We start from the raw sequence: 283,649 nt of genomic DNA on the forward strand, positions 1-283,649 counted from the left end.
TAACATGAACATGAACACTGGTTTTGAGGACATTAAGTCATTTTGTGATACTAAATATTGTACAGCCACTATTTTAAAACCTGTGTACATACCGAAGGTGTTTTTTTTTTATACTTTTTGCACTTTTGAGAAATAAATTTTGTCAAATACATCTCTTGTATTTTTCTTTCACTCTGAAAATTCCTCTCTATATGCAGGAACATAAGTCAACACGACGGAATCCCTCTTCTTTATTCTGTCACATTTTCCACATGGCACAAGATGATCGTTCCTTTGGTGTTGCCTCTGTATTACGTGCCTCTGTCTGTGTTTGTTTTCTCGACTTCCACATGGAGCTGAATGGGCTCCCTACGGCACCAGTTGCTCACCTGGAAGCAGGGCAGCAGAGGGCTGTGACCCAGCTTCCTGGCCTGGACAGCGTGGAGGCAAACTCAGTGTCTGCCTTACACACGGCGCCTTGTTTGCGCAGCATGGGAGCACAGTTAATGGTCCGGACATCCCGTCTGTAAAACAGTTAGTGTCTTCTGATTAATAGTAGGGCCCATTAAAAATTCACAATGGTTACTACAACACTATACATTTGTGTATTTTCACAGGTAAACATGGAGTTCATGGTGATGGCACAAAGTCTTCTTACTGTGGGTGTCCTCACAGGCCATGACATCTTCATCCACCAATACTCCGACATGAATCAAACTTATCATTTAAAAATCTTTAGGAGACCAAACCGTGATGATACTTCGGTGTATTTATAGCTGAAAAGGAGTTGCATTTTATAAACAGGGGTTTTCCTTATTTTAAAAGGAAGAGGTTCCTCTCTGAGGGGTCAATCACCCTGACCCCACCGTCCATTTTTAGTGCTTCAGAGGAAACATGTTTCAGAGGTGTATATTTTGATGCGCTTTGTTCATGCTGGATGTTATGAAATGTTCTCTTATGTAGCAGAAGTAGAGGTTGGACTTGGAGGTTGGTAAATATAAACGTGGTTCTTCCCACGGTTGAAATAATGACATCAGCTCTCAGTGGTTAAAAATAATTATTACACTATCATATCTATGTCAAAATCTCCATGTTCTACTGTAAGCACGTATGTTCAAAATGTGGAGTTATGTCTTTTAACTTTTCTCTCGGCCACACAGACTCATTTGCCTTCAGGCTACAGGAGAATCTACTTTAATTGGTGTGAATGTGTTTAAGGTCAGTCCACAGTCGTTTGGCAGGTTTATCCTCCCTGTTGTTGGAGCTAAGAGGTGCACAACAACAGGCTCAGGCCATGATCCCTGAGGCATCAGTAGACTGGGTGGAGGTCACCTGTGCAGACTTAAGGACAGGCAGACCCCCCATGTCAGCCATGGTATTATCTCCACACCCTGAGTGAGCTGGGTTAATTGATGAGGAAGCACTCAGTCAGTTTTAAAGTTTATCTCAGAGGTGCAGGACAGAGTTAGGCTGGGAATTAATCATAGTTGGGATTTGTGTTTTGCTGGTAAATATGATCTTTTACAGATGCACTTGCAGTGTCAAGCAGTCAGAGTTTTTTTTGTCGCATACAAAATGAAATGCAGTGCTGATACTTTTAAGACTTGTGCGAAATATATTAATAAAAATATATTTTGTGTATGTATATTTTTATTGTCAATTTATTGCAAAAAATACAATTGCATTTGTATATTAGAAATAGGAATATCAGGGTGCAAGTATGTAAATGATCTAAGCAGCATTAATAGTCTTTACAAAAGTTATTGATAATATAAAAATATAAAAATAACTGATTTGTTATAAATTAAAGAGATTGTATATGCAGTATTGCAGCAAGTATATACTGAATAAATTGTTGCAGTTTTATTAAAGGTTAAAAGTTGATAGCTTTAGTTTATAAAAGTATTTATACCCTTTTCTGTGGAAATCTAACATGCTCCCTTGAGATGTGTCTACAACTTGACTGGTCTGACTTTCCTATGCATTAACAATAATTAATAATTAATAAATTGTTGAGAACCCTACACCAACACTAGGTGAAGGTTTCTTGGAGCACAGTTACCTCAGTAAGTATGAAATTCTCATCCACCAGGAGTGGGGCCACACTGAGCAACCGGACAAGAAGGACCTTGGTCAGGGAGGAGACCAGGAACCCAACCCTCACTCTGACAGAACTTTCCAAGGTCTCTGCAAACATGGGAGAACATGGTGGAAAGACAAGCATCTTTGGAGCATCCTGAGCACTGGTGAACAAAGTTCTGTCTAAAATTCTTCAAAGATCTAGTACCACCTGACTAAGGAAGAGGGAAAATTTGTATCACACAAAGCAGAGCAGGTCACCTGCTAATACCATCCCTGCTGACATACAGCACATTTTCAGCAATATAATTCACAGGCTGTTGATAATTTATAGTAACTCAAATGAAAAAATAAACTTAAAATTCTTAAACTTATTTATCACATATTTTCAGTCAAGTAGCAGCACTAAGATGTTTCTAGTGAGCACAATATTCACAGCTCAAAGCTCAGGAAATCAGGGCTTTTGAGTGTGTGTGTGTGTGTGTGTTTGTGTGTGTGTGTATATCTCGGGGCCTTGCTGCTGGGAGTCTGCAGAGAGCCACTCAGAGATTACAGCAGGATGGTCGGCTACATTAACACAGCACTTAATCATGGCGCTGCCCTAATCTCATCTCAGGTAGCGGCCTTTCACAAACACACAAACACAGCTTCATTTAGCCTCTAAGTCACCTGCAATTTGTGTCGTTTAGCTTCCAATAAACCCCACACACATCATGATTAAACCCTGAAAGTGCAGAAAATATATTATCCATAATTGATTTTGATTTCTCCCAACTTTCAAAGCATTCGGGAACAAAGTGGAAAATAATCGAGCAGAGTTTATAAAAAGCAGTAGAGACAAAACAAGCAAAATGAAAATGCCATGCCATTGCTTGCATCAATGTAAAGGAGATTACAGGCCAACAATGTGGGCCTCGTCTCAAGTTACTGTAACAATAAAACTCACATGCACATAAAGGAGCTCTGACATCAAGTCACCAGCACGTGTCTGTGCTTGAAATGTGTTTGCTTTCATCATAAATGCCACCCAGTAATGCACACACACACACAGAGTGTATGTGTAAACACTTTCTGTCAAGGTGAAGATTCCCTTGTGCAGAAAGACAAAGAGGCTGCGAGGGCCTGAACTGATTAAGTCATTGATAGTAGATTGCAAACAGTGCATATGAGACAGCTGCAGGGGAGGGTGTGTCCTTTGTCTAAAGCAGGGCTGGTTGCTCATAATCCCAGGCATATGCTGTCCCTCTCTGGCCTGATCGCTTTTATGGTCTCTGCCTGACACACCACCGTCCAGTTGTGTTCCCACTATATATAGAGTCACAGATCCAGTCAATCTCCACTCAATGCTGTGACTCAATTGTTTATTTTTCTTCTGATTCCAGAGCTGTCACACGTATTAGTTATAAATAGTTGTCTCGTGAGTTGTCAGATCTAACAGGTACCCCTGCTTTTCTGTGCCAGGATGTCAACTGCTGTGTCAAAATTCGCAGGGATTATTCACAAATGTTTCGTTTCTTGTTTTATTTTTAAATTGCACCTCGGAGATGCACTGTTATCAATAAGGTGTAAGACAAATTTACAGCTTTTAATCGTTCCAGCACTTTGATTTCTGCTGAAAACTTTTGAACTGTTCACACCCATTAGATGAGGCATTGGTGGCTTTATGAATTTTGTGCAGGGACATATTCAAGTTTTATTTCATCTGTTTCATTTACTGTGTCATGTGTATGGAAGTGGCCAGTCTTTATGGAAACAAAAGCAATACATAGCAAACAAAGACCTTTACTATAATGATGGTGGTGATGATGAGAATACTTGAATATATGAGAATAATTATCCACCATTATCATGGTTAGAGCTAATGTTATTATAAGATTTACCTTTCCTTATTGTCAAATCTTTAATTTATATTTACTGCAAACTGAAATAAATGTTTATTTCAAATAAACTGTAACACAAAAAAAGGTTTTACAACCATCTACCAACAACTAAACATTGTGGTTTTTAATGAAGCAGTATGTATGTATTTTGGGTTTATGCCAACCAATAGTATAGTTGGTATAACTTTGTATTATAAAAAGGTGTTTATAGTTTTACATTACCCCCTAAGATCTTTCAGTTTCTTTTAATACTGGAACTATGTGTCAGTTTAAGCATTGCAATGGCAGTGTAACTGTCTGTAATATAGCTCCAAGGAGATGCAGTAAAAGTTTTTTTTCTTTTAACGTTGAAGCTGTTTAAGGGGAAATGTAAGAGTTATAAATGGGAATGTAGCACTTGACAAGACTTGACAGTGTAAATAAGCATGTGAGATTATTGTGGTAGCACAAACGGGTACCCTGCAGAAAACAGTAGCTGCTAGTGCTGGTCATAAAATGGTGATTTGGTGCCAGAGAACATTTTTTCAAGCTGGGTGGCACATTTGTTCCACAGTCAGGAATTGACTCAGGGAGCTGAATCAACTCCACGCCTCTCCTGATCAGCTCAGCTCTCCTCATTATGCGGGACAATTTTTAGCTCGTGTCCAGGCGGGTAGTGAGTATAAGATGACTGTATCAGCAGTCAGTTTCCTCTTCACTGTGTTTTTCTTTGGAAGGCTTAAAGCACTGGCAGGTTTGGCTACAGCCACATGTTGCTCTCTATAGGTTTTATGCCGTTTTGTTATCCCCCAGACTCTGGACCTTCCTGCTTCAAAGGAAAATGAGCAATGCTGTTTATTAGCAGAGAACAACATGTACTGTGACTAACTAAACATCATAAATGACTGTGACTACCTAAGCATCATAAACGTACACACTATTAGAAACCCTGACATGAGATGTGACTATTAGTAACAAAATATATTAGGCAGCAAGTGAACAATTGATTCTTGACGTTGAAGAGTCAGACGCAAGAAAAATGGGAAGCGTAAGGACCTGAGGGACTTTGACATGGACCAGATTGTGGCTAGATGACGATGTCAGAGCAGCTTCAAAACAGGAGGTCTTGTTCCCGTAGGCAGTGGTCAGTACCTACCAAAGACCACTAGTGGTCCAGTGACAGGATGACGGCTAACCAGGGCCCACGAGGAATAAAGGACTGATTGTTTAGTCCAATCCCACAGAAGACCTAGTACAGTACAGTCAATACCACCAGGTGTCAGACACTTTTTGTATCACACCTTAATACATGATAGGTCATGCGGATTCCTGGCCAATGTCAAAAGTCAGGGGTGAGGCCAGAGGGTTTCTCTGGAGTGGCACTGGCCACCTCAAAAATCTGATTGGCCACCCCAAGACCCCCTGCCAGAGTGTCAAGTTGGTAAGTAAATGAGGTAAAAGCTGAAAGAAGTCAGTATCATTAAAAATAAATATTTAGTTTTTTTTTCTGTGCATTTAAAGTGGTTTTAAATATTCAGTCCCTTTAGAAGTTTGTGGCAGTTGCAACTGGGCAGATTATCCCCACAAGGGATGAAGCTTTATCTACATTTATTACTAATTTGTTTATAACTATTTGGAGTTAAGAATAGTGGACAAGTTATGTATTTCACATTTCTGACACTCCACAAACAATTAAAGAAACTATTAATCTGCATTTTATTATTTCCAAAAGGTTTTTAAATTTGAGTTTAAAATCATTTTAAACTTTCCAAATGTGTCCCCCAGTCTGGGCACTTAAATAAGAAAATTAGATCCTCCCCTGCCAAAAGTATTTATAATGGACACGTTAGTGTCAGGATTGGACAATGGAAGCAAAGGAAGAGAGTTGCCCGGTCTGATTAATCATAGTAGACACATGCAAGTGCAATAAAATGGCATTTCATTCTTTTCACCATTTTATCAAATAGAAAAATATGAAATGGATAAAAGTCACAGTTAAATGTCACAATACTTTGGTAACATACTGTATATAAATAGCACAATGGACTAAAATTCAGTTGGAGACTTAACTAGAAGGTTGATAAATGTATTAGATAATTAATGGATGGTGAATGATGTACTATGTGCATTTAGTCGAAAGAGCTCAAATAAATTGAGAAAGCAGTGGTTAAACTGCAGTGAACGGTGGCGTGAAGATAGGATGGCACCACTGGAAACACTGATTTACCTGCATCACTTTAACAAAATCTTCTATAATTCTGCTGGTGTGCAGCTCACAGGATAAATATGGACCATTATCTGTCGGTGCTTTTTTTTCTTTCTGTGAATCTCTGCATCTCCCAGAGAGCACCTGTCCCCACTTCCTTGTTCTGCTGACTCCTGTTTGCTCCGTCCATGAAAGATTGGCTGGGAACATCCTCTATCCGACAGGAAACCATGCTCTGTGAAATTCACACCACTGGCCCCATTTTGGGAATCACCGGTAGGACTTCCTAAAAAATAAAAATACATAAAAATATGTTCTAAATAAAGAGGGGAGAGAGCAGAGTGTCATGACCCAGGTCAACTGCCTTTGTTGTCTCATTGTATTTGTGAGATTGTGAATCTGTGCGCATCTGTTTGCGATTGAGCAACTGACATATTTATATCTTATGAACACGCATAAAAACACTTGCTGTTTTTGTGTTTATTGAATTACAAACCTTTGTGTAAACGTGAGTTTTCAGTGGCTATCAGTGACCCCCGTGTTATGTAATACACAATCAGGCACAATGTCTACTACAATTTAGAGAAAATACATTTTGATCTGTAACAGAATAAATCAGTTTGTTGGCTTTTCTATAAATTTGCATACAAAATAGCCAAAGTTTACGGTCTTTGTTTGTAAGTTCTGGGCAGGAATCTAAAATCTGGTCCAAGCTGTTGTCTGACATTTTTAGATACATTTTGAAATTGAGCAAAACAGCCAGAACAATGTTTAGACAATGTTTGGTATTTTCCTTTTTCTGCAATACAATCAGTCTGAAAGCTGTCTCTTATACAGGAAGAGTATTTATGTTCATGTTATTGGATTATGAACTTCAAACAAATATCAAACACGTTCCCACTGAGACAACAAACAATCGACTTCCAGTTCCCCAAAAGCAGTGGCGTGTTCCTCCCTGCAAAGGTCCAGTCTGCTCTTCTGTGTCTGTCCTGTCAGTTTGTGGCATTCACATCACACAACATTTTCTTGCTCTAACAATCTAAAAGGTGAAGTGTGAATTAATGTTTTCCTCATTTGAAAGTTGCTGGAGGGGTTGAGCGAGCTGTGCTGTTGGTTGTTGCCACCAGGGGTCAGCTGTGCACAGGACTACATGAAGCACAGGGGTTTGTGCATATGTAAAATGTAACAATGCATTAATTGACTTGTAGACTGAAGATATCAACTGAAATGTTTTGTTAATTAGGCTTTTATTCTGTATGCTTATATGTACACAAAAACAACCTGAAATAAAGAAAATAATCTAATTTAAAGATGTGACTCTTGTGACACTAAATGATTTTAAGACTAAAAGGTGAAAAGCTGCTTTTAACAAACATACTTGCACAGGGAGATCAAACCAAGCGAAGGGAGGTGAGCGCACGTGGGCCTGCTGGAGGCCCATATGGATCCAGGTAAGGTGACGTGGCCCAGTAATCCCTGACAGAAGTCCTGCTTTGGTCACGCACAGCTGAAGAATTCAAGATCCAACCCTGCTTTTTTAATATCAGCCTTATACTAATTGGACCTATAATGTAATTATGTATAATGTAACTGTAGCCTCACCTTAAATAACATTATTATTATTATTTCTCTATTTAAAAGTGTCTTGTGATACCATTTTGTTCCGGGAAATATTGTGTTGTAAACATGGTTTTGAAATTTAAAAGTTCATCTTGTAGGACTTTTAAGTCACAAACTTTTACATAACATCATATATTTTTAAGGACTCATAGTGTTAAAGCTCTTGTGAAGCTCGTATGATAGCATACTACTTAATTTTTATTTATTTTTTTACATTTTTAGAACTTGATAGATCAGAAGTGACAGATTTATTCCTGCAGTTCCTTACTTCTCATGCTTAAATAAGCATTATTGCAACATCAAATGTTGTGTGGCCATAAAATATTATGGAGAAACACAGACTGTTGAACAATGTTTTGTTACTTTCTTTCCCACATTTTGCTGTTGCAGCTTATTTGTTTTCAGAACATTTGTGTTGCTCTCTCAGACCCATTCGGAAAAATTTATTCAGGATGAGTTTTTGCTGGTATTTGCTTTGCTGCTGCCTTATAAATGCTGCCCACACAGATTTAATAATTTTTGTTATGTACCTGCAAGTTTTATTAAACTAGATGCAAGTTTCCTCATTTCCTTACTACTTTCAAAGTACACCAGCAACATCTCAAACATTATTCAATGCATAATCAAGACGAGCAGGAAACCTAATCGGCATTTGTAGGTCAAGCTGTATTTTATTTCAATAAAACATTAGGCAAGTAAAAAACTAATTAGACAATCCCAGATGATTATTGTGAAGAAGCCAGTGTTATTAAAAAAGAGGAAGACAGTTAAAAGGAGGCAAACTACAGACAACAGCACAAGAAAGGAGAGTGTATGTAAATAAATGCATTCATTTTAACAAATCAAATATGGGTTGTAAAATCAGAGTTTTAAATTTGGAACGTTTTATAGGACTGCAACGATTATATAATCAGAAATGTGATATGCATGGAAGCTAGAATGGAAAGAGAAATCTTTTAGAATGTGTATTTAATTATTTAATACATTTTTATATTTAAGAATCCCTCAAATATAGGCCAAATTTATTTTCCCAAGAAACCAAACTTCTTAAGAATAGAAAGTAACTTGGGTACTTTCCACCCGTGCCGATTGACTTTACTGCATATTGTACAAGACTCATTACCACTGTTAAAATTGATGGAGGCGGCGACCTGCATGTGAACCCTTGACATCAGGAACACTGAGCTTTAACTGCCCACAGAGAGAGACGAGTCAAACAGTGAGCGATTCAGATTCACCACATCCTTTTGTTTTTGGGTTGACAGAAAGTCAAGGCCAACTCAATAATTCTTTATCTTGGCTCTGGTGTGTGTGTTTAAGTGTGTGTAAGCAAAATCAGCCAGTGTGTATGAATAAAATGGATAAGGCAGAAATATGTGTGCATTCTTAAATGTGTGCCTGAGCGTGTGTGTGTGTTTACTGCAGGGACACAGTGGAGTCCATGTGCTGCTCGCTGCGTCTGCAGAGTCCATTTGTGTGGCGGTCAGGATGCCAGTGAATCACAAAGGGAGGCCGCCTGTCTCGCCCTCTCCACTCCACTCCGCTCTGTCGCTCAGTGACTGACCCTTAATCAGAGGAAGGTTGTCTGATGCGAGCACAGACGGATAAATCACTCCTCACCCAGTGCTGCTATCTGGGTCGTAAGTAGCCAGGTTGTCCCGTCAGCGGACTGGCCCTCTGCCCGGGCCCTCCAAAGCTAACAGCCATGTGGTATTCAGCCCTTCGGTGAGTAGGACCCGGCCTGCCACTGCTCTCTGGGGAATAATAGTCCACATTCTGGGCATATCAGTATTTATACTGCTGCAGGCTTGGTTGTCCTCACAGTCTGCAGACATTCAACAATCTGCAATTGTATTTCATCCTTCTTTCCTTCACGTTATTATTTTTGTCAACCCACATTGTTTCAATCCTGCAGACCTGATAACCTTTATAGAATACTGAGTGTGTGTTTTTTGTCTTTCAACTGTGTTGCCATCATTGTCAGAACTCCCAAAATAGTTTACCTGAACTCATGAGACTATTCTGGTAAAATAAGGAGCAAAAGACAAGAAAGTGTCAAGAAAGAACAGTGATGAGTGGAAACTGGAGCACTTCTACTATGTTGTCTATTTGTTGGCATATGTACATTGTGTGTAAGGATGTTGGATGTTGTTTTTCTGTATGTGTCATACAGAAAACAGACATAAACATAAACATACAACAGACATAAACTTTGATGTTTAGGCCTCCAATATAAAATGTGACATTGTGTCTTTGCAGCAACAGAGAGTTAAATATGCACCAGGACCAAAAAGAGCTGAATAAAAATCAGCACCGAGGGACCTTCACTGCTTGATCTTGATCATGAAGACCAATGAATTCACCTCGGCCTGATGTTCATCCTCAGTGTGAAGTATCTTTCTAAACCTTTAGACTCATGAAACTGAAAACACTGAAGCAAAAACTAATCAACATTACTTTCGCCTGGTTTGAATAAGGAAGCAGCTGGTTTTACTGTGTACTACAGTGTATGTGAGGTGTAGTGTGGAGTTCAATGACAATTAAAAGTAAACTCTACATATTCTAAAATTCTAGTGTTTTGGAAATTAGGATTGCATTTCTGATGTCTCAGAAATTTTGTGTGCAGTGTTTACATATTTAACTTTTAACATTTATATGTCCTCTGCTATATTAGCAATTTATTATTTATTATTTATTGTTTTTGGTTATTAAACATAAATCACTAATTGTTTACATTATATGTGTGTTTATATTATATTTTCTCTCTTGAAATTTAAATGTGTTTATACACAAAACAGACTTTGCTTTTTCATGTTGACTCAACTTAATTTTACAGTTACAGTTGATATTTATTATTGGTTTTAGACTTAAAAAAATAAATTAATCATTATTATTAATTAATTTTAATGTACAAAAGCCTGAAATTGTTTACTCAGTTTTTTGAGTTATCTAAGAAATACTCTTTACAGTGTAAATTACAGAATAAATGAGCTACATTATACAGTAACTGTACACTACTTTGAATTTGTATATGTTTGTCATTGAACAATTAAAGCAGACTGTGTTAAGAGAAGGAAGAGATTAAAAAAATTTAAATAAAAAAAAAAAAAATACCCAGCCTCTGATTGTAATTACCAAGAATTGTGGTGAGTCCGAGTCCAGTCTAATTGAATAATGGTCATATCAGTGAATGAGTGGGAGTGCAGAGTGATTTACCACATAGAGGAGCGTGCTTATCTCTCTCTCTGTCCCATGCAGGAAACACTGGGATGTCACCAGCCAGATTAAAAGCTTGGCACAGCTGATACAGAGTGCTCAAAATGGATGGGGTGGGGACCTCTGACTGCTGTGTGAGGGGTTTTAGAAGGGAGGGGAAGGGTTGTGATGTGACCTTGCGAGTCCTGTTTGGCATAGATTCATTCAAAACCTGGGAATTCCACTGGAAGTTACTGTATGAAGGGAAAAAAGATGTAACATCGTGTAACATGAATGGAATTTTGAATGGTCGGGCCACATTTTTTTAAGGTCAAGCTGAAACTGCTCCCAGTAGAAAGATAAATTTATCAGCATTATTGTGCATAAAGAAAAAAAAATCTTGAAAGCAAAGAATGGCTTTGGGTGCAAGAAACGTTTAAAGACGATGATGCTTGCAGCAGGATTTGCTTTGTTCTTAATTATTTGCTGATGCTCACACCGCAGCTGCACCACCTATTATTGAATTCCTGACAGCTGCAACGTGAGGAATTTTAACCAGTCCTTTCACAGGCTACAAAACGAGCAGGGTATTTCGAGTTTGAATGACACTACACGGGCTAAACACAGCTCGGCATCAGAGCAAACTGATACCGTTTTGTAGGTGGCCACCGATGTGCAGTATTTCTGTGCTTTTAAGCGGGAACTGACTGGAGACTCTTTGCCTCTTGAATTGAGGGAATCTATGCAGACTGAAGAGAGGTGTTTGATGAGAACACAGGCAGACAGATCTGGAGGAGCAGCTGCATGGAGGACGCTGGGACAAATATAGAAAGGGGACAAGGGCCAAAACATATCACACATTTTTTCCCATTAACAGCATAGGTTTGAATCTAACTCGGCGCCAATTAGTTGCAGTATAGGCGCGAGCGTTTAAAAATAGAGAGTGGCAGGGGTGGCAGTGCACTCGGAACGCAGAGACAGATATTTCTGTCATGGCGGCGTGTGATTTCACATGTAATCATGTGAAGGAAAAATAACAGTATTCATATCACCAGCTGGTTCGCTTTAACTCAGTGACATGGAAGGTTATGTGACAAATGGAGCTTCAGACATTTGTTGTTATTACCTGTCATGCAGCTGTGAGTGCAGAGTTTCAGCTCAGGCCTATTTTCAGTCTGATTCAGGCATGTTTGGCAGGATCTGTGCCGCTCTATCAGCGCAACCAGCCGCTTTCACCCGCTCGCTTTCAACGTTTGTCTCTTATCTCTCCAGTGGAGGGCTGGAATGAGGGGCATGCAGGCTTCAGGCCTACCTGTTTACTCTGAGGGCTTCTTCCATTGTCACGTCCCCCCCCACCCCCTACACACACACACACACACACACAAAACACACACCAGCTTCCTTTAAAGGATTTTTCACATTTTTGTGCTCGTTGTTGTTTTGGGAACAGGTCATGGGAGCCCTCCTGCAGCATTCCTGAATCTGTGTCTGGTTGAGCTCAGCAAGAATTCTTTCCTACAGCCTCAAGTCTTTCATACACACCTGAGATATTTTTAAGCAATGAACCAAACAGTGTCACGCCATGTCATCACTTTATCCTGTTATACAGAGCAGAAACCTGATAACTTCTTTATATTCCTTTGATTCCTTCACTTCAGCTCCAGGTTTACTGTGGAATGAAGTCATCCCTTGTCGACTAATCCATTTCACTACAGAAATAGACTCACTTCAGTTTGGTAACTGTTATGCAACTCGTAACAGTTCATGGTTAAAGATATACATTACTGGCTAATACCACCAGTAATACGGTTTAACTTAGCTGGACACTGGACTCCATTACCATGAAAAAACATCACTGTATTTCTAGAACTACCTTTTATTACAACTGTATATTTTATGGGTTGTTTAAGTCCGATGTGTTAACTATTAAAACAAACAGTAATTTTACATTTCTTACCATGATGTATAGTACACATTTAGTTCTAAGAGACAAAGCTCCTCCAAAACTGTATATAACATATTCAAATTCACATATGATAAGGAAATATCACTGAAAATCTGTGCTTTTTTCTTACAATCCAGTGAATGACAACCCTCTTAATCCTTATTATCTAAAGAAGTACTTAGCAGGATTAGAACCCAACACGAATCTTACAACCGAACACTAAATTACCATCTGCTGCCACTGGTGGGAAAAACCCAGCTCTCATTTTACTTTGTATAACCTGCTGCAGGTGCACGTAAATTAAGAGCAAAATCAGAATAAAAAAGTGGGGGCATAGAGACAAAATTCAATTCTAACATTTGAGGACACTGACAAAATATTTTCTAAAAGAGAAAAGCAGATAAGAGTGTTTTGGCTGATTTTACTTCTATTACGCATCAGGTTAATTTCTTCAGCGTGCTGTGATAGCTCTACATGCATCTGTGTGGCACACCTTTCTTTCCGAAGAGGATTTCCAAGCACTGCACTAGCAGTGGAGATTAACTCTGAGCAAAGATTAGGCAAATTAACCACGATGGTGTCTACTGAAATAAACTGTTGCCGTGCAGTCGGTTCAACAGCAGTCATGATGTAGGGCACGGAATAATATTTGCTGGATCATTTCAAAACTGTTGGGAATTTCATGATGCTGACGTAGGTGAGTTTATTCTGAAATCATTCCGTTAAATCTGAATTTTTGTGTATTTATTTATTTGCTCAGTCTTTTTAATTTATTTACTGCCTTCAGACAAAGTGGATAGTGTTTACAACATATGGAGCACTATGAATACCATCCTGACATCAAATCATCCAGATCATTTTGAATGTTTTGTTACATTCAGTTACCACAAATAGTGTACTTCTATGAAAAATAATTTCACAAATATTGCTGCTACTACTACTGATGGTAAATTGGAAAATTATCAACATTTAAAATTAAATGTCGCCATTTTAAAATTACATTTAGCAAAACATTGGAAAAGGAAGTTTTGTGATGAACAATATGGGTCCTGTTGTTGACACACATTTCTGCTCAATTGGACTTTTAATATAAAAAACATAATGTTAAGATGTGATACACAACTAGTTCCATATGCTGGCAATTATGCTAAAACACACAATATATGCTGGTTAAGGAGAGAATTATCTGCCACACATCTCTGTATTACCAAAGTGCTCTGCTGTGTTGTTAAAAGCCAGGTAATTAAATAATTAATTAAATAATTAAATACCTGGACCATTCACGTGGCAGCTCTCCCAGACATCAGGTCATGTTGCCTGATGTTGCCACAGTCGAACAAAGTAAACAACATATGTTAACAAGATGTTGTCTACGCTTCATAAATTCTTTAAGGTTTGTTGAACATGGTGTTAATGCTGTTTGTGTGTTGACTGAATTGCCAGAGTCCTAAAATGCAGGTGTCTCTTCAAAACCTGTCAAACTCACTTTGATTCTTCTCCTTATTGTTACAGAACAAATGCATAATACTGTTTTAATAACTGATTTTAGTTAGATTTTCAAAACCTTCTGATTGTGTGGAGGAAGCTTTTTGAAAAAAAGAAACTATTTTTCTATTTTGTTGTTGTTCTTTCGGCTCATCCCGTGAGTTATGCTGGATGCTCTTCCTGACGCAACCCTCCCCAATTTCAACCGAGCTTGGACCGGCACTGCACAGCTGGGGATGGGAAGGGGCTGTTAAGGGTTCAGTGTCTTGCCCAGACACTTTGACATAGAGCTGGGTCAGGTTGAACCACTGACCCTGTGGTCCGTTGACGCCTGCCAACAGAGCTACAGAAAATCATAAACATGTTTAATTTATTCTTATTGTGCTGTGTTCAAACTTTAATGTTTCTACCACTCTACTTTTCATTTGTGCAGCCCATCAGCGATGAATGACACTGGGCTCTGGAGGGTCCTCCCTGACCAGTCATCAGGGAGTGGGCACACCTTTGGCAGCCCACGTCACCCAAGTATCACTGACCCGATCTTATCAAAGCGGGTGTGCTTCTACAAAAGTGGCGATCCTCAGTTTAACGGTCTGCGTTTGGTCATCAACAGCCGCACCTTTAAAACATTCGACGCACTCCTGGACAATCTCTCTAAAAAGGTTCCCCTGCCATTTGGGGTCAGGAACATTACCACCCCTCGGGGGGTTCATGCAATCTATACTCTGGATGAACTGGAGGATGGGAAATCCTACATTTGTTCTGACAGCCGTAAGGTCAAACCTATCAACTTGGCACTGGCCAGAAAGAAGTTGCGGCCCTGGTACCACGCTCGGCCTGTTAGTTCCCGACGTCGGACCATACAGCAGACCAGGCTGTTCCCTGGCTGGAGCATCCACAAACAGGAGCCAGTGGCCGTGCGTACACCCAAGAGGCTACTGGTTTTTCGCAATGGAGACCCCACTATAAAACACACCGTGGTGCTTCACAAGAGGATTACGCCCACTTTTAAGTCTGTCCTGGAATATATCTCAGAGGTGATCCAGTTCCATGTGGTGAAACTACACACACTTGATGGGAGACGTGTGAGTGTGTCCTTCTCTGTCAGTATAACATAAGATCTAACAAGCACTAGCCTGACAGCTTTGTAAAAGGCAAAAGAATTTAGTGTCCATCATGTCACTGCTGGTACAACCAAGAAATCAAAGAAAAATGAAAGGCTCATTTTTTTAAAACTATACTTCTACAGACAAATAGTTAGAAGATTACATGTGTTTTTTCAACAAAGATGTAGTTGTAAGTTTTGGCAGAATTATTTTTGAATCTGAAAGAATATATCTGGTGGTCAGCCAAAAAAGTCTAGATGCTTCTCATGGCAATGTGTTGCAGTTAAAGAAATGGAGTAAAAAATAATAAAGATGTAATTTATCTTAACAACCAATGCTTGGACAGAAAAGGGAAACGTGAAGACTAAATAAAGACTTATGGTTAAGAGCCCAAACCATATGACTCAACAATAGAAGAACTTAAGATACAATAAACACCTCAGAAAACATGCTACTCACTGTTTGAGAGAATAGCAAACGGAAAAACGATTCTTTAGATTAACTATATTAACTCACCAGGATTGATGATAACATTGCTCATTACCAACTGCCACCTGGTATTAAATCTGTCTGACACTAGTATTTAGTTTACCTTAAGAAATATCAGAGAAATAACTAAGTACATGTACATTTAATGTCATCTGAAAAATTTTAGCACCATTTTTGACCCATAAAAGATTGTCTGAAAGATGGCCTGTAAATGACCATCACACAAGTCGAGAAAGCGTTAAGCTCCTTTGGCAACCTAATACTCGGGGCACTCAGGGACACTGCACTGTAAGGCTTTAGGTCAAGTATGTATTGTAAAGCCAGATAGTGTCACAAGGAGACATTTTAACAGACAACGTAATTCGTCACACATGCAAGCAGGTAATCTGAGACAAGATTTAGAATATTTTTCTTAAAACATTCATTGTTGTCTTACATAAGAACAATTCCCTTTATGTTGGATGCAGATTGATGGTCTTCCAGGCTTGATACTGTGCTCTGGGACAGTGGTGGCTGCAGGGAGGGAGCCATTCCGACCTGCAAACTACAACGCACAGAAACTGTCAGCTCCAACTCGAACAGGTCTCAGAAGGCTAAAGGCTTTAAACGGTAAGTTCATATAATAATCAGGTTTCTGTGATCCTTTTCTTTTATTTAACACGTGAAGGCATTTTACAAATTAATTTTAAAGAGTGAGTCAGAGTGTGATATTCATTTGTATGACACATACAGTGCGCCTTCCCTGTAATCTACCTGCGCTCATGGGCTGAAGATTGAGAAAGTGCTGAGGCAATGATATTACACATAATACTGCAGATGACCTATATACACTGTCTGCATGGCTGATAGCTGCTGTTCTTCATGAGCTGTGAATACTCGTATTACATTCCTAACTCTTTTCTTTTTTCTCCCTTTGTGCATTTTATCTTCCTTCAACCTGCATGTGATCCCTTTTCAATCGTTGCCTGAAATCCTTGGATATTTCTACTAAACCTTCAACTCTTCTCTTCCGACCGACTGAAAAGGTAAAAAGATGTACCCGTCATATGCCTCGAAGGCAAGGAATTTCTCCCCATCGTCGGAAAGGTACATCGTGAACCGGATCCATAACTCTGTTGCAGAAAGTTTCTACAACCCACCTAGTAACACCACAAACTCTGTTGAACTGGAGTCTGCTCATTTACTGGAGCCAGTCGCAGGCACGGAGGGGGACACCCCCCTTGGTGATGGAGCCGAAGGGCGGGACTGCTTGCTCCCAACTGAGGATGACATTGAGAAGTCCTTTCGGGTGAACCAGGATGGCAGCATGACTGTGGAGATGAGGGTGCGGTTGACAATTAAGGAAGAGGAAACCATCCACTGGACAACCACTGTGACACGCTCTGGTGTGGCCAATCAGCTTAATGAGACCTGTTTACCAGAGTCTGAGGCAGAGCAGGAGACCTGCTCACCTCAATCCAACTTACTGGATTTAGAAAGCTCTGCTGCCTGCATCGACACCATCAACAAGGATAAAAGTAAAGACAACAATGACGAGGATCCACCATCCCCGAACAATGGAGTTTTCAATGAGAGTAGCAATGAAGAGGATAATGTCAAAGAACAGATGGAAGCTGTGTCTCCTAGAAGAGCCCCTACTCCGGGACACAAGCATGTTAGAAAAAAGCAAGCGTGGGGAGGAGAGGGGATTCAGGGAGGTATGGTTGGCTCTTACTCCTACAGAGAACAGGTAGAAAGTGGAGCGATGACAGAGCAATACTGTATGGTCAAACAGAGTATCACCAGACCAGTACCCAAACCCAGAAGACTTGGCTCTCTGGATGCCAACACTACAACCAGCAGAAATGCATCCATATTCAAATCAGCTGAGATGACTGAAACACTACAGGTTGAATCCAGTGGGGAGGAGGTCACTGAAACTGTTTTACACATATATGAACAGCAGTCCTGTCAGGACAATTACCTAGCAAACATATGCACACAGGGCATATCTACTTCTGGGATTCCCACTGATAGGCCAGATACATCCAAAAGGAGACATCTTTCCTTCATGAATGAGTTTGAATCTGAACCCTGCAGACCCTTCACGGCATCTGAATCCACTAGTAACTGGAGGGCTGATAGCAGTTCAGTAATATCTGAATTTACTTTGCAGTCACTAAAAACTGGTGCAATTAATACAACGAATAGGCAGCAACAATTGTCAGAGCCCACTACAAGCACAGACAAGCCCAAACAAAGAGAGGACAATAAAGATAAGAGGATATCCACAAACCCCAAAGTGGTCAGTAAACGTGTTTGGCAACTGATGTCTCCAGGAAAAAGGCCAAAAGAGAAACGTAAAAAAGTGAAAACTTTCTCCAGTGCTGGGTTCATTAAAAGAATTTATGGGAATAAATCCAAATCAACAAAAAACACCAAGAAGCTAAAAAAGAGACCAACACATAATGGGGACAAGGTTCTTACGTCGAAGAGCTTACAATCAATAGATGATAAAGTAAATTGTGTTGTCAAAGAGCCAAACTTACCATCTCAACTGAAAGAAAATGCAGGTAAAACAGTTTCTTTAGAAAAAAGCAATGTGTTTAGCCAACCAAAGGGAATACTGATGCGGCAGACATCAATGCAGAAAGATAATGATAATGAGCCCTATGATATCAGCAAAAGCATGTCATTGTCTGGTGTTAACTCATCCACCTTTGTTACTAATGACTATGTAGAGAAATGGCTGGAGGATGCCCATCATAACCCCACTGCCTACCCAGATGGGGAAAGTAAAAAATTAAATAAAAAAGAAAACAGCATCTTGGAAGATTCAGGAAATAATAGTGGGTTGATCACTGTTGTGGAAGAGGGGATGTGCTCAGAAGAGAAATCTGAAAAACAAAATTGTCAGACCCTTAAATCTGACCCAGTGCTGGGAACGTCTGTTAAACTGAGGATACAGTCTTTTGAAAACACTTCATCAATTCCACTTGTGGAGAAAACTACAGCGACTCAGCCAGTTGGCCATGGTCACGCCGACACTACAAAAAAAGAAAACAGCCTCAGCGTAGCTCAGCACAACACAGAAGAAATAAAACCCATCTCGAATGGTATTTGTTCCGAAATGAATCCATTAACTAACAGGTTGCAAAGAGAAATGTCATCTGGTAGTGAAACAAGACTAGTTGAAACCTCATGGCAAGAAGCAGCACACAGTATGCCACTACCACCACCACCTGCTGACATTACAGAGCTGTCAAACAGTGAATATTACATGATGGATGTATCTCCAGTGCTCAGCAGCACATCATACAAGCTCTCATCAGTGAGCAGTATAACGTCCAATAATCATCCATTATCTATCAGTCCTGCCTCTGACAAGGCCGCATCACCTACTGACAACACAATGAAAACCACAGTATCAGTTCAGACTAACATTCCTTCCACACTGAGGGAAGCCCCCTTACCAAGAACTCAATCTACTAAAAGGGCCCCTTTGGTCAGTAATCTATCTCTTGAAAGGAAAATGTCTCTCAGAAAGGCTTGTCTGGATAAATATACTTTATGTAGTGATGCCACTTCAGAGACATCATCTACTCCCATCAACACACCTAATGACATCTGTTCAAAAGACACACCGCAACCAAGCAAAACACTACCAGAAGACACAGCACAAAAATCCATCTTGGATCTAATGAGCAATCCATCATGTTGTACTTCTGCTTCTCCTTCTAGTTTAACATCTGATGACAGATTGTCATCAGCCAGTATTTCATCAAGTGAGGCTCCAACACTAACTAACCTACAATTTAAAGAGACAAAAATGCCCCTGTCCACGCAAAAAGAGGTACCATCACCTAAAGCCTTAGTTAAAAAAGTACAGATCATGAGCAGCCCATCTCCAGAGAGGAAACCACAAAGTAAGAAATTACCATCTTATTTTCCTAATGGCTCTCCAAAAGTATCATCATTACATAACCGCCCTTCTCATAACACAGTGTCACACAATACCGAAATACAAAAACATGCAACACCCAATGCTAGCCCTGCTACAGAGAAGAAGCTGCTACTTCATAAACCTAAACTGCAAAAAAGCCCATCTCCATATTCTCAGTCTCTGGACATGGCATCACCACCTGTCAGACAAAAGTTGGTTAGAAAGACGCTCTCCAGAAATCTGTCCTCAGACAACGGATCAGAGCCTGCAAATAAGACACAAAGAAAAACATCATTCCAAAGAAAAGGCCACGAAACAACACAGTTAATCAAATCAAAGGCTAAACTGGACAAATCATTAACCTGTGAGACGGCCATGCTGGAAGCTAGCCAAATTGATACGTCAAAAGTGTCAGATGATTTTACAGGCAGAGATCAAGAGGGATCCATGACAGGTACACAAAGAATGCCACAGCCATTAAATATTGCAAACCAGCCAAACATTAAACCTGTGCTTGACAAAGTTTGCTTTTCAATAAAGTCAATTAGACAAATCACACACAACAAACGCCCCTCCTGCTTAGAAAAGTCCAACAGCCTGCCCGACTTCTCCTCTCATGTAGCCTCTATGTTTGGCTCTTCATCCAAAGTCCTCCTCGCTTTTTTGTCTGTCATGACCCTAAAAGAATGCATAACTAACTTCAACGTTGACGAGCTGAATGCAAACAATGTGAGCTGTGCCGAAACTTTAAAAATGATCGATTCTCTCAGAGAAATCGCCAGCATTGAGGATTCCCAGAGGCTTAAATGTAGTTTGTCAGATTTACAACAATCTGCTTCAAAACAGCTCCTGCAAAGTTGGAGGGGCTTTCAGGAATTAAGTGACAAATGCAGGAGTCACAGCTCAACGTCAAACAACTCAGAGCACGGACTCATAACCGAAGGCAGTCTAGAAAAACATTGTGGCATTGAAGAAAGTGTTATCACTGAGATAATGGATAATCTTGACATTCCTGAGAAGCTTAAGAAGGAATTGGCTTTCCTTTCGGTGGGGGTCAAAAGTGAGAGTGATGATGAAGAAAATGTCTCCACAAAGATTATCAAAAAACTGTCTCTAAAAGAAAACTGTGATTTGAATCTATCACAATCATCCACAGAAGATACTGTAAGGGATGTTACTCAAGATGAGATGGTTAACATTGATGTAAAATCCATTATTAAAAATTTTGTAGACACTAACCAGCCAAAACGGCCAAACATGGACAACGTTCCTGTAGTAACAAATCGGGGGGAAGATGGTCAAAATGTTACAGCCAAATGTCCCCAAGCTGAGACTGAAGACAACCAGCTACCTGAGGAGAGACATGTTAACAATGAACAGAATTGGGAAGCCATGAAATCATGTAGGGCTGTAGTGAATGAAGAAAATAAGCATCAAGGCTACACTGACGACAAATCAAATCAAGGAATGGCAAACAGGGCCAAGAAACATCTTGAACAACAGAGCTGTAGTTATGAGAGAGAGAAGCAAGACATGGAGTGTAGGCAGCTGCACACATTTTGTGATGAATCAGGTTCAGATAAAGAAGGGCAGGAGATGTCAAGTGCCGACGATGTAGAGGAAAAGGAGAGGTGTAAGGAAAGTATATCTATCTCAGACATGGGTGAGCAGCATAGTTCAGAAGAGGATCAACCTGAAGTCCACTGTGAGGAGATAAATCAGGAAAGTAGTGAATGTGACCTCTCCACTTGCGAAGGTCACTTTGAGGAGGAGGACTACAATCAAACAAGCCCCAACTACTATGTAGAACTGAATTTCACCAGGAAAGAAAGCATCACCAGCCCAGATAATAATGCTTTGTCCAACCCTGCAAGTCCAGCCACCCCACAGAAGGAAGAGGGGATTCAAAAATCATGTATGGGTCTAAATGACAATAGCACAAATGACTCGGACGTGGATGAAAGTCCTTCTTCAGAGGAAGAGCAGCGAGAGGTTGAATGTCAAGAGTTAGAAGTTAGAACTGTAGAAAATTTGGAGGAAGAGCAGGGGAGCATAGAGGAGGAGAAAGAGATGAAAACAAGTAAAAAGCTACAGATTTTGATAGAAGAAACAGAGGAGGACATAGTCAGAGGACAAAGTCAGAATGCTGTAGGTGGAGAGCAAAGCATTTTGATAGAAAATCAGAATTTATATACCAAAAACAACAACAGCAGCTTGACAAAGTCTGACAGTTTATCAAAGCACTACAGGTTTAATACAGATGAAGACAGTGGGAATGAGCACAGCAGCTATGAAAAGCAGGTAGAAGTGGAGAAGCCAAAGATCAAAGATGAACAAATCAGCTGCTCAACTGAAGAAAAATTAAGTTACTATGAAAAAGAGTCCAGATTAGAGAAGGAACACGCCAATATGGACAGACACGTAGAAGTTCAACCAATGGCAACTGAGACTGAAGATACAAAGTGCGAAAAGGCTGTGGTCAAACAACGGTCCAAAGACGCCATGTCCCGATCTGTTGCAGAAAGAGTAAGTCTACTAGAAAAGCAAGTTGCTGATGCCCAGAAGACAAAAGATGTTACAGAAAGTTCTGCCATGAGGCATTTTTCTCAAAAAAATCTTGAGTCAGATGTGGAAGGGTCACCATCTGAGTCACCTACGTCTCAGTCGGCCCTCTGCACCCGATCAGCTCCTCAGTCGTCACTATCCTTCAGCTACGATTCCAGTGGCGTTATAACCACAGAGCCTGAAGGCAGCAGGGTCAGGTCCATCAGGGAAATGTTCCTGGCAAAGAGTGGAGCAGACAATCAGCATGGGAACCGATGTTTCGCGAGCCCGAATGCATCAGAGCTGTCCCAGTTAAGGGGACAGACATCAGTTAATGGTGGCTATCAATCTCAGAATTCAGGTGAAATGTCCAGTGGTGAAGATGATTCTGCACACAAATCTATCAGTAAAGGCTTTGTGAGGAGAACAATTGAAAGGCTTTATGGCAAAAAAGATACTAATCCTGATGGGGAAGCATCTGAAAGACCCCCATCTGTGCCAAAGCAGAAAAAGAAAGAACATTCAAGCATTTTCTCTCCTTTCCATGCAGTCCGATCCAAAGCAATGTCTGAGATGTCCTACTTCAATTCCACTACTGGCCTCGACACCTGGAGCGAAGCAACAAGATGCATTGCTTTTAATGCACAAGTTGGACCAGGAGACATCGTTCCACTTGATGACGGGGAATGGCTTCTTAAAGAGAATACGCTGATGAGAAAATCTGTTTCGGACCCAGTAGGAATAAACAAAACCTTTACAAGCTCGTCTCAAGGTGAAGGGATGTGCGAGGATACAGAAGAGAGCAGCCCATATTCACTCTTCAGCACAAAATCTGAGCAGGAAGAGAAGAAAACATTCTCAAGGAAGTGCACGTACTTTTCTTTGCCTCATGCCAGTGACTCCGACGTATGTCAGGACGATCAGAGCACTGTGAACAAGAGCAGTGTGAATGGTGACAGCATCGCAGACACAAAAGACAAGCCTGAGGACTCCAACACGTGGGCCGAGAGGAACGCCACACTGCCCGCTGGTGGTGTCACTGATTTTAAGATGATGGATAACAAAGTTCACCCACTGATAGAGGATCCATCAGACAGTGAGCCCATAGTGGTGCAACCTGGAAAGGGTCAGGGTGCTATGAATACAAGGCTTCAGGAGCCTGACATGTTGGACTTCCTGTACAATTTCTGTGGCCAGCACTGTCCCATCCTGTAAGGATATTTTCTAGCATTTTACCAAAAAGTTCTAAATCACCAAAACAAGGACTAAGAATGTTTTTGTCTAAATTAAATGTACATTGATTCAGTATATAATCTCCTCTTCTGTGCCTATGTTTTGATGTTGCCATAGCTTTGGCACAATACACTAAGTTATGCACTCAGTTGAGCTAACTGCCAAACGTATCTCAGATGCGCAAGCCAGATTATTAAACTATATTTAATCTTCATATTTTAACATCCAAACGCTTGTGATACAGTTTGCCAGTTTTTGCTCTGTACTCGATGTTCACCTTGACTGTGTATTTGCCACGCACACTCCAGGGCAGCTCTCTCCTTCTTACAGGTTGCCTGTCAACAGAACAAGAACCTAGAGCATTACTGTAATCTTGTTTTATAACTCTTAAAACAGATCAAGCCCCTGCAGATGTCAGGCAACAAGGCCAATCCCCTGCTGAGTGAACGGGTCAGTGTGGCTGTGGCGTTGTTCAAGTCAAAACGGCACCGTTTTGACTCTCACATTCAAAAAAAGCAACTGAATATGAAACTGGTCTTGAGCAGATTGTGGCAAATGTCAGTAAGAACTAATATTGTCTTGTATTTTGGTTGTTTAAAGTGTAAATGTATTGATTTTCACCAAGAACTAATAGCTTCAAATGTTCATAATTAGGATACACGATAATGGTTTACAATGTGGCAGCTGTGACAACTTTGAAATGTTTAATAATAAATGTATTGACAACTGTTGGGTTTTGTTTTCTTAATTACTTGTTTCTAGACTTAATTCACAACCTCTCCATGGGTTACACATTAAACACTTGGTCTCACAGGGAAAATTAGATGACAAAGATGATCCTGACGTTAGTACGAGTTGAAATGCCAGGGTGAATGTTGCGATAAAGATACCTCAGGAAGCTCAGTTGTTTTCTCCTGCTGTAGAGGAACGGAGACCTCTGTTTTCTCACTCTCTGCCTGAGGAAGTATCCATGTTGTTGCAAGGTTGTTTTCTTTCTCAGAAATTGCCACCGAGCTGGTAATTGTTGTGACAGGAGCAGCGAGGAATGCTCCAAGAGCAGAGTGTTTACATCTGCGCCGGCCTAGAGACAACATAACAGGTAGATGATTCTCACAAGTAGCAATTTCCTATTCATATGTCAGTATTAATACAATGATCAATTCTGCGAAAGTAACATTTCAAAACACACTCTTGAATGACTTTTAAAAATCACCTACACACTGCAGCAACAACCACTAGATGGCATCAGGGCAACAATCAACATAAGAATTAACATAATCACACACTCACCCAGTGTCAGCATCATTTAAGCAGAAAACTGAGGAAGCCACATGTTTTAAATGGTTTATTATTTAAATAAATATTTACATAACCACTTTGTATAAATCAAATGTATTTTTCTTTCATTTGTCTAAAAGCAACTGTTTTAACGACAAGGAAGAAGAAAAAGAAAAGGTGGTGGATAACAATGATACTGTAAATCTGTGTGGAGAGGCAGAGGTCCATTTCAACCCCTCATGCTGATCACCGAGCAAATATTCCTGTTTGCAATCATCAAGGCTGAACCTGGTTGACATTTACCAACACTGAAATACCATTTATCACCTGAGCCAAAAGACCATGCTCATGTTTCATTGTAAATTGAGTTATAGTATGCATACATCTACATGATTTTGATATACATTTAAATTTGTTGTTACTAAGGAATAGGAGGATGATACTCTACAGTAACTCAATAGAATGCCAATTGCTGCCCATAAGAACACATGGCTTAAAACAAATCAACATAGTAATTCACATTATTCATTCAGGCAAAGACAAAGCAATTAAAGACATCACTCATACAGTATGGGCTACAATGCCCTGCTAAATGGTGTACAGTATAATGCTCAGCCGGGAAAACTGAACAGCGCAAGTGAGGTGAGCTAAGGAAATTAGAGCACACAATTAATGCCCAAGTCACATCTCTTCAACGAAATTGTTGACACAAGTCCCTCCAATAAAAAAAACAAAAAAAGGTTCGTTGATTAGTTTCAAATTTTACAGTAAAGCATGACAGTAATCAGAAAAGTCAAATTAATCTCACAGTGTTGTTGTGATTTCTAAGCCATAAATCCATGTCGCTTGAACACAACCCGATGACAGAATCATTAACTGTGAAGACATGAGCATAAAAAAAAAAAACCTTTGATGTACTCTACACGGCATAGGTGTTAAAAGGCTAAAGCAGAAACAAGAGACAATCTCTAAAACAACTGTTTATATGATACAATTGATCGATCTTGCACTTGTCTGGGATTAAAAAACAATGAAATGCTGTTTTCTATTGCTGTCAGGTCATGCATGTAAACTCTATACTTCTAATAAAACCAACTGTTTACTTAAAAATGTATAAAGAAAATACTCTTTTTTTTTTCAAAATACTATGCAGGGAGGGATTAAAGGGTGAATTAATAACATTTTTGAACAACACCTTGTTGTTTTCATCCTGAGATTAAAATAAATGTGTATCCTTTCCAGGAAGTAATTTACAGTTTTTTTCTTCTTCAATTGTTACGTATATAAAGACTCAGACACTATTTGGTGAGTGTGGGTCCAGGGAACTTCTTGGTTAAATCCATGGCTACCTTTCCTGAAGACTGTCATACTGCATCAGTTTTGGGCTGGGACGAGCGTGTTCCACTCACAAAGTTATAAACTAAAAACTGAGACGTGCCAAAATAATGTGTGGCGAAGAGTTTCCCATCAGGAGTGGGGTCAGAGAATGCAATCTCATCTTTGCTCAGGTAAGAACCATAAATGAAGTTGTTCCTGTTCGAAAAAAAAAAGAAGGACAGCATTAATTATCTATAAATTGTTTTAGGTGAAGCATCAGCAGCAGTTTGTAGACATGCTGACCTGAGGCACTCTATCAGGCGCGTGGCGATGCCCTGGCGTCTCATCATGTTCACAACCCAGATGCGGCTTATGCCACAGATGGCTGGTTCTGGTGTGGTGGAGCAGCACCAAGCTCTCTGACGCTCAAACATCACCTTCTCACCCTCTGAACCCTCGGGTACAGGCTCCTCAATCACCCTGTAGCCCTGTGAGCAATTGTAACAGACAAGGTTCAGTGACTAACTACTGCAGTTATCATTTTTACTGACATCATATTAATCTAACACACATGATACTAGTTGACCATATCTCACCTCTTGTATGTGCTCTGCTATGAGACATCCAGCCACTTTCTTGTCACTAGTGATGAAGAGAAAGGTTTTGGTCTGAGAGGGAAACTTGGTCTCCACCTGCTGGAAGCCGAGGTCATTGTCCACCATTTCTCTTATCTCCTCCACCTGAGAAAAAAGCAACTTGCTGATTAATGAAGAAATGTAATAAATCTGTTGGTGATGGCTGAATAAGACACGCATTATAATTCAGGAGGGTTTTGTAGTTCGTTTGGTCATTTGTGGCTGTTTTTTATAAATCCATTACTGCATGAACAAAGCATATTTCTTTACTGACACTTTTGCCATTGCCCAGTCTTCTCCAGTATATCTGTTAGTAACTTGATGTTAGTGGTTCTTACCTCTGGACAGAAACTACTGGGCCTAATCCATAACATACAGTAGATGTGGCTACATTTGGTTCAGGATAAAACTGTATTTTAACCTGGATTTAGCCAAGTCTGCGTATTCAGCATTTAAGACAGACTATATGCACAAATACCATGTTACAGTACTTCTCCTTTGTTAGGCTTCATAATACTACAATACATTTTTTAAAATTTAAATACATGTAGGAATGCAACTGCCCAAACAGCCGGTTCTCTCTAAACATACCTTCTTAAGAGCATATTTTGGATCATCGGGCAGGACAAGAATTATCTTGCCATCAAGATATTCTGCTAGGATCCTCTCTTTCTTCCAACCCTGGGAAAACAAAAAACAAAAAACCAGATAACTGAATCTGCCAAACGATATTGCCAGGCTCTGCTAAGGTATTGATGTCCCTCATTCACTACATATGGTCACAATACAATGTGTGAGGGTTTAACATGTGATCAGTTTTACAACATACAAAACTGAATAAGGTGCTGTAAAAGCATTTCTCATATATCGCTTTCTTTGATCCGGTAATTGGGCAACTAAGCTTCTGTAAGTTGCTTGATAGCCTTCTCATTTATATTTATTTGGTAATCTAAAATGTTTTCATCCCAATTGTCTAATATAAACAAAAAATATCTACTATATTTATCTATATATATATATAGTTTTCATTTATCTGATTTAAGTGTCAGATGTAAAGCTCCTTTAGGGAAACCTATTTGCGACATTGGACTACATAAAAAATAATGTTTTAATTTCAACATTAACATTTTTCATTAACAGTTTTTTATAATTTCTAATAAATATTATGATGCTTGGGGGTAAACTTAATCAACCTGTAGGAAAACATTTTAATCCTTGCTATACTGTATCTAACACGCTGGGTTATTTCCTATAATTGACTCAAATTACTTTCTCACTCTTCTCAATTACTGCTTGTTTCACTGCTAATTTGTGTTTCTGAATGGATTAAACCTAACAGTGAAAAACAGTAAAATTCAAATAAACTACACATGATGTGAATGTTACATGCAAATGCAGTGCATAAATACACTGGTATTTTGCCTCAATAAGTCAATACTGTGAGACAGAGACAATGGAGCAGTAATTTAAGGAAACTCACCACATATTTCACAGCACTGATGAACTGATTGTGGAAAAGCAAATGCTGAGATTCATCCTCAGGATTGGCAGCAGAATAGAGCATCCCACACACGCTGCAAGCCACAGCCCCAAAATGTTTTTGTCCTGCATCCTGGGAGACAAAGGAAACAACATCACTCCATCCAAATATCTTCTTTTCCTTTCGGCTTTTCCCTTTCAGGGGTCACCACAGCGAATCATGTGCCTCCATCTAACCCTGTGCTCTGCATCCTCTTCTCTCACACCAACTAACTTCATGTCCTCTCTCACTACATCCATAAATCTCCTCTTTGGTCTTCCTCTAGACCTTCTGCCTGGCACCTCCAACCTCAGCATCCTTCTACCAATATATTCAGTCTCTTCTCTGAACATGTCCAAACCACCTCAATCTGGCCTCTCTGACTTTATCTCTGAAACATCTAACATGAGCTGTCCCTCTGATGTACTCATTCCTGATCCTGTCCATCCTCGTCACTCCCAAAGACAACCGTAACATCTTAAAATCTGCTACCTCCAGCTCTGCCTCCTGTCTTTTCTTCAGTGCCACTGTCTCTAAGCCAAACAACATCACTGGTCTGGCCGCTGTCTTAAAGTTTTTTATTCTCGCTGATACTCTTATCACACAACACACCTGACCCCCGTTCCAACCTGCTTCCACTCGCCTGTCCATCACCAGAGCAAACAAGAAGGGGCTCAGAGCATATCCTTTATGCAGACCCACCTCCACCTTAAACTCCTCTGTCACATCTACAGCACACCTCACCACTGTCTTACAGCTCTCATACATGTCCTGCACCACTCTAACATACTTCTCTGCCACTCCAGACATCGTCATACAACACCACAGCTCCTCTCTCTGCACCCTGTCATAAGATTTCTCTAAATCAATGAAGACACAATGCAACTCCCTCTGACCTTCTCTGTACTTCTCCATCAGCATCCTCCAAGCAAATACTGCATGTGCTGGACTCTTTCTAGCCATGAAACCATATTAGTGCTCACAAATGTTCACCATGTCCTTAGTCGAGCTTCCACTACTCTTTCCCAAAACTTCATTGTTTGGCTCATCAACTTTATTCCTCTGTAGTTGCCACAGCTCTGCACATCTCCCTTGTTCTTAAAAATGGGCACCAGTACACTTCTCCTCCAGTCCTCGGGCATCTTCTCACTCTCCAAGATCTTGTTAAACAAACTAGTCAGAAACTCTACTGCCTTCCTCCTAGACACTTTCATACCTGCACAGGTATGTCATCAGGACCAACTGCCTTTCCACTCTTCATCCTCTTCAACATCCTCCTCACTTCACTCTTACTAATCTTTGCTTCTTCATGCTCCACACCAGTCACCTCTTCTACTCTTCTTTCATTTTCCTCATTCATCCACTCTTCAAAGTCCTCCTTCCATCTTCCCATCAGGCTCCTGGCACCTGTTAATATATTTCCATCCTTATCTTTAATCACCCTAACCTGCTGCACATCCTTCCCATCTCTCTCTTTGTCTTGCCAACCTGTACAAATCCACCTCTCCCCTTTTAGAGTCCAACCTAGCATACAAGTCCTCATATGTTCTTTGTTTGGCCTTTGGCACCTGTCTAATTTCTTCTGTCCTCTCTGTCGCACTTCTTCTTAGCTAACCTCTTTCCCTGTATACACTCCTGCACTTCCTTGTTCCACCACCAAGTCTCCTTGTCCACTTTCCTCTTTCCCAATGACACACCAAGTACCCTCCTACCTGTCTCCCTGATCACATTAGCAGTAGTTATCATCGTAGTAGTCATCTCGAAGCACCTCCTGACCACCCAGAGCCTGTCTCATCTCCTCCCTGAAAATCTCGCAACATTCTTCCTTTTATCAACTTCCACCACTTCGTCCTCTGCTCTGCCTTAGTCCTCTTTATCTCGGTCACCACCAAAATCATTTTACACACATCACTCCATCCAAATATATACTTCAAACATTTGTAGTTTTTTTTTTTTTTTTCAAATCAAGTTCTCCAAGAGCATAAAATCCCCACATAACTATATCCCAAATTGACAAAAATGTGTAATAACCAGCTTGGCTGCAATAGAGTCAAAGATTTAAGATGACAGAAGAAATTAATGCATCCACTTACAATAATTGTTTGGGTGCCATCTTTGTCAGCCTCCTTTAGTTTCTTGACTTCCCTTTGCAGACAAACATTAGAGAGGGGAGTCACACCATCTTGCGGATTTGCTGCTCTGTTGTGATACAAATACACACCAGATTACTTCAGGTTTCTCTTACTGCAAAGACAAATATGTCAAAAGACTTATCTTCTTACTCTTGACAAGGTTTTTCCTGTGTCTTCTCAGCTGTCTTGGCTTTTTCAGTCACTTTCTCAGGAGAAGGCTCAATGTCAGTGACTGTAGGAAAAGATAAGTTTTACACACTAGAATAAATGTGTACAAGCAGTCAGAGAAAATAAAAGTACACTTCTACAGTGTCATTTAGGTAATAACACAGCTATAAGATCAAAGCAGGAAGATAACTCAGCTATTTCAGTATGTTGTGTAATAAGTAAAAAGCCTGAAACAATATCAATTAATCAACTTTATTATCTCGTTAACAATGTCAAATCGAGCATGTCAAATATAAAAATATTTTAAATGCATAAAAGGAGTAGTGCACGATTTTTGAAGCTGGTTTTAACATAAATCTTGAGGTGTATGTGACAACAGATCTTGGTTGCTGCATCTTTCTCAGCTGTGCCATGGCATTGACACAGTTTACGACTGACTGCACTGTAAGAAATGGGGGGCAATATGTACAGCCCTCCATTTAAATGCAAAATGCACTTAAAAGTTCACCTGAGCCTCACATCCAAACTGATCCACACTTAGTCTCTGTCTTTCATAAGTCTAAGACACATATCCTTTTGTTTCTCTGATAGTACATCCTTGCCAGGTGTAGCTAGGGACATCTCTTACTAGCCAAGTGTGGGTTTTTTGTTTTAATCCAGGCTTTCATTTTCACTTAACAAGCTGCAAACAGATTTGTTGATTTGCAGTAATTTATTCCACCTGAAAATACACACACACCTTTGGGATTTTCTTCACATCGCTGGATGCCATCAGAAACTTTGAAGCTCTCGTTGGAGGAAAGGGAAGCGGTTGGCGTTGATGAAGGTGGATCAGCTGTGTCCTATTTGGAAGAGGAGAAAGAAAACATCCATAGTATACTAAAATACGCATCACTTCACATTAACTATAGCATATGTTATCTTTAAGTTACCTTGCATTTGCCATCTTCTGATAACGACGAGGGACTTGGAGTTTTCGGAGGCACTAAAGCAACAACAGGCTTAGAGGCAGCAGGCTTAGTCTCAGATGTGGTCAAAACAACATGCTGAGATGTTCTTGCAGCAGATGGCTTTAACTGAGATGAAGCAGAACCAGCAGGATTGCCCTGACCTGGAGCCAACACTGCTTTGGACGGAGGAGCAGACTTTATCTGAGCTTTAGCTGTGGCAGTGGCCATGGCCTTTGCCTGAGGAGCTGCTGCAACAACAGGCTTTGATTGTGGATTGGTAGATGAGGCAGGCTTTAATTGAGCTGTAGCTGCAAGACTGGGCTTTGACTGAGCTGAGATCTGTCCAGCATGTGTGGTCTGATCTTTCAGTTTTGGCTTGTTGGCAAGTTGCGATGAAACGGCAGGTTTTAATGTATGTGTGGGTTTAGATTGAGCTGTGGGTTGTGACTGAAGCTGGGTTGGCTGAATGAGACATGAGTGAGTACTGGGTTTTGCTGGAGCTGGAAATGGATCATCATCTAACTCAAAGTCATCAGGGGAATATTTGGGCCTGGGTCTGTATGGCTTGTACTCGACAGGCTTCTGTTTTTCAGCATTAAGTCCGTTGGGCATAGGAGGAGGTACTGCTGGAAGGGACCTCTTGGCTGTTGATCTGGTCACTTTTGGGGCAGGCCCTGGAGTAGTTGCTGCTTTAGCAACCTGAGCCTTACTCTGTCTTGTAATTCTTTGGGTCTCCACAATAGGATGTTCAGTTTTACACTCTTCAGTTTTGGTAAGTTCGATTTTAGCAGGGTCAGATTTGGAGATTTCTGTTTTAGTTGGTTCAGTTTTGGAAGTTTCCTTGTCAGTGGCTTCAGTTTTGGTGGGTTCAGTCTTAGGACTCTCAGCCTTGGGAACTTCTGTCTTAGGTGTTGCAGGTTTACTGTTAGTTGCAGCAGGACTTGGAGGAGATGTTTTCAATGAACTGGCTTCAGGTGGAGGAGTCATTGTCACAGGACTCATTGGGAATGAAGAGGTAGCAGACAAAGGTGCTTGCCAATCCATGTCTGAAAACATCTGATTTACCTGGTCAGACTTCATTTTCTTAACACGAGCCCAGGACATTTTTTCTCTCTGCAGTTCCACCTGTCTTAGTCTTTGATATCTGGTCAGCTTTTTTTTCTCGTGGGCTTTCAGTGGTACTGAAATCTGGGAGATAAAGAAACGTCTCTTTGGAGTGTCTGCAGCCAGCTTGGCCTCAGCTGAATCCCCTGTTGAGGGCTGAGCAACCGGTGCTGCAGACTCCTCCTCGGCAGGTGTCACTGAAGCAGAGCTCTCTTCTGGTCCAGCAGGAGTCGCAACATTATTAGGTTCTGCATCATGTGTGCTAACAGTTTTGCTTTCCTGCTTACTGGCCTCCCCTTTTGCCACTGCTGCTTGTTTTTCTTCCTCTATCTTCTTCAACAGCATGCTGTCTGTTGCAATGTCCTCTGCGATTTCCTGACACAGGGCTAAGAGGTTCAGCTGCTGTCTGTTTGCTGTTCTCTTAGACGCTGCAGCTTTTTGCTCAGCCAAAGCTGCCAGACGAGCTTTGGTTCTAGCTTGTGTGTTCATTTCTTGTTTCTTGGGTTTTACACCCTCCTGTCCCTTTTTGTCATCTTCAGTTTTAGCATCACTTGCATCAGTTGTGCTGTTTTGCTGCTTCAAGCTGGTCCCACTGGTAGAATCTTTATTTGTCTCATTAACTTTTTCTTCACTCTTTTTTGGATCGGCACTTTCAGGTGATTCCTGAGGTTTTTCAATTACTGTAACCTCGCTGTTTTGCTCATTCTCTTCCTCTGCTAATACAATCTCATGACCGATTTCCATATCCTCCAGAATCTGCACTTCCTGTACATCTAGGTTAGCCTCAGGATTCTCTACAACTTCAGCATTACTGCCTTCATCTGTGACTTGAGCATGAGAGTCTACCATGTGCATGTCTGTGGTATTAAAGTCCATCGTGTCAGTCATTTCCTGCTGGAAATTATCCAAACTTTCCCCAATTGATATGTCTGTCCTAATGTTTTTCTCTTTATCCTCATCTGAATTTGTCGCTGTTGCCTCTTTGACCTCATGTGCTTGTGTCTCAGTGAAGCCTTTTTGTTGGGAACCATTTAAACCTCTCTCATTTTCCACCTCACCTACTAATGCACTTTGTGGATTTACCTCTTCTGAATATAAGGCAGGTAACCCCAATTCGGCTACTGCTTGGGTGACAATATCAAAGCGCATTTCATTCTCTGGGACTGGTTCTAAGATCACATACTCCTCAGATGTACTATCAGGAATCTCAACTTCAGTTGTGGCTGTGGTTGTTGTCACTGTGACGTCTGCAACCTCCTGAAGCCCAGCGTCCTCCTGCCCCTGTTCAGAAAACTCTGTGGCGCTGGTGCACTCTGGAAAGCTATTGCCCTCACTTTTTTCAATTGCGTCTTCTGACCTGCCATCTGGCACGCTGACATCATCGCTGGAGCTGATGACTGCAACTTGTTTCATATCCACATTGCTATGCTCCAAATGTGAAGGGAGAGAAGTGTCTGGCACACAAGGGGTTTCTATTTCCATTTTAGCGGGTTCTTTGCTATTGGAGACACAAATTCCTTTCTTAATGTGATCCTCATTTTCCAGTTGGGGTTCACAAGACTTGTTGTTTTCTTCATTAGTTGATGCATCGGCTTTCATCTGATGGGTCTCTGTACTCTGTATGTCCAGTAAATCCAGTAAAGAGACAGTATCATGTTTCCTCGACGCTGTAGAAACCTCTCTATCGTCAGTGCTTTCTGGACTACTGATGGGCTCATACACAATCTGGTTTTCGTTAAGATAACCCTCTGACTGATTAACTGTCTTTATCTGCTCTTCTGATGCCTGAATTACAACATCAGTGTCACTTTGTTGGTGACAAACAAAAACAATGACTTCACTGTTTCCGCTTCCTTCCCCTTGTCCTCCAACATTAGTGACTGGTTCGTCAGCCTCAATAATGATTTGCCTTTGCCTTTCCTCTTCTAAAGCAGGGTCTACCATTTCTATTGATCCGCTTATTACATCCATGTCGCCCTGGATAACTTCAGCAGGCAAACTGTGAGGCATATTTTCACTTTCTTTGTCTTTCAAATGAGCAATATGAAGAGGTTTATGAATTTCATCTAATAAAGTTGCAGCGTGTTCAGTGACTTCCTCCATCGCTATAGGTGATGTTCCAGAAATCATTTCAGGTACAGCAGTAGTTTCCACATCTGTTTGAATCTCTGGAACATAATCAGACTGCACAGTAGCTGTATCTTCATTTTCTTTATCCCAACCACTTGTGGACTCTAGATCTTTCATAATATCTCTTATATTGTGTTCAATAACCACCGGGCTTCCATGGTTTTGCGTTTCCAATATAGATCCTGAATCAGAAATCTTATCTGGTATTGCTGTTGTTTCTGCATCAATTTCTACTGGATTCTCAGTAGCTACATCCTTTTTAAGTGCAGCACCTATATGGATTTCACTGACCTCCTGGTTTTGTGTTTCCATTATAGATCCTTGATCTGGAATTTCCTCCAGTTTTTCTGTTGTCTCTGCTTCCATTTCTTTTTGATTCTCTGTAACTCTAACAGATTCAGTCATAACCTCTTCCTTGCATTTTTTACTCTCTGCATATGTCATCACTGCATCCTTTTGAAGTTGAGTGTCTATGGGGAGTTCACCGACCTCCTGACTTCTATGCTTTTCTTTTTCTACTGCTGTTAGATTAGAAATGTTATCTGGAGTTACTGTTGTCTTTGTTCCTATGCCTTTCACACTCTCAGGATCACTGAAAAATTCTGCGACAACCTTAACCTCATTTTGGTTACATTCATTTGTGGGAATCCTTAGACCATGTTCAACTTCTTCTGATGTTTCTATTTTAGGATTAGTATCTTCGACTTGTTTTTCAACTCCAGGCACTCGGACAAAAACCTTGGATGTTGATTTATCCTGCATTTCCATTTGGCTTTGATTTTCTAATTGAGTGACAGTGTCTGCATTTTGTTCATCACCATCCTGGCTCTTCTGGCTTTGTATTTCTCTTCTAGGTGATATGCTAGGAATCTCTTCTGATATTGTTGCAGCTTCCATATCTACTTCATTTAAGCCTTTTTGACTTTGTGAATTTACTGGAGACTGTGGATTACAAATCTCTGCAGTTGGTCTAGCTTGTGTTTCCAAATGCATTTGAATCTCTGGTATAGGCAAGACCAGATTGCCTTCCTTTGCTATATTTTCAGGATTTTCAATTGTTATGTCTTGATTACCCTCCGTAGATATGTCTGTGGTATGATCCCTGACCTCCTGGCTTTCCTGATGTTGTATATTTATTGTAGGTCCAATGTTACAAATCTCCTTTAATATTGTTGCAGGGTCTATTTCTACTTCTTCTAGGCTACTTTGACTTGGTGTTTTCACTGAAGAATCGGAGTTACCCATCTCAAATGTTGTTGTGGCTTGCGTTTCCAGTTGCATTTGAGTTTCTGGTAAAGACACATACAAGTTTACCATGTCTTGCTTTGATATAGTTTTAGGATTTTCAATAGTTAGGCTTTTGTTAACTTCTGTAGACATGTCTGTGGTATGTCCAATGACTTCTGGGCTTTCCTGATTTTGTATGTCCACTGTAGCTGACGTGTTAGAAATCTCATCTGAAGTTGTTGCAGCCTCCATAGCGATGTCATTCTGGCATTTGTTATGTTGTATTTCTGGGTTAAAAAACCCAGAAGTTGCTGTAGCTTGTCTTTCCAACTGCGTTTCAGTTTCCTGTATAGTCATAAACAAGTTGTTGTCTACATGTGCAATGGTGTGATGACTTTTATTCCTTATGTCTTGTGGTGTGTCTGTTAAAAAAACTGTAGTATGATCACCAACTTCCGTGTTTTCCTGTTTTATTTCATTTGTAGATGATCCGGTAGAAATCGCCTCAGCCATATCTATTTCACATGGGCTTTTCTGATTATGTACTGCCACCGAGGAGTCTGAAACAGACATCTCTGAAGTTACTGTAGCCTGCTTTTCCAATTCCATTTGGATCTCTGGTGTAGTTACAGACGGGTTCATGTTGTCTTCCTTTGCAAACTTTTGAGGATTTTCAATCATTAGGTTTTGGTTAACCTTTGTAGGAATGTTCGTGGAACGTCCACTGACTTCCAGGCTTTCCTGATGTTGCATTTCTATTGAGGGTGCCATGTTAGAAACCTCCTTTGATATTGTTGCAGCCTCCATATCTTCTTCTTCTTCTAGGAATTTCTGACTTTGTATTTTTACTGAAGACTCTGAATTACAAATCTCTGAAGTTGGCTTAGTTTGTGCTTCCACTAAAGTCTCTGGTATAGTCATAGCCAAGTTCTCCTTGTCTTCCTTTTGCATGTTTTCTGAATTTTCAAGTATTAATTCTAGCTGAGTCTCTGTATGCATGCCTGTATTATGTCCACCGACTTCCTGGTTTTCCTGATGTTGCATTTCTACTGAAGGCTCAATGTTAGAAATCTCCTTTGTTATTGTTGCAGCCTCCATGTCTTCTTTTTCTTCTTCTAGGATTTTCTGAATTTGTATTTTTACTTTAGACTCTGAATTACAAATCTCTGAAGCTGGCTTAGCTTGTGCTTCCACTAAAGTCTCTGGTATAGTCATAGACAAGTTTACCTCTTCTTCCTTTCCAATGTTTTCTGAATTTTCAAGTATTATGTCTTGGTGAGTTTCTGTACCCATGTCTGTAGTATACCCACTGACTTCCTGGCTTTCCTTATGTATTTCTGCTGCAGGTGATGTGCCAAGAATCTCCTCTGATGTTTTTGCAGTCTGCATATCAATTTCTATTTGATATTCCTGTATTTCCATTAAAGGGGGGGACTTAGAAATCTGTGAAGTTGTCATCAAACCCATTTCCATTTCCATTTCGACTTGACGCTGTGATGTAGTCACAGGTTCAAATTTGTTTTCATTTTCTACAAATTTAGAACCTTCAACTCTATCATTCAAGTTAAATTCATAAGATATGTCTGCGGTTTGTTCACCGACTTCCTGGCTTAGTATTTCCACTGTAATTGCAGTGTTAGCGTTTTCCTTTACTGTGGTTGCCGTCTTTATATCCACTTGAATCTCATGAACAGCAACACATTTAGCATTAATTGTGTCTTCTTCTGTGCTCTGACAATTTGCAGCTGGATTTGTGTGAACTTCATCAGATATGCTTTTTGTGGTTTCACTTACTTCTGGGCTCTCGTGTCTTTTCACTTCCTGTGCCACTTCTGAATTACAAATATCGGATGTTTGCATTTCCACTTTGTTTTGACTCTCAGGTGCACTAGAACATTTGGAGATCTCCATTTCAGATTTTTTTATTATATCTCCATGAACCTCAGGAGATAAATCAGTAGCAAATTCTTTGCTATTTTGCTCTTTTGGAGTTTCTGTTTTCATGTTAGAGGTGGAATGACAAATGTCTGATGTCAGTGTAGTCTGAATTTCCATAATGTTAGGATTTTCGATCGTATTTCCATGAATACCAGTAGTACATTCTTCACTTTTCTTCTCCTTCTGAGTTATGATTTCCATATTAAGGAGTGGAAGGGAAATTTCTGATGCTTTCTGGATATCCATAATTGTAGAATTTTCAATGGCATGATCCTGATCCAGTTCAGCAGAACTTTCTATTTTACGTTGACAAACATCTTGGCTTCTCTGGCTTGATGTTTCCACTGTATAAGCCGGATTAGAAGTGTGCTGCTCTAAAATTCCTAGAGCCTGTACATCTGTTTTGATTTCACTATTTGCTGCAGTGGCACACGTGCTTGTCTCCGTTTCCTTTTCCAGGCTTGTGGAATTTGTAGAATCACCCATCACATCTTCACTATCTTCAGCAGGTATTTCTGTAGTGTGGTCAGAAACTTTGTGATTCATCTGGATTTCAATATCTGGAGTTGCTGAGTCAGATGCCTCCTCTGAAGTTATTTTAGGCTGGATGTCCAAGTTTATTTGACCTGCTGAGATTGTGATGCATTCAGATAGGTCCGTACTTTGTCTCTGCTCATGAACAGTCTCAAAATCGGGTGTAAATACTTCAGTACAGCTGTCAGGAGTGCCATGACTCAGATGCACCTCACAAAAAGAACCAGAACTTGGAGAAGACTGAGAAATTGGGAAATCAACTCCTTTTCCATCACTTTCTTCAAGCTTTTCTTCAGATTTGTTTCCTATGTTCACAGGATCACACGAGTTGATGATTGGATCTGGCACTTGGTCCTGCATATGTACAGATTTCAATTTGTCCTTAAAAGTAACTTGTATTTTGACACTGAGGTCTGTTCCATTCTCTAGATTACGACTTTCTACCACCGTCTCTTCTGGCGCAAAATTAGTTTGGTTCGACAGCACTTTATCTTCTACACCTACATCTTTACAGTCTGCTGAGAGACGAGTGTTCTCAGTCTCTCCCTTCATTTCATGTTCACTTCCCTCAGCATCGCATGTTATATTCAGTGCCATCCTTTCAGACACACACGCTGTGGTCTCATTTCTTTCATTTTCGCTGCTCACATGTATTTGATTTTCTGGTGTGCAAACTGAGCCTGTTTTTTCATCTGCGTGGTCATCAACTTCAAAACTTGGATTCAGCTCTTCTGTAACAGAACATAGTGTTTCCACTGGTGATGGTAGTGTTTTATCATCTACATCCTTTTGGAGGTTGGTGGACGCAACATCTGTTTTTTCATTTTCCTGCGCCGCATCTGCAACTGCTGCAGAGTCTAACACTTCTCTAGAAGATGCTAGTATTACATTATCTAGCTTTTGGGTTTCTACATTTTTAAATTCCTCATATTTACTTTCTTCGGCTGTACTGCCAGAAATGGTGCTAGTCTTTGTGCTCCCTGTATCAGAAACTAAAGTTTCCTTCGAGTCCCCTTGTGTCCGATTATTTGAGTTTTCTTTTCTCTCTGGTTCGACGACAGACATTGCAGCTTCTTTTTCCTCATTCGAAGTAGCCTCAACCATGCCTTGAATACTTGGTGAATCTGTGAATCTACCATAATTATGATCCATCTGTATAAGGTCCGTGGGTGCTGATGGTAACACTTGAATTGTCTCCTGCAGGTCAGATGATGATTCTCCAGCCTTGCGCTTAGCTCTAACTCGGTTTGAATATTTCCTTATACACCTGGCCTTGTCGCCATCATCCCTCTCTCTAAAGAGGTCCATCTTACTACCATCACTACTCAACTCTTCGTCTGAGTCTGTGGAGGCTGCTCGCTTCAAGGAAGTTTTGGAGTTAGGTTTCTGCGAGGGAGCTTCTCCACAGGAGGCACTTGTGGCATTCAGAAGCTTGGCTTTTTTAACAGGTGGGTCAGAAATGTTTTTGCTGGATTCCTTTGGAGGGTAACTCTGGTTATCTGCTTTATTTCCATCTTCCCCTGTAGCAGACACTTTTTTCTTAGTCCGTGGGGCTGCTGTCTTTTCCTGTGAATTTCCTGTTTTAAGTGACCTATTAATGGCAACTGCCGCAGTTTTGGATGGCGGAGCCTCCCCAGCTGGATCCAGCTTCCTCATCTTTGGCTGAGAATCGTCGGGAGCCGGTCCTCTCTTTGGGGCCGGCATTCTGTCAAAACATTAAATAAACATAAATAAATAAGAACACACATGATGGAGCTTCTCTTTAGGTCTTTGTTGGTGAAATGAAATGTGAGCATGCATGATGTTTTCTTAATGCATCCCAAAAATTATATGCCTGTATGCAGTAAGTAAATTCAATCTTTGTTTTACATTAGCAATCTGTTTACAAATGTATTTGATGTTACCTGGCTTACCTAAATGCAACAAGGCTGGCTAACGTTGGACATAAACACTGATAAACCGCAGTTAAACTTGGGTAGCTAGCGAGCAGCACGATGTCCGATGCACATTCACTCCATTAACCACCTAACTACTGACAGATCGTCTACCAGTCGGCGGAGACTGTTGTGCAGTCAGAAATGGTCAGATGTCTAGCTGAGAGTGGCTACTGAGCTAGCTGAAGTCCACAGTGATGGGGGCTAACGCTAGCAGCAGCCAACTCGCAACAAATGAGCGAAACCAGACTCGCGGCTTAAATCCGCCAAAACAGCGACGAGAAACAACGAGCGGAGGATTTAAACAGCGGTTATAGCCATACTAATGTCGGCGACAAAATAAAGGCACGGCGTCCATCAACGAAAATCACTTTTGATGTTTTCGTTCTCAACAACAGCTGTTTTTTTTCTCCTGTGAACAAAAATTAACTGTACTTCCGGAGAAAGACTGCGGATGTGACGTAACAGTTCTTCAGCCGGATTGAAAAATTAGATTTTAGTTTTGCAAACGTGTATTTATTCATTTTAGAAAGTAACTAAGAACATTTATTCAAGTACAGCACCTGAATACAACTTTGAAGAATTTTTACTTTTTGTACCATTTTTATTTTCTGCTACTTCATCCTTACAATCTACTGAAATTTAGAGGCTAATATAGTAGCTACATTTGCTCCAATACTTTTTTTTGAAGGCTTTAGTTACTTTTCATAAGGTGTATGTATAATCACAGCCAATAAATATTTTCTTTTAAATGTTCAATTTGACTGGTGTGTAAGCCTCAACATATCCCTTTTTATGGGATCCTACCTAAAGGGTCAGGTATAGTAATTCTCCAAATTATTAGAAATTAGGTTTTTGATGTTGTTCGTTGAATCTGTTCATGAACTAAGTCCTAAATATTTAAAATTTCTGCCAAATCCTTATTTGTTTGATATTATCTTTGAGGCACGTAAACAAATCAGGACTAGATGTGTACATTCATTTTGCCAATATTAATAATAGTAGAAGACAACAGACTTTTGTTTTTGTCAGTAAGTCAGTTGAATTGATGACCAGAGAAATCACTGTCTTAATAGAGTAGTTTTACTTCAACAATACAAATTTTGTATTGTAAAATATTGTATATTGTAAAAAGTGTCACTCAGACACTTTTTATTTACTTTACTTTTTAAAAAGTAAATAAAAATTGTCTATGAAAGAATTTGGGACAGTGTAGAAGCTGCTTTTGCAGCTATTACAGCTTTGAGTCTTCATGGAAAAGTATGTACAAGCTTCTCCCATCCACAAGTGGGCAATTGTCCCAGTCTTCCTGGTAGAACCTCTCACATTCCATCAGAGTGGATGAGATGTGGCTCTGAACTGCCATGGGGGGTTTAAATTTGAGCTTCAGCTGGGCCACTCACAGGCAGAAACTTGTCCTGAGGTCACCCCAGTGCTGGTTGGCTGTTTCCTGTGAGTTAATACTATGCTCAAACTGCCATCTAAGTATCAGGTTGTGCTCGCTCTGGAGCAGGTTTTCTTTCTAGCACTGTTAATCATCCTGTCAAGGATGGTTGTACAAGACTGTGCTTAAATTCAACCTGTAATGTTACGGAGAAGATACGCAAACCACGGACAGTTTTCTAGAGTATGTAATTTGATATTTTAGACATTGCAGACTTTTCATCACCAAATCACATTACTGACAAACAGAACAGGTACAGTTGTTAGATTTAAATATACAGAGGCAATCAAATATAAATATTTAGCATTTTTGCAGGTGTACAGGGAAAGTGATTTTTATTGTTCAAGCACTGACAGAAAGGGGAAAGGAACAGAGGGGGGATAAAAGCAGGGTTGTGTGTGCATAAATCCTTGTTACTTCTTCATCTCAAGTATTCCACTTCCAGGCCCGCGCTTCTTCGCACTGCAGATGTTACAAAACTGCACCCCAGGAAACTAATAGAGGAAAGATTGAGAATTTAGAGAAATCTAAAAATAAAGAAAAACAACCTATTTCTATAATTTCTGTCATGCAAAAGTTGACAAAGATTTTAACGATATCCATTTACTCACTGTTCCTGAAGATGGTAAACATTCTTTATGAAACATGTGTCTGCAGTGAAACACCACCACACTGAAAGATTTGGCCATGTCTGAAACATAGATGTGAAGCATAAATGAGCAATACACAGCCTTCAAACACACTGCAACTAAAAAATAGAAACAAAATAATGGAGAACCCACCTGATGGTAATATTGTAGCATGACAAGATTCACAAATGTTTTCTTCTGAAAAGGAAAGTAGTAACACTTATTTAGTAAATAAGTTTAAAAGGAATTAATGTCCAATGCGTCTGCAAGTTCACTAAAACCCACCATTGACCCTGACTCCTCTCATCTGTGTTCGGTGCATTTTCTGTAGCAGTGAGAGGGAGTCGGCCACCAGGATCTTCTTACATCCTTCCCTCAACAAAATCTGGAAACACCGAAAAAAAGCAGGCTAATTAGCAAAAAGCCAAGATTTCAACATTTTTTTTCTTGTTTTTTTCTGTACTACATTTGAGTTTAAGACATGTATCTACACACAATTCAATAAGACAACTAGTTCTGAAGCCAAATTTGGTCAGTTTTGCTCCTTAGAAAAGTCTATTCTTGAGAAAATATTAGCAGCTTATTCATGGTTTAGATTTATGAGTGAAGAGTCTGTAGAAGGATTGTAGAGCAGCATTATTAATCACAAATGACAAATTCTTTCAAATACAACTGCTGAGGGTGTTGTGCAGTGTAAATATTGTGATATTAGGTTGCAGAAATTGAATAATAATACATTAATACCATGCATTAATATGCTACAATTAATGCATGAAATATTGGGCAGTTTCAAACCTTGTATTTAACCAAATGTCATGTTAATCTGAGGTGTTTAACTAACTTTTTTTGACAAAATCTGTGAGAATCATTTCTAACCTGTAGATTGTAGTCCTGAAGGATTTTAACTAGTGAATCCCTGAGGTTTGGGATCTCCATGCCCTCCTTTATGCGATTGATGAGAAGAATAGGATCAACATGTGTGCCAATATTATTAAGGAGGCCAGTGATGAATGCTGCGGAGGAGATATCATCAAGAGTAAAATAAAAAATACAAAACACACAACATAAAGTGATGAAGAGAACCTGGATGTTTAGTATAACCCAGATTGAAAGGAAATTCCTACGTGGTTTATCAATAGAGTAAGAGATGAGATCCTCCCACAGCTCTGCATCGTCCTGCTCTTTAGCAAACTCTATGGCTTTGCCCACATCCCCCAACTCCTCCATGATCATCTGCAGAGCTCGTCTGCAGTTCCCCATCCTGCCTGCGAGTCACATACATAGATTAGTTTCATTTTATTCAGCTCAAGTAAAGCAATGAAACATACATTTTCAGAACACACACACAAGAGACTTACTGAGCAGGAAGACCGTTTCCTCTACAAAGTTCCTCTGCTGACATATCTCAAGAGCCTGAGTGAGAAAGCCACAAAAGAAGAGATCGTTCTTGAGCTGTAGCTTCTGAAAACATGGATGTGTGACAGAATAATATACAAAAACTGTACCTTTTCAAGAGGGCAGTGTGTGCTATCCCTCAGGAAAGGTAAGAGATTTGGTCGGTCATATTCTGCATACAGGCCGATCTGTCTCTCATGGTACTTTTGGCCCTTGTGATGGTCCCGCTTGAACAGTTTATGGAGATACTGTGGACGAAACATGTGTTACACACACAATCAAACAATTGGTTCTGACTAAAATTACAATAATATTCAATTGTATAAGCATATCTGAGCTCACCACATGCAGGAGTTCAGGCCTGTTTACTAGTTCTTCCACCACTTTGTCTGTCTGTGAGCAGAGCAAAAAGAAGACGCTTTCAGTGGATAATGTACGTTAGAACAAATCAAAGATCAGTGGGTACAAAGTTAACTTACCGATATCTTGTCTTCATTGTCGAGAAGCATGTCAACAGCTTTCTGGCAACATAAGGTCAGATGGAATATTAATTATCACCATAATAAACCACACAACCTGAAGTTCTTTTAATCAAGAAAAGACAATAAAATGCATGATCTTAGCATTTTCTTTACCTCTTTGTCAAAGTCCATGAGAAGAACAATCTTGTCCTCTATGGATGAGAAAAGGTTGTGCTTGTGGATCAGCTGGTAAACATCTTTGTGCCGCAGTCTCAGGTATATTTCTAAGGCTCTGTCGTATCGTTGATCATAGGTGTACCTGTAAAACCATGAAAAATTAGGAAGAAACTCCAATAAATGTAAATTATTTTTAAGTCATTAGACAGATCCCTCAATACCAAAGGCCTTTCAGCATCGTTGCAAATATTATGCAACTGAGAAAACACACAGAACCCTTTTAAAAAATAACAAATAATGCAAGTAAAAGTCCATTTAATGTGCGCAAGTGATGCACAGTACCAATACTGTAATGCTCATGTTACGATCACTCACAGTTCAGCAAGTGTGGTAAGCAAGACACTGTTGGCAGGGTCCTTCTTTAGCTGATCGGTGACAGCCTGAACAATGGCCATGTTATTGTAAAGCTCTCCTGGCCACTCTCGAATCAGTGTGGCAAAACCCTTTGTGGTAAGAAAAGAAAGTAAGGTGGACTTTCAGCCGATCTTTATCAAACAGTGGGTGAAACACTTTGAGTGAAAAACATCAGGAGACAAACTACCTCATAATCAGTTTTAAGGAATTCATGCAAGATCATTTCATAGATAGCCGGTCTCAGACGCAGATCTCCTCTGGGCAAATACTGACTGATGGCCTGGAGTGGAGAGAGGTAGACATGTGAGGTGGTAAAATATTCACTAAGACAGATACACAAAATTACTCCACCCAAAAAAACCGAACAAAAAAAAAAAAAGTATAATCATATTAATGACATTTGGATGTTATGCCGGATGATTGTTTGGTTCACAACTATTCTGACATACCTTTAACTGTCCAATGGTCTTAAACCTGTAGACTTCATTCTCCCATAATTCCATGTTTTTCCCAAGAACCTTTTGACACTTCCTACATTGCAAAAAGCACAATAAAATCCAAACATCTGGCTTTTTGACTTTGCATTATGAAGAAACATTTTGATTTGAAATGAAAAATATTAACTAATTTGAGTATTTTAAATAAAAGAGTTTTGCAGAATTGAACCTCAATATGTAAGCAAATTTTCCAAATATCTCACTTAAAGCTGATCAGCATAAAACTTATCCAATATATGAACTTACAGTCCATCTGGACAACATGTAAAATGTACCTGGCAGCAGTGTCATAGTCTCCTTTTTTTAGTAAGTGATTGATATACTCCATCCCAATTTTCTGAACTTCATGTCTCTTGATGTTCTTGAAGCTGATCTCTGCAGCCATCAGTGCCTCCTGTCAGAGTTAAACAACAACAACGAGACACAAATATAACTCTGACACTATGGACTCTAACCTTTTGTAATGACTGTACAATTCACAAACCTCATATTTTTCCTTTTCAAGCAGCCAATCGATATGGTCATCCTGGTCACGCTCCTTGGCCACAACAACGTCTTTGGGACTGATGATGTAGAATAGTGATTCGCCTTCTGAATGCTCTGTTATTGAAAATACATTTAAGTCTCTGTGTAGTGAGCATCAAAGATGACATTTGATAGTTTGAGCATAATGAAATCAGTAAAAGACTTTGTGACATTTTTATTGTCTCACCAAGACGGTAGTCTCTGCACTCATTGTCTTGGTAGTTCCGCACAGTCAGTGCATCTGAAGAGATTTCCTCGAAGCTTTCAGGGAGGGGCTGAATGATGTCAAGACGAGGCCGAGCACGAAAGTCTTCATCCTGCACACAATAAACATATCAACGGAAAGTTATTTTAGATATACACACTGAGTCAGATTAGAGCACATCACAGTGAAATGTCATCATAGTACAACTTCATCAGTAAAACTAAAAACATAGACACACTGCAAACAATGGGACCAAAACAAACCAAATATTATGCGATTCATAAAGACACCTTCCTTAGTAGTGCTAAATGTGTTTGTCTACATTTACTGCACAGGTGTGCCTAATAAAATGGTCACTGAGCAAATATGTTTATTTAAACAATAAAGAAAAAAAAAAAGGGATTGTCACCATGTGATCCTTCACAAAGAACAGGGTGACCAGCTGATCTGCTAGTGGTGCAAGGCCACTTATGAAAAACTCAGTCTCAAATGCAGACACTGTTGGAAAGGGAAACCAAACAGATTAAAACACGATGTCCTCACGTTATAGTGAATTGAATACATTTAATACATTTGCAAAACAGGAGTGTTAACAAAGCAAAAACATCACAATAGTTTTACTGCATTTGCAGTAGGCAGAAGTAGTAACTGACGCACTGATTAATCACAGTATTATCATCTAATTTCCCTTGATTTATGTTCAAATGTTGTGTTTAAGCCTGTCTCATATGTTTTAATTGTACTTTCACGTTTCACATTTTTCCCTTAATGTGCACTTTATTTTATCACTGTGGTTGCCTGTTTTGGCTTTATGGAAAAGTACTTCAAAAATTTTACAATCTTTCAATATCGCTTGCTTGATATTGCTGTCATTTTATGTAATAAAGAACTTTTAATAAAGTGTATAGTTATAGTAATAAGAACATTGAATTCCGTACCTATTTCCACATAACGACTGGGCAGATCTCTCATTTCAGTGGGATTTCGCTCTTTGACAACACAAATCTGAGGAGCAATAAGAATTATAGTGAACAACGTAAAAAGCTAATAACTATTAGGAGTCATAATCAAAATACAAACCTTAATGGAAGTACCCCAACCAACGATGAGGGTGGCGTTGTCTTTCCAACACAGGCTGCATGGGTACATATCAGGCCTGAGACTGACATTATCTCGCAGCACATTTGTAATCCGCTGTTTTGTACTGAAATCATAGATTTTAACTCCCTAAAAGGAACACAGAGATTGCAAAAATGAGCAGTTTCACAATTAATATTGTATATTTTTTTGCATTTTATTGTTACTGATCACTCACCACATTGTTTGCCCAGGCAATGAGATTAGCTCTCCACTGGATGCTAGTGATGGTGCCCTCGCCTTCATGTAGAACTGATGTCTTCCAGCGATTCAGCCAGTTTCTTTCGTACAGAAGCAGCTTAGAGGAAAGTATCAGAAAAGCATTTAATACCAGAGAGTATGCATCTCAGCGTAACAGCAGATCAGGAGCGTAGTTGTCCTAATCGAGCTACAGGGGGCAGTAGAGGAATACAAGAACATAGACACACGCAATTAGGAGGAGCCGTGTTGATACAAGTGTGACAGAAAGTTATAGAAGTAACTTAAGCCTCAGAAAACGGTCGAGCAAAATGTGAATTTAAATCTGATTGGATTGTCAAATGCAGTTGCATAGCTCTTAATAAAGATCCATATAGTTGACCGCATTTGCAAGTACACGAAGGTGAAAACCTTTTGGAAAGGTGATGCATCACAAGAATTATTTCATACATCTTTACTCTCTTCATAATGGTAATCTCTTCTTTAAAATGTCACTGTGAGTGGTATAAATGATGAGACAATTTAATCATGTTTTTATACTATGAATTTTCTGTCTTGTCACCTCACAGAGGAGTGGACGTTCAGTAAAAGTTCTATGTATGATTTTTAAACACAATGCATTTATCAAGGTGGTAAGAGAGCTACTTTAGCATCTGCAGTTTAATCTTCCGGCCTTGTGCTGTACATACTGTAGAGGACAAAGCCCGTCATTCACATTCTCTCCATTGTTACTGTCCTTACAACATAAACTGATACAAAAAAAGACCCCCAAAAAAGTGCATATTATTACCAAGGAGGCAGAGAGAAGGTTGTATAGGCTCTTTAATTCAGCGGTTGGGCTATGTTAATAAACAGTTTGCTCTACAAAGAGATGATATGACAAAAGAACTGTGGAGACAAAATTGAATTTCCTTTGACAGGATGTGGCTCCCGTTGAGGCTTATTGATTTTCATCACAGGCACCTTGTGGAGGCCTTCACAACTTGGAACCGAGAGGAATCAGCGCCAATTGAAAGAAAATGGCAAAGTAACACTAACAATGGGGTTTCATAAAAAAGTTGTTTTTCCTCACCCATGTTGTATAAATGTCAGTATACTTTATTTATGGATGGCTGTGTGATAACGCCACATCAGTGCAGTTTATAGCAGTGTAATTGGCATGTGGTGTTTTACTTCCGAAAAACAAAATGTCTAAAATACATTTCACTGTCCACAGTGACACACCTACCGGGACAACTTTCAGAAAAGAGATCACTGCATGCGCCAGGAAGTCCTAAGACTATGTACTCCCTTGATAATGACATCTATTTGCTGTGCTTGTGAAGCATTGGCTTTCAAACAGTTGAGCAAACAGCACTTTGTGAAAATGGGCAGTTCTCCCGAGAGCACTCCAGCAAAGAGACAGAAAACTAAGAGCCTTTCACACCAGACTGAGGCCTGCGCTTCACCTTCAGTGAGAATTGAGAAGGTTTGCAGGATTTGGTTTCACCCCGAAAAAAATCAGGATGAATTATTGTGGCAGGAAATGCCCAATATCACACAAACTGGACATAATGACTGCAATTAAAAAGTTCATACTACTTAAACCTACCTTGTTGCCCCCAGTGACAAACTGTTTGTAGTTGGATCTGGTGAACTGAGGGTGTAGTGCAACCACCTACAAAACATTAGATGGGTCACAGATTAGAAAATAAAGATGTGTGAAATTTCTTTATACAAACAATATCAACACATATATGCTAAGATGTTGTAGGTCTGAAGAAACATACTTTGATGGGACAGTCAAAGTTCTCATGAAAGCCCTCTCTTGTATATAGGCCGAACACCTGAACCTGAAACAGAGAACAGCAAGCAAAAGGTAAATAACTCAAAATTTCTTCTTTAATTGCTGTCTCTGCAACTATCGGAGGCCAGCGGGGGGAATTGTGGTCTGAAAAGACTTTGATTGGCTCCCTACTTCTCCGCTGGGTCACCAATTAGTGGACAACTTGATTCTTTGAACCCTGCAGGGTTTAGATACAGGAGTCCTAATCTTGGACTTCTCCAAAACCTCAGTTGGCTACAGCAAACTCTAATGTACCTTCAGAGTACACAAGACCCACTTTTTTTATTTTTATTTTTTGAGGCCAGAAAAGAAGACACGTTTGTAAGAGGTAGAATAATATAAAATGTAGATGCCATCTCTTTTTTTTAAAATTTGTGATTACGGATTAAGTTACATTTCAAAGGATTAACAGCCAACTGAATTGGCTGAGGGCAAACAATTGTTGAATTTGACTGTCTACTCCACTTTTTTTGTGACAAGATCTTCTTTTGGCAACAAGATCGTATCACAGAGCAAATCTTAACTGCAAAATCCACAAGGATAGTGGTAATGATGAAAAGACACGAGATAACAGCAAGGCGAAATACATGGGGAGCGCTTCCATAGACAGCTGATGGCTGGTAGTCTGAGTCTTTTCCTGATTCTTGAAAATTGGTGCAACTTTTCTTCCTGCATCCAAAATATGGCTTTTAAATGTTGATAAGGCAAAAACTCCAGTGGAAGCTTTGGCTGTGAAAGAAGAACCTTCTAAAAATTAACACCAAAACATTTCATCTTAGATGACCATTAGCATAAAGCTAAATGCTGATAAGATAAGTTTTATATAAATCTAAGGGTGAATTATGATGAAAAACACTGATTGGTGATTCTTTGCTTTAGACCCAGGGATCAGTAACCAGCTGTGATGATGAGCACAGCGATCTCACCTTCCCATCCTCGGAGCAGATGCCCACATGCTCTCCACTTTCATCCAAACTTATCTGGTTGATCTTCACTGAACTCTGTGGAGACATAATATCATGGCATCTTTTTTTAGAATCGGATGGATATTTTTGTGGCCGACATTTTACCACACTAAATTAAATGCCAGAAAGCGTGCAAAGGTTTGAGTATGTAATGGAGGCACGGTCCCATATGTATCAATGCACAGAGCAAGGCCTTAATACCGAGAAGGCTCGGGGTCTTTTCAGTGTTGATGCTTTTAAATCTGAGATGTTTGTGAAACTATGGTGCTCTCAATAAAAAAACAAAACAAAAAAACACCCAAAACCAATAAAAAAAAAAACGAGAAACATTCTATATACAGTGTCCTCTGTGCATTAGGTTCACTTGGCTGGTTGGTAAACATATTAGAATCTTTTTCACTGACTTCTGACCAGGTCATTTTAAAAGTACATCACACATCCATTAACCTCAACCCAGCTGTCTCCCATCTGTTTAGTGAAGTAGCATATAACCATGTTTGTTTCAGGCAATGACTGAGAATTGGCAGCCAGCAAGCTCTTGAGGTGAGAGACAAGAAAATTTAGTAACGTAAAATGGCCACAACAGTCCGATTACTGGATTTTTATTTGACTTCTAAATTTAATTATTGCTTAGAAATCCCTCAAGATAAAGTGTGCAGAAATGTTATGGGGACTGTAAAACACTGGGACTAAATCAGACATACGAATCCATTTCTGGTGATAAATCAGTCACATGTGTGAAATGTTCCTTCAATGTGTCATTTCTTGCGGCTTGTGCATGTTGATATCCTAACAAGCATTAGGACATAAACCGCAACAATTTGAACTGATGATGGTGAAAATTGAAAAGTTAAAGGATCCCTAAAGTTATTACAATTCACTTTATGGGGATTATGAATTATCTGTAGCAACTTTCACATTTTGCTAAATAACATTAAGGTACTCACAATTTCAAACTTCTGAGTTATATTTCCTTGGATGTCCAAGAGGAAGACCTTCCCAAAATGGGTACCTAAAGCAAGAAACTGAAAAAGAGACAAATATGGTGTAAATTAAACCAGAAGACACTTCAAACCAATTCATGATTTTGGGAAAATCTTGTGCTGATGAAGGCTGTGCAAGAGGATAAAAAGAATTTTCTTCCAGCAGGAGAAACATGGGCAGAGTGGGGATTGGGTGGGCTTGGAGGCAAAACTGTGAAATTGCAGGGGGTGGAAAAGCCCTATTTATTAAAGCAGACAGTGTGAAATGGCATTTTTTTTTTCTCAAATTAAAATGCTTAAGCATAATAAATGCGCTGCACATCTGACTTCTTCTCATGCTCCCCATGCAACCAAGTCAGCTCCCTGCCCAGTACAGACCTATTATTTCTACTGAGCAGCAACTGGTCTCTGCGCTTTGTGCGTCAGCTGAAGTGCACGTGTTCCTATGTGTGTGTTTCTCAGTGCCAGTTTGTATGAGAGTCCACTGGGACAAAAAAATTACAGAAACTGGAGGCTTTTGGCATTAGATTAAGTGTGTGTTCTTCCACCCCAGCCCCTTCACCATTCCCTTCTAATCCCCCTCCCTTCTAGACCAGCATGTGGATGTGCGGCGAGCCCACCATGCTTCAGTGCAGTCTATAATGAAATGCTTATATTTACAGGCACAGCTGAGCATGTCAGACAGAGCCCCTGCAATCTCCCCAAATAAAATAACCAAAAATAAATAAATAAAGGGTTCAACCTTGTGAGGTGGAGCGAGTTTTAAAGGGATTTATCAGAATAGAATTGTTCAAATGAAATTCCGATTCAGACACTTAAAATATGAGGCAACATAAGGCAATATGTGCTGTCGGCGGCTTTAAGGTTGTGGAAGTTCGCCGTGGTGGTGGGGGATGATGTGACCACACAGGTAGCTGGATGGCAGAGGGTTCACAAGCACAGAAATCCCAGGAAGAAAGACAGTCAGATCAAATTTAGAATTTCAGCAAAGCAATGTCTCTTGCTGTGGCATGGTTACTGTTTTGAGGTTAAGGGGGGGGGGGTGTACCAAAAGCAGAAAGTAAAAATAAATAAATGAAAAATCAATGACAGTTAATAAAACATGTGGTGAGGAAACATAACTGGGTATGACTTTTGCTCTGCTAAGGCTTGCATGTGTGCGGCTGGTGCCACGACAACTAACCATCTCAGAGAGAGCAGCCCTCTTAAAAATATCAACATTCAACAAACATAGGGGATGAGAGAAAATATGTAAGAGTGGGAATAAAAAGAGAAGACAATAGTGCCTGGTGTCCTTTGATGTTACCTCCCTGAGAGGACAAGAAGGGGGAGGTGAGAAAAGAATGGGCTGCCTTTACAGATTAAAAAGGGGTGATGAAAACCAACTTTGAACAGAGCATCTCTCAAATGTTGTACATAAACAATGTGAAATCTCCACTTTAGCTGGGTGGGCTTGAAATGCCCTCGTGGGTGGTGGATTATAACATCTACCTTGTCATGGACGGTCATACAGCTGGCTGCGTCCTTCTGCAGGATTTCGGTTACCCCATTGGAGAGTCTCTCATACTTCAGCTTGGGCTCCTCCTCACTGTCCTCCTCCTGGTTAGGAAAGTAGACTCTTAAGATCAACATAACATCAAAGTTACCCCTGACATGACCCTTGGTGCATTAGGGTAAAACAAACTAAATATCCATATTAATGTATGTCCTGTGTTCAGTCTTATGATTTGACGTAAAACAAGTAAGAATATATTGATGCTATGGAGCAATGTTTTCATGTTTTTTGTTTAGTGAACCCAACACATTGGTTTCATATAATTGGAAACTTTGCAGAAAAAAACCTATGAATGCACCAAAGGAAAAAATAGGTTTAACAGTACCTATTAAAATTTGTTAAAAATCGATTTATTCGATCTAGAATTCCCTGAAAGACTAACAAGTATTGAAAAATGCCTTGTCATTTGTCCGAAATTTTAATACCAAAGTAAATGCATTTTCGGTATCAGTGATATTCTGTTAACAGTCAATTAGCAAGTCCCAGGAGCTGACAATAATTCAGCTAAAGGGTTTTGTAAAGTAATGTGTAGTATCATCTTCTTCGTTTTTTTAAAAAAACAGTATTTAAAAACAGCATTGTTCATGAAGTGGTATCAAGGTCAAGGTATGTGTACTGCTCCAGTTCCATTGCATATCACAGACATACGTGTGTAAAACAAAAACAGAGACTATGCATATTTTCGATTAACTACATTTTTCCTTTTCAGCAACATAATTTTTGTAGAGCAAAGTACAATCACATTGTGACACCACTGCAAAATCGCTGACGAAACTCATTACCCAGCAACACAAGGTGAAATCATACGAGTCTATTTTTCTACAAAATTTTCAAAATAATGTTTTTCAATAAACCACTATATCATCATGACTGTGGATGTATTTTTTTTTTATTCCAACCATGAGTTTAAAAACTAGGTATCTACTGTTTACACAAAAACTATCCTTACATCTGAGAACCTGGAATCAGAGATGCTTGAAAAACCACCTAAATGACCAATTAATCAACTAGCAAAAAATTTACTTGGTTTTGATAAACTAAATGTTTCAGATCTCCATCTGTCTATATTTACAGACTTGATATTATGTATTAAAAAATGTTGTTGGTTTTATACCTATACAACTGGCAGAGTAAGCAAATTAAAAACAATCAGAAGGACCAATTCCTTATGAGTACTGGCCTCCTCAAAAAATGTGTAATACTACACAAATTTCCTCACATTGCCAATATTCGTTTTTTTAACATCTACAACCAACACACCACAAATCTCTTATACTGTATATCCTAGCTTTCACTTTCTTACTGAAAAGATGTCACATTCTTCTTCACTAGGAGTCTACAGAAGTGTCATTCTTTAATAAACTTTCTGACTGACATACTGTACCATTAACCCTATTTCCCCCTAAATCTTTTCTTATTTTCTGATGAATCAATCTTTTTCTCTCCAATATTACTAAAGGGGTGGGTTACTTGTTTTAAAAAAAAAGTTCAAAACCCTTTATGTATGGCTTGTTTTTTATTTGCTCAACTGAGATGCACAGTACTTTGGTTTATACTATTACAGTTTTATGTTATACTGTGATGCTTAAATTGTTTTCTGCTTGTGTGTCATTTGTCAATAAAAATATTAAAGCAAAAAGAAAATAATTTACATTATTTGTGTGTAATGCAAAATAAAGTCATTTCTATCTTTAATGAGGCTGTTCATCCTGAGTGAAATACTGTACATGAATTTGCTCTTTTCATAAATCAATCTTAAGGCATTCTACAGAGTTACATTTTCCAGTGTGAGCCAACATTTGTGGCCAGTCACAGCCCGTATATTACTCATAATTCAGTTTATAACCAATGCTGCACAGTCTCTGGTTGCCCAGAGGGTGCATCAACTCAAAACATTGTCTGCCATTATGTGCTACTGGGTTGGAGGTGGGGGACAATAGCGTGGAAAAAATGTTATTTTCAAAAACAATCCTTTTCCACTCAACAACGCCATATCTAGGCTATTTCCTGTGTATTCTGGTTGTGAGATTTCTGATGCGAGGGCATTTGTCATGGGTTTCAAAGGCGTATCAAACAACAAAGGCAAACTTCATCCTCAGATAAAAACTACCCATTTTCAAACTTTTGCTTTTTCTTGTAAGTTGTTCTTTGTTTTGTCAGCTGGCCTTTGCAATTTAACTATTTTCACCATATACCTGTTGGAAATTAAGGTACAATAGGCTGGACCAAACTTTATGCCAAAATCAAGAATACAATTCTGCCTTCAAACACACTAGTCACAAATGTATGTTCTAAATTCATTGATTTTACAAAACCTAAGTTAGAAAATCTGAATCTGCTGAAAGATATAATTTTCAGAATTTGCCCAGACTATGGATATGCATGGACATGTAGTATAGTAAAAAGACTGTTTATGTTTGGTCTTGTTTTGATGCCTAAACCATCTAGATGATGCAACAGGTTTCATTTAGTGGACAAGTGCTCTAAAACAAATCTTAATCTGATTTCAAACCCTCTGCAACCCAAACTTACAGAAAATCACTAGTACAGAGATCAAAGATCAACAGCTTTTAACTTGTCCCTTCAGGGGTCACCATGGCAGAACGAGTTCCGCATGTTGATTTGGCATCAGTATTTATGCCGGATGCCCTTCCTGCCACAACCCTCCCATTTTTGTCGGGACTGGCACCACAGTGGCCCTTGGTGGCTGGGTGGGGGTTACCTTTCTAACCAGTCAAAGAAGGCCAATATTATGGGTGCAAGCTCAGAGCTATTGATACATTTGTGAAAATGTCTACTGTCCTTGCGCAAAGCTTCAGATATCGCACATTAGCAAGTTCCTGGCACAAAAAAACAGCCTCTTGATAAAAAGCTAAATATTCAGATCATGATTTATGTTGTTGCTGGTTTTAGCAGATTGAGAGACTTGTAAAAAAGAGGAATTCATTTAAAGAATACCCATGTGGCATTATTTATTTAGTAGCATTCTTACCCACTGTCCTTTTACTTAAACTAAAACCATTATCTTCTGGATGGAGTGTAGCAGGGTGAAAAAGGCAACAGCCAGCTGGAGTTTCCCAAATGCTCCATATTGTAGCATTAATCAACTAACAAAACATGAGGTGTAACGCAAACAAGGTTGTTCACAATCCTCACCTTTGCATGAGGAAGACCATTTAAGATTGAATGGCTGTCATGTCCACAAAGAAATAAAAGAAAAACAACCAGGATTTAAATAAAAGCATGTGGTTTACTCTGCAACTTTTTGACCTTGAACTTGAAAAAGGTATTGACTGGATCTATGAGTTTTTCAGGGCCACAGTTGTTAGAAAAAAAAAGCAAATTTTCTTGCTCAAATCTCTCATAGGTTGCTCTTTGTTTAGTCAATTACGGAACTAGCCTTTCTATCCTAACCATTTTTGCCATATTCTTTGAATATTTGCAGTTTAAGATGCCACTGGCTGATCCATTCAGACAATTCCCCTTTCAAATACACAATCAAAGTTCAAGGAAGTCAGCAATTTATTGCCAACAGTATTTGTTATTTGGAAAAAAGATAAAACTTATTCTTCAAAAATGGAACCTTCCCATCTTAAATAAAGTTATGATTGAGTTGACAAGAAAGTTACAAAGAAAAATAGTTTAAGTTTCACAATCTTTTCTTTATTTCGCAATGACAAATGACACCCTTCCTACCGTCTCTCCCTAATGAACATTTCAGTATTTGTTTATTTTTTTGGTCCTGTGAGTTCAGGGTTGCCACAGGATGACGCAGGATGGCCTTCCTGATGCAACCCTCACCAATTTCTACCGGGCTTGGGACCAATGCTGCATGGCTGGGGATAGGGATGGGCTGTTGGGCATTCAGTGTCTTACCCAGGGACACTTCGACATGTGGACAGGAAAAGCGGGCCGCGAACTTCCGACCGTATGGTCGGTACGCGACCACTCTACCAGCGGAACATTTCAGTCTTATTATTTAAGTAAAAAGTTTAGAAAAATATAAAAACTTTGTTTACTTATATACTTTGAGGCTTTTAATGAACAGTAAATGTAAATGAAACCCATTTCCTTGCCTAGATGAGCAGTGCATCAAAACAAGATTAAGCAAAAACACTCAAAATGAGGCTTATTCTTGTTCTGTTCTTACAAATCAGACTTGTCAAATTCAAAAAGATGGTGAAGAAAATGCCTATGATTTTCAAAATCCACAGTTCTGACAAACTGCTATGCTGCTCATTTCTTCTGTGAAAGAGTGAACGTGTAAAGCACACAGGTCCACACTGCCTTCAACCAGTGATGCTGCTGTGAAATAGGCAGCAGCAACAGCAGACACTAAACAAGCTACAGGATATTGCAGTATTCAGAATAAGGAGTGAACTGCTTGCAGTCACTTAGAGAAGACACACAATCCCACAGTCCTTGGTGCCTGTTTCCCTCTGAGTGTTTTTGTCCTTCAGTACCAGTCAGACTGTGCACAGCCAGAAAACGGGATTCTATTTACAAGTCTGAAATGTTCTCTCTTCGTAGATGTGCACGCGTCCTTTGCAAACTCTCAGATATTTCACTGTATTCTCTGTTTCATTCAAAGACAAACTCCCCTTCCTGCCAGGCTGATGGGTAAAGCTATATTTTATTTAGCCTATTTGTGATTCTCAGAAGCGCAGGTGTACTTTAACGTGCTGAAGCTCACTCATAATATTGATGGATCTGGAGAGCTATCTGTAATTCATGAGTGTTTGACACCTCTCAAAACCTGACAAAGACCCTTCTGGGAACAAGCTGGGGTTGATAAGGCTCGCCATGTAAGCAAGCTTTATTTCAGTTCATGCTTGACAGAACGGTGCACACCCCTGATGTCCACAATATCTTGCTGTTGATGCATTTCTACATTGACATACTGGTTCACCTGCACGACATTAATGGAGAAACTCTTGACTCCAAATAAAAACTGCCTTACTTTTTGTCCTTTTGTGGGAGAAATTCAAGTGCAACGCAATTTTTTTCTTACCTCAGATTCCTCTGTAGATTCCTCACCTGGTTTTCTCCCCTAAAAAACAAATTGAATGGCTTTAAACAATCCAACAACGGCTTTTAGACAGAGTAAATGCCATATATTTAGATGTTGGAGCATTTAAATTCAAAACGAGTAAAGATTTAGTTAGCTACATATTTATTTACACTAGAAACTGTATAAGGTTATTGCAAAGCTTTATTATGATAAATGTCTCTCAAGATAAAACGCTAACGTTCGACAAAACCACTAGATACAAAGCTTACAAAATTAAACAAAAGAACTAGGTGAAGAAATCCTTTGGTTACATTTCTCATTTTGTATGATGCAGCTGTACATGAAACGTAAACATTTAGCCGGTTAAGGCTAGCATGCTAGGCTTACCTCTTCCACTTCCGCCATTGTAAAATTAAATGGGGTTAAAAGACTGCAAGGTTGAAATTTCTCAATACGTGTGTAGAATATAAGTTAAGACCAACTGCAATGTCGTTGTAAGATTATCTTCATGCTAAAATCCAATATACGTCCATCACATAAGTGAAGTTTGTTGTCGAAGCCTGCTCCCTGTCACAAGTTGAATCACATGACAAAAAATAAGCAGCGAGGCATTTTGGGTAATGTAGTCGTCCTATCACAGGCGACGACAACGGTTGAAACCTCTGCGGCGTTGATTGACGACAGGTGGGAATCGCTGTATTTTTGTGTAAACACCTTTAAAGTTAGCTTGTGCTCAGATTTTAACTTTTCTAAACAATTTTTTTCACTTCTGTTCACAATAGAGACAGTTAATGTTTGCGCGTTTGTGGAAAAACGGTCTAACATAATGTTAACCATTAGCCTTCATTCTTTTTCTGGTGCTTAACGTTAAAGTACAACAAAGTTCTATTTTAACAGCTTCACACAGCTACCAAATGCCGTAAATTACAGCTATAGATTTTGATGTGTTTGTAAATGAATTCTTCAAACCTAATGTGCATTCAAATAGAACTTAAGTGTGTACTACCATGTAGTAAAAGTGCTGGTACCATGATATGCTGTAAATATACTCTGTCACATACTCGCAACTGAAGTCCTTTAATATTACAATCATTACACACAAAGTAAAAAAAGCTGGTTTATTAGCTGGTGGCTTATTATTAATATTATTGTCTGTTTATTGTTTAAACATGCACATTTTAATGCTCCAGCAGCCCATTTTTAGTTGATCATCAATGGATACATCTATAAAGTAACTATAAGTGCTTTCTGGTAACTACTGTAATAAGGGCAATATTTCCTTCCCATTGTAGAGGGTTGAATGAAATGCAGTTTTTACATTGCAATCCACACACTGTAATACTTTGACCAATGTACTTTTTCAATTTCCAAGGTGGCCGTTGCTCATTTTCTGAAGCTGTTTAATAATCAAAATTCCTGCATTTCTGGGTAGCATTTTTTTTTCAATGATTATAGTGTTAGGGTGAGAGATCAGAGCTTCAAACACTGAAATAACACAATAAAAGATGGCTGTTTCTATGTGTGATGTTAAACCAGTCAATTAGCTCATTGGATTTGTACATTTTCAGACCTGTACACTGGCCAACTCCCTCAGATTTTAGTCGACTCTCCAGGTCCTTCCTCACTCTGCTGACAGCTGCTTGCCAGAGTCCAGATGAATGCCAAAGGTATGATTTGCCTCTTCTTTATTGAGATTGTCTCACACCCCCATCTTGCCTCATCCATCCTCAGGAGAATCCTAATGCACTGATACCAACGGGGAATAATTTTTTTTCTTTACAATCTACTTAGCAATGATTTATTGATTGTGGCTTCCACCCTCACAGAGAATTACCGATCCTTTTTGGGAAATCAGATTTTCACACCTTTCATGAGTGTGTATGTGGCACAGGTCTCCAGAGATGGTGTGAGGGGAAACTGACTTTGAGGAGCAGCAGTGTGTGAATCTCTGCAGTGTCACCCCTCTGCTGCCAAAGGTAGGCCCACTGGATGGCCTTGTGATTTTGTGCTGCTCTCTCCATCTCACTCTATAGTTGTGCATTATTTATAAGTTGATAAATACTGTGTCTGAGCTTTATTTCAATATGTTTTCATTCACTTTAAACCTTTAAAACACGTGGTTTTCTCACTCTTATAAGCATGCAGGAGCCCCTCTGAGGTATAAGCATTTCATGGAAAAAAGGAAAATAATAAAAACAACCCTTGCCCTCATAGGAGGAGTCAGATTAGTGTGCTGAAAGCTTTGATGCTCTAGAATGTCAGCTCCATGGATCGATGTAGCAAAAAACACACACACACCTGACCAATCAGAGGCGTCTATCTGTTGTGGACCTGCTGGGCACCGTGGTTTACAAGCTTCAAAGAGCTCCTTTTAATACACTGCTTTGATAGCCCTCAGCCTTCACTGACCCACCTATCATCAACTGGGGAGCATTTTAGCTTTAGTGGAGTCAAGAGGAATAAGTGTTGATCATATTAATGAGTATAGAAGAAAAAAAAAAATCACCTCGCATCTCGACTACTTGTTCCGATAGCCTGGTATTCCAAGAGAAAGTATACAGGGAAAGTAGATTAGCCAATAATTTATGGATGATTTAATGCAAACCTACTGCATTTTTCACAAGTAAATCTCATAAATACTAATAATAGATATATGCATGCAAAAAGGTGCTTTGTAAAATTTATCACAGTACACAAAGATCCATTTACTACAAGATATAGGAACAGTTTGGTTAATAACCCTAAGGGGGAGACAAATCATCATCTACTGTACCATACCACATTAGTTAAAAAGTCCTGGGAAATGTGTCTGTTCTAGCAGACACAGATTATCAACATCAACACTTCAAAATTAATATGAATAAAAGTAATATATAGTTATAGTTGGTCTGTCATTGACACAGCTGTACATTTTAAATCATATTTTTAGTGCTTGGGATAAAGTTGCAATTTTGTTCAATATGAAGGTAGTCAAACAATACACACTTTATAATAGAAAACACCACTATGTCTTATTTTTATATACAGTCATGCTGTTTTTAAAACATCACTTGGATACAAGCAGTCTTATACTCCTCCATTGTAGTTGGTTAGATTATTCTACAATTGGACAAAAGAACAACTTTTAAAGGAGATTTATTTTATTTGTTTTATTGTAGCTATGACAATGAATTTCAGATTGCAGGTGTCAGGTATTATTATTGGATTTGCATTACTCATGCTATTTCAGTTGCATTACAAAGGATACACACCCCTTGGATTCCACCAGAAGAAAACTATTCAGCTCGTGAAGGTATTCATACAAAAGTTATTTAAAAAAATAACCATTAGTGATTAATTTCAGACAATAGACCATCTGTGTTAGTGGTTGAATTATATAAACTTGTGTTTTTTAACGATATTACATTACAATTATGTTTAAAAGAAGACGTGACGTTTGAGAGAGCAGTCTGACAAATATGTGTATTAACTTTGTTATGTTATTTTGTGTGTAGGTTTTAAAAAATGAATATATGACTTATTCCAGTTTAGGGTTACAGGTCAGCTGAGGTCTATCCCAGTATGCAATGGGCACAAGGATAGAAAACGTGCAGCAAAAACCACCAGTGCAGTATAAAGCAAGTGTGCCCTAATTCTAGTCTAACGTTTATCGTTGAAAATACATTAGGAAGATATGGGAATACAAGAGAGAGAGAAACATTTTGTTTTGTTTGTCATTGTAGTGTCAGTTTTTGTTGCATAATGTTTAATTTCTCTTATGACTTCAACTAACAATTATTTTCTGCCCATTATTTTATCAATTAACCAATTAGTCATTTTGTCTATAAAATGTTAGAAAATAAATCAAGGTCACATAATAGTTATCATAGTATCCCATTGTCCGAAGTCGTGTATTCTCACATTTGAAAAGCTAATTCCCAACATCATCAAGACCATAGCTCTTATAAAAATTATAATATGATTTTGTTATTACATTTGTGCACAGTGTGGTTAATATATGTCAGTGAATGTATTGTGCAAAAAATTGAAATGCATACAGTATATATATACTTACTGTGGCAGCCCCTTTATCTAAAGCTCTAGGTTTTCTTTTATCCCTGGTAAGAAATGGAATCAAAAGATTATTATAAATTAGATGAAACAATAATGTTACAATTGTAATGAAAACTACGTTTTTGTTTCCATATCCAGTAACTGGAGGAGCTGTGAGTATTGTAACGGAGCATCGTGGTCTCAGGCTGTAATCCCCTCCGCCCAGTGTCCCCATCATAGGGATAGAACTGCTAAGACCACTAGATATTAGCATGGATATCTGATGACGCTCTGGACTCTGCTAATCACCGATTCTCCAGCCACTGGAGGTGTTTGGTAAGTGGGAGGCAGAGAGGGGGGAATCAAGTGCTTTTTCTTGTTTCTGCAACCTGTTCCTGAGAGCTGTTCCAGGCTGAGTGAACAGAGAAGGAATGAGACTAACCTTCCCCCTTAAGTCTGCTCGGGCCAGCCCTCTTACACACACACATTTTCACAAATTCACATTAACACTTAAATCATGGGTCTGAAATCTACTTTAAATACGAAGGCAATCCTTTAAGCATCCACTGCTTAGAATCACTAATCAAGTTTCTTCATGGCAATTTTATTATAACCCTTATTATTACAGATTTTTAAAATAAGATTATACAGTTATCCTATTATGTGTAATTGCATTATTCCCTGGATTTAAATAACTAAACGCGATGGCAAATAGGCACAGCTAGCTGTTTTGAAATGAAGTAATTAACAGCTGCCTGAGATGGTGAGAGATGTGTTGCTCCCATATCCTCGAGCCTCAGAGGCCAGAGGAAGATTAGAGCTCTGATCTCATTCCGAGCACTTGTTTGGAGTCTGTCAGGAAGAGAAATGCCAGCATTAGAGAGGTACCGCCACACTCCTGATATGATGAAATAAGGAGAAAAGGGGAAAGGGAAAAAGATGGAGGGATGGACAGAAAGGACCCTGCCCTTCTCTGAAGTGTCAGTATCTTGTTTATTCTATTTTTCATCGTAGCTGCTGGGGCAAAGATTCCCATTTTTTCCTTTATTTTTTCAACCACCTCCTAACAAAAACCACTGCTCTCATTTTTATAGGCCTTACAAACTCTCATGCCCCGGTGAAAATTACATTGTGAAATAGTAGAAATTTCAGGGCTGCCTGTGCTCTCCGCTGTCCCTCTGAGCTTTCAAACAGTCAACAGACTGTGAAGAATAAATAATAAAAAACTATTGATTATTTTGATGACTGCAAGATTCAATTAGGTATTAATTTTGCCCTCCAGTGGACCTATCAAGCAACTCAAAGGAAAGGAGGTAGGAGGTGGGGGTGGACCCAAATGCATGCAGAGTGTGGCCAGGCTCAGACAGAGGGGAAAATGTGTTTACCTCGGCGGGCAGAAAGGTGCATTGATGCGCAGTATCCCACATTTAAGTGCTTCTCAAATTAGGCCCTGATGACTAGTGACATTGTTACCACAGATATAAGTATTGACCAGGCGCCTCTCATACATAATGACAGCTTAAACTATTTCTATTGATAAACATTTTCATAGATTATCATGTGTCATATCAAGTAGAGCGGCTTCACTTGATGAGTGCAATGAAAAGGCCCCTCTGGGCAGGAACTCATCGACCACCCTTATAAAAATGTGTGTGTTGGGGGGGTGATCGAGTTGATGGGTGCAGGGTTAAGATAAGGCTCGCTGTCCTTTTTCCTTTCCTGTGCCTATCCTGTATGTGCTGGTCACCTGTCCTTTGGTCAGACGTATTTAGGTTGGAGTTGATTCATAAATAAGGAAGAGGGCCTGCTGCTCTGTGTCTCCGTCTCAGAGCCTGAGGTGGGAAGAACACTGTCTGAGGAGCTCTCCAGTCAGAAGACACAAGGGGGAAGAGACAGAAGGAGTGAAGGCGGGAGAGACAGAGCGAGTGTATGCGTGTGTGTGTGAGAGGGAGAGAGAGAGAGAGAGAGAGAGAGGGAGAGAGAGGGAGGAGGTGACATCTCCAGTGCTTGTCTTAGGAAGCAACCTCAGGGTTGAACCTGTGGTGGTTATTCAGACACATGAAGGTTGAGGAGACTGTTTCTGGTTCAGTAGAAAGCATGTACTAGCTGGTCTCTGCACTGTGGTGGCATGATTTGGCTGCTGTTTGACTGACCTTTGGACTTTCATTGGACTTTCTGACAACTCTTTTTTTTTTTTTACTCTTCTCTTCTGAAGCTTTTTATAGGTAGGTTTTCCAAACACTTTTAGGAAACTTCATAAAAGTTTTTAAAAAGTATACGTAGTAAATCTGTAATCTATGAATTCTGTTTAAGCCTTTGATTTCTTTCTTAAACATGTAAACCTCTAATGTTTTTATAAACTATTCCTAAATGTCAGTTTTCTGATTTTAATGTTTCTCTCTTGTTGTAATGTATTTGAAGATGCTCAGAGAGATAATACTCTAATCATGTCACATACATATCCTCATTCTTATTTGTAAGTGCAGACAAAAAATTAAAATAATTGGGAGAAAATTTTGAGAACATCAGTGAAATCATCTCTCGTTTAAATCAGGCCTTAAGTTCATGTTGCTTCTCCGCTGCCTCTCTGCTGCAAGATGTCACCTTTGATCTCATGTTGTGTCCCCAACTATGTGAAAATTGATGTAATCGCTGGTGTGTATTTTTGCGTATGTGTATGCTTTTTAGATGTAGAATTAGATTTATTTCATTTCTTTATCAGCGCACAGCCCATGGACCTCTTTATAGACTGCTGTCAGCTTCATGTTTGCTGAAGATGAGGCACATGTCAGGTAGTAATGAGCCCATGGAGATGGATATATCACCGTTTTAGGACTGCAGGGTATAATGGTAAAGCCACGCGATCCGTAACAGTACTTCACCAGGCAGCAGACGGCAGTATCAGCGGGGTAGCACCAGCGTCAGATAAAAGAGAGAGCTGGAGAGGGAGGGAGCAGGAGAGAGAGGGAGAGTGATGAGTGAGCGATAGAAAGGAGAAGCTGGGTAGAAAGAGAGTGGGTAGAGACACAGAGAAGGAGCTGGTGAGGTGAGACGCTGAAATATATATAACAAGGAGTGTTTTCTCTTTTTTTTTCCTTCTCCCTGTTTCCCACCTGGGCTCCCAGCTCCCTTCAGGATCCGATGATTACAGGGCAGCTGAGCAAGTCGCTGCTCTCCCTGCGCAGCGACATGAGCGCGGCAGAACTCCGGGCGGACAACAAAGCGGCCACTCCAGACAGCGATCTGAACGACGAGCCCCTGCTCCTGCCCTCCGAGGCCACAGACAGAGAGGGCACCCCGAACAAGCTCTATGGTAAGTCTGGCTCACACTTCAAATCTGTCCCTTCTCCTTCAGAAAACCGCTGGCTGTGGTCTGATTTAAGCAGCAGTGAGGTGAAAACAGGGTTTCCAGTACTGGGACAGGTGTCAGCAGTGTCAGGAGATGAACTAAGTTTAAGCCCAGTGAGCAAGTCAGTGTTTGACCATTGTAGTACTCTGATATGTTGGTGTGGAAATTATATTTTGTGTTTTTGTGTCTTAAGATCTATACTGCACATTCAGATATGTTAGAAATGCTGGTATTTTTTTGTAGTGGTTGACTGTTGAAAGTCAGTTGTCACAACAGGTATTTGAACATGCAGTTCTGTCGGAAATGCATACTGAAGTACTAATGATACAGTGGATTTTAGTACTTTATTCGTGTTCTGTGTTTTGTGGCAGCAGTTGTGCATAGATCTTCTCTTTCTAGAATCTATATGAAAGTTTATCTGATCCAATAAATCGATTTTTTTTCCTCAAACCGCCTTCACTGCCCTGGTGATGTGTGTAAAGTTATGTACTTTTTTATCTTCATTCAAATGGAGAAAATGTATATGTATCAATTAAAGCTCGATGAAATGCACTTGATTTAAAACTCAGTGCAGAGTGAAATTAAAACCCTCTTTTCATTGGTTATTATAGTTGTCATCAGCAAATAGGAAATATTAATGTTTCAATATTCAATATTGAATATTGAATATTGAATATTGCGAAGACTTCAGTTTTTATACTGATTTATTTCTGGGTTATTCCGTAATATTTTTGTCTATTGGCCTATTCTTTTGTAAATGATCTTCAAAATTAGCCAATTTCTATATCAGCATGCCTCATCATTTCTGCTGTTATCTCATTAATTGAGTGTTTATACTTCATCTTGGTTGTGTTTAAATAAGTGTGTTTTTTATTATTAGCTGCTTCAGTCATGTGGACTAATGCAATCACGGTGCCGTGTTATGAATCGGTAAGCATAATTACATAAACGATCATTTAGCAAATTTTCTAATTATTTGTTGTAATGAGAAAGGTAATGGAGTCCTCAAGTTTTTTTTTCTTAGAAGCTTTCGATAGGGAAATTTTAGAGTCATTAGAATTAGAAATAATGGCGAGTGAACATTTGTATTTACATCAAATTAAAATATCCATTAGCTGCAGATTTAAAAGACATTTTCTTTGGAAAGAGTTGCAAAATTTAAACTTGAACCTCCTGTACTCGTGTAAGGAGCTGATTTGCTTAACACATTCTCATCATTTAGTCTTAATTTAAATATTATTTTTATATTGTTCATTTGTTTCATGTGGATGCAAGGTGACAAGTGGCTTCACGGTAGATGTTGATTTTTGAATATTTACAGTTGTGTCTTCACTGCTCAGACGAACTGTTTGTTTTAACATTCCTGAGTTAAAATATATATGTGTACAGTTTATGCACGTCTTACTGTTTTTCTAGTTTGTTTGTGTGGGATTGAATTGATTTATTTACCAGGCCACAGTTTTGGTTTGTTGTGATTTCTATGAGAGTTGTTAATGAAATATCCGTTCGTGTGAATCACTGTCAAACCCTCTGTGTATGTGTGTGTTTGTGTGTGTGTGTGTGTGTGTGTGTGTGTGTGTGTGTGTGTGTGTGTGTGTGTGTGTCTTGCAGGGAAGAGGGACATTGTACTGTAAAGTGCCTATAGACTGAGTTTGTCACATTTCTGAACAAAATAAAATAGGGGGAGAGATTGCCAAACATTACTCTCAAACCTAATCAGCAAGAGTTCTGTTGTTTTTTAAATCCTTATTACAGGAATAACCTGAGGCTAGAGGCTTCTAAACGAGGACAGTGTATGGCAGAATTTGTCTCAAAAGTGTTGCAATTTGGTTTAATAAGCATCAACTCTCCCCCTTTCTTCCTTTCTGATCAGTCTCCATCTGAATCCTCTCCTGCTTCTGTTTTGCTGCTTTGTGCTATTCTTCTCCTGCGCACTTAAATGTTGTTAAATACTTTAAAATGGATTTGTACTTGAAGGTAATTTAGTTTTACATATCTGATTAATTTCGGTTCACCTTGTCTATTTTGTAGGAGGCATTTAATGTTGGCCTGTTGTCATACTGCATGTGGCGTGGTCAGAGCTGACCCTGTGTAACTTGAGACTTTTAGCAGGGGGGGGTGGTGTCTCTCTGCCCAGTGGCTGAGCCCTGGGCTGTGCCAGCGGCAGGTTTGGTTCAGCAACCACTGCCCACATGACCTGTCAGAGAGAAGAGGCAGGGACCAGCAAGGAGACGTGGCACACTGGTGTCTCTTGGGGGAGATATAAAGCGAGAGAAGAGGGTATTTTGAAGTTTTTCCCATTTTACCGGCAATTGATGGATTATATTACTCGCTATGAATTTAATCAGGTCTGTCAAGCTTCTCTAAACCATGTGTGCCCATAAAGGTAAAATCGATTGTTTATCTTAGTTTCTGAAAAGTTGACTTTTTAAATATACAGTATGCATATATATATAGATATATATATAGATATATCTATATATATATCTATATATATATCTATATATATATATGTAAATAAACATTTGTGACAATAATGATTATCTTTATTTTTCCTAAACTCTCATAGTTCTTTGGATACATTTGTTGCTATTAGGGTTGGCAGTAAAGTTTCATGGTTCCAAGGAGGTTGCAATTCCCACAGTTCTTTTATCAACATGAATGCCACTGATATGAGAACAACCCAGAATTGAGCCTTTAAACTAGGCCTTATGTTAGTCCTTTATGTGGGTCTGCACAGTGAAGAAGCCACGACATTAAGATTCCTCCCCTTTACTTCCATTGTGGTGAAGTAGCACAAGTTGAAGGTGTTCTTTCCCACTTTCAGAAGAAAGAAGAATGTATTACTTTGTTCTCTTTAAAAGCCAAACCTTTCTGATAAAATGCTCCGATTTCATGATTGGCAGACACACAAAACACTTCTCCTTCACATTAAAATAGCACAGACTAATATTTTCAAATGCAAATCTTGTTGAGACTAAATTTGCCCCAGACTTTAAGAATGTCTGTGTATATTCTGCAGAACAAAATGCTCTTAAATGCAGTGGAAATGGTTTTGACACTCAGGCACACGTATACCTGGTGTACTCACAACACAGCTGGATGTATGATGTACATTTAAAGAGTTACAGACTCTTACTGCATTTTCTGGTAGCATCCATCTATGTACGGATTGTAGACAGACAATTTTTACACTACAAATGTTGATATCAATGTGTGCCTACTTTGCAATGACATGTGACATGTAATCACATTTCATATTTAAAGAGCTTTGCCTACAGAGTTCATGTATGACTTAGAAGACGGAGAAGTCACTGGGAGACAATGACAGTAGTGGTCATGTTTGTCTACAGTAAATTGTCTACCTTCTCCACCCACCACATGCTTACTACAGTGGTGAAAAGGTTGTTCTCCTCCTAAAAGCTTGCCTGTGCAAATAGTCTTCCACTTCAGCTAACAGGGGCTACGAGGCACCGCAAACATCCTGCCGTCTTGTATTTATTCCAAGTAGAAGTGGACATTAGGTGGGAAAGCTGTGGTTAGTAGGGCAAGCAATTTTTTTTCAAAGGACGAGATGGTGTTGGATGCATACAGTTTCTGTCTTCTCTTCTCAAGCAAATCTCCCCCTTTCAGACATCAACAGACAAGATAATAAGACACTCAGAGCACAATTCCGTATTATATTCAGCAACCAAAGGCTCATCTCTTGTCAGTTTGCATTTACTCTCCCAAGGATGTGACGCTTCTATCATCATGCTGTCAAAGAGAGCCTGGCTGGAACGACAGGAGCACTCATTTCATACACTTACTGTCTACATGAAATGGTCTGCACTTACACGGATTCTGCCAAAATGGTGGGACATTTTCACAAAGGTCACCTAGAGACCCCCCTCCCCAAAAGACCAAAATGAATCTTTTCATTGATTCCTGGTATTGGAGGTCATCAGAACAAAAAGTTCACCCCAAATGCCACACAGGCTGTAACACTGGCTGCACCTTGTTTTAATGTTTTAAGGGCCTCGCTTCCACTTGGATTTTTAGACTGGATTAGTGAAATTCATATCTTCAATTTAACATGTCACCCTCAGGTCAGTCTTTTTTTGGAGAGTAGTTAGTCATTAGAAGTATTACAACACATTTCTTTAAATGTAATGTCAAAAATTGTTTACAATGCAGCAATTGGTGTGCATCATGAATTTTGAGTTTACCCATGATGTGTCTTTAATTCATAATTAAAAATACTTATTTAAATAGTAAGCTTTAATTTAATCCTGTTAATAATAAAATACAGAGCTAGTCATTTGCAAAAAACCAACAAACAAACAAACAAATACTATTAAGGGACAATGATTCCACAATACCTGGAAAAAATACATAAAAAGATTTTTCCAAAGTTATAGTTTGACATTGATTTTACACTCGTGTTCTATCATGTCTTCACGGTACAATGCATAAAACATGCTACTTTCTTGTATATTAACTTATTTTGTGTACTTCATATTATTATTATATTGTAGACTGGAGGTATAGTACAAAACTACTGTCTTTCATGCAAAATTCTTCTTTGTGCTCCTTTTCACTGCAAATTCATAGACAGATGTAGACATACACACATGCACACACTCTGCTGGAGGCAGGAGTTCTTATTATTTTTGTGTAATCAGCTTAGTGAGCAGGATGCGTGGTGGGATAGGGTGCTTGCTGATGCAAAAAGCCTTGTAATGTTCTGTGGTAAGGTTAAGTAATAAAGTGGCACAGACCCAGTGTTGAATGGGCCACCCTGAGTAAGTAAGAGTGAATAAAGGAGACTTGGGGAGAACAAGTCTCTCCCCAGGAGGTGGATCTCATTATGGGGATTTCAGCTGTCTATGCAAACTTGAAAATAAGCTTAACACATGCCTTTAAAGCAAGTGTAATACATTTGCTAATGTGCCCGTGGTGCTCATGGCTACAGGAACACAATCCCTGTGTGGCATTGAGCACAGGGGAGGAGCAGACTTCTTGTTTTCAGTGCAAACAGCAGCAAAGGTCACCAGGTTTCACCGATGCTTGGCTATGCAGAAATGACTTTGAGCAACACACAGAACTTCAGAATAAGTGACAATATAATTCTGCCTGTTGTTTTTGTATGTTAAAAAGTTAAAAAGATGACTTTTGCCTTGACTAGAAAGTATCCCAAAGAGTTCTGTAGGTGGACAGCTGTGGAGAAAATAAATTGAATTTCAATATGCACTTATATTAGTTATACACTTTCTTTAAGTTGGAAAATCATTTTCAGAGGAGAACTTACATGTTGTGTAGCATGCGCTCCATCACCAATATCAATAAGCCTTTCATGTAGAGCTAACAAAGAGGCATCACATCTCCTGGCACGGACACGCTTGGTGTTGTTGAGATGTAATTGAAGCTGCAAGGGTCACATTTTCGGAATAGAAATTACAGTCTTGTCTTTGACTTGTGTGGCGTGAACCAGAGATGCATCCCACAGCCCTTGTGTCCTTCACAAGCCTTTATTATTTATAACGCTCGCTCTTTGAGCAATGACCAGTACTAATGCATAACCTTCTGTCCTTCTGGCTGATTCGCTTCCTTTGAAACCAAAGATTGAGGCAGGAGAAGTGGGTGTATGGTGGATGAGGCAGGGGTGTGGGTGGATGGTGGGGGGGGGGAGCATATAGGGCAGTGGAGATCCAGGCTATCGAGAAGTTATTATGTTTTTTTTCCTTTATATCTGAGGATGTGGAATAACACTGTGATGCTTCTTTTCTCCAGAATAGAGTTATGGGCTTCAAAGCAATACTATTTCCTGACGTCCCTCCTTCCACTATTTGTCTGCTCCACCAGAATAATGTGCTGGGAGGGGAGGGGTGGGGTGAGGTGGCGTGTATTTTAGCTACATGATTATTTGCTTGTTTCCACCTGTACCCACTCAGTTCTGTAACTATCACAACAGCGGCTTACAGTAACAACTAATACAGGACTTTTCCCAGATAAACTCATTTCTAGATAAAGTCTGTTTAGCTCAGGTTCAGTGGAAGTAAGATATACTCTTGTGCAGCCTGTATCACCTGATGTTATCCTACAGTGATTGAGCCTTTGCTGCAGCGCTGGTGTGATCCATTGTTATTATACCTCAATGACAGAAGGAACGGGTGAGGAGGGGGGAGGAGAGGAGGCTTTGAGGGGCAAGGGGTAGAAAGTGGGACATAGGCCGCATTAGTGCCAGATAGCCTGGGGGGCCCAGGCTGTGGGTGTCTAGCACCCCACGCACACATACACAAACATATACACTGAGCGCTGGACTGCCCTCACACCCACTGGCTTAATGTTCTGCAGTTAAAGCAAAGCAACACAGGATGGACAAAAATAAAAAAGGTCAAGGTTGTAATATGGTTGCAGTTGGACACTAACTTGAAGCTAATTAGTGATAATTAGTGATAAATAGATTACCTGTTGATCTTGATCTTGGAATCTTCTTTAGTTTAGAAAATGTTATTGGATTGTAGCAAATGTGGCAGTTTCACATTCATAACTATTACCTGTGCAATGTGAAATCTTGTTAAAAATCATAGGTAGATCTGCAATATTTTCATTATCTCTGAATCTCTTGATCAATACCTTAACTACTGCTACAAAACATCCGAAAATTCCCAGAGACAAAGTGCTAAATGCCTTAACTACTGCTACAAAACATCCGAAAATTCCCAGAGACAAAGTGAGAAATGCCTTGTTTTTTCTGGTAAAAAGTGGGTAAAATAGGCTTAAAATATAACACTATTTTTCAGGTATAAATGTAAATGAAATGAAAATAGAACCATTAAACAGTATCTGTTTGACCAGCAACTTTATGTTCATATTGCGATATGACATATTGTTATCACAGGGAAGAATTATTATACAATTAGAGAATTTTAAGGAACTTCTTGAAAGTAGACCTAATGTTTACCCGCGCTGGTTTGTTTTCTTTTGATTTCCATTAGTTTTCGGCTCTGCTCATAAGGGCCCATACAGACAAAGTAGAGAGGCATGACACTAAGTGTGAGAAGCCTTTTTTTTTTTTTTTCAACTCAGGCTTTCAGGCTGCAGGCAGCACAATCCTATTTACAGCAAATATAATTTAAGTAATTTAGGAGGAGGAGCAATAGTGAAGCAAGCATCTCCTAAAAGGCTTAGAGCTCTCTAACGCTACTCTTCATTGCAGCATCCAGCCATCACTGATGGCTATAAAAGGATGAAGAATAATTTGAATTATCTGCCACTTTCAACCCTGAGCTAATAAGGTTGACATTGCTTTGGGAATGAGGAGGACACGTCACAACAGATGCGTACATGTGCAAAGTGTCCCATGTCTCTCATGAAGATGCAACGCAAAAGTCCTCTTCTCTCCCTATTGTCCTCCTCCATTCCTGTTCCCTTCTCCATCGTCCTCTCTCCATCACGCCATCTTTCCTTCTTGACCTTTGAAATGGGCATTGCCTCTTCCCACCAATTTAACTCCCTCTGCTCCCTCTTGTGCTTGTGCTGCTTCCATCTCCACTCCAGCATCAAAGGAGAGACAGGTAAGAGCTGTGGAGCAGAGCACTCTCATGTCAGAGAGCCTTTTGGTGAAGACCTGTGGCCGTAAGTGAGAGCATAAGTGTTGGAGTACGTGGTCCTTAGTGCATTAAGCATTGTTTGCATGCAGATTCCCCAACCATTCATCAAAAACTGGGGACTTACATCAACAAACTGAAGTGTACTGTTTTGTGTTGTTTGCAATTTAAATCTTTCTGTCTCTTTCCCTGCACGTCTTCCCCTCACTACTTGGGATTTACAATCGCCTCAGAATTTGTCCCTGAACTGCCGAGGGGTAAAATCCTTTCTGTTCAGCTCACTCCACAGCACCACCTCCTATGTAATTCTTTAACTTCTTAATGCCACTCATTGCCAAAATAATGAACGAGATAGATTTTTTTTCCTCCCCTGTAAGTTCTGCGCCTTTGCGCGATGACCAATAAAGCTTAAATGTTGGAAGCCTGGAGAGATTGCTGTGGCCTCTTCTCCTTCTTGCCTTTGCGCTGGGCTCTTAATTAAGGAAATGACAGCCCTCCCTGCAGCAGCAGTACCCATAATGCAGCTAATAGTGTTACAGGCAGCCACTCAAAAGTCAGTCTCAGGTGATTTTCTATCCCCAGAAATACTATTGACCTATCCCTAGCAGCTTCTCCACCTTAGACTCTAAACAGAGTATTACTTCTCGGCCAGTCCAGAGGGAGCCATCTGACTAAGAGCACCTAGAGTTATTGGCAGCAGATTATGCCCTGTGTTATTGTTGAGGGCTTTGGTGGGAGTAATGAAACACTGAACTAAATCACTGGTGATTTGGGGTCTCTTGCATTCTACAAGGGGTTAGGTAAATCACTATAACGCCCATGCTGCATATTATAGGCTGCTCTCTTCAGTGCAGCGCCTTGCAGTGTGTGTAACATTACTTTTTGGACTTCACTTGAGGCTGCTTTAGAAATTCAAAAGCAAAATGATCTGTCGCTCTACATTTATTTCTCTCTCAGCTCTCTGCCACATCAACTTTCCAAGTGGCATTACCAAAATCAATGGTCAAACAATCTGGGACAATTGGTTGCGTATTGATGGAATTAAACCTCTTGTATGATGTGGCTTGTTGTCTCTCTGGGTCCATTCTTTTTGCTTCAACAGCTCATAGATCCCTGTCCAACATAAATGCTCTGAATCAACAGCACATTTCCCGAAACAAAACATATTATGTTTTTGCATGTTTTTACACTACTGAGATAAATCATCTCAGGATGACAATTAAGAATGTAATTAGCTTATAATCTGCAGCCTTCCAAATGTGTTCACATTTGTAATTATTTTCCATGGATTAGATTTCAGTAGCAAGATGATTGACAACATCTTAATAGCGAACACATGCACTTTGCCAGACATTTTCTAAAGGACCATTATAAAAATGGGGGTTGGCTGTTCATTCTGAATAGCCTGAATCGTTACCAGGCCTCTCTCGTACATTTGACAACTTACATAATGCATTTCCACTAAAATAGCTTAAGTGTTAAAGCTTCTTTTATGGGTAAAAATTGATTCATAAATGCACTGAGGCGAAAGCTAACATGAACACAAAGCTTTCAATAACACCCATTTTATTCAGACTGTCAATGTATGAAGTGGTTGCATTAGACAAGGTGGCATGCTGATTGCTTTATGAAATCCAGGCTAATTGTTTTGTAGTGTAGTCCTTGGGGCACCCTGCATTAAGACAGACAGAATGAAGTCAAATAAATATAGCTCTTTGCCCCCCCTCCTCCAACGCACAGTGAGGCCCTCTGCCTTGTGTGGCATTGAAAGTCGCTCTCCAGTGGCCACTTTGGTGATCGATGAAAGAGAATTTATATAGTGTTGGATATTGGCAATATTTCCATGACATAAGTCACATCAAATTCCACCCTATGCCCTGTAATAAATATAATTACTTCAAATACATAAAAAGGTATTTTAACTGAACACCTCATCATGGTATCTCAGTATGAGTATGGAATTAAATAAAACTTAATGGAATTAAATGAAACCTCTTACTTTCAGTCAAGGCCAAGAAAAACATACATGTAGACTATGTGCATTAAAGAACTGAAGTGTTTTTGTTTTTCAGAGTGAAGCTGTCATTTATAGACACTTGTACTCGTACAACAGCAATTAAACTGCCCAGGAAATTCAAAAGAGCTGACGGCTAAAGATCTTACATCGATGTAAAGCTATGTTGAATGTGTGGTGGCTGTTTTTCCATCCATTTGGCCTCTTCTTTCATCTCTTCTCACATCAATACATCCATTCATTCTATTTTATCCATTGCGTGACCTATGTATAATCACAGAATCAAAAGACTTTCTTTTTAGTAAAGGTTTGATAGAGATATTTTCTCTTTTTTCCTCCGTATACAGTACTAATGTCCATCTGGAAACCCATTTAAGAATCATTCACATTCGATAAGCAGATTTTTTTTTTTTTTTGGACAAGAAAAGCAAAACACATACAAAAATTCTCATAATAAAAAGAATTGAAGATTGACTCCCTGGATATTGCTCCTGTCAGCTATTTAATTTAGTTAAAGAAATTACACACATCCTTTGGGGGAAGATGTGCATGTGTATTTATTTATTATTGATTTTCTCCTCTGCGATAAATGCGTTACCGTTACTGATATTTGCAAGGGGATGAAGCTTTCTAAGTTATTGTGAAATGATGCAATGAAAGGTATCTAGGAATCGTTATTCAGTAAGTCTGCCACACTGTTTATCAGATAGAATACATTATTCACAACCAATATCTTAACTACAGTCATGAGCCAAACTGTGGTGAAGTTTATTGATGATGTTAGAAGGTCTCATTGCTTCAGTGTAGTTGAATATTTTAATTTAGCTAATGGGTTTTGCTGTGACGGTAATTAGATAATTATTTTGTAAAGTTTCTCAGTAGCCCGTCTCCGGTTTTCCAAATAAATTTGAAATTATACTTCAGATTATCATGATATTGTATTTTATCGGTAGCTTTTTATTGACTGTAATACGGCCACAAGGTCCTTCATGTGTGTTTAGATTGATCTTAATTCCAGCTACTGAGTGCACAGGGTGGGGCTGTGCACAGCATCATCCATAATGGGTGAAATAATTGCTGAAAAGAGACGGGCTTGTCAAAATGTCCACTGCATTGCGAGGCTGATAAGCGAGAGGATGTGGACCTTCATCGAGAAGCAGGGCCAGCCAGCCAGAGGTAGAAACCAGCTAGAAAAGCAGGCTTCCCCCTGGGCTTTCACATCAACCATCAAATGCTTCAGGTCCATTTGTTAGGTCATGCCATTCACCAATTATTTGGATTTTATGTAAAGATGAAATGATTTTAGTTGGCGGAGGGTAGTTTAAAATCTAGTGCTTAAATATTCTTGACAGGCAATAAGATCTTGCTGGCAAGGCTATTCAATAGAACACTTTGTATAAAGCTTTTATAAAAAGGACTAGAAAACCACTGTGTGCCGTGTACTGTATGTTTAACAAAAAAACTTTTCACCTATGAATAAAATGACACAATACGTAAGGACCTTATTCTTGATTTAAAAGCCATTTCAAGAAAGCTATTTAACAAAATCGATCTCACAGTGGAAATGGGATTAAAATTTTCAAATTCACTGCCAAAACTGCTTTGACAAGGTTGTGTGGCCTTCAAACGTGTTCATACATGGTTGAGTTGACTTCATCAACAAAATACAGTTTATCCAAGGAAAGTTCTACACTTAAAAAGATATTTTATTCACTTTTGGCCCGGGGTTTTAAATCATCATACATTCAAAACAGATCAAATCAAATTACAGATGGATATAACCTTTTGTAAAATGATGCCATTGATGTTTATCAAATCAATGTCAATTTTACAGTATTTTGCTTGTAAATTGACCAAACAGCTATGAATAACAGGCGTTTCAGTCACTCATCTCTACTTTCTCTTTTTTTAGGTCCCTAATCTCAGTTGAAGGTTTATTTGTACCTTTTTTTGAAGAAATAGAACAAAATAGCTTAAATGACCTCATATTAACGATACATTTAAGAAATGTAATGTTCATATATAGATCACAGTCTTAAATCAAAAAGATATATATTTTGATATCTAGTTCAGACTGCTGTAGAAGTGCTCATTTTATTACATGTTATTCCATACACGTGCTAATTAAGTATTAATGGACTCTTTTTTTTGCACGTTTCTATAACATCGAGTTATTGGAAGTTATTAATTCTGATATTATTGGCAATAGCTGTGCAACACAAGCAAACAACCCACTCACTAAATAAACATGTCTTAAACCCAAAAGTTTAAAATTGTGGAATTAAAGATCAATCAAAGCTATGCCCACCCAGGTTTAGGCTAATGTTGTAAAACAGGGCACTTAGCAGGATTAAAACACCGGTTGTCATTTTCACACCTTAATGCCATGAATCTTTGAGCAGCATCACCAAGAGAACAAGGGTCCTTGTTTAAAATAGTCCATAGTTCAATTTCTGTAGCACTACACCATCACCAACGTATTCAAAAGACAGTCATTCTTTCAGTCAGTTGTTTGTTCTTTTAAACTCTCAGATACTTTTAAAATAATTTCAGTCAGGTTGTATTTCTGTCATTGTGGTGACAGACATACAATAGACATTTCATTTTTTTGACAGTTCTTTCTGCAAGATTTACTCCACAAGCCATTGTGTCAACAGTGAGGCGTCATGTAAGCTCAGTATCGCTGAGGTCAAAGGGTGAGGGTCACAACAGCTTTTGGACCTTTTATGGTGGTCCGTACTCGGTGCCCTGCTGGGAGATTCTGCGCGATAGGGATTGCTGTGATATCCAATCATCTGTGTCCCTTATTTCCCCTGCAGCCATCAGCAAGCTTATTATCATGTCACTGCCTGCTCTGCTCCACTCGGCCCGTGTTGGAAACAGGTCTACTTGTGTCTCGTAGCTGCAGGCAGAGTAGGTTGAGATGAGTGATATTTAGTAATGTAAATGGCTGCCTAATATGGCCCCAGTATTTGTGGCGAAGCTCTATCTCACAGCAGTAATCGCAGCTAGAATGCATCATCCCCTATCAATGGGCCTCGTCGCTGTTTGGTAATTTATTCAGCGCTACAGTGGTTATTGATAAAACACTTAAATACAAATTCCCCTTTTTTTCCCCCAACTGCCTTCCTCAGCTGCATAAATCAGTCTGAGTTATATAATCACAGTGTGCTCTGTGTTGCCTGTTAATCCACTTACATTTTTTGTTTTTTAAATCTTTCAGGAGCCCGTGACGGTTCGGTCCAGTCTGACGCCAGCAGCAGTCCCTCTGATCAGAGTCAAATGGGCCAGTCTCACCCAGGATACCCAATGGGTCCACAGGTTAGTGAAAAGATCTGCAACAAAATAAACCCAAACTTTAAACGTTTTTCATTCAATAATTGTGCTCTAACATTTTCGCTGAGGGATATGCAAGATTTGGCAATAGACTAACTCCTCCAATAACCCAAAGTTACATATGTTTTAATACTTACTCTCAACTTAAAAAGGTGAGTCAGCCACTTTTAGTAGAGCTGGACCCAACAACTCAGATATTCTTTCTTTATTCTATTTTGTTTTCGGTTGTGGTATCTGGATTTTTTTCCTAATGTAAAATATAATTTAGCGTTTGTAAATTGCAGATGTCCTGCACTCGGTGCTGTTCTTGAACACATCTCGTTTGTAGCAGCTCAAATATGAAATAACTAAACTGTTACAAGTTTGACAGAAAATACAGTTTTAATGGAGGGTTTTGAGCTGAATATAAATGACCCTTTAGTATTCTTGCCTACATAGTTTATCTTTGTAGTTGCGTTTACAGCAGGTGGGAACCCATGCAGACGTATCTTAAAGCACAAAGAAACTGACTGATCCTGGCTCTAATTCACTCCAACTCAAAAATGGTATTGCTCAATTAATACGATTTTGAAGCCTATACTTATCTTCAATATCTGCTGTTTGATTGACATTTTGCTGTTTGCTGCTCTCGATCTCTTGAACCTGCAGTGATTTGGACTTTCACAGCTTTTGTTTAAATAATAAGCCGGATTTTCTCAGACAAATAGATTTAATATGGCTGAAGTTAAGGAGCTATGCAAATAAAGCCCTGAAATAGTGCTGTCTTGTAGGGTTTTTTTAAGGTGAACTTTTTCTGATGAAGATTGCTTTTAACACAATTTATTTCTGTTAACAGGTTAACAGGTTATGCATTTGTTGACAGTATCCGTGTCATAATTAGAAAACGATTCAGGCATTTGCTTGACAGTTTCATGAATTAAATCACCGCCTTAGACTCTTTAAATTAATTTTGCTCTAAGTTTCTTGTTGAGGGAAACAAAAAACTAAACACCCACATCTCTGATGCCTAAACTTCGAATCGTTTTCAGCTAAAATGTGAAATCGTAAAGTATTTTGTCATCACTCATCATCTTCAAATGTAATTGAGCCGTGGCACTAATGAGCTGACAATATAGGCCTTGTCAAAACAAGCAGGGAAGCAAAGAGCTCAAGCCTGCAGCCCCGTTAATAGCTCAATCAGGCATTGTCCTATCTGATTGGATTTATTGGCCTGGTGGCCCGGCGATGTTTAATGAACATCTATCTCATTAGTGTTGCTCAATGTCACCACTCAAAACACACACACATGGACACACACAGAGCATTAGGTCTCCTCCACCCTCCTTAATAAGGCCATTCTCCCTGCACTCAGTGTTACTCAATGACAGTCAGTCCTCATCAGGAAAAACAAAAGAGGAAACATGAGAGGAGGTCGGCCACATTTGCAGGGTGAGAAATCTCCAGCGAAAGAGTCAATATGCTGCAAGTATGGATAAAGAATGATCACAATTAAAAGCACTTGTCTGATTACGCATATCCTCTATGGTCAAAACCACAGTTTTGGTAATAGATAAGAAATAAACACAAAATGGAAAGCATTGCAAGCAGACAGCAGTTAGAGTCTGAGCCTCAGCAGGCGGCTCTCAACAGTCACCATCTAATATATTAATGCTGTCAGTACAGTCTCTCTGAAGCTAACACTTTTCAGAAACAAAGGCGCTCCACATGCCATACCCAATTCTCTTGTTCCAGGATCAATATGTTTTGATAGATTCTCGCTCCAGAGCCGGATATTGTTCGAACAACCATTATCCGATGGTAGTTTACCCAACATGAATCCACCTTCCTTCTGTTTCCCACTCGCAGTTAGGATGACAAAAGTCTGCTATCTGGGTGATTATGGGCAATTTCTCAGTGCCAGAGCTGCCAAGCAGATAGAAAGGCCCATTCTCCCCTGATGGGCAGAGAGGCTGGGTACCATATCTAGTCCTGAGTGGGGCTGCTTCCCCATCCTGATCCCAACACACACACACAATTCTGTGTCTGTGTGGCCCCTAGGAGACCACTTCTCAACACTCAGCTGTCAGGCCTGCCAACCACTGTACCACAGCTTTCCAGCTACACCTATGAAGAGGAGGAGTGAGAGTATCAGGCAAATAGGCAGAAGGTGAACTGCTTGTACATCTACAAGGGGATTCTCACAATGAAATCCTGTTGTGTGGCTGCAGAGTTGAGCTAATTATGTGCAAGCTAGATTTATACTTATGTCTCATTTTGATGAGTGCATGTGTAGTGTTTACACCTCAGATGAAATTGATAATCAGTTATGAATTGGCACAACACACAGCCTAAAGGCCAAGAGCTCCCGCATGCTTTAACAAAAATCTCCAAAGTGCTTTCTTTCTGCAGCTGCCTGGGTGCCTAACAGCTGCCTGCTTCTCCAAAGCTGCCTGTAATGATAAATAAATCAGAGCTGCATCTGATAATTGTCTTTTAATGTTATTCCCTTCTATGTGAGGCTGTCTTCTCCGTCAAGCTTGGCAATCTCATTTTGTTTGACACAGAGATGAAATGTTCAAAGAGTGTCTTTGATAATATGCTGCTTCGATTCGAGATTAAATTTAGTTTAAAATGCGAGATTAAACATATGTCATTCGCAGCTAACAAACGCATCGCCTTTGTTGTTGTCCTTTGAGGATTCTTTGAGCTCCCAGATTATTAATTCATTTTTTTAAAGTTAATGGCAAATGTCATTTTGAATGCTCTCAGAAGCGTCAGATACTGTCATTTGTTATGCTCTGCTGTTGTGTATCAAAGCAAATGTTGAGAAAGTGGAATCCTACACAATGTGTGTGATTACTCCCATCAGCCACTATCACCTCTGTGTACTTGTTCTTCCATTACCAACTTAGAAATACAAGCAGGCATTCATTTATCTTTCAGAGAAGATATTTCACCCAACGATCAGTTTGTGCTATGTAGCTTTAAGCCCACGTGACCTCAGACCTCTTAAACTGTGATCACATGTGTGTCGGAGCTGGTGCAAGCGTTTTGCACCGTGCAGGGTTATCACAGTGACACGCCTGTCACCTAGGAGCACCAGGCTTGGGAGTATGGTGGACTCTTCGCACCAGTCAGCCCGCTCTGCATCCTGTGCAAGCTGCAGACACACCATGCAAAACAGAAGCAGATAGCTGACAATTGGAGTTAAAGGCTTGTGAACCTAAGTCACAGTGGAGGAGTCAACACAGTGCAGTCTGGCTTACCTAGCAATGTCTAAAGGCTGTGGACACAACACAAGCTGACAATGTACTATCTTATTCCAAACAATTCATTTCAGTGTTTAAACAGTAATTTTGGGGGGTTTTGCAGCATCTTCAGTACATCCGGTCTCATACAGCTCGTGCAAACTCAGACGGACATGCTCCAATGCGTTCTAGTGATAATTTGGAAAAGGTTTTACAAATGTACAAATAAAATTGTGAACTCCATTGCCAGACTATTCATGGAGATTTCAGCCATGGTACAAACCTTCCTACTTCTGGCTCTAAGCTCTCAATGAAAATTGTGAGGGTATATTTCCAAACCCACTTCCTCGGAAAATACATTTGAAGAGATCTTCAACTGTGCAAAATATCTCAGAGCGATACTTCTGATAACATATCTTTTCCTGTACGAGTGTGACTGCACCGATTCCACTTTAACTAATATGAATGAATGGATACATGAAGAGACGAGAGTGATGTGTTATATCCCTCATAGAAAAGAGGAAAGTACAGCTACTTTTTTTTCAGGCACATTCTGGTGGTACCAGGGGTTTGTTCACTGAGATGAAACATGCATCACTCTGCATCTCTATGAAAGAAAAAATTCTCAGCTCTTTCACAAAGATTGGATTTGATCTGTGTCAGTACCAACAGCAGTGTGTTTTGACTGTCAGTCTGTGACACAGCAAAGCACAGAATTCAGCTGCAAAATAACTGTGTTCATCAAAACACACGCTGATTAGTCATGAAGAGAAGTTGGTGATATATGCTTCATTATCTCTATCAAAGATGAAGTAGTGTCACTTCAGCAGTTTATGTGATACTGATACTCTGCATTGGACTTAGGAATAATTCACTACTGGCAAATATAGACTAGAGAGAAATCTTGTTATGTTATTATTATTATATTGTTGTTATATCTAAGTTTTTGTATACATAGATCTGAGTTTTATTTAATCCTTCTTAGTGTAACGTAATGTATGTCATTTATTAGATCATGCATATCTTCATTTACTTTCCATTTCAATGTACTTTCAAAAATATAAATGTAATCTGATTACAGGTTGAATCAAAATTTAAAACAGCCACATTTGTGTTATGTGTTTAAAGGAAACAGTATGTGACTTTTTTCAAATATTTTTAGCAGAAATATGATCCACAGCATATCATATTATAGAGAGGTGCTGCCGATGTCTCCCAGAAAGTCAGATTGCACAGCACTGGCAGCTTTGCAGAGATAATCACTCCTGAACCGTTGTAGCCTGGCTTGCCTATCTAACCCATCAGAGAATTTCAGTGACGTCTGCTCGATTAGTACATTTTGCAGCTTCTTATTTATTGCGATTTGATAATGACTAATACCTTAGGGACTGTGCATACTGTGGCAAAATGTGGAGCAGAGTGGACTGAGTTCGATCATAGTCTTATCATAGAACTAGCTTCAGTTGCATTATGTAGCTTTAAAGTTAAACGTGGAATGTAGCGACTTTATTATTAAGGCATTTTTGTTCAAGTAGATAAATCCTCATACATCTAAATAAGCAAATTAGTGGAAGGGGAAGTATAAGATATATAGTTTACAGTGCTTTATGTGGAATTGTTGACTTTATAGAAGCAAAGACCAAATCACTCTCAGCTGCAGTATGTCCAGGGTAGCGTAAAACATCCAATAAAACTAGAATTTTTCCCATAACTTATATAACAAAAAAGGTAATTTTTTTGTGATATGTGACATCCAACAAGAAAAACGACCTCCTGCGATGCTATATGTGTCTACATGTGTGCTTGGTCTGTGTGTGTCCTACAGTCTCTGCTTGTGGCACAGCAGCTGGCCAACGCAGTAGGTGGTGTGATGTCTGGGGCAGCACCAGGCATGAACCAGCCCATCCTGATCCCCTTCAATGCAGGTGGACACCTAGGCGGGCAGCAGGGCCTGGTCCTCTCTCTCCCCACGGCCAACATCCAGAGCCTGGTGGCTGCCGCTGCTGCGGGGGGCATCATGACTCTCCCCCTCCAGAACCTGCAAGGTAAGAAAAAGGGCCTAATGTAGCCACACAACCACAACTCATTAGTTTTGACAAACCAGGTGCAACATCCTAGGAAACACATATAGAATAAGTTCAGATATTCTAAGAAGGTAGTTGATAGAAGTTCGAAATAGACATTTAATTTTTAAATTTGTTGATTCATGACCTTGTGGAAGAGGTTTTTCTGTATTACACAGTACATGATGAATCGCACAACATAAGGCCGGGAGCTATTAGTAACATGCCTGTATACAACAAATGTTGCTCCCAATAAGAGGTTGTTCTACATCCACAGAATGACATGGAACATTTTTTTCTTTTTCTTTAATAAAAATGCTTTACAAAGTTTCCGACCAGGTAAAAATCCTTCAGGGGTTTGTATCCCAAATAGCTGCTATCCTCGACTTGCCCAGAGGAGCAGCCATATTAATTACAGGTCAACGTTTTGCAGCGCAGCGCAAAAGCACTTTATGCCTCTTTTATGTGCATATGAGTGCACTGTACTTTTTTATCTCTTTTCCACCTCATCTGTCCATCCACATAGCTGTACTTATCTTTGTCTTTTAAACTTTAATGTTCAAGTGTTCTCTTTTGATCATAGTTGTAAATGGTTTTCATTTTAATGTTTAAAACATTGTCTCTTTTATAGCATTAGATTGAGGGACGGATGGGGGAACCATCAGTTATAAATCTTAGATGAGAGAACTGCACTAATGTAAAAAGATGCCAGGCTACATGTAAAGCAGTGTGTTTTTAGGATGGAGATTACAATAATGCCAGTACAGCACAAAGTGCAGGGCAGGCTCCCTTCATGTGGGGAAATGGATGGACAGATGCCCTGAGTGAGGAAATGTGGAGGTAGAAGCCTAATGGACACAAACATGCATAAATAACAGCAGCCATCGCTGTGGGCAGAGCTTTTAATAAACCTGCATCTATCCAGCGAGCCCTTCAATGTATCCGTCAGCAGTGGACGATAATGGGCCCAGCAGGCCAGTCTGACTCACACTTCAACAGATCTTCCTCCTGGTGCGTGAGGGACAACCCAGAGGCTTCAGTGATCTGATGAACTGATCGACACACATTGTCAGGGTGTCAGAACACCAAAACAAACACATCTCAGTCATTCTTATTGTTCACTGCCAAACAATCCAACAGACAGTCTGAAGTCCAATGTCCTGAAAAAAAATTCCCATCCATGAAAGATAGAAAAAACTGTTATGGAGAAATGCCTCTGTGGCAGATCTTTTTTTAAGCATGTGGACTGACAGACTGCCTGTTCACACGTCCTCTTATCTGAAGGGGATGCATTGAGGGGACCTCCATGGAGAGAAAGTGACACAAGTCACGAGTGAAGCTAAATGTCTTGACTGTGTCCGTGGCCCTCTGGCCACACGGCGCTCCTCCGCTCTCCCCTGTCTGAGCTCATCACAGCTCTGCTGAATGAGGCCTGCTGGCACAGCACCTCTGTCAGACAACTGCAACTCTGGCCTCTGCCCCTGCACCCCCCTCACTTCTCCTCCCAGCCCCTCTGGGTCTCCAGGCCTGATTAATCACACATATAATACAGCGCCGCGCTGTCGCCGGGGAGCAGTCAACTCATTTCACGACCTCAGGAGCAAGTGTGCTTTACAGCACTCACGCTGCTAGCTAATTAGCGTCAGATCAGACACAAGACAACTGTGAGGCACAGTAATGAGACTCCAGGAGGAGCCAAACCAAAGGCTGTTTTTAAATGTAATGAGGCGGCTAATGACCAACTAATAAGGCTGTTTGTCTTAGGGAATGGGTGGTTGAGGGTAGAGGAATGGTGTGTTTAAAATGAGAGTCAGCATGCTTGTAGTCTCATAGTCTTTAGGCGTTTAACTTCTGTAAGAACGCCTTGTTTGAGAAGAGTATTACTGTCCAAATTGTTCAGGCACATTAGCAGATATTGACAGTATACTCAGTTTTAATTAGGAAGTTAAATGATAAGTCATAATGAGAGCAAACAGCAGCATCTTTGATTACACATTTTCATCTTGATAATCAAAGAATGAATGTTGACAGAAGGAAACTGGCTGGAGTCCTGTGAGCTTTAGAAGGCTCTCAGCTCCCGCAGACTGTGATGAATAACTATCACTGTAATGGGGTTGTGCTATAAAGTTGGAGCAGTTGCTTAAATAAAACCGAGCAGCATCTTGTGGCAGACTCAGTAAACACAGGCACCAGTGTAACTGGTTATTTGTCAGAATGATTTATGCCCGCAAACATGCAGTAAAAACAAATTCCCAATGAAACTAAACAAGGGAGAAAGTTATCTTTTGTGACAGAGTGCACACAATTCTAGCTGACTTCACAGAGGCAAAAAACTAGGTTGGGTCATGCTAGAGGTCTGTAAATATGACGGCTCAGATTATAAAATTTAAAAAAAAAATCATATATCATTTTCAAAAATTTGAGCACAACTAGAGTAGACAAAGGATCTACAGATTTTTGTTGTTAGACATTGCGCTAACCTCCTGCTGCATATTTAATAGGACTTCATTTCGTATGATTTTATAACAAGCAAAGCATGATTACCATACTAGTAAAAGTAGATGTATCAAAGCGCTATACATGTAATGCTCAATGAGAGGAAGCAGAACAGAGTCTCATCTGTCTTCTGCTCTTCTCTATGACTCATTCAAAGGTAATGCAAGAAGCTAGTTTACTGGAGCTCTTTCATATTAATAAGCATATCCCATCTCATTTGCTCTGAGCAGAAAGCCAGGCAGCGCATCACATCAGAGAGCCGAGTTCTAATGGTGAGGTGAGAGCATTGTTCCTCTGTACTCATCCACAGGAAACACAAAACAGCACTCAAGCTTCCTGATAAAGGTCGGCATCCCACTCACCTGCAGTAATGAGACCTGGCGTCAGTGCCAATCAAAGGCATGTCTGCCGTTTTGATGAAAACGCTCAGCGGTGTCGTTTGCAGGTTGCGGGTGCTGGTATGATACAAATTAAGGAAATCACTCTGCTCATTACACCACCAAAGGCTGGGCTCCTGGGGGAAGAGCCAAATGTTTCCACACTAGTTAGACATGTCAGACTGCATCTCTTCTGCCTCAGCTGACTGCTGCTCCTTTAAGAGGTAAGCTCACCGGGCTAAGGCCACTGACTTAACCTTAGTCTACTGTGGGAATGCCTCCGTGTCCCTTTACCCACTACATTACCAGCTCTAGACGACTTCAAACATCATTTTTGGGCTTGTTAGAGCCCCACTAGTTGCTCGTCGCAGGCTTGTTTTTCTCATGTGTATAGTATTTGGTGAATGATTTCAGCATAAGAAAAGAAACAAGCCATTGTCTGTGTGTCACTAGAAGAGTACAATAAGTGGACCCAGAGCAAGCAGTCCACATTTTGTCACATCATCATCAAGCCATTTTAACACAGTCGAGACCAAACGCATCCATTCCCCCTAATCGCTGTTTAATTTGAAGTGTTCTCAAGCACTATGTATTCCACGTCATCCTTTAATGATTTAACTTTGCTGTGGTTGTAAGATGACTCGCAGGGGAGAGCGCTGCATTAAATAAATAACAGTGATAAAATGTAGACCTCATACATTTCAAAGCTAATGCAACTAGCGGTGCAATAGGAGCAGCTGCACACAGTCCTGGAGCGGTAATTTGATTGATTTGTTGTGACAGCAGCCAAATAATTGAGAGTGAGAGGTGCTGCTGGAGATGAAGCGCAAGCAGAGGCAGGTTCGCCAGGCAGTCCCAGCAGATATGGCACCCGGGTTCTCATCTCTGCCATTGATATCTGCCAGTGGTTTATTGTTTGTCTTCAATAAGCAGCCTGCAAACGTGTGGGGTTACTGCCTAAAAATCACCAGTCAAAATGTACAGAGGATTGATGAGAGGGGTAGAGTCAAACACACAGATTTACGCTCAGGCTGATACACAGGTTTACTGTACATGCACATATGAAAACACAGACGCACTCCCATGGGGCTTATGATTTACACTCTGATGTTTCTTTTGAAACTGAGATGTGAGTAAATTTTGCCCCCTGGTGTTCCACTTGTTGCAGACATGCTAATGATTTGTTCTGAATTCAAGTTACATATATTTCATAATTGCGCAAAAATAACGAAGCATTGTTTGGTTGAAAATAAAGTATGTTTTTTGCCTAATACATGTCTCCCCAGATATTTTTACAGTTTCTGCCTGGTAAGAAACAGTAGTGCTGTTTGTCTTAACCTGCTGGCTCTTGACTTGTGTTTTGTTTTTGTGGAGGGTGGCAGTGTCACTCCGGCTCAGCCATGCCACAGGACAGCACGCTGCCATAGCCAGAAATAGAAAGAAAGAAAAGAAAAAGGGGGGAGGATGAGTCTTTATGGCGGTGTGGAGGAGGACAATAATATTGTTAATCAGATGTGGCTGTGGCTGCTCCTCCACAGCAAACCCTGACATCTGCCCTCACTGGTAAACACTGAGGGAGGCTTTTTGCAAACCTCCTGCCATAAACACACAGTCTACAAGACGGTCCATCCACATTACACAGCGTGTCTGCCAGTGCTGTAATGTGGAGAGTGCAATGCATATATTCAATTAGATGTTATAGTAGAAGTAAGAGAGGTAGAATTTTTGTTTTATATATTTTCAATTCTCACATGACAACATTTTAAATCAGCTTCCAATTATATGAGTAAATGCCAAACATGGAAGATTATTTTATTTTAGTCCAGCTGTTGCCTCTAGTGTTGCCTCTGCTCTGGAGCAAAACCAGATTGTCCTCCGGTGTGCTTCACTTTTTCAAAGGCAAAATGTATATTCTGTGTTTGTTCAACCATATTAACAGGTTTATTTTTATTGAACAGCACTACTGAGTTATAGGGTATGTTCTAATAAAAAAAAACTATCTAAACCCTTTTCTATAATCTTCTATATAGTTAATTAAAATTTAATATGTAATAATATTGTTACATATATTGATTACCTATCTCAAATAATTAGTCCTAGTCAATATAGTTTATCTCATCATACAATCAGTCAAGTTCCATTGTGTAGAAATTTCCATCCCAAATCCGATGTTTCAGTAAATTATATACTTTACAGTACACAATCATTTATTGTTTTTTTATGATATTTCAACACTTGTAAACTGCTTCCAGTAAATGCCTTGACCACTTGGCCCTCAAGTTGTTTTGTAGAAATTACATCTCACTTTTTTTTTTTCCTGCCTTTTCCAGCCAGGCCATTTCCAAAAGATTTGCTAAAGGTCTGCCACTGCTGAGGTGCAATTCACAAGCTTTCAGCAACAATCTGTAGTCAAGCATTTTAAATGAAAATTGATTTGTGATTTACATGGTCAGTGAGGGGAAAATGAACTTATGAAATGTTGTAAATGAAATATTAGACAAGGTGCAGTGGGAGACAGCAGACAGAGATGGTAATCTTGTGGAACTGGAATTCCCGCCTGGCAGAACTGGGTGACATTTTACATTTATCTGTGTTCTGCATGAGTTGTAATGTTAATGGTAATTTTATGGGACTGAACTGGAATGAAAATGGTGTTATCACTGATTGCTTCAAATGTGGGATTGTGTAAAGTAGCACAGCTGCATCCTTTATTTCCCATTCCCCACTAACATGAGTTATTGCATGATCTGTTCTCTAAGGATGAATGTGTGTATTCAGTCTGTTTTTATCAGTGTGCTCGACTTTTAATTTAATTTATATCACATACCTCTTCCACAGGAAGTCATACACAAACTGTGGCATTGGCATATTAGTGTAAATAATAGGTTTTACATTGTCAATGTTGCTCACATTTATTCAGTAGGTTTTTTGTTAACCGGTCATTTTAAAATGACATCATTTTAATTGCTGTTTTCTCATTTTATATTTTTGCCTTTAGGAATGTCACAAAAGAAACAGCAAATTGCAGTAAACGTATTACAACTACTTGATATACAACCAATTTGATATAGTCTCACTTTCAATATAACTGCGCGTAACATTATAATGTAAACTAACATATCATCAACAAGTATCTATGATGGACTTAATAATACAAGCAAATCAATGTAGCATTACGTTCTAATCAATACTACTTACACTCGGCCCAGATGTTCTAATTTTGATCGATACCTTGTGCAGTGAATGTTTCCTATTCCCACTCTGGCCATGTACAACATGTATGGATTTTCATAGAACTCGCTGTTCCATGTTTGAAAGAGAAAATAACCAAAGAAGTGAGAAGAACAGGCAAAGTGATCCTGCTGCAGCAGAGGAAGCCGTGGGAGTCTGGGAGCCAGTCTGGATCACACAGAGGTCATTTTTAAACAATGCTCTCCACTTCCCCATGTGTGAAACCAAAGAGTCTGTGGTGACATTTGTCAGCAGATGGCATGAAACCAAATCCCCCACCAGTGGCGACGTCTTAGCCGCTGCTAAAAGCTATCTGTGGTTACTAATTGCTGACCAGGGCCTAATTACCTTAATTAATGGCAGAGGTATCTGGGGGCCAGATTTGTGGGGGCTTTTATCAGTATCAGTGATGCTTAAAAGGTCCCACAGGAGGCCTGAGGAGGTTTTAGGTCCCGTGGGTGCTATTTCTGGACTAACAGCAGACACATCACAGATGAATCCTGTGGCATCCGTATGGGACGGCAAGTTTCGAGAGAGATACAGTATCTGTTACTTACAGATCATCCCAAAGTCTGGCTAAGTACACCTGGGGTTGGATAGGAGAAGGGGCTTTTCTTGCCATTCTTTCTGTACATATTTTCTACTTGCATACACACAAGCCCCTTTCCTGAATTACACTGCGGTAATTCACAATGACAAAGTAGACTTAGCACCTTTTTCCACAGACCATGGGGGATTTTGTTCAGTGAGCTCTCACTGTGAAATTAGCCCTGGTCCTTTCATTTTCCAGCTGCAGTGTAATGGTTAAAAGACACAGATCAGCCAGTATGAAAATAGAACTGATTCAACAAAATCTACTGCTTCCCTTTTGCTTGCTCCTCAACCATCCAGCACCCCACCACCACCTCCACCCACCCATTCTTCCACTTCCAACCCTTTTTCCCCCCTCCTGTCCCATCTTCACCACCTCCCCCAACCCCGTCAGGCACCTTGTCCGCATTTGAAGAAGGCTTGTAAGTTTCAGGTGCATATATTTCTTTTGATGATATATTGTCCCGGTGCGGAATTTCATTTACTGCCGCTGCCCTTTGCTGAACCTGTTGCTAGTCAGTGAGCACGATAAGCGTATAAGTAGCATGCTACTTCATTCATCATACATCGTTCTGGGCTCTCAAATATCTCATATGCGATTCAGGAAGAAACTACTAAACCAGCACAAAGGGTCCCACCAGGATCAGCTGAGGTTTCATTAAACCCTGTGTACAAAACAGAGCTCACTTGGTACTTGTAATCAAATACACATTTTGGGTGTACATCTACAAAACAATAGCCTTCATTTCATGGTGTACACATTGTTTATGTAGCATGGGGGAAATGTATCTTAAGTGCAGGGCTCATGTAGTACATGATTCCATTCACATTGAATTTTGAATGCATGCATTTTGAAATCTGTTTTTCCCTCAATCATAGTGACTGCTCTGTGTTGTATTAAACAGCATTAATAATCACAAGAGGCTCAGTGTCACTCAGAAGTCTCCACATCACTAAGGCAGACAGTGTTGTGCTGCTGGGCATGTTGTGCTGTGTGAAAGTGCTTACACGCTCCCTCAGACAACCAAAGGGAATAATTAAAGACAGAAGATGGAGGCAGAAGAATGGAAAGCAAATCCCATTGTTTGGGGTTATTTCATCCCACTGAATTTCTTTTTCTCACTTTCTTTCGCTCTCTTCTCACATTCCTCCCCAAATGCACTGTGGGTATGTGGCACGCTATCAAAAGCATATGTAAGCGAAGCAGCGCAGAACAAAAGCCCTATGATGTCCTCCTCATACCCACATTGTCTTTTGATTATTCTACAATCATTTTATATCTGTGCAAGTTGGAAAGGAAGGGGAGGCTTAATAACCCCATAATATACAATACTGTAGCTGTTCAGAAATCGTATCGTGACTAGAAGCTTGCTTATTCTTCGTGTGTTTGTTCTAGTGGCGTAATTTCTTCAAGCCCTCAGAAAGAAGTTGTTACCAAAATTTTCCACAATGAAATTCAAATTTAAGGTGAACTAGACTATTAAGGTAACTCTACTCGACTCCATTTCTAGAGCAGTAAATGTAGCCTCTCAATCTCTTTCAGCTTTTACTGTCAGTCAGAGAGCACTCAGTCATCTCCGTGCATCAGACCCGCAATATTGATTTTTCCACCCACTGAAACAGCCGCATGAACATAAATTTTGCATGAGGCTTTTACTCGCGGCCTCCGCTTTGGTCTGACGACACATGATGGGACCATGAACACACTGTAATAACCCAGACTGTCCTGCCAGGCAGACAGACTCCTTTTCATAAGAAGGCAGGTGGTGGTGGGTGGGCTATTATATGTAACAGTTCAGATGAATATAGTTAAATAATTTGGAGGGTTGCTTGAACATTTAAAGCATTGCATCTTTTAGAAATGCATTAACCTCTCTTTCCTTAGTAAGAGTAATCTAGTGCACCAGCTAATTCCTCTGCTTAATCAATTAGTTGGTCCTTTATTTAAAATAAAGGGCGTTTTAGTGTCCCTAGTTTATAGTTTTACAACTGAAGGGGCAGAAATGACAACGATCAAAACAAAAATCTTTATACATTCTCTCAAAGAAATAGAAAACAAAATTGAAAGTAAACTAGATTTTACTTTGCTTTGGACCCTCTGGAACTTTTTCAAGGGCCCCTGGAGGTCCCTGGACCACACTTTAGAAATCAATAACCTAGTGCAAGCAACACCAAAAGTGCAACATTAGCGAATACACAGGGATTTTCTTGTATGTGTAACATCTCCATGGAGAGGATTTGATTCTTTGAAATGCTTCCCCCAGAGTGAGAATTCTACAACACAGCTTGATATTGCCTTGCATCACAAAGTGAAAGCATTATCTCTGGATCCCTACAAGCCACATGGGTTACTCTCTAAAATCCTGTGGCTCCGCGACTCCGCTCAAATCTTAACTGTCTATATTTTTTTGTAGTCGCTGAGTTCCTCCTGCAGCACTACTGAGACACAGATATTGCCTGTTGTGGCTCTGAATAATATTTTTATTCAGTAGTTCACAGGTTCATTTAGTGTTTAATTTGCCCGTGTTTATTTGACCCATTGCCAAAGCTGGAATTTCTTCTACAATCCTTTAATGTGATTACCAGTTGTGTGGACTCACCTATAAAATGAAACACATCTCACAGGTTTTGTTGAGGACACCTTGGTAGATTTCTTTTGAGAATTTCTTTAAAGATTTTTTTGTTTGTTTATTTTTGTGCTCCATTTTTTTCTAGTTTTAAACTTTCTAATTTTACTTTTTGTGTGCTTTTCAAATGTTTAATATGCAAAATTGCAAGTATTTAAAAAGTAACTACTGTAGTCATAAGTGCTGGTGGAAGGTAACTAAGAATATATACTAAGTAGTATTTTTATATACATCTTTACAAACTTCATCACAATATTGTACTGTTTACTTCATTTAATGGACAACTTTATTTTCTTTACAGATCAGGATTTTTATACACAACACATACAGTACGACGAGCTTATCTGCATTGTTCGATTAAACTACTGGAAAGTAAAAGTAACTGCACTGCACTAACAAATCACAACAGTAAATGTTAAACACGAGTGCCTGGATTGTACAAAATTCCACTCTACAGTGCCTTTTGTAGTAATTGAGATGTTTAGTGAAAATACTATATTGTCACTGTGAAAAGTGGTTTCAATGTGACACAAAGTGACCAGCAGTGATCACAGTTAATAGTCAACTAAAGAAATGAATACAGAAAGTGTGATGTTACCACTTCATCAGTTTGCAAGTGCTTCGATTTAATCCACAGAGAAAAAAATGACCTTCCTTTGACCACCTTCATAATTACCAGATCTCATAGAGTCTAAATCTCCTTACCTCTAGTGGAGTAATTATCAGTGTGACTCACTGAAAAGGCAATTGAGACAGTGGTTTATGGACTCCCATAGTTGAACGTGAGGCAGAGCTGTAATGGGGATCTTGTTTGTCCCCTCTCACCTCTCGCGTTAGAGAATGACAGCAGTGTTTAGACTACAGCAGTTCCTAAAAATACAGGGTGGGTCACACTGTGCAATTTCATTGATGGCCTCTTGAGCAATTTCTGTTCAGCTCTTAATTTACAGCGCCCCTAAATGATGCCAAAGACAATCCGACTGTGCTGCAGCAGTTAAAGATGATTTGAGCTGAAGACATTTTCTGTTCTCAGTTAAATTATGTATATCAGCTGACTAGAAAAACATACTGCACATTGCACAGCCTGGCATAACTTACTGATCTGACGAAAAGGGTTCTGTAGTTTTAGTATTTCCTGCAAACTTAATACATTCTTTTCAAGGTTTATGGTCTATTTTTTTCTATTTAATGCCAAGAAAACTTAAATTCCCTTGACATTGTATGATCATCTTTATTTCCAATACTCCCACATTTTGAGACAGTGTTTTCACTATCAGAATCATGTTGGCTGGCAATCTTCAAATTGGCCTTGGCTGGGACTGTGGAAAATTAAGTATATGACGAACACCTATTAGTGTGATTTTTAGAATCCCTGCAATACATCAATAGGGGCTTTTTGTATTTTGTTGAAGAGTGGTAGTTAATATGATGTTGGAGGAGTATTTAGGGTGTGTGTTAGTTACAACTGCAACTTATGCCAAAATGTAACCCCAATTTTCATGTATGCATATAACATGTGTTGTGCATTTGTGGCAGTAAAGCCGCATTCTAATAAAAACCTATAAATGCACCTTTCGATTCAGTCCCAATGTAGTAAATATGTAAAACTTGTACCACACCTGTACACAAACACACACACACTAAAATAGTATATAAAATATCTCAAGGAATTGCTGTTAACGCAGGTATTGTGTATTGACATGAAAACAAGGAGTCGCGCTTGAATCAGGCCCGGAGAGAAAAGTGCTGTAATAGGAGGGTTGGCAGATAATATTGAGCTACCACTGGTAATGAGAGAGCAGCCTCCCCCCACACTCTTCAACCACACAGGAAACAAAAATAGCATTTTGTCTGACGAATGAGCTGTCTTTGACCTAGCCTTTCGACCCCTGACAATCAGTCTTGCTTCGTCCTCCGGTACTTCAAGAGCTGGGGCCGGGACAGTCCAAGATAACAGTTGATTTCTACTGTGGCACTAGGCATAAAAAGCTCGGAACAAGAGATGGCAGACTGTTTCTCAAAGAGGCTGGAGGCCTTAGACTTCTCACCGCTGGTGTTTCACAGTCTCCAAATGATTGCTGTTAAATGTTCAAAAATGCCACAGTTCAGCGTGTATCGGATCATTTAGCTACATTTAGCTGCGTGGCTTTTTGCAATGATCTGGCTCATTCCTCATTATAAACATTAACATAGCCGAACTACAACAGCAGTGAAAGTGGGACCCTTGCCCTTACACCCCTCAGGCATGATGACTAAGTGCGAGTGCGACTTGCATCGCAGTCGGAGGACTAGTGAATATGAAACACAACAAAGAGACAGTGGGAGACATAATGAGCACTATAGGATCCCGACACCCTTTTGCCCTCCCTCCATCATAAGTGAAGCTCGCTCTCTCATCTTCAGCCCTGAGTCTGCTGGAGGAAGGAGCGCAAACAATTAGCTCAGACAAGCCGTTTGGATTATGTGCTCAACCAAAGCAATCAGACAGCTGTGGTTAAAAGAATGAGCTTCAAAATGCCAGTTGCCCAGTTAGAGGGGAAGGGAGGGTCAGTGGTCCTGACAGTCTTAACAAGATGACAGAATTTATAAAGCACTGCTGTTAAAGAATATAGTTACCTGCGGTGTAGCCCTTATAATAAGGCCACATGGGGCTTCTTCATATTCCCTCTGTATTTGTTTTCTTTTGCCTCATATTCTTTTGTTGTGCCTCTTGTTCCTCGGCGTAATGGTTGACGCTGGAGGAAGTTCTCCAATCATCTTTGATCTTCTCCAGGTTTCGATAATGTTTTGACAGCAATCTCATTTTACCACCCTTTTGTTTTCTCCATCGTTGTTCCCTTTTATTCCATCTTTAAATAGGGCTCAACATTTTGTCATTGTGAAGTTGCAAAGGAAAAAAGACGGTCCTGTCTGGGGCTCAGCGCTTGCAAAGCAACTTGCCCCAACATTTCAAGTGAGAGTTGGACTCCTGCCATTTGCACAGATGATATATAATTCATGGTGGGGGTGTGAGAGAGGTGTCAATGTGTCAAGAGGTGGAAGAAATGTAAAAGTGTACTGTTTACTGGCCAAGAAACGCTGGCTTTCCTTTGCTTAGATTCTGCAGAGTGAGGAAAGAGGACAATGATCTGATCTTCATCAAATGTTCATCTGTGCCTGTCCTTGAGCCTCAGTGACCGCGCTAATCAAAAACTAGTCTGCCCCGATGTTTTATTCATCTTTTATGAGACATCCATAGTTAAATTATTTAAGCGTATTGATTTTGAATGTATGTAAGCTTATCTAGGCCTGTGTTAAAACTGCTTTGCTGCATTATCAGTGGATGTTCACAAACACTCATGTGAAGCAACATTTGCTACTCAGTGTTATGATTCTTTTTAATAGTAGACTCTGCATGTGCAGCACAGCTTTAAACGCTGCTAACGATGATGCAGACCTAGATTGTATGCATACATCTCTGCAACATACATATCTACGAACAATAAATGTAAAGTTTGATCTGATTGTCATGTGCATAATAGTGCAATTTGTTAAATGAACCAAACATATAATGGGTTTTAAATGCTGAAAGACATATTTTTTCCCTTTGTTATTCTCTCATTGATGCTTGGCTGAAGGAAAATAATTTTCCTCTGTATAGTTTAATCGGTTAACATTTTAACTAATATGTAATTGAGTTTCTTCATAATTTAGACATTTACAGCAATGGAAATGATCGGCACAGTGCCACAGTGAAATTATTTATTTCAGCAGTATCAATCAATTAAATTTATGCAAAGTATTTTTTGTCTAAGAAAAGGTTTAGTTGAGGAAACGTAACTTTGTGTGATTACAATTTAAGGTACAGTTGATTCTTTGTTTCTCTCGTCCAGTCAGGTATCAACATGCAGATCAGGTCCTGTCCCTTCCAAGCCTGTATTGTCTTGTAATCCACAGAAAGTCTTGTTAGATCCTGTCGTGCTCATTGCTCACTGTCATTCATCCTTTTGGTAACATTACAGAGTTAAAGGCACCAACACAAATCCAGATTAACTGTCTGTGACTTTAGAAGTCACGGGAACAATTTATTCTAATGTATGTACAATATAGTTTCTTTTAAGGGTTTTCTGGCGTTTCAGACGGAAAAAAACTGCTGAGAGCTTTTCTGTCCATCATATCCAAATGGAAACTGAACTAGTTTGTCCTTTCTTCTATTCTAAGCTGTGAAGGTCAGGTTAGATCTTGTTTTTAGCCCAATTCTTCACATATAGCATAACATCTGATACTCTTACCATTATTGTTGTCTATGTTGTGTTATTTATTTCTTCTGACATTCCAACACAATATGTGTGAATTGATTGAAGGCCCACCAAATTCTGTATCCAGATGTTTTTGAGAGAGAACCGCCCTAGAAATTGCCAAAAACTTGGTTTGCACCTACACAGTGTTTTCAATAAATTAGTTGTACATTTGTTGTAAACAACATTTCAGAAGGACATACAGTAGGTGTATTTGCATGCTGGTGTTGCTGCAGCCTGGTGCAGTCTGTTAACATTTTTTAAACAGTATAAAAATGTACAAGCATTTAAATGTAGAAATGAGGTTCTAATGGTGTGCCATTATTGGATCCAATTAGTTAATGGGTTTATATCTGAACTCTTGCAGTGAAGATTGATGTCTCTTTCTTATGAGATTTCAAGCCATTAAACCAAAGATTCTGATGTTCTCCAAGTGACAATGAAGACTTTTGGCTCCAGAGAGAGCAATTATATCACCCAGGCCTGATAGCTTTGTCCTCCAACTAGCTAAATTAAATTCACTGACTCTATCATGCAGGCTAAAAACCCTGGAGGACCTTGTTGTGGCTCCATGCAATTTACATCTGCCTGTCACTATTCACCCTATGCATCCCACATGTCCCACACTTCTTCCACCTACATGTATTTCTTTCATAAGGTGTGAGCATTCTCTTGAAATAATGATGGCTTCCTGTTTATGTGTTAAAACACTTGCTGTCAGTCAAAGTTCATGTGTTATTGTTGCACCGTATGTAGAGTTCTAAAGGAAAAGCAACAAAGAGCTCACTGTCCTTTCCTTTCCAACAGCTACCTCATCACTGAACTCACAGCTCCAGCATCTGCAGCAGCTCCAACAGATGCAGCAGCACCAGCAGCAACAGCAGCAGCAGCAGCAGCAGCAACAACAGCAACACCATCACCAACAGACCCACTCCCAAACCCAGAACCAGCTGCCATCCCATCATCACATGACCCCACCCAGCCAGCAGCAGACCTCTGTCCCATCTCCGGGCTCTGCCTGCTCCTCCACCTCTGCACAGCTGCAGCAGTCACCGCCACACAGACCAAATCAGTCACCGGCCCGCAGCCTTCCTTCACCAGTTACCCCACCCATGCCTTTGCCGGTGAGTCCACAAACTTGAATGCATTCTGTGTAGGAATCCTCTCACCGGACTTATTCTCTTTCTGATACCGATTCACAAACCTGAAGCCATAGAACTGGTCTCAACTGGTCTGGTATCGAAAAGCCGTGGAAGCAGGATTAGTAACTACAGCTTGCATCTGTTGTAGTTTGACACCAAATCACATACCGTACACAAAGCTAAAGAGCACATTATTAAACAAATGCGACTCCACTTAAAGAGCTAAAGTGTGTGTCTGATGGTCAGATGATTTCATTTTGGACAGGTCAACTTTGTGGAAACACAGTACTTGAGCAGAGCTTGATTCTCTGTCAACACTTGAGTCTTATCAAGTGCTCATAATTGAATGGGGACGAGAAGGTCCTATGTCTGTGTGAAACTATTAGAATGTGTGTTTTGCTGCTGGAAACTTGAAGCACTTCAAACCTCACAACTAGACAAACAGCTACGATTCGATTGTCCAGCAGATTCTGGAGCGATTCGAAAGTTATCTATCCCTGGGCTTTCCGGATGTAATCAGTCCCTTAATCTTTGGTTCTCTTCTTACTCAAACCTCCTTTTTAGTCACTTTGTATGTCCATCCATCTCTGCCCTTCTGTCCGTTTGGCTGTCACTGTGTGACGATAATAACCTATTTTATATCCCTGTGGTTTCATTTCTGGTGGAGACTGGCCAGGGTCGCCTTTCTGTCCCTGGTCACATTCATCAGCGTCAGACCCTTATTGGGTTGTGGTGCAACCTTCTTTATGGCCAGGATGAGTTAGGCTATTTGTTTCCCCCCTTGCAGCCCTCTCCGGCCCTGTCATGGCCTAGTGAGACTCAGCAGGAAAAACAGCCTCTGGATTTAATAGGCTTCAAAGACTAGCCCTTACATCGCACCAAGCACACTGTCCAGTCGGACTGTTGCTGTAAGGGCTGCTGACCAACATACAAATTCACACACTGGCCTTGCATCTGGAGGTATACAACCATCGTGGGTAACAGGCACACTACAATCAGGCTGTGTTCTACTTATAAACGACTGATTTGCAAGACAACAACTCCTTTGTTCAAGTTTTAAAATAGAAAAATTCGTCAATATCTTCCTCTGCCACACAAGAGGGTCATTTCATAACAAGCTCCCAGATTTGATACGACTGAGACCCTTAGCTACATATAAATTATTTTCTTCTGAAAGTAGCGTCTGATTATGATGAACGAGGACAGACCTCCCTTGAGGGGTCGAAGGGGCCACATCAGGTATCATTAAGATATTGCCTCATCAAATAGGATTATGGAATGTGTGTTTGTGTGGGGGAGAAGCAGAATGGCTGTAAAAGGTTTAGTTTCTCCGGGTCAATGCCGGGTTGTCAAAAAGTGTGTCACCCAGCGAGGGGGTCGCCCAAGGACAGGCCACGGCCTCAGCACCCACTCAAGGCTGCAATAGGATTTAAACAGCAGCCCCACCCTCATCCACTGCCACTGCCACTGTCAGTGATTGGATTTCCATTCTCAGAATCCCTAAAAACTCATTGGTTTTCACACAAGATTTTTATTCTGGGAGCCTTTCTGAGACTTTCTCGGAGACGCATGTGAAATGTGACTGTGATCAGCCTTTTGTGTGTTTTAATTAGAGACACAAAAGGGCATTTTGGTGTTTCCATACTTTACTCCAGGGAGCTGGTCTGTGCAGTAAAGACGAGTCATAATTACCATAATACAATCAGCATTACGCAGATAACACCTCTATTTCCTACTGTCATTATTCAGATGTGCAGAATCACCCAGCCATTCAACTATTTGCTGAAAATACAGCTCAGAGCTGTAGAGACAAACGCTCATTATGTTCCAATTAATGTCCCATTGTAATTCTCTTCTCATGGGAGATATGTGAGGAAATCCTAAGCATTCATTACATCCCTAGTGTTTTTAGTGTTTGCTGTTTTTAATATGTGAGACAAAATTCATTAATTGGCTCATTAATATCCCTGTTAGAATACAAATCACACCACAACAGACTGTGTCCCCTTGAGTCAATGGTGTAAACTCAGATTACTGCAGCTAATTTAGTTTAATGGAGTAAGAATTTACCTTTCCAGCCCTCCCACCCTCTCTCCACTCCCCAGCATGCAGAGTACTGTGAGATGCGGCCGGTGGCTGCCTCAAATAGCCAACACAGTGATGACAAATAGAAGGGGGAGATTATGAAATTTGCTTAAGTGTGTTAATGGGCTGATTGCGGGCGCCTGCTGGATTTTGCTGGAAGTTGATTGATTAGAGCTGTGGGTTTTCGCCACGCCCGGAGAGCTCAGGGATTTGACGGGGTAAAGGCGCTCGCCAAGTCTGTTACACCGGAATTGATCTTAATTAGATCTGAAAGACCTGCCACAGCAGAATGGTCGCGGCGATTAAAATGAAAAACAGGAGAAATTACTGATCAAATTAATCATAATGTCGGGCTACAGCTGTAGGTCTGGTGTAATTTGCCACTCCAGTGAGTTACATCAGCCCAGGCAGGGAGAAGAGAGGCAGTACATACTGATCCGTGGCAGCAGGAAGCTTAGGCCAGCCTATCAACTCTCTTATTCCAGTTTGTATGCCCGGACCCTCCTGACCCTGCTGCGCCATCCAGTGGAGCCCCAAAATCTTTCCTTCTGTGACTCTGATCTAATTAGTTGCTTTTTATTGCTCTTTTTCTTTTGCATTATGTCTTTCTCCATCCGGGAGCTACATCTTCTACAACACTCTCTGCCATTCCTGTCATGGCTGTCTTGTCACCAGCATGTTGTGTGCTCACTAATAGCCTCTGACCTTGGTCCACTGTCTGGCTGGCTGGTTTTCAAGGGGCCTGGCGGAGATGGAGGCGTCCTGTCTTCTTCCTCCTTCAGACTCCTGCCGTCTGTCTGTGTGTCTGCCTCTCCTCCCCTTCACAGTCGTCTCCTTGATCGCTGTCAGAGCCCCACACTGGGGCCTGTCCACTCTCCATCCCCACACTCATAGGGGTAATTACAGCCTAGGGGCCTGCCTCCTATCCCTATGCTCCACAATTTACCACCAAAGCATCCACAGACATCTCTTTTCTTCCCTACTGCACCCCAACATCACAGGACTGCAGCGCCTCAGACCCACAAGTGCTGCAATTACCTGAGCCTCTCCTCTATCCTTTTCTCTCTCTCTTTCTCTTCTCTCTTCTCACTCTCTCTTGGTCTCTACACTCGTCCCCCCCCCTCCGCTTTTTTTTCCTCTACCCCTTGGCTCCCTCACTATTCCCTGGCAATCAGCCTTCATTAGAAGCCTCTGGTGAAAACCCATTGTCACCAAGGTCAGCAGCTGCCAACCACAACGGCCTTTCAGAGGCCTGGCTGCCTACACTCTCTAGCTCTCCTCACCTCCTTGGCACCCTCCTCTACTCTTCCCCCTACCATTCGCTTCACCGTCCTCCTTACGTCTCAGGCCCATCTCTGCTGCTTTTGTCTCCAGCTGAGGCCCCCTCAGACACTCATGTCACTGTTTTCCGCTGCAGTGCACTTTTACTTATGTCAACCACTGTTAAAATCACCACTGTCCAATTTGCTCCAAATGTCTATTTTTTATGGTTTCTGGGTGTTTCTCCCATTATATTAACATGTGTATTAAATGAGCCTCGCACATTGATTAATTGATTTTCCAGATCAGCTCCACGTCTTTTCAATTTAGCAAAACGGGCTGCTATAATTCCACAGGGTATTATATCAAAATTAAAATGACATGCTCAAATGTGGACCCAATGGCTCATACTGTGCCTTGTCGATGAAACTGGCAACACTTAAGTTGAGGGAAAAGTCCATTATCTGTCTTATGTCTGTGAACTCAATGGTGGTGTGTAATTTGTAAGGTTGTAATTGTTTCTGATTATAAATTAAAATATATATATTATTTTTGGGATTTTTTTTTTCCCCCATCACATTTTTAGGTGGTATAAATTTTACAACACATTTTCAAAAGTCCATGAATATTTGAATTGCTTGAGTGTGGCAAGGGCTTTAAAATGCATTCAGACCACAAGGTTAGGACATACATTTGACAAGAAATTGATAAGGTGCATAAAAGTGGTACAGAGTTGAGCAGAAAATAAAACTCTCGTACCTGGGTGGGCTTGTATTTGGAGAAAGACTTGCTACAACCCTGGTGAAGTTCAAGTGAATTGCAAAAGTCTAATTACACTTGAACTGTAAGAATTCTCTCGTCTGACCATTATCTGGGCTAACACCGGTTTTAAAATCACCATTTTCAAATATACCTTTTTAAAATATGTATAAATGGTGTCTGGTGCCAGGGTGTGTTTAAATGGCTGTGCAACTGCGGGTTTTGCGGTTTAGAGCATGAGCAGGCCCTCAGCTCTCCAGCAGCTCAGCCTAGCCTCTTATTAATGCACAGGAGATCCGGCTCTTAAGAAGGCAGAAAATTGCCTTACATAACAAGCGCTCCACAATTTAGAAATACAAATGTGCACTGTTGACTGAAGCAGAAAATAAGACTGTTGCCCATCAACAGCACCACATTTCATATGAATAATTATAAAGCATGGGAGCTAGATGAGGAAAACAACCTGACCATGACAGCTCTACTACTTTTATTTACTTCAAATGAGGGATTAGGCAGAAAGAAATCTACAGACTTAAGGACCAACGATGAGCCCTGAATTTCTAAATAAGGAGAAAGTTACATTTATTAAAATTTTGGAAAATCATTTGGAAAACTGTGAGGGCACTTTAACTTTTAATATTACACCCACATTGCGCCTTGCATTTACTTTTTGGTTTCTCTGGCTTTGTAGGGTTTTTAGACCTCACCAAGTTGATTTTTCCATTGCTTTTTGAGGTCTGTGATTCTTCTAAACCTGGCCCCGTTACTCTCATGGTGGGCAGAGGGCTTCCAGCTCAGACACGTAGCAGAAAGGCACAGCTCCCTGATCAGCCCACATGCACACTAGGGGCAACACGCATTAGACGCCCACAGGGGAGCCCTCAGATGGAGCACCATGCTAGGGCTCACCTAACAGTGGATAAGGAATAGGGTTTCTTTAATTATGAGGCAGGGCTGTGACATTGAGTTCCCCCCTTCCTTCTCCAGCAGCCTCCCAGACACCGTCTAAGTGCTCCGCTCCACTGAGGAGGCCAGTCCCCCCGCGGGGCGCGATTCCACTGCCTGTAATTTCTGATGCCCATTAGTGACCGCAAACAGAGCACCAGGCTCACACAAGGAATACAGCCGCGCAATGCAGGCACGCTGTAAAAAGACCCTTTTAATGCAATGTTATTGCATTATGCCCTCCTCATAGACCAAGTCAAAAGTCCCATTTGTGGTCCCTGCAGAATATTATCAGAAATTCTTTTCCACACTGTTTTCGTTTGTGGTTATCTAAAGGTAGATTTGGTATATACTGTACTGTGCAGTGTATAGTGGAGCATGAATTGAAATTCTCCTTAATTTTACTCCACTGCCCTTTGCTCTTTTTTGTATTTTTATTTATTTTATTTTTTTTTTGGTGTGTGATTTTATGCCCATTTTCATTAGCAGTGGGAATGTGCAATTGATGGTTTTGCAAATAGACTCGCTAGAATGCAAGGACAGTGCATTTTCTCAAGTCAACCCTTCACGGAGGGGAGCTTCGGAAGTCAAATCTCAAGTAATCAATACATATATGGCTGTAAATGTCATCAATTCATCTCTCCACTTATGCTGATTTAGCTTGTGCCAACAACTGTGTATATTTTGAAGAATAAGAGAGAGAGAGAGACAGTGAAGCAACGAGACATAGAGGGAGGGAGGGAAGGAGGGAGGGAGGCTGATTTATCGATCAAGGGTGACCACATCTTAGCTACGGAGCCCCTCTCTCGTGATTAATCTTAGAGCTTAGAGTTGGCCAATGACACATGACAGGCCTCCCTCTCAAACTCCTCCATTTCTCTTCATTACTGGCCGTATTTTTGGACACCACAGTGGGGAGTAATCATTTACCTTTATTGTGTTTATAAAGCTGCAGCATGGATGACCCTTCCTATATTGAATTGAGAACATCAAAAGATCACTGGACATTGATTAGGAGGATATTAAAGTCATTCAAATGCTATATTTATATGTCAAACAACAGCAGAGTGAAAAGAGATGCTATTTCCAGCTAAACGAAAACAAATGGATTGTAGTTGGTGCAGTTGAAGTAAAACTCTAAAAATCCAGAAATATGTTTTTATTACATATTGAATAGTTCAGATAATTGTCGTACAGAGGCTGTGGATGAGTGTTTGATAATACAACTAAATAATAGTGTTCATAACATCTTTACAGTCTGACCTTCTGAATCTAATGATTTTATTTTTCATTTTCTTGCAGCAGCTAAAAACATATCCAGGTATCCGCTTTAAAGTCATAGCCACAGCAGCAAGTAGATTTACTGCAACACTGGTTTAATGCTGCTATGAATTCCAACCCAACACTAGTAAGGTACAGAAATAACTGCACCAAATATGTCACATCATGAGCTGAAATGGTCAGCATTTTCCTGTAGATACTTAATCACCAAGTAGTTTCAAATTTAATACATCTGGAAACAGCTAAATATTATAGATCATTCTTTAGGAAGAGAAATAGTATACGAGGAATGTAGTATAACTTATATTTTTTATTCGCAGAGTGTCACCTAACCAGTGGAAATATACTGCTGCTGTGACTGATGACAAGGAACCCACTCTGAACCTCTGTGCTTAACAATTATCAACAAATGGGCTAGAACAGATTTTATGTAATGATTAAAGCTGCTGTTAATTTCACATGAAGGTAATGAGTGAGGAGATTGACGGCCACTGTCCAACACTCCATCATCCCTTTATAGTTAGTTTAAACGTTTTCACGACTCTTTTCCTCCTTCATTTGCATTTTGCCTCATTAGAAATGGCCATTTCTGAGCTGCTCGTGATATCCATTTCCTGGAGTTAATGCATTTTATTTGATCAGCCAAACCTCCTCAGTTAACTAGCTGTCATTTTGCCGTTTCATATGACATCAGTCCATTAGCACCCACCGTACCACCTCCACATCCACACCCACTGCCACCACTGTCCCTCCACTGCCCATAGCAATTACAATGTTCAACCGTCACCGGATGCAGCGTTATTGTATTTTGCCGGGTGTTATCTGCCCCAGTTGTTCTATCTGTCTTTCACTTCCTAACATTTTTCCTCAAGAATGGCTCTTTTTGGGGTTTATTTTTCACAACGGCTGGAGCAGAGGCCCAGTGGTGAGCAATAGGAGAGCTCAGAGTGCACGACCACAGTGCGAGGCCCTGCCAACCGTGGGACCAGAGGTGTTTTTGAGGCCCTAATGGCATTTTGATGTTCATAAGCACAACGGATGTGAGGGAGGGGAGATAGGGAGGTGGGATAGAGGCCATTGGGGGAGGGGGGGAGGAGGAAAGTCAGCAGAGGACTGTCAGCGGAAGAGTAGCAGAGTCCTGACAGACAGAGAACGTGTTTTCTCTTGTCATAGCTTATTACATTCACTCCAGAGTGAGAAAAGAGCAGGGAGGAGACGTGGGATATGATGTGGGATCGGGATAAACGAGGGAAACTTCCATAAAAGACATTCTTCCATTTTAGAAAACATACATTTTACTGTTGGTTTGAATTACTTTTGGCTGAAGTGTTTTCTTATATTTTCTCAAACATCAGCTTCTATCATTTCAGTCATTTTCTGTACATGTAGCTTCTTTCACTTCTTTCACTGTCAATTAACAATTATCATCACAGACCACGAATTTGCAAAATGTGATCTTAAATTTTATTTCAGTTTTCTCTGATATATTAGATAAATTTTTGGTTGTGTTGTTGAATCATAGATGAGCAGAGAAATAAGTTTTACACACCACTGAAGCCTGAGCGAAGACAAATCTGCCAGCCTCTGGTGTCTGCACTACTTTGTCCATTTATCTTTGCTCTTTTTTTTCCTGTGTACACCCAGAAAAAAAAAAGCAATTAAGTTTAAAACGGTCGCATGAAAAGAGCAAAATGAAGAATAAACTCCAGTTAGTTTGTGTCAGACAATTTTAGCTTCCAGGGGTCTTTCCACGGTTTGCGTGAACGCTATTTTTCCCCTCTATTCCTGAGATTACATGGGTTGCTGCACCAGGTGACCCTCATGGTCACACAGGCGACGGAGAGCCAGGTGGAGTTTAGATTCCTTCCCCTTTATGCCATACAGAGAGAAAAGATGCATTTTTAAAAATTTTCTGAATTTGATTTTCCTGTCAGACATTTATTTTATGTTTGTTGATCCTTGTGTAGCCCTGAGTATTTGGCTATATTGAACTGTGATAGTGCAGAGAGTAGAAGCAGTTGTTGTGACTTAAAGGTGACAAGATGATGTCCCATGATATAATGGAGGCTTTGGCAGCAGTAAATTTTATTTCTGACTTAAACTTATCATTAAATCTCAAATATGTCTTCAACAAATACACTGATTTTTTGCTTATTCTAGCAATGGTGTTACCCCACGCTTTTGTGGCTGACCAAAGTGGTTTATGCTGCTGAAAATTCTCTTGATGCCCTTTTCATTGGGAATGAAAAGAATGAAACACAATGGTTAACATGCAGGCTCTGCAAACTGGAAGATCACTGTTTATCTCCTCCAACACATGCAATCAGTACAAATGCTAGGCCAGGTCTGTCATTTGGTGCCTCCTGCCGAGGTGTTGAGAGGAGTCACCGTGGCGGAAAATCACCTGTTTAGGTGTTGAACACAGCCTCGCCTTTACTTATTCCTGGCTCTCCTTCCAACTGCTATCCATATTACCCAGTGCCAAGAGATGCAACAATAAAGCTTGCACTCTTTCCACCCAGGTTTACCAGAATAACACAGGGCTATCATAGGGCTGAAAGGGCTATCATCGAATGTAACACAATGATAATATTTCAAATAAATCTGAAAGGTTCTCCAACAGCCTATCAGTCACTCAATGACACCACAAACAGCAGATTTTCAGGGAGGCTCTGGGTGTGCTTGCTTGAGCACATCACATTATCTGTGTGTTGATCTGTAGCCTCTGTTTAACTGGCCGTGTTGTCCCCATTCTGTTATTTTATATTTACCTAAACCATGAAGGTTGATGCTGGTTCTTCCTCTCAACTACTACTACTAGATGTTCAGCAGTCGTAAGAAGGAACATTTGAAAAATCAGCATGCGTGACCTCAACTATTTCTTCAAAAAACCTTTTTGCAACCTTTTACAAGTTTACATCCGTGTTTTGGAACTTCGGAAAAATTATATTTTAATGGGTTTTTGTCTTGACATATTATGTGCTGGAAACATCACATCGTCACATTTTGATTCTACTAAACATTTATACACAGAATGTTTGCATTATCTCCAAGGTCTAATAAAGGTTATTGTTTTATCCCATATTACACTATGTATTGTAATTAAATAAGCTGTGTGCATGTGCTGAAATTTTGCTGTTTAGCAAAGGACCTTTCAGTAAAGTAGTATAATCTTTGGGAGAATACAGATCGGTGTAGATCTGAAAAAATTCCAAAAGAGACAAACATGAGCAAGTGTCACTGGGGGTATAGGTCAGAAGTAGAACATTTCACTGCAGATCAAGAGACCTCTGCCTCAAATCTGGACGTCCCCTGAGTCAGAGTTATTGATTGGCTTGTGCTGTGCACTATGACAGTGATGTGAAATTTAATCTTCTGTAGATGACTTGTTTTAGAACATATTTGATGGTGAATATGTGTACAATACACAGATGATTTCCTTAATTTTAGCAAATACGTAGAGCAATGTAATATCCCAAAGACCACTTACAGTTAGTTGGAAATCTTCTTATGTGGACTTTTAAAGAATATCAGTGCTTTAATTCCATCTTCACTGAGATTTTATCATCCTCTTACCTTTGCAAGTAGAGTCAAAATCAGACTTTTCTTTTTTTTTACATTTTAGACTTTAATATTTCCAAAGGACAACCGCTGGACACATAAAAGACAATCTTGCGATTATCGAGGAAAAACTAGATGACTTTCAGACAAGAGGAGGCAATATCAATCACGACCAATTTGAAGCCACCAACATGAAATATGATTTCATAAGACAAATGCAGTGTCATTCTTAATGTGCTTAACCTTTACTGTCAATGAAAAAGTATTGATCGCTCGGTGGCATTTTTTCATCATTTGATTTCAGAAAGTGTAATAATATATGGTGGTGCGGTAAGATGAAAGACGAATGGCAACTGGATGATCTCAGATGAACAAAGTTGAATTCTCTGCAGAGTACAGAAAGAGTACAGAAAGTGTAATTCCTGTTACCGCACATTGTTATTTACATACATTCAATAATATACAAACACATGTAAACCTTTCTTTTAATTTAAGCAGTCTTGTTTGAATATGTAGCTGACCAGTATTAGCAGCCAGGAGCACGCAGTCCTCTTCTAAGCAGTGTTTCTATTATTTCTCTATTCTGTTGAGTAATTGGGAGGTCTCCTATCTCTTCTTGGTCTTTGATCTACTTACTCAACCTAATAAGACTTTGCTCTGCTGCACTACAACCAAATCAGCAGTGCATTTTCAGCCCCCTAATAAGTGGTTAGCTTGATTTATATGGGTAATCTCGGCGATGTGGCGGAGCTCTACAGCCTCTCCCTGATGGAAGGAGCCTTTCTACACAACCACAGGCCAGACCAGATGAGTCCATTACAGGCGGGATAAGGACGGTCATTTTAACCCTCCTCTCCTTCAAAGGTAACAGTGTGCTAGTGCATTATGACGCAGGAGAAATTTTTAGTCGAAGCATATTGAAGCATTTGACGATACAGTGATGCATTGCCACGCAGCCTGGCTCTATTGTGAGAGCGGGATGCTGTTGGGCTGTTGCTGCGGGTGGAGAGACTCGGCTCGGCCCGGGGGGAACCCTGGGGGCCAGAGGAAGCACTTAGAGTGGTAAAATGGCCACTTATTCACAGCCACCCTCCCGTTCTCACTGTTCCTCCCTACCCTCAAGCCTCCCACTGGGTTCAGGAGCACAGACCTCTGGGAACCCTATGATGGACTGCATATCGCTCTCTGCTGGACTATACAGACCTCACTGCAGTTAGCCTATTCTGGCCTTGGGGACAAAGAACAGAAGCGTGAAGCCCCCTGCCCTACGCACACACATGCTCGACCAGCCTGCTTTTTCAGGAATTTGCTTTATTGGTTTAAACAGCTACACTGGTGACATTAACAGATGCGGTTTTGATGAGAGATTTCCTTTCCCTCCACAGCTGAATCCTCTGGCCAGCCAGGCAGCGGTAGCAGCAGCAGCAGCTATGGGATCCATCGCAGGATCTCAGGTGTTTGGCAACACTCTATCCAACCTGCAAGGAGCCACCGGACAACTGGTCACCAACGCACAAGGACAGGTGTGTTCTGTATGCTGGATGCTAACCTGCAAATGCTAATTACAATGATCCAGTATACATACAGCTAATTAAACACTACATAGACAAAAGAGTTGCATTGGTAACTGGCCTGTAAAATATGATTCTCTATCATCTATCATGTATAAATGTGCAGTTCTATATAAAACCTTTTTATAGTATTTCTGATCTTTTCTCATAGATTTCAAGTTGTGGCTCTTTGTGTTGTCTTGAAGCTGTTTTGTCTACAGTTTAGTAGCCACCCCATCATATATTAAGCTTTTTGGGAATAAACAAAGCCCTTCTTCCCCTTATCCGCATGCGCCTGTCGCAGTAAAATGCTGACCTTGTCATATTTACAGGGTGGCTGCAGAATTGTTCCATCAGTAGCCAGAGGCTTGAACGATGATACTTGTCATTGTGGGGCCCTATCTAATGAATCATCTTATCGCAGTTGCACACAGCACATATTAAAGGAAAATTGTATGGACAATGTGCCCTTTCATGCCACTCTGTTATTTACTTTAACCCCTGTTTCATCTTTTAACACACACACACACACACACACACACACACACACACACACACACTGTCCTCCTAATGTAAAGAAGTAAAAGCAGGGAGTTGTTGTTTGCTCTGATTAAAAATTGTAAAACATTATGTTGAATTTCACACTTGACATTTATCCTACTATAGTTAAGTTTCAGTGCCACCAGTGTGGTTGTACATCAGTGTTTATACTAAAGTGCTGTCCACGTGCGAGCACTTGATGCTAAACGTCGCTAATGAGACAGTATGGACTTCCCTGCTCATAAGGTGCCTGGAGCACTAGGGACAGATCACTGTGGATATGGACTTGATGGGATGCTCTGTGCTTTTGTAGTGGCTTGGCGGCTGACACTCCCTGACATAATCAGGTCACATAGATGGTCAAAGCTCTAGGCTACAGCCTTTTTCTCCGCACCTCATTATTGTATAGCATTATTCAGACAGAGGGCTCTGAAATGTGCACTACACTATCAGTAGGTTCTAAACCCCTTCCCTCCAACACAGATGAGATTATACAGGCTAATACATATCTCAAACAAGGCAGGAGATACAACACTGAGAATTTATGTCAGCATAGAAGATCTACCGAACACAAGCAGATTTATTTATATATATATATATATATATATATATATACACACACACACACACACACACACACACACACACACATATATATATATGTGACTCCACACACATATATATATATATATATATATATATATATATATATATATATATATATAGAGAGAGAGAGAGAGAGAGAGAGAGAGAAGCCCGGTAGAAATTGGGGAGGGTTGTATCAGGAAGGGCATCCGGTGTAAAAACTGTGCCAAATCAACATACGGACAATGATCGGCTGTGGCGACCCTGAACTCACGGGATAAGCCGAAGGGACAAAAAATATACTAGAGAACTGTTTTTATAAATTAAGACTAATATTCAATTGGAATTAAGAGAGCAGTCCCATTGTGTCCAAACAATAACCATTGTTTTCTCCGAGTGAGAAGTCACATTTCTTTGAATTCAAAACATGGTCTACTGCCTTTGATCGCCTAATTTCCTCTACAACTCTGTTAAAAGACCTTTTCATAAGCAAGAGCTCTGGGGACCTTGAAAAGTGCCTGGTTTGATGGACATTTGGAGTTCAATATGTTTTTAAACCTTAATTATATTGGTCCCAGACTTTTTATTCTCCAAGGAGAATCAATGAGGCTCTTTTATCCCGACTGCTTCTACAACAGTGATTAAGGCTGTGGATAAAAGCCAGAATACTGTTGTCGCTCTCCCTCCTGATTATTTTTTTTACCTTTATGAATCTGTGGCATTTTTGGGAACATAATCTGTTTATTACACATTCTTACCTTTCCTGCATTTTAGCCTGTGTGTTAAAACTGAGGTGAAAATTAAGCGCTTTTCATGCAGTGTGTTATACGTTCTGAATGGTATACACTCCCCTGAAATGTTCCCAGTTCAGTTAGCCCTGGTGACAGCGTTTTATGCATGAAATTTCCTGGATTTTACACCCAGCATGCTCCGCCTTTGGTGAGAATAACAGGTAAGGAACACATGTGCTGCTAACCTACAACGTAAATTAGGCTTTAAAGTTGGTGAAGCTGAACCACAACACATGAGTGCCCCTGTATTGATGAGAGCTTCCAGGCCTTAGATCAAGTGCAACCACAGTGTAAACGACTATCGACCTTGTAGTTATAAATCGACTGTATGGCTGCCCCTATTGATTATTTTCAATATTAATTAATCTATCAATGCCTACATTGGTAGTTTATTCCATCAAAGCTCTTAATGTAAAAATATGAAACAGTAAAGAAACATATTCTCAAAGAGGTGCTTTGTTGGAGCTTACGTTACAAATATTTGATTAATAGATTATTTAGGTGATTAATTCCTACTCAGGGTTGTTGAATGATTTCTGTCAATTAACTTATCGCTGCTGCAAAAACCTGCATTTTGTCCTATAGAAACAAAGGCTTGTGAATCAGCTGGGAAAATTGTTGTGTGTCTGTGTCCAGTGTTCCATTATAAGTCAACTATTTTAGGCTGTTTGGTCTGAATACTGAAGCTTTTTCCACTTGTGTGTTGAAAAAACTTCCCAAACATTTTTTCCTCTCTGGTCTGAATTCACCGCATGAACAGTGGAGGAGAGAAAATGGGCAGAGATATTGCCTGGCGACCATGGCTAAAGACACAGATTGCCCTGGCTGGAGAGATGAGATGACATTTCTGTGGAAACAAGAGCAGCATAATCTTAATGAGTTCTGCTGGGTGGAGAGGGGCACGATACTTACATGCCACATGAACTGGAGTGTGAAGCAAGCAAACACAGGAAACCAAATAAAGGCAAAAAAAAAAGTCAGGGACCAGTAGTGAAAGAAAGTTCTGAAGGCAGTTTGTTTATAAAAAGGATTTGCAATCAAATTGCACCTTAAGACACCCTCAGGAGTTTTGGAAGCCCATACTCACAAAACCTGAGCAGAGCAGTTTGCTGATATACAGTTTATTCCTAATAAAAACATTAGGAATTAATTGCAAAGTGTGGTATATTTTAACATTAGGCTGCTATGTGCTATGCACTTTTGTGTCAGTAATATTTTGTAGAGCCGCTATAAAATCATGTAATTATTTCAAGCTCTGGATTTTATCAGAGACAAAAAATGAAGTACCAAGGTCAAATACTAAACAAATTTTAGTTTAGAGAATGCAAACATGTTTTTTTGACAAAATATGCTAGAGTGCTCCAAATATCAGTAAACCTTGCATAAGACTAATAACTAACGTAAGAGTAATGTAAGAAATATTTCCAGGAGCAACGTTATTAGATCCACCTGTACAATCTAATGTAACCTGTTTCAGCAGCTCTGCTAAGTTTTCTACTTTTACAAAGTGGCAAATTCATCATAAATTCAAAAATGTTTAAGTTGATACTATCAGAAAGGCGATAATTCTACTATAGGCCTTTCATTGAGGTAATAGAAGGGGGTATAAGCCGTACTGGACTATATCAAGAGCTGCTTCTAATAGTGTTCGCCTCCCAATTTAACATGAATGAGAGGGCCTGAGCATGGCTAAAAATCTTAACTGTGCTGTAATAAAAACTCAGGAACAATTTTTATGTATGAGATTTGGTTTTAGATATTGTATAATAAAGATTTTCCATCTGCCCATAACTTTCAGCAACATTGAATTAACTAAGAATTTTACCCTTCTGACGTGAAAAGAGCTCGGTGACACTGCCACAAAACATCAGCTTGAGCTAGTGCTACGGAGAAGCATTACATGGTGAGTCAGGGACGAGAGCTAAGCTGTCAGTTGCCCGCTCTTTTATTATGCTTATAGAACAACCACTTAGTCCAATGACGATGAATAATTGAGCGGAACAAGTTCCCCGCCACTGTGGCATGCAAAGCGGGATCAGTGGGACTCGGGAGACACGAGCGTCAGGCAGGGCAATAAAATATGCTAAGTGGCAGGAGAGCATTACAGGGAATTTGTAAAGCCGCCGCAGAGAGAGAGATAAATTATCTCTCCCCTAATGCGAAGCAACGTAAGCAAATGAGCCGTGGCAGGGATGAATTACAGATTGTCGGCCCACCTTTCTCTCACTGATCCCTCCCTATTATGTCAAAGAGACGGGGGAGAGGGGAGGGGGAGGCGGACCATGTGGTGAAACACATCAGCAGTTGTGGCAATAGAGAGTAGAGAGCCAGAAAGGACCCAGTTAATGTTATGCGAAAGCTGTTTGTAGTTTTGTGTTGGTCTGAAGTGTAAAGCTAAAAGAAGAGGAGACCAAGACAGTGCAATTTTAGCAAAACTAGTTCTTTGCCCAGTTGCCAAATAACAGAATTTAGAATGATGCCCGTCTCATCTGTGTTGAGCTGCTCTCTGGTGTAATGAGGCTTGGTGGAGGAGCACTGTCAGCAGGAGGGCAGGCTTTGGGGCAACGACTGCTCGGGAGCTGCCCAGAACCAGTCCCCAGATGACATTAACCTTCATCATGGTGAAGAGGCGCTAAGTCCCCCCTAAAGCGCCACTCTTGGCCACACTCTGGCAGCTCTGAGAGCTAAAACGCTGCAGTGACACTCTGCCGCCCCCTTTGATCTGCCCTTCCTGATTACAGCCACAGAGGAGAGGAGAGCAGGGGATGGAGGGAGGTGGAGGAGGGGTGAAGTACCCCTGGGACCCTGAGAGTTGAATTAGAAACACAGGGTCCTGTCTCACTCTCTGATGCCCCTCTTTTCTCCCTCTTATTGTTTTTTTTTTTTCGTGCTCTATCTTTCCACTTCTTCCTTTCTGCCTGTGTGTAAGAGAGAGGGTGAAATGGGGGTCTCTTTCTCTCAGCAGCCGCACTCCTTCTTACCAGAGACAGACAAAGACACTTAAGCACAAACACACTTGGACACACACACATACACACACACACTCATGATGGATAATACAGTCAGTGGTGTGCACCATCACACACACAGGTATTCAGCGCTGACCTTTGCAGTACGCTCCCAGCAGTCTGCTTTGGCTTCACTTGCTCTAGCCTGTAAAACCACCTCAGTGACAGATGATCAGTGGACACTTGTGCATGTTTCCAAATCACACACAGAGCAGCTCAAAAGCCCAGCGCTCTGATTATCATCACAACACAGCAAAACGACGAGCTTATGCATAGATCTCTCCACAAAAAAAACCCAAAATAAATAAATAAAATTCACAGCGACGGAGATCATTAAGCCTGATACCTCCAGTAGCGTTTACCCTCTCTGCTCCTTCTTCTACTTAAAACTGCCCAGCTGATTTTGTCTCCTCTCTACCCCCTTTGTAGATAATTGGAACAATCCCACTGATGCCCAACTCTGCAGGGCCCTCCAGCCAATCAGGGGGTGGCAACCCAGCACTGCAGGTACAGCCAATTACACCTCAGCTTCTGACTAACGCTCAAGGCCAGATCATCGCCACGGTGATCGGCAATCAGATCCTGCCTGTCATCAACACCCAGGGAATCACGCTGTCCCCAATCAAGCCTGGACAGCAGGTAACATATACAGTACACTGATGCACAACACAAACGTTTAAAGGAAGATATTTTGTAGAGCAGCTTCTTATATAGTGAAACTGATGGTCCAAGAATGATCAAGAGCTGATTTTAAAACTGTTGAATGAGCAACACCTAGTGGATTTGTGCTAGAGCTTGTGTGTTTATGCCTGAAAGTAATATTCCCCCACTGGTAGTGAGCTCTGTTTTATGCTAAACACCTCATATTTTTGCTGCTTCAACACTCATAACGCTCATTTGCACCAGTTCGCTTGAAAACTACTGGTGCAATTGTTCACGTCTGTGTGTGTGTGTGTGTGTGTGTGTGTGTGTGCGTGTTTGCATGTTTCTGTGTGCGCCTGTGCATGTTTGGAAGGCACTTGTCAGCCAACCTCTCAGACACAGTCTCAGAGCCTGCTGCACCCCTGCGGAGCATAAACCAAAAAAAACAAAAAAACAACACTTTTCATCACCCCACCTAAAACTCCAGCCTCTGTTCTCCACCTTTTCCGTTTCACTCTCTCTGCTTCCTCAATCACACTCTCCAGACCTATGATTTGTCCTTTCTGACCTGAACGAGAAGTATTTTGTTTTGATTCAAAGGAAGAAACATAAAACACACAAGTTCTTTCTTTGCACACTACATTTGCACAAATACTGTGCAAATAAGTGTAGAAAGTCAAACTTCAAATATTCATTCCCCCCAATTTATGGATCCATATAGAGCACAAGTGTGGAGCCAGATACATGCACATGGTGGTGATGATGTTATTGACTTGATAATGACAATGTCAGCGCAGAATTACAGGGTAAAAGTTCACATTGAAGCTGTGTACAAATGGGCTGAATGGATGACCTCTCAGCAGATGGACACCTAATTGTGGCTCCCCGAAACACCAGATCATACTCTTGAATGAATTAATGCATTTGTAATAATGTTTATGCTTTTGTCTCCACTTCAAAGCCTGCATGTACACATTGTTCCACGGGTATAATTTACGGTTGTCAGAGCCGGCAGTCTAGAATATTTCCAGTGAAGCTAGATAATTCTCCAAGCCTGTCAACAGTCCTGACAGTGTGTGCATCGCTGTTGACACCCCCCACCATCCAAACAAACACATGCCACAGAGAAAATAATTAATAGCAAAGACAGAGAAGAGAAGCCGGGCCAGCTTATGGCAGAGACAGCTTTTCGCTTTAGGAGTGAAGACGTACCATCTTGATCTTGTAAAAGCAATTCAAATGTGCATAAAACATGAAAATACATTGTTTGCTCGCCATCAGCGCACCAGCTTGTGGATCATGAATTATGTTTGATATAGGGATTGCTGTGTCCACATTTTTTTATTTCTGATTCAGGCTGCCATTATTAGCATCCTCACAAGCCTGATGATGAGAGAGGAGACTATAATAGTCATGAATAGTTTTCTTCTTTTTTTGTATTTCTTTTACTGAGTTGATCTCTGCAGAGATGTGTTTATGAAGCTCATAGAGGCAGTGGAACTCCTGAACAAGCATGTAGTTCCTTCTGAACTCTTTTACACTCCGGCTATAGTATATTACTGCTGTAGTCTGTTGAGCAGACTATTGACGCTGTATTACCTCAGTCAAAAGGCTGCAGTCAGTAATTAATGTTTATTCATCATTAGGTACAAGGTAAATCTTATTATATCGAGTTTCTAAGTGGATAATTTAATAAGTGTTGATTGGTTGATTAGATTTAATATTGTACAGTAGTTAATCCCTCTAATGACATGATTGCTGTAATGATGATTATTATAATGATGGGCAGAGAGAATATTGGATATTTTCATGTACTGCACCGTGTCAATACATTTTATCAGCTGTGTGTTTGTGTTTGCGTGTGCTTGTATGTCCAGCTGCCTCAGGCTCAGCAGGGTCAGACAGGCCCTGCATCGTCTCAGCCCAACCTACTCCACATGCCCCACAGACAGAGTCCTCTTCACCAGGCCTCTTCCTCCTCCTCCACCTCCTCTTCTTCCTCCGCTCTCAGCGTGGGGCAGCTGGTCAGCAGTAAGTGTCCGACACAGCTCACAAAAACAAAACATGCCTTAAAACACATGGAATAAAGAACCCTATCTTTACTATTTTTCTCATGAGTCTAACACACACAGAAATGGAAAATCTACTCCTAAAAATTTTCATCTCCTCATAGTTTTATTTTTTCAAAGGATCGGGCTGAAAGTACTTATAAACTTTTGTTACTGTGGCCAATCCAATGAGAAGACACTTGGTAGTCTGGTGAGTATTTTACAGCAGAGGGAGGATGTATATAGGATTGAATTAAAACAAACTACATCCACTATGTTCAGGGGATTTAGGAAACATGTCAAACAGTGCAACAGTGTGTATCAATAATGTATTTGTTGGCACAGCAGTGGAGCTGTACGGGTACATATGGTCAACGATGCAATATCTTGTCTTTTCCCAATATTTGCTGACAATAGGAAAAATGTAGATCATACTCAAACCTTTCATCTAATACAAAACTAATATAGAGTCTATTTACCCATTTCCTATATAATCCCATTTTCTTCTCATTAGTCTACACTCAGTAACCCACAATAACAAAGTGAAAACTGAAATTTAGAAATGTTATAAAATTAATACAAATAAAAAAATACTGTGCTGTCAGTTTTCGCTTGTATTAAGTTCATAGTTAGCTGAAAAAAAAATGGTTCAGAGCCTTTGTGCTTTGAGGAGACAGGATTACCACTGCATCACTGTGTCGCAATGTTTTAAGCACCACAAAAAAAATCACTATTACATGTATTATATGTATGACATTTAGGAAAAACTATTGATAAGAGACTGATAAAATAAATGACAATAAACCCCAAAATAAAACCTTTCTGGTTGGTTAATATCAGACTAAATGTCTTTTTTGTAATTTGGGTGAACAGTTCCTTTATCACCATCGGCTGGAGATCCAAAATGGCAGACTCAGAACCTACATTACTCTCAGTGTAGACAGCTTTTGACTGATCCCCGCCCCCTTTGATTGTTTAACTTTTCCTGACTGTCATTTCTTTGGTTTATTAGACGATCTAAAGTGGCGTATGTTACGTTTAATGAACATAAGTTTCATTCTTCCAATGCGTGGGCCTTTGGCAGAGCCTTATAAATCACTGGGCCACAGCCTGTCAGCATGCAGCTACTGCTTTAAAAAAACTCTGTTTTATTCAGATAAATTTCATTTGTCAGAGTCAATTCCCTTAAACTCCATGTAAACTCATTTCAAAGGCAGCTACAATGCTGCTGAATTTAATAAAACACAAGTTGCCATTGATCAACTTGTTGTAGACATTGTGTTTCGTTTATGTTTACTTGTAGCTCAAAAAATATCTTATAAACCATTTTGGAGTCTGCACAAAATCATGTGGCTCAGCCCTTGTAAATAGAATTAATGGTTTATGCTGAGTACGAGCCATATCGCTTCCTCTCAATATCACTTAAAGCAAACAAACACAAAGAAAAATCCCATGACAGAATCAGAGTTGTCTGCAGAGGAGAGACAATGAAATGTCATTGCATCCGCTGGCCACAAACAAAGTGCCAGAAACAGATTAAAAAGCTGAGAAGGTCTTTTACTTTTGTTTAAAATAATCAGAGGAAAAAATGTCAACCAGAAAGATGAATGTCAGCAATATTTAGTATCAGGCTTGTTTTTATTTAGACTCTTCTTTAGCTAGAGAAAGTCAACTGATGTGTGTGTGTTTTGTTTTACAGAAGCATATGTTTTAGTAATAATTACACCCTCTAAGCCCAACACGCAGCTGCACTGGCATGTTAATAGTATGTCATTTACACCTGGTAATAATCCACAATCTATATCCTGTCTGGATACAGAACTAAACATGTTAACAACTGGTGATCACATGTGCCAGACATCAGTGGTCTGGCTCACTTTTCTGCCACAGAGGAAAATCAGTCTGTAGAGTTTTCACTTCATACTTGAATTTTGCATTCACACAAGCTTTGAAGAAACCGACATACCATCACCCCTTGAGTTGAAATGATGAGTGATGAATGTTGACGTAAATGTAAGTCCAACATTCACGTCAATGTCAATCAGCTCTGTTTTTTGTTGTCCACCTTTAACGGAATTATTCTTATGTTTAGCTCCTAAATGCTTTACTGTGTTCAGTAGCTTGTCTAACTAACCACACCTGTCTGCTGTGACTGCAAACGGCCTTATCAGTAAAACCAAGGCAATTCGTGACCCTTAACTCACTTTTAACATGTGAGAATCTGAGCTGTAGATTTAGGAGGTCATACTCTATGTTCGTGAGAGGGGCGGCGGGGGCTCAGTTGGTAGAGTAGCCGCCTACCGACCATAGGGTCAGAGATTCACGCCCCGCTCTTCCCAACCATGTGTAGAAGTGTCCCTGCGCAAGACACTTAACCCCCAACAGCCCTTTCTCATCCTCAGCTGCGCAGTGTCGGTCTGAAGCCCGGTAGAAATTGGGGAGGGTTGAATCAGGAAGGGCATCCAGCGTAAAAACTGTGGCAAATCAACATGCAGACAAAAAAATCTCTTTAGATTCATGACTACAAGCAAACCCCTACATATTGTTTGTTTTTACCTTGGTATTTGCCTCAGTTATATTCATTTTAAGGAAATTTCTTCCACCAGTTGGAAGGTGATCCAACCCCACTTCTTCCTGAAAAAGTAACAGTAGCTTACAAGTCTGTTGTGTAAAACGTGATTTCAGAGTTAGACGATGCTGTTTTTACCTTGAGACCTGCCATACTGTTGACAAGTACCCACCCTCACATATTATCTTGGATATTGACATTATTCACAATGTGGCAAATCAAGCCTATGAACACATATTCATACCAGATTTGAAAGCAAAGGCCTGTTGACCTACTTTCAATCTATTCCAGATACAAAAGCATTAACATCAGTTGTTGTTGAGCCACAGCAGAGCCGTCCGAACCCACTTCCTTATGATTTAATAAAAATAGGAAAGACAAATGAGAAAACCTAGTCTTCTTTGCCATAGAATACTGGCAGATAATGATGTGCGGGCAGCCTGTAATTTTTGAAGTGACAGATTTTTTTTCTCTGCTTTCTTAGCAAAATAAATAGCAAATAAATTGAGTGTTTAACTTGTTGTTCTTATTAAGCTTTTTAGTTTATTATTGGTGTGAAGAAAATCTGCTTTTGAAGGCCAATAAAGTGTTTACATTGTTTTAATGTTTTCTAAAATGGCTTTTAAGACCTTTTATGTAGTATGATGTTTGTTTTCTGAAAGCTTTACTCCTGCAAAAATAATTTAGAAGGGGTTTCAATCTTAAATCACCAATTACTTAATGTCTAGAGAAGAATATGGATCGAGCGACTACACCAGAAGAAGTGCTGCTCCAGACTGCCATTAGTCTTTCAAACCACTAAGTAAATCGCCTCCACTGGGAATGATGAAGAGATGCTCATCAATGTGGAGATGATGGGACCCGAAGCTGTGAGTGCTCATCCCTCCCATTTCCGTCAGCTCGGAGTCTCTAGTCCCTCATCTTCCAAGTGTTCACACGTCTGGAGCACGCCGCATACGCTACACGTCACTTATGAGGCACAACGAGATGGCAGCCCCATAGATTTTTGCTTAAATACGCTTGGAGGATTCCTTTAATAATTCATTGATAATGACCAAGATGAATAATTCAGAGGCACAAACTTTGCTTTAGTAAGCAGGATGCCAGGGCACCTGACATTGATGTACAATGTGAAATCACTTTTTATTAGCGGGGAAATATTTCAAAATGCTTCAGTGAAGTTTTTCAGCTCTGCTCAAATGCGCAGATTCACAGGCAGCATTTCTTTGTATAAAGAGGGTATTCTGAAGCCTGGAGCAGAGAATTGTTTGTGTATAAGACTTGCCGCTGGTTAAAGGCCTGAACGGTCTTGAGAACAGGTCAGATGGATGAAATAATGTATTCATACATTCTTTAATTCTAAAGGTCAAGGTCCATTGAATTAACAAGCTCTGTGTCATGTGATTGGTCTTTATGATTTTGTATGTGACATTAAAGGTTTGCACTGGCGAGATAAAGCCATTGCCTGTATTCACACCTCAGATGAATTTATTCTTCAAAACATCTCTCAGATACATGTAGTTTACAGCAGAAGGGCAAATAGAAATAATAAGTTCTGACCCAGAGCAGGAATATTTTTTAAAGTTGTTCATAGACCATCATGATCACATATCGCAGGACATTTGCTTCATTCACTCTGGAAAATGTTGGTAAGCGACAGAGGAGCAGAGGGCTAATAAAATGAGATTTGTTTGTTGCATTGTAGACCCACAGACCGCCCCCAGTGAGGTGGATGGGGTCAACCTGGAGGAGATTCGTGAATTCGCCAAAGCATTCAAGATCCGCCGGCTTTCCCTGGGCCTGACACAGACTCAGGTGGGCCAGGCACTCAGCGCAGCCGAGGGGCCGGCGTACAGTCAGTCTGCCATCTGCAGGTAAGGACAAAACAAAGGGGACGATAAATGGTTCATTATTTCTCCAAGACATCCTTATGTCACATGAAAGCAGATGAAGTCACGCAGCCTCAAAGAGTTGTCTGGTGCTCATACAGTAACTGCCATAAATTTTTCATTTCATGTTTTTACAGACATTATTAAGATATTAAAATGCATAATTGACTCCCACCACCCTGACAAACAAAAGCTCTCATGTCTGTATTTAGCTGTCTTCCTCTTCCATCCCTCTCACCCACTAACATGACAGCCACGCGTTATTTATGCAAAATACATACACAAGTATTACACCAAGCACTTAAAGCATTTAATAATTACTAAGGCCCAATGCCGTTTGCTCCGCATGAACACATGAGAGCTTGACAGTGATGATCGGTTAATGAGTTCGCCATGTTTTACTGCTGCCACGAGGACAGTTTAGCCATAAATGGTGCATTATATATTCATGACACAATCGGACGATCAGTGTTCAGCCCTCCTGTTGTTCCACTTGACTAACAGTTTGCATGAAGACACCAAATGACTTACATTTCCCCTTAAAGTGAAATAATTGGGCCACATCATGTATAAAGAGAATTTTTTTAGGTGAAATAAGATGTATAATCATTAATTCTGCAACGTACAAGCTAAAAGTAAATGAAACGTATTTGAGTTACCAGATGTAGTTTTGTATTTCCATCCTTCTGCAGTAAAATTTACATGCCTACTCCTGTATTAATTTTAATGTCCATTTGCAGTGCACGTGTTTTGCTGATGACCTGAACTGTTTATGTGACACTCCGCTGTCATGCACTTTTAAAAATGTCCACACATCAACATCAAACAGCCGATCAAATGTGAAACAGCACAGGAGCCAAGGTTCCTATGAGGCCCGGCCGTGTCCGACTAATGTTTAAAGTCCTAAAATCGCACATGAAATATTTAAAGCCAGGCATAATTCAAATATTTATAACATACATTAAAAGCCATTAGCTTGAAAAATAAACACTCTGTGGGCTGTTGTTCGTGCTGTTAAGACAATTTTTTTGTTTGTATGACATACAACATGACATCCTAATGTTTTAAGTAGAGAAGCAAACTTCACATGCTTTACTTTAGTTAACATCAACACAGACATGAAGTTTGAGGAGAAACGGGACGTCACAGTAGCTCTGGGGCTCCGGCTCTGAACCCTGACAGTGAACAGACACTGACAGATGCTTCCATCTTGTCTGCTTACATTGCTCAGTATGTTTCCTGGCACTTTATTGCTTTATCTAAACAGGCACGGACATTACATAGGGGGCATCATCAGAACAATGATCTGCCAGTCTGTCCTCTTCTGGCTTGACTTTTGACTTTTTTTTAGCTGATATAAAATCAGAAATATCCATAAGGAAATAATCCGATTGAAATCAAAACCATTCTTTTTATTCAATTTTATTACACAATTTATGATGGATAATATGAATAATTCCATATATTAATTATTAATGTTATAATTAATAATTCTGTTTAATCACACTGCTGATACTTCATTAAAATGATAAACTTACATCTCCAAAAATCTATGTTTATTTTACTTTTATTTAACTGAGTCAGATTTTGAGATACATATCGGTTGTCGTGCTTTTGATTTATCTCTTACATGTTTTATTGATCCCCCTTTCAGGTACTATATAGAAATAATTTGGGCTAGAGACACTTCTCTACCTAATACAGATCAGTATTTTACGTCACACCTCAACAACATAAACACACCTGGCACACGGGTATATGCACTTATGTATGAAAACTGCAGTAGGTTTACATACTTTTTAAGGGTAATTCTTATCACAAAGTGATTCATATAGCACAATTCATATTAAAAGCTATTTCAAAGTAATCTGGATACACTTAAACTGTAAAAGGGATTAACAGACAATGGGTAACACACCCTATACACATTAATTTGAAACTACAGTAAGTTAAGGTGAGTCCTTAGATCACATCATCTAGCCCTTATCTTAACTCTCAAATAGGTCTCTCTGGGTCACTTAAAACTCTAGTTCATGACTGTAAACCCTGAGGCAAACTGTAACTCAGGTCAAACATACAACATGTCTAAGCAGAGCTCCCAAGGTACTTTTAAGAGGAGCCACTGAGGCTGGAGGTGCATTCAGAGCCATTTTCCCTCATGCTGATGCACTAGAGGAGGGAGTGCATACCCCAGCTGAGCAGCTCTCAATTCATTTTAGTATCTGTGGTTCCTGTTGATCCATGAAATGTCCTGTCTCTGGTGACTCTTCATATCTACTAATGTATTCCCCGCAGTATAGAGTCCTCCTCATTCTGCTGTTTAGGAGGACGGGGTTATAAATAATACCGCCTGTCGACAAGCAGGAATGCACCAGCCAGGTGTAGACACAGAGGAAGTTCATGCATGCATGGGTGTCTTGCCCTCACCGATGTTGTCTGCAGCAGCTCAGCTCACCATTAAAAATGTCTTGTGTGCATTGTTTGCTCCACAGAGAGCAAAGCTTCCTTCTGCACTACCTCTCTGCTGTCTTTACATCAGACGTAGTTATCAAAAATGAGTGTTAATATTATGGGGTTTTGTTAAAAATCAACTATTTGCTTATATATTATTAATTGTTTAAATAAAAACAATGTAAATCCCTAATAAGCAGGATTTAAACACTTTTCCTTCTTGCCACATCTATCTTTCTGCTAAGAAATCCCATGGATGTATTATGAGATTACCGAGTTAATGTCATACTACACCTTGCTGTAAAGCTGAGACTCGCAAGAGGGCGATACTCCAAATTCATATAGTGGAGTAAGTGTTGCGATAGCAGAGATGTAAAAATGTTACATATTGTGTCCTTAAACTGTATAATAAGCTAAACCCCACAGCACAGGTTTGTAGGAAGCAGATCCCCCTGATCTTTCCACCCCTTCAGAATTATGTGGGCACTCCACTTTCCACTCATCTGTCCCTTAATATTCTCTTAGTACTGCCCAAAAACCTTCAACCAGTACAGACATTACAGACATGAGAGGTATCTCTTCAAAACATAACATTATCTTCATCATATCTAATCCATAATCACATTATCTGTTCATTTCACTCACCAAAAGCACCTGATGAACTGTCAACTTGAAGGGCTTTAAGGTGAAGCTCCATTGTCCGTTCTTACTGTGACTTGCTAAAATGTGAAGTCAGAATTATTCGTGCACTGCTGTGAAGTTTCAGGATTAGAGCGTGTTAATGTATCCTTGTTAAATATAAAATGAGAGGTTGTTAGAAAATGAAGGAAAGTTTGAAAAATGTATTAAATGTACATTTTGATTAATAATTCAAGTTTTTTAAATAAATGATGGTGCCATATTTAACTGCATGCATTAGTGGATTTTTGTTGTTGTTGTTGGAAAGAAATTAGATATTTGGCAGTAGTTTCTGTTTTGCCTGATGATTTTATTTTGTAGCACAGTCTTTACAACATGTAGTTAGATGTCTGATATGTTTTTGGTTCAGCCGGACCTGATTTAAGCCATTGGCAATATCTCCTTGCTCCACTATTGCCAATTTGGGACAGAGAACCACAGCCTCCTCCAGAAAATTAACACAGAACTGGCACCTGCCACATTCAGCTGCTGCAGCTGAGGTGTTACCAGGTGGAGTTTGGCTCGGATGTGTACCTGGACATTAGTCTCAGTCCCTGTGGCATTCTGGTTGAGGAGACCAAAAGACAGGCAGCTTATCCCTTGTTCTGGCAGGGCACCTAAGTAAGATTCTTTTTTCTCAATTCTCCCCAGACACACCATCCTGAGAAGCCACTTTTTCCTACCACAGGAAGCCCAAGAGAACACTATAGGTAGCAGTCTGACAGGCAAACTGAACCCTGGCCTTTTATATCCTGCCAGGTTTGAGAAGTTGGACATCACCCCTAAAAGCGCCCAGAAGATTAAGCCCGTTCTGGAGCGCTGGATGGCCGAGGCTGAAGCCCGCCACCGATCCGGCATGCAGAACCTGACTGAGTTTATCGGCAGCGAGCCTTCGAAAAAACGCAAGCGGAGGACCTCTTTCACCCCGCAGGCGCTTGAGATCCTCAACAGCCACTTTGAGAAGAACACACACCCCTCCGGACAGGAAATGACAGAAATAGCTGAGAAACTGAACTATGACAGGGAGGTAGTGCGTGTCTGGTTCTGCAACAAGAGGCAAGCATTGAAAAACACAATAAAACGTTTGAAACAGCCCGAACTCGGCGGGGCTGCACCAATGGACCCTCTCACTGATTCTCTAGAGGAGCTCCCAAAATGAGCGAGCTCTCTGACAACAAAGTGAAGTGGAAAAGTGGCAGCCATTAAAAACAACAAAAGGTGGATGAACTACATTTTAAATGAGAACTGAAAAATGTTCCAAAGTCACCTGGATGGACAGTTGAGAGTTTGCAAACAAAAACTATGTGTTGTCAGTGTGATTACCACAGTTATGTAAATGACCTTGGCGAAACCAAAAACAAGAAAAAAGAGATTATATCTGAGAATTATGTAAAAACATACGGTGTGCTCTTAAAGAGTTTTAGATTCTGGCCTTACAGACCAGACTATCGCCCAAATTCTGGTTCCCACGAGGAGGGATTTAGTAAAGAGATCATACCAAATCTAAACACTATTTACCAAAGTCTGTTGCATCTGAGTACTAAGAATAATTTTGTAATGTAAATGTGCTCTAAATTTTTACATTTGTACTGGCAAATCTAAGATATATGTGTGAGGATGAGTATACATTTTATCTTTGTCTCGCTTACGTTTTCCTTCATTGTTTGTATGTAAATATCTAAAAAAAAAAAAAAGAAAGAAAAATGCTGTCTTCAAATTGAAATCACACTGAGAAATTTCTCTTTTGGACAAAAAAAAAAATACCTTTGCTGTTAAACAATTGCATAATAATGTTGTTTGCCTCCAATTTGTGTTTCATCTGCAAATATTTTCAGTCACAGTGTATCTTTGTACAACTTTTACAGGTATTTATTAATAATCTCATGAGATTGTTATGGATAAAGGACGGGGGAGAGTAAAGTCAGGACTGTCACATGATAATGATGATGAAAATGAGCGGTTTCAGTGTCTGTTTACTGCAGCTTTGTTTTGAGCTACTGTGTCATTCTGTTGCCAAAGCCCAATAGCCAAAGAACACATAAATACAGCTCAAGGACTGGGGAAGATTTTACCTTTTTATTTATTTGTGCACATGGCTTTGTTCCCCCTTTTTCTAAAGTGTTTTACTCTGTGGGTCAAGTTTAACAATAAAAAAAAAAAAACACTGTCATGTCAAATAGCTGCAACAGTGTTTAATGTAACTTTTTCCTCACGGCAATATAGAAAATCTATTGGAAGACTTGGATGTCTTTTAAGAAAATTTCCCTCTGCATGCTTCAACTCGAAACTTACTTGGCAAAGATACATTTCACTAGGCAGGCCAAACATGTTTACAAGTTATTATAAGAATTTCCCAAACATCACTGAAAAGAACATTATTTTACATGGAAATCCCTTTAATTATGCCCTATAGTTAAGTGTGGTTGAAGCCTGTTTGTTGCCACTGACCAAACTACTAAGCTCATTCCAGTTCAGCTGTTTTTATAACCCGAAACTTTCAACTCTAATGTGCAAAAATTGTTTTTTTTTTTCCTTTCTTTATATTCTTTGTTCTTTTCAGCAAAGTGAAGGTTTACAGTTATAATAAGTATTTATAATGGAAATGTGTATTTTTTATCACCTTTGAATTGATTTCTACTACAGTAAAATGCTTCTCTTGCCAGTATCACGAATTTGTAGTTATTTGTCATCATGACGTTAATTTCAGTTAACTGATATTTTATTATTTATCCACTGTCCACTTTTAATTTTCTATGTTATATCCTGATCAAAAATGTCAATATTCCATGAAAAAAACTCTTCAGGCATCAATACAAATATTTGGCTCGTACAAAAACCCCTCACAGGAAAAGATGAAAATAACAAGGTGAATGCTGAGAATAAGTGTCACATGTCAGAACAAGTGAACTTAATTTGAAGTGAGGTGAAATTTGATGCAATTTATTCAGAATCATGTGTCTGCTTGATATGTCCTTCCATGTCATGTTGGTTATCTCAGTCTGTTGTGCACTGCTGTGCTTATCGTCACTGCCTGGAAAATGCACATAGACACAGTAAATGTTACAAAACATGAAAAATGTCGGCATGTCTGTTTTATGAAAGACTTCGGTGAGGTTTGCGGGAAAGGCAGCTAGAGAATTGTATTTCCTTTCATGAAACATACTATAATAATTACCATGCTGATTATATTAAAGCATTTTAACTAAATTTAATCTCTAGCAAAACGATGATAATGTTTCAATACGTGGACGACTACAGATTTTGTGCATTTTATTTTGCTTCTAAGAAAACATATACTTCACTTCAGGCTAATTCTTGGCCAAGGAAGACTGTAAGTCTTCACCATCCATGAGATAAATATATAGGAAAGCAGCAGCAAACCAGTTGTGAGGCTTTACCACTAAGGCTGTAACAAAACCAAAAACCAAAAGCAGACACAGAAATGAGTAATGCCTTTGCTCAACTTTTAAATGCTGGACCAAAGCTCTATAGATATGCACATTGTACAGAGAAATAGATTCACGATGTTGACAATCTTTAAAATCTGAGATAAAAGAATTGAATAGTAGAAATGTACAGTAGTTCATCCAAGGTTTACCTCAGCACTGTTCAAATGCCATCCAAGCAGCAGCAGGTCAGAAGAGACGACAGATGATTACTCTGCACCTTCAACGTGGATGGAGAGGCTTGTGTTTTATTTATTATGTGACACATGATTGTTTTATTTTTTCGTGTAGTGGTTTCCGGGGGCCACATGTGAATCTCTGGTCTTCGTTTTTGCTTTTTGGTTTGTTTGTTTTTTTGTTTTGTTTTTTTCTTGTATTGCCTTCTTTTTCATTCCTTGTGATGTTCACCTCAGTTTTCACAGACCTGTAGACCGTGTAGAAGGAAAAGAGGGAAAGGAGATTACGTCATTGTTGCTCTTAAGATAATTAGGAAGGTTTGTTAATCACCTTTAAATACATTTGTGAAATTTTACTAACACAGACAACCTGGTTTGATGTTTTGTTAATAGTCAAAGAACTTGAGACCAAAGCTGAAGAGCCTGCAGAGGTTGGTTTTCATTTTTTATAGACTGAAAACTGTACTTAATCTATAGAGCAATATCTGTTTGGTCAGTTAAGCAGCACTTTGTGTATTTCTAAAAAAAAAAAAAAAAAAAGAGCTTCAAGTCTGTCACATTGATTTGTACCATAAATTAGTAATAAACAATTGTTTGACATGATGTTTGGGTTGTGTTTTCAGTGACTGTGTTTAATTACAAGCTGTCAGACAGCTAATCTAGTTTTGCAAAATAAACTTTTGACACTATGTTGGAATTCATGTGATTGTGTGTAATCTCAATAACCTAAATCATAAAATCTTAGTTGTAGCTTTGTAACTCTGTTTTATTGCTTCTAAGTACACACTATTAAAGAGGACAGAGGCTAAATAGCCGCTAAAGCTAACTAGAGCTAACTAGCTTAGAGAAGCTTAGAGAAACACCAGACTTTTTGTTTTGTTTTGACTCTGGTGGAATTGTTATGATTTAGAGATAAATCTTAAAATTTTTTAACCATAAGATGAATAAAATTGTACATCAATGTATGTGGGATTTAATCTCTTATACACATTAGTAAAGCAGTTGCTAAATGCAGAAAAGAAATGTTACCCTACGGTAGCAGCTAGCTACCTTTGAAGATTAGCAGCTAAAGGCAATTTAAGCTTGACTAAATTAAACTTGTATTAAACTTATAGACTTAGACAAATGTATTTGTATTTAGGCTGCTGTAAATATGAATAGTATGCTGACTAACTAATGACTGTTTTTATACAGCCTGTACAATTAAGGATTACAGTACTTTTCATTACTGTTTTGCGCTGATAGATAGATAGATAGATGTTAAATGTTCGGTGTTGCTCTAAAAATTGTTATATAGGCAACGTAGGCACAGACCCTGTAGAGTTCAAAGTTTTCAGTAACATACAAGTATTCAAAAAACACAAACAACTTCTCTTTTCATCTTTTCAAACTAAAGCCAGGTATTAAGTCAAATACATCAAATAAAATCAATCTTATACTGACTTTCTCTCTTTTTGTGAGGTCATGGTCAAGTGCATCTTAAGTCGTCCTGTGCAAACCTCCGTATGTAAGATAGTGTGCTGTCGGGTTAGTTGACATTTGACCTATTTTTGATGCAGAGATGAATGAATTTAGTTGGCTATTTGATTCATTTAGTGAGAGAAGAGGCTACAAAAAAAGTCTCACATTCAATATTTAGCTATTTATTTAGATTTCCTCAGGGTCAGTGGAGAAGAATACATGTCAGGTTTGCTTCTCATCAAAGCTTCATGTGTTTGCCTCACCAAATAACAACAAGACAAGTGTAAAGAAGAAGAAATATATAAATAAATAGGGAGAAAGCCTTTTGAAACTAAACTCAAAAGTTTGATACAGCTTCCCTGTCCATTGATGCCTTTGAAAAGCGGGCAGGCTGCTGAAAAGAAAGTAGTAAATAAATAAATAATAATAATAAAAAGCACAGACAACATAAATTATTAACATTAGACTGAAAACTGATGTTCAAGATGCTTTTTCGTCTTCCTTTCAGCTCTCTCTCCCCCACTTCATTTCAAAACATTGGATGTATTTTTGAGTGGTGATGACTGAGGTGTACACAGCTCGAGCAAGTTATTTGATATTCTTTTGTTTTCTCTCCCTGCCATTTTCATTGTCTTTGCCATTAACAATGTAATTGTGCAGATGCAGCTCGTGACCCATATCTGTTTTGTCAAACTGCTTGCATTCTGCTGCTGATAAAAGTTTACTTTCTATTCTCTCTCTGCAGCAGCACAGCGGTGATTCTGGAATGAAGAGTAACAGTTAAAAGGAATCACAATGGACATATTATGGAATAAATGTCAGCACTTGAGCTTGTTATCAATCATTCTTGGACGTGAATATGGTAAAAACGAGTCATGCTCCAAAGTTTTGTTATTTTTTTTGTGCACAATTTAAAGTTTTATAGTATCCAGGACTGAGCAGCTGAAATGCTCAGGTGAATATTCGACTTAAATCTATTTCCCTGAGCATCTTTATGTTTTTTCAGTAGGGGGGCTGGAGGCCCATTATCTTGTAACACGTCCATACAGTAAGTACATCATAGTACAGAGTCTAGTTTGAAGTGCTGAAAAGCTTGAGTGACAAACTGATGGCACAGAACAATAATCATAATGTGAAACTCACAAAGTTTGAGGTGAAATGTTGAATCAAGTTTTCGAAAACTATTTAAGGTTTTGTAAACGTGTTATCTTTACTTATGCTGTAATCTGAGGATTCACAGCCAGTACTTAGTGTTGTTTCTGGTAAAGACAGTTATGCAGTAAGGATGATTTCTGATCTCTGAATCTTGTTGTTTATTGGACCAAGCGGGAGCAGCTACGATCGACTTCTCTCAGTATAACTTTTTCTCAACAAAATCAAAGTGAAGTCTCCACTTTCAGTCGGCTGTCTGACTTGTTGAAATAAAACATTCCTGTTCAACCTGCAGCCACCTGAAAATGTCCTGAATGGGGAGACGGAGGCCGGATAGAAATATTATGACATGTTGGCGCTCCAAATGGATTATGTTTCAATATCAGGCAAGATGCAGAAACAGGGAGGTGGAGGGAGAGAGTGCATGTGTTGGATGCAGATGGTTTTAAATTGCTGCCTTTGTTTCCCATCAGGCATGAAGCATTCACTTTCCTTATCTTTCAGACAATGTGCGGTGGGCTGATGTTCTGGGTAAATGAACTGTCTGTATATCCCTCACCCTCAGCTCCTCCGCCTTCTTGTTTTCACTTCCTCCTCAAGGTTGAGATGTTGGTACACTGCCTGTGAAGCCCGAGCTGCTCAGGCGTCTCCCACTTTGCTGCTCTGCACACCCAGCTGCCTCTGGGGGTGCAATTACCAATCCTCACATGAAATCGAGGTTGGCCATGCATATGATCCCTTTTGCTTTCACTCTTGTTTCTATTTTTTCAGCATTATTAGCAATGACACACAGTGAGGTATTTGCAGGTAGAGGAGTTAATAGCCTGGGTCCTTACAGAGACACCTGTCTAACTTGAGCAGCTGATTGCATTGGCTCATAGTCCATTTAACTTTCTAGAAACCTGGCTTGTGAATGCACGTCTTTAGGCTGTGATGTCTCTGTTTTAGCGCGAGGTATTACAACCACACAGGTGAGGGTGTACGAGTTGCACACCTTCTCACTGCTCTAGATTTATGTGAAGAAAAACAGAACACGATCAGTGAGGCTTTACCTAAAAGTTCACATCCAGTTCTCTGTATTACTGTATGCATTTCTTTGGAAAGCAGTGAACATAAAGACCATATTGTATCGTTTGCTTCTTGTCAGTGCTTTAATTGTTACAGTCTGTATTTCTCCACTCAGCAGCTCAGTCATCTCTGTGTTGAGCATCACCAGAATAAAGAATTATTACATAGTTTCATACATTTGTCACGTTAAATTCATCTGGTTAGAAAATATAAAAGAGCTTTTTCATTTATTAAAATAACCTCTGACTTTTGTCAGGAGTCAGTATAGAAGAGTGGGTGAGACAAGCTTGAAAAGTTTGGGATTTTAACCATTCTTCATTTTTATATAATGTTGAACATAAACTAAAGCATTTTGAGCCTCTGAATCCCCAGTTCAGGGACTGTGTGTATGATCATTTGGGCTGTGGAGGGTTTGGAACTGTACATACAGAATGTATGGGAATGGGTAACCTGACTTTTTGGTCGTGCATGGGATGCCCTTTTAACTTTGTGTCATTCCACATTTTATTTCATTCTACATGTGTATGGTGAAATAATGTTTAAAAAGGTCAAATTGTCACATATGGCAAAATATGGTTTTCTTTAGCACCACGAGTCATAAAGCACAGGAAAAGTGAAACAGGGGATTCAGCCCCCTGCTCACACCTATAATTTCTGTTTTGTCCCTTATCATTAAACATTAAAAAGGGCCTTGGTCAGCTTGTTAACAATAATATTAAAGCTTTGTCCCCCCAACTCATCCCCCCAGTCATTATGTTTTTTATATTTCAGAATGTTTTTAATCTTTTCTGTTTACCTACTTTATTTAGCTGAATTTCCTTTTAAAAGTCTTTCCGGAATGAGTCTGGAATCAGCCCATAATGCATCAATTATTTGTTTTGTTTTTTGTGCATATGATGAATATACCTCACACAAAGTTCCTCTCACCCTCAAAAAGCCTCAGTGTGTTGTCACATCCATCCTCTTTAATGTATCAAACCCTCTTTAATGAACAGTACCTGTGGCCTTTGATGTATTAAAGGGGGCCAGGGTGGGAGGGTCAATGGGCCCCTGAAACCCGAGCAAAAACAGCTTCTGTTTGAAGCACTGCCCATTGGTAAATCAGTGGGCTAAAAGGTTGAGATGTTTCTGATGATATTGTTTATTTTCCATATGTAAAACTATATGTAGGCTCACATCGAAACAGAGGTGAAAGTTTTCATCTCAAACTTGTACATTAACATGCAATAGCTGCACGTGTATAGTATACATATGTTGTATTTTACTCACTTTTCTTACTGTGAAGAATAATGTTCAGATTTTCATGTGCAGGATGATGTTTGTGCAGAGTGTGACACAAGAAGTAAATTTCACTGAGGTCATCCCAAAATATGCAAATGTCACTATTTTAAACTGCTGGTCGTGTCACATGTTTTATCTGTAAAATCTTAACCTGTAACTCTGAAAGTACTTGAGTAAATGTATTCAGTCTGGTGAATTTTACTGAAAATATTAGGTAAAGTATGATGTAGCATGGCGTCGTTGGCAATCTGTGAAAATGAGCGCGACTAGAGATCAGCTCTGGCAAAATGCTTTGAAAACCCTTTTAACCGTCTCTCATCATTTGCAACATTAAATGTTGAAAATGCAACTTCTCTCATAGAGACATTTTTGTCCACAAGCAGCTGCTTTCAAATCAAATTTAAATACATTTCAACTTTTAATTCCTATAGCCTAGTTGCCAAAAACACTTTCATAGAAAGAACTGGAAGAGAGAGCAACAGCCGAGTTATCCCACTGATGCAGGAGTTGACGGGGCCGTTGCCACATGATCCACATGGCTTTGACTCTGCAAATTAAAAGCAATAATTATACTGTGGCCTCACATATGAAGTGTTACAAACATGTGCCACTTTATCTAAAATGGACCACTCTTGCTCCACATATTTGCTGGAAATGGATAATTATAAGTTAAAAAGCATCAGGTGAAAACTGAAATAGTTTTCCCCTGTCAGGTAGTTTGTAAGCAGCGCATGGAAAACCCTTTGGCAAAGTGCAACTCTCCTGCACATAGGTCATTGCAGCTTTAAGAGCTAGAGGAAAATAACCGGCCCTGCCCTCCATCATCCTCTCATCCCTCTGACCTCTACGCACAGTATAGTATACTTACAGCACATACAGAGGGAGAATCAAAGAAAGAAGCAGGGAGAAAAGAGAATGATTGCATATCTGAAGGCATCAAGAGAGCAGATATGGATGGAAGAGGACCGACATGGTCGCACACATCTTTGCTTTCTTATTAGTGAGGACCTGTACAGACACTTTGGGCCTTTTTTATGGGGCCATGATGAAACCCCTCTTCGTGCATCGACGGAAAATGGCCAGGGGAAATCACAGATGAGAATCACTCAAAGACAGGGAGATGTCAACAGGCCCATAATGATAGCTGATGGCCCCAGAACACTCTCCCCTTTTCCCTCTCAGCCGTACCTGCCCAAGTTGCACTATACTAGAAAACATAATTAGAGGTAAAACAGAGAGACAGAAGCTTTATCTCTGTGTTTTCTGTAAGCAATGCTCTTTGTTTTATACATCTGGGAGTCCTTTTTCCCCTTCCCAAGCTCTCTTTTACTTCATAGACAGAATGAGGAGGAGGAGAGGTCCCTCTGTGAGATGCCAAGGTGCTCCCAGTCCATTGTGCTACTGGCTGTCAGGTTAAATTAGGGAGTACAGGCTCTGTGAGTGTAAAAAAATCAATACTTGATGGAAGATTGCTCCCCGGAAAATCTGTTTTGATTCCAGGATTAATTCTTGACCAAAGGCTCCAGCAAAATGACATGCCATTAGCCTGAAAATGAACACATTCTGCAGTGGAAATTGGATGGAAATGTGTCAGGTGATTGCCCTGGCTGGTTGTTTTGACTTTTCAAGCGAGGGGACTGAAGGTGTGGCTGCCGAGAATGAGGCCTCGGGGCCGACTCCATTTCCAGAACAGAGACAACTCCGCCGTGGCCTGCGAGTATTCTCAAGGCCATTGTTGTCCGGCGGCTGCAAATGCATTCCACCAAGGTGAAATGCATTTACCCGCCGTCCAGCCTCTCTTGTGTTTTCCATAAAGCATGGCATAAAGAATGAGAAAATCTGAAAATAAAACAAGGAGCATTTTTTTCCTTCTGTCTCTAGTCAACAGTGAGAAAACGCGAGGTGAGATGAATTATTGATGAGTGAATAATGTGTTTGTCATGACGGATGACATGTTCTTGTTTAAAAACTTAAACAGGAAACGGTTCAGATGCACCGGACAGTGGTTCAAACAGCTGCAGTGTTCAGGCTGCAGTAAACATTTACAGCATGTTTCATGGATGAAAACCACAACACAGGACATGACTTCTGACATTCTAACAGCAAAACATCTAGGATTCATTTGTTAGTCACTAATGTTACTAGTTTTTTTTTTTTTTGTCTTTTGTATATCAGCTGTAAATAATTTCTCGTGTATTTTTTAATGAGCCATATAAAGTTATTTATTGTCATAAATGTAATGCTTTTATAATATATGCAAAAAACACAATTACTTTCCATTATCATATTTTTTTGTTTGGGGTTTTATTTCACATCAGAAAAATTAGATCAGTAATGCTTATTGCTAAAAACAAATGCACAAAATAGAGGCTTCATTAGCTTGTGACCTAATTTGAGTCAGTTCTCGTGATTTACAAAAGTACATTGATCACAGGTACATAAATACACATAGCACATCCTTGTCACTATTTAATCATAACTGTTTGGAGATAAAATAAGAACCTTTTGTAGCTTTTGTAATGTGCTAATATGAGTCCTGCTTTAATTTGTGAGGCAGATATTCGTGAGCAATAAAATTGTTTTTAGGGGATTTGTTTTGAACCCAAACAGGATTCATCAATTTATCTAAAACTCTCCAAACCAAATATGAAGTTAAAGCACTTGTCATTGTACAGTTTGAAAAGTGTACATTTTTATCTGAACCTAAACATAATTTTTGCATTATGAATTTAGATCACTTTACTGTACATTTAGAAGGAAAAGCTATAAATATAAGCCTAAAATTCAAGTCATTTTCATTTTATTCCTAGCATGGTTAGATCTCGTGACTCTACAAGCAACAACCACTTGTAAAAAAAAAAAAAAAAAACCTCAGTGTCTTCAAGAAGCTTAAAATAGACTCTGAACTAAAAGAAGACACTGAGATACAAAAACTAAAACAACTACAGAATGAAATTAGAAGGACTACGGCATAATGAGCATAATAATTTAACTGCTGATGTGGGATGAAACCTGAACTCTTATACAATATTCAGGGGATTAATCCGTGATGGGAAACACGCAGCAGGGCTGCAAACAGGCAGCTCTAAGCTCTGCTGCCGGTTTGCTGGATGACTTTTTGCAGTGAAGTGATGGAGACTTCGGTCATTTTTACAGTGAGACTTTAGCGCCACCTGCAGCCTTTAAATAGCTACTGTCTTATGTGCTTTGTCGGTAAGTGTCCCACAACTTAAACACCACTGGCTTCTGTTGGTAGCATTTTTAAATTTTTGATGTAGCAAGTATTTTTTTCCAGTGTCTTAATTATTCAGAGATGAAGTGGCCACTTTTAAATAAGCAGGTATTTGAATTAGTCTTTAAGAACCATATTTCCTGAGGATTTAGTACTTTGGCTACTTACAATTAAATGAAATCAATTAGAACTGGCACATTTCACTCAAATTAATGTAATAATAGACCAATGTTACCAAATGATTTAATATGGAAACATGACAAAAGCTTGTATTTTAGCTAAATACGATTAATTAAGCGTCACCGGTCCACTGGTCTATACTCCATTATTCTCATTTAGTCCTTAATTGCACTAACTGGACTGCTCTCGACAATTACTGTTATACACTTGAATTACTGGTTAATTGCATCTAGTTTCTAGCTTCTTGTTGTTAATAACACGATGAACAAGTCTTATCTAGATTGGTTCTGGATGTTCAACTAAATCTAAAATACGCAGGTCTAAATAAGTTAAATAAATGTATTAAAGCAAAAAACAACATTAAATCCTTGGCTCCCTAATTGTAATGGAAAAATGTAACACAAAACGTTGTTGTGTGAAAAAGCACTAGTGGTACTTGTGCTAGTACTGGAGTACTTTGTTAGGGAATCTCTTTACGCACTTTTACAACAGTGCTGCTTCACTTCTGCCACCTCTGGGCCCAAACAGAGAAAATTAGCAAACGAACAGCAGAGGGCGCTGACACCACAGTGTGGATGTGAAAGCGCCTCAAATCTACAAAGGAAGAAGAGTCGCTTCTGAAGAGAGGAGGAAGAAGAAGAAGAAGAAGAAATAAAAAGCAGCTCAGATGCCACTTATGCACTGACAGTTCTCTGTACTACAGGACTAATTTCAAACTCGGGATGTCCTGGGTTAAATCTGCTTTGTCTAGTGGAGATGATGTCTTCGACGACAATGCAGACGAGCTTAATCTTGAGAGGAAAGAGTGGACCTCCAACATGAAGAAGCGAGTCAAGGTAAAGCTAACGCAGCTGGTTTAAAGCGCGTCCTGCTGCTTGGGTTCCGCGCCCTCAGGTCCTCATTCTGACGTTTAAATAACAAAGTATGGCATCTAAAACACATCCTCGTGTGATTACTAACATTTAAAATGCTGTTAACCTCGTATTTAGCGTAAAATGTGAACATTTGCCCTATAACTGACTGTGTGGGTGTTACGGACAGGATGGCTATGTGGATGGAATTGATGCCGGGGAGGAGGCCTCGCTTCAGGTTGGGTTCAACCTGGGTTTCAAAGAAGGAGCAGCCCAGACTGCAGCCGTGGGCCGCCTCAAAGGGATCGTAAGGTAAATCCTCATGCGCGGTTCTTTACCTATGTTGTAAACTGTGCATATTTGGACAAATTATGATTAAGAAATCAAGATTTTTTTTTTTTATTTTGCTCCTTAGCAATTTCCATTAATCAGTACTATAGAGAGAATACTAAATTTCAATACAATTACTTCAGCAATTTAATTAAATGAAATTACAATACAAAATGACTCAAAATGCTCTATATATCAATAAGATTCTTGTTCTTTTTATTACACCAGTGTTAGATGTTCTGTATCATTTAAATACAACTGTGTGTGTGTTTGTATGCTGCATGTTGTAGCTGTGACTCATTTTCATTATTGGCAATTATGCCAAATATATCTGATTAAATAACTTCAATAAAACTGCATTTTGCTCCTAAAACTCACTCATGAAAATCTGTCAATTTCACAGAAACATCATGAGCTGCTTTTGTTGTGTGTGAGTGGCATTTTGGCCATTGTTGAAGTCTCTCTTCTGTCTAGATGTGAGTCCTGGTCACTTCTGTGCCATTGTATCTCTCACTGTTGCCTCTTTGTGTCCCTTGTCACAGTGCTATATGGTGCTGGTGCCAGATCCAGTATCCGGAAAGCCCTGTTCCAGCCTCTGTGACTGAGCTCTTACAGCAGGTTTCACAGCATGAAGACAAAATCTTGGACAACATGAGAAAAGCTTTAGAGAGTCCTCCTCCCAGTGTAAGCGATGTCTCTGAGAGCATGGAGGACCTGGAGGTGGAGCAGGCAGATTCAGGCTGTTGTGAAAATGGATGTAAACAAACAGACTGCTCCAAGAGAGCAGAAAACATGGCTCTGGATGACATGGATGTTGCTCACAAACCTCAGATGTTCTGTTCAAGTTCCACTGAGTGCTGTTCTAGGTCAGGAGAAAGTCTGAACCACCTCTTGCAGCGCTGTGTCGATGTTGTGTCAGAGCTCCGACTTCCTCAGGAGCTGATCCGTCACATACAGGAGCTAGAGAACATGCAATGACTGAAACTCGGGAATTAAATCAAACCGACAATACTTAAAAATGGCACAGGAACTATAAAATGAAAATATTTTTGGTGTGTGTATATAATGTAAAATATTTAGCTTTTTCTTTTTAAATTAAAACACAGTTGTGAAGTTTGGAAGAATGGTTGAAAATAAAAATGAACTTGCTATATTTTTAAATGAAGCCAAAATGATGTGAAATGGTGCTGACAAGTCCCCCTTTACTTAAAATAACAATGTGAATTCCAGCTCTTTAACTTAATGGAAACAATGCCAATAGGACTGTCAATGTTACTTCGTCTTTAATTACCTGCCGGAAACTTGGGGCGCAGCCCTATAACTAATTTAAAATTAATTTACTTGATCAAGCTTCTAATAAGTAGATCAAATCCCTTTTAAGTACATCTTGCTTCTAAATCTACATGAAAATGTCACAGATTTTTGTGTGTGATCTTCGGTGGGTGTTCCTCCTGATTTAGTTTCCTTGGCAGGGAAGCCCACAGATTGAGCTCAGGTGAATATATTTTATGATGCGTTTTGAAAATGGTTCAGGTTACTAAATGGGGAATTCTTTTCCCATTTGTGTGGTAAACTGTAAACAAAATGGTAAAAAAAAATAAAGAAAAAAGAGCATTTTTCTTTAACAATATGGCCCAAAGATTTGTTTGGCGCTTCCTCGGTGTATAACAAAAGCAGCAGCTATGAAGTGACAGGGACAGACGTGATGTGACGTCACCAATGCTGCAGCTGGTAAAAGTGGAGCTGATTTTAACTAGTTTATGCTTTGTCAGGTGGCATAATAACATTATACATCATTATTTATTAGTTGCTCATACTTGTATTCTGCATCTACTGGAGTAGAAATATGAAAATATGTGTTTGAATTGCAGTGGCAATACACAAGCAACTGAAAATGTGCTTAAGTAAACGCACTTATTTCCTACTGCCGGTTATTGTGCGTCCGGTTTTTCCAATAGCAACATAACTACGCTGAAGCTAAGTAGCCGCACGTCACCCTAGCGGTTCGCGTTTCCGAGCGTCAACGTAAACGCAGCTGACGCCTCCGCGCACATGACGTCATACGCAGAGCTCGGACCTAGCCGTGACCCGTCCGCTCTGGCTATGCTAGGTGTCCCCACCTGCAGATGTTCCTCAGGAATCATTGTAAATACATTTTTATTCGGAAATGTAGCGTATTAAACAACAGAGGTGCGATCATAAAGAAAGCTAACCGGTGTGAGTGCGGTCTTTTTCACGTGCGGCGATCACTCGTCAGGGGTTCGTGTTTGTATTGGAAGTTTGCCGCAGCCAACAGGCGAGCTAACTTGTTTTCTAGCTAACCAAAAGTGAAACAGGAACAGGGCTGCATGGTGGAAATATGGTAGAGTTTGTCTGGAGTCAAACTCAATCGAGGTACGTTTTTTAATCGTTTTTACGTGACATTAACGTTAACGCATGTGTGAAAGCCAATATTTGTAAATAACCATACTCACATAATGTGTTATCATTTGATCTCATTTCCCATTAAGGAGCTAGCATATTTATGTGGCGTAAAACGTAAAAATATGGCGATTAAAAACGTACAAGATGTTTTAGCTATAAGGACAAAAACAAAGTGTTTACATTACTCACTATCACCTGCTGTATTTGATGGGTGCTTTCAGAAATTGCCCCCCCCCCGACAATATTTAACTATCAGTGTCACAGATTTCGTAGTTGTTTACAAATGATTGTGACCTATTCAGTTTAATAACTGCCCATAAATCACAGTTAACAGTTTTACAGTATTGGGTGTTTTAGATGTAATGATTGCGTTAATCTGCAGGTCACAACGTTCAAGATGTATGACTTTAAATACTGTCTAACCACCACCCAACAAAATACTGAATATGTAATGTGCTAAATGTAAATATGCTATAATTATTATTGGTAACTTCAGTAAAAAAAATGTGTGGATGTATTTCTTTTCTTTGTCTTATATAATTGTACACTGATTGTGTTTGGTATTTGCATTGACATTATCAATAATGAAAATAATCATTAGTTGCCTTCGGCTTCTAAACGAAAAGAATACATTTTTCCTAAAACCTATTGAACCAAACAATGATAATTATTATCCACTATCCTATGGTCCATTTAGTATTATAGACACATTAGTTAGAATATTGATGTAACTATATCCAGAAAGGTTTTACTACACTCCCACAGATGTTAAACTCCTTAATATTTACAGCTGTGGCACAGGTGTTTTCCTGCATATGTACTCCTCCAACTGCTGAATGATTTAATACTACTGAAGACAAGTCCACTTATAATATCACCAAAATCTTTTGATTTATCACTACTTCTAAGGGATGCAAATAACTTTGTTCTAGTATTATAGAAGATCTTTGTAAAATGAGTCTTCATCTTTTCATTTTTTTTTTTTATGTCAAACCAAAAATATGCAGGTATTCACATTCAGGCAACACTGCAGACATAAATGTGGTTGTTTTGTTTTTTGGCTTCAGCAGAAGCCTCATCATGGACTCCTAAAATCTTCAAGCTTCAGCGACTTATCGGGTCGCTTGTGGTTGCTGTGGCCCAGAGGTCGCCATTTAGCCTACATCCCATCTGACCTCCCAAGCAAGAGGGAGCGAGCTGATGGGGAATAGTTGCTGTCCCAGGGATAGTCCCTGTGGCAGTGCGGAAGAAAGAAGCAGTCTACTCACAGATGAGTCTAAGTCTGTGGTGCCCACAGGTGAAACAGCTGGCATTTGTGCAAATGATGATAACATGAGGTGAGACGTCTGCTACAGTAATCAGCACAAGACCTAACATGGTGTTTTATAACAGCAAGATGGGCTGAACTTTCTCTGTGACTTGATCCAATTGGTCAAATCTTAAGTCAGTGGCACACATTTAAAGTACTTCCTTGTTTCTTAGATTATCAAACGAGCTGTTGATAAAAAAATGTTAAAACTGACCCAATTTAAAAAAGTCACACAACCACCTTAAATAAATATTCTCTCTGTCTGTAGAAATGCTAGTTTTACATATTGTGTGTGAGTCTTTGCAGTCACAGTGTAGACACATGTGAGACGACAAAATCGCTTTGAAGGTTAATGACAAAAGGTTGAGATTTCCCCTGGTTTGAGTAGGCTGTGTATGTGACCAAGTCATGGAGGAAAATACAGAGTGTTGAGGTCGCAAATGGGAACAGGGGACTTCCAGGCAGTTAAAAATGTCTCATTACACACACTAGTGGAGATGACTGTTTTAATTATAGGATTTTAAATCTTGCTGCCAAATCTTACCTGTGGCCACATTTCTACTCAGTTACTGGTAATGAAAAGCCCAACATAAGACACCATACTCAAAATAATTAAGTCTGCAAATAGGTTCATGTTTTATTTCAGATTTTATATTAAATTATGTGACATTATCATTCTCCGTGTTAGGTCTGGCAGACATAAACTAGACGAGTCCAGTATAAAGGTGATGGAAAAAGATGAGTCTGTGGAGGTGAAGCAGAGTCCTGAGAATGGAGAGACCAAGCCCAATGGCACTCAGGAGAATGGACCGTTGCAGAAGGAAAGCGTTCAAATTGTTTCTCTCAACAGAGGGTCTGAACACAAAGAAAACTCCACCAGACCACACTATGAAGCCACAAAGGAGTCTCCACAGGAAAGTGCAGAAGCCGGGCATCTGCAATGCACTTTAGATTCGCAACAGAAAGCTTTCTGGGAGGTCAGTAAAGCAACAGATGAGTTGCAAGAAGGAGAAAATGCAATGTCAGTGCAGGACAAAATCCAAGATGGTATCTTCCTAACAGCCTGGGCAGCCTGGTCTGAAAAGCCTTCCAATACTGAAACAACCACAACAAAAGAGCACATTACAGAGAGCACCACTCATGATGGAGAAGAACACGGCTCTAAAGATGCCAATCACAATGCTGTAGATGAGCCATCGGGAGAGAGTTTTCAAAAAGTTTTATCTGAGCCAAATTCACAGCTCGCCACAGCAGCGGGTCTGGTGTCGTCCAACTCTGTGGTCAGTCAGGAAATCAGCAAAGAGACTCTGAGCTCGTAAGTCAACTGGCAAGACAGTTTTTTTTTTTTTTTTTTTTTACTGCTTTTACGTGGTGGAAAGATGTAAGAACATGAAGGGGCTGAAAGTAAAGTACAGTGCATTAGGAAAGTATTCCACATTCTGTTACGTTACAGCCTTATTCCAAATGAATTCAAATGAATTATTTTCCTCACAATTCTACAAACCAAACCCCATAAGAAAATGTGAAATTTATTACAAAATATTTGGTAATTTACTAAACATAAAAAATAAAACAATCATGTACGTAAGTATTCACTGCCTTTGCTGAATACTTTGTTAAAGCACCTTTAGCACCAGTTATAGGCTCAAGTCTTTTTGAGAATGATGCTCCAAGCTTGGCAAACCTACTTTTGGGCAGTTTCTCCCATTGTTCTTTGCAGTACCTCTCAAGCTCCATCAGGTTGGATGGGGAGCATCGGTGAACAGCCATTTTCAGATCTCTCCAGATATGTTCAATCGGGTTCAGGTCTGGGCTCCAGGCGGGCTGTCATGTGACTTTCACTGAGGGATGGTATCTGTCTGCCCACTCTACTATACCTGTATGGCAGGTTCTCCCCTCTCCACAGTGAAGCGTTGGAGCCCTTTCATACTTACCATCGGGTTCTTGGTCACCTCCCTGACAAAGGCCCTTCTCTCTCGACCGCTTAGTTTAGCTGTGCAGCCCACTCTAGGAAGAGTCCTGGTGGTTCCAGTCTTCTTCCATTTATGGATGATGGAGGCTGTGAATACTTATGTACATGTGAATCTTTTGATTTTATTTGTAATAAATTTACAAAGATTAAAAAAAACTTCTTTCACATTGTCATTATGTGTTAGTATGCGGCACTATGTGTTAGTGCCTGTCAATATGGCTTTGCAGTTCTCATCTGTCATCTATGCATATCTCTCTTCAACACAAACTGTTTTTTTTTTTTTCTCAACCCGAGGTTCACTCATTCATTGTGGGGCTGTGTCATTTAGTCCTTATTGTCAGAATTTTGGAATAGCTGAAGATTGGGGCAAATAGTTTAATATTAAATAGTGGCAAACACGATGAGGACTGTGTTATATGGTCAAAAGCTCCAGAATAAGTGAATGCATTACATAAGGTGGACTTGTTCACTTTACTCATTTCTATATCTAAATATTTTATATAGGTTTGTCATCCTACAATTTACCAGAAGCCGTTTGTAATTTGCCACTGTTTGCTCTGCTAGGGTTAGTAAACCTTTGATCATTCCTCCTTATCTGTCCGTCTAGGTGATTAAGGGCAATGTTGTGAAATCAAGCAATAAATCCAGACCGCTTCAGACCAGTACTGGATTTATATTTCTCTTTGCTTGATGTATTTGATGTGTGGGGCATTTATCAATCTGGAGCAAAACCACAAATATCTATGTGATTAGTTCTGTAAACCTGTGTTAGTGTGGTGCATTGTTTCTATTTTTTTCTCATTGCCTCATCCTGTATCTAGTGCCGTGACCGAGGATTCAAATGGTGGAAGTTCTGCAGTATCTGAGGAGGCCGGTCTTGAAGACATACAAAGCCACCATTTCTCTGAGTCTTCTCTTGGATCAGAGCCTGCAGGACTCAGCCACAGTGGCGGGGAACGAGACTCAGTCAACTCTCTCACAGAGCCAGAGACCAGAGCTCTGGCAGACGTCGGCGAAAGGTCAGCGGGTTTAGAGTTTGTGATATCAAAACAAGGCACTTGTTTACATAAACTGATGACTTGTGTTTTTGATAATGTCTTTGTGACCACTAGGAGGCATTTAGACACCACATTGTCCTGTGTGATTGTTGGACCCCACCTTCTTATTCCTCTCCTTTCTCTCTCTTCTTCTTATACCTTTTTTTCCAGAGTGTTTGAACAATGTGAAGTATTTTTCACTATTTAAAAATTGCACATGTGCACATGTAACACTTGTTTGCATTTTTAATAACATTTTGATTGTGACAAAAGTAACAAACAAATCCTCTTTCCAGGTTTAAGTCCACTCAGGATGCAAAGCCAGATCTGGAGTGTGGTGCCACAATCTCAGAGGCCACTTCCTTAGAGAACATCAAAGAGGAAGTGGGAAAGAAAGATGGCGATAATTCTGAAGTGAAGGAGGATGATGCAATGAAGAAAGAGGAGGCTGACAGCACTCCCTCAGAGGCTGAAAAAGTGGTTGAGATTCAGGGTGTGAGTGGAAAAGCTGAGCAAGTTGCAGAGAGTACTGAAGTGGTAACTGTGACGGGAAAGGAAGCCTCTGCTGAAGATGACCTAGGAAGCAGGTGTGGAAAGATCAGTTGTGGTTTCTTTATAGTCCTCATTTTAGTTCATCATCACAGATCATATGTTAGCCATTTTGTTTGAAGGGGGAGTCAAAGAATGTAAAATTACTTGTGGAACTTTGAAACAAGATGCTGACGTAGAAAACGGCCAAAGGAGTTATAGACGCTATTAAATCTTTAGCTTAATAGAGCTTAGATAAAAACTGCAGGGACACTTAAAAACCTTTCTGTGGATCAACACTGGCAGGCCACAAGAATACACACTGAAAGTAGTTGGGTTGGGGATCTGATATTTTGGCCTTTATTTAGTGGACAGTTTTCAATCATAAGAGATCACGAGCAACATATTTTTTTTTTTTAAGCAAAGAAGTCATCAAACAAGTAAAACAGAATTAGTATTTATAGCACAGATGTATGGGACTGACTCAAACTATGTGGTCAGTGTTCTTGGTATTGAAGGAACAGGTCACCTACTACAACAGTGTGGCTCAACGACCTAATTTACAAGCAGCTGAGTATTCAAATCATTCAGAGAAATCGGGCTGCGTGAGTAACGGTGGGGCCCCCTGTGGCACAGAGAATCAAGGTTACCTAGCAAATATGTGTTACTAGAATAAGTTTACTTTTGATATTTGTTGACTACAACATAAATAAAATGTGTTTTCTTTTTAGTGAGGAGGACCTGTACAGAGGGGCTGAGGAGCTGTCGGCGTCACTAAATGATAATCCACAGTCGCCGCTTGTGTTAGAAGCTGCATGTCAGTACATCACACAGCTGTGTAAATGGTTCCCATCAAACGTTTTAAACGGCACTGCTTTTGTTTTGTCATGTAGATCATAGACAAAATATAGAAAACATATAAAACATAGTGGTCATGTTGTTTCACCCACCATATCCTCTTGCTGTCGTCTCACTCAGTTTTAAAGGTAGAGGACAGATGCAGTTTGGCCCCCGCAGTGGATATTCTGTATTACAGCGAGAGAGAGTGGAAAGGAAATACTGCCAAAAGCACTCTCATTCGAAAGGTCGGTGCCTGAAGCTCTGGGGAAGAAGCGTTTCACATTAAATGATTTTCTTTTTCTTTTTTCCCCCATTTTAAATGAATGGCTAAGACTCTCTGTGTGTTGCTGCAGGGTTATAAAGAGATGTCCCACAGGTTTAGCAGCCTAAGGAGAGTGAGGGGGGACAACTATTGTGCACTCAGAGCCACGCTGTTCCAGGTGCTCTCCCACAGCACCCAAGTGCCAGGGTGGCTGCAGGAAGAGGACATAACCATGGTAAATGCTCAATTTAAAGAGGTTTTATGAGTCAACCATTAACTAGCCCCCACCCCCTCAGACATATACACCTCACAGCAATAACAGATTTACATCCATCATAGTGGCTTTTGAAACAAAAAGTCATTGATTTCTATTGGATGTAAACAAAAGCAGCCTCAACCTATAGCCAGCACCTGTCTGTTTGCTTTTTTTAACAACACTGCCAACTTTTATCAGCAGAAGATCTAGACAAATGAGTCACTACTGGCCAATTTCAAATTTGTGCTTTCAGCTTCCCTGATGACTGTCACAACATATGTAATAGCCCCCAAAGTCATGTGTCTATCATCACAACTAGGAAAAGGTCAGAGGATTCAGGTGAACACAACTTTGAAATCTAAACAGAAACAATTGTTACTTTTGTTGGAAACTCACCTATATGGATGTGATATACCAACAAAATGGCGTAAATCTGTGTACAGTACAAACAGTAATAAGAATCCATGGTGTAGTGACCTTTTAACTGATCCTTCCAATAAATGCTTCCTATGTAAGTGACGGGTGCAAAATTCAGTCGTCCCTCTGTGCAAAAATGATTGAAAAGATTGATCTGAAAGCAGATAATGGTTTCAAATGTGCAAATGAATTGTTTGTTTTCCTTTCTTACCGCTGCAACTGCAAGTATGTACTAAAAAGACTTGACTTTGGAAGAGATCCACTTGATTGGATTCGATCAAATTTGCTTTGGATGCACAGTTAAATACATGTTTACACAGAACACGGACTGTGACAGTGTATACAGGAGGAATGATTACAGCCTAAAAAAACATTTCAGCTTTCATATTTACAATTGGTGAGATGTTGCTGGTCAGTCTTTCTGTTTTGTGACAAGTTGTGTCTTGTCTACATCTTAGACTGAACAAAAATATGCTAAACAAAAAGCAACTCGCGCTATTCTACACAACACTGCCCATTGTTGGCTTCCTTGGTGAAACACCTGGTTGGAGCTTCCTTTGGAAGACAGCTATGAACTTAAGCCTGAACTCTGAGACCACACACTTGGCAAATACTACAGAATCAAGGTGCTGGTCTTGACCGGTAACAAAACTGTTGACTCCAAAAAGTTTATATGCATATTTTGTAAGTTTGTTACTAGTAAGCCATTTAGCTGGACACGCCAACATTCACATTCTTGCTATTGTTTTTTTTTGTTTGTTTGTTTGTTTTTTGGTGACAGGAAAGTGCTCACCCTCTAAACTCTTTAAAGTTATGCTTTACAGACATGCCTGCCTAGTTTGGATTGGATTAAGCAAACTGCTAATTACCAGAAGGTCTGACCAGTTCGTCTTAACGTCCTGATCTCGCCTTTTCACTTCTTTGTTGTTTTTCTGTGTTTACAGCTGCCAAAGCAACTTGAGGCTCAGCAGGAAGGGCTGATAAGTCAGTGGAAATTTCCTGGAGAGTGCCTCCAGGGAGATGGGCTGGGAGATGCTACCCAGCAGCTACAAGGCTACATAGAGCTTCTCCGAAATACGGTATTGGCTATGTTTACGCCATTGTGGACACTAAGGTTATTGAAATTCAGCCAGAGGGATTTTGGCTGTGATTGCTGACGTATGTTAGGGAGAGGTAGTCTCTATTTCTCAGTGTTTTCTTTTGTGTGTGTGTGTGTGTGTGTGTGTGTTTGTTTGTGTGTGTGTTCCTAGCACAGCCTGGTAATGCTTGAAAGGATTTAGAAGGACAGGATGGACAGTCAGCCTAAAAAAAAAGCTGCTCTAACCGTGTGAGGCCCTGTGTAGGATTTATTTTCAGTCCCTGCTATCATTGGCTTGGAAGGAATTCTGTTCTGACCTCTGTTGTTTTATGAGAGGTAACTGTGTGCTGGTTCTACTCCTGACAGTATGGACTTGTGTTCTGTGTTGATTGTCTAAATATAACTCTTTATGTGCACTCATATGCAAGAAATGAACAAAATGCAAGAAACACCTGAAAATACAAAGTAAGTAAGTAGCACTTTAGTAAAGGTGGTTTTATGTAATCTGAGACTGTTTTGTTGGACACCAACAAGCAGTTGGACTAAAGTCAGCCATTAAAACAATAGCTATACCTCTCCTATCTATTCTTATCTCCTCTCTATTGCATTTAGAGTTCATGTCTCGATCCCTAATTGGCTCCCCATCAGGTGCAAAAGCATACAAATAGCTAAAGTGTTTGTCTTTGACTAAAGGTGTAGTTAGACCAATATTTGTGTTCTATTTATGTGCACTGTATGCAGTTCCTCTCAGGTGCTCTAGTATCTGGATTTGTTTAAAAGCAAACCATTCGGAAAATAATATTTGTTTACATAGTTGTCTTATATCTGCAGGTTAAAGAAGAGGTTAATGTTTGTGGAATGTTTGTTTAAACAAACATTCCACATTTTGTGAAGTGATGCTTTTAGCCCTCTAGCCATGCTAACCGCTGCAGGTTATGTTTACAACCCTACAAACACTATTTCCTGTCCCCTCCAGCTTTTGGCCACACCATGTTAGTAAATTTCACCAGGGGCATTTTGGTCAAACTGCCTGTTTTGTACACATCTCTGACCCCTACTCGTCTAAATACCGTGTAATCCATTGTTAAGTACACAGTCCTACAGAAGAGCAGTATTTTGTTAGCCTAACACTACAAAGGTGGATTATTGAAACATCAACCAACTGAACATCCATAATTCCAACAGAGGAATGAAAACACATAAGACAAATGCTGACAAATATATGAAATAATTTATATGTGCTCTGTGTAAAAATCAAAAAAGCCTACTTTCCTTTGGTTTACTAAATTCGGCCTAATTCTTCTTATTTCAACTGACTATAAGACAATAATATAAAAAAAAAGCAGCAAATCCACACAACCGATCAGCAAAACGTTGGTTTGACTTGAGTGACTAAAATTTAATCTAAAATTATTTCCTTCCAGTGGCAGGCAGCAGTGGACTGTTCCTCCGACGTGGAGCATCAACAGCTTTGCCAGCAAGTGTTTCAGGGTGGAGAAGAGGAGCTCGGGCTGCTAGAGGCACTCAAGCTGCTGATGCTGGGGAGAGCGGTGAAGCTGCACAGCCTCATGCAGGGTGGTGAAGAAGTCCCGCTCTTCTGCTTGCTGCTGTTTGCTCGGGACTCGTCCGACTCCCCACGCTCCTTCGTTTCCAACCACCTCAGCCGCGTAGGCCTCAGCGCCGGGCTTGAACAGGTAGGAGAAAGCCCGGGCTTCTTTTTTTAGTACTGCTCAATTGTAGACACGAAAAGGTTTTGAAAGGCATGAACTGAAGATTTTAGTAGGGGTTTCCATGTTCTTCCAGTATCTGCTTGGCTTTCCTCTCAAGTCCAAACACGTCAGGTTAATTGGCGACTCAAAACTCCCCAATCTCTCTATGTGGCCCTGTGACAGACTGGCAATCTAGATCGGGTTTACCCCACCTCTGGGCCAGTGACAGAGGAGATCAGCCCCAGCTCCAACGTGACCCCAAAACAAGACGAGCAGTTTAGATAAAAGATTGTACAAATACAGTTGGTTCATGCAGAGAACTTGCTGTAGCAAGAAAGATTACGTAAACGCTTTGGATGACAGGTTTTTAGGTCTAACTTCAAACAGGGACAGATCCTGGGCTACTAACACACAACTTACTGTATTTTATTATATTCATTCAAACATTTATATTGTTGGTCAGAGCTTGTAAACCCTTAGGCTATTAAACAGAAAAACTAATTGGCAAACATGGAGTCCTGTGCTGGGTTAAACATTTGTTGATATGAGAAAGGATGACAGAAAACCTTAATTAAGACTTGTTTGTAACATTTTCCAGGTTTATGGAAACTTTAGATAATCAAATGGAGATATTTGGGTGTGCAGTCCTGAAGCACTTCTATGAGGAACAATGCTTGTGTGTTGTGCAGGTGTAATTTACAGCTTCACTTAATAAAGTGTCACGCTTGGTAACAAACAAAAACAACAAATAATGTTTAATGTTGTGACACATGGTATTATAAAGTCTGACACCTGAACTGTAAAACATGCTTCCGCTTGTACCGTTTTCTCTGTTCTAATGTGTTTTCGTCATAAGCCCCAAGGCTAAGGAGGTTTGCAGGAGGATGAGCTGATTTATAATTGTGACATTTGTAATTACAGCTTTGCAGAGGTGGTTTCCATAGAGAAACCCACCCACAAGTATCATGTTCTTGAGCAGCTGATTAAACAGCATGTTTTTAGGACGTTTTAATGTGAGGTCCTGTCTCCCTGTGCAATTATCTCACTGCTTCTTACCTTTTGTGCAGGTGGAGATGTTCCTGCTGGGCGACGCCTTGCAGTGCACCATTCAAGTTTACAGACTGTACAAGGCTGACACAGAGGAGTTCGTCACCTACTACCCAGATGACCATAAGGACGAGTGGCCGTGCGTGTGTCTCGTAACAGAGGACGACCGCCACTACAATGTGCCAGTTGTAGAAGCTGCAGAGTTACACAAGAAGCTTAGCACAAGCTAACTGCCACTGCAGAAAACTCTCCTGCCATACAAACAAAACACTGCTCAGGTTGTTGAAGAAGAATACATACACACACATTTTAGGAATAGCTTAATAATTTTGGAAACATGCATGTTGTCTAACTAGCAGCAAGAAAGCTAAGAAGATACTACAATGTGCGTAAGGCAGCTGTAGCCCGTGATTTGGGTTTAGTTTAACACAAAGACTGGGAGTAAGGAGAAACAGCTGGCCTGGCCGTGACAGTGGCCATCTGTGTGTTCTCTTGCTTTATTAATTCAAACCAAAATTGAAGTGTGACAAGTGACAAGCTCTGGTCACCATCACTGTTAAAGTAGACAAAACATAACATTTCATTCAGAGTTGTTAGATTTAATCACCTTTGGACAGTGTCCACCCAGCTGTTTTTCCTGTTTCCTGTGTAAATTCTAAGCTGAGCTATAGTAACTGCTGGTTCATATTTACGGTACAACAAATGAAAAGGATATGAATCCATAATTTCTCAGAAAAAGTGTATTTCCCAACTTGTTGAACTATTCCTTTTAAAGGTATGCTGATTTGAGACCCTGTACAAGTTGTGGTTAGCACACTTTTGTACACACTGTGCTGTATACAGAATTTTTTGTTTAGGTATGTGTGCAGGCACCGATGAGCCACAACATTACATTTCAAGTGTGTGAGAGTGAGTGAGAGAGAGAGAAATACTGCAGAATCATCTCAGTTAAGTCCAAACTAGGTTACAGGGAGGCCCAAATTTAATGAGCAAACCTAAATTTTACCTTTTATGGTATAAAATCCTAGTCAACACACAGAGGAGCTTCCAACAGCTTCAAAAAAGTGTTTACACTGGAATTTGGGCACTTTGTTTATTTATTCTTTTAATTTGAAATGGAATATGACTTTCTTAAGTAGAGTAAGTTAAGGATGCATTAGGTTTAACGACACAATGACTTAGCAGTGTTAGATGGGGGATTTGTGATCGTCTGTGTGTACGTTTCCCGTTCTGCATCAAACACAATTGAACATGTTGCCTTTAACCAAGCTGTTCAGAAAGCGAGGGGAAAATGTGCCATTACTGCTGCAAATAGTGGCAACAGTGCCAACGACCACCAGCCACCAGGTTCAGTTAGAAAAGGCTTGCTTGGTGTCCATGTTGCCTTAGAAATAATGCACAATAAGAATGAATGTTGGTGACTAAAGATACGGGGCCCTTCCCTTGCTATAATTAGAGAGCAAGTGAAGGTCAGAAAGGTCTGTAAAACACTCATTATGCCCTTTGCAGGTTTGTTCTTGCACCGTCAGATTTTTGGATGGCATTTAAATAAAATGGAGGTTTCTGTTGAAGTCTTTTTCTTAATCTTGGTGGCTCGAAGGAAACCATCAGGATCGCAGCTCTCGATCATTACTCTTCTACCATTTCGATACTTCATAGCTTTTTCTATTACCATCGCTGTAAAGACTGGTTATATACAGCTGATTTTAAAATTTATTTAATTGTCAATGTGTTAATGACTTTTTATAACTAATTGTCTATAAGTGGATAACTTCTAACCTGACCTCAAACATGAGTAACTCCCTGGGATAACATTTTAGATTTTTGTTGAGACTATAATTTGCACTCAGTTGTTTATTAGCCAAGCTGAAACTATCTAACACTATAGGCCTGCAATAAAAACGCCTTCATAAAAGGTTATAAATTAAAACCGCATTATTACAGCTGTAATTTTACACTCAGCATCTTAAAACCAAACTCAAACATTGAAATAGAATTATTAAAGGACTACCTGTATTAGTTATTTAGCTTATCAGTTGTCTTGGCTATCTGTAGCTTTTTCCATCATAATGTGAATTATGGCCTCACTCTTTAATAAATGGAACAATACTTTCTACCCTTGTATTACAAAAACATTACCCAGTAAATTCTAATATCCTTGTGGCCATTTTAGATAAAGGCACTTTTGTGCAGATAAATAAGGCTACATAGAATTGTCTTCATGATGGGAGAATTTATTGCAGGACTCTTGGATTAGACTCCATTAGGTGTGTACTTAAAAAATCTGTAATGTGTTTGCACAAAGCTCACATTACATTCAAAACATGAAATATTTCCTTATTTGATATAATAACAATGCTGTGGTCATTTCCGTATTTTGCCACCTCCCTCAAATGTGCAAGCTCAGTTTGTGGCAAAGGGCAGGGTTACCGCTTCATTTCATTTTTCCTCGTTGGGCTTTAATAAGAAAAGGAAAAAAAAACAAAACAACAAAACACAACAACAATGAGAAAGTGAAGTCCATGCCACCAAAGCAGGAGTTAATAATAAAGCATTTTATTTGCCAAATAAGAATGCCTATACAGTATATACAGTACATACGACAGTCTGAATACTACCAGAAAAATGTGTGGTAAAACAAAAGTAGATTGACTCCCAGACTGCATGGAAAGTGAACAATCATAACTGTATTCTGTAACACACGCAATGATACAGTGGCTTCTCTAACTGCTCAGACCCCTTCACTTTGTGCACAGTTTGTACATAAAGCTCAGTCACTCAAGGCCTATTCTCCATTTGTCCTTGAGAGGCTGAGCCAAATCCTGGACTTAAACTCCACAGAATATCCGTGAAGAGACCTGCAGGTGGCAGTTCACAGAGCAACTCTAAATTAGTTCTACAAGATATAGAATCAAGGGTCTGAAAACATTTGCAAATGAGATATCAGTTTTAGAGGATTAAAATATTTTCAAAAGTGTCTAAAAGCAAAAACATGCAGTTATGTTTAGTGGCTGCACTAAATTTCCATGCGACTGGTTGTCTATCTCTATCTTTCAGCCCCGTGAGACTTGAAGCCCGTCCAGGGTGACCCCACCTCTGGCCCAGTGACAGCTGTGATAGGCTTCAGCCCTTCTGCGATCATAAACAGGACAAGTAGTTTAGAGGTTTTCATTTTGTCATTATGGGTTATTGTGTGTAGATTGAGAAGCCAAAATTTGCAATTTTTTTCCATTTAAAAGCAAATCTACAACACAAAACGTGCACAAAATCAAGGGGTATGATTAGTTTCTGAAGTGACCATGACTGAGGGATTCCTGACCCCTCAGGGCAATTAAATATACACAATGCATTAACTATAAAACAACAATAATCTGTACACCATTGTATGTAAAGTACGATTGCACAACCCAACAAGTCCCACAACATGTCTACATTAGAATTCAAGCAAGGCCTTGCTGCTTAATCTTGATAAGATAACATAAAATAATAAACTCTGTATTTTGGCAACTCCACTAACATTCTACAGATGTTTCATTCTTGCTGCTGAGGAGGAAATGTTCTCCTGTGTCGATTTCCCTTGTTTACCAGTAAACGCATGACAGTGGTTGATACACCCGCTGATGTGATGATGCCAAACTGTGAGAACTGTTGAGAAGGTCGGAAGACAAAGGTATTTACACACATGTATGAACATTGGGACGTGCATGGCTTTCTTTACAGTGTGCGTTTTTAATGGTGTGTAGGTTGACGCCAAGAAGACCTTGTCACTGAAAGTTCAGTTCTGTGGGGAGAACCTCTTAAAACAACCATACTCGGGTCCTCTCTCCTCTCCAGCACTATAACACTCAGTGGTCTCTTCTTCAGCAAAGTTCCACGTGGAGGTCGGTTTTTACCTTCTCCTGTCACAGTTCATTCCTGCTGCTCCTCCTCCTCCTGGAGATTCTCAATGGCATCCACCTGAGTCCTGGAGCACACCTCGCTCATCGGGGCAGAGTCCTCACCCTCCACCACCAGCTCACTGGACATCTCGTTTCTCTGCAGAGACACCAACCAGGAGGGCAATAAAATCCACAGCCTCTTAAACCTCCCAGATAAAAAGACCGAACTGAGACCGCTGTGCTGCTGATCTAATGCTTGATAAACTTTGAAATAAAAGATCAGCCCCATTGTGTGGTTAATCCAGTTCTCACAACACGACGAGAGCTTTTAGAAGCATGCAGAGCCTCATTAGGTCGTGTTTTTGGTTAAGAGCACAAATGTGTAAAAGATAACAATTAAGACATAATGTGTCAAACCCAACATATGTAGGAAAGTAAAGATGAGAATGTTTTTAATCATTCTACATTTTGATATCTGCAATTTTGCTGTGCTGCCAAGAGCAGGATGAGACATCGCTTAATTTAGCACAAAGACTAGAAATGGGAAAACAAAAAAAGTCTGGTACAAAGTCACCTTTCCAGCACCTCTGAAGCTCTGTAGTAAAAGGCCTCATATAGTTTGTTTTGTACAAATTCTGTGTAAAGCGGTCAAATGTGGTTTTGCAATTCAACTTTTGTACCGATTAAACAAATAAGACAACGATAGTTTGTGAGCTTCAGATGTGCTGGTACGAGGATTTTGCATTTGTTTGACTGAGCTAATGCAGCTGTTGTCTCTCTTCTTGTAAGAGAAAACATGAAGCCTACATCGATCTTCTTATCAAACTCACAGCAAGAAGACATTTCACAAAGTGTGTAGTATTCCTTTAAAAGTAATTTGGGACAGAGTTAAGCGCTCTAGAGGGTGCTGTCAGCGATTGTGTTTGTCATTGTGGGACAGTGAAAGCTCTAATTTAAAGAGATATATTTGACAAGACTCTGAAATCTTGTTTTTTGGCATAACATTTTACCAGGCTGAATGGAAAATACAATAATAGCTAATGACAGACGCCAGGCACTTAATTAAAGGTTTTAAAGGTATTTTTCTTGGGTGTACCCTTGACTGAGTCACTTTGAATGAAGTCCCTATTCAAACCTAACAGGCTGAATAAATGTGAGATACACACCTGTTCCAAAATGGATCCAAAGGGATTTACAAAAAGCACAGAAAAAGGTGTGTACGCCTGTATTTCTAAGCGACCTTTGCTCAGGTGTTCTCACCTGTTGGCGATAAACATAGCATGCCGCTATGGCAACCATAGTCGACTCCCCGATGAAACCGGCAAGTAGGGATCCAACCCCAAGCGTGGCCCCATGAACCCTGAAAAACATTTAAGTTTTAAGATGCTGATTTGAGCGTTGTAGACGAGGAGTGACTTTATTCTCCTCCTCCTGTGTGAGGTTTGCACGAATAAAATTTGACATATCTAGGCAGAATAATACACAATAGTAAACACCACAGTGAGGCTGAGTCACAGGGCTGACCTTTGTGACCCTGGCTGTGCTCTCTGAAGTGTTGACTTACCCCATATAAGGCAGCACAACGAGACTGGTGATGAGGACAATGATGCGGAGAACTGAGCTGGGGGCCAGCACAAAGGTCTTTTTCAGGGTCATGAGCCACCCAGTCAAATGAGCCCGAACAGTCACTGCAAACATACAAAGTGGAAACATCACCCCACCGGTGTGAGCTTACACCCCAGTTAAAGCCGCAGCAGGACGACAAAATCCAGCTGCACACCGATGCTGAAAAACATCAGACGGGGAGTCTTACCTGGCAGAGGAAAAAAGGAGAATATTCGCAGTGGGACCACACACAGCTCAGCAAAAGCATGCTCCACTCCAATGACATCAACCAGGATCTTCTCTGACACGTGTGGAGTCCAAAACACCACAAAGCAAAGCTGGACACACGAGGAACAAAAGCAAATTCATTTTTGAGTTGGTTGCACCACAATAGAGCTCTCATTAGATTTCATTAGTTCATTAACTCAAGAGGCTTCCAATTCAACGTGGGCCTTTGAAGCTCAAATAAAACGAAGCGGGCGATCAAATGCATGATGGACAATGGTACTGTTTCTGGAAACAAAGTGTCTCAAAGCTGTTACTGTATTATCACAACGTTGGGGAGCATTAAACAGAAGAATGGAGCAAGTTCTCAGGGTGCAGCAGATCCTTAAAATTAGTTTTTACTTCCACTCTGACTTTGATATTTAATGTCACCATATTTTGCTGCACATTTTCTACGGAAGTGTGAGCTTTGCAGAATTAATTCACACTGTGCCTCTAATTATAGGGCGTAGCGTGAGAACTGACAGTTTAAATAGATGGTTTCTCTGCATTTCAACAACTTACAGTCACCAAAAAAGCAATGGCATGTTTTCTTTTAATGCATAATAAACAATATTTCTAAGCTAATAAAACACAGTCATGATGGTTCATTTCCTAATTGAACACACCCATTAAATATACAAAGTGCTGGAGGAAAAAGTAACGCCAAAAGTGTTTTAGCAACTGGTTGAACCACCTTCAGCAGCAATACCTGTGGTTTCTGTGGTTGTGGATTAGACCTGCACAAAGTGCAGGAGGACATTTGGACCACTCGTCTTACAGAAGTGCTTTAGTTCAGCCATATTTTTAGGATGACGGGTGTTAACGGCTCTCTTAATGTCTTGGATTGAGGTGTGGGCTCTGACTGGGTCACTCCAAAAGGTGGACTTTGTGTCTCCTGAAGCTATTCTGTAGATTTACTTTGATGTTTAGAGTCAGTGTCCTACTGCATCACATAGCTTTAGCCACCCTGTCCTGTAATGTATACTAATCCGGAATTCCGTTCCCGTCCACAATGGCAATGCTTCACGTCTTGAGCTGTTAATCTTTGTACATCACTGACTAATCCGTGTTGTGAGTTTGCAGTGATCTTGGCTTTTGCCCCCAATCCTATATAAAGTGGCCACATTCCCGAATCGTCTCCATTTGTAGACAATGTCTAACTAAATATCTGAACTCCTTCAGATGACTCAGTTACCCTTCCCAGCTATATGCAAATCCATAATATTGATTGTAGCTCCTCAGAGATTTTATGCAAGGCATGGCTCACATCAGCTGATGCCGCTTGTAAATAGCAAACTGACACTGCTTGAATGGTTTTTAAGTCAAGTTAGTTCTAAACCCCACCTCCATTCTTGGTTTATTAATTGGGTTCTAGGATTGCTAACACTTGTCTCCGGTGACATCAGAATCCTATTGTTGCTGTTATTTTTTCCATCATCAGTGTTTAATGGATATGTTCAATAAAGACATAAAAGATCATGACTCTGTGTTTTATCAGCTTAGCAATATTGTGTGTGTTGATATTTGAGACTTCAGTGCAGATTAGATTACATTTTCATGACCAATTTATGCAGGAAATTGCAAACAGTGCCATACGTTTTCCTTGTGACTATTCGGATGAAAAGTGGGGGGCTGGGAGACTGAAGCTGAACTGTCAAAGGCGTTTTTCTGGTTCCACTCTGACGATGCAATTTGATGCTGGCAACTGCTTAGCGACTGTCACTGGTGTGGTTGCGCATTTTCTCCTCAACTGGCTGACTCTCGCTGTGCTGTTATTGCAGATGTGAGCAACACTGACCATTTAATTATCAACATGTCAGCTGTGTGGCATCTGGCACTTTGCACTGAACATTTAAACATAACGAGTGTCAGCCCTCGTGCTACTGCTCCATTTGTGTTAAGACCTGCGAGTTCAAGGACAATGTGCACATGCACAAAAACCAGTCCTTCCGTTACTGAGAGGCAGTAAAATCTCTATTAAAACTCTTCTCCTTTATGGTTTCTTCATAGCAGATCAATGAACCTCCAACACGTAGCTCACACAAGATCACTCTCCAATTTTACCTTGACCTTTTTATTTTTTTTTGATCTTCTGTGGCTTCTATTATAATTTGTGTACGATGTTCGTCATTCTGGACAGTGTCTGAATGAATGAATACTAATTATTCTATTCTGCTACACAGATACATTACTGGAGGAGAAGAAAATGGGAGACGATTGGAAAAGTCTACAGCATTTTTAACATCTCACTGTTTTTTTTTTTAAAGATTTGGATATTTATCAGAAAATGATGAAGTGCCCAAAAACCATGTGGTTTTGGATACCCTGAACCTAAATTCTAGGAACAGATTACTTGTAACTGATGATTTCATTTAGTATCACCTTACCATCTATCATCATTTTAACAGGATGGAGGCACATGATAATGAATTTGCATGGTTTAAGCAAAACCGCAAGACTTTCCTGATTCAGCTGTGGCTCCTCTCAACAAGGTGAGACATCCACACTCACTGCCTCAACATTCCCAACAAACTGTATTTTCATAAGACAAAATTATTTGTTGCAGAACATTACTCATTTCCCTTCTCAAACATGCTTAGTTTTCCTCCTCTGCTGTTTTTCCTCAGTTGCCTTTTTGCCATCTGTAATCAGAACAAGCCTGGACATGAGGGCTGTCAGCTTGTATTTTCAACACCGCCACAGGTCATACCTACTGTAACTGTCTGCCAGGGCTGTGCTGAACACCTGCATACAAGGCATGTTTACAGCTCTGGGACTCCACATCTGGTGTGCCATTCTACTCCTCCTCTTCCTAAAAGGCCCAACCTTGGCCACAAACTTCCTGTTTTTCTTATTTGAGCTTAAAAAGATACATTCTGGAGCTGAGGCTCCTCTTTATTTATCGGAATTTACTTCTCATCTCATTAACACTTAGTAGAAGGCAGACAAGATCAGAGAGAGTGGATCTTAGATCTGCTGCGGGAATTACCCAAACATTTAGCTGAAAAACAACAGCAGCATGATCAATGTGACCTCACCACTCATCACTGAGCAGAAAACTACACCTGCGTGAGCTTTAGGAATGTGGTAACTGATTTGTTTTATGAGGATGCCTATTTTAATATGCGCGTAAAGCTTGGGTGGCATTGTCGTGCAAGAAACAAAAGCCTCTGCACCTCTTCACAAATTCAACTCGAGTGTGTTTCTCTTTCTCAGTGCAACCTGAAACAACCATATATATTTAAGCTTTCATAATTTTAACATTTTTTAAAATGTCTTGTTCTGAGAGAGCACTCAGGTGACTTAGCAATAAAGCTTTTAAAAGCAATGCCTTTAGCAAGCTTTGCAAAAATGATGTCAAACACGTTTCTGCATATCAAGAGACTCGTTATGTCAGGCTTTTGAACCCTGACCGACACACGGTATCATCTCATCTGTGATACAGTAGGATGATAACGGAATTGCCGTCATAAAGATGGGACTGTGTGTAATATAAGTGGGCATTTGTAGTACATTTCTTCACAAGATGACCTGCTCAGGATGAGGAACTGCACAGCACCCCGGTAGGCAAATGACTACTGGCTGTAAAAAAGGTCAAGTCTCAGTGAAGGGCATCTTAGGCCACAAATAAATACAAGTGTGGAACTGTCTAGAAATTGTCACTGAAACTTTGTGTTGTCTCGACTACCAGAGGGGTAGATGCATCTAAATTTTTACTGTTTAGTCAATAAGACACCAGAATATAGAAAATGCTTGTCAGAGTTTTGCACAGGTGTTGTCCTCAAACAACATGTTTTATCAGAGCAAAAAATAAATAAATTTAAACTTTCTATTAAATTTGATGATCTAACAAAAGGAAAAAGCAGCAGATCTTTATATTTGAAAAACTACAACCATAAAAGTTTCCTTAATAACTGACTACAATAAGTAGAAAATAATGAAATATGATTACATTGATTAAATTAATAATCATTTACATTTCAGCTCTAAGCCAGAGGTTAAGGATTGTTTGCACAAAGACCAAAAAAACAATGCATTAACCACATATTCTGAGAGAATAATGGGCAAAAACTGATGTGCCTGAAAAGAACAAAACAAAAAGATTCACCCTCATCTTACCGTGAGTGACAGAGCCAGACAGCAGAATGTAAACTTATTAATATGGGACTTGTTGATGGGGCTGCCAGGGTTCAGCTTGTTGCTGGGGTTGTTCTGAGGAGATAGAAAAACAAGTGGCATTAACGCAACATAAACTGTTACCGCGGCGACAAACCTGTGTAGAGGGAGTCTGGTTTACCTTGTCAAATGCAGGGTACACTGCTCTCAGCTCAGTTAGCCACCCGTAGGGCATGTGACCCACAGGGTATGTCGCTGTGAGCACAGCCACGGCCTGGAACGACAAAGACCCCATCAGTGCACCACCACACACAGCTTAATTAATTAAAGACAGGTGCGCAACAGTGGCTGACATGAAAACAACATGTGTCTCTAACTTTCACAGCGGCATGTGTTTTTTCACAACCTTATGACTGGATATCAGCCTTGAACATGTTGTTGGTTCCCCCAACAACAACAACAACAACAACAACAACAGACGGTGTTAGACTATGCAGCAGGGCAGCGGGGCCATGCAGAAATGTTTTCACTCAGTGTAATCATGGCCTAGAGTTTCACATGAACATGGTGAATCACCCAAACCACTGGCAGCCACTGCTGTCAACGATTTCCAGTTCATTCTGGTAAACAGCTTTGTATTGCCTCTAGTATTTGGGGTCTCTGTAGGCCAGAAAGCTCCAGAGGGAGGCTGTTAGCATCTGGCAGTTTACCTGCAATAACCTGAGGGTGCAAATCAGTCCACTGGCGTCACACACACACAGTAGCTAGGAAGTCTCTCTTAATGATGCTCCACATAAACCAGGAGCCCAGAATACTAGTAATTTGATGTTTTGGTTTTTATTTTTTTTTAAATCTAACTCTATAGTTAAAGCTATAAAAAATATTTTCTAGAAAAAAGTATGAATGTAATGTTTGATCCGCTCACCTCTGTTGCATAACCGGTGTCTTTGAGGTCGCGAGACACAAACAGGTTGACGATGGGTCGACTGATGCGCTGAGTGGCCAGGATGAGGGCCAGGGGCCACCAGAAACTCAGCATCTTTTTGATGGTGGCATCGCCCTGTAGACGCCAAGAAGAACCCGGTAAATCATACTGGTTTATATAAGGCAGCTAACAACCAACCAACAAATGAGCAGAAGGCAGCACCTACCCCCACATCAAGCCCACTGGAGTCTGGGATGTTATCGTGAATGTTACAGTAGTAACCCAGACCCACGATGCTAAACCGGACCAAGGCACCCATGTAGAGGGAGAGGATTGGGATGAGTAAAGGCTCCACACACTCCAGGTTACTGTGGAGGAGGATGGCCACGAACACAATCTGCAGGACACAACACAGATGATAAACACAGACAATAACAGACTATAAAGTTGGCTTTGAATTGAATAAAAAGTAAAGAGGGGATCCCATTACCTGGGCCAACACATCAGAAATTGAGGCCGAGCCTACGATGACACTGTACTTGTGCTTGAGGAGTATCCCTGCATGGATCCACGCCTTCAAACAGAACACACAGGGAAACAAACAGGCGCTTTATTTTGGCTCAGTGTCAGGCTTTTAACAGAAGTGAGCTACAGTGAAGCAGGGAAAACACTGTCACACACCTACAAAACCAGAAGGAAAACTAAGGATTAATCACATCTCTGCTTCGGTCAGGGGAGTTTAAATCTGTTTCATGCACTCACCATTGCATCCAACAAAGGGAATGCAGCCAGATATAAGAAAGCCCTTCTTGTCTTGTTCCCCACAGAGTCATCCACATGGTGGAGCTTATTAATGATGTAGTATCCTAAATCTGTGTAAGCTAGAGAAAGGAAAAAAAAAAAAAAAAAAAAAAAAAAAAAACATGAAATCACGAGTAAGCATTTTACTGTTGTGAAGACCAGGAGTGGCAATTTTCCCCAGAAGGAAAGCTGTCAAAACAGTGTTTCACAAACTTTAGGTTTGCCACAAATCCCAAAACTTCATTTTTTTACAGGATGAGGTTTAGCGCAGCATGTCATCATGTGTGTGCACAAACAACCCGTAAACACACACCTATCAAGATGTGCAAGACGAATGCGATGACCCCGGCCGCCACCATGCAGAACACGGCCTTCCTCCGGTCCCTTTTGCTGTTCACAAACACCAAACCCACATTCTTGAAGTCACTCATGGGTCCAGTGAAGAACTTCATCAGGGAGTAGGCCAGGCCATAGCTGGCCAGCATTTCAACTGCATCCTCTTTGACTGTGGCTATGCCCCTGTTGAGGGCCTGGAAAAGATAGCACAGGGAGGGTGTGGGTAAGGAGAGGGGTCAGGAAGGGGGAACAGAAGTTCAACTTGGTAGTCTGACCAGCCCACATGACCATGACTTAGCCTAACTTTATCTCTGACCAGATGGCAGCTGCTGCTCCACTGCAGCCTTTTACTGTTGCCGTGCATTAAATTGAAGAGTGACACTTGCTGCACTGAAACAATAAAACTAGACCTTTGGTTAGTGCAAACCAGTGAGCACCATGATAAAGTCAAGACAGTAAACACCCACGACACTTCAATATTTCCATTCAGTTGAACCTCAAGACCAAGTAGAACAGCTGCCCTTCTCCTTTTTTGCTGGACTCTGAGCTATTTATACCAACGGGCAGAGCAATTGCATAACTTTAAGCCTTATCTCCCGGTCTCCATGTGTTTTTTTTTCTTTTCCCCTCACTATTTGCACAATGTCATTCAGGAAGGGCAGGTCTGTAGTACGGCTGAGACAGCACACGCAGAAATACCGGCTGTGTCTAATCTGTGTACATGATCCGCCGCCATCATCATCATCATCATCATCTACAAACAGGCCACGGTTCAGATTTATGCTGATATCCAATGACATAACAAATCCCCGGCAGGCAAGTGGCGTGTGCTGCCTGGATAATAAATAACAGTGAAATGATCAGGAGCCCAGAGCATTTGGTATCAAGCGTGACGACCTTTTTTTATTTTAATACATTTGTAAAAAAAAAAAAAAAAAAATCACAGAATAAACAGGCCTTTATCTGAGGTTGAGCTCCCCTCTTCCTCCGACATAATGTATACATAAAGCTAAGCTAACTGTAGCCTCAGCGCAAGCAAAGCGTCTTAACCTGACAAATGATCCTCTGTCCGTGCGCTTGTTTTCCGCTCACACGCTGATGCTCGGCGGCTGACAACGGCTAAATAAATACATCGTAAACCGCTAGCTTCTGCTAACAGCGGCGAGAGCCTGACCTACAGTGACAAGAGCACAGCCAGAGAAAGGTTACCTGTTCCCCGAGGTCGATGGCAACATTGGTGATAGCCAAAGGCACCAGAAAGCGGATGAGAGGCCAGTAAGGACTGAAAGATGGAAACTCCACCATAATACAAGCCGGGCTGACAGAGCGAGGGGCATCTGCCTCGGTCTTGATGGATTAAGAGGAAAATCACAGATTAGCGGCTAGAAGGAGATGAGAGCACCGGTATTTCTAGCGAGAACAAGAGAGAAAAAGGGACAGCGGCAGGAGCCGGGGCTCCTGTAGCGGCAGCGCTTCACAATGCTTCGATGCTGCTGCTGCTGCTGCGCGGAGGCGAAGGTCAGCGGAAATTTCAGCGCGGCGCATCTTCGTCGCAAATCATCGTGGAGGGGGTGGGGGGGAGACGCGAGGCAACAGCAAACAGCGCCGAATTTGAGCGAAGAAGCGTCTGGCGGTTACGCCGGTGGGTATTTATGTAAGAAAGCTGAGCCGAGGCTGGTTAGGTTAGTGCTCGGGCTGCGCATTGGGGCTGCGCCTGTGCTGTGGAGTCTGGTTGGTGCCGTGGACCCTCCCCGAGGCTCGAGCCGTGCCGCCCGCACGTGGGGCTGGAACCGCCGCGTGACATCACCACCGAGTCAGAACCCTCTTCGGTGTTTGTGCACGAAACCAACACACAACGCATGTTTACATTACTGCTACGACACACACACACACACAGCTGACCTGTCACACAATTCAACGTTCGGGTTTTGTCTGTATGTACACGACACCAAATATTAAGAAAATGTGACTGGACCTTGGTACAACGAACAGCTGTATTTAATTCATGGTGCAAAATGTACCTAAAAATATAATTGTATTTTCGCAGTTATTTTTTTTTAGATATGACATTTAAACATGAGTATATGGGTCTTATATCAAAAACAAACTTTAGTTTAAAAGAAAAAAAAACTTTAAAACTGCTTTACAAATCCACTCCAACCAAGTACGTAAGTAAACAGATAAACAATCTTAGGTTGTGAAATACTGGCCCCTGGTGGGCACGTTTGCACAAAATAGTTCAAAGATAATTATATTTTAATTCTTATTTTATATGCAAATGCGAAACAATACCGAATATATATATACATATATACACTTCAGCACAAACCATTTCTATCTAATTCCCCTAAACTGTGCTGATTATGTCCGTGACACATGTATTGTGATGAAGTCAGACAAATAAACTTTCATTATGAACATATGTCAGTGATCCACACAAATACTTTTTTATGTAATGTATAATTTGAGTGGGTATAAGCAGAGTTAACATGATAACAAAGCCTCTTTTTTTGATTAAATTCATAATCCTGCATTTTCATCTTTAAACCAGGAAATCAGCTAACAAGTGTATCATTGCACATTTTGGCTAAAGGAAAATATAATCATTAATGTGCTTAACTGAAAATGTAATGTGACTTCACTTGTCAGAAATTGGTTTAATGTAATTGTGAAATTGCTTGCAACCTTTGGTTAGAGCATAACGGTTTGTTTTTGGCTGCAGGAACAGTCAGTCAACTTGAGTCAGTGAGTTCACCTTGAGTTAAGTTTTTCACAGTCTTTCACTTATTGAAGGAGGCATGAAAATGCATGCTGTTATTCTACAATCAGTCCCTCATTCGCTAGCAGCTTTCACTGTGGTCTGTGTAGAGTTAATCTGTGAACTGCAGGAGTGTGATACCGTTGCAGTGTCAGAGGTGTGAGTAAAGCCTGAACAATGTTCAGTCAAAACACGAAGTTGTTTGTGCTGCTGCATGGTTCCCGAGGGAGGTTCAGTAACAATTTTACCTTCTGACACAACCTTTAACAGTTTGACATACCTTTCTTTGACAACCTATGGTCAAATCTGATGTTTATGGGAGTTTGTATCTGCAAGTGGTGTTTGTGTGATAAATCCTAAAATTTCAACCTTTTTCCCTTTGATGTCTGGATGGTTTTGTTACATCCACAGCTAAACGCTCACAGGTTTTTCAGTAGTGGGGGACTTTGTGGCTTTCTTCTGAAAGTAAATTATTGACTATTACTGGTTTTTGTGCAAACAGTGCAAAAGTGTAACATGTGTCTATCTCGTTCTGAGAGTGTGATTTGGGATAGCAAAGAGAGAGTGGTCCGCAGAATCCCCTGTGTGACACTGTATTAGGCTAATTTGTGTATTCTGCAACAGACCGAATCACATTTTTTTTAATTAATATTTATCTGAGAATATAAGAATAAAAGAAATTAATATCATTTTGTTGCTGTAGATTGTGGCAATAAGATCTCAGGTATTTACCTGAAAGTGTTTTACACATTATTAAACATTTATTCTAGTGTGTTTCCCCCCTTCTTTTATGCATTCACATTAGCAAAAGGATAAAATGCTTTTTAGAGTAGCAGATGTCTCATATCACACTCATCTGGATACTCGTTTGCTGTTGACATTTATTATAAGTAAGATGTTTGGGTTTTATTGAAGTACTCTGGCTCCAGGATGTCTGGAATTTGCCATTTGATAAACAATCATAAGGTATTTCATAATACACTGCCTGTATTCATAGCAGGAGATTATGGACCTAAACTTTCTTTGTGAAAATAAGTCACAAGGAAATTATTTTTTTTGGGGGGGGGGTTCCTATAGGAGATTTCTTTAAAAAAATAAATAAATGACTGGCAAAGTGATTAAAATAAAACACATTTATCTTTATTTATAGTTTATTTAAATCTTCAGTCATCCAACACATTTCACATAGTGCTGAAATGCAGTAAAGAGGATGTAGGTAAACCTATTGTATTGGTAAGTGGACAGCAGAAGTGAAGTCCCTATCTGTTGTGTTTGTATTCACCAGGGGGTTTCAGCTGCCATGATGGGCCCCCTTGTGGCCAATTAAGAAGCCAGCAGCTCTCACTCTCACGAATACGCCTCAGGTGAGCAGCTTAGTAATTATGTAATAATCATGGACATCGACCTGGCATGGTTCACACAGATTAAAGATCTCAATGGCTGTTTTTACATTTTAATCATGTGAGTTGTTGGGTGAGATTTTTGTGACATCTGTCCAGGAGTTACCGTTTAAAAAAAAAAAAAAAAAAAAAAAAAAAGGACATCACAAATTGGTGCATCATATGTCACTCTCCCTGTTAAATAAAAACAGATAAATGAGTCCTGTTAAAGAGCTGATGTTGTGTGATCCAATGATTTACTGAAGGCCTGATGTTAAACATTTTCAAAGTTTTTTTCCCATACAAAAACGTTTGAGCATCTGTTGGTAACAAGACAACAGGATTGTGTCCCCAAAGTAAACAGTGCGAGTGCTAGATTAATCAATGGCAGTTGTTGATAATGCACTGCACAGTCCTTCACAAGCCTTACATTTAAACGTTCAAACCAATGTAAGTTACATCAACGGTTACAAGTTAAATCAACAACTATGAAGCGACTATGAAGCGTACAATACATTTGTGTGTGCTCTGTCCAGCTGTGCGCTTTTTATGAAACTATCAATCTAAATTCAGATGTCCTTTTTTTTCATCAACTTTGTCGACTTTTGTGCAAGACATGCCAACTCCCATGCATGTTTCAAATCTACAGGTGGGCAAGCCTGGTCACAAATTAAACCACAGCAGTACCATAGCATTCCAAGTATTCAGAAGATGCAACCATTAAACAGGAAAGAGAGGCAAGAGCAGGTGAAACCTTAAGACACCGCAGCTGTGATTTATTCCAAAGGCAACACAGATGCAGTGAACATCTCCTGTGTACAGTTTACTGTCATTGAGACTGTCAGTTTTCTCAACCACTTAATTATGAGATCATGATCTCTAAAATCATTCACTGACACTTTCACATACTCACTGAGGTAGAGGTCAGAGGTTTCTGTCTGACTTGAAAAGTTACTTAATGCCTGGCTGAAAAGCTATGTTTCACTGCCCTCTCTGGTTGAAAGTTTCAAGTGTGTTTTTGGTTGGGTGCGATCATAAGTGCTTTGTTGTACCTGTAAACACAGCCAGCAGTTATGGGGAAGTACAAGCAAGACAAAAAGGTCCCGTAAACCGCTGGTGGTCAGCAAAAACTCAGGGTATTAAATTATTAACTTTGATGGCAACATCGCCTGTACGTTGGAAATACTGTAAATCATCATCATAGCAAATTAGCAAATTATGTAATTTGCTAATTTGCTGTGGTGGAAGAAGTTCCCTAGGGGAACTTGGTTGCAGGCAAAGATGGCAGACTACCAACAGAAAGAAGGTGATATTAGCTGGAAGTGGGCAGATGATGGACCGTAAACAAAGATGGTTGGGGTGATCAATAGGGTTAGGAAAAGCCACCGTTAAAGATGAAGGACCAGAGATATCCAGCCGAGCTTAAAAGTCTGCAATCTCTTATCTTTGCCTTTAGGCAGGTGCCGCTCAGAAAAAAAACTGAAGCAAATGTAGCAATACCACAGTGTAGAAATAAACAATCAGTTACAAGTAGAAATTCCCGGAGTTCAAATCCTTATAGGAATGAAAGTATTTGCTCAAACAATCCTTTCCTCATTATGCGAAATGGCTCATTTCAAATCATTGTTTGACTTTTGCATTGTAATTGTTGATACATAATTGTGTTCATCACTTTAATGCTGTAGCTGGTACCGTGGATCTTATTTTGATAAGCATATTTGAAACTGAATTTTACACCAGAGAGGAAACACTCTGTACATTCACAAGTATTGTGAGCAATACTTAGTTTCATGTGAATCCATCAAATAGTTGTGGAGATATTTCATTCAGCTATAGGATGGAGCCATCCATGGACAGACTGATGCAGCCATCCATAAAGTTATGCTTCTCAAGTGCGTTCAATACATGCTGTTGAGCTCATTTTGTGAATTCAAATCTTCACTCCGGCCCCTACGCTGACAGAATGTTTCCAGCTTTGCCCAGTAAGCCCAGATTTAGCATCAAATGAAGCATCTGATGTTTAGTTGTCACTGTAGCGCTAGAGTGTGTCGATGCATGTTAGACATGCGCTGAACCGCAGAGAGAGGAAGTAGCAGTTGTTTGACAGAAAATAACTTTAACATGGGAAAAAAATCTGCACAGTCATTCATTCGTGCTCATCTTTTTACAAACAAACACACACACAAACACAAACACACACAGGATGTTAATGGAAATTAAATGTGTCACCACCTACTCACATTCCATGTGTTCTTTCTCATGTTCCACAAAGCAGATTTATGATCTCCTCAGAATATCGACGACTGTTACAGAACAAAATGCCATAATAAAACAACTCAAACAATCCACATTCATGAGGATAGACCATCTCAAAATGATGGGTGTGCTGTATATTCCCTCTCTTCTGTCCCCGGTTACATTTTTTGTGTCATGTTCCTTTCTCTTAAACTGCCTTCTCTCCTTCGGGCTTTGGATTTAAGGTCATCATCTTGCGACTTCTGGCTCTTATCGTGGACCCCAAACAAAAAACATAAAAGATCAAAAACTCCGACAGCTGACAATCTCCTCCCACCAATTTACAACACAAGCAATGCCCTGCCTTACCATAACCATGACCTGTGCCTCTCCTCAGATCAAACCTGAATCACAACTCTGTCCGTTGCCCCCATAAACATCCACTAACTCACATCCTCATGCTGCAGGTGTGGTCTGTTTTTAGTGAAATTGACTCGATGTACCTGTTGACCCACTTTTCTGTGAAAAGTTGAAATTCATGGAAGCACTAGAATAATCCCACCTCATCTAGGTAGAGGTCTTTAAACTTATGCAACAAAGTGTTCAGTGGGGAATACACAGGGAACGTTACACACTTGTTACCACAGCAATCATGGGGCTGAGCTGGCTATTTCAGTGTGACAACGGAAGATTGGTTTCAGGTAATGAGAAGCCACAAAATTGTTAATGTGCTGCATTGTCTCACCACAGTTCATGCAGGTTTTCAAAAAAAAGATTCATTATAAATCGAGGAAGTGAGAAACAAATTACCTATTGCTACAAATGGAACAGCTGGCTAAAAGTTCCTGGTTAAAATAATACACTTCTTAACTTGTTAATAATTTATTTAATAATTTATTTTATTTTTATCTATGAATATGTAACAATGGAAAAATGCTTGGCGATCATTGGTGGTTCTCTTGTTGACTTGTAGAAGTCATATTCCTGGATTTCACATGTCTATTGTTTACTTATTAGACTGCGACAGCTTTCAAAAGATTTGTGATTTTACAAACCATGTTCGTATGTGCATGTCTTAAAGATGAAAAGTGAGGTCAGACACCCCAGAAAACACGATGGCACACTACTCTTAAAGGAGTAATCCATTAATTTACAGGATGTTGATAATGGTCAGTTTGACAACAAGATCAAAAATCAATGCAGCACAGCCAGAGATAGTTTCAGTGTTATTTCCCAAATTCTTCTTAATATGTTAAAACTTGGTGCCTACATTACCCACAATGCAACTCTGTTGCTAAAATTTTACCCAGAGGTTCCGATGAGGGATGCTTATGCATCCATTGTCGTTCTAGCAGCAGCTATTGTAGCTTGGAGCTACTAGAGTGATCACAGACGAGGAGTGAAACCTGATCTATTTGTTGAAATAAATTACAAATTTGCCTAATGGAGCACCATCAGATAACATCCTCTGTCCTTAGTCACTTAAATCAGATAAGCTGTGTAAACTGCTGCCATTATGCAGCTGTAATATGAGATCCTTCATTAAAATAAACTGAAGTGAGATATATATATATATATATATATATATATATATATATATATATATATATATATATATATATATATATATATATATATATATTATATTTATATTTATTTATATTTATTTATTTATTTTCCTGTCTTTGTATATATTTTACTGAATAATGGGATTGAAATTGGGTTCTGGGCTGTCTAGGACTTGTTTGCACAAAAATAAAATGGCTACAGTCCTAGACATGGACAAATGGGAATTCTATGTACATGTAGAAACAAATCAAACCTTAGGTGCCAACATACTAATCAGTTTATGAATGCACTGCAGGTCACTACATTGTAGTACATGTAGCCACATGTAGTTGTTGTCAATAGGTGTCCATTGTCTCTGTCAATAATTAATGGCACAATTAGCTCTTGAGCAGTCTGATTGATCTGCCATGCTTAGTTGGCACCGACTAAGCTGAAACAACTATTGATTTTCTGCTTCGTTCACAGTCACCATGCTGAAGAAGGAAAGCCTTTATTTTTCTGCGTGTCTGCTGATACGTTTTTCAATTGAATGTATTTAGGTGCAGATGTGTTTGTTGACTATAACTGTAAAGTAGCTACTGTACAGCTGCTTTGCAAAGTGTGCTGTTCATTTATTTCTCATTTTATTCTGTCAATGTACATGTAATAACCTAGAATGACCCCGGGACACTCGTTAATGTTTTTCCAAATTGAAATCAATAACTGAAATTTCTCCTTGAAACAGTATTCACACCTTTTGCTCTGACACATAATTTGTGGTCAGTGTATCCTGATTGCTTTAATTGTGTCTGGGACTTGCCTAGGGTTCGCCTGTGGCAAAACTGAACCGATTACTGAAAAAGACCAAGGAAACTCTCTGTAGACCTCCACAATGACACTTTGTGATGAGGCACAGATCAGAACATAAGTATAAACCAATGTCCTGAGCTGAGAGTGTTCCCAGGAGCTCACTTGGCTCAATAACTGTGAAACCGAAGAAAACCGAACCATCGGGACTCATTCTAGGGCCTGTCTTCACAAAATGGACTTTTTGCCACAGAATATATTTCCTCTATCCACGGTTCTACTGGTGCAACCATAGTCTAAATTCTATGTTCTGTGCTTATCTGAGCCAAAAAGTCCTTAATACTTTCTGAAGGTTTAAGTACTTTCAGGGTGGGGCCTGTAGTGTTGAATGTAGAGGACTTCTCAGACATAACCCATCTTTTCCCACTTATGACTGAAGGGGAGGATGGTTTTGTTTCGCTTGTTACAACAACTACAAATACAGACAGTAAGGAGTGAGTGTCTGCAGCGGAGTCAGTTATAACAATAGGGGGAAACTTTGTTTAATCTTCCTGGGGCTTTGGCCCTCATGTGGGAGGGTCCTGGGAAAGCAAAGTACCGAGAACATTTTGGTTAAAAGGCAGCTTGACTTAGCTTTAGAGGTCCTCTGTGGAGATGGAAGGGTAATGTGGCAACTTAACTTAGTTAAATCAAACTACAGCGGCAACTTTCTCTCACCACTTTTCAATCAATGTGGGATTGGTGTTAGTGATGGGCTGGTATCAAAGCCGGTTCAGAGCTGGTTCAACTTGCAAACTTGTTAAAAAAATACTTTGCGCTTTCACAGGTTAGAGGGGCGACCTCGAGCCACGTCATAACGCGCAGTAAAACTGATGCTAAGCACAACAACAAGTGTTGCTTCTGGCTTTGTGGCTTTTGCATCTAAACACCACTGGTCAAACACATTTGTGCAGCCTATTGTATGAGTGGTGATTATGTTTGATGCGGGCTGTAATTAACGGTACCTAACAATGCTAAACTAACAAAAGTAATATTAGTCTTTGGCTAAGGTTTGTGTCACTCTGGAACCAGTTTTCCTGTCCCTTTCACAGTCCAAATGCTAAGAACTGGTTCTAAAGTAGGCACTGGCTCTGAACCAGCCCTGGAACTGGTTAAGTGGAAAAGGGGTATTTATGGCACAGTAACACACATAAGAAGGGATGTGGCAGAGGAAAATACTAACCTAGCATGGCTTATAAAGACAGAGTTTGGTGAATGTGCTTTATATACAGGTTTACACTAGTCAGGGCGTTAGTTTTGTGGCCAGAAATTAGGGAAGTTCAGAAAGTCAGTCTCTGTTTCAAAAGGAAGGGCAACAGTTGGTATCTGAAGTGTGACAATCCACCTCCGGAATAATTCACCAGTCGCACATTCAGTCCCAAAAAAAGATCAAGTCCCATCAGACAATGTTTTCAGATTCTGGACTCAGATTCAGGACTGTTTTTGTCCTTTTAATAAAATATTTGAATAAAAGCACGTGTTTCTTTCATTAAAAGTTAAGTTTTCTGTCATTCTGTCATGACTGAGACCGTACGTTCTCCATTCTATTTTTTTCTTTCCTTTTGTCCTTTTAATAAAATCTTTGAATAAAAGCACGTGTTTCTTTCTTTAAATGTTAAGTTTTCTGTCATTCTGTCATGACTGAGACCCTACGTTCTCCATTTTATTTTTTTCTTTCCTTTTGACTGTTGGCTCCTCCTGGGGTGACCATATTGTGTCACTTCCCATTTCTGCACGTTGTCGGATTTCTGCTGCAGGACTCAGCAGAAAACAGAATGACACTGTTCACTGATTAATCGTAGCTCTTACTTTACTGAAATAAGTGATTTCTCTACACATGAGTTACTACTTGAGACATGACATAGGCATGTATTACACAAGCACCCGCTCATCTAAAACATTTAACTGGCTAACGTTAACAAATTCCAAATGTAACCTATCTTATCAGTTAGCTAAGGCTTCTCTTGCTCTCCTCCTCTCACTTGCGCAGTGTGTCTCATGTTTAGTTTGTCCTCTTACTTCTTTAGCGATAATGGTATTAGTAACATGTGTAAGGTTTTTGCAGCTTTGGTGTGTGACTCCTCACCATGGAAAATGACCCCGGTTCATAAGAGATCTGATGCTAAACAGACCCCCCCAAGGTTCACCACCAGTCTGGTCACGTTTCAAATCAATTTTTCCCACTCAGCGACACCAACTCTGGTAATTGGCAGCTCTATAGTCAGAAACGTGGAGTTAGAGACTCCAGTGTCCATAGTCGAATGTATTCCTGGGGCCAGAGCGTGCGTCGTATCGAAGCAGGAACAGGTGGTGGAGGAGTAGCAGCAATCTTCCACTAAACCTTACCAATAAACCCTAAACATAGTTATAACTCATTAGAGAGTCTTACTCTTAGCCTTTCACACCCAAACTGGAAAACTCAAAAAACCACTTCTATTTGTTATCGTGTACCATACTCCAGTCCCTTATTTAAAGTTTTTGACCATTTTTTCTATCTGATTTAGTGATTAATACAGATAAAATCACCATAGTGAGTGACTTTAATATTCATTTAGATGCTGACAGTAACTGCCTCAGCACTGCATTTAATTCATTGTTACATTCAACTGTTTTTTCCCTAAATGTAAATAAATCTACTGCTGTTTAAGTCACACACTAGAACTTGTCCTGACATTCAACATAATTCTCTATTGTCTGACCATTTTCTAATGACATTTAAATTTATACTAATGGACTATACAGAAGTTAGAAAAAAATTCCACTGCAGCAGATGCTTAAGTGAAAATGCTTTGAATGAATTTAAAGATTCTTTAAATGATTCTTTGCCTCATCATGTGTCAATACAATGGAGAGTAACCACCTTAACGTTACTTCTGCACAAGTTGATTATCTTGTTGATAGCTCTGCAGCCTCACTACATACAATACTCGATATTGTGGCCCCTGAAGAGGCAATCTCCATGGCATAGTTCACAAACTCGCAACTTAAAGCAGGCAACACCAAAGTTAGAAAGAAAGTGGCTTTCCACTCATTTACAAGTTTCCCGTTTAGCCTGGAAAAACAGTTTTAAAATGTGCAGAGGAAAGCTTTCCATGATGCCAGAACAGCATATTATTCATCATTACTAGAAGAAAAGAAGAACAACCCCCGGTTTCTTTTCAGCACCATATTTACCATATCTGCCCTCCAAATATTACTGATAGATCTTCGTGCACAACAGTGCTAGAATCATCAATAAGACCCGAGTCCTTCTTAGACTGCTTTTTACCCATAGATCTCACTCAGATAACTTCAACAATTACCTTATATAAACTAACAACCTGTCCGCTAGACCCTATTTCAACTAGACTGCTCAAGGTCTATGTACTATGGTTTATGGCTACAAGGTCTAAGGACTATGTACCACAGGCCTATAAGGTGGCTGTATTCAAACCAATACTTGTGTTTTAGCCAATTACAGACCAATATCCAATCTCCGCTTTATTTCTAAAATCTTTGAAAAAGTAGTTGCAAAGCAATTATGGGGCCACCTGTACAGGAATGACTAGTTCAAAGGCTTTGAGTCAGGATTTAGAGTTCATAATAGTACAGAAACAGCACTGGTAAAAGTCACCAACGATCTTCTTTTGACCTCAGATTATGGACTTGTCTCCATACTTGTTCTGTTAGATCTTAGTGCTGCATTTGATACCATTAATTACAACATTTTATTACAGAGACTGGAACATGAAATTGGGATTAAAGGAACTGCACTAGGTTGGTTTAAATCTTATCTATCTGATAGATTCCAATTTGTTCATGTTAATGATGAAACATCCATGCACAAGGTTAATTAAGGAGTTCCGCAAGGCTCTGTGTTAGAAACAATACTTTTTGCTTTATATATGTCTCCTTTAGGCACCATTATTAGAAAACACTGCATACATTTCAATCACTTAATCAAGCTTTAAGCATGTCTACAAGATATAAAGGCCTGGATGTCCCATAATTGTTTACCTCTAAACCCAGACAAAACTGAAGGATTTTGGTCTAAAAGTCTGTCCAACCATTGTTATTCTAGCTGCCATAACACTGGCCTCCAGTACTACTGTAAGGAACCTTGGACTTAATTTTGACCAGGATTTGTCCTTTACCTCATGTATAAAACAGCCTTCTTCCACCTATGGAACATTGCCAAAATTAGGAACATCCTGTCTTAAAGTGATGCTGAAAAACTAATCCAAACTACTGTAATTCCCTACTTTCAGGATGCCACAGTAACTCCCTCATAGTACCGTATCATCCCAGTAGACCACTTTGATCTCAGAATGCAGGCTCACTTGTGGTTCCCAGAATTTCCAGCGGTAGAATGGACGGCAGAGCCTTTAGCTATCAAAGTCCTCACCTGTGGAACCAGCTCCCAGTTCAGATTCGGGAAGTGGACATCCTCTCTGCTTTTAAGTCTAGGCTTAAAACCTTCCTCTTTAATAAAGCTTATAGTTATTTATAGTCATGCTGCTATAGGCTTAGACTGCTGAGGGACCCACCCCTGATGAACTGAGCTCCTTTCCTCGTCTTGTCCCTCTCTCCTCTCCTGTCACCCCACAATTGGCACCACTGTATGACATTAACTTTGTGTGTTCTTTCTCCCATAGTTGTCATTCTCCCTCTCTGTCTCTCTCTCTCTGTCCCTTTCTGCAGGTGTCCCCGGCTTTGGTTTTCCAGTGTGCAGCTACTGGTCCTACCAATCTGCCAAATATTTTGTTGTTGCTTTTTGTGGCTTTTTTTCCCTCTGTCCACTTTCCACTCACCCTAACCAGTCAAGGCAGATGGCCGCCCACCCCGTGCCTGGTTCTGCTGGAGGTTTCTCCCATAAAGGGAGTTTTTCCTCTCCACTGTTGCCTAGGCCTTGCTCAAGGTGGAATTGTTGGGTTTTCTTTATATATTTTTATAGTTTTGACTTTATTCTGTAAAGTGTCTTGAGATGAATCTGTTGTGAATTGGTGTTATATAAATACATTTGAATTGAAAGAGAATTTAATTTTATTTGCTTGTAAACCATAGCTTACACTTGTATTTTGCCAAATGTATTGTGTGCACAACATTGTTTTATTGTGAAACTTCTTTAGATGTTGCTGTTTGCAAAAATCATCACAATTGTAATGCTAAATAAATGAAAATAAATAAAATAAATTTTTAACAGTTGGATGTTTTTAAGATGCATGAAGTTTAACCTAATGTATCTAACATAGTCTTGCAATTAATCATTTTTATGGAGGAACTAATGTTCAGTTATTGCAATATACAGGGAGCTGTTTCTGTTATTTAGTCTAATTAAATCCAAGACATAATCGCACTGATAATGTACAAAAGGTGTGGACAGAATGATAGAAACCGATCAGTGTGAAGCAATACAATTGTACAGCAGAACAAACTACATCTTCCATCACTACCGTACAGTTGAATGAACACCCTCTGTCGTTCAGCTCATAAATTATGACTGTGATATTCTCCTTTTGTGCTACACTCACTCATCTGAGTAGTTAGAGTATTAATTATTAAAAGTTACTTATCAAACTAAAATACCTGCATTCTCGTTTTAAAGCTCCTTTAATCTGAGCCTTTTCTCCTTTGTACAAAGTAATTTCAAAACTTTACGATAACATTTTGTGATAAAAATGTGATAACATTTTTCATTATTGTCTAATCTTTCCAGTCAAAATCATTAAGTTGCAAAGATAAGTGACAGATGAACTGAACAATGAAGATAATATTTGCCTTCTTTTTGTTACATTGAAATTGTCAGCATACAGCATATTTTGCATAATTAAAACGGCAAGACATAACAAATCTCTTTAGCCTCTGTTTGTCATCCTCTTTCATCACACTTATTTTGAATTAAGTGTCTTAATCTGTGTTTCTATATGCATGCAACATGCCTGTGTAAAGCACAGAATTTGCACTGCATCTGGCATATTCATGAACTTTGGTTTGCCTTTAAGTTTTGGTGCAGTGTGGCTTTGAGTTGTCGCCTTCTGCAGGACTTTAAAAATTGAATTATCACAAGAGTGAATGGAGGGAAGTGAAGCTGGGTGACTTAAATATTGTATTATAAATGCCTACAGCAGTTACTAATAACATTATGTGTGTAAACAGACCTTTTTGCTATTATCATTGCATTCCCAAAGCCAAACTAAATGGAAATTTCTGCCCTCAATGGAAAATTATGAATGTTTCTGTAAATAGAACCTCTGCACTTTACTGTACGTCCTGTGTCAATCAGAGGTGGCAGAACCAGTTTGACTGAGATAAGAGAGAAAAGAACCCTCCCAAGTACCAGCAGTGTGCACTTATCAGAGGAAGTGATGCCAGGAGGTCTCAAAGCTTCCCTCTGTCTCTGCAGGGAAAAAACTGAAACACAGTAACACAAGAAACATCCGGAACTGATAAACACAATAACCACAGCACAGGAATCGCTATACTCCACAGTTAGAGAGGAGAGAAGGGAGAGAAAGGATGGAGAGGGAAGGGGATAGGGTGCAGTTTCAGGTTAGGGATTTTATTCTCCACTTCCTCTGGAATTAAATTGAAAGCAACACAACTTATGAAATCGATTGTTTTCTTTGTCCTCTTGTTTCCATCTTCCTGCTTGCTCCATTTCCTCCCTTGGCTATTGATTTATTTTTCCTCTGAAGCCTCAACATCTATGTGTCCATTACCATTAGTGAACCATGAGATGACACCTTATTCATATTTAAATCTATTAGGTCTTCAAGTAGTTAAACAATCTGGTAAAAAACTGTAGCCAGACAATTTTGAAGGGAAAATATGGAGCATAACAAATGTTTTATGTCTGATTATTAGTAGGTAATTGTCGGGCAAATTTTCTTTAAATACTGAAATATAAGAGTTTGTCTTACTGGGGTTTACATTTACAGAACATTTACAGAATTAAAGTGCAGTCAAACATATGATTCAAAACCACAACTTAAAACAACAGACATTAGGCAAATTAGATAAAGGCTTTAGTTTTGGTTTCAGAAGTAGAAGACACAATTGGAAAATAATATATGAAAACAGGTTGCCATGTTTTATGGTATGCAGAAAATAAGATGTACAGTAAATCGCATTAAAAGCCTAACCAGGATCAAGGCCTGCAAATTAACTTTTTACTATGTGAGCTATATGCATGGCATCAGTTGCTTAGTAGTAACAGTGTTTAGCAGGGAAAAAAAATAAACAAAAAAGAATTTAGAGAACATAATTTATGCCAAGTGTTTTTTAGGATAGTACTTTTAATCAAAGTTTAAAAAAAAGAAAATATTATTATATTTTTCAGCAAGACATTTTAAAAAAAAGGACAGGTAACATCTGTTTTAAAGAAGTTATTTTATGTAGACACTGAATTGAGTGATTTATTTATGTATCAATCCAATCACACGACATACTTATCATCCCTTAACTCACAATTACTGTTTTAGTTACAGATGGAAACAGATCTGCCAAAAATAAATCTCAACTGATCAATTTATTTTAACTAACTTCGTCAGAATTGGGGCGTAGACTGTGTAATCTCACTTTTAACATTTTACCACCTCTTTCCATCTGATTATTAATAGTTCAGCCTACTTTGTCAAAAGGCTGCAGGCTGCTACATTTGTCATTTAATGCTTCTCCAGAGCTCTATTTTCTAATGAAGTGACCCAGTAACCCCAATAAACCACTTCCACTTACCCACTGCACAGCACGAGATGTTCTACTGAGCCCTTTCTAGTTTCATACTCTCGCTGAATCCCTACAAACTCTCAGGTTCCTAAAGGTAATGTTATTTCATTGTCTCTCAGGAATAGAGGTTAAGGTCACCTTCACGATGTGACCCTGCACCTACCTGGCTGCGGTCCAGTCTCGGAGCTCTTTGCACAGCAGAGGGCGCTGCGAGCCTGCTACACCAATGGAGGGCGCCTCCATCCATGCATCCATCCATTCATTTGATTCCTTTAATTGCTTCCTTCCTGTAGTTAATTGGTGTCCATCTCTCCAACCTCAATACCGAGCTCTATTACAAGTCCGGGAGAAGTTGTTTGACTATTTCTTAGTGATTTTTAGACTAGAATTTTGCTAAATTAAACCCAAACTGCTGATTTTTGTGAAATCACCTGTTTCAGCTGATTCAAAACTGACAATAGGACGCTGTAGACAGATCCAGGTAAGCTGCCACACCTGTGGACATTGCAAACTGCTGCGTACATTCTTCAAACCTGGCAACATGTAATATTTATTACATGTATCCAAATAAATGTGCAAGGCTTAAGGTTTTTAAAACGCAATATAGCTCATGCACCTTTTCCTTGTGGGTCAGTTATTACTGAGACAGTTTGGGTTTGGGGATTTTTATTTTATTTTGTTTATTTTTGGCGGGATATTATCAAAGTAACTCCACTTAATTATCTCTCACTACTACTCGCGTTAGTATTTCAAACCCCTCTCCTGTCAATGGGAGCCGTGCTCTACTATGTTCCCTCCCACTTCTTTTAGCCAAAATAGAACCGTTGTAAAGACAAAATAAATCCGCTAAAGATAAACTATCCTGTAACTGAGAGTGAAAATTCATCATGGGATCTAAATTATTTAGGCGATACATGCCGGACTCATGTTTAGTTGTGTGATATATATCGAAGGCTTGTGTGTTTCGCGGGTAAACTACGGCGGAAGGATACAGCGGAGGAGTGATGCGGTGTTTTTAAGGTAGGCGGCGACGCACTCAGCTGTGATTGTTACGCTGCCGATGACAGAGTGCGCGTCTTGTTCGCCGGTTAGCTGGTGCAGCCTCTCAGCTTCCTATGCATGCTGCACACTGTACACAGACTTACTGAATCCGCCTGCAACACCTCCGCTGAAGGATTTAATGTTACTTTCGTGTTGGATTTATTTTCTTGCTCCTTCTCTGCGCCTCGCGGGTCGATTTCAGCTCGCCCTTTCTCGCCGACTGTTAAAAATCTAAAAGGTAAGGGAGAGTGTGGGGTTTTTGCAGCTTACACGTCACCTTCACCCACCATTTGAGGCAAAAATGTTTTAGTATATCCCCAGTTGCAGTTCAGTGAAGGTGAGAATGGCTTGTTGCACGTAATTTCCAACCAGTTTCCCAGTTGCTGCAGCTGCACTGGTGCATGCATGCAAGACGCGAATACAGGCGTGATGTTTTGGAGTGGCCATGTGATGTTGCTTACACTTAACGTTGCCGGCAGGATCATTGCCAAGCCGCTGCGCTCAGCTTAGAACCGGCAGACCTAGAAACAACAACTAATAACTGTTTCTGTTCGTTTTCAATCAGATTCACAACGAGGACAGACGCGCCAGAGACACAATGCCGCTGAATTCAAGTTTAGCCAGTAAAAACTACGACTACGACTCTCTTCAGCCCTATTTCTACTATGACAACGAGGAGGAGGTTTTCTACCCTCAGCAGCTTCAGCCTCCGGCACCGAGTGAAGACATCTGGAAGAAATTTGAACTACTGCCGACCCCTCCCCTCTCCCCGAGCCGCCGTTCGTCCATGTCTCTCTTTCCCTCCACGGCGGATCAGCTGGAGATGGTGACTGAGTTTCTGGGCGACGACGTGGTTAACCAGAGCATCATTTGCGACGCAGACTACTCCCAGAACTTCCTCAAGTCCATCATCATCCAGGACTGCATGTGGAGCGGCTTTTCCGCCGCCGCCAAGCTGGAGAAGGTGGTCTCTGAGCGCCTCGCCTCCCTGCACGCTGCGAGGAAGGAGTCGGCAGACGGTGACGGCGCGGAGCCCACCGCTGCTGTTGCATGGAGGATGAATAGCAGCTACCTGCAAGACCTGAACACATCCGCTTCAGAGTGCATTGATCCATCTGTGGTTTTCCCGTATCCGATAGCAGAGACGCCCAAGCAGAACGTAGGGACGCCATCCAGTAAGGATTTGGGACTGGATACGCCGCCAAACAGCGGTAGCAGTAGCAGCAGCTGTAGTGACTCAGGTAAGCATTGAAAAAGCGCTCATCATGCAGTCACACCCCACTGTGCAATTAGGTCTTTCCCCCTGCTGAGTGTGCAAGTATTGAGCAGCCTATGGAGCTTCATAGGAAAGACTATTAGGATTAAAATGAGGTCAGTTTCAATTCATGAAATTACAGGTGGGGGTAGAGATATGCTTCCGTATCATGTTGTAGACAACTGCGAGATTAGCTAGAGGGTTCACCAATCTACTGATGTGGAAGGGGTGTGGGGTTGCTACTCTGCCACCCACTCTATTAGTAACAGCCCATTCCAACTGTGGCATGTCTTTAAGTAATGACTGCAGCCTTGAAGCAGAGTGTGATTGTTTTGGTTTTTGTGCCATGTTGCAGAAGATGAGGATGGAGATGATGACGAGGAGGAGGAGGAGGAGGAGGAGGAGGAGATCGATGTGGTCACAGTGGAGAAGAGGCAGGCAGTAAAGCGGTGTGACTCCAGCCTGCTGGAAACCAGGCATCCTAGCCCGCTAGTGCTGAAGAGGTGCCACGTCTCCACCCACCAGCATAATTACGCCGCCCATCCACCCATGAGGCACGAGCAGCCGGCTGTCAAGAAGCTGAAGCTGGAGAGCAGCAGCGGTGGAGGAGGAGGAGGCGGTGGAGGTGGCCACAGCAGGGTCCTGAAACAAATCAGCAGCAACCGCAAGTGTTCAAGCCCCCGGACGTCTGACACGGAGGACAACGACAAGAGAAGGACTCATAACGTACTGGAGCGACAGAGGCGGAACGAGCTCAAGCTGAGCTTCTTCGCCCTGCGGGACGAGATCCCCGAAGTGGCAAACAACGAGAAGGCAGCCAAAGTGGTGATCCTAAAGAAGGCTACAGAGTGCATTTACAGCATCCAGTCGGACGAACAGAGACTCCTCTCACTCAAAGAGCAGCTGAGGAGGAGAAAAGAACTTTTAAAGCAGAGACTTGCACAGCTGCAGAGCTCTCGTGCTTAAATTCAATCATTGACGCTTGGGCTTTTTTTTTTATTTTTATTTTTATTTTTATCAAGTTCACTTTGAGTGAGTTTAAGTGTACAGTTATTGCATGCAAATGCAAAAGAATTAAGTTCATTGGAATCTTGTTTGATTTCACTGTTAAAGCTGCCTCAATTAAAGTTATGGTTGGACTAATATTTAAAAGTTTATTTTTATTAATAAAATATTAAAACTGGGACGACACTGTTGAGTTCCCAAACTAAAATATAAATGTTTATGTTTTGTACATATTTCATAAGACTATTTTTGAAACTCAATTTTCCAGATGTTGAAACCCAGTGTTTGCCTTTTACATTATGTTTCTAGATTCTTTTTGAAATATAAAAATGTTTTTTCTTTAATTTGTGTCCTTGTTCTTGCGGAGCAAAAATACTTAATAGTAAGACATAGTGAGACAACTGCCACAAGGTGCATGGAAGTCAAAAGGCCAGCCACACCTTAAGTAAAAAGGAAACTAGAAAGTTGTTTCTTCATATGTTAGCCTTCACCTCTGTAGTCCAAAAACACGGACGCATTTGAGCCACAGCCTCCAGTATAAGTAAAACACACATGTTTCAGTAGTGTCTGTCCAGCAAAAGGAAGATGGAAACTAACCACATTCAGTGTTGCACAATTAGGATAAAGGTCTTGTACTGACTGTAATAGAAAAAGATGCTTATGTTCCAGAGCAGTAACACTGATAAAAACCGTTACCTCCATCTGACTGGTTTATGAGAAGGGAGATTTTTATTTGAATATGAAGATTTGGTGATTTCTCAGCTCATAAAGAAGGGAAGGTAAGCTTCGACTATGGACTAATTTATGGATAGATGCATTTGTTCACACAACTATTTCTTTGAGAGGTTGAAAAAACCAAAGGACATTTTCTCTCACAATTTTCCAACTGATAATCACTTCATGTCACGTCTCAAGCAAGGTTTTACTCAAATTTGTTGTTTGGAAATAACAAGTGTTGCTGTTCCAATTGTGATCAATTTAAGATTTGTAACACAGTTTATTTGTAAATCTTGACTAAATAAACTTCATATCTGTAAAAGATTAATTTTGCAAAGGAGAATGCACGCATATAGCTCACATTTAAATCCTCCTCTTACTGACAATTGTTAAGTGTAAATAAAGTCACTACACAATAATACATTCAGTTTGCAGTTTAAACTTGGCCCATGCTGACTTTGGTCAAAATAATTAAATGTTTTTTTTTGGTGTATGAAAACAAAACAGTATGGTGTACAGCCGCAATCATATTTATCAACAAAAATAAGTGAAGAACAGTCTAATGGTGAGTATTTCTATAGGCTGTAAACACATATGCTAATAGTTCCTACATCTAAACTAATAATAAAGAGCAAAACAAAAATCTTTGAGTGGTGTAAACACTGCAGAAGTTGTAAGCTGTTTGAGACTCCAAACGTTTTATGATTTATAATAATTGTTTATAATAAATCAATACATTTTACCAAAATAATATTAAAGTTTTAAACCAGTGGGAATGTTGGGGAAAAGTAAATAGTAATCACTGTAAAATAATAATAATAAATCACTGTTAGTAACAACAGGCTAAGTAAACCTCACATTTATGTAGCACATATACTTCACTCTACGTGGCAAATAATATATCATACACAGATGAGCCCTATATTATAATATGAATACTGTTTTAATTATCATTGCTTTTTTTTTAACCGACTTTTCGACTGGTCTAGTCGTGACGTCATGAGCCGTATCCCGAGCTCTCCCCGGAGCGCGTGGTCCTGGGCACGAGCACATGGAAGTGAGGTCGAGATTTGTGTCTGTGAGACGCTCGTGTGATAACCAGCTGGGAAAAAACGGAATAAAACAATAAGAAGAGGAAGCAAAAGCAGCACGACAACCCGGTAAGAGCTCCTTACGTGTTTCCTATCGGCTGCAGTCATCACTTTAATAATAAATCTTTAATTAGACATATTCGCATGGTTATATTATGAAGTAAATCGCTTCACCTTTTTGTTTGTTTTTAATGAAAACTTAATTTTAATAAGTAATAGTAACTGGGAGAACGAGAAGGTTTTTGCAGAGGTTGAATCTGCAGTTGCTACATCTGGTGAAACAACCTGTCTGAAACTATTGTTCTCAAGTGTTTTTCATGTCTGGCTTGTCTATTGTCTTCTTAACACTGCAGAGTTAAGAGCTGGAGATGTCAATCTCTTAGTATTTTGTTGATTCAGACAAGATGCTTACTTTTTATTCTACATTGAAGCTCATATTGTATATTATAAAAGCATCTATCATATTCTAGAGCACAAGGTGTAGTGCTGCTGTTTGGGTCATAACAAAAGACTATAAAAATTTCATGATACAGTTGAATCAGGTGACCTTTTGGATTTATATGCTGTTTTATGCGTTTGGCTAAGCTTGTTTATGTGCAGCGTAAGAAGAAGTGTGGGGTCTGTAAACTGGGCTGTAAATGCATACAAAAGCACTTTAGCAGAGATGGTGGAGCGGGTCTGAGACATGAGGCTGAGACATGGGAGCACCACAAAAGATGGGATTAGTGTGGATTCATTGTGTGGATTTTCTGGGTGGGCAGGGCGGTGTACAGTGAGCAGGGAGACCGTGTTGTGACTGGTTGATCTGAGTTCAAGTCTCCATGTCAGCATGTATCCAGCCTGCTGACATGTTGTCCACTAAAACAACCCTGTTCAGAGGAGGTGCCCAGTAGGGGAAATTTGGCAAAAGAGTCTTGGATCAGTACCCAGTGAGCAAAGCTTTAGTAAAATACACATTTCGAGTTCTAACTGGGCTCGATTTGCATGAAGAGGAAAAGTTTCTCCGCTGTCTTAATTACAAATGACCAACACTTCAGCCAGATTTCTGTGGTTATATATAAAGATATGGTTAACACCTGTTACACACTGACGTTTAGCCCAGTTTTTACCCGTAATGTCCTTAATTACACAAATACTGCACAACTTTTGACGCCCGAACTGGCTAAGCCTCAGGTACAAGAACCCCTCAGCTTTACCTGATGTACAAATAAGAAGGTGCCTCTCGTGTGTTCGAGTCAAACAATCAAATGCCCATTTGTGTAAAAGATAAAGTAGAGTAGATGTTTGTAAAACCCAGTGGGACATTATAATCCTGACCTTTTTTTGTGAACGTATTTCCAGACTCTTCATCACCCTCCGAAAGTATTGGAATAGTGAGGCCAATACCTATTTGTGCTGTAGACTGAAAATATTTGGGCTCGATATCAAAAGATGAATATGAAACAAGAGATCAACATTTCAGCTTTTCCTTCTATTTACATCTGGATCTTACACACAACTTAAAAGATAGCAACTTTTCTTCAAACCCACCCTGTTTTCATGTGAGCAAAATTATTGGAACAGATTGACTTAAAATAGGTGTGTAAGACTTAAATAAAGAATAAGACTTAATATTTAGTTGCAAATACTTTGCTTGCAATAACTGCACTAAGCCTGTTACCCATTGGCATCACTAAACTCTTGCACTCTTCTTTCTTGATGCTTTTTCCGGTTTTTACCGCAGCTTCTTTCATCGGTTGTTTGTTTGTATTTTTGGGGGGGCGGGTACTCCCTTCAGTCTCCTCCCTTAAGTCTCCTCTTTAGCAGGTAAAATGCTTTATAGGGTTTAAGTCTGGACATTGACTTGGCCAGTCTGAAACGCTTCACTTCTTGCCCCTGATGAACTCATTGATGATGAAGGATCTCCCAATCAGTTTGCTTGGATCTTTCTTTAAATTGGCAGACAAAATGTATCTGTAGATTTCTGAGTTCATTTTGCTGCTGCCCTCATGTGTTACATCATCAATGAAGATTAATGAATCCATTCCAGAAGAAGCCATGCAGGCCCGGGCCATGACATTACCCCCACTGTGTTTCACAGATGAGCTTGTATGTTCATGAGCAGATCATTTCACATCACTTTGGCAAAGGTTAATATTTGTCTCGTCAATCCATAAAGCTTTGTTCCAGAATGTCTGAGGCTCATCTCTATCCTTTTTGGCAAATTCAAGCCTGGCTTTCCTATTCGTCTTGCTAATGGGTGGTTTGCATATTCTGTAGTAGCCTCTGTACTTTTGTTCATGAAGTCCTTTGCGAACAGTAGGTTGTGGGCAACAAAACACACCTGACAATCCAATACTCTTGCTCACATGAAAAATGGGTGGGTTCAAACAAAACATGCTATGTTCTAAGTTGTGTATCAGATTCAGATGTAAATACCTGGAAATAAAAGCTGAAATGTTGATCTCTTGTCTCATATTCACCTTTTGTTGTCGAAAATTCCAATACTTTAAGAGGGGAATGTTAGTAGAAAGCATTTTGATCTGCTTCACAACAGAAAAGCTCCTAAACCTGCAGCTCCTGTATTCAGAAGCCTACAGTTATGTTCATTAATAATTATACTACAGTAAATCTATAAGATGTCAGAAAATAGCGAAACCATCACTGTTTCCCAGAGCTCAATCTGCCTTTGGGTGATTGTAGCCGAAGTAGATAAGCAGCACATATGAGAAACATTTGCATTGCTGGAATGTTTTTCATTTTGCCTGATAAATTATTTAAACAATGAAGCAATTAGTTTTTTCTTAATTGACAAACAATAATTGAAGTTAAAGATAATTATAATCCCACACGAGAATTAAAATTACTCTTTAACTGACAAACATCAAGTGGGGCTCATGGGGCTTATTTGTTGTTTTTAAAAAAACAAAATAAATGAGAAATATGTACATGAAATAACAGTTGTCAGTCCTTCGAGAAAGAGATGATAGAATTTTTGATCAGATTTGTAGATGTGTTTTTATTCCTCGAGTAAGAACAGGAATTATTATTTTCTGCTTTACTATAATTACATCAGCCTTTGGCTTGGCTGATACTGGAAATCTTGTGAGACCTGGTGCTCTTCAATGGAGCTGTATTGCAGTAAAGTGTGTGTTATGTGTGTTTGTGCGTATCTTAGAGAGCAGTGTGTTTTCCAGGCAAACTTTAAAACCCAGCCAAACTCTGCTGCCTCACCACGGTGGCTGCACACATACTGTTCACATACTTTAGAGGCCCAGGAGGACATGGAGAGCTCCTGTTATGTAATTTGTGTTTTTCAGGGTTGGAAGCTGAAATAGATTAAAGCAGCTGATACTCCTGAAGTGGCTTTTCTCTCGGGCTGCATCTTCTTTTACAGCATGATTATTGTGAAATCACATCACTTTCCTTTCTGGGAATAAGTCGGCTCATTTGTATTCTCTATTTTTGATTCTGAGCTGTCAATGTGTTTTTATTGGCTACTGCGACTTGTGTGTGGCTGCCAGCTCCTTGCCTGCATAGTGTTTTCAGTGTGAGACATTTTACCATGTGAGACTGTTTTGAGAATATATGGAAATATGAAATGTGTGCACCCGACGTCAAACACTCCTCACATTTTGTGTAGGGAATTGGCTCCAACTTTGCATATTTTACCATTTTTCAACTCTGGGATAAAACCTTTTCATTTTTCTGTATAGGGAATTAACATGTAGCTGCTGTTATGGCAATTTTAGGAGCTGGTTATCTAAGTCAAACACTGCTTTATAGTATAGCACTAGTTCTATAGTGGTGCCATTAAGCCATTGCAGAACTGAGTATATTGAGATGATGCAATTCGTAGAGCATCAGTCAAACCTCTGATGAATGAAAACATGATGATAATGTGGCGTTTATCCTCATTATCACCTCATCACTCAACATATATCTGATGTTTTTGTCTCTCTAGTGGAGCGAGTCTCACTTTGCTTTTTAACCAAAGTGAGAAAAGGTTTTTTTGTGCTTCCGGTACTATTTTCTTTTGATCTCAGATGTTTTTATGAGCACAATAAAAAAAGAGCATAAAACACCAGAACATCCTGCACAGTTTACTTCATGTTTGTCTCACATCAGTGTTGCTACATTAGCATGAGCTGTGCGTCTTGAATGCAGGTGGGCTAATGACAAGTGACGAGACAGTACGAGTAAAAACATACTTCCTACATTAAGATACAAGAATGTTCAGATAAAGATAGAACTAAGTGAAGCTAACAGTATTGTGTCTGTGTAACTCCTGGAGAAAAACTGTAGTTATATATACTGACTCTTAAAGTTTAGCTTTAGGAATTCTATATGTACCTTTTCTCGTTTTGTTAAAAACTAAGCTATTTATAGATTAGAAGCCATCTTTGTGTACCTTCACTGCTGTTGGTAGATAGGGACTTGAGATCAGAATCTCACTTACATGTTTATTTCTTAGATGTACACAAGTTTGCTCATGTACAGTTTGAAGCCTCAGAGAAAGACTATTTGGAGCAGTGCTGTGAGGCGCCCGCAGCAGTGTCTGGATGTTATGTAACGGTATTGGTCCCTCTGGTAAATGATGTCATTACCCAACCTTATACTGTATGCTTTTACCATGCATTTAAATAGGTAGGGAACGTTTTTTTACCAAGACACACAGTTATTTAGATAATAATCCAAATTCAAAATTCTTGTTTAAACTTTCCCAGTTTTGGCTTGATAATATTTAGAGTAGAGGATGTCCAGATAACCAAAATATGCACTATATTCTTTCTCTCAAGGCTGTTAGTCTCAGCCAAAGCAATCTAATTGAAACTCTCCTGGATGAGCCTTTTTTTTCTGTCACAATCAAAATCTTGAAGTTGCTGATCCAGTCATATTATGGTGGAGCTCTGACGGGGAAATAAAGCTGCTGAATACTGTAGTTAATCAGCATTGACCTTCACTACAGTATACTGTAACACAAATCCTCCAGAGCAGGGTGCACCAGCTGGAATACAGCTAACTCTCCACGCAGGAGTTTCCCTCAGTGTGATGCAGAGACCTCCTCACAGGAGGCCAAGAAGAAAGTAGGTTTCTGGAGCCACATCATGAAAAATACTGGGTTTACAGACAGTCGATGCAGTTGTACTTTGAAGGAAATCAAATGTTTACATAATTAACGTTGGTAGCTTTAACGGACAAATGACCATTTTCCTTTATAACACCATGATGATTGGCAGATTTCTTGCTTTTATTGTAAAGCAATAAAAATCTGTGGCATGTTTGCAATTATATATTCCTTTATATGCAGTAATATTCAATACTAAAGAGCAAATGGGATGTTTAACAAGGAAAGAAGTGGTAGAAAATTTCTTATCCACATATAGCAGTTTTTGGTGTGTTCGATATATACATCTTTGTTTTTGGGTGGACAGAAGCTACTGAACATAGCAACATGCTGAGAAAGATTTACATTTGACTCTATTTTCGAACATTTTGTGCTCAAAATCATTACTAGCTATTTGCAGCTTCGCATACTGATATTGAAGGGCACAATATTTGGTCTCCTTTGTTAATTAGTACATTACCATAGACTGGCTTGGTGCCAGGGTTTTGATTGATGATGCTGGCTGCAGTGTGGTGACCTGCACAAAAATACCAGAAAGGCGACATGTGCACTGACTTGTAGTTGGAAATGTGGGCCTAAACAAGAGAGGCTGTGTCTGTTTGCTAGTTGTTTTATGGCTCTTTGGTAGTGTTGAATTTACAGTCAGTGTAAGTAATAGTGAGAAGACAACCTACATTAAACACATTGTGCACATTAACGTCTTCCTTCAGAAATATACTGAAAGTGTTTGAATTCTAATTTTGATTTGAAAAAATCCTAAATTGAGATTAGTGCTTCCTCTGATGTCATTCAAACACCAGCACGCAAACCTGAGAAGTGTCCAAAATAACCCCCTACTCACTATACAGTGTGTTTGTCATTTGTAGTAGTGTCTGAATGTTGAGTGTGTAAATCTGTACTAATATACAGTCAACTTAAATTATCCCACAATGCAACACCCACAACAACTGTACATAGCAGATACACTACTTTATTCTAACAATCCCACAATGGAATGTTCCCTGTTTTAAAGATGAGAAAATTACCATTGTGAAGCTTAAACGTTAAGTAAGTGTCCCAAATCTGAACTGACTGTGCACTAATGAGTACATTATATAGGGAGACATGAATGAGTGAACAGGGAGTAATTTGTGACACAGCCCTGGAGACGGCTACACAGGCGTAAGCTTTGTCAGTTAAGAAGCAGCTGAAGACAACAAAAAAACAAAACAAAGGTAAGGTCATGCTACCCATGTGAGATGGAAATGATCCTCGAGACATCGTCTCCCTCACTTTTGTTTGCAAGCTTCGCCCTGCCTACATAGAAGCTCTACCATTAGCCACCTGTTAGCAACGGCTAACAGTTGCCACTGGAGGCATTCAGGGACAACCCAGAGTGTAGGTCTTTCACATATTGTAAGTGTTCAGAGCCCAAAGATGATATGCAGTTACTTGGGGAAGGAGTTGTTTTGTTGATATTGTTGCACAGTCGCTCTGGGGGTTTCTTACACTATTTACATTATTTAAAGTGAAAACGTCTTTTTAGAGATGGTTTTTCTTTTGTCAATATTGTACTTATGGCCCTAGCTTAGGGAAGAGCTTATATTATATACAAGACATGTTTTGTCTAAAATTCATTTAGGGGTGGCAGTGGCTCAGTTGGTAGAGTGGCCGCCATACTGACCATAGGGTCGGAGGCACCCTGCTCTTCCTGACCACGTGTCGAAGTGTCCCTGGTCAAGACACTGAACCCCTATAGTGCCTGGTAGAAATTGGGGAGGGTTGCGTCAGGAAGGGCACCCTGCATAAAAACTGCCAAATCAACATACGGGTTATTATATTAATCAATGAATTTTTTCCAAACTTCTTGTAGACCGCTTAACGTCATCTCATAGAACCAGTATTACAAGCACCAATATCTCCACTTAACCTCCCCACCCCCTTTTTGTTTTTTTCTTTTTGTTTTTTTGCATGTGCTTAAGGTGTGTGAAAGCAGTCTGTCATATCTTCTTATTATCACTAAATGCTTCACCATGGCATCATAATGAGGTCTCTGCAGATTTAGAGAAATGTTTTTTCTGTTTTTAGCACTATACTTCACCTGAAAAGACCTTGTGCTGCAGCAGTTTTGAAAAAGGAAAGTGAGAATCTAGCAACAGAGGGATGAAAGTAACATATCCGGTAAAGAGTAACATCATCTTTCATGTCAGTATCCCAACAAGGATTCCTCCAGTTTTCTTTTAAGGTCTCTTCAAAGGTTGAAGGTCAGTTTTCTGTTTCAAATAATTTTCTGTCTGTTATGGTTATTCTGCTCCTGAAGCTTTGTTTGGCCACTTTTGGATGCCTGTTCCATTCTGTCAAATGGAAACAATTTACTTGTAGTAGGCAGGGAGCATAAAGAGAGAACAAGTAGCCAGCACATGACATAATGTTGTAAACGCACCCAGGATGTCGGCATTTACCATCAATCATTAGAAAGATAAGGGAGAGGAAACGTGATCCTCAGCTGCTGTCAAACTGTGAGCCTTTTCTGCTCGAAAGGTTGGTGTTGGCACTAAGTGTCTCAGTGTTTAGTAGATCACACCAAACATTCACACGAAAACATCAAGGAGTAGCTGAACCTTGTCCCACTTCCCAGGTTCTCCGGGTGAGATGACTCACACTCGGTATACAATGTGTTTGATTTTGCTGTCAGTTCACCTCAAGCATGGAGGGAGAGAACAGACACAAACTGTTTGACTGACCTACATACTGTGTTTATGTGTCCTGTCACTTGTGTTTGAAAGGAAACATGCCCACACATTTAATGAGCAGTTTTCACGAGTCCATTGTTGAGCTGACCTGAGCGAAGGTGGAGCCATAACGGATACACACCTTTTGTTTGCTTGAGGCATTGAACGATGAAGCCCACACGGGGTGGTTTTAAGCCTGACATGATGCTGATGCATGCCAAGGCTATAGAAATATGATGAGTAATCTGGAATGTGTTGCCAGTATTGTCACACAAGCTTTGTCAAACATCCTCAATGCTTGGTGGCATTCAAGCAGGTTCTGAAAATTCCCTTTCTTCAGGCCGATAAATTGGTTAAATACCTATTTCAATACCAATAAGACATGATGAACACAACACAAGTGGGATCACACATATGTATTAGCAAAAGTAAACAAAAATTTTAGAACCACTTCTCTTACAATTACAAACTGCCTCAAACTTTATTTGGACAGCAGTGCTGTGTGTTGTTGGGGAATAATTTAAAAGAAGAAGAGTTTTCCTTTGCTCTCTTAATGGGTAATTTTAAGACCTTATTTTGAATTCAAATGACCGCCTTCTAATAATTAATCACAATTATGATCCTGATGGACACTCTCTTTTCACTAGTTTAGTCAACCAGTAGACAAACAACAAATGATCATTTGTGCTGCAAGGAAATCCTTAAAATGTTTGATCTGGTCAGAGAAAAAACTGTTAAGTCAGTTCTTGCTCTGTGTCATTTACAGACAGCAGACAGTACAACGGTGCACTTTAATGAACATTAAAGCAACAGTAATGAAATATTAATGGTGTCTTGTCAGTGCCACTCAATCCAATGCTCATCGGGGGTTGGAGATCAGGGTGTTGTCGGTCTACTAGAATTCATTAGCCTGATTAAACGCCTCTGCAAAAGATTAATGTAGCTTTGTAAGATCCATCTTAATAATGTGGAAACAGCTTTCTCACCTTTCCTCTTGTGTTGTTTAAAGCTGCTGGTGTGTATAAAGCTGTCGGCCTCCAGACAAAACTAGCAGAAGCACGTCTGCAGCTGTCATACAGCATGTTAAGGTGTCATAGGGTGTCCTCTGACACCTGGACTTCCCTAAATTCAGCTTGGACTAAAAGCCTTGGGCTGTCACTCAGGGTTTTCCTGCAGAGATGCAGTTAGTAAAGAGATGAGCGACTGTAGTAATCAAATTCAAGAGTCTGCGAGATAACCCTCAGAGCAACCCATCTTCCCATGGCAGCAAAGCTACATTAAGATGGGCTTAAAAGGAAGATAAAGTCTGTGTTAACAGTGACATTTAAAGGTTCTAGTTTCAAGTGAAATCACCAGATTGATTCAAGTTTGTGGTATTTTCTTATACATTCCCTTCACACTTCACAGAGCTTCTTTTTTTTTCCCACATGGGGAACGAGGAGCCTTGGGCGCACTGATCCTGCTCCCGTTTGATGTGCTGGCTGTCTGTCTCTGGGGTGGTTTTGATTGCCTTTTTACCCCCCCCCCCACCTCTATGTAAGTCAATAGGAGCCAGCCTGCCATCTGTGGGAATTGATACCTCTGCTGAATCATACTATTAAAGTGCTCTTCCATCTTCCTTTCCACTGTCTCTGCCTGCACCCTCTCACCCCTCTCACCCCACTCACCCCTCCTCTTTCTGAAGCCTAGCTGAGGGGACAGGTCTTATCTTACTGCAAGAGATGCAGGAGACATGTTTGCCAGGTGGGGGTAAGTCCGTGTTGGGACCCAAAATAGCACTGTGTTACAAAATCGTGTGTGTGTTACTACAGCTGCTGGTGAGAGGAAATATGAATGAGGAAGTTCACATAGAATGAAACATCCATGAGTTTAGGAGCCTATACAAACTCTGCACATTGGTTTATAGCACTGTAACAATAAATGTTACAGCACAGGGGGGTCATTACATCTTTTGTCTTTGTCTCTTGATCACGTTCTGAACTTTGTACAAACAAGAAGTAGAGGAACAGTGGAACAATTACCCTATTAAATTGTTTTTGAAATGATAAATGATAATTTTAAATAACATTTAAATAAATTTTTAAGACAATTGTGTTTCATGAGTGAATGTCTTTGTGTTGTTGCTCTGAATTGATGGGGGTTTTCTGACTCGTCCATCACTGAGCAGCAGTCTTTTCCTAACCTGGTTACGTTCGTTAAACACAGTGTATATGATCAAAAAACAGGATTCGAAGCAATTAGCTTTTCCTCTTTTATTTTTCAGTAAACTCTGCTCTAAATTCCATTGGGACAAAGTCACTCCTGAGTGACTCTCGCCTGGGTGTTGCTGAACACCACAGTGTATTTGCATAAAGTGGCGCTTTCCTCAACTTTTCTCTCTTGCATTGTGGGGGTCCTATTGTCTCTAACACAGCGGGATGTACTAGGCGACTACACTGGCTTTCCATTGACAGTAAATGGCAGCTTTTTCTGGCCAAGGGATTTGTCACCGGTAGTGTTAATGCACAGTTACAGTTCCTTGTCAGGGTCCTGATTCCTAAAGATATTAATGCCTTATGACCTTTTCAGTTTATGCCTTAAACCTTGCAATTAATAAACAAATAGGCCTTATTTTATTAAAACCAGTCAGCTTTGTAGTCCTTTTTTTTTTCAGAAAGACAACCAAAAATCATTTGGTCATTCTGAAACAGCTCCTAAATCTAATATTTGTCGAATATTTATTTAAAGGTGGGGTTAATGGCAGCCCATAAATTTTTTTGTGTCACATTTGTCCGCAGTGTTGACTTGTCCGTTTTGGAGGACAGTTGTGAAAACACAAGTAGCAACAACAGAGGAACAGTAGTGGCAGGCAGCTGACAATTCTAGCCTCTAATGGAGATACAGTGTGAGGAGAAGAGTTTGTCCCACTGCTGACTTGTCACTGAGCCCTCCAGGCTCATCCTGGGCCTGATTAATGGAGCTGTCTACGGGGCCTCACAGGGGAAGAGCAGGGCTGTTTTCACATTCACTGAAACACATGTGTATTTGGCTACAACAGATGGGCCCCCTGAGGCCCCTGCTTGTTTGCACCTCCCTTGCTCAGCATCCTTCATCTTAATCACTGAGCAGGTCCTGAGCAGAACCACCCGACCTACAAGTGACCTCTGCAACTTGGCCACCTTCAGAAACTTACCAGATACTCTAAAAGCAGCAGCTCATCACCCTGATATTCTCAGTGGTGTCTCACTCTGCAGGAGGGGACAGATCTGTTTGTTTGTATGTGTTTTTATATGTTTTTCTTCTGCTTTAATAAGCAGCTTTAGTCGATTATATATTATATGCTTTAGTTTTTATATCTAAATACACACATCTTTGTTATTTTGGGATAATTTATTTGTTAATTAAAACACTGTAGCACAGGGAAGAAACAACTAAAAGAGATGCCATACCCAGACTGTACCTAGGATTATAAAAATTAAAACCTCTTAAAAATGTGATTGTGATTCACTATAGCAGGTGTGAATTTACAGGTGGACAGGGGGAAGCAGCTTTTCCCAACCACCCAATCCATGTTCTGTTCCTAACAACGTAATTGTAAAATGACACCTTCAACATGTCCAGCATGTGCTCATGTGAACTGAAACAAACTAGACCGACAGGGAAACCAATTAAAAACCTGTAAAACATCTTTTATTCTTAGCTTTACTAAAGCCTTTACACCTTCTTGACTGGTTTGAGTATCTGTGCATATCTGTCAGTTTTATTTTGAATTATAACTATTGATCCAAATATATTATTAGATCATTAATATGTTAAAACTGTGACAAATGCACAGGTGAATTTACTCTCTGGGAGCCAAAAAATCTTTCCATCCATGTGTTAAAATTGAATAATTCTGCCACTACCCTACACCCATTTGGTTTTGTGATGAAATATTGATGTAATTAAATAGTTTATAATTATTATGTGTTCATCACAATTTTCAATTTTGTATTCACTGTAAAACATTTGGTTATTTCATTTAACTTAAAAAAATTATAATATATTTCTTTGCATTTTAGACTGATATATGGATAAAGCAACATCACTTGGCTATTTAGGCCTTTTGTGCTTCATAATAAATTTCCAGATTAATTGCAGCAATGCAATAAGCTAAACTGCAGATTAGTTACTTGCTACCAGTCCACATTCGTACAGTGTCTGATTTCTGTGGAGAATCAAGCTCCCCTACATTAGTAAAAATGTAAGTGGGGATTTATCAATTGTAATACATGTATTTCCTGTAAAAACTGTGCTGCACCAGACATTTATTTGCATAATTGGTTAATATGTAATTTTCTGCATTAATCAGTCCTCTGTTTGTTCCATGACAATTTCGCTTAGTTAAAGTTGGTGTTTTTAGATTGCTTGTTTTGTTTAACCAACAACCAAACCCCAAAAGATACTGTATTTATTATGACAAAAGACTAATGAATTCTGCAAATACTCACATTTGCCAAGTCAATTATGTAGATATATTAAATCTAATGACTGACACTTCTGTGGAGGATTAAGTTGCAAGAAATTAGAGCTTTGGGTTAACAAATTCTGAGTTGGATATGAATAGCAGCAAGTGCCTGAACCAAACAATAAAACAGCTAAATTGACATTTTTGTTGCACCCATTTATCCCTCACTCACAGTTTTTGTGTGTTTGTGTGTGTGTGTGTGTGTGTGTGTGTGTGTTCGTTCAAGTTCGTGTGCCAGATTTTTTTTCTTTTCTTCTTGGTCTGAATAAAATTATGCACTTGTAAATCTAATCACCAGGTTGTGCCAAATGAGACAAATGCAGCACCAGACTGAAAACTCGCCTCGTCCCTGCAGCGTCTGTGCTCTGCCATGTCTCATGAGCCTTTCATTCGCACAGCAGATTGTCTTTGTTTGTCTGAGATTCCTGATAAATTCTACATTTTGGATGAAGACGACACTTTTGAAACTCCCTGTTGACTGTTACAAGTGCACAAATCCTTTGTTTCATTCCAAGATTGGTAGAGTTGAACACGTCTTATCCTCCTCTCTCCTGTGTGGTGACATTGGTCATTGTCTCCTCTTACAGCTGATGCTTATTCTTCGTCAGGGAAAAGCAGCATGGGACTTTTTCTGATGATTCTCCACAGATTACACTTCTGTACGAAGAAGAATACGTGGTGTCACACTAACCTTATAGAAAGCATTTATAGTAATCCAGACCATTAGCCATGAAAGCGTTGACTGCAAAATATCAAGAAATGTCTGCTCTGCTTCTAAGGCTGTCTAAACCATTTGTGATAGAATCAGAAAAACACTGACAGCTGTCATTGTCTCTAACTTGCATTTAGTAATACCTTCATCCCCTGACTGATTTCCCTGGAAGCTGAACTCTTGCTGACTGACCTAGGTACTTTCCCAAATTTGTTGAGGGGGTAAACCAGGTGTCCAAATGTAAACTGAAGACAGTAAAGTCAGTCCTGCTCTCAAAGCTCATTCCCCTCTCCTGTCCCTTTTTATTCATTAATTAGTAAGTCTTCATATTAAGGGTGGATTAAAGGTCTGGATGAAAATGTCACAAGCCCAGCTGTGATACGGCTGATAATATAATGATATTATAATTAATTTTTTCCATCGCAGTATTGCAATTTAGTTTGTAATTTTTACCGGATTTACTTTGTAGTCTGCAGCTCTATACAGTTTCAGTACTGCATTGTGTAGTATGTGGTGTGATACACCACTTGTTCAGTATCGTCACATAGGCCTTAAATGTGACTTTACCTGACTCACTTCTCCCAAAACGACCACCAACATCCTATAACAACCTATAACATCCTTTTTCTGCGAAAGTGTTGGGGTGCATTAGCTTTTACACTGCAAAAGCTATGTAGTTAAATGTGTCCCAAACCACAGACAACTGGTTTAAGTGATCAGATCACAATCTGTCTTGGTGGTCATTTACATTTATATTCAGTGCTTCCCACTTTAAGCCCAGAACAATGGTCTATGTTCAGGATGTTAATGTATGCAGGGCTTGACATTAATACCCATCAACCTGCTAAATGTGGGTCAATATTAGCAATGGTGGATAATACACTAACCTCTACTAGCCCCTTTGGCAGGTTTGACAGTTTTCCCTGACCTTGATATTGTTTTTGCGTAGTCCCTTAAGCCGAATGCTTAATGCTCTGACAGATGCTAATCAGCAAGTTCATCAAACAGGTGATTGAATTTTTATCTGTAACTTAAAGTCTTTTCTTGTTGTAACTGGAACATTTCCCTTTGGGTGGCCGGTGTGGCCAGGGAAAGTGTGGATTGACTACTAACTTTGAAAAGTGTGGATACGTACGTGGATAATAAGCCAAAAGTTAGCCAAAATACTAAAACACCGATAATGCATTTCTGTAGTTTGAGATATTCTTGCTGTTGTAGATGTAGATATTGTAGTAATTGGTGTCATTGCTCACACATGCTGTTTTCCCCTGTGTACTTTGTTAATGTTTGGAGAATTTAAAATGTTGTCACGAGAGGGCAGGATCCAGCTTAATAACCCCAATCTAAATGGAATTTCTTGCACTTAAACTTCTGCTTTTCAAAACATAAACAGAAGCCACGACAACACTCAGAGTGGTTTAAGTTAAGATTGCGGCAGAAAAAACTGCACCAATGACATAAATGGCATGTATGTAGAATCGAGTAGGTTTGACGAGTTCCTCCCTTTTCACTATTGTTGTGGTGATTCAAAGCTGCTGTGCATACTGTGGGATACGTGGGATTGCATATCATATATGTTGCATACATTTTTGATGATCTGCATAATTGCCATTCCAAATCAACACAGGCTAAAGGAGTGTGTCATATGCATTGTTGAAAGCCAGTATATCCTTAAATGCCAACCTGTTTTTATTTAGGTGTTGGGAAAAAAGGTACAATCTTTATGGTATCTTATATTATTTTGTGGAATTTGATGCTTGCTTTTCATCAATGATCATTTAAAAAAAAAAAAAAACTTGCAAGTTCATAAATGAATTTGCACAGCTCCTTCTTTTGTGATGAGCAGTGATCACATCTGATCAGATAGCTTGTTGTCTTTATCTGTTTTGCCCTCACATGGTATTCCAGCCCACCTCCTTTTAATCTCTTTGGGCCTGATCCAACTGTAAATGTGCAGATCCTCTCTTTTCACAGACACGGCAGTGTCGGGAGTGGTGTGCTTTTCCAAGGAACCCCTGAGCAGACCCATGGGTCCCTGTCTCCCATGCCCTGAAAAGGAGGTTGAACCCGTGGGGCCGACACTGTAAAGTGGCCTGGTACTCATCAGCTGCTGAAGGTGTTTTGTCTAAAGATTTTTCATTCATTTACTCTGCTGTGTGAGTGTGCCTTTAACATTAAACAAGCAAGGGCTGACATGTAAATATTTAGTCATGCATGTTTAAGGGAGTTCAAAGGCAGTGAAATAAATGAATGGGGGACATGCTGCAACTTCTGCAAAGCAGATAAAAGAAGCTGAATTAAATGTCCATAAAGAAACTTTACAGGAAAACTTGAAAGGGCAGCGATTAATCAAAAACTCAACTTAAATGTAGAGGACACAGAAGTATTAGGGTGCTTGGGCCCTTGAGGTTCCCACCAAAGTTGGTGATAAATGTGGTGCCTCTGATTTTAATCCAACTGTCCTGTAAAGCGAAGTTAGTTATTAGTTATTATCACTCATTATGACAGGGCTGGTTGTGTGCGTCTGGGCTCAGGTTGAGCGATTATGTCTGAGGGATGTGAAAGGTCTTTTGAGGCACGAGCATGTTGCAGTAAAACAGACAGGTGTCCACTGACCAGATGATCGAGTAATAAGGGTCTTTTTAAAGCAAAGGAGTTGTGAGAGGACCTGGAAATGTGCACTTAGAGTTTATTTCATATACAATGTGTATTGATTGAAATATCCCCAGTGAAAAGGAGTGTTCGTTTGTCATGTCTCATGTTGGTACTGTATCTACATGTCTAGACCGTTTCAGTTTCATTATCATTTGTTCCTCAGCATTCACAGGCTCAGCTTCTCCCCTCTGGCCACAAAAACGTGAAACATGATATGCCATGTGACTTTTAGATAAATCGGTATACACTGTATATGTACCTGCATTATCCACAGAATCCGCTGGTTCATGGTGGGTCAACCAGATCACATCATAGAAATTGTCAAAACTTTCAAAGAAAAAAAGACTAACTTCAAAGACTAGGGAAATTCTTAAAATATTTCGTAAAGTTTGAACTCTTTAAACGTGTAATTTCATGTGTCTCTTTAATGAAACCGCTTTCAGACTATGAATGAGTGACAGAGAAGTTTTACATAACATTTCTCTGCATCTGTTGGGTGAAATTATGAGCCTAGGCATGGAAATTACATGTTCTTGCACTTTTTTTTTTCTCTTTTATGGAAAATGATAATGGTGTCATTCTTACAGCAGGAAATAAACACACTGCCATCAGACTGCTGATGTAAGGCCTGTTTGTTTCTTCATTGAATTTTTGCGGTGTGTTTAATGAATGGAAGTGAAGATGAAAGAAGAATAAACGGGGTGAAATTCTATGAATGTCATTGAGAACAGTCGCTCTTATATCACCACGGGCGAGCATGACTGGTTGTCACATGCCTCTTCCATGTTTTTATACATCATGTTCAGTTTTACACACTTTTGGTTTGAGAGCGCTGAATTGTTAAAGCGAGTCCTGGTCATGGCCCAGCTAACATATCAGTGGCTCTGGTCCTTGCAGGCAAAATGAGCCATTGTGCTCATTTGTAGTGTTTCAAGGTTTGTTGTGTCCTATTCCAGTCCTATTGACTTAAAACCCATGAACCAGCCAATTAACAGTCGGGGGGGGGCAGGGTAGTTATAAAAGAAGCAGGGCTGGGGGTGGACCAGGGTTTTTATCCCCGGTCCAATTCTCTGATGTGGTCAGAAACTTCAATGACATGACTTGACTTAGTAAAGATACAGATCATTGTTGGTTGCACATTATCAGATAATCATTTATTGGTTATAAGGCTGCTGTAGTTTCTACTGGTTGAGCTGGATTCATACATTGAATTGTACACACACAGAGAGGGGGCCTAGTGGCTATGCTGCGTTGCTTTGCCACTGTGGTGAATTTTTTTAGTTTTCTACAAACAATAGTGAATGAAACTGAGCGATAATGCTGAGTTGCAGCTAACAGATGTTGAGCAGCTGTTACTTTTGTTCTGTGTAGAGTCCACGGCTATGGAGAACCTACACTAGACCTACAACATAGATTTAATGCACAAGTATAAATTAAGCTGTAGTTGCAGCTCTGTTTCTACAATGAGCTCTTTTACATGACATCTCTAGAATTTAAATGCAGCAGATGCAACTATAAAAAAGATACATATTTAGGGCTAACACAACACGTAGAGACGTGTGTAAGCGCATTAGTATGCAGGTACCTTTTTTGATGCCCAGTCTTCTGTTGGGCAGAACTGTCTGTCTTAAATCAAGTCTTTATGCGGTATTCATGTCATGTTTCCATAATTACCATTTTTCAAATTGTAATTCCAGTAGTGTTCACATTTGCATGTAGCTCCCAGATACATCTGGAAAACAAATTATTTAAAAGGGTCTGGTTTGGTGCATATGGTACAAGTATGAATGTCTCACAACTGTAGTGTCTTTAACCCTCACTTGATGCACTTTTAAGAATAGAATGGCTCAAATAGAAATATTAACACTAGAGCTGAGAAACTTATCACCTTTTGTCAGTTCCTTTACCAACCGCTTAACATTATTTCAGCTTTGTTTAAAGGTCCATTTTCTTGTGGTTTTCATAACTTCCTGCCAAAACAGTTCATCTGTTGATTATCACCTTCAATCAACCACTCTTCAGTAATTTTAATAATCAGTTAATCATGTAAAAGTTTTGTTGTTGTTGTCTGCTTGGGCTTTAGGAAAATGATAAATTGAAATGCAAATAGTAATAAGTCATAAACACGGCACTATTTCGTACCTCTACATTTATGCTGGCTAAGTTCACAGAGGACATCAGTTTGTTAAAGGCGTGAAATGCCCACAAGGCAATACGTCAAAGAACAGGTGCAGATCTAGAGGAGATGAGTTCATCAGACAAGGAAAAGAGCTTGGATATTGCAGTTCTGCATGAAGAAAGAACAAGTGTTGGACCATGTAACATATACAAATCAGTGCATGCACAGAATTATGCACTAGAACTAGAACAGAAGTCTTGTGTGTGGAGATTTTGGATTGTGTTGATAGATGGCATAGAGGTTGATAAAGTTGCAAGAATGCTCAAAGTGGCAGTGGACGTTTTGAGACATTCTTGCATTGTGTTTTTGAAATGTATTGGCTTTTAAGTGAATCCAAGCTCATCATGGCATAGCAATAGGTTCCTGAAGTAGGAAACTGTAAATTTCTTAGAGCTACCTCTAAATAATAATACATTGAATCTATTCATTAAGAGTGTCACTGTAAGAATCATATATCAGAAATGTTTCCACAGAGAGTTGGTACTGTAAATGTCGCTTTGAGATATTTGTTCTCTCGTTTAACAAGTTCAGAGTGTGAATAAATAGCCTGGAAAAATTATACGTTAGAAACAAATTAAGCATTCATACATTATTCATCTCCTGTAGTTGACTCTGGAATATACGGACGTGGTCACTATTTCACTTTCATTACATGCAGCTCATGTGACAGATCTTTTATTAAGAGGAAGTTGAGAAGTGAAGAGCTCCGGAAACAGACGTGAGGGGTTTGGGTCGCTTAGCCGGACCCTGTGGCTGTGAAATGTAGAAGGGAAATTTAGGTGCCTGATTGTTTATAGTCTCGGAAAAAAAAAGGTTCAAAATGAGCAAATGAGCCGGATCTTTTATTTGTTAAATGAAGACCAATCTTTGTTTTAATTGCGGGTAAATTTTCCTCGTTCCTCTTTGTCGTTGCTCCTTCAGAGAGAGGGAGGGGGGGGGAAAAACTGATCTGGATCTGCACCTGTTGTGTGGAGCGTACATCTTTCCCGTTTTACATGTTGAATTTACAGCCCTCAGCTGGAGGGATGACCTTTCACTCAGCTTCTATGGGAAAGTCGCAGCAGCTGGGATGACTTCACTGGCTCGTTGTATAAAAGACATTGAGGAGAGGAGGCTCTCTTTGCATCTTGAACCTGATAGTAGCCCGATTTGACACAGTGCTGCCATCAGCTGTTAGTTTCTATCTGATTGAAGCAAATTTCAAAGATATTAAAAGGTGCATTCCCATTTCCTTCTGGTTGTGCTGTGTTCATTTGCATCTATTCATATGACTCAAAGAGAGGCAGGAAGAGACCCCTGAAATGTCCCTTTTTTATCATATGTGTGGTCCCTGGCAACAGAAAATTGACTTTTTATGTGGCTAGCAGCTGTGTGAAGAGAAACATTAGCAACACTGAAAGACTAGCTGAAAAGTCTCAGCCAATTTATTTCTGGATCTGGCAATAAAAGAAGCATCTAGCACACTTCCACTTTGATAACAGTCTCATTATGAGAAGAAGTCTCAGCTTTGTTGATGGGTGATTTTAGGAAGTGCCCATTTGCCATTGCAGAGCAGATCCTCTTACCTGCTGGCTTTCCTCTGGTCAGTGTGTCAGTGAGTAAATCTCTGAAATCCGGATCGCTAATGAGTCCAGAGCTCTCGAGGAAGGTCTGGCCCAGAACCGGGCAACACGCTAAGTGATGAGGATCTCCTGCTGCATCTGGAGAATAGTGTCAGATGTTTTGCATTTACTCTGATGTTACCTGGACTTTGTCCTGAGAGTTTCCTATTACAAAGTCCGTAAAACATCAGTTTGTCTATCCACACTATGTGTGGATAGACTTTTGTTGGATTGGCGCAGCTTTAATGTGCCGTTTCCCACAGCATACTTCTTCCATCATGTGGTGCCTCCTGCTCGCTCTGACCAGGTGCCACCCCTCTCTGAAATCAAACAGAAACAGCCACCTGCTGTGTGCTGCATGTGTGAAACTCCTGACAATGTTTGGACCTGAATCTCCAGACATTGTCAGGGGTTTTTATGTGAAAACAGTTTACGTGTGCTGGAGTCTCTGGATGCCACCAGGGTGGTCTTTCAAACCCAGAAAGTAGCTCCTAAGTGGCCAAAATAAGGCCAGTTCATGGTTTCAGCTTCTGTCAGACTGACACTTAAGTGCATATTACCATCAGTAATGTGCACATGTACACGTCACCATGACTGCACACTATGACAATGCTCACAGACAGCAGAAGTAAGTGGTAGTTGTACTGTATTTAACACGTGTGGTAGATGTGTAGTGTGCTGCAAGTGTGTATGTGTGTGTGAGAGAAGACATAGGAAACTTTTTTAAAAACATATTTTGATGGATTTAGTCCACTCAACAAGCTGCAGATATAGTTTTTAACACAAATAAACTTAAAATATCGATCCAAAATGCCCCATAAAACCGTCCATAATGGATACAGAAAACAAAATAGTTTCATAACCATAGCAGGATTATGCAGTGAAATCTGCACTAGTCTCTGTCCAAGTCAAATGACTTATTTCTGTCAACACAAAATAAAGCAGTGTTTTATGTCAATATATTAAAAATTAAAAAATGAATTGTAATCAGTTAAAAGTGTAAAGAGGAAACTGTTAGAGAACCTTTGTTGTTATTCCAGATGATTCCTAGTGGTAAGATAAGATCTTTTATGAACATGGACCCAGACCCTTTTAACCTCTCTCCAGGATTGTTTCTGACTACTGCCCTTGTGTTGTCAGCTATGGCCAAGAGGCTTTCAGCTAATGAGCTTGTTGTCGATGAAAGATGGGTCACAGATCATTGTTGGAGCAGCCGGACCAGCCGCTGCCATCATCGGCACTGCTGCGCATTCCTGCTGCTTCGTGTTACAGTGCAGATATGAAGCAGCTGGAGTTGGACAAGTTTAGTAACCGGTGACCCAAAGCGGCTGACGTTGCTTTCATTCAGCTAGTGGGGAGGAGATCATTGCAGATCCTCCATGACTCACAGCCCACCAGAGCGGATTTATTTCGAGTGAAGGCTTTTATAGAACAGCATTTTAGATTTAAAGTGAATTCTTTAGAATGTAAAACATTAGTTGATGAAACTAGTCCATTAAATATCTACTGGGAAGCTTTTGAATCTATCCAGTGATGTTCCAGTGATTGTTCAGTTATTCTGGATTTGTAGACATTTTAATATATATATTTTTTTTAATTGTTTATTTGGCTTTAAACTGTGGTTCCCAACCTGTGTGTTCGTCACCATGGATCTAGGAGGCTGCCAGTATACAAAACTCACATTTTTGGACAGACCTGTGTGGTGGCCTGCTGTCTTTAATAGGCATAACACTAATAACTAATAACACTTGCTTATCTAATGTCCCTCGCAGCATACTGCCCTTTCCTCCTATTCTTAGGAGGATTTCTGGATCTGTAAATTTTGCCACTAGGCTCTTTTGCATCCACATGGACTGCAATGTAAATTTTGACATTTGATACTGTTCATCTGAAGCACTATTACATACTGTCTTATTTTCTTTCATCTTATTTTTTATAGGGAGCATGTATAAAACGTGTTTGTCTCTGTCTGTGGACCAGGGTATGCAGAAAGTGTGATCAAACCGTAACATCATTTCCCTTGGGTATTGTGGGCGTAGATGTAATGATGACTCTCACCTACTCAAACCCCTTTCTAGTGTCCAACAGAAACTAAACCATGTCCCTTTACATTCCCTTACCAACTGTCCTCAATCTGAGGAACAAGTGAATCATTTTGAACTAACAAGCAAGATGTCTCAACTTTTAGTGTACTCTAGAGACTGTAGAGACACTGTAGCGAAATCCTGCCAGTGTCATGGTTTCACAGTGTTGGTGGACTGCAGCCAACCAGTCTCTCTGTGACCTATTGTACATGAGACCATCCCTTGGAGCGCTGCTGTTATCAAGTGACTGACCTGGCTTAATAAACACCACATGAATGGGAAGTCTTCCCACAGAGAACCAAAGTCACAGCGGGAAAAGTCATGCAGGCTCTCCTGCTTTCCTCCGAGTTATAGTTGGGTTTTGTGCCAATCCACAAGAGCTCCTGCACACTGTAAAGGTTTCATGTCAGTGCCAGTTTTAGCCAAGCCGCGCTCACATACCAGACCTCCACAAATAGGGTGAGATCACGTGAGGAGGCAGCAGGGCACGGTGCCAGTTGGGTCGTGTTGGTTCCAACCTCGCCTACATTCCTTTTAGAACTGTCAGCCCCCTGCAAATACATTTTCAGTGACACATGGTGTTCCCGCTTTTACTGCCACTCCGCTTCCCAAGAAGTCAACCTCTGTGTGAACCACAAAATGCCCTTATAATGCACTCGGGACAGTGGTGGGAGTAGCAAACACGTCAGCAGTAAAAATACACTTAGCAGGAGTTCCTCTGTATGTACTACATGCCAGGTTATTTTCATGTTGGATTAATTTTCTGGATTTAAATTTGGATTTATGAAAGGGGACACTCCATTCACTTTCACATAAACTTTAGTTTAGTTTTAATAAACACTACACAGCCTTTGCAGTAAAAACCTAGTTAATCATTTCTGGCTCTGCAGGAAGTACACAGGTGAACTGGAGATGTAACACTGAAGGCAGGTGTGTTTAACATTACAATTTCCATTATGGCAAATTTTGGGATTTTTTTTTTCTGGTCTGATTTTATATCCACAAATACTTACGTATAGTACATTTATACATGTACTGTGCTTTTGAAGCACTTGTCATTACTAATCAAGTAGAAACTGTTGAACTTTCCTGATTAGTCGGAGGGGTGAGCCTTGCTCAAAAAGCAAATATCTCTCGCTGCTTTTTTATGACTCAAATTCATGAGAGGCATCCACAGCACCTCTCCACAAATTTTTACAATAAAATATTTTTTAAATTACATACTGAAGCTATAAGTAAACTATTTCCGAGCATCTTCCACTACTAGAAGTCACTAGAGTACGTCTTTGAGTGGCTCCAAAAGTTGACATTATCTCAATGTTTTTGTTTTTTGTTTTTTTTGTTTGATTTTGTTTTTTCAGGGGGGGGGGGGGGGGGGGGGTTAAATAAAAGGACAACCTGTATACAGACAGCTTTGTAAAACTATCAGATAGCAACTCAGTTCTCAGAAACAATATCACCCACTTTTTTGAAACTAATTAATTAGTTTTGGACAAAGCATATGTAAATATTCAGTAATTTCTAGGTACAGAGGATACACAGATAAATGTAATGAGGGAGCAATGAATAGAATGATAGATAACAAAGGTTTGTTTAAAAGGAAACAAATGAGTGAAACAAATTGTACCACAATTTGTACCATCCTAAAACTTCTGAAGGTATCAGAAGTATTCTTCAGAAACGTTTTTCATATATTTCAGAAATATGTATCAATTGAATATCTTTACAAAAAGAGGAAAGAATATAAAAGACATAACTTTTAAGACCTGCAATTATGATCTGTGATGGAAATTACAGACGTGGGAACTGTGCAGACCGCAATAATACAACTAAACAAAGTTAGTTTAGTCCTCCACATACAGGAACAAGAATAAAAATCAGAGGAGTGATTGATGTAACACAAAGGAAGTCATTCATTTTGTCCACATTTCCATGTGGAAAAAAAATGTAAAAGAAAGGCATCAAGGAGATTAAAACAAAGAAAAGCAGAGCATGCGACTGCGATGAGATGTAAAAAGGAAACCTATCCAGTTTATTTTGTGGAAATTAATCATTCAGTCTCTTCCTTAAAATATGTTGGAATTAAGAAAATATGTTTGTCAAAGACAGAGGGGATTTGGAAATTTACTTTTGAAAAAAAGAGACATTTTGGATTAAAAAATTGGGCACTTTGAGCCCTGGAGGATTAAATAAAGAGTTTGATTTAAAACCATTTCCACAGAGTCACTGATAACCATTTGAAATTGTGTCCTCAAGATTGAGATGTAGATTAATTTTATCATTATAGTGGGTTTTTCTTAAGATACAGATCATTTAATATGTCTGATGTTTTAGGAGTAAATGATATTGAAATTTAACTCTATGCTGTTTTTGCTGAAGAGTGTAGACGCTATATTGTTATTGTAGTTTTTTATTTTGTGATTGTTTTTAGAGAAAATATTTACTGGGATTTCCCCTTTTGCTTTTGGAGATATTGTGATTTTTGTATTGATTGAAATGTAATGTAGTGATGTCATAGGGCAATATCATATAAGCCAGAAATAACCTCAGGATACGACCCTGGTGAAGGCTGAAAACGTGTAGATAATCTGGAGACATGTTTTACTTTATCATGGAATTTCCATTCCAAGAACTTGAGTCTCCGTCAATTGACTAAAATATGTTTTTTGCACAGACTTACTGACTACACTTACTTTTTTGTTTGGAGATGTTTGAGAAAATATGGTGGGTGGGTGGTGGTGGTGGGGGGGGGGGTGTCTGAGAAAGACAGAGAGAGAACCTACAGTGCTTAAAATACTTTTTACACCAATATAGTTTACTTGCGTTATTAGTGACAGACATCTTTTCCACACAAAGAAGGTGTTGTTGTTGTTGTTGTTGTTGTTGATGTTTGAAAATGTTTTTCTTTCTATTGAACAACCTACTCAAACGTGAGGTGACTCAACATCCTTATCAAATGCATTCATGGCTTCCCAGATGACTTTCCCCCCACACACTCACACTTACACACACAAACACAGCTTTAGGTGCAGTGACAGGAAGTGGAGGAGGATTTAAGCAGTGACAGAGAAACTCCAGTTGAAAAGCCGAGCCACTTCTTTGAAATGTTGCCCTATAGCTTAACAAAATGTTACCAACAGCTGCTTTAGGCTGTCGTGTCACTTACTGTCTCTATAATGAGTAAAGATGAGTCTGAATTTTGGGAAATAGCATCTGGTAGAATCGCAAAGGCTCGAAAACCAGTGAGACTTTGCTTGAATGTACACATTTGCCAGTTTTCTTTTTTTTTAGATATTCCTAAAACACAGCTACTACGTTGACCTTGAATATACATTGATATGTAAATTTTACAAAGGTTTGTTGAAACAGTTTTAGAGAAGTGTTGATTCAACTTTGTCTTCACTGCACAAGCACTATCGCTAATATTAATGGAGGACAACATAACTTGCCACTATAATCATGTACTGTTCAGGACCACATCCACTAAAATAAACAGTTTAATCAACTAAAACAGTATCAAAACAAACTAATGACTATTTGTAAAGGTAGGCACTTGCTTATGACTATTAAATATTAAAACTGAATTCTTTTTAGCCTGGTTTACCAAATAAACTGGGAGCACAGTGTGTCTCCAAGTTTTAAAATACTTCAGTGGTCAGCTGGAATAAAATTAGAGGGAGGGTGTTACTGATAGTTTCTGCCTATTTATCATTTTTGCAGCACTCTTAGGTTCTGTAAATTATAGTGACTAATACCTGAAGGCTGGAGTACACTTCTTCATCCAGCGTACACCTGGTGCAGAATCTGATGCACAGGAAGAAACTGTCAGATGTGATGGATTCACAGAAAAGCCACTGTTTGAACCAAATTATTCAAAAGCACAATATCAACAGAAACATGCAGAGACCAAGTATAGTTGATGCTATGTTGCTTCTCAATGAAGTAACATGTCATATAGTGCATCAATGAGTGATGTGTTTTCAATAGTAAACTAAAATATCATTTTGGATTCAGAGACATCACAACATCACAGGCTTTATTGTTGGATTTAGTCTCTGTATGTGATATTTTGAAGATGATTATATTTCAATGAATATTTTGAAAACATGTAAACCTTTTAAGGCATAAATAAATGCAGAGCACTGGTCTTACAAGATGCTTTCCTATTGCAAGTATCACCGTTTTCTTTGTCTTTGTCTTTCTTTGTCACTCTTTCTTTCTGACTTAATGTTTTAGATGAGTTAAACTTGTGATTAATATGTAAAACATGTACTCAGAGGATAACAACGATTCTTCTGTTATCTTCAATTTCACGGCAAATATACAGCTAATAAGCTGTAGACTCAAACTGAAAGAAGTGGCTCATTTGCAAAGATGAAAGTTTTCACTGACGTGCATTATGAAACAAGGGTTTGTTCACAAACAGTCATATTAAAACTCTAACTCATGCCCTTGTCTGCTTTGCAGGATGGGGAGAGGTGTTGCAGACCCTCATGCAGTCCAAGATTTACTGCAGCTGTTGCCGCTCACAGATGACCGAAGATTGAGATCTGCATTGGAAGAATGCAAAGGTGGAAGCAGTCAGTGTTGGATTCGGTTTCACTCAGTGGAGCACACACACACTATCACACTCTCACACTGCATAGTGCTTAATACTATCTACTTCCCCCTTTTCTTTGAGAGGACAGAGATACACCCTGAATGGGCCCCTGTGGTGCTCTACATTGTGGTTGGGAAGTACCTAATGTTACAACTGCCATGCCACTCAGCTTAAAGGGACAGTGCTGATCACCTTAATTTGCATTGAGTTTTCTGTGCATCTCTGTCATCCTGAGAGGAGGTCAGATCACCTGATGTTTGAGTTGTTGCTTTATTACTACTTTAACAGTTTCTTTGCAGAGTTTGGGAGTGAAATGTGTTCTCTGGATCATACATAGAGCTGGAGGAAGTACACAAGCTCAGGTTAAGTAAAAGTGCTAGTCTAAAAAAGAACTCCACCATAGTTTGTTCCAGAGGTGGTTAATTTAGAATATTACATCATAATTTCTTCCTTGTCTTATCTGCATTTGCAAAGTGCAGTAACCGTGAGCTGCAAAATACCTGTAGAGTAGTAAAAAGTGCAAAATTTTCTTCTGACTGTTTTAAAAGTGGAAATACTCGACAAACTATCTGAAAATTGTACTTAGTAAAGTACAAACACTGGTTAACATATCAATTTCGAATCACCCAGGATGCCAAGTTGCTTGGCTTTTGAGTTGTATGGCGTGTACTGATCTTTGTTTATGTAACATTTAAGAAAACCTGAATTTAACAGGCGTAAAGGTGTCATGAGTTCTGTAAAGCCCCATCTTGATGTTTTAAGAGCAGTTTACTCAAACTGCAACCACTTGACACATCTGTGTTTGCTGTGATCATTGGAAGTTTGGGCCAGAGTACAATGAAAATGTATGGCTTAGTTAAGATGGAATTTGTTTTTCAGTAGGTTCTGAAAGCAGCTATTGCATATTCAGTGTGTGTTTCCTAAGTATACTTCAGCATTTTAAACTGTTGAATGAAAATGCACACGTATTTAAATAAATTCTTGATTCTACCAGGGGTTTGCTAACCAAGTGTGTTTCTTATAATCCACCAAGCAAGTGAAGTGCGCTCATTTCTGAAGCCGGTCTTGAGTCGTTATGCATCACTGCCTCCTGTTTACAGCAGCAGAGAGAGAAGCCACTCAATCTGCAGTCCTCACACTCTTTACAGGGGTCCTTCACACACATGAGATGAAATCCCAACCACAGAACAGAGAGTTTTTATGAGTTACCTACAGAACTTAGGTGAGCAAACTGAACGCTGTAAGGGTAAGTCAGGTTTTATTGCAGATAAATCACATTTTTTTAGATCTGAGAAATAAGCAAGGTAATTGTTCAGCAAAATACAAACACTTCCAAATGATAGCGGGAAATAAATATTTAGATACTCATGTTGACCAATCAAACTGTCGCATTTCCTGCATTGTGCCCTTGCAAGAGCTCCTGTCCGGCCTCAACAGTCTAATGGACAAATCTTCGAAAAGAACTTGGAAACGACCCATTTGAATGCAGCAAAAACAGGAAACGGCGGCATGGGATGTCTCAGGTAAAACTGCCATAATGGCTTATTGTCAGCTTCACACAGCATAGTAGAGTTTCTCACGGTGGTTCTTGTCTTTATGATGGACTGAGAAACCTCAGCAGGAAGTGGTCGATATCAAACGGAACTTGTTTATCTCAGCAGAAGATAGACCTTAAGGCAAGGATGACTGAGGTTAGGCAATTGATGGAAATCCATTGGTCAATGTGTGAAGCCCCGAAAAACAGCCCCGAAGGACAAACTTCTGGCAACCCAGTCTCCTCAAATCTATATTCCTATACAACTAAACTGCAAATGCAAACACATTTTCCTAAGGAACGGTCAGTGGTCAGTGGTTTTCTCACCTGAACATAACCAGACAAAGGTTTTTTTGGAATTTTGGAATTTCTGGGTCTGTGGCTTGACAGTCCTGTACTTTCTTCAGCTGCCGCCCACTGCAACCATTTCTTGCAACTCCCCTTATCTTAATTTAAAAAAATGCTTTGCATTGGAACATGAACTCGTTATGTTTGCTACAAAAACATAATCGACTTTGCAGTTTAGTTGTATAGAACCTTTATTTCTGGGAGATGGGGTTGGCTTTGGAGGAAGTTCACAACAACCAAACAAGGTTTAAAAAAAATTGACCACCTTGTCAGCAGCCTGTGATCTTTCTTGGCAGCCATGCCCCTCCTGATCAAAGAGCCAGTCGTCACCAGGGATGATGGTTTAACTCCACAAACTGAATCCATGAGACAGCCCAATTATGTCTGTCTAGGGCTTTGTCAAAACCAGTGAGCTTTAGAAAAACAAATTTAGAAGAGAAAAAAAGGATTATAGTTCAATCCAGCTTCCTGTTTTACATACATTTACAGAGCATAAAGTTGATCTACTGTACTTGCCATTGCTTCCGGTTGTAACATAGATACTTTCACTTTCAATTTTACCTCCTGATTAGATGATGGGTAATCAATCCAACTGTCAAAATGCTCACATCCTGTTTGATTTATGTCTTCTCTTGTCACCCTCTAACATTTGTTCCCTGATGTTGTCATTTTTTTAATTTCTTTGAGCACAGTGTTGTTGTAAACAGTAGAGTGAACAAAACCACAGATATAAAAACCTATTTTTTATAAGCTGCAATCATCCCCAAAATTATAGATTACCCAATATGACAGCTTTGTACTTATAGATTTGAACTTTGAACTCATAGATTGCTCAACAAGTGCTGAATGATTTGGGAAACGCACTGAATCACGGCATTATAATTAAGATCCACTCTCATGTATGTCTGATATTATGAAACTGCAGCTCGACTTAACACGACTAGAAATCGAGACAGAAAAGCAAAGCTTTCCAGAGACGGCCACCTACCAGCATCTCTAAAGCTCACTAAATAACAAGTTATGGCTTGTTTGTTTAATTTTCACCAACTGTTCTGCTGTCAGCTGTAGCAGGGGGAGCTGCAGTGCCACGCTAAGGGGCAGATGAATAATGACTTGACTTTCTGTCACGTCCAGTTTAGTCTCCAGGTTTGATGTCAGAGCAGGTGTTGACTTCGTGCTTTGTCCCTATCACTTCTTCTACATTTGGATGTGGTCAACTGAGTAGTCAGTCATGCTCAGTGGGCTGGATATCCTGCCACTGTCACTTTTACCTCCCTTAAACTTCTAGCCTCTCCCACGGATTCAAACCTCCCCACTACAGCTTTAATTCTAAAGCTCTCATCCTGAGAGTCTTTGGTTTTTGATTGAAACCGCATACTGTGCCAGTTGAAGATGTCGGATCTTCTCTTCCGCTTGCTTTCATGCGAAGTCAGTTTTGAATCTGTAGAGAGAGGGAAGGAAAAAAAGAGAGGGGTTTACACAAATACAAAGCTCATTAAAGTAAACCTGTCAACTCCCACTCCCCCTTTTTCTGAGATACAGGAATGCGCTGTCGTGCTTCACATCCCAAACAGAATTACTACAGGACATCAGGTATTAATGAATGAACAAATAAAGTGGGGATGCCCACCGAGCAACCACAAAACAATATATAACCTTTACTGCCAGTCTGGTAAAGGATGCGAGACTTTCCCCTCACCATGCCACCTCATTATACAGGATAGTTTATCAAATACACAGAAGCACACACACACACTTTGCATACAACTGCATGACCTTGTGCACTTCTCACTCTTCTCTGAACAGGGGTGTAGAGTTTACGACTGCAATGTGTTTTCTGTCAGTGGCAAAAAATTCCCACAGCGGCAAAAAAATTCCCAAAGTGATTATTACACCTTATTCTGGTTACATCATCAATAATAACACTGCAAAAAAAAAAAAAATCAAAAAAATGTGAAATCCTAGATGCAAACAAACAATTTTCCGTGGACTGGTTGTGGTTTCAAATGAAAAGTCTCTATGTTTCCCTTTCATTCAACCATTTTTTCTTTTGCGTAGGTTGGGCATACTTTTGTTTCCAGGCACCCATCTGATATTAGAAACATTTCAATTGAAATGTGATGAAAAGTCAAACCCACACAATCTTGAAAACCTAATTAGCTGAGCTTGTGTAGTGGCTGGTGAAACTAATAACACCTTAACACTACTTGGTAAAACTGACTTTGATTTTTTTTTTTTTTTTTTTTTTGTATCAGGAAATACTCAAAATTTCCTGCCACATTTTCAGTGCCTAAAATATATGACAGGTCCTCTTGTGCAACTAAGCAAGGTTGATGATGACAGCAACAAAATGTAGGTTATTTGATTCAGTTAACATCAGTTGTATTTATCTATTCTTTGCCAACTAGAACAAAAATCATCCCAGGGCACTTCTAATTTTAAGGTTTAAGACCTTACAAAATTATGGAGAAAAAAACAACAAATCTCCCTTGAGCAAGCACTAGACAACACTGAGGTGGAAAAATTCCCTTTAACGAGAGAAGCCACGGACGGAACCAGGCTAAGGGTGAGTGTCCACCTGCCTCGACCGGTTGAGGTAAGCGGAGTGAGGAGAGAGAAAAGAAAAGAGAAGCACCGAGAACCCACAAACAAAACACTGGGCAGGTCGGTAGGGCAAGTAACTGAACATTGGAAACACACAGCTACAAAGCTGCAGACACCTGAGGAAAGGTACAGAGAGAGAGGGGGGCAGAGCAATACAGGGGTCCAGCAGCATAACTATGAGATGGCGCAGAATCCCCCAGAGTCAGCTATAACTGTGAGCTTTATCAAAACGTTTCAAGCACAGTCTTAACAGTAGAGAGGTTGTCTTCTCCTGAACCTGAGCTGAGAGCTGGTTCCACAGGAGAGCAGGCTCTGCATCTAATATGGAAACTCCGGGAACCACATTCATCTTTTAAAAGGATGATTTGCTGTGGTATTAAAGGCAGTCCACTGTTTTGCAAACAGTAATGCTGGGCTATTTCTGCATTTTTATCTTGTACGTACTAATCAAGCCACGTTGGAAATTCACCGTATTCTTACTTCAATCTTTCACCTGCTTGCTGGCATTTAGAAGCCTCTTACCTTAAATAAAGAGGTTATACAAATATGAATTATATGAAACACTGGCACCAGATGTAGAATCCAAACATGCTGTGGCTGAATAGCTCTTATGTAGTAAAATGTATCAGGAATTATACAAACACGATACAATAAACAGGTGTATAAAATCACAGTGGCTTGTGAATAAACTACCAAGCTAAGAAGACAGAAGTCCAGCTTCCATCACTCAGCCATGAACAATGGTGAACTAAATCTTTACAAGCACCGTTGCCATCCAGAGCTTTAGGAAAATGTCCAGACTGTCTGACCTCATTGTCAGCGGTCCAGCCTCGGTTCACGCCCTCTGCCTTTTGATGTGGCTGCTCTGTTTGTTCACCAGCGCCAGCGGTCTGCCGGACAGCAGCAGCAGCATTGTTTGTGTTTAACACAAGAGGGGTGAGAAGCATTCGACTCTCAAACCTCAATCCCGACAGCAAGGTGCAGAGATTAGGGGTGTCTTCCCACCTGGAATCACCATCAGTCAGGCAGCAGTGACTTCTCTATTGCTACTACAGGGGCTGAAACCTGAAACCTGAAGCCCCACTATTATCCCCTCCATGTTCTTATTAGAGACTTTGATCGGGGTCCAACAGGCAACACACACAAATGTGATGTGAAAAGTACACAAAAGCCTAAAAATATTTGCGTATTCAGAGTCGGGGAATGAGAATGACTAGGTGCTATTTTAAGGATTTCAGTTTTTAAAAAGTATTTTTTATATACATACTGAAAATTTGTGCAGGGGATTTTTAAACTTGTGAAGTTGGTTTATCCTTGCATGTTTTCACCGATCCCAAAACAACATTTTGCTTTTTTGCTTTTGCACAGCTTGATATAGTTAACTGTATTACTAAGTATAGATGGGGGTGAAATTCTAACTCTGAGTACATTTTGATCCAGTTGTGATTAAACTGATAGCATCTTCAGTTGTTGTCAAACAACCTGCGGGATTTTCAAAGATTGGTTTGAATTCACTGTACTTGTACATCAAACAAATGCTTTCTTACTCATCAATGCAAAGCTGAAAGGTTAAACCATTACAAAAGCGCAAACTACCTAAAACCACAATTCACTGCTGCTCACTCCAAATTTTTAAAATTACTCAGAAAACAATCTTGGCATTTTGAGCGGCACAGCCTCCTTCTCAAGCCTGCAGACTAGAAGTAAAAGTAAAAGTGCATTTGTCAACAGGAGATTTCCCAGAGACTCTTACGAATTATCAATAACATTAAAGCACACTGAGGTTACTCAATGACTTGTCTTCCCAGACTGCAGAGTAAATTAGTTTGAATTTATTTCCTTTATCACAATGAGAACCTGACTCATGAATACAGGACAAATACTACCCATGCTCATGGTTTTACACTGACAGGTAGAGACACCAGCTGAAACCGAAGAGAGGAAGCCATCAGAGTATCACATCAAGTTCCTCTAGTCTTGACAACTCCAGCAGCACCATAAATGGAATGAGTGTCATTCACAAATTTGCACTCTATGAACTCATGGCAGCGCCCAGTGGCAACTCTGATACTGAGACCAACAGATGACTTTGCAGCAACACACAAACCTGCATGTACACAGAGGGCACAATTTCACATTTCTCTGGCAGGTACCACAAAACTAGCACATACACTTCATACATGAGCAATATATGTTTTGAATTCCTGATTTTTATGCTTCTTGTCGAAGTGCATGACAAAATGCAACATTTTGGCATTAGAGCTTTATTCCCACTGTGCACAGGTATTTACCATTACATGAGTCTTCACAAAATTTGGCTCACTTTAAAACTGACTTCTCTAATGGCATAAAGGTCATTTATAGTTTGTTGTAGCCCACTATTTATAGCACTAAATGTCAGTGAGGGTGGAGTGAGATAGAAATAGAAAGGTCCATTAAGCATCAGAATGTCACGTCAGCAAATCTACAATTTAAATAACTGCTCCGACTGGTCATTTAATCCCTTTATCGGAAGCATCTGCTCCACTACACTACGTGCACAAATACGTGTGTTTGTGCATTTGCACCTTAATATTTGCATGTAGCTGCATCTTCTTATCTAAGCATCAAGTAATACTATACAGCCACCCTCACTACACATTATCTCATTCATCTTTTTTTTCCCCTCTTAGCTCAGATCATAGATGTACAGTTCTACCCAAAACTCCCTAAAGCAAGAGAGTCTGTAGATTAAAAAGTGTCCAGACATGCTGCAGGTGAGCAGTTAACCCTGCATTCCCAGGCTCAGTGTGTGTAAAAAAAAAAAAAACAGTCAAATGGCTGTGGGAGGTCTCAGAGTGCCTGTAACTTGGCAGCAGCGTGTTCAAAACTATGCCCTCTCCTCAGTCAAACCCCAGCACAGGCTGCTACTTGCTCCTGTCCAACCGATCTGCCTGCCCTCACATGGGAAAGCACTTTCCAGGAATCACGCTCCACCGGTCTCCATCCCCACCAATGCACTTTTATTTCATTTAAACCCCTCACTTTGTTTGGGTTGAAAAGAATTCTTAAAATAACATTCTGTACAGTAAGGCAGAGTAAAAGGCTATAAAATTCCAACATAAATGTAAACAGCGGTCTTTAATCAAAGGCTTGGCTCAAAGTCACAAATAATGATGATACAAGTGAAAGTGATCTCAGTGGCGCTACAGCACACGACCCTGCTAGACGAGACACAGTATACAAAGCTGTCACACGCTAAAAATGCTCTGCATCAAGTAAGTCTTTTAGCCTGCTGTATCTATATTAACTCTGTCGTGCATTTAGCGCGTTAGTTTTTCTTAGGTTAAGTAGAATGTGCCCGTTAACACTGTCAGTCAGAGCTACATACAGTGTGTTCGACACATGGAGCTAGCAAACTTGAACAAACACATTCTGCAGGACTGTGGGGTCTTTCTGTAAAGTTTGAAGGAGTCGTGGGAAGCTTTTTCGTATTTTGTATTTGTTGGAACTGACTGTGTGTAAAAGACATCATATAAGTTCGTGAACAAACTCCCCTCAGCTGACAAGCAGCCAGCTGGCCAATCGTAACAGAGGGACATAGAGTTGGTGAGGGCCTTAGAGAGACAAAGAATTGATTTACACAGACAGAGCTTATAAATGTGCAACATAAAGAAATAATTTTAAAAAAGCAGTTTGGGGATTTATTTATTTCAGTGGAGCCTCAGAAAAAAATGTAAAGATGAATTTATGCATGAAATAGCCTCTTCAAGTTGTATTCAAACTGAATGAGCAGCGATGGGTATGAATAAAGCATTCACCTTGCTTTATCGGAGCAAATGTGACAGTAGATGCTCTGAGGTTTACTGTAGTTTAACAGCGAGACTGATCCATAATTATTCATACCTCCCTGATTAAGCCTTTGCCCTTCTCTGCCTTCCACTCATCCCAGGTTTATGATCACTGCACACATTCAGACCTTTCACTGCAGCTCTTTTCCTTTTCCTCACTGTCCTTCTTGCCAGTCTCGCAGGCACCCACCATCACTACACTTGCCATGAGTAGAGAAAAAGAGTCTGCACCAAAACTTTAATAGCTAATGTTGGTTTCATTTTTTCTTTTGGTTAAGTCTCATTTAGTTTAACTGTAGTAATTCAGTCCATTTGTTGAGGATCTTTAGCTGCAGCTAGTTCTAACAAAGTATTATGTGCAGAGATAAGGTAAATTCACACTGCATCGGAATAAGATTTGACATTCAGCATCAAACATTAGCCCTCGGAGAATCCCATCAGCAGGAGAAACATTTCAGATATACACTACTTGTTTAAATTTAGCAGCATCTACTTGATATTTTACTTGGATTAGTGTCTTTTTTTCATTGTTGTTTATATGTGGAGGACATCCGCGCAAAATTGTCATAAGCAAAATTAGTTCACTTGGGGCGACTGTGGTGCACGAAGGCATAGTGGTTGTCCACCAATCTCATAGTTGTTGGTTCAGTCCCCGGCTCCTCTGGTCACATGTCGAAGTGCCCTTCAGCAAGACACTGAACCCCAACTTAGTCGCTCCCGGTGAGTGTTGGCCAGCTGCATAGCAGCTTCCCCATCAGTGTGTGTGTGATTGTGAGTGTGAATGGGTGAATAAGAAGCAGTGTAAAGTGGTTTGAGTGCCAATGGGTAGAAAAGCTGTTGTGTACAAGTCTCATTTTAACTTAAACCTTTCGCTGGCTTTTTGACCCAAAGGACTAAATGTCCACTCACATCTTTACTTTGACTTTTTTTTATTTCACTGAATTATACATCCAACATTTCTGGGCCCTAATACATTTATTTGATGTCTTCAAACTGTAACATGTTTCTATAGTTTATAATGCTGCCTAACCTAAAAACTGTAGTACTACAACTGCACTGACTCTCATAAATGACTTCTCCTTTCTTTGTCAATAACTCTCAAGATGCAGCGACATGCATGTTTGTGTTATTCTAAAAGAATATGACACAAGTTGCATTTTGACAAGATGTCAACTGTCTTTCACACCTTAAGACAGTCTAATGAAAGTCACCTCACACACTAGCCAGTACCATACAACTCAGCAAGGTATTTTTGGCTTCCAGAGAAAACACTTAGACACTGTTGATGTCTGTGGAAAATGTACAGGCATATAGGTATTGAAAAATTCAGTTTTGCTTAATCTATTTTGTTCAGCTTCACTCTGAGTCATGCTTAGGGGAAGTTGATTCTCTCTTTATGCATATGTTGTGAAAACTAGAGCTGCATTTATAAGGTGCCATTTAGAAATCATACGTCTGTGCTGGGGCCTCCCCTGGTCACCAGCCTCTCACTTCTGCTAAGCAGAGTATGCACTCACCATATCTCAATATTATCCTGAGTGAACTTGTGTATTGTACTGCAGGGGGGAAAATAACATCTGACTCAAGTCTCAATTATGCAACCGTGAACATACCAGAAATGTACATTCAATTGTCAACTGGTATATCCCCCAAAACCAAAAACACTTCGAATATTACAGGCCATACTATTTAAAAAAAATGATTAACATCAAAGGCAGCTGATTGGAGAGTCCATGAGTGCAAGTGATTCACGGGTCTTCTGCTCCTTCCATGGTCACAGCTGGGAGCTGAAAAGTGAATTACCTTAACGTTTACACAGATGCTGACACTTAGATCAGGCGATGAGAAAGGGGGAAGATGGTGCGATCAGGTTGCAGGCAGTGAATCAAATAGTTGGCCCAAAGTTCTGGATGTTTATAGAATAGAGAGTGTTGTTCGTCACTCTTACAGGATTTCTGTTTACCTGCTAGGTTTGTGTTAGTGGGTGTTACTCCTAATGCGTCTCACCCCGGGTCTGTCAATAGTAGTGTGTGAACTACAGCTGCCTTCAGCCACCACAATACTTTTTTCACCCTTTCACTTTTCAGACATTTGGAATTGACATTGTTTTGTTAGAGTGTTACACAGGTTCACCTATACTTATCATTTATATTCACTGCTGAAGGTTATAGTAGAGACTCGAGCTTTAACATTTAAGTTGCACAAGACTATAGGAAGTTGCATGATAAACTCTTTAGAAGGAAGTGTGCACATTTAATGTGGTAAACCACTTTACTCTGCAACTTTAAATATCTGTATCTTGAATGAAGGCCATTTGTGCATATGTTTAAATGTTTCTCACCCCCTAACACTTCTAGGAATGAGGGTTGTCGTATCTTCGCAGAATGGTGAGCGTGTTCTTTTTGGTGCGTGGCTAAAATAAAAGAGCAGTTTCCTCTTTGCATGAAACGCTTGTTAACATTTTGGAGAGTCACTACAGCTTTTATGTTTTTTGTTTTTTCTATAGTATGCAACAGAGTATAATGAGCCAAAGGCTGACACACAGGCCAATGTTCTTAAAAATAGGTTAGGCCTTCTTTGTAGGGATGTTTTATGAAGTCTCTTGTGACTACAAGGCTGAAAATGCTGTTGGCATTTTTAGATATAATTTAGGAAAATATGCACAGCACCTAGTACCCCTAAATTATAACACCCAACCCCCGAACCTTTACCCATATCATTCCCTCTCCACTTCCCATCCTCTCCTATAGCTCAAACATGATCAGAATTGCAAATAACAAGCGAACCGGCTTCTCCAGAATCATTAATGACCTAATCTTTTGAAGTTTACTCAGGTAAGATTTACTGCACAGATGAGCAGGAGATTTTTCCAGTTTTTGGACCTAATTTCCTTATCAGGTCACAAGTCACTGAATATTTGTGATGTGCTAATACTTTATAGTATAATAATAATATATTATAACACACTTAATGTAAAACTGTAACTCCTCCCATTAACTATTCGCGTTCTGTATATAAACAGTTATGAAAGTGACATATTGTATTTATTAAATTCTAATCCTTGAAATGTTTATAATATGAGTCCATTTATGCTTTACACAGCATAGAGGTAAATAATTGTTAGTGTCGGGGAAAAGTGAGCAGCCAAAGCCGATTCTTTGTCAAAACTTTAGCTTATGTAAATAAGCTAACGATCGTCTATGATGCCATGGTTGTGACGCATGTCATATTTACCTTCAACAGGAAGCAGGAATCCAGCTTTAGAGGTCTGATGGAGTCACTTCTTTCAAACTCCATCAATCCAGATTATTTACTCTTTACGTTTTTCCGCTTTGACTGAAGCGACATCGCATATGTCATTAGTTGATAATGAATCTTTAAGTTCCTCTAGAGTCACAAAAGGTTTTTCCTTTAAACATATACAGTGATGCCCTGCAAAACATGTTAACGGACTATGATGTGTAAATGAAGTAATGAAGTTCCCTTTTAAGTCACCGCTACACTTCCTGCTGCTTCATCTGGTGGAATTTTTAAATTGGGCAGCTGGACTTGTCCACAGCTTCACGGCAACACAGAGAGGGGAAGGAATGAGAATGTGTTTGTCATTGGGGTTGGTCCAAACCATAGTCATTCATCAAATATGTGTCTGAAACACAAGGCGGTTGACAGTGAATTGTTTTTGTATGACAGTAATGAAGAAGGAAGTGGCCTTGTTAACAGAAAGTGCAACAGTCAAAAGATCTTCATCCATAAATAATTACAATATAACACAGCTGTAATAAAAACATTACGCCTTTCGTTTTCACTCACATGACAATGTCCATTCCTCTATTCGCTCCCGAAGGCCCTGGGATAGAGCTGAAAATTGCAGGGACATTCAGTAAGTTGATGTAGTCTTCTACTGTGCAAGGTCAAAAAAAATCACCTTCAAGCTCAACATGTCTTTGGACACATTTAGCAGCCTGCCTGTAAATGATTTACACGTGTATAGAAACTGTTAATGAAAAAGTGATTTTAATGTATTTTAAATGCTAGTTATGCGCAGGTTTATATAATGTTTATCGTGATAGAAAATCTATTGACCATAATTTGTATAGAAATGCATAACAAGGGGTGTTAAAGTACCTGTATTTTGCCTGTGACATTTAGAAAAATACAGTATCTGAGTTAGAGAGAACATAACTGCAAAAAGGTTTTCTGGGGCATGAAGGCGTGTGGTGTTTTTGGGTCACTCATGCAGATTTGTCTCCTGGAATTTCAGTGGTTCTTCATTTCTTGTCTGAGTAGGATGCTCTGAATCAGACAGCATGAAATTTACTGACAGCGTCGATAATAAACGATATGATGTTTTACAGATACTCATGATTAAACATGATACAAGCCACACAAATCCATCTGTTCAATTAAATAAGTAATGCTTAGGGTTTGACTTGTGGAGTCTCAGAGAAGCAGCTGCTCTCTGCACCCACTGTGCAATTCACTGATCTGATGGGCAGAGACCTTGTGACGTTAAGAGCTAGAAAACAGCTCCCTGTCTCTCACACACAGAGAAGGAAACCACAACTGGATCAAAGCTTGTAATTTTCTGCACAGTGGCGTGAGGCATCTCATACCTAATGTATTGCCTGTTGTTCAAGATGAGTATAGTTCTGGAGAAGCAGTGCATCCACAAATGACAGCTCCAGCCTAAAGAAGTTTGGGTTCACAAGAGTTCACAGAGTGCAACTCCTCAACGCCTAAAATTCTGCGATCTGCGATCAAGTGATCAGATGCAGCAGCAGGAAAAGGTCAACTAAAAGAGAACATTTGATGATTCATCACTCAGTAAATGACTCCATCCACAGTGATGACTCTGGGGGAATAACGCCCTTGACCTCACCAAGAAGCTTTTATTATTTAAACTGAATAAATCAATTATCGTCTTTGTGCACAGCCACAGCCGCAGGAGGAAAAGTCTTTTTCATATGCTGCCACATTCATAAATAGGCCAATTAGGATGGCTGTGGGTGTGAGGATCATGTGCTGCAGTGTGACAGACAGTGAATGGCCGGTTGTTTCGGCACTCAGAGGAGGAGACTCAGGGATCCTGTGTACATGAAGTGTCCTCTGTGTCTCTGCCGTACACACAAGTATGCATCTCATTACTTACTTTGGACTGAAATAACTTCACAGCTCAGGGTTTTGGGCTTCAGGCCACCTCAGCTGAGCAAATGACCTGCGCTGTCCACAAACTTCATCCTCCAGCGTCATTTGTGAAACTGTTCTGTGAGTTAAAGTCTTTCCACCAGAGCCTTTTGTATGATTTGACTGTTAAACCTTTGTGTTGGAAAATGAATCAAATGACTACACAAAGCCACCAAGGGACCAAAATAAAGCAATATTAAGAGGTGAAATGTCAGACACAAAAATACTTAATAACTACAAGGAGACACAAAGTGATGTGAACTTAAGAAGAGAAAATGACGACAAAGAAATTCAGTATAGCTACAAAGTGACAGAAGAGGACCCTTAAGAGAGACACACATCTACAGAGAGGTGCAAAATGACCACAAAGAGGAAGAGAAAGAAAAAATGTGGATAAAGAGATTTGAAGTTACCTTATAGAGACAAAACAACTACAGTGATGTGCAAAATGACCACAGAGAGACTTGGTATAGGTACAAAGTAAAGAAAAGGGACCCTTGAGATACACAATACTACAAAGAGTTGCAAAAACGACCACAAAGATACTCAAAACAGCTACAACCTTAAGCTACAACCAAGGAGTAGAGACTTTAATAGGGGATCTATTTTTGTTAGTTTGAATTTATCAGTTTTTGTTCAGCTGAATCCTCTGCTAACATCATATTTGTGTTGGAAACGTGTTTTAAATTGGCCTTCAGTGACTAACAAACACAACCATTGCTCTGCTCCGCACACCATGTCATACTATTAGATATAATACTGTGACACGTAAGATCCTTGTGTGTAGTTCCCCTTTAAAGAGACACAAAACAAGTACAAAGAAGTGCAAAATGTCCTTAAAGAGACAAAAAACAACCGCCATACAGTACAGGTACATGGAGTTTCAAAATGACCACAAACAGATCAGTATCAATTGAGAAGGAGAGTACATACAGTACGCTAAACAGCAACACTGAAATATGAATCCATATGAATAGATGCAATAGTCTGCAAAGGTTTTTGCAGAATGACCACAAAGAGGCACAAAATGACTTTTATTGATGCAGCCATGTATCTTGCAGTTTGTCTGACTTGCTCTTGTGTACAGTGACTGGTTTGAGATGTCTTACATGTCTGCATTCAGAAGGTCTTATCTGTCCATGGCTGTACTTGCAGATAGTTTATACATATCTTAAGATGACAGGTCATAACGGAAATCTTTTAAGTTGTCAGTGAATAAACAAGGTAACAAAATAACCCTCAGATCATTGCTGAGTCTTAGGCTTTAAAGCCAATTAACTCTCGTGAGTGAAAACCTGTACAGCAAAATCAGCAAAATATGGTCCATGACTCTGAGACTTTTAGATAGTTATCGGATAACCAGATTTACTGATAAGTAAAGAAATCAGGCAAAAAAGACATTAACACACACACACACACAGACACACACACATATAGACTAATCATGGTTAATAATTAACAAGGGTTTGGGGCAAAGGTGTCCTTGAAGGTTCATAAAGAGCCTGTAAAATGAAGTGCAAAAAAGGGCCCCTGATAATTATGAGAAGCGTTTTAGCTTTTCAGCCTGTTCACGTGTCTTTGATGGGTCGTCAGAAATAATCATATGAGAGTGTGACTGCTGTCAGAAACCCAAATGAGTACAAACACGAAGCAGCAGCAAAGCCCAAACAAAAGTCACGTCACGTCATGATTCCTAGTCATCCAGGTGAGGCTATCTGAAACTGAGTCATCTTTCTTATAATACTCACCCAAGTTTAAGTCTGAGAAAAGATAGTTAGGAAACCCCCAAACTTATCCTCCAGGGTAGTTTCTGATCTGACCTGCAAGGTCATAGATAAACATTACTACACGTTTACACCGTGTTTTGAGTGTTTCTTGTGCACTACTGCAGAAACGACTGTTAGTTGAGAAGCAATCCCGAGTTCGACCAGTGAGGCAGCTGCATCAGCAGAATCACCACAACAATAGTTAAAAAAGGAAAAACCTATTGAGCTTCTCGGCCACTATCATCATCTACTTGCCCTTTATGTCAAAGTCAGTGCTGCCATGGCTTCTCTTTATTCCATCAGGAAGAGATCCCGCTCCTCAAGAGACACACAATGTACGTAAGGAAATGATACCCATGATCTTGAGATTGTTGTCAGTAAACAAGTTAAAAGGTTATTGCATAGGTAACTTTTAATGAACATTCATAAGTAATATCAAATATAATATTTCTGATAAGTAACTAACCCAATACTGGATCTATTTGTCCTTTGTTTATCTTGTTCTCCCAAAACTGTCACAGTTGTGACTGTTGATTGGATTTATGTTGTGACACTGATGTAGTTAAAGTTCAGTTTAAGTACGAAAAAAAAAAAAACATTAGCCGGGAAGGAACCAAAGGGGGGGCACTGAATGTTGAGGAAAGATCATTGTTTGGATTAAAATAAGTACTTTATTAAGACAATATTGTGGCGTATTGTTTCAAGCTACTCGAACCTGTTTCTGATCAATTTTGAACAATGTGCAAAAGCATGTAAATGGCTGTAGTTTGGTATTAACAAAGCTTGTGGAGTTGATACTTAGGTTACGGCTGGCGCATATTTCACACTGTATGTGCACAAACTGTTAGTTCAAGTGGACACAAACACATACAGTTCATCACACCCAAGCATCCAACTCTCTTTCATTTGCTGGGTCATAAATCTGTCTTGGGCCCCAGCAGGAAGTGGGTCGAGCCTCTTACAAGAAAGGGGTGCCATCACCCGCTGAACCCCATCCCTGCTTTGTGACAGAGACCCACAGCTGCTGCACAAATGCCCCCATGCCTCACTGTCAAAACATGGCACCCACCCAAAGTTCAGTAGTAGCTCCGCACTTCCTGGGAATTCTGCCAAGGCCTCCGCAAAGAGATGCTGTATGTATGATAGTTGTAGCATTTGACACAAATCCCTCCACAGCTTTATTTTGTGTGTCCATGCTGGGTGTGTGTGTACCATGTTGTACCTCAGTACAAAGATCGCTAATTTATGGGCCCTAATCTCTAAAACTGGCATTTAGAGGTCATCTGGAGAACAGTTATCACCTCAGTTTAAGACCCGGTCTCCCTTGCAAAACACCCACTGTTTTTGCAAAACATTTAGTCCTTTTCTTGCTATAATCATTTGTAGAAAATACTTTTTGTGCTATTGACTTTCTCTAGAAAGAATGTGTATCACTTGGAAAGTCACCCCACTCAGGCAGCACAAGGTGTGTATGTGTGTTTCCCCCAGATAGTTGTGGTCAGCAAGGGGATGACCCGGCTACATGTGACATACCTGTTATTGACACTGAGCATTTAATTTGAGAAGCTTCTCGCAGGGAGCTGGTCCTAATATGGCAGCTATTTTCAGATCAAGTCTTAGTCCTGAGACAAAAAGACAACTTCTCATCTAAGTCCAGGTAAATATTTTAGTCTAGTTTTAGCAGACAAAACACTTGACATTTTGTCATCAAAAGAGTAGTTGTCTTGTTTTAATTGAAGCAATACAGACACTAAAAAAGAAAAAAACAGTCTGGGAGGCTGCAACAATTCTACACTGATAATCATTTCAAGTTTGTTCAACTTGGAAATAAAAATTCACCTGCTGCCCTGAAAGTGTGAATTCACTGTACTTAGCTTTAGTTCAATGTCAGTTTTGCAAAGTTTAACTGAACTTGAGAAGTTAAGTTCACTTGACTCAATATACTGTCAAAATATACTGTATATTGTGCTTATTTTTACATTTTGTAAAGTGTCAGTTCTTCATGTTGACATGGAGAACTTCTTGCTGCAGCTGCTGAAGTTGCTTAACACCAAAATCAACACAAAGACAGTTCTTACAAACAGAGTGTTGGTAGGGACTGAACATTCATGATGGTTATCATATTTTTTTTTACTTTCATAAACTATTTAATATTTAGTGAATGCACATAAAAAAGTCATCATCATGAATACTTTCTTCAAACAAAAAAAATCTCTGAAGTCTGAGGAGTTTATACACTTAAACAATAAAATTAAGAACAACTCGCATTTGTAAGTCATAAAGTGGTCTGCTAGTTAAACTAAAGTGAAATTAACAAAAAATACATATTTACATAAAGTTAGAAAAGTTTATTTCATATATAGAAAACATTACATTAACTTCTTTGTATGCACCACACATGTGAAAGTGTTGTGCGCATTTGACTTAGTCTTGCTTATATTTTTCACGATGTGAGTTCAGTTTCATCTTAGTAATGAAAACACTGCAGTTAGTCAATGAAATTAACACTACTGGGAACAGCTCTGAAGGGCTGAAGAGTTCAGCGCAGTTAATGTTCAACCCCTTTAGATCTCTGCCGAGAAGTTGCATTCCCTGAATTCCTCGCCAGCCTTTCCGACAGGGCCCGGCCCTACAGAACACATTTAACACCCTCCCTGACTTCAGCAGCTAAGTTGCTCCTTTGTACATGTTTTTATTATTGTCTTACACCTTTGTCTCTTTTGAAATGGCTCCTGTGTCACCATTTGCGGAATTCAAGTATTGAAAAGTGAGCAAAGAGTCAAGTGAACGTTCATTGAACATGATATCAGGGAAAGCTCCATTAATAATTTCCAAATCCAATGAGCTCATGTTGTGTGCTTTACCTGTTTTTACAATTTAACTCGTTGTTTCCTTTAATTTTAATTTGTGTATCCACTAGTTCTGGTCGGGGTGACCACTTGCTTTGAAGTGAGTAAATTGAGCAATGGGTCAAATGATACAGGGCGGTTATCTACAATAGCCTACACAACGGCATTCCCTCCATGTTTGGACATTTACTGCCTGCTGACTGTTACTGCTTTACAGCCTCACACATCAAAGCGGCAGTAAAACCTTTTTAATGACAATAAAGTGATGATGCCGGCAGGGGGGAATGGGTTTAGTAATTTGCTTAAAATGTCGGAAGCCAGACTTTATTCTGCAAGATAAAATTCAGCAGATCACTGCCACTGATTAAATGTGTGAGATCTATTGTTGTGATGATGATTAACTAATGGAGGGACGTAATCCTGGGCCAAGAGTCAGACATTGGGACCCAAAGCACAATGAGCAGCCTTCACTTAACCCCAACACGCTGAGCTTGAAAAAGGCCTGGGGCCTCAGCCACCTGGTGGACGTCATACTTGAGGGCCATGTGTGCTTAAGAGGGCCACACTGAATGAGGACAAACAGCTGGTCTGAGAACAGGATGACACATGACCACAAAGCAAGGTGAATGACAATGAGAATGACTTGGCGGTCCTTGTTGTCCTTGACTTTGAAAACAGCAACAGAGAGCCGCACTTGGTTTTGCCTTTGTTTTTCAGAGAGCTTAAAAATAACACAACCAGACGGAGCTGATTTATCGCAACAAACTACGGTGGCCCCTCCGGACAAAACAGAGAAAGAAGTGACAGCAGCAGTGGGAAAGGTACTCCATGTCTAGTGAGACATATGTTTGCAACATTTATACTTAACAATTCAAGTACCAAACAATGAAAACTTTGAAATTAACTAATTATTAACACAACACAGTTGGGTGACTACCACAAAATTTCTGAAAATGATGAGCATCACCTAAAACTGTACCGCGAAGGTGAAAAATGGCCCAAAACTGCCACAAAACATTCAAACGATATATACACAATGTTAAATGACCAATAAACAAACACAAAACGCACAGAAACAAACTTAAAATGACCACAAACTAAAAACAGTAGGTTGCCCCTGAAAGACATGTTACAGCAGCACAATCAGATTTGTCAAATACGTTTTAGTTTTAACTGCCAGTTATAAACGATAAGGCAACAGTGAGGCTTTTAAATTTATTTTTGGGTGTTGTAGACTTATGGAAAACCCCTACAAAAGGAAGGAGGGATGAGTTGGCAAAAAAAAAACATCACCTTCTCCTATTGTGTCACAATCATAATGCAGTATGTACTGTAATCTTTCTTCCTTCACAGTTGTACGGTAGAATATGTCAGCATCCAGTCCCAGCACCCCCTCTGCTGAAGAAACAAGTGTCTCATGATGATGAGGATGATAGGGAACATTATCTCTTTCTTTCAAAATGGGAACCTCAAAATTCCAAGTTGTGAACTGAACTTTGCGTGTAACCAGAAATTCAGAAGAAAATCTACAAAAGGTGAACGACAATGTAAAGATTTGCAAAAAATATGTTTTATTCTTTTTACTTTTTTGATAAAGAATGTAGGAGCCACCACTTACGAGCCTGTTGCAATCATTGTTTTCACTGAAGACACCAGTGGTAAGTGAGCTGCCTCTGCTTGTAGTGAGCTCCTGATTCTCTTCTAACTGTATGACGTGACTCAACAGGAAGGAATTTCCAGGAAAAAGCCTCCTCGTCCCACACACGAGAACCTCAGAGAACAAATGTCTTGGCAGCTTTATGCGGCACCTTTGCTCGCAGCACATGGCCGTTTTTTTCCTGTGGGCAGTTTGTCAGCTGGGGCATGAAACAATCATCTGAGCATGTGCAGACACTCCTGTCATCACTGGGCTGAAGGAAAAGTGAGATCAACCTGTGAACTGATTTTCAGATGGTGACGGCGGCACCATTCATACTGGGAGGACGAGGCAGCGTGAGGAGGGGCTGGAGGCGGCGCTCACCATGTAGTAAGACCTCTGTGGCTTCACAGTGACATCAGGGGATTGGTGATATAATCCTCTTACTGTACACTGCTTGGCGTAGCGGCCCGAATAACCCTTGAGCATACCTCACTGCAGAGCCACACCACAGATGAAACATGACAGGCAGCTTTGAATTTGAACAGCACACATTCTCACACACTTTGTTCTCAGGTCTATGTTTTATTGAATGGACAATAGCAGCCGGGGACTTTAGGATCCCCCCCTTCATGGCAGCAGCATTCGAGGTCATGTTGACAATGAGTTCCATTGGCTCAAATGCTGGACCTCATCATCCATCTGTGTATTTTTATAGCTGCAACTTGTAGCAACACCGTCCTCAGATGATCCAGGCATGGTTTCCAAAAAGAGTTGTAATTTTTCTGTAAGAAGGATCTGGACAGAGCGTAACCATGTTTATCCTGCAGCCGCAGTCCAATGATATAATATGAGTTCATGTTCACATGACTCCTACCCTGCGCTGTCCATGTTACGAATAGTTATCTTTGACACCATCGTCTATTATTCAGGTGGAGAGTGAGGTTTTTTATTTTTCTATGTCCACACTGCAAGAGGAACAGTTTTCTTAGTTCAACAGCCTTTGATAGGAGTATTTCTAACATAAAAAACATTTTTTTAAAATACACTAATTCCAGAAATTGAGGTTATTATTACATTTGTCTACTACAAATTAAGCTCCAGTCAGAAGCCTGCCTGGTTGTTAATCCATAAAAACACATCCTATGTTTTACTTGAGTTTATTTTGTAATAAATGCAAACTGAGGACATTTATTAAATACAATAAATGTAGCAGAGTGTAAGCTACAAATAGAGTTATAAAGCAATATAAATGTAAAGGATTGTACCTCAAAAGTTCTTAAGTGCAGTACAAGAGTATATGTACTTTGCAACTCTGAAAAAGGTTTACTTTATTTCAGCAACACACGCAACAAAGCCATCTCGACCAGCCGACCTTTAGGTCACTACAGTCGTCACTCTCAATTACTGTGTTTACATGCGCTTAAGTAACAAGGTTACAGTAAGTATGAGTAGGCATGCAGCAGAAGAGTAATCAGATATCTCAACAGGGTATTTATTTTGGAGGCATGGTTCCCAGATTTCAACTGTATCAACATAAATACACAGTTTTAAGTGAAGGGACCGACAGTGGAGCGAGACAGACAGCTCCTTTATCTGTTTTTTTTTTTTGTTTTTTGTTTTTTTGGGCAGTGGAGCATTTCTATTTTGACTTCTGAGGGTCTGTAGCAGTAGTTGCATATTAAGCTAAGATTTACAAATGAGGAGGCATCATTTGTGTTTTAATGTTTCCTTTTCATCCAACCACTCCGCTCCACTACTCCGCAACATTTTATTTCTTCGTTTTGTTGTTATATTTAGATTTTTATGCGTTTATTGCACTGCAACAGCGTGACAATAACAGGAAACGAATGGACAGGGTATGTCGAGGAACAAAGGTATAATTTACCAAAGGTCCTCAGTTTTACATGAACTGGGGTGTTTGTGATTAATGGTTGTCCACCCTGCTCTTCCCCAATGTCACCTTAATGTTGTAACCACCAAAGATCCATTTCCCTTTATCCGAATGAGGTGGCAACAGTCTCTGTAGGAAACATCTAAAAACCTCTGCAGATGAAACTAACAAAGTGGGAATGTACTGCATATATTTGGGTGGACTACCCTTTAACACACTCTCACAGGATTATGGGCGCACGCTGAGAGGCACCAAACTGTGAGGTATGTCATCCATTTCCCACAAAGACTCAAAATATTTTTAGAAGCTGCAAAAATTCACAAAAAAGCCAAACCATTTCATTCACAGCCCCGAACAGCCTTTTATGCAATCGTGCTTCAGAGAGGCGTGGGAGTGGTGGTGGTGGTGGTAATGTGGGTGTTGTGGGTGGCTGTAGAGGGGCAGGATTCTGCCAATTTGAGGACTCGCAGTGCTGCTGTTGCAGCTGCTGAATTTCTCACAGTAGCAATTTCAAGGACGCCAAAATGAGTTACACACGGGGATGCTGCCTTTGGTAAAATCTCTCCGCCTAATCCGCACAATCCCGTCCTCCGCGGCTAATTCGGAAATCTGCAGCAATTTTTAAAAAAGCTCTACACACCTGTGCATGCACCGACTGCATTCCCTTAGCCTCACATGCCCTCTCTCCCTTCCTCTTTCAGAAAATATTTGCTAAGCTCTGATCTGTGATTTGCATGAGCAATAATTAGGAGGCTTGGGCGTTAAAGGCACTACAGTATGCTCGACTGAAGAGCCGCCTGGTGAGAGGCTTTATTTAATCGACAAGAGCCGTTAGGATAATAAAGCAGTGAATAACAATTGCTCACTGATGCTTCAGTGAGGATATAATATAAGCTGTTAAAGGTAGGAATCACAGGACTTCAGCAGCTATCAGAGCTTATTGGTGGAGCAGCAGTGCTGTGATGTGTGTCAGAGCTGGAGTGTGTGTGTTTGTGTGCATGTGTGTGAACCAGCAGCTTGTCTGCATTTGCACCATCCTTCAACCTGCTCTTATCCCACAAGGCCTCAGAGCCTTTCTCATCTGCTGGGGACTTATCAGGGGGACGGCTCGTCAGGGACACACGTGCCATCGTTCTGACACTGACCGTAGGTCATTGAAATGCAAACAGAGAACACACTAAACCAAATGGGGTCGAAGAGCAGCAAATATTTGGCCAGGGTCTTTTTTTTCTCTGACGGAGCTGGTCTGTTTATGTTCAATAAAACAAGGTTAGAGCAGATGGCCCATTTGAACTGCTCTCAAATCAAATAAAGCCAATACCTGTAGAAACAGGAGAGGATGTACAAGAACTGAAGCTGGTCGTCCAATCTCCTCTCATTAAGAACTGAACAGGAGGAAGGTCAGTGTATAAGAGCTAGGATAAAATGATTTATTTTAAAACCAATAAAGTGTGAAATGAATGACTTCTAAAGATAGTTTTCCACTGACAGAGCTTTCACTTTATAAAAAGTCAGGGAAGTGTGGAGAAAGAAAGAAAGACTGTTTTATGAATTGTCATCAAACTGTCACACTTAGAGGTTTCATCAGAGTCAGGCTAACAACAGGAGAGGAGCTCCCTCTATCTACCACAACCAAAAGAGAAAGAGAAAGAATAATGCTCAGACAGTTACATGTTTTCATCTATAGTTTGAAACAAGGTATTTCATAGGCAGCTGCAGAAGGAAACAAGTCTACTTAATATTTACAGTATATATAATTTAAAGAGTGAAATGAAGAGAGAATCCTGGCTCCACACAACAGATTCCGCCCTTTTATTAGAATCCCCCAAACAATATAGAATAAAACTACCACCAAAACTTACAAACCCTAAGTTTTCAACTTTGTATTTTGTATATCATTTTACATTAGTTTTCTATTGAGTGTTTGAGCTTATAGCTTAAACTTAAACTATTTTTTACTTGTGTGATTTTCAGTCTGAGACTGTCATGAAATACGAGAGAATGACGTTTGTGTTCGCAGTGACAACATGACGTAGTATTTATAGCCTGCAAAGGTTTTCAGTTTGCAGGTTGAGGTGTTGAATGGTTACCAAAACGTAGGACTTTCACACAGGAAACCAGGGCCAGAGCCCAGTGCAACACAACTATCATCATTGTTGAAACAGTCACGTGAAATCAGCACTTCCTTAATGTAGCTTTTACTAATCCTAACATCTGTATTTAGTGCCAGCCAAACCATGTATTTGTGTAGAGCCAACAATTAGTGTGAAATTGGTGCCATTTTGGCTCTATTGTCAGGAACAGCAGCTCCATTTTGTAAAAATTGGTATGAGAGGGAAGGTACAAACAATGTATTTGGGTGTTGTTCTTCTTCTACATTAACTAAACCGATCTATATTGGGGGGAGGGGCACGGTGGGGATCACCCAGTGTGAGTACACCCTTAGTCTTAACGCTTTTTCCTTGCTGGGCTCCTGAGCAGGTGACAAAGTTTAGGTCAAACTTGACATCCTGTTCTCTGTTGGCTGGAAAAACTGGAAGAGTCATAAGCTTATTTTATTTCAACCTTATGAGTCATATTTAAGGTTTCTCACCTTTTTTCTTGGTGGCATTAGGTTCAAATATCAGCCGGCTGTTGTCTTCACCATGTTTTTCCCCCTCACCATATGTTGTCAGAGCATTAAAGTGCTACAGAACTAACATGGTTCATCATGTTGCACATCTGGTGTGTGCAGAGTCACTGAGAAGCGGGTTTGGACGAAGAGGAAAAGCAATTTGCAGTGGAGTTTGAATTTACCATTGTTTGTAAAACCAGTAACTTTGTCTTCTTTTGTTTGTTAAAAATAAATATATGAATAAGTCTGTTTTAACCTGATAATTATTATTGAATTATTGTTAGGTCTTTTGGTCTTTTATTCCATTCTCTCCACATACAGAAGAAGGTTTTTTGGAGCAGTTCTGACCAATGACAAATGGCAAACAATCAAGCAACCAGCACTTTTTAAAAAATGATTTATGCTGTAGTCAACTTTAAACCAAAGGAAACATACACCAGCAAAAGGCTTTTAACATCTTTGTTTTTGTTTCCTTTGAATTAACAAACCATTTCTTTAAATAGTTTCTGATATTTGAAGTTTGCCTTTGTCTTACTTTTCACTTAACGTACCACGTAATTGCTATTTCCTAAAACATCCTGTTTCATAAAGGAAACAAAGGATTTTTTTTACACCTAGTGGCACCCGCCTCCCACACATTGGTACTTTCACTGTTTTCATGAAATTTCACTGTGCTTCATAAAAACTGGAGATTTGTGTGATACAGAAACTTAAAGCTTAGCTTTGCCGTGGACGGCTGCGGGGAAACGAGGAGACATTATTAAAACACTAAGGACTGTAGTTCAGCACTTCAGCTTCTAATGAACAATCCAGTCAAAAGACTCAGTCACAGCCTTAAAGAAATGGTTTGTCAAAGATTTTACTTTCAAAACAAAAACCTTTCTAGAGTTTAACCCTGTTTTGCACTATTGGAGTACAAAAATTTCTTAAATATAAAAGACAAACAAGACATAATAATATTATTATTAACATTACATTATTAAAGTAGAGATAAAAATGTGTTAAATCAAAAACTTGATGGTTGATGACACAGACCACAGGCTCAGTGGTTCAGCTCACGGTAACCTCCTGGCTACGTGTAGAAAGGTCCTTGGGTAAGACACTGAACCTAAAGTTGCTCCTAGTGGGTCAGATGAGCATCTTGTATTTCAGCTGCTACCATCAGTGTGTCTGTAGAAATGGGTGAATTTGAAGCAACATTCTAAAATGCTTTAGATAAAAGGGAGAAGACCATTTACCAAAATTATCAAAATTAATACAGCCACACCATCTTCTTTAATGCACATTTTGCACTTCTTATCAAATCATGGGGTCTTCATTACTCACAATGCATTGCAGCCTGAAACAGACCTTTCTCAGTTCGTTTTTCAGTTGCTCAGAAAAATTAAAAATCAGTGGAAATTAGATAAACTCATTAAACCCCATGTAAAGCTATTAAATGATGTGCTAAGATCACAAATTAAAGTCTTCTGGCATGTTACGCCATCATACATCATCAATAAAACCTCTCTTTCTGTTTTCACTTTGAATTAAAAACTTTCTCAGGTGTGGAAAATGAGCTCAACCAGCAGAACATCCCGCCTGGAGAGCTCTGTTGTGATCCGACCACTTGCTCCCTGGGAAATGATGCTTCTGACATTTATAGCTGCGACACATCCATCCCTGACGCACTTGTTGTTTGCTCTTTGTTTTATTGAGCGCAGTGAGTCAGTCTTTCCCTTCTACTGTCCAGCATGACTCTGTTACCACGGTGATACATCCTCCAGACAGCACCCGCAGCAGGATTGATCATATGGTCGATGTGGCCCAACAGTGGCACAAAGAACAGCACAGTCACAGTTTTAATGTTTCATTTCACAGATGATGATCTTTAGCAGAACATCTGTCTGTGAATGAGCAGAAAGAGGCTTCACGACGCTGCTTCTCTTCACAGGAGACAAATCTACCGGTAGCTTCATCACTTGAGGATCAAATTTTTTAACTTTAGTCATCATCAAACAATATATTTTTCTAACGATTACAAGTGTTTAAAGGTAAAAAGGTTGCGCAATCAATCAAAGCAAATACAAAAAAAGATCATTTTTAAATCTTGATCTGACCTGTTTTATTTGAAACTGCAGCATAAACGTCCACACTTAACCTACACTGATCTGCAGCTCTGAGCTTTGCACAAGCAAATGAATCGTTTTTTTTTTCTATATTTGTATCTTGTAAATTTCTTAACAATTACACATATAGCATATTGTGAAGGACTCACAGATATTTGTAGACTGAATGTCACCTAAATTTTCAGACCACAAAGTATTAGATCCTCGCTGAAAATGCTGACCGAACAATAATGTCATTTCGACGTCTGCTCTGTTGTAACCTTATTGACTCTCTGTAATGTGTAAAAATGATGCTGCTTCATTTTAAACCTGACTGTAAAAAGCTGCAAAATAAACAGCTTATGAATTTGAATTGGAAAAGTTGTTTTTTATTAGACCACCCAGCTGACACAAAGCAACCCTATCATTCATTTAGAGTCTTACATTTTAGCTGCTGAATGCTTTATTAGCTGCCTATCGTGGCCAAAACAACAAATTGAGAACAGTGACAGATGCCATGTCTACACTGACGTTTAGAGCGTGCAGAACGTATACCCTCCTATGAACCAAATTAAAATAGGAGCAGTTTGGTCAAAGGATGTGCTTCTCAACCACGCAGCTGAAATGGTTTTGGGGGTAGACACACCATGAGAGTGACACAACAGGTTAAAGATGTGGGTCATAAAACCAAAATGGATAAAGAGTGATAAATAGTTTGTCCTCAGTCAGTTTGTCCTCCTGTAAAAAACAGCTCTATAGGTCGCTTACACTAGCAGCAGAAAACAACCAAAACAAATGCGTTGCATTTGGTTAACGCCTTGCATCTGAATGGCATAAGACATGGACCCGTATAATGTGGAGTCACAACATCTCGGTTGGGTCAACAAAGCAGAAGACTGTCCTACAGGTCCCCCAAGATTGATTCCAGTGTGAAAGAAAATCCTCCTAGTGCAGGACATAACATTAAGGAAGCAGTGACTTAAATCTGAACCTAAAAATGATTATTTATTGTCTAAACCTTTCCCCACTGTCTTTGTGGGGTAAAGCAGTTTGCTAAACGCTACCAAGCTGCTGTGTAATCCTGCTTTTTCAGTGTTTAAATAACAGAATACGGTTACTTTACTTTTGTTATTAGGAAAATATACATTAGTGCAGCCTTGATGTGTTGGTGGAACTTTTTTTTTTGCAATTTCCATGATCCCACCATCTTATGTTCATAAAGCTGGTTATTCTATTTCAGTTATGAAATAGTTTTAGAGAAACACATTTACACAGCCCAATACACAGCATCTTATTTTGGCTGAAGAACAGAGATTTGAACTGACAAAAGGGAATTTGGCCTTTGTCTGGTCATCATCTGTAGCTTTAATGAGGATACCACACACACGGGCAGCATTTTAACAGGCTGTTTTAAGGCCTAATGAAGGGAGTCTTGGGTCAGACTGAACCGTAATGAGGCGAGCAGTTTAGGGACGCTGCCTTCGATCGCCCATTAATCAGTACATTCCTCTCAGCTTCACACACACTTTCTATTTTGTCCCTATCCATTGCTGTCTTTCTCATTTTCTCTCCCCTGTAATTACACAGCAGATTCTCCCCACAGGCAGCTGAGTGTGGATGCTACACACACATATGCAGCAACCACCAATTTATACACCGTCCCTCATCCGTTCAAGGTACATCAGGAAGACGCCACTTCCTCATCACTTTGTAAGTAGTGCTGCTGAGTGAGACGACGGGAGGCAGAGGCGTTCAAACAGACAGAAAGGGGCAGAGGTAGCCATTAGTGGAACATCTTGGGAATAAGTGTGTCTCCACAAAGCTGAGGGTGTGTGAAGGAGTGCTGACTGATAAGTGACATCCATACCTTCCCACACAAATTAAATGTTGTACCCTGCACAAACAGAGCAACTGTTGGCAAAGCTCTGAAATGGAAGCAGTTACATAATGGGACAGCAGAGGCAAACTGATGGAAACTCGTCATAGCACGGTCATCAATAACAAGCACAGGGGTTTAAATAGACAAAACAGATTTGCAGACATTCAGCAACACGGACGGATCATGGTGTTTTTACTCACTGCATAGGAAATAAACAGCAAACACAATGACAGGCTTTATTGTGATATAAATTAACATTAAGTAAGTTGTGCCATTAATCACTGAAGTGACAAATGTGAAAATAGTTCTGGAAAAGAAATAGAAAATATTTGTCATGTGGCTTTTTAAGAAGGAAATTAAGAATCATTTAATGAAACCTAAGCAGAATATTTGGCAGCAGCTAACTGTCTCCAGGAAGAACAGGCTTCATTCCAGTTTGATAAACACACATAAACACAAAACTACAGTTACAAAAAAAATTAGATCAGCAGTTGCTGTTAAGGCAGAGACGTTAGAGAGATGACTAAGAAAGTTGCTTTGCATGTCAACACTTGCTGATACGAAAATGAAAGTACAAGTGAGGCCAATGGGAATGTCATTTTGTAAATATTTTGGTAAGAACCAAGAAATTGGACAAGTTTCAATCAGTGTGATAATGTGGACATGTTTGACTGGAGAAGTAAGTTTACCTGTTGGCTGCAGTACAAATAAGAAGTTCATTGACATGAGTCCTCTGGGGGCCTTGAATGTCCAACAAATTTCATGACAGTCGATTTTATACCTGCTGATACATTTTAAAATCTGCACAAGTTTCTCTGTGAGGTAAAAATACTAAACTATTATTAACCACACACGCACTGTAACCAACCAGGTCTCCAGTCCAAAAAGAATTCCCTAAAACCACTCAGTCCACTTATAAATTCACAACATAAATCTTCTTGGTCAAAGACAGAAAGGTGAATAAATTAATTTATAAAAGATGCATGTGTCCTTTGAGCCAATCAATAACAAGATAAATCTTCCAAACAGGGGCAGTCGACCTCCAAAGCTTGATTTTCTTTTTTTTTTATCAAGAAATGTTGCACATTTCTGTAGACAGTGTGAGACTCATAGCTTTTCAGGCCACATTTAGCCAATCAGACAAAAGTTTCCATTCAGAAATGGAAACTTTTGTGTGTTGCACATGTTGTTTATCTGCGTTTAAGAGCCACCCAAGGGGAAAACTCACAATTGTTTCTTCATCTGTCAAAAAGTGAATCACATTTTGAGTCTGAATTGTGAGATTTCTGTCCTGAAACATGACTTTGAATTAAGCGGGTCACAACCACCTGAGTGCTGAGTTCTGCTTTGTTGTGTTCAGTGCCTGAACTGAATGTGCAGACAACTTCTGTCTGTTTCACAAGTGCAAAACACAAAATGTTTTCACTTTGTGACGTATTTACCAGTGTAAGCTATGAATAAGTAAATCAATTTTAACATCACAACTTCTGTGACACTTGTGTACGTGAGAAACTGTAAATCTGAAGGTAAGACTTGAACAGAGCTTAGTTCCTTCAGACAAAAGCTGTGAGGAAAATGTGGCATCTTTTCCATCATTATAACAGGACCAGAGTGAGAGAAGAAGACACAATTCATCAGAAGCTACATTTCAAAAGTGTGATGCAGAAAATCCCCTGATTAGATGTGTCTAAGAGAAATGATTTCGACAACATTAACATCTTTCTTCTCTCCTGGAGTCAGTCAGGCAGTATTAAAACCAAAGCCATCTGTGACATTACAACATGGCTAACAGTAAATACCAGCGTTGTCTACATAAAACTTGCATGATGACGGATAGCACACACAGAGGAGAGACACCCGCAGCACAAATCAATTGAGCACACGGAGCTGTGAACAGAAAGACGGTAACAGTCTGTCTCACACCCTTATCTGACAGATATATTACATTCTGAAGTTTATACATCACCGGCTCATAAACCTGTCACTCATGCTGGTTACACAGCTCTTCAACTCTGACACATGATTAGTCTGGACATCAAATCAACATCCTTCTGCTCAATTACCTGCTCAGTAATGCTGAGGCATGTTTGGTGAATGGCAGGATCCACTCTGACCTCAGTGGTGACTTTGTCCAATGTTGCTTAACTTATGGAATTCTTCTTGCTTCTGCACTGAAAACTCTAATCTCACATTGTTCTCTGGAAACGTTCCCTGTAACATTTGACCTCATTCCTTTTTGTTTGCAGATATTTTCACCTGTGTCAATCTTGCCTGCAAACCAAATTTCCTTCAGAATGATAATACAAACGTTCAAAGGTATTGGCTATATTTGTGTAACAGAAAAATGACTTCTATTGAAGTATTTTCTGTGACCGGGGCCATTTATTCCCAATGTGGAGTGGGTCACCAGGTGTCCTTTACCTGTGCAAAGCTCAAATAGCAGTAAGGAACACAGGAACACAGGCTCTGTGTTATAGATGGACATGTTTCCAAATTTACAGACATGTGTTAAAACAACAGTCGGGTGTCCATTTGAAGACTGACACTGATTTTGCCTGCTGTAATTGTTCCTCCTGGTAATTCTCACCAAATGATGTGGTGGGGCACACAACTCTGTGCTTGTTTTGTGCAAAATTACATTACAAAGTTTATCTTCCGATATAACAAGGCACCAGAGTCCAAAATATGAAGTGAATATGTAAAGAATTGCCTGTATTTGTTTACTTCCACTGTAGCTCAACAGAGAAACTATTTCCCAAGAAACACAAAGAGGGGGCTTTGTATTACAACCCTCAACTTATGTAGACCAAGATACAAATGTAACTGCAGGTGAGAGTGCAAATGACTGAAGCAGATGACTGCATATTAAAGTCGTTTTACCCTTTGTGTCTGTTATGTCCAGTTGAGCCCATTTGGTAAATGTCCGGAGACTGGAAAAAAAGAAAGATTATTGCAACATACTGCAGCTTCATGTCCTGCCTCCTGGATGCTCTTACACAGGCCCCACCCCTCATCTTTACCAAGCAGAGAATTTCTTGAGCTTCTGACCGCAGAAACCTTATATTAGGTTCATGCAAACTTTTGAAAACAATTCTGTACGAAACATGGACTCCTGCACGTCCTGTATGAACAGGGGGGATGACTACAGCAAGCAGAAACTGCTTCTATGTTCATAGGAGCGCAATGTTTACAATTGTGATTTAAGTTTTAAGTTGTGAGCTTTTAACCATGTTTAATGACACAGTTGTTGTCCGTTGGTTAAGTGCACCTCCATCCACCTTTAGTGGACTACAATCAAGTCATAGACTAACCAACCGTGACACATTGTTGGCAGTGCTTAAATATAATTATATGCTCATAAGTCGTTTTACTCATAATTTACCAGCAGTGAGCAGGAGCTGCGACAGGTGTGACAGTTGGTATTGATTCATCCGCAGAGCAGCGTGAATAGCCAATACTCGATGGCAGAGTTAAGAAACACCCTCCAGACTGACTGCTGGGAAGCAGGTGGGCGTCAGCTGCCCTCATACATCACAGCACTAACAGCCTCTTCTGCAGACAGTGGGGGAGCGAAGGGGAGAGAAAAGGCTCGAGGCGAGAGCAGGGAAAAAGATGTCAATAGCAATGAGACAAAAAGAGTGGACGAGAAAAACAGAAAGACTGAAAAACAGATCAAACCAGGGGGCGAAGGGAAGAAGGTGATGTAAGAAGAAAAAGAAGGCTGCAAGTAAAACAAAGGAGTCAGCTGCTGGAGTGGTGCACAAACAGCTGGTGCCAAAAACAGAGCCGAGGACAAAGTGGGTTCTGTTTGAACTGGAGCCGGGCCAAAGCTGGGCTGGGTTAGCCGGCAGAGAGAGACGCCAGCACCAGAAGAGGCCTATGGGAAGATCATTATATAACCAAGAGGGGAAGCCTAACAGAGATGCTCTTGACTCTCTAATGATATGGCTGGGTTTAAAGCCATGTCAAAGAAAAAGGCAGGGAGGCTTTAAAAAGAGAGAAAGGCGTCTATAAAAAGACAAGGAAGGAAAAGAGGAGAGAGGGGAATGCAGTCTATTGTTTATCCATTAACCACTGCTGCACAATCACTGCACAATGTCTTCACTCCTCTCCCACTTCAGAACAGACCTCATACTGAATCATATGAATATGTAATTATGCTTCATGGAAAGTCTGCCTCCTACTGTGCAGGTAACAGGCACTGGATGGAAAAAATGACCAAAATCTAGTCAGTTTGATTCACTTTTCCCATTTCAGAAAAGCAAAATGTGCTAAAATGTTTTGGAGATCTAGAAAAATTTGTTTTTTCACCACACAGAAGGTGGAAAAAATCTGATTAACTAAAACCAACAACACAGTTTCAAAACAAGTAGTGACTAATAAACTGATAAATTATTCAAATAAATTTGCTGTAGCATTTAGTGAGTAGTGTCACTGTACACAGGAGCATAGTATCTGGTTTTGCCTCCATGAACTCAGTGGTCTTTCTTTATTTATCAGTTATTTGACACATTGCCAGGCCTCCTCACATACTGCTCAGTTTGGAAATAGCAATTGCACAGAAGCACCTCGCTTATCTCCGACTATTATCTTTCTTTATGCATTTAAAATAAAGTCCATTGTTCCGGCTCCTCTGAGGTTTAAGTTAAAGCCCTACAGTGTGTGGAATTAGACCTTTTTATATGAAGCCTGAACTTCTCTGTGAGCTCTTTCATTAGGTTTTACGGCACAGAGCCAAGTTACAAGCTGCAGAACTGCAGCAAGAAGAGAAGGTTTTTGAGACACTAACTCCTTTTTCCTGTTTCCACGCTGTAAACGTTTTAGTTTATGGTTCAGATTGATACATGATGAGTTCAGTACAGTGGAGGTTAGAGCTTTATGGCTTATGGAATAAAAGCTTGCATTGTAAATTGTGCCATGGGCAGATTTTGCATTACTGGGCCCATGGGCAAAGGCATTTACTACACGTCCCCCCTTCATAGAAGACTCCACATGTCTTTGTTGTTGCTTTTCATATATTCATTTCTTTGTGGACATTTGATATCTCTTTGTGGTCATTTTAAGGTTACTTTTAGATTGTTTTCTGATTCTCTTGATGTCTGCGGTCATTTTTTTTTCCTTTGTGGTTGTTTTACGTGGTTTTGGACGCATATTGGGTCTTTGAAGTAATTTTGTGTGCACTTCTGGACAGCTTGTATCATTTGAAGGATGTTTTATGTATTTTGTTTGCTGTTTAGCTTTTTGTTGTTGTCTTTTTGTATCTCTTTGTCACTTTTCTCACTTCACTCAGCTCAGCTGTGTTTTTGGGTGTCAGTTGACATTTACTTGTGGACACTTTGTGGACATTTATTGTGTCTTTAAAGTCAGTTTTTGTGTTCAATAGTAGTTCAGTAGTAGACCAGTTCAGTTAAACATCCTTGTTACCGAATGAATCTGTGTAGCACGTCTCTTTACCGTCGGCTTGTTTTTCACCTGTTTTGATTTCATGTTGTGTTTTCACCAGTTCTGTTGCATTTATCACAGGCTGCATCCCCAGACAGCTGCCTCAAGCTGCCTCAAGCAGCTGTCTGGTCTGTAGAAAGAGTGCAAACTCCCATTAGTCTGTGGATAAATACTGTACTTCATGCTCACCCACTGATGGGATGGTAGTGGTGCGCTCACCAGGACATGCTGAGACTTGCCCCTAATTGTTCATTTGGGGGCTCAAAGCCATCTTAATCAGCATTCATTTGGATTCTTGTCTGTGTGTAGCTCATCAGCATAAAGGTGATTATCTTTGATAAGCTGACACAAGGTCACCAGTGAAGTCATGTTGACACTGAATAATGTCGAGTGCATTTTAGAAATTTGTTGGGGCCCCGGTGGCTCAGTGGTAGACTATTGGGTTGGGATGCAGAAGGCCGAGGGCTTGAATCCCACGCCACCCTGTCTGGTCCCGCTCAGCCACCAAGGGCCACCTTGGTGCCGGCCCGGAGCCCAGATAAAATGGGAGGGTTGCGGCAGGAAGGGCATCAGTCGTAAAGTCTCGTCCCAAATCAACATGCAGAACACGTTCCGCTGTGGCGACCCCCAAAGGAACAAGCCGAAAGCCTTTGATCTTTTTTATTTTAGAAGTTTGTAATGTCAAGTCTGTAGTGTAGCCTGTAGCTGAGTCACATTAACCCCCTCATTGCCTTACAAACATCTTAACAAAGCTGAAAAACAAGCTCTGACTGCTACATATGGACTCGTATTGATGGTGATGCTGCTTCCCTCTACAGCTGAGGGGCAAACGTGATGAGCTCTGCAAAAAAACAGAGCCTTGTTAGCAAGGACACATATTCCTGAGTCAGACTGCACTGGGAATAGTACTGTAATCGAAATCAATGTGATCATTAGCCTATGGATGGCTTCACAAAGCAGTGTAAGAAGATTTGTTTTATGATGTAACATGAACTCATATTAGACTAAATTAAATATAATTAGATTTTTTTAATGCAGACTGGCTGTGAATTCTTTACGTGCTATAGTGAGGATACAGCAAATAATTTGCATTACTGATGTGTTTCTTTACTGTCTGGCAGCAGCAAACAGAAAATTAGGTTTAAGTAGGTGTTAATCTTATTTTATACTGGTGTCAGATAACTTTATGTCTAAAACATCTGCTCTTAATGGCCACATCATCAATTTAAAACCTCTCTCCTCATCATCATCAGCACCTTTCATCAATTCTCTGAACAAGATTCAACTCAAAATTACGTGTCTGTTGCTCGCACCGCAGTAAAAGTCAGTAAATCGTGACAGCAGCAGACATAAAACACCCAAACAGACATCAAACAGGATCTCTTTGAATATAAATTACCTGACGGCAGAATGAAAAATGTGTTTTGGCATTTTCTTAAAAGTCATAAAAACAAATGTAACATATGCAAAAGTATATAAAAGCAGAAGGGCACGCATAGCTTATTGTTACATTATCATATGCAGTAGCAGTGTGTAATTTGAATTATATATTAATAAACACAACAAACAAAACACAAAGTTTTATGTCTTCCAAGAGGAGCATGAGGATGCAAGTGATCACAAATGCTTTAAGACAGGATTCATCATCATCCTTCTAGAGAATTAAGTGTTTCTCTGTGTTGTACTTTGGTCCAATTTTTTTGAACCCACAATACTCATGTGCACATAATGATCCGGACTTTGTAATCTCATCATCTGATCATCTTTATTTATTTATTTTTTGTGAACCTGCAGGCCATCTTTACTGCATCCTGATGTGATAAACGTCACACTGAACTATAATTTAATCAGTGTCACTTCCAGTCTCAAACTTTTTACTGCTCTATAGAACAGACTCATTTATTTCAGGATGAGACATATAAATCTGTAATGCTGCAGCAGAGATGTATGATTCATCAACGACACGACAGATGTAAATTTAAACTTCCTTCACACCTCATAGAACGCAAGACTGATATGTAAAGCAGAAATAAATGTATTTAGTCATCATTTCAAACTGCACTCAGCTTCTCACTGGAGTAGATAATTTGTCCAACATTTGTTCTAGACCTTGAAAACAACAGATGAGAAAACAGTCTTCTGACAAGATTGATTTAATAGCTCCTGTGGCCCTTTCAACCAGATCACATGATCCTTATCAGCACCAGTGGTGCTTGTAGACCATTTTCACCGTCGTGACCAGACTGGGCCAGCACAAAGTTTCCCTCTAGAACATATTTCTGAACATTTTGTGACTATTTTCTGTTCACTTTTGCATGTTTTGTGTCTGGTTATAACCTCTTTTAAATACTGTAGGTTCAGGTTTAAGTTTGCACCTTTTCGTGGTTGTTTGGTTTTTTTTAACTGAGCTTTTCTGGTAGACACACTGACCAGTATCTTCAGAAGTTCTAGCTCCTGCTCCCTTAGATCTCTTAGCCCCTGGGCTGTACAGCATAAAAAGTGTGGATTTCTGTTTTTATGTCACATCAAGACAGAAAGAAATTAAAAGATTTATTGTACAAAGGTTTGCTCAATATGTTATTATCAATGTGTAGTAAGTTGAAGTAAACTAAATAGTAAAGTACGTATGTCTATTATCAGGGTGGCTGTAGCTCTGTTGGTGTGGCAGGTGTCCACGGCATACGGGGTTAGTGGTTCAATCCCTGGTACTGGCTATATGTCAAAGTGTCAATGGGCAACACGCTGAACCCCCAACAGTCGATTCCCATCCCAAGCTTCGAAGTGCCAGTCAGTCTGGTAGAAATTGGGAAGGGTTGCATCAGGAAGGGCATCCGGCATAAAAACTGCCAAATCAACATGTGGAGAATGTTCCGCTGTGGTGACCCTGAACTCACGGGAAAAAAAGTATATTACCAGTGTTTTCTGTCAGTTGTTGTTTGAAATGTCTAAATCTGTACTTTCATCCATCTTCATGTATGAAGCAAAAATAATACACGTATTTTCCATTTTCCATAAAATATTTATTGTGACAAAAACAAAATAATCAACAAATCAGGATTTCGACTCCAAGTATTCTGTCTCTTTATACACAAACTTCAAAGACTGACTCATTTAATTAATATGTTCTAATGATCTAAAATTGTCTCCTCCCAACATCAGACCTCACATTAATGATTCACAGCAGGAGTCGGAGATCCCCTCACTCACACTCAACACCTCCAGTGAGCCGCAGATGAGCTGGGAAAAGGTTTCTCCTCCTCTCAGTCAGTCGACTCAGTCTCTCTACAATCCCTTCTTTGTTTTCTTTCTCTCTAATGGTTTCTTTATAATTTCTTCCTCTGTTCAAAGGGCATGCTGTACTTGACTGGCTGTAAATCTGTTTGGAGACTAATCTGCCACTACCGACCAGCTGCTCTCTCGGCACTCGCCAGGGTCAACATTCCCGTTGCCATGGAGATAACCAGTCATGCCAGTCACACATAAGGCCTGGCGCTGCTCCGAGCAGGCCGTGTGTAGCGAGCGTGTGCACGCTCATGTCTGCGTACACCAAGTGTGTCTGGATAATGTGCGCTGTATTATTAGAAGTCAAAGCATGTGGTGTGTCAACCGCCAAAATACTATTACCAGCTGTTTGTCAGTCCGAGCCAGAGAGGGGGTTACGCACTGTACACTTTTTATTCTGTGCGAAAGAGAGTAGACTAATAAAGTCAGGTGAAACTTTTGTTTGAATATCTAAACCTACTGTAGACATCTGCAGGCTTCTGGCAGATGACTGCTGGGGACAAACACAGTCAGAAATTGAAACTCTAATCCAATTTTCACCACACCACAGGGTCAGCGGCTCGATACCTGGCTCCTTCTGGCCATATGTCAAGTGTCACTGGACAAGATGCTGACCCCCTAACTTAGGGGTGGGGATCCCATGCTCCTCAGGGGGGGCAACCCTGCTTATTTCCCAGTCTTCCTACTGCTGATTACCTGGATTAGCGGTGTTTAGTCAATCACAAGCTGACAAAGAATATGCAATGGTAAGCAATAGTTAAAGCACAGTTAATTGGCTGCAGCCATCAAGGAGCATGGGTTGCCCATTCCTGGCCTAACAACTAGCGCCTTGAATGGAAGCTTTCTTTGTAGGAGAAAAATATTCATATCCAATTTAAAGCTTGTATTGCATGCTGTAAATAAGCCAGTAGCTGCAACTGCTGTTTGCTTTTACTTAAGTAAACTTAGGGAATTTCTGTGTTGCAGGTCTTACGGGAGACTCCTGCAAGTTATTATGAGCAACAGTAACATGAGTGAGGGGCCGGGTGACTGAACGAGTCACTACATTCAAAATCCTGGATGTACCCTGCCTCTCATCCAATGGCAGCTGGGAATTGGCTGAAACAGCCCTGTGACTGTTAGCTTAGCACAACAAAACAGCTGCATCTGCTCACCTTCCAGCAGCTCTAAATCACAGCTATTAGAAAAGTGTTTTGCTTTTGCTGAGTGCATTCAGAAATATAAAAGCAATAAAAAGTTAGATCTAAATTTATAACAATTTCCTTAAAATCAGAAAATTCCACATTATCAAAAAAAGCTGCAGTCATGGGTTTAAGCCAAATAGGTGGTGAAACAAATGTTGGTTTAATGTGAAAACAGTTCAGATTTGTATTTGATTTATAATTATTTTTATTGTGTGGGGGTTGGAACATTAAAAGGAACTTACATGAAGGTGCGTCCTTCTGCTGTTCCCATGCCAGCATGTGGATTTGGCAGCATTTACAATAAAACGTGCCACCTTACAGTGTCATTTCACTAACCAAACCACACAACAAATACTTATTATTCCAAATATCTGCCGCACATCCCACACATTTAAAAATTCTTCAATCCCAGCTCTGATCCTGATAAACGCAAAAAAACATACAGGATTTTAGTTATGAGTGAATGTGACTTAATGATTAGTGTCAGAAAAGCATTTTAGTCTGAGAAGCTCACAATCTATTGTGATTTGATACAATCAGAAACTTAAGTTTATTGTGCATTTTATGTGTAGCCATTAGCCTACGACCGGCCCTGCCTCATAAAAGATTACTGCAAACAGGGCAAAGACTAGTGTATTGTGATTGAGTTGTTGAAGTAAAGTGAAAAATGAGGGTAAAGAGGTAAAAAAAAAAAAGAAACTCTTTCACCCCGCAGTCTGTTGTCCCAGAGAGTGAGTTTACAGTTGCAGCCAAAAATGTGTCACACATTGAGCCTTTGATGTATTAAGGAGTGAAAGGTGTTGAATGTGAAAGGTCATTTATCTTCAGCTGCAGTGAGTCACACAGGACACGCTGGTTTGAGACAAAAAAAGAAACCAGAGAAGAGCGACTGTTGTCCATCCCAGCCCCCCCTGGATGAGACATGTAACATATTCCCATGTTTTCTAGGTAACCATGAGGCCTTTCACTGAACATGTCTTGCGACATGTGCAGGGAGGAAACTGCTGTGGTTTTAGTTGCTGCGGAAACCAGGTGAGAACATGTGCTGTGTGTGTGCTCTGGTAGTGACATCATACGCTCCATGACGTCGCCGGGGCAACAGTGCAAAGCAGAGAGGAGAGGGGGCGAGCACAGACATCTCAGGGTTCAATTGATCCTGTTTTCGTCTGAAAGAGGGAAAATGTATGAAGGGAAAACCCTGCTGCTTCCAATGTTTCCTATTTGTTCACCACCTTCTGATACTGGTTCAGTGATATCATGGTTCTATTTAGTGTGATTTTAAAATTTTGACTAATTTTCACATTTGACATTCATAACTCTTTATAATATATTGTAGATATAATACAATGTTATGTGTCTACATGAATATCAAAGAGCCAACATATATTGATTCAACTGAAGCTTTTATATCTGTTGGAAATACAGAGAAAACTATTTAAAGGGCAACAGACAATTAGAGTTTGAAGCCTGCAACAAGTCTGCCAGTCAAGCAAACACAGTGTGTCTACAAAGCTTGTTCAGAATGTGGTTTGTTGCCTTGATGTCAGCATATGTCTCTCTTAAGTCCCAGTGTAGACCCCCACATTGATGGTTCCTTCTCACATGCCAATGGCACTGCATCTGGCATTTGCATCTCTCACTGACAACAGTCTGGGTGGTTTTTCACATATTTAGTATGTTTCATCATGAAAGAGTTAAGATCTGAACTTGTCTAAAGACAGAACGTGTTCCTGTTGTCTCTCAGTCCATCAGATGTGAGCTGAGGCTCAGAGAACTGGTAGATAGCGACGAAGTGATATATGGCTTCCTGGCTGTGGGAGTTTCAGGTTGCATTTCTGGATGCAGCAGTGGGTGGTGTTAAGTTGATTAAGTTGATCCCTGACAGCCCATGTGCCTATACTCTTTCTACTTAAATATTTTATAAAATTTTCAATTATTTTTGCCTCTGTCCCAACTTTACTTGAGTTTGTTGCAGCCATCAAACTTCAAACTGCTTTTATTGAAAAAACACAATTGATAGACAATTTCAGTCATTTTCTAAACCAATTGTATTGTCCACATCACCAGACAGAAACTAAAGCCAAGATGCTCTACTCATGTTTGGTTAGTTATCAGTCTGCAGCCTGGATTTACTTGTTTGTTAATGCCACAGACCTCTTATCCAAAGACTATTAGAAATGCTTCGGCCAGACACGCCGCTCCACTGGATGACATGTTTGTAAACCGCCAACCTTAGTATTTTTAACATATGTAGCACCATATGTACCGATTCGCATGCTCAACATTTAAGGTAGAATTACTGAGATGTCTTGGTTATCAAAATGAAGACATATGTCATACAGTGGAGCTGTGTTTTTGGACAACAACAGACCTTAACGAAAATGCCAAACCGAGCTGCAGACTGACAACTGATCAAATGTAAGTCGAGAAGATTCCGTTTTGAGCGTCTGTATGGTGACTGGGAACAATACGGTTAATTTTGAAAATTATCAGTATTTTCTTTTAAGTTCTTCCGTTAAGACTCAGAAAGTATTTTGATTATACCGCTGTTAGACAAAAGGTTCAAGAAACTGACTAATTACAGATTTGAGGTTTTATTGTATTGCGCTGTGGTAAAGATATTTTAAATGACAGAAAAGCCTTGATTACACTTTTCAACAGTGCCTCTCATGCTCAGCACCCTTTGCTTCATTTGTGTTGAGATTTACTGTGGATGAACTCATTGAAACCGTCCATAGTACCCATGTGTATTATGTCAGATACTACAGAGGATGAGTAACTTACAATAATTATTTGCCTCATATCACCAACATTTTAGCACTTTTTTGATAATGAATGTAGGGTGGTTAACACACATTTACACAGGCTATAGCCTCTTAAAGCACTCAGCCGTCTTGTTTGTTTCTTGTAAACAGTTGTATAATAGGAAACAGCCTGAAAAAGACCCAGTTTCCACTTATCTGGCACTCAAACATGAGTTTCCAGTTTTCAGGTCCGTGGTTGGGATCACACTTGGATTAAAGACAGCTGGACACTGGAAATGCCATTAGAAACATGCTGTTCAGGTTCAGCAGGTATCACTAAAGAGTCGATGAATCTGTGGGTCTACAGGATGCTTTGTTGCTCTAATCTCTCTACATTATCACTTGAGAGTGGATGGGAAAATGTCTGATACACAAACGTACAGGATCAGGAGGGAGAATGTGCCACAAAGCCTGAAAAGACCCAGCTGAGAATAACCAGTAAATCACACCGCACACACAATAGAAAAAAATGGTCTGCAATAAATCAGTGATTGAATGAGTTTTGTCTTACTCCTCTAAATTAATCTTTGTAGACTGACTTGCATGCATTCAAATGTACATCAACATCAGAAAGACAACGAAAATGCATTTAAATGATTGTGGTGGACTTGCCAACGCCAGCCCTTCTCCTTAGTCTCTATTAATCCCCAGCTCCTGGCCTCGGGCCATGGCGGGAATGTGTACCGGAGGGTGGCCGCGTGCCCTCTCTCAGCTGCCTCCTAATCTTACCCCCAGCCACAGGCTCGCTCTGACCCGATGGCCCTGCCTGTGAGGTCCAGCCAAGTTTTTTTCTCCTGGGTCTCTCCTGCCCCCTAAAGCACAGAAAGCAGAATCAGCCTGCAATGGTCAGTGCTGGTGGATCAGTGACTGATTTCCTGAAACTGTTTTGAGTAGAGCAGGTGGAAACTGCAACACACAGCTCCATATGGATACTTCCCTAATGCATTAACTATGCTATAAAACAAACCTTACATCACAATAAATCGTTTTGACTGTAATCTGCCTCGCATGTCGCACGAGCAGCATCAGATGATAGAAGAGGGAGAAATAGCTCTTGGCAATCAAATATTCCCATGTCGTTGATTTGCTGGCGTGCTTCTTTGAACCTTCTCGATTCACATGCATTCCTCTCCCAATAGGAGCTGTCACTTTATGTGGACATTGCCCCTTCAGTGTGTGTGGCTATAGGGAGCGTCTGATGTCCACTCCGGACCACTTGTCTATGATGTGAATGGGAAGACAATGAGACCCCCAGCGGCTCCCTCTCTCCATGACCTGCCTGGGGTCTGATTTGCCTTGGCAAGGGGGACAGAGGCCCAAAACAAAGCTGAAGGAGTCTCCACTGAAGGGGTGCAGAGGTCAGCCCCAACGCCCAACTAACAGGCCCATCCTCTAGTTTAGGCTCCTAAATGGGGAAGGGACACAGAGGCGCAGAGACAATGGGATAAAAGGGACCTCCAAAACCATTAAATTCTGAGGAAGTGATGGCCGTGAATGATGACAGAGACTGAATAGAGACTCTTGAGGTGGGAGGTACGCTCTATTAATGACCATGGATGCTCCATTATGGCAGCCCTGGGAGGTGGTAATGAGGTGGTACATTTTTTCCCATTACGCCTTTCTTCTCAGAACCAGGAGACAACTTCAAATCGATGCAGGAATCCTGGTCGGACTCATATAGACACCCGCTGTGAACCTCAGCGGAGGGGGACAACGTGACACCACCAGGGACCCTTCAGACGTAGAACGAGTCCAAGTGACTGTTTGTGTAATGTCAAGCCTTTCACAGCTCCCCTAAAGGACCCTTTGATTGATGGACTTTCCCTTTTACACTAAGTTTACAAGAGGAAGTGTTCATAGCTTCAAAGTGTAACACAGATAACAGATCTGCCTCTGACTCTTACTGGAAATTCAACTTGGTCGAACGCTTCTAAAGGCTAAAAGGCATCATTGATGTTGATTGACTTATTACACTCTGTCCAAACAAAGGATGAACTATAGAACGGCTCTTTTATCGTCCAAAGTTTTTCCTCCAAATATTAATCCATGTTACAGCAGAATTCTTTAGATTTCTGTATTAGGATTATGTCACCAACATGTGTCCTTGCCATTAAGCGTTTTTAGAAGATGTATTAAATCAAGATATTAAGTCAACTGATGACTATATGACAACATGGTCCTTCACTTATGTCTTAGTAATGTTCAAGTGAACTTGCAGTTGATGAGTTTTTCAAATCACATCTATCTTCCACCATGAATTGAAAACTCATTTTCTTCCTGAGAAACTCAATATCCCTCCCTCCCCTTTTCTGATCTTTTACTTGGACCTGGTCCTGCAGCTGTGAAGTCCGAAATACAACTTTTCCTGCCTGGCTTTTGGTTTTTCTTCCTCACATCCAGACGTTAACAGCATGGTAACACTAATACAGAAAGGTGAAATCCTAATGACATGACTTTACACTGTTTAAATGACGTGTGAATCAAAATATTTTTCATTTGTGACTTGAAATCTGTGATTATACCCAGAGACACATTTACAACAGCAGCAACAAGTCTAGGCAACAACAAAAATTATATAATGTTAATTGTATTTCAAACTGTGTGGAGGTGGCAGTGGCTCAGCTGGTAGAGTGGCCGCCTCGCTCTTCCCAAACACGCGCCAAAGTGTCCCTGGGCATGACGCTGAACCCCAACAGCCCATTCCCATCCTCAGCTGCGCAGTGGTGGTCCAGGACCCGGTAGAAATTGGGGACGGTTGCGTCAGGAAGGGCATCCGGCATAAAAACTGTGCCAAATCAACATGTGGCCAAATGATCTGCTGTGGAGACCCTGAACACAGGATAAGCTGAAAGGACAAAAAAAAAGTATTTCAAACTCTGCCATATGGGTCTAATAAAATCTTCGTCTCAGTCTGTGTGCAGTCTATAGGGCATGTGCTGCTCCCAAAGGTTTTTTTTTATCAGACTCAATTTATTTTTTATTTTCTTTTAGTTCTAATCCTTTGGTTTTGTGTGTGTGTGTGTGTGTGTGTGTGTGTGTGTGTGTGTGTGTGTGTGTGTGTGTGTGTGTGTGTGTGTGTGTGTGTGTGTGTGTGTGCGTGTGTGTGTGTGTGTGTGTGTGTGTGTTTCTCCCTTAATTTGATTTTTTTTAAAAAGGCACAAGGACAGTTTGGTCAGCATTTTGTATCCTGATGAAATGGTTTGTACAGGGGATGTGCATCAAAGCAGCAGTCACAGGGGGAGACCCCAGAGAGCTTGAAAAATTTGTAGACTCACAGTGGGATCACATATTTTAGCACATTTCTCCCACAGCTATCAGTATAAGTAAATTTTAATCAAGTTGGTGGTGCTTTTTTAAAACGTTTGCTGTAGATGTGCACCAGCCAAAGCTCAAAAGGAAAACATTGCAAAACACACAAGTAAACATTACAAAACATAAAAATAAATACCGCTTATAAATCCGTTTAACTTGGTCACATTTTGTTTTCATTCTCTACCATTTTTCAAAATTACAACCAAAATCAATTTTTAGGCAAATGACAAAATGACAGCCCAAAACTATACAATGCAATGGTGGCCTAAGGTCCCCCCTGAATAAGCAGTACTAAAGTCTCTTACTGGTTAGATGAGACTGAATTAACACACAGTAGCTTATTTGGATTGTGCAGGGGCGTCAGTCTGACCATAGGTTCCGAGGATGCCGCCCCTGGGCAACACCATGAATCCCCAACAGCCTGTCCTCATCCCCAGCCGAGCACCGCTGGTCCCAAGCCCGCTAGAAATTGGTGAGGGTTGAGTCAGGAGGGGCAACTGGCCTAAAAGCTGTGCCAAATAGACATGTGGACAAATGATCCGCTGTGGAGAACCTGAACTCAAGGAATAACCCGAAAGGACAAAAAATCCAAAAAGTTATTTGGATTGTGCCACACTAACTGTTTCCAGTGTGTGCATGGCATAAATGACAGAGGTATCTATCTCCTCAGCGTAAGAGTTTCTCTTCAATTCAACTGTTCCTGGAAACCTTCAGTTTCATTTTCTTTCAACATCGACAAACATTTCTATTTACAGAGTGGGTTTTTCCCTACTCTGACCTACAAGGCCCCAGACTTCATGTTTACACTGTAGGCAGTTTTCACTTTCTGTATGTTGTATCTGTATTGTATCTGTAACTCCAGATCCATGTTAAAAGCAGATGCATGTCTAACACTGTAATTATACGGCCACAAATAGCCTGATTTAAGGAAGGCGCCCACATGTTTTACAGTAAGACCTTAAAAACAACACATCACAGCTGGCTGTGACTGCTCAGCCCTGCTGTCAGGAGGGTTTGACTTCTTTCCCAAACAGAAAAATGCACTGGTCCAGCCAAAAATAGGCATTCCACACAGAAAGGAATTACTTGCAGAATGGTTTTCCATAGCAGTTCTCCAGAGCCACACGTGGCTCAAATCTTGGGCGGCAAACTTTGAACTGAGATAAGGAATGTAGTTAAGTGTCCACCACTGCAACACATTTAGAAAATACTTGAGCACATGCGTAGATTCGGGTCAAAGAAACCACCAGGCACAAGCTTCACACATGTGAAAACCACTTCTGCTTACTCCTCTGCTCCTCAGCCTGATGGGACTCAAGAAAAAGGGCACTACAGGCTAAAGTGCACTTACAATGTCTTTGAGGTTAAGTGCTTCACATGTTGCCTGAAATAAGGAGATGCTATGATGCCAGAGAATTTATAGACTTACTGCCTGGGTTACTAAGAGAACAAAATGGCTTCTTCTCAGAGACAGAGGAAGGTGTGGTGCATTCATTGGCACGAGGATTTAACTGATCAAAGCACACACACAAAACCTTTCACCAAGCTGTCTGCAGATGAGATCCCTGCTGCTGACTGAGTTAAATAGGCTGCTGTGGGAATAACAGAGGGGATGGCCAAGACTGTTAACTAGCAATAAGGATGCTAATATGTTAATGTTAATATGTTAATCACATTTCCCACATAGGCGCAGGGATTTAGCCTGGGCAATGAGCAATTTAACAAGGGTCAGGTTTCACCTCTGGGACAGGCATGAATGATAAATATGTCTGAAGCGGACGTAAACTATGAGGTTCAGATAAAAACGTGGGATCACGGCAACATAGAGATGCATTTAACAAAATACACACTGAAAGGACTGATCTGACTTTTTCTGGCTGGTTATCCTGTCGTAGCATAAAGATGGAATTAAAGACACAACCTATTCTAAGCGTGTACATGTCAATTTGCTACTTTACAGTGAGAGTTTTAGAGATGCTGGTAGGCAGGTAAACTCAGATAGTGTCACAGGTCAGTTATTCCTAATAAGCTGAACTAACTGCTGGCCATAAAAACACTATCAATCTTCTCATCTAACTTTATTTTACTTTTCAAGCATAAGCTAAACTCCCAACACATGAAAGTGCTCCTCTAAATGCGTCCAGTGCTATTTGAATGAATCAATAAGATACGTTTGTAGTTTATTTTTGTAAAATGTCACAAACAACAGAAACACCTCTCGGAATGGAAATATCTGTTTTTGAAACCTAGATACCGTGCTTGTTTCGTGTTATCTTGGACCTTTGTTTGTTAATTAAATTGGGAATTTATGTCTGTGTCCAATGCACTGCAGCATACATAATTTAATTTTCTATCCACAATGAACCCCTCCCCCCGACTGTGACTAGTGTCATGGCCCTAGAATGAGTGAACTAGACTTTCATTTGATTTAGCTGTAATTAAAGTGGACTGATGAACAATTAGTTTGGTCTAATTTCCAGGACGGCACTAGTCTTATTCTCACCTTTGAACCCCCAGGCTTGACATCAGTCTGACCTGCCCAGCTGAATCTATAGACCCCAGTGTTGGGGTCACTGAGAGGGATAGGTCATCCATACTTTGACAGGCCTTTGATTTCTCAAAGACTTGTTTTCAGTGATTTGACAGATGTTCATTTATTAGTTTTATTGTGCCTTAAATGCTTATTGTAGCATCAGTGGCACGGGTGAGATTACAAAACCCAACATAAAAACCTCCTGTGAATTTTTAATCTGCGTGGCAGTTTTTTTTTTGTAGCACACAATTCACAAAGGAAGTATGTGTGTTTAAAATGCTAAACATTTTCTTTTATCCAAAATAAAATGGATGTGAAAAGAAAAATGTAACCATAGAATGTTCCCATTCATTTTTTTTCCTTTTTAATTATGCAAAGATCTGAATTAGATTCCGCAGTTGTCTGTGTGGTTAACCTCCAGTCTACAGAGGTTAAACGCTTCACTAGAGACACTGGATCTGGAAGCTTTTCTTAATAAAGTAGTGAATTTTCCTCAGCTTTCCACTTACTGCCAGTGTGCACACTAGTATATATTTTTTTCCAGTTTGGTGTTGATCCCTAAGCACTAATGTTCAGTAATTAAGGTAAAAATGGCTCACAGGACTTATGACTTGACTGTGCACAAGTAAAATCCCTAGTGACACCCTTTTAACTAGCAATAAAAACGTCCTGACTAATAAAGGCAGCCCCTTGTATTTATTAAGGAAACCTGACCTAATTGTTGTGCTGTTGTTTTGGCAGACTCATTAAGGACTTCATATCAGTGCATCACTGCCTTAATAATTAAAATGAATAGAAAAGACTCCATTACTTGGACTGATTGTTTTTTTTTTTTAATTAAGATGAACTGCACCTGTTTACATGAGTTTATGCTAGCAGCATACAGATTTACATGTTAAGGAAATATATTGCCTTCAGTGTATATTTTTAGATGTTGATCTTTTTTTGTAATAAATGACCTCTTCCATCATGGGAAATAATCTCAGCTGTCTCACAACTCATGTTATTACCACCAACACTCTGATATTTATTCCATTTTTTTCAGTCGATTGAATATACACATAAACACACTGCAACGGTCACAGCTAAAAAGCACAAAGCAGATCACCTGGAAACAGTTTTGAGGAAAATAATTTGATTTAAAAACAACCCTGATGGGAGTGTGAGCATTATCACTGAATCTAAAAGTTCAGCGTAAATGTCCATTTAAAAATAACTGTAGTGTTTATCAGCTGTTCTTTCACATCTGACACCTACTAGAAAAAATTAAAGTTAAGCAGGTAAATCCCTTACAGTTTGTGTGGTGCTCTATATGCTGGCTAGATGTTACGATGTTCACATTGGCCTGTGTGTCTAAGTGTGCTGTTGAAAGTTACACTACAGTTGACTTGACTACTTGACATGTGGTTCAGTGAGAAGTCAAAAGCTGTAAAAGGTCTGTAAAGTCAAAAACAAGACAACACCAGAATCCCAGTTATTACCTGTTTGCATCCGGATAAAACGTGTTTTTCCAGAACAAGTACAGCAACTGCACAGGACAGAAGCTTTCAAATCCCAACATGTGCTGTGACACAGAGAACTGTCCACTCACAGTGTTGGAATTTATTCAAATCATGTGTGCTTTTCTTTTTTGAGTTATTGTGATCAAATGGTGAGATATTGTAAGTCCACATCTGGATAACAGCAGCAACAACTGCCTCTCATGTGACTCTAAAGATTAGGGGTTACCTGTACTAGCACAGGAAAGACAGCTCTTTGAAATTAAAGAGGATGAAGGATCCGACTTGTAAGGCCTTGATAAATGTGTACTCAGCAGCTCTCAAGGTTGCAGTGCTGTTCGACATGCACCCAAAGGTCCTGCAGGCCACAACGATGCACAGCCAATATAAACAGACGGATTCAACAGGAGACAAAGACAGCTAGAAACTGGAAAATCTCTCATCTTAGTTCAGATGCCTTTTTTGGTAAATTAAAAAAATAAATGTCAGAAATCTGTGATATCTGTAAGCCAGCATGAAAAGTCATCACAGAGGCCCAGTGCCCTGCTAGACACCTAAAACACAGGAGTGACAGCTAACCCAGACAATCACTTGTCACTACTAACATTAGCTAAGCTAAAACTAAATTAAGCAAGATTTTTTTGTTTTATTTAAAGAAGATGTAATTTTAAAATATAGAATTTTTAAATCAACATGTCTGCAGTTTGTCAGATTAGACAATAGCTGACAGCTACTTCACATGCTTCATAGGGATTTAGCTTAGGCAATATGTAATTCTGATCATTTTGGAGAAAGAAAGCAGATTAACTCCCATTAACTATCGATGAAGAGTGACAGTATGGTGTAATTCAACAGTACACACGTTTATTAGCCGAGACCGCCGGTATGTGATGTTAACGCAAGTGATTCTTCCAACAAAAGTCAAATTATTAGTGTGTAAATCAGCTTTTCCTGTGCAGGTTCAGCTTCTGTCTCCTTGGATTAGTGTGTTTAATTTAGCCGAATCATTTGCATTAGCAGCCAGACGAACCACCTTTATACCTCTGCAGTGGAAGTAAACACATCAGGCCCGTCCGTAGCTGTGGTGTATTGAGAGCCCAACAAGATATTTAGGAGTGATGCAAAGTAAACCTTAACCATGACAAACAGCGGGTCTAACGCTCCTCCCCACACACAATTTACGTAACACAGTTGCTGGCTCAGCTACAACACAGTGACTCTGTACAAAGGGCCACAAATGTTCTTCTAGTGACAGTCAGACCTCAGCCAGACTGACTTCACTTCCAGCAAACACTCAGAGCCTGACAGTAGCTTCTCATGTCTGGTTAGCTGAGTACCAGCTGTATGTTCTCCTGTTCCAGATAAACTTAGCGATTGTCATTTAGTTTCCCTTGTGTCTTGTCTTGTGCCTATTACATTACACACTCCGTAGCCACTGCACATGCTACATCCTACAGTCTTTTTCTTTTTCTTTTTTTTTTGGCTGGAGGCTTCTAGCACAATCTGAAGGTGTATTTTCCCTTTAAGCTGCCTTTTAACACATATTTAAATGTAAATAAAGTGCTCTAAAGACTTCTAAAACTAATACTCTTGACTAGCAATAGAGATGTTTAATCCCCAAATGGACTGTAAATAAGATTATGCTGCAATAAAATACTCTGTGTAGACAAGAAAAGTGCAATAACACCATTATGATACTGTGTTTTCCCCTAAACAGGATCCAAAGGCAGAGTGTGTGATGTTTTTTATTCTTATTCTCCAGTGGTCATGCAGGTTTTTTTGTTTTTGATCAGCCAGCCCTAAAATAAAGACAGATCTGTAACACACCTTGCCATTCTTCCATTCATTGCACTATAGTTTTGGATGTGGCCTTTGCGTGTTCAGTTTGAACAGCAGGGCTTAGATCCTATGTAAGTTCTGAGAAGCAGCTAATGAGTGCGGACTGACAGCTGATTGCGCTACGGTTTAATCTTGTTAGGGATTTTCAAAAGTGCTGCGTCCACTCAGATGTGGAGATAGCAGCGCTACGCAGCCTTTGTGTGCAAAATTTTAACGCTCCCAAAAAGGGGGACAAAGGGCCCCCCTGGTGATGTCATTCCCCTGTCAGCAAGCAGGCCCTCTCTGTGAGAGAGAGGGGCCAGGACAGGACATACTGTGACCATCACTCCCCCACCACCCACCCACCCTCCGCCATGGCCCCAGCATTTCACCCTTAGCCCCTCTGAACCAATGTACAAACCCCTGGTGTGAAGTTCAAAACTGAAATCGGACTCGGACTGAGATATATTCCAAATATTTCTGACCTTAAAGCCTATTTCTGCCTGTAGAAACTCAAATCGCTACAAATGATGTGCATATGTCATGTTTCGTGTGATATGTGTCACTCCAGCTCCCAGTCGTGTTCAGTTACCATCAATGCCATGAAAGTGCAGCTGCCCGTTTGGATAAGTTCCTTGAACTCCTATATTTATCAGTGCAGTGTTTACACGTGACTCACTGTCTAGCCACATGTGACACTTGCTGCAGGAGCCTGTGTAATAGGACCTACCTCAGCATTTATGGGTGACCAATTGTGTGAGACCTGCCTGTGAAAGTCACCAATCACATATAACAGAAAACAAGTAATTCTTCAAATGTTGAGTTTGACACAGTAACAAAACCCTGTTACCATATTAACCTAATTTTTTTATAATGTAGCTTTTAATGTATTTCCTGGTCGAGTCATCATTAGTTAATACATATGTACATAGTACACCTGTGTATGACTCTGCTTACCCTATAATGACCCTACGAAACCCAATATATGACAGTATTGGCACCATTGGTAATACTGCATCTTTTTTAACTCGCAATGTGTGTTCAAAGAATTTGAAGTTCGAAGAGCAGCTTCATAAATCTCAGCTGTGTGTGTGTGTGTGTGTGTATGTGTGTGTGTGTTCATGTTTCCTAACTTAGCAAAGTACACTGCACAGCAACTCCTGTTTCCAAGAAAGGGTACATCGCTGACTTCTCCCCATTTTTAGAGAGTGTATCTGGAGACACTCTGTTGGCTTGAATTACAGTGCATATCACATACACACGGTGACCAATATACAGTGATGAGCTTGTGATGCATACAAGCACCAACCTGGTTTCAGATATAGCACACACATCCAAGTATTTATGGGCATGAGTCATGTATGTTCATCAGAAAAGACATCCCCTTGGGTCTCACACACCTCCATCCATGCCCTCCCTCCTTGATTTGCTTCCTCACAATTGTAAATCACTTGCGCAGCAACAACAACAACATCAGCAGGTCCCACTGAGCGGGAGACACAGTTACAGAAAAGTGGACAAGCAGTCACAGGTGGTGCTGTGAAAATATGGTATTTGATGGATGAAAGACAAACATCCTCCGGGGCTACAGGGTTTGAGCTGCGAGTGACCCTGGCTTACTCAACGTGCAGCTTCTGATGCAGATCACCGGGGTTTGGGGAAGCTTTAACTCATCATGTGGCCTCCATACTGTCTGTGGGGTTTGTATTAAAATAGAAAGGCCTATTGAGCATTTCAGTTTCTGACATATACGTTGATCTGTAATTATTTTCATACTGTAATCAGTTGTTGCACAAGTAAATATATATGTAAGTATATGGAGTATATATAGAGTATATAAATATACTCCAGCCTGGCAGCAGTGCAGTGACAAATACTCTATGCTAGGGGTTTCTAACCAATCAAGAACATTTCATTATTTATACCTGGCTCCTAAGTTGTTTCCTAAAACCTTTCATATAAAAAATTTGTGTCAGAGACCAAACTACTTGGAAACAAACCTAACTTGCTATGTTGGCAAGTTTATTTGCTCAGAAATTTTAATGTCACTCTTACTGTAAATGTAGAATATTTCCAGGTTTTAACAAAACTATCAAGGAAAAGGAAAGAAATAATAGGTAACCTGCGTATAGAAGACAAAAGAAAACAATAATTTTGACAAAAACATAATACAATAGTCAAATGATAAGAAGAACCTTTTAAAATTTTAAAGACAAGACAAGATACAAACCAGGTACAATATATTTTTAAAAACATTTCAGACATGATAAGAAGGTGACTAACATTTCATTTAAGATTAAAAAACACTAAACAGATTATTAGTATGTTTAAACAGAAAGTGAACTGTGCTTTTCCTTATACTGAAAAACATAACACAGCAAACTGCCCACAAAGTTCAGGACTCTCTTATATTCTCAGGTTTAACTTAGCTAACTGCAGGAAGGAAGTCTGGTCAGATGATGATACTTTAGAGCCGAGCCATCCTTCTCATGGAAACCTCCTCTGCCTGAGCCCACAGAAAGCTAAAAGCCTGCATGCGTCTGCAGCGGCGTGGGCGAACACGTAGATGTTTTGGCCACCTGTAATGGAGTGGGTGACTTCATGGCAGCTCTCGGAGGAAGCCTTGCAAAATCCATTGACGGCAGAAAAAGGGGGGCCTGGCTCGCTGTCCTAAAACTAAGAAGTAAGAGAAGGGGGTGTCATAGCCTCCCATTCTAATTATTAGCGAAGCAGGAGTAGAGGCGTATTGTCAGGTTTAGCAAGGAAGTGATGGGTTTGTTGTGGGTGTTTGCATTAATCAACAGTTTTTAGTCTTTAGAAGGGGAAATTAATTTTAATACCACAGGGATTAGCTTGTTTTTTTTCTTAAAAAAAAAAACATTTCTGCAAGCATCTGGACTAAATGATAACAGTGCATTTCAACTCAAAGCCTCCGCTAACTGCAAAGTGATTGATGTATCGAGACAAGCTTAATGCAGAGGCTTCTGTTTGCAATAAGTCCCTCTCATTTATAAGAGAAACGAGGGGCTTTTGAAGTGGAAAATAACACCACCTCTGCAATGTGTTCATTAAAAAAGTTATTATGCTTTGCCCCTGAGAGTTTATCATTCGGGTACTGAGTCACAGCAGTTTTAAGCAGGACCCCTGCACTGCACGTTTAGGCTCTACAGAGAGATTCAATAAGGACAAAGCCCACGTTTCCCGTAAATACCTGAATTTGGCCAGTTAAAGATGCCTGCACAAATGGCCCCCAACCAAACTAAATGGCCTTGATTGCCGGTTAATTTATTGGAGACAAGCACCATGGGGAGATCAAACAAGTCTCTCTCACATATAGCACCTTCACTGCAGTGCATTTCCTGACCCCGCAACCTTTTGCATTTTTCTATAAGGGGCATAAGAGACTGGAAAGGAGTGGCCCCCAGCACAATAAAGGGATTGGGGGGAGGGGGACACAAATGAGGTTTCAGTTTGTATGATGGTTGTGTAGCCCTATAAATCAGCTAGTTAGGAAATCTTCTGTACACGTGCACACAGTAGCTGAGAAAACAGCACCATGAAATCCAGATCCTGAGCAGACAGCAAACTAAACACACACACACACACCTTCTAGCACGCAGACAGATGCATGGACATTGCGTCATGTGAACGTGCTGCACTCTAAGAATGTGATCCTGAAGCACGTACACATGTGAATACTGCATTCATGCACAAACACACGTTCTCAAACGTTTACGGGGACCATCCCTGAGTCAGGGTGAGGCTTGACTTTCATTAGGAGACAGCTTTAACGACCAGGTTAAGGGCTTGGAATTCCCACAACCTGAACCCATGAGGCTCTTTTGTTCCTGATATGAAACGCCACATTGTTAACCATGGCCTAAAGGCAGAGCAGCCAGCAGTGTGACTACATCACAGCAATTCAATCCAAATACAATACATGAATTACAATTAAACATCTGTCATAAAGAGTAGGACAGTAATGTATCATCTTTTCCACTTTTTCTGTTTTTGTGTGATACATAGTGTGAGTGTTTATGAACATATGAAAAAGAAAACTTTGCTTTGTTAAATTAAAGTAAAATTAGGAACAATCGCTACACTGTGCAAACCGTGTGGCCCCGAGAACAAACAAACAAACACACGTGAATACACGACTCACGTGAATTTCCTGCCATAACGACTCGTGTGTTTGTCTGCATTTATTTGAAACGCGGGCGAACGTGTCAGTGTCACGGTCAGGAGGTCTCCAACCCACTGGCGAAGGACCTCATTGTTAGTGGAAGGCCCCCCTCTGTGTTATTGAGATGTGCTAGTCATCCCCATTATGCAGTGTAATTAGGCTGTCGTGCTTATTAACTCTGATTATCAGAGGAGCCCTGAGATGTCCACGTGTAGCTGGTGGTACAGTACATGCTGGATTTTGAGACGGTTGTTAATTGGTGTTGGTATCTTTTCCCCAGACTGACATGAAAATATAAATTGATGCACTTTTCATATACAATGTCACCCTTTAATTCTTCATCTTGCTTCGCTGAGGTACAGCAGATGATTTTTTCCATCTGAACCTATGTACACTATGTGTTTCCATTTATTGTGAATGTTTTTGACTGAGTACATTTAATATTTGGTTGTATTTTCACTTGCATCATTGGTGCTTGTTAATGGGAGTTGTTATGGGCTAGTTTATCGTTTCTCTGTGACGGTGCATTTAGGGCCACTCCTTTAGGAACGATTCTAGCTGTAATGGAGTGAGCTACTGAACCATTCTGCGTTTAGGGAGTGTTTTTTGAAACGCAGAAAGAAACAGATAAAGAATTAAATATAATACAAATGTATTTCAGATGTCAGAGGACTTGAGGGTACAGGGTACATTAGTACTTTCAAGAGACATGTTAAAGCAAAAATGGAAAATAATGATGCAAATGTTAATGTTGCTAATGATTGTCAAGTTGTGTTCAAGTTCAGTTTTTAAGCATCAGTAATTGGAACGTCGATTTCTGGTGAATGCCAACCACTTTTTAAATCCCACAGAAGACACTGTGCAACTGTTATACAAGCTTCATTCTTCCTGTTTTGAGTAAACTTACCTTCATGTGTAGAATCAGTTTGGTTCCACACAACTTTACACACTTGTAGCTCTGATGGAGAATAAAATGGTCACTTTAGCAACATACAGCACGATTTAAAAAGCTCTTTAAGTCAATAAAATGTCTGGAAACTTAACAGCTTCTGGGATGATGATCTGAGAACATATAGTTCTGTACACTTTAGAAACAGGAACTCTAAAAAAAACATAGATAACCATTCGTTTCTTAAGCAGTTCGTTCAGATGAGTCACGCATTTTCAGCTGTGTCTGCTCTCAGTGTTAATTTAGACATCGGACTATGAAGTAAAGCTGAAAACTACTTTCTTAGACTCTGGTTCATGGTGTGACAATGACGTAAAGAACTGATGTGACAAGTATTCTGCTACATCAGACTAATAATAGCTTTCTTTAGCTCCCTGCTGGGATAATTGGCCAAAGTACTGAACTTCCTCCTGTTGTACTGTGGTGGTCCAACCATCTGGCTGACATTCACTTATTTCAGTACTTTAATGTCCATGTCATTAAGGAGAAACATTGGGAAAATCAACAGAAATGTAGGTTATATAACTGTCTTAGCTCCTGTAAAATGATTTCCAACTGTAAAAATACAATAAACACAGAAGGACTGAGAACTGGGATGTAGCTGATAAAGCAGACTCACTTGAATCTCTCTTGAGAAATAACATCAGACAATGGAGTGTTCAGGACACAGTTTTAGAAACCTGATCATTTCCTCACTGATGGAGCCGATCAGGCTGGTGCTCAGATGGAAACTTGGGATATATGTGAAGGTAAACAAGAAGAAGGAGCAAACTTTATTACCTTACTGGTAGACTAAATGAATTAGACTTTTTAATTAGCTGACGAATAGCTACGGCTAATGAATCCATAGCCCCCCTCCTGTCATTAACAAAGAGTCATAAAATATTTCTTTTCTTGGTGGAGGGTCCTGATTGTTGATTCCTTTTTGACATCATCATCATCCTCATCATCAAATATGCATTTGTCTTTGTAGAATGATAAAGAGTGTATACACTCTATCTTTTCTCTAATCCCTAACCCCAATTACAGGAAACATCACAATGACAGAATCGGCTAATTAGGAAAACTAAATGTAACTTAAGAGCAGCCGTTATTATAGAGTATCAAACTGTATTTAGGAGTTAGGGTTGAGGGTCAGTCAGCAAAACAGGGTCAGGGTGAGGCAGTGCTTTTACGTGTCCAAATCACAGTTAACATTTTCTCAACTTTTCTCAACCCCAACTTCTACCTTAACCAAATCAAATATTATCACATCATGAAACTGTGTTTGTTTTTGTTTGTTTGAAACATACCAACCCAGTCGTCAGCTCAGAAAATGCTTTCATGCATCATCATATTTAATTGAGAGAATTTATAGCAAAAGTCAATGTTCCGAGTCAAAGCAAGAAGCACTGTGCCCCATATTGAGGCTGAACGTGAAGATGGGCTGGTTAGGGTGATGGGTGGGTTCTATCCCAGATGTAACTAAGTGATGCCAAACCCATACCAAAAAACTGTATTTCCCATCTGTTACATGTGTCCCTAGGGTGCAGATATTATAGAAAGAAAAAGGTTTTAATCATTCAGATTAAGAAACATTTTCACTCCTAATTTTACAGCCACGTGATGACAAATGCCATCAGGTGGAGAAGCTTGAGGGGTTGAGCAAGAAGCTCTAGGAAACGCTAGTAAATGAACGAATGAATTAAATTAAATGAATTAATAGCTATGCATCCCCTCCCCAGCCGTGTAGTGCGGGTCCAAGCCCGGTAGAAATTGGGGAGGGTTGTGTCAGGAAGGGCATCCGGTGTAAAAACTGTTCCAAATCAACATGCTGACAATGATCCGCTGTGGCGACCCTAAACTCACGGGATAAGCCGAAAGGACAAAAAAAAAAAAAAAATTATAGAATAATTAATTATAGAAATGTGCTTTATGAATTTTGTCTATCTTTGTCAATTAACATAATTTTTGTTTATTTAATCTTTTAGGCTTTTACATACAACTCTACAGAATGACATAGCATTTTCACATGTATTTTCAAAAATTACAATACTTTTGTGCAATTTTCGAACCTTCTGGAGCTCGTCGTCCTTTCTCTGTGTCCCATTTGGATCATGCACAGAAAAACATCCAAGCTGAGCAAGGAAGCTGCCTGGTTTTATTTCAACATGCTTCCCTGTGATGGGTCCCTGTTGGCTAGCAGAAGGAGATAGACTTCCACATCAAGGCAAACCACCAGGGTCCCGTCTGATGGAAATACTGCTTAGTGAGGGAGAAGTCAAGGTTAAAAGGCTTGTGCCACAGTGGGAGCAGAGGATGAGGGAGTGGCAGTCGACAACGAGCTTCCTCAGTGTCTCTCAGACAACAAAGAGACACAGACATATTTGTAAGACAAGACACAACAGAATTTAACATTCACATGTGTGATGACGAGAGATTATATCAGAGCTTTTTTCTCCTTTGGCTTATCCCATAAGGTCACGTAATCTGCACACTGATTTGGCAAAGGTGTTTTTTGCCCTTTCTGAACCAACCCATTTTGGAATCGACGCTGATGTGTGTGTGTCGGCTTGTGTAACCTCAGCGGCTGGGGTTGAGCGGGTTGGGCAGTGTTTTGCCAACGGCATGTGGTCGGGGGAGTCAGGGCATGAACTGCTGACTCTATCGCCAGTAGGTGGTCACTCCACCAACTGAGCGACTCTTCTTGTGATAGAGACAATGTTACTGCTAAATGTTCTGCTTCTGTCTGTGTTCCAGAATCATAGACTTGGCTATCAAGGATGTTTGCTGTAGAGAAATTTTATTTACCTTCTATTTACAGTACACTGAATATCCACGTGACTGTGTGATCGATTTCAAAGTGTGTTTTTCATGAATTACATTTATTTTGTGTAAAGTCAAATCAGAAATTACAAAAAATACTGCTAAAAAAAATGTTTACACTTGGTTGGTGTATCAATAAAAGTCAATGTAATTTGCACAGTGCAGTGCTAAAAGCCCTAGTGGATAAATCATGATATACTTTTCATGAACCATGAGACTTCCACTCAGCTGAACATTCAAAAAAATGGTGTGTGTGTGAGGAAAACATCAAATAAGACTGCACATGATTCCATATTTCTGTGATGTTTTACACATTTAATTGCTTCTTCAGTGATGTTTTAATGCCACCTCGCTGGAGAATCAGCACCACCAGATGTTTGTGTCAAATAAGCAACGTCTTACACATAAGAGTAATGGATGGAAGCATGAGTTCATGTGCTTCACCCTTAACAGGTTTTGTTAAAATTTGGTTATATTTGGAAGAAATCAGGCGCAGTTTTAAAATGCCAATAAAAATCATACATGTTTAAAAATAACACACAGGTTAGTAGAGTCAGTAAACAAGAGAAGCCATTCCCATCACCCGGCCACACTCAGCAGCCCATTACAGAGAAAAGCCCTGGAGAGGTGCAGATATTTGGAGGAAATACAGTAGGTCGGAGCCTTCAGGCTATTGCAGCATATGTGTTTTACTTTACTTTTCCATACACCCCTTTAGCCCCACTGAGCAAATAAACATTAAGAAAAAAAGTCAGGGCACCAGGTTGTGGCTCCCAAAAACTGGAGAAATAAATGGCCAGCGGGCACCAGCACTCATCAAACGCAGCGTAAGTATGATCTGCCTCAGCTCAGCAGACACATCAAATGAGCAGGGCGGACGATTCCTGCCCACCCTCAAGTCTTACTACACTCTCTCTCCATCTGCCTCACTGAGCATCTTAAATGGAGCTGCCCATTGACCTGAGTGGGCTCGTAAATCACTCCGATGGCTTACAAAGGTGGGCTCTCCTCAAGGTAAAAGGGTCAAAAATGAAGCCTTTTTACTTTCTCCCTTCAAACAGCACTTTGTAAAAAGGAGATTCTACAGTTTCCTTTGGAGATGTGTGACCAGTTCAAACCAGTTCATTAGCTTGAGTTTAGAGCCTCCTCACTCTGTGGTTACAGGTGTGGAAGTGTGTGTGTTTGAATTTTGCAGGATAATCATTTTTGTGGAAATATTTTGTCCTCAACATTCCTAAGCACAAAAAGTGCTTAGGAATCAAATTCTAATTTAGAATTTGTTAATTCATGAGTGTGAATAACAAATACAAATACTCAGTGTCTCAGGAGAGGTGGGTATTCTTTTTATTATCTTCAGAGACTGTCAAAAAGCTTGTTCATGGCTCCTTTCTTTTAACAAAATATGGACTCCATATTTTTTATGATGAAGTAACGTGTCACCCACTGATGTGTTTTTAATAGTTTCTGAACAATGGAGCTCTGTGGCACAGACGAATACGCTAAATGAGGTTCTATATTCAGAGACACTTTGTTGAGTAAGCCCAATTCACTGCTGGTTTTAGTTTTTGTTTTGACATCAACAAAAATGTAGAAAAGCACCAGCGTCATCCGTTAATGCCAAGCAGCTCTTAAATTTTTTTTGGTTGTTGTTGTTTGTTTGTTTTTTTATGCAAAGCAGTAAGAACATGATGAAAGTAAAACCTAGTTATTACAGGAGTTAATATCTTGTAACAGGGCCACTAGGTCAGTTTCCCTCATTATTTATGAAGAACCTGATAATTTTAGTTTGGCAACTCACACCAGTCAGTTCGATGCTGGCTCCCACATACGGTGTCACCCATGGTGCCCAGCAGAAGGTCAAAGCCTGCAAAGAGGCCAGGTCTGAAATATGCCCGTGTTCAGCCTAATGACCCACAGCACAATTAACACTCTGCAGCTCAGCAGGTCAGCGCGTGGATACCGAGGTGTTTATTGGCTGTTGGCTTTTGTTCCCTGGCGGACCCTGCCGCGTCCAGCTGATCATCTTCCAGACTGGAGCTGGAGGCGCTCCAGTCTGACACATGCACAGTACAGAAGGAAGCTGACACAGATAGCAGCCGAGGGAGCAGTGAGACGTCCACAGCGGCGCTGCTTCCATTCTCATGTGATGTTTTCTTTTTTTTACTTCGAAAAGGTTTGTGCATGTCCAACCAAAAGAGGTACGAAAATATTAAAGGTGTGCAAGTTGACAGCATGTGGAGTCCCTGTTGGTGCTCCGCAGGCAGCTGAGTGGTCGACAGTAAATCAACTGGAGATCACCCTAAAGCTGAAGCTCCAGTTACATAATCACACATTTGGTGTTTTTAGCACCTCAGCTCATGTCCCATTTGAGATGTCTATGAATTATAATATGAATGACCCATTTTTGACACAGATAAGTTTCATCTTTTCTAACTTAGAATGGAGATCACCTGTTAACTGGGTGTGACGGATCCTGGAGAGGATGCTCTGCTTTGCCTCAAAGTCATAGACGCTGCGTGATTTTAAATCCTCTATGTCCTTTATTGACTCTTAAACTCATGTTGTTTGTTTACTAAGTCACAATAGACGGATGATGAGAGACCGTGTTTAACAGCAATGTACAGTGTGAGCACGAGAGAAAGAAACACCACCACACATTCACGTCTGTCCCTCAAGATTTTACTCAGTTCAGCTAAATTATCTAATCACGAGACGCAGGACAGAAAAGAGGGAAACTCCCCTCAGATTCATGCCGCTCAGATCAGTTCTCCCTCCCATGTGGTGAATGTGCAGACGATGAATGTGCCAGACCCCGTGAAGCAGGTGCACCTCGTCAAAGCCAGATTTTAGACCCACTGTCTCCTAGCAACAACACCAGAAGAGGAGAGCGCCACTAGCTCTTAGGGCTACTGCTATTTACCAAAATGTCCTCTGGCTTTGTTAGGCTGTTTTGGTTTTTTAAAAAAACAGAAAAGTAGGCCACCAGGTCTGCTGCACCAGACTGAACTGGTTGAGAGACTGAGGACAAATTAGCATGTAATTATTTGTGTTTTGCAGCAGGTGTGAAGCATAAATTAGTTGAGTGTGTTTGTTGGTGTTCTTCCAGGTGATGATTCGGTCGTGGAAGTTACTCCGGGTCATATATCCTGCAGACTGCAGCCAGCCAGTCTGTTAATGCTCCTCATTATGCAAACAACAAACAAACTGCTGCAATAACATCACAATATTTACTTTAGCCAGGTTTCTGTTTGGAATCCAAACTGTTTTCACCACTAATGCAAAGCACTTATTGATAATGAAAACAAAAAGAAAAATTCCAGCATGTAGAACAGCTGTTGTTTGAAGTTGACCAGCACTACTCTTGATTATGACAATATCTTTTACAGATCTACTTATTTAATTTGTGTTATAAAGAATTTAAATTTTGAAATTCCATTTAGTTGTAATATAAGAAGCTCTATCGAAGAAAACATTAAAAAATGAATCATTAAATGCAAAAAGGTTTTATTTTATTGGGCTGTACTTCGAAATAATTATAACACTATACAAAAATAATAAAAGAAAACATTTAACAATGTTCTACAACAATATATCTGCTCTGCAATGCAGTAAATGAGACTTTTTTATGATGATCAATTTATAATATATGAAAAATAAAGTGACTAATGACAAGTTAAAAATAAATGAATATTTACAGTACTTTGCTTTAAATGAAAAAATAGGTCTTTGAAAATCTAACTTTCCACCAAAGTGATACCCACTTCCATAATTCTTTCCAAGAAACTTTGTTGGGGATCAACGGGGTCTCAAAGTTTACAAAGCATCTGCTTGTAAACACCCTGTTAACAAATAAAGGCAGGTCAATCACTGCAAGCTCACAGAGGTAAAGCTTCCAAAGTTTCCAAAGATGTCAACTCTTTAAGCTGGATTTAGAACATTTGTGAAGTTGTGCACGCAAAAATAAGACAACGTTATTTGGTTCATCATAAAAATATGGAGTCCTTGTAGTTCACACGCTAACTATGTTTACTGATGAACTCTCAGCACCACCTGCATAAAGGGACTCAAAGCTGTATGTTAATATATATATAATAAATGTTAGTATCCTGGATGTAATAGTAATGTTTACCTATGAGTCTGGTTTATTTGTGTAATTTGTGCTTGTTCACTATTCAAAATTAGACTCAAAATTATGTCGGGAATGGCACAAAGTTACAATAATATATGACATGATGACAAGAACACACGGTAATAATGTCAAAGGATTGTGTTTTATGGACATTGAGGTATTTAGTGCTATGTTATACTATGTCCACTGTCCTCGTTCCTGTATTACAGACTCTGGTGCTTGGTGCGAGTGTCGGTCCTAGGGGGCTGTCCTAGCAGAGATTAAGAGCCTCGGCTGCTGAATGAAGATGAGAAGCAGCTCCTTTTTTCCTCTGGATGCTTTCACTCAACATGAATGAGCGAAATTCTGGGAAATGTGCCCCATGAACAGTGGAGGAAAACCCTAAATCCAGCAGAGCTCCTGGGGGAATCTATCTTTGACAAACAACCCCAGCGAGTGCCTCTAATAAAAAAGAAAAAAAAAGCCCGATCTTATCCTCCAGCACCATGAAGCTTTAGTCTCCTTGTGGCCGTTTGTGGTTTATAATGTGAAAGAAAATGTCAGTGAGCAGTGAGGCTGCTGGTTATTTGTCTGTTTTTCTACATTCGGTCACAAACTGTACACAAACAGTGTGAGAGGGTAGTTACAGATTTAATAAACAGCAGTAATGCTCCCTCGTGGGAGCTGAACAGTGGTCAAGAAGAATAATAAAACTAACTGTGTTTTAAGTTTTAGCACATTCCTGTCTCCAAAGGTCAAGCATCAAAAAGCTGCTGAATGACTGACACTGACAGATGCTGTCAGTCCTAGCTGGGGTTATGCTGCCGGTGGTTAGCACTTGGAGGGGGGGGGAAGTTAGGATGGGAACGGACAGCTGGATCGGCCTGATGCTCCCAAGACCCCGAACAGCTGAGACCAGGAGGGCCGATGCAGGCAGCGTAGATTGGCCCCTGGGACTCGGCTTTATGATGAGGACAGCCTGTTGGAGAGAGGAGATAAAGAGTGTCTGCACACTCAGTGCTGTTCCTTAAGCTGAGCGGAAGCCATTACCCAAATCTCTACAGAATTGACAAAATGCTGAGAGCAAAAAAAATCTTGCTAACAGGCACTCAGCTAACAGACAGCTGTTCTCAGAATAGAAGTAGGAGGCTTTGTACTAGTAAATATCTAGAGAAAACAATGCACAACTGTTGCACAATATCACAAACAAGCAGTTCTGCATCTTTTTTACTCGTAACGTTCAACAACGGTTTCCACTATCTGCAGCAGCAAGCATGGTGAGATTAGTGGGACTGTGGTTGTGCAGAACCTGACTCATTTCATTTCAGTTTAACAGTCCAAACAACATTGAATTCAGGAAAAGTGTTCACTGTGAGGACGCCCTGCTCCCAGATACAAAAATCTTTCATGAACGCTAAAAGCTCTAAGACATACTTCATGGTCGGGCATCAAAGGATCTTGGGGATACTTGAATGCTCAAGCTTTTGTTCCCACTCTGCTGGTTAAGTAAGCCTTGACCGGAATGATGGGAACATTTCATACAGGAAAGAAAGGAAAGAGCTTGTTGTACAGCAGATCTATTCTCGAGGAAGAAAAAGACAAATTGGACCTTACAAAGATGCCTCTCCCTTGATAACACCCACCTATAAACACAAACTCCTCCCAGGCCCATCCCAGGAGCAACGCAGGTACCAGGGGATGTAAATGATCTGAGTAGGGCATCCCTGCAGACCAGGCCACCTCCACACAATAACTCATGTGGGTCAAGTTGAGTGCTCAATGATGTGCTCAGTTGCTCTCCTGGCACAGAACATGACCTCAGTGGGGCAGGGATCGCTCCACTGGATCCACTGTCGGAGAAGCGACATCTGTTTTCAGGCTGCTGCTGCTAACTTGGACAGGAGCAGATATGGAGGCTCCCAGAGACTCCTTGTTGGGTTTAAAGGGGCCTTTCAGCTTCCACAATGCAGGGCAAATAAGTGCTTTAAATGAGGGTGTCATATGGTGAGTGGTGTGTAAGTAAAGGCTTAAGGCTGAACCTCTGTGTATTATCTTACATTGAAGAACAACATGCAGGAAGAATTATGTTTATGCCAAAATAAAGCTTATGCAAAATAGTTACAAACATGTTTAGTACGAGAACAATGTTGGCATTACCTCCGATGTGTATGTGTGATTTTCTAATCTTTTGATGGTTGATTCTTTGATACAGGTGTTACAAAAAATAACTTAATTAGCAAATTCTAACAAATTTCTATGTTTTCTATAACACTGCTGTCTATTGATGGAGGAATAACACATATAACATAACAAGTCTTAAAAACAAGAGACACAATCTGTTCCTGTTCCAATAGTCAATGTGATCACTAAACCGTCTAGAGTCTGGGTTCACTAGGAGGTGGAGTAGGGCCCTATTAGCCCAATTCTATCGTCCAGATGACAAATTAATAATGTCCATTTAATAGAAAAAAAACCCTTGAAGGAGACGGTCTCTGTTTTGGTTAGTGTTGGATCTAGACTCAATCATTAATCTGAGCTGTTTTATAAGTAAAAACAGTTAAAACAGCTTAAACTGACCTTTGACCCAGTTAGATATATGCAAAACTGACAGATTTTAATCATTTTTGTCATCAGGGCAACTCATATGTGATCTAAAAATATTGCAATGGAAGTATGAGTTGCAAATCAAAACAAAGCATTATTATCTGCATGTGGGTCAGGTGGGCTGCCTTCATTAAACAGATTCAGATGAGTAAACATTAGGGAAAATATTCCATCAACATCAGTGACTTTTAAAAGTGAAATGCACCAGAACATTTTCATGATTTAGTTAAATAAAAGTGCTTGTGCTATTTGCTAAGAGAAATAATCCAACAGTATGGGTGCTTGGTAACAGCCAATCTCAGCACTTCAAGATGCTTCCAAGGATTAAGTGGCTGCCATGGCAGACCATCTGGACACTGGACGTTTCACTGCTCAGAGGTGAGGGATCATTTTGGGGGGATGCATTTTAACGAGGGACGGGATGATGCAAGAGGTTATAGCTGGTGCCAACAGAAAAAGAAAGCTGTGCCATTCGGCTGACTCTCCAGGTAATCTGAGCTGGAGGCCTTTGTACTGGGGCCTAAATCTAATCAAACTTTCACAAGATTCCTTGGAGTTGAATGTGGGAGCTTCCTGCTAACGACTGTTCGGCCCCAGCGGGAATACAAATGAATAATAAATCAAGAATTTCAGGAAGGTGCAGAGACCCTACGCGAATCCCGTAGGGTCACAAATGGTTCATAAAAATGTTCTCATTCCAGCTGACGTGGCCATGGCGGGTCAGTAATGCATGACAGAAGCCACTCTCCATAGGATAATGAGCAGAGGTGATGTGGCTGTCAGATAAGGTTGGAAAACTCTGATGTGGCAACACCGTCTGTTAGACTAAGGGAAGCGTGTTATTTTCAAAACAAGAACACAGGCAGTTACCCATGAGTGCGTGCATGTCCAAATGAAACACAAAACAGTTAGATATGGAGAAGGTCCCACCTTCAGGACAACCGTCTAAGCAAACATTATCAAACATTCTACGCTGCTCTTTGACCTAAAGACACACTGAAGCAGTACTAAGAGTATATTTGGCCTCCACAATGTGCCAGATTTTACAAGTGAACCTGAAGAAATGTGCAGGTAGGACTAGATCAAATCAATCTGACAGGGATTTCATCACTTGCACAGTTATTTTGAAGTGTAATAAATTATTTACAGGCGCTTCACTATAGCCAATGCAACCCTTACATTTTTTACGACCTGACGTATCAGTTGGCAAAAAAAAAAAAAAAACACAAGCCACACCTCTGATAAACCATATTGATCTACTAGCGTTTGTGTTTCAGTGTAGTTTTTTACAACTTGACAGGTTGTATCATCCCAGTTAAAAACATTTGAATCCACAAATGTAAGATTTTATAAGTTGTAACTATCAGCTTCATTAACAGTTAATTAATCATTTACAGAAGCTTTATTAATCCGTTTTGAACCATTGACCAAGCATTTGTTTGAGTCACCAGGTTGTTAAGAGTTCCTTTGTCTCGTTTTTTCAAAAAAGTCAGAAGTCATATTCTAATTAATTAAGGGGATTGTTTTTTACAATCTGGCAAGCCAGAAGTCTGTTCTTATAAAACGCTCAGAAAAGAGCCACAAAATAAAGTAGTAGATAACTTAATAACCGTTCATAAAGCTATTAGTTAAAACTTGTAAACACTTCTTTATTCCTAGTAGAAAGTGGTACCAGTACCAGTTGACCCAATGTGTAGATGTATAATTAAAAATAGTTTAATTCATTTATTATTTTCATTTTCAAATACTCTGATTAGACTGTGAGTGCAGGGAAACATCACTTCGGAAAAACCTGCTACCAGCAATCAACAACAAATAGAAAATGGGTGAACAAATTGTTTTTTTTAGAAGGATGTGACATGATGACCAAAAAAAACCAAAACAAATTCAAACATTTACTTGCAGCTCTGTACCTCCATTAAAAACTGGGATCACTCTTTGTGGCGCGGATGTGGAGGTCATGGAGGCAGAGCAAGCAGACACACTGAGCCGTCGCTGATGCCTTTGAGGGCGTCTGACTTTAGTGTGAATAAAACATGTCGAGGCGTGTTGGTAGCGACGATCGAGGAGGTCCCCTGCATTATTCATGTGGAGTGCCGGGAAAGGATGAGGGCTCGAGGAGGGAAGTGGGTGCTGTACGAGAGGAAGGGAAGAAAAAGGAGAGGCAGACAGAAGGGGGTATTAAGCTATGCAGGGGTATGAGAAGGTGTGAGGGTGTTGCCAGGCTGTAAAGCCCAGGGAAGGTCATCCGCACAGCAACTGGGCAGCTTTCACCACCTCAAGGCCGAACTCACACACTGACAGCCGTCTCCCTCCTCAATTCTGAGGACTGAAACAGTAACTGTGAACATTCAGGGTTCTGACAGCCCAAAGATCAGCTTCTTTAGGTGAGCGAGCTAAATGATGACAAGCAAAATACATATGTTATATGTTAAAGAGCAACAAACCTTCATCATCGTTAGAAGCAACGTCCAGCTGATTAAAATGTTCAACAGCAAATCAATATCTGTATTGTGTTAAAACCCTCCCTGCGCTTGCTCCGGTGTATGAGTGAGTGATGTGAGTATCTGTAGTAGTGCTGGTGTTATCCCAAACCCGTTAACCCCAGAGACAGGGATCTCCCATAAGAGCTGAATCAGTGTTTTCCCTCTGCAGCGCAGAGCGGAGCAGAGGAAATGTGTTTCAGTCAGCAGCTCTTCTCGCAGTCAGGGAGAGGCTGACAGACAGAGCCGAGAGCCAAAGCTGATGCTACTGCACCACCTGCAGGCTCACGACCAGGCCACGTGTGTGTTTGTGCGCTGTGTGTTTGCAGTGGGTGTGGAGCAGTCAGAAGAAATCTGCTCTGCCAAGTACATCAAGGCTTTATCAGTCAAACAAACAATGTGCCAAAGAGAAATTAAAGGCTGCTGCAGGACAAACCTGATCAGACCGACCTTGATTAATCGCTGCTGCAGAGTTGTGGCTTGTCACAATGGTTGATCTTGTTTTAAAAGAAAGAAAAACTTGTGATTGCAGGCAGGACTGCAGCTGCAGTAGCTGGTGTCTGCTCATTTCTTAGGGTACACACCCTGCAGAGTAGTAACTTACTGCTGCTGCATCTTAGCAAGTTACTGTCAATGCTTCTGTGAACGCAGTATAAAAACCAAGCAAAACTAAACAACAGGAAACAGGGATCACAATCCATTTTACAGTTTTGCTAGAAAATGACTGGAATGATTAAACTACTATGAAAATGCTTGTTTAATTTAATCTTGGTTAATGCCAGCAACATTGTGCGAAATGTGTTGCCTCTAGTTCATATTTACAACAACTGAGACTTTCACTTAACAGCCACAGAAACAAGTGCTTGCACAAATCTGCTCACCTAGAATTCTTATTTAAGCTGGACATCCCTGACAGCGCCCTTTCTAGTAATGTAAGATAACTCTGAAGCACGAAGCAGATGGAGAGGAACAGCGTATCTGGTGCCAACAGAGCTTGATTACAGTAATGTGAACGCTCAGGAGCAGCTGGAGCTTCTCTTCACTTCACACTGCACCGACTGACACACCCCATCCTCTTCCTCAGTGCACACTCACACACACACACCAGTTTATAATTCAATAAAAATACAGTCCATTAGCCTTGGAGGGGAACAGTGTGGAGCCAAAACCACTGCACAAATGGATCAAAGCCATCACCAATGACATTAAGGTATAATCAGAGACATTTTCAAATAGAGATGCTCCTCTACTTTGTGTTTACTGTAATATGATGGTGACTTTGTTAATGAGTGACATACAAACACCTTTAATGTGGCTTCACTACTTGTTAATCTGTAACACGCTGCATAAATACCACTTTAATGTGGAGATTTAACTGTTTACTTAGGGAGCTGTATCTGCTACCACGCACTCCCGATGTGATCCCAGGGATCTCTTTATTCCACTTTCAAAATACCGGGCTATGTAAAACTCACTCGGATGATTTTTGTGAAAAGTAACATGAGTTGAAGAAGACTGCAGTGGCATTAACAGTGAGTTGGAAATCCCCTATGACTTAATGAATGTAACTGACAACTGAAGCATCACATTTTATATTGAGAAAGAAACTGTTTCTAATGTGGATCAGTCACATCTGGCTGATACCTGATCCTCTTAGAAGGGAGAGCTGGTCTTTGAGATAAGTCCATTTGGTTACTACTGTAGAAACCAGAGGTTGAGATCCCAAAATGAAAAACCTGTATCTTGTCAGCTGGACATACTGGTAATTATTTGATTATTTGACACTTGAAAATGCATTATTATAAAAGTCACACAACAGTAGGTTAAATGCAGAACTCGGTGCTGCAAAATACATGACATTCTGGGAAAATACCAATATTTATTTGGCATCTTGGCAAATGTTGGATAAGAAGATTATTGCCGCTCTCATGTCTGCATGAAGCTGGGGTCTGCAGCTGATTAGCTCAGCATAACGGTAGAAAACTTTTCATCCAGGGTCTCCGAAGCTTAGTGAACGTGTTAAATCTTTACTACATAAAAAAGTGTGAAAAAGACCAGATGAAGGTGTGTTTAGAATTATGCTCTGGTTCCTGCTCAAATGCAGACACCATTTTTCTTGATTTATGACATCTTAGTTAGTCATGAGTGTCTTAATTCATCTTAATCAATTAATTAATTAGTCAGTTTAAAGTTGCAGGTAGACAAACAGAGAGTGTGTGTTGTATCACTTTCTCAGGAGTCTTCTCCTGTAATCTTGTTGCTGATGCTCCTGCTGGTTTTGGATCTGACTCCTGCTCAAACGCGAGAGGTTCTTAAGGTCTTTGAAATGTTGAAACGTTGCTAAATTTGGTTAGCCCAGTGTGAAGACGGCCGCCTCAGAGCCTATGATGGAAGACCTGTTCACAGTCCCTGCTGAGGCCTGTGGGAGCTATAGGAGCAGACTGGACGCTCTCCTGAATTTACATCCACATTCAAAGAGAAATTACAAACCACAACAACCCTATTACATGTTTAGCAAAGTCAATGATTTATTTGTTTGTATGTAAAAACCTCTGCTACAGGTAGGTGCTGCATAATCCAAGCATGGTAAAGTCACCAATGGTCTCCTCTATCTGTAAGGTGTAAAACATCCTCTCTGTCCTGATGTTATTACAGATGTGTCCTACTGTGATCCTTCAACTCATTTATGGATTCTCCTCTTCTGATGAGCTCTGATATTTAGCCCCTAACCGTCAGGGGAAATGGTGTTTAAGAATGGCCGCAAAACATAAATACTGGATAAACAATCTTAAAATATTTAAATAAACTTCCACAAATATCATGAAGTTATTGGACATCAGGATTTCTTACAACATAATCTTCCCCTGGAAGTTCTGGTTTCACTTTGAGTCTGATTTTATTACATTCAGACAGGCCTGCCGTATCACGCTGTTTCTGTCTTTAAACTCAGAGTCAGCTGCTCGCTCCAGCCTCATAAGTGTTACAAGGGTCTCAAACCTTGTAACACTTCCTATTACCAAGAACAAAAAACTGAAACTGTTTCACAATTTTTACCCCTATACGGCACGTACTGAAACCTGGTGAGTTACTGTGCTGCTCTGTCGGAAATTACTCAGTGACAGGATGAGACTCCACTGTGGAGACTCTAACCACAGCTGCACAGTCATCAGGACTTGGAGCCATGATTTATGGTCCTACAGAAAGACAGAAAACGGTCAACTCCCTTCAGGACCACTGTCTGCGGAAATTGCAATAGGCAGGGTGTATCAAAACTGGGAGTGGAAGTGAACGTGGGCATGACAGTTAAAATACTGATGTCCAAACCAGGAATTAATCTGATTTTGTTATGATGGAGAAAGAGGAGTGTTTCAGGCTTATTTCTGATTTATACCTTCCTAATAAATGAAATTATTACAAACTATTACTTATACACTTTTTAGAAATTACGCTTCTTAAAAGTGACAGGCTGTTGTTTGCAGTTTTGTCATGTGTGACCCGCAGCAGGAGGTTCGGCCACGTTCAACGTAAATTTCTGCTGTCAGCAGGGAAGTTACAACTGCACAAAGTGCATTTTCACACCTGCGCAGTATCTTCTCACTAAAGTGCGAAGCACAAAACTGTCACGTGAGGTCTGTGAAATTAGTGATAAATCAACTAAGTGCTACAAACTCAAAACTACTTTTAGAGTCGTCAATTATCTGATTTCTAGGGACAGAGAGTCTACACCCACGTGGACGTTTTCCTTCTTCATCATCTCTAATTAGCACGTTAGCATCCTAAGGTTTGTTAAGGTTCATGGAGGTTCATCCTATGGGCACCAAGAATGACAACGCTGTCATTTGAAGTCTGCTTTTCGATGTTTGTTGCCTCTGTTGGACAGTTTCGTGTTATGTTATGATCATTTTGGGGGCTTTTAACTGAGCTCTTTCTAAATATAGTAAATCTGCTGGAAATGAAAAAAGTTATTAGTTAAAAGTTAAAGTTGAAAAGTTAAGTTAATTTTAAAAATCTATATAAAAGTTTAACAGCTGCAGCAAAGTATCTTATTGTTAATTATTCTAGTCATTAATGAATTGCTCAGTCTATTAAGTAATGTGGATTATTTAACTGTCACTTAAGTCATAATTCTAAAATGCCTCATGTGTATTTTGGCCAAAGATTGAAAACAAAGGTTTATTTGATAAATGAAAAAGCTTTAAAACGTAATCTTCTTCTGTCACGTTCAGATTTTCAGTTTTAAAGAAATAACCTTTTTGTTGAGGTATTTCAGTTTGTTTATGTGCAGAGGCTTGTAGGACACATTTCTTATTCTTTTAGAGGAACTTGGTGTGAACTTGTGCCTTCTCACACATGTGTAGCAACACTTTTACTGACTCTAAGTTCCTGATAAAGCTCTGATGCTTTGCCCAAGCAAATAGTCCTATCTGCCCAACGGACCAAAATTACAGCACCGCTGGTTCAGTTTTGCTGGCATGAAATGTGATCCTCAATGAGCCGTTAATGTTTTGACACGACTGATTAACTAAGACTCGCCCGATTAAAGCAACGTACAGAAGGATGTGGGATTTAGGGGGAGGGGGGCTCTGCATCTGTGACAGTGTGTTTGTGTGTGAAGGGGGTGGTTGAGTGGGTGGCGGGGTGGTCTCAGAGGATAGCCGTTGTCTTTCTCAGAAAAGTGAACTTGTCTCACCCTAGAGACAGATGAGCAATGTGTTAGGGCCTTGTGGTTTATGGACAGAACACACTTCTCAGGCTGCTGGGGTTTTCACTGGAATAAAAGAAGAAACTCTTTACTCAGAAATAACTGACAGTTGTGCCCGTTCACTGTGGCACTTAATAGCCCAAATGTCAAACTGTCAAACGACAAGAGAGACACTTAGGCTAAATGTTTATGTAGAAAAGGCCTCAGCATGGCCAGATAGAAGAGGCATATTTGTCGAAAACACACAGACACGTCTGGAATCACCAAACTTTTCACCACAAACAACTTTCAACTTCAGTCATCATAAAGACTGTTCCACAACACCCACATCGCTCCCTTCTGCCCGAGCTGTGACAATAAATAGTGTCACATAGTGACAACTGTCCTGGAGCCCTGTGAGCGATTGGGGTCACGATAAATGGATGTTTTCTGAAAGGTATGAGCAGTATCGTAATCGACTTCCTCTGCGCGTTTCTGCATGTTCCTGTGTTTGGGGCCTGTGCGTTATCTCATGTTGGACGTTACTACAGCATGTGTTGTTTTCTTGAGGAAAACAAAGTTCTGAGACCCTTTGTTCAAGTGAATGCTGCAATGTCCTATTACAATAATACATAAAAAAATTATAATAATAAGTGATGTCACACCAAGTTTTTTATAGTTTTAAATTAGTTTCAAAGTAGTTTTTATTTACTGTACTCAACTGAACAATATATGCAACAAAATATTTTTTGTCCTTCGTTTTATCCATTAATAGTCTACTTTCATTTCAGTTTTTCATTTCTGTGTGTAAATTATTTTATTTCTTTTTACAAAAATGTTTTGAAGCCATTTCCTATTGTGTTAGTTGTTATGGTTTACAATAACAACTCTGGCAATGCATTTAAATGTACTTCTATTTTTCATTTTCCACTATCTATACAAGTTATTGTTATAGAATAATATTAGAGATCAAACTGTATCATACATCAGCAAATATAGAATGACAAGTTTTGTTTAATTTGAAATGATAAATGGAGAAAGACTTATTAGTCCATAAGTGCTTTCCATAATGAGCTCAAAAAATATTTTTTTTT

The 283,649-nt window shown here is 39.9% G+C and overlaps 9 protein-coding genes and 1 long non-coding RNA gene across 16 annotated transcripts in view; 6 read left to right on the forward strand and 4 right to left on the reverse strand.

The window, feature by feature from the left end:
• Positions 1–151, forward strand: part of sox17 (SRY-box transcription factor 17) — a 2,121-nt gene extending 1,970 nt beyond the window's left edge. Inside the window, exon 2 of the mRNA XM_067486843.1 lies at positions 1–151. This exon is cut by the window's left edge and continues 1,099 nt beyond it. The gene's annotated coding sequence lies outside the window, so the exon portion shown is untranslated.
• Positions 152–14,811: 14,660 nt separating this feature from the next.
• LOC137105060 (oxygen-regulated protein 1-like) lies at positions 14,812–24,318 on the forward strand. The gene is made up of 4 exons (XM_067487011.1): positions 14,812–15,453; positions 16,431–16,572; positions 17,085–17,692; positions 18,581–24,318. Exons 1-4 carry the CDS (start codon positions 14,812–14,814, stop codon positions 23,642–23,644), a joined length of 6,456 nt encoding a protein of 2,151 aa, XP_067343112.1. The 3' UTR covers positions 23,645–24,318.
• Positions 24,319–24,993: 675 nt separating this feature from the next.
• LOC137104465 (platelet binding protein GspB-like) lies at positions 24,994–40,977 on the reverse strand. The gene is made up of 10 exons (XM_067485681.1): positions 40,508–40,977; positions 31,644–40,299; positions 31,451–31,553; positions 30,694–30,775; positions 30,505–30,610; positions 28,373–28,504; positions 27,484–27,573; positions 26,854–26,997; positions 26,561–26,745; positions 24,994–26,473 (listed from the first exon to the last, which is right to left on the reverse strand). Exons 2-10 carry the CDS (start codon positions 40,296–40,298, stop codon positions 26,305–26,307), a joined length of 9,666 nt encoding a protein of 3,221 aa, XP_067341782.1. The 5' UTR covers position 40,299; positions 40,508–40,977; the 3' UTR covers positions 24,994–26,304.
• A 1,164-nt stretch (positions 40,978–42,141) lies between these two features.
• vps41 (VPS41 subunit of HOPS complex) lies at positions 42,142–58,539 on the reverse strand. Its single transcript, XM_067485682.1, has 28 exons — positions 58,337–58,539; positions 57,950–57,988; positions 52,875–52,982; positions 51,348–51,425; positions 50,362–50,436; positions 49,380–49,442; positions 49,202–49,267; positions 47,591–47,710; positions 47,356–47,502; positions 47,214–47,280; positions 46,685–46,773; positions 46,258–46,387; positions 46,030–46,145; positions 45,821–45,939; positions 45,498–45,579; positions 45,236–45,328; positions 45,010–45,137; positions 44,632–44,776; positions 44,476–44,517; positions 44,339–44,389; positions 44,107–44,244; positions 43,960–44,014; positions 43,726–43,866; positions 43,478–43,614; positions 42,887–42,986; positions 42,755–42,799; positions 42,584–42,663; positions 42,142–42,466 (listed from the first exon to the last, which is right to left on the reverse strand). The coding sequence occupies exons 1-28, from the start codon at positions 58,352–58,354 to the stop codon at positions 42,386–42,388; spliced, it is 2,553 nt and encodes an 850-aa protein (XP_067341783.1). The 5' UTR covers positions 58,355–58,539; the 3' UTR covers positions 42,142–42,385.
• A 1,303-nt stretch (positions 58,540–59,842) lies between these two features.
• Positions 59,843–129,131, forward strand: pou6f2 (POU class 6 homeobox 2). Its single transcript, XM_067485684.1, has 11 exons — positions 59,843–59,925; positions 62,141–62,317; positions 65,107–65,294; positions 78,160–78,257; positions 83,325–83,544; positions 97,969–98,285; positions 109,580–109,717; positions 115,098–115,307; positions 117,188–117,341; positions 121,633–121,801; positions 125,597–129,131. Exons 2-11 carry the CDS (start codon positions 62,265–62,267, stop codon positions 126,102–126,104), a joined length of 2,055 nt encoding a protein of 684 aa, XP_067341785.1. The 5' UTR covers positions 59,843–59,925; positions 62,141–62,264; the 3' UTR covers positions 126,105–129,131.
• LOC137104468 (uncharacterized) lies at positions 76,665–86,691 on the reverse strand. Its single transcript, XR_010911701.1, has 4 exons — positions 86,421–86,691; positions 83,323–83,558; positions 78,135–78,271; positions 76,665–77,838 (listed from the first exon to the last, which is right to left on the reverse strand). It is a non-coding gene; the product is annotated as an uncharacterized lncRNA (long non-coding RNA).
• Positions 129,132–137,663: 8,532 nt separating the features above from the next.
• Positions 137,664–139,100, forward strand: otulina (OTU deubiquitinase with linear linkage specificity a). Its single transcript, XM_067487012.1, has 3 exons — positions 137,664–137,777; positions 137,983–138,104; positions 138,665–139,100. Exons 1-3 carry the CDS (start codon positions 137,664–137,666, stop codon positions 139,098–139,100), a joined length of 672 nt encoding a protein of 223 aa, XP_067343113.1.
• Positions 139,101–140,014: 914 nt separating this feature from the next.
• Positions 140,015–153,438, forward strand: LOC137104585 (uncharacterized). Of its 3 annotated transcripts, none has more exons than XM_067485987.1 (11): positions 140,015–140,516; positions 141,614–141,883; positions 142,544–143,170; positions 144,649–144,846; positions 145,161–145,451; positions 146,124–146,230; positions 146,371–146,477; positions 146,586–146,729; positions 148,112–148,246; positions 149,670–149,939; positions 151,022–153,438. In XM_067485987.1, the coding sequence occupies exons 2-11, from the start codon at positions 141,747–141,749 to the stop codon at positions 151,229–151,231; spliced, it is 2,226 nt and encodes a 741-aa protein (XP_067342088.1). In that variant the 5' UTR covers positions 140,015–140,516; positions 141,614–141,746; the 3' UTR covers positions 151,232–153,438. The 3 variants fall into 3 exon arrangements, with proteins under 3 accessions (XP_067342088.1, XP_067342087.1, XP_067342089.1); XM_067485986.1 differs by having other exon boundaries at positions 141,617–141,883; XM_067485988.1 differs by having other exon boundaries at positions 140,043–140,516; positions 141,617–141,883; positions 146,124–146,209; positions 151,022–153,437.
• Positions 153,439–153,541: 103 nt separating this feature from the next.
• Positions 153,542–169,466, reverse strand: ankha (ANKH inorganic pyrophosphate transport regulator a). Of its 5 annotated transcripts, XM_067485990.1 has the most exons (13): positions 164,139–164,722; positions 162,907–163,123; positions 162,555–162,673; positions 162,283–162,366; positions 162,019–162,189; positions 161,793–161,927; positions 161,049–161,141; positions 160,871–160,963; positions 156,693–156,822; positions 156,444–156,567; positions 156,140–156,239; positions 154,895–155,036; positions 153,542–154,646 (listed from the first exon to the last, which is right to left on the reverse strand). In XM_067485990.1, the coding sequence occupies exons 1-12, from the start codon at positions 164,232–164,234 to the stop codon at positions 154,911–154,913; spliced, it is 1,488 nt and encodes a 495-aa protein (XP_067342091.1). In that variant the 5' UTR covers positions 164,235–164,722; the 3' UTR covers positions 153,542–154,646; positions 154,895–154,910. The 5 variants fall into 5 exon arrangements, 4 of the variants coding, with proteins under 4 accessions (XP_067342091.1, XP_067342092.1, XP_067342090.1 ...); XR_010911715.1 differs by lacking the exon at positions 156,140–156,239 and having other exon boundaries at positions 164,139–164,723; XM_067485991.1 differs by lacking the exon at positions 164,139–164,722 and adding an exon at positions 169,307–169,466 and having other exon boundaries at positions 153,542–155,036.
• A 10,967-nt stretch (positions 169,467–180,433) lies between these two features.
• On the forward strand, positions 180,434–183,044 carry myca (MYC proto-oncogene, bHLH transcription factor a). Its single transcript, XM_067486864.1, has 3 exons — positions 180,434–180,678; positions 181,006–181,681; positions 182,051–183,044. The coding sequence occupies exons 2-3, from the start codon at positions 181,039–181,041 to the stop codon at positions 182,659–182,661; spliced, it is 1,254 nt and encodes a 417-aa protein (XP_067342965.1). The 5' UTR covers positions 180,434–180,678; positions 181,006–181,038; the 3' UTR covers positions 182,662–183,044.
• Positions 183,045–283,649: the final 100,605 nt, after the last annotated feature.

Source organism: Channa argus, chromosome 19 (genome assembly GCF_033026475.1).
Source record: "Channa argus isolate prfri chromosome 19, Channa argus male v1.0, whole genome shotgun sequence".
In the NCBI taxonomy this organism is placed as follows: Eukaryota; Metazoa; Chordata; class Actinopteri; order Anabantiformes; family Channidae; genus Channa; species Channa argus.

What these genes read in the sequence shown, in the direction of transcription:
- LOC137105060 (XM_067487011.1), top strand. Translation starts at nt 14,812, where the DNA reads ATGAATGACACTGGGCTCTGGAGGGTCCTCCCTGACCAGTCATCAGGG. An exon ending in ACACACTTGATGGGAGACGT is followed by an intron (nt 15,454 to 16,430) that starts GTGAGTGTGTCC and finishes TGTTGGATGCAG; the next exon opens with ATTGATGGTCTTCCAGGCTT. An exon ending in CTTACTCCTACAGAGAACAG is followed by an intron (nt 17,693 to 18,580) that starts GTAGAAAGTGGA and finishes CTGATGCGGCAG; the next exon opens with ACATCAATGCAGAAAGATAA.
- LOC137104465 (XM_067485681.1), bottom strand. Translation starts at nt 40,298, where the DNA reads ATGCCGGCCCCAAAGAGAGGACCGGCTCCCGACGATTCTCAGCCAAAG. An exon ending in TCAGTGCTGTGAAATATGTG is followed by an intron (nt 27,574 to 28,372) that starts GTGAGTTTCCTT and finishes TTGTTTTCCCAG; the next exon opens with GGTTGGAAGAAAGAGAGGAT. An exon ending in CGCCTGATAGAGTGCCTCAG is followed by an intron (nt 26,474 to 26,560) that starts GTCAGCATGTCT and finishes TTTTTCGAACAG; the next exon opens with GAACAACTTCATTTATGGTT.
- vps41 (XM_067485682.1), bottom strand. An exon ending in TCTGCTCCGAGGATGGGAAG is followed by an intron (nt 49,443 to 50,361) that starts GTGAGATCGCTG and finishes TCTCTGTTTCAG; the next exon opens with GTTCAGGTGTTCGGCCTATA. An exon ending in TTCAGGACTACAATCTACAG is followed by an intron (nt 42,987 to 43,477) that starts GTTAGAAATGAT and finishes CGGTGTTTCCAG; the next exon opens with ATTTTGTTGAGGGAAGGATG.
- pou6f2 (XM_067485684.1), top strand. Translation starts at nt 62,265, where the DNA reads ATGACGCTCTGGACTCTGCTAATCACCGATTCTCCAGCCACTGGAGGT. An exon ending in TCACCAACGCACAAGGACAG is followed by an intron (nt 109,718 to 115,097) that starts GTGTGTTCTGTA and finishes CCCCCTTTGTAG; the next exon opens with ATAATTGGAACAATCCCACT. An exon ending in AGTCAGTCTGCCATCTGCAG is followed by an intron (nt 121,802 to 125,596) that starts GTAAGGACAAAA and finishes AATTCTCCCCAG; the next exon opens with ACACACCATCCTGAGAAGCC.
- otulina (XM_067487012.1), top strand. Translation starts at nt 137,664, where the DNA reads ATGTCCTGGGTTAAATCTGCTTTGTCTAGTGGAGATGATGTCTTCGAC. An exon ending in ACATGAAGAAGCGAGTCAAG is followed by an intron (nt 137,778 to 137,982) that starts GTAAAGCTAACG and finishes TGTTACGGACAG; the next exon opens with GATGGCTATGTGGATGGAAT. An exon ending in CGCCTCAAAGGGATCGTAAG is followed by an intron (nt 138,105 to 138,664) that starts GTAAATCCTCAT and finishes CCCTTGTCACAG; the next exon opens with TGCTATATGGTGCTGGTGCC.
- LOC137104585 (XM_067485987.1), top strand. Translation starts at nt 141,747, where the DNA reads ATGGGGAATAGTTGCTGTCCCAGGGATAGTCCCTGTGGCAGTGCGGAA. An exon ending in TCAGTACATCACACAGCTGT is followed by an intron (nt 146,231 to 146,370) that starts GTAAATGGTTCC and finishes CGTCTCACTCAG; the next exon opens with TTTTAAAGGTAGAGGACAGA. An exon ending in AAAGCACTCTCATTCGAAAG is followed by an intron (nt 146,478 to 146,585) that starts GTCGGTGCCTGA and finishes GTGTTGCTGCAG; the next exon opens with GGTTATAAAGAGATGTCCCA.
- ankha (XM_067485989.1), bottom strand. Translation starts at nt 164,234, where the DNA reads ATGGTGGAGTTTCCATCTTTCAGTCCTTACTGGCCTCTCATCCGCTTT. An exon ending in TCCCTTTGTTGGATGCAATG is followed by an intron (nt 162,367 to 162,554) that starts GTGAGTGCATGA and finishes TTCTGTTTGAAG; the next exon opens with GCGTGGATCCATGCAGGGAT. An exon ending in GTTGTGCTGCCTTATATGGG is followed by an intron (nt 156,240 to 156,443) that starts GTAAGTCAACAC and finishes AATGTTTTTCAG; the next exon opens with GGTTCATGGGGCCACGCTTG.
- myca (XM_067486864.1), top strand. Translation starts at nt 181,039, where the DNA reads ATGCCGCTGAATTCAAGTTTAGCCAGTAAAAACTACGACTACGACTCT. An exon ending in CAGCAGCTGTAGTGACTCAG is followed by an intron (nt 181,682 to 182,050) that starts GTAAGCATTGAA and finishes GCCATGTTGCAG; the next exon opens with AAGATGAGGATGGAGATGAT.